Genomic DNA, 287,748 nt, shown 5'->3' on the forward strand with positions numbered 1-287,748 from the left:
GCCAGAGGGTGCAACACGAGGAAGCTCTATGTTCAGGCAGAAGCAAGGAAAATCACAGTTTCCACTTACCAAGTGTTTACCACCTGCCTGGGGCACCCTACCAACAAGAATGCTTTGTAACTCCCCCCTTCCCTCCCCCCCAAATACACAAGCTTGAAAGTGCTATTTTAGTCTCATTTTCCAGATTAGGAAAATGTGGCTGAGAGAGATTAAATCCTTTGCCTAGAGGCACAGATGGCAAGGAGACTTTGGGGATTTTAAAACACGGTCTCTTGCTGAGGCTGCATCCTAACCATTGTCCTTGCACTCCCTAAAATGTCTGACTGAGGTGATCCTCTTGGGAGAAGACAGAGGAAAGAATGAAGGAAGTACAGTCAGAGTGTGGGGTGGGGGGTTAGACTTTTGCCCTTAGAATAACCTTGAGCAGTGGTCACCCAGCACAGCGTTGGAGTATCCCTGTGTAGTCAGAGGGGAATATCCAATACTCAAATTGTTCCTCCTTTGTGTGATGGTCAGTGCTCTACCTGGTCAGTGTACACCATTGTCCCCTTCAGCCATGCCACATGGCACCTCCACCTTCAGGCTGATGCACTGAGGAGGCCACCCTGTAAACCTATCATGCATGTTCTCCAGGGAGGAACAAGGTTGGGATACCCAGTCAAGTTTGTCAGTGGCTTTTCCATAACACCTCTTCAACTTGAAGCCAGGAAAGTAAGTGGATCAGAGAATCAGAGGCAGAAAACAGAGGAAGGAACTGAACTTAAAATGTATACACCGGCAGGGAGTTAGGGACAGTGGCTAGCAGATAACCACAAATGACAGCCAGAGTACTGGATAACATCCATCCTGTGGTGGACTGCTGTGGCTCTTAGTCCTCCAAAACATAAAAGTTATCCTAATTTAACTACATCATAAATGTGAGAAGAGCAGATCTTGTGCTCACCCTGGAGACTGTGAAGCCTTCCAGGGTACTGACAGAGAGGGACACATCAGAGTGTAGCAAGGGCCCAACGCCAAGAAGTATCTTGTGTAGACAAACAAAACGAATACAAGAAAATATAACTTATCCGAAGAATATTTTGTTGGACATAGTAGCATACACCCTTTATCCCAGAACTCGGGAGGCAGACAGGTGGGTCTCACTGAGCACCAGGCCATCCTGGTCTACATAACAAGTTCCAGGCCACCCAGAGCTACACAGTGAGTTCCTCTCTTGAAAAACCTAATTTCAGGAAATGGATTTGCAATTATAAGTCTTCTAGGGAAAGTCGAGTGCTCATCTGAGACATGAGAAGTTCGTAGAGCGTGTGGAGCTTCCCACAGTGTGCTGGAGACACAGAGTTAGGCCAGCCAGAGACACAGATACAAAGTATTAAATGCCTGCTCTTTCTGCCAGTCCCACCAGAATACAGTGGACAGAAGAAAGTTACTTAGTGACACTCACACCATCTCTGGGATCTGTGTGATAAACCCACATGCCAAATGGGGATTTGGGCATGCATTTAAATTAATGATGAGCTAATGGAGAGAATAAGCTAGAATATCTGGGTAGCAGCATCCAGGTGAGGATACAAAGTGTGAAGGGCAGAAGGAGATGGTGATGTAACACCAGAAGCTGAGAGAGTTCAGGCTGCAGTCCTGCTCTTGGAGATGCAGGAAAGATCACAGACCAATGTGGGCAGCTGGTCTCTAGACGCAGGAAAGGGCAGGAAAGTGTATTCTGTGGACTCAGAAGTGCGTTCTGCCAACACTTTGATGTCGAGACCCACTTCAGACTCTGGCTGCCAGAACTGGAAAATATGTGAGTGCTGTAGGGTGGGGTCTCACATCTGTAAGCTCAACACTCGGGAAGTAGAGACAGGAGGACCCTTGGGTCAATAAATAACTGGAGGTGTTGGCTTTTGCCCACAGTCTGTGGCAATAAGAAATTAACAGGGTAGGAAAGGATATTACCCCACTGTTTGTACGGAGTACATTTGATTCACAAGAAAATAGCTTAATCCCCACCAGGAAAGGTGGTAACGAACCCATAACCAAACACCAAAAGGAAAAAGAAAACTCTAATTATGGTAAAAAGCATATGTTTTAATGTACAAAAATTACACAAAGTATACATTTCACTCACATAGAAAAATACTTCTGGGTAACAAGAAAACATCCTAATTGACACAAGACAGAACCGTCATTGGAAAGCCTGGTGGGGTACTGAGCCTGAGGTACACAGGTCTGAGTAGTGTCGGGAGTGGCTGACAAACAGCAAACACTCTGTTCACTGTACTACGGACAGCAACTGAGCCACTTCCAGTCACTCAGTGGGGTCCTGCTGTAGAGCATCCATCAGGAGAGGAGTCTACATGTCACTGGACCACTCCCCTGTGGTGCCGAGAGGCTAACCGGGACAGGAGGGGGGGGGGGCTGCCAACATTTGACCCTGGGTTTGGTAACACAGCTATGGGAGAGTCCTTTTAGATTCCTGGGACCTGGTTAGAAAATGTGCATATTCCCAAACAGTATTGTGCTTTACAGCTTCAAGTTCCTCATTCTGTCCTCCAAGGGATGGAGAAGGCCAGGCACCCCAGCCAGTGGTTCCTATACCCTTCCCTCACTGGCCATGAAAAACCGGTTGGGAAAAACCTGAGCTTCAGACCCAGGTTCAAGGGGGTAGCCTGTGCTCCAACTCCCTCAGAGGTGTCTGTGTGCAGCTTGTTTTCATAGAAGTGACAGAAGTCCCTGGTATCTGTCAACGTTCTTTGGCTGTTGTACTAACCTCACACCCTCCCTCTGCTCCCCTGGAGAGAGCCAGTTGGAGTTTGCACAGCTGGTTGGTGACCCAGGCAAAGTTCAGGGCACCCTCCTCCCTTGCCCTCCCACCTCTGCTGGCCTTGTACTCACCTCAGTGAGGAGTCTAAATGAGAGCTGTACTGGTTCCCCTCCCATCACTTCCAAGATCATGTTTATGAACACTGTATAGTATTATTCCAGTTGGGAATGGAAATGACACAGACTAAAATTAAGTTTTCAGCCATGTTTGACAATCTCATTCATTTTTATCTTCCCTTTCACTCAAATAGGAAGATACCATCAGGCCACCTTTGTCATAGAAACAACCGTCAATAATCATGCTTTTGAAGAAAGCCATATTCTTGTGGACTTGGTTCAACTGTCCCATGATGCAAGAGTTAGACTGGGGAGCGGCAAAAATCAGACCATGAACGAAGGTCAGTTGAAACAAACAAAACCCTGCCCTTCAGCCCCACAGTGCACTGACTTATTCCAAACAGTTTTAGGTTCAAGGTATGAAGTACCTTTTGTCTAGAGCTTTCAGTGACATGGGGAAGTTACATGCCAGCATCCCTCTAGGGTGGTCCCTTCTCTGCTTCTGTAAGGCACCAGAAAACCTCAGAGAACTTACTTCAAAGCCAAGCAGGTGCACACTGGCACCAATGCAGGAGAGAAACCTGCTGCTGTTCGTTGAATAATTGGAAGATTTTTTTCCCAGAAGAGTTAAAGATGCAAGGAGGATGCCAGAGGGACATTTTGTCCCCTGGATTCTCAGATAGTTCTGCAGTGATGGGTCCCCAAGGTCCCGGTGTCAGTACTTGTCACAAGGAACTGGAGGCCATCTCTCACTGTGTGCTCTGGCTCTGCAAGGCTCACTGAGGTTTAGGAGGGTCCCAATGGTCATGTTACAAAACTGTCTTGTGTCTATATATATTCAAAAGATGTGAACCTCCTACCTGCACAGTTCTTTCCCAGTGAAGAGTAAAAATAAATTCAATGGAGCACAGGAGAAACTCACAGTAGCATCTGGTAACTTAATTAGTTCAGAGAAGGGCAGGGCTGGAAGGGACTTTGGATCCACTGTCTGAAAGTGAATTGTTACCTACCCAGCCGCTTCATTTGGTTTCTCAGAAGCATATGTACCTATCCTGCCTAGACTCCACACAGTACAATGTCTGCAGGTGACCCCAGCACCCACTGTCTCGGCAAGGGGATCATGAAGAGCATCTGAAAGATGACAGGTCTAGTTCCCTGTTCTCACTTGAGATCTTAAAAAGTGGCACATGTCAGAAATCCCAGTCCTTGGGAGGCAGAAGCAGGGGAGCCTGGAGTTCAAAATCAGCCTGGACTACATAAGGCCAAGAGACCATCCCCCCCACAAATGATCCAGAAAGGTGGGTCTGGGCAGGGATGCTTTGGAGAAGTCGAGTGGAGCAGCTGGGGAGACATAACTATCCACTTTCAGATAGTAGGCCAAAGCCTCTTCCAACCCTGTCCTTCCCTGAACTAATTAAATTTCAGATGCCACTGTATACTCTATTGGATTGTCCCCCCCCATGATTCCCCCAAAAAAGACAGAATGGAAAAGCAGGGGAAGGAGGGAGGGAGGGAGGGAGGGAGGGAGGGAGGGAGGGAGATGAGAGGAGGAAAAGAAGGAGAAAAGGTTCATCTTCCAGACCTAGGATCTCAGCTTGGAAACAAACAAAAGCCACTAATCTCTTTTAAGCAGCTCTTAGGAGAAGAAACCCCTGAAATTATAAACCTGGTTCAATTGCCTGCTGAACCGAGGGAGCACAAAGCAGTCTTGTATGAGACCTGGGTTCCCATCCTCTGCATGGAGGATGGACCAGACTCCCAGATGAACCTCACTCCAAAATGCCCCATGTTCATTTTGATAAGACAGCTTCGCACAGCCCAGACTAGCCTTCATCGCTGGATCCTCCTGCCTCTGCCTCCCAAACGCTAGATGAGAGGATTATAGGCACGTATCAACATGCTTTGCTTAATTCACTTTTTGTTTTGTTTGGGGGACAAGATCTGTGCACCCCAGACTGGCCTCAAACGTGTGTAGCTAAAGGTAAGTTGGACATCTGATCCCCCTGCCTCCCTGATCCAAAGTGCTAGGATCAGTCCTTCACCACATCCAGTGTATATGGTGCTGGGAATGGAATCCAGCATCTCACACACACAAGTACTCAGGCAGCTGAGCTACATCTTCAACCCCATGAGCTTCTGATCAGCTCTGCTGGTTGAGCATTGTGGAAGCAGGGAAGGGGAGATTCAAACCTCAGTCCTCTAAATCCAACCATAAATAAGAGTTCCGAAATATGTCAGGACCCAGGACTACCCAAGGAGGATCCTGCACATGAATTCCACAGAAAGGGGGGGGGGCCTTGGACTCAGAATCCAAGTGATGCCATGTACATTGAAACCCTCTAGACAGTGAACTGCATCCCCAATCAGAAGAGGATGCACTGTGGCACTGCTGGGAGTCCCCGAGAAACACCAGAACAGGTGCAGTCCCACCTGGCGCCCATTGGCCAGAGGTGTCCCACTTGAGTTCTCTGGGCTTCAGGAAGGAGGGGTATTTATAGTGAGTCCTACTCTCTCCAGCCCCCACAGTGGATGCTTCTAGGGTTTCCCTCTCAGTCCCTGCGCTGCTGACCTGCTGAAGCCAGACGAGGCCGTGAGTACTCTGAGTTTACTACCCATTTCAGGCTGCAGAGCTATCCGTCTCGGCTGCTGCCACACCTCCAGCGTACCTATTTTAAGCTTCCTGCCTTGCAGTTCAGGGAGAAACGTTGCCATGCCAACTCTCTGGCTGTTGTTAGTTAAAAAAAAAAAAATCTATGAATGTGTAGTGCAGCCATCTGACAGGCAGTCCTTCTCTGTCCAGGAATGTTTTCCAAGTCATCTCGAGGCAAGCAGATCACATTGCTCACAATGCACACAGTAGGTGCACCATAAATGCATACCAAAGGAATGACCCAAATAGTGTCTTCACTGTGCTCAAGTCTGCAAAGTGCTTCCCCACACCACTGCAAAGTGTTCACCGGCACACCCAGCAGATGCTGTTGCAGGTATGTTAGGAGCCAGATTCTGAGGAAACAGGGTACGGAGTGCCTTCAGGGTCAGAGAGTTTCAGGCCACTCACAGTCATCTTGCTGCTGCTCTGCCTTTAAATCCTTCTTGTCCCTCCTATGCCAGGTGGTCTCTGTCTTCTAGCTTGCACATGAAAGTCAAGTAGCACCAAACTGGTCTATTTCCACAGAATGTGAGTTGACAAGAGGCTCCTCCATCTGTCTTCCATCTCATCCAAAGCCGAAGGGGGAAGAGGCCAGACTCTGCTGAGTCCGCATCTGACCTTAAAGGGTTTTCCCCCCTCACCGTATGTGATCGCAGGCTCGAGTTGGCACGCAGTGCTCAGGGTGCTCCGTAAGTCTCCATCCAGGCTTTGGAAAGGAGGAAGTAGCTGCAGCAGCGTTGAGTGGGAAGGGAGACCTGTGAGACCCAGGACAACAAGACCACGGGTGAGCCTCAAAGGCAAAGTCAGGGAGAGGGGCTGCTCAGAAGGGACATGCAGCAGAGCCACTGATAGGCTGACCATAGTGGACTCCTGCTGTGAGAACTCAGGGGTTAGCCTGAGTCACTGCTATTGGCTGAATGAATAAACAAAATCTGTAGACCATTAAGCCATGTCATCTAGTGCCCGTGAGTCATGGAGTGGGCCAACCAGAGGTCACCTGTGTCTTCCTCCTTGTGGGAAAAGTATTTGGAGAATGTTTTGTTTTGTTTTTTGTTTTGTTTTGTTTTGTTTTGTTCAGACAGGGTCTCGATGTGTAGCCCTGGCTAGCTTGGAATTCACCTCAAATTCATAGAAATCCACCTGCCTCTGCTCCCCAGATGTCAGGACAAAGGTGTGTGCTACCATGTCTAGTACAGACTTTGCTGATCTTGCACTAAGAGCCGAGTACCTTCTAATGGTCTCCTCCTGGTACTGGGAAGACTTGGCAGGAGTGGGAAGCAAAGCCAGAGTGCTTCCCTTGACTTTGTGACTCTTTCTTGGGCCCATTGACTGGAAAGCAACATTTACAGAGTACTGGTGTATGTCGAGTTCATTTTCCACAGGCTCAGGGGTCCTAGGAATAACCCTGAAACCCCCTTTCCCACTTTACAGCATAGTAAAGGAGTCCCCATCCATGCACACCCAGCCTCCTGGCTTGGCCTGGCTGAGCACATTCCAAATGTACTTCATTCCCGCACACTTCCTCCTCTGTCTTCACCTTTTCAGACTGCCAGAGAAAGGACTCTTTCTCCAATGTTCCTCCACAAGACAAGACTGAGGCTCAGAGGATTCAGGCCTTTGCCTTGGGGATGGGCAGCATGGCGTCTAGCCTGTCCCAGAGAGCATGGTGGCCTCACTCCTTGCCTGGGACATAGGATGAGGCTCTAGCCTTCTCTGATATCTGCACTGTCACTACCATGCAGTGTTGAAAGATTGTCACTGAATCACAGCTGGCTTTTGGGCTGAATTGAGGAGAGTCTATCTGCAAGGCCCACCAGGACAGGCGCTTGCCACTGGAACAGCAGAGCAACCTCGCATGGCTCCCATAGTGGCTAGCTTGGAATTCACTAGGGGAGGGAGCAAAGTGGCCAAACCCCACAGTTTCCTGAAGAACCCACACATCCTTACTTCCTAGGGAATGTTTTGGGTTTTAAATATTACTAATTTTTTTAATATTAAAAAAAATCCCACACTTCTGTGTGCTCCCCTTCACAGCAACATTGCCCACCATAGTCAAATGGTAGCGGAGACCCAAGTGTCACTGAGGGGTGAGAGGACAAACAATGTGGCCAATACACGCAGTGCTGGCTTTATAAAAGGGTGTTCTAATGCGTGATTCAGCACAGACAGTCCCTCTATTTGTCAAAGGGAACCCGAGAAACCAGACACAGGACACATTATATGAGATCTCCAGGGCAATCAGACAAGAGTCAGGGTAGAAATTGGGGTTGTCAGGGTATGGACAAAGAGAAAGAGGAACCAGTGTCCAATGGACATAGGGTTTCAGTTGAGAAGACATTTGAGCTCTGGAGATGGTAGAGGCAATGGCCTCGGCACTGAGTGTGTGGCTGGGCTAGGTGCAGCAAACTGAATGCTTGGGATGGTTGAAGACACTAAATTTATGCTATTCCTTCTGCCTAATCAAAAGCATAAGTCACGAAGATGTGTTTTGGGTTAGATCCTCCAAGGGTAGCCTGTTCGTGTGCTAGATTCTGCGTTTGAGCCCACAGGTTATGGAACCTGTCTATCACCGCCCCTCACTGACCAAAGTCCCAGGTCCTTCCCAAACCTAAGATACACCTGCTGAATCCACCCATCTCCTATTCGTCACTTGGACACACATTACCAAAGCTAGGGAGATGGCTTCTGTAAGATTATCCAAGCAGATGCGTTTTTCTTAAATCTTCTAGGGGTGCCTAAATCTCAAATGGTCCTGTTGGATACCCAGAGTCTGCAGCCTGGGAGGTGTCACAGCTGCCAGTGAACTGGAAAACATGTGGGTGCATCCATTGTACAAGTGAAGAGCTGAGGCTCTTAGAGGTCAATGCATAGCACAAGGGTCACCAGCAAGACAGGAGCAGAGTCCAGGATCTGCATCCCTGGTAGAGTCTTCTCCCTACTAGACTACGGTGCTTGACAGAGTTTGTTTCCATTAACTATCAGTCATGGGGTAGGAGGCTCTCCCTAGACAATTTCCAGTCAGCTGAGCCCTCCATCCAACCTGGGCTTCTGTAGAGCCTCCATGGTGTTCAGTTCATTCTCAGGATCACCTCATAACCTTCCCTGCAGGCTCATCCCCTCTGCAGGCAGAAGAGTCAGCAGTGATACTGTGTGTGCATAAAGGCAGCAAGTCCTAAATGACATCAGGGAGTTGGGCGCAGGGTAGCTCACAGTCCCAAAATCACGTGCCACCATTCTGAAGGTTCAGGGTGACTTGCCAGCTATGGAACCATCATACATGACCGTCAGCTAGGAAGAAAGGCTCCCAAAGAGACTTAGAAGGAGACATTCAAAAAGTTAAGTCATTTGTACAAGTGACACAGCCAACCTGGGAACCCCAGATCCCAGGGTCCCGCTATTGCTCCATGCCAGTGCTGGGGGCTTCTGAGGCGCTCACTGGTCTTGTGCAGGGAGAAACATTCTCTCGTGATGACGTGGGGAGGGGGTGATGATGAAGCTTGTAACTCAGCCCTGGAAAGGACCATACATCACAGGGCCACCTCTGCTCCATTGGTCACCTGGGACGGACATTCATCTTTGCCAGCATGATGTGCCTGGTGGTGCTGTCTTCTTTCCTGCAACAGGAGAAAGCAGAAAAGTGAGTCTCTGAAGGGAGCAGGCCTCCCATGTGGCTACCACAGAGAGCTGTCCAGACGGGCCAGCCTTCGGGTTACCAGGGGGTCATCCTGTACCTCCGTATGCCTTCAGGACAACTCCCCCAGCTGCTCCCACTAGGAAAGGAAGCAGCTTGGTGCCCCCCCAGAGAACAGCCTCTCTATTGGAGGTGTCTACGAGCCGTGAGTGCCATATGGAAGTGTCATGTGATTGAGTCTGATGCACACAGTCAGCGGGGTTACCAGGTTCTGGCCCCTGCCAGGCTCAGGGATTATAGACCGTCCAGTGGCAGTTCCGGTGAGCTGGAGGAGACAGTGAGGGGTGAGCATATCTCAGCTGTAACTGTGAGCGGGACAGTTGCTGCAGCTTCCAGGAAGGAAGCGCAAAGGCAGCAGAGCAGAAACATGAATGAGCGGGGATTACCACACCACCCGTGCAAGGGTCCTGTGGTGTGTGGTGTGGTGAGAACAGAGGGGCTGTGTGGTGGAAGGAGGAAGAGTTGTTGGGGGAGCTCCGGCACAAGCATGAACATGACGAGGATTCAGAAAGAAGGGACAATAAGAAGGAAGTCACGGGCTGGGAGAGCATCTGAAGGTGCTGATATCTAGGATATTGGAGACCCGTAGAAGTGTTCTATGCAGAGAACACACAGGAGGCGGGAGACAGCGCAGACTGGGCGGGTTTGTGAAACTCAGGCCAGAGCGTTCAGCTTGCCAAGAGGAGTCTGCAGGAAAAGCTGCGAGATTCACTCAAGTGTCTGGGCAGTGTGACAGAAAGACCCTTGAAAAGTGAAACCCTACCAGAGCAGAGCATCCTTGCGTGCTTTCACAGCCAGCCCCACAGCCGATGTCATCAAGGCCAGCTTTGCCGAGATGCCGAGGCTCTGCAGAGCTGTGCAGCACCGGCACACAGTTCCTCACGAGACTGCCAACTCTAGCTAGCATCATCCTCGGTGCCCTGACCTGAGGTAAAGATCTCATTGTTCAGCGTGTGTGCATGTGGGGTGTGTGTGTGTGTGTGTGTGTGTGTGTGTGTGTGTGTGTGTAGGTGGTTTTAGACTGCTTTGCTTTTCAAAATGTATTTATAGCTTTCTTCCTGCGCGCTGTATCACATGTTGGGAGGAGGGGGGAGCAAGTGAGACAAAAATAAACTCAGCGCAAAACCTTGACCTTGTAGGATCTCTGGGGCCAGAATTCCCTTCCCCATCAAGACTCTGGGGAGCTTCAGCAGTGCTCGGGTACTAGGGGCACTCATAGCTCTGTGGACTCTGTCCATGGGATACATCCCAGAAGTCCGTACGTCCAGGGGTCCCCACACTCCTTTCTCATACATTCTGTACCTCAAACCCCAAAAGCTGGTATCTGGGTACCACTGCATCCAGGCAGCCTCCAGTATGAGCACAGAACGCTGTCCCTAGAAGCTCAGGACGGCATCATCCTTAGCTTACATTACACACAAGGCTAATGTCTGTATTATGCATTGATCTTGTATTTACCAAGAAACACCCTCAACTGCCCCAGGATTAATGAAGGCCATAGGATCACCTCCAAGGATGTTCAGGGGGTCAGTTTTAGCACACATTTTGGAGTCCAACTCGCAACTGTTATTTGGGGTGGTGTGTGTGTGTGTGTGTGTATGTATGTATGTATGTATGTATGTATGTATGTATGTATGTAAGAGAGAGAATGTGTGTGCACACACATGCATGCATACACACCCCTATAAAGAAAAAATGGAATAATTTATATAAAACCTCTCAGCAGGTTAAACAGAAGGTAAACGAAGGTAAAGAAAGAGGTAGTGACCTGAAAGACAGATATGAAGAAATCATGCAGAACTCATCAGAGACATAAGAACTATAGGGGAAGAAGTCCTTTAGACGTCATGGTCAGTAGAGACCTGGGGTAATGACATCTGAGATCCCAGTGACAAGAGAGACCCAGCCATGGAGGAAAAAAGGGCAAAAGGTCCCAGAAATGAGTGCAAAGGCCCTCAGGTACGGTAGGATCAGGTGCCTGAAGGACAGAGAGCAGGATCTATGGCCCTACTGTGTGTCAAAGGTCTGTGGGAAGAAATGTCAGCATGACAGCAAGATCAGACATGGACAAGAGGGCCCAGGAGGACTTTAGAACAGTGAGAACTGACCACATGCCTATCGATGACCTGCTCTTCACTGACACTCAACCGTGCTCCCGCTCGCTCTCTTACCTATTCATTCATTCATTCATTCATTCACTCATTCATTCTATTGCTCATCTGTTCCCTCCCCCACCTCCCCGACAGGAGGAAGTAAGGAGAAAGCTTCCTATGTGGTGGCTGTGAATGTCAAGAGGACTCCTGCATTGGGAGGAAGTACTGATCCAGGGACCTCTGGGGTCCCTCCAACCTTGAGTTATGGTGATTCTGTACACCAAGGCATCATGAATGCTTGAATGTGAGACCAGGCTTCAGCTTCATGGCATTGTCAAAAAAAAGGGAAAAAAGAAAAGAAGCAACTGTGTGAGCGGACCATGGTTGAGGCTCAGGCAGGAAGGCAAACACGTGATGGGGAGGAAGAAGCCCTGGGGTACCAGGAAATGAGGCCAAAAATGGGGACAGTAGTTTGTGTCCTACTTAGTGCCAGACCCTTGTGAAGACAGCTCCTCCACAAGAGAACGCAGTCTGACAAGAGACTCGCTTAGATGTGTCTGCCCTTGACATTGCTCCACAAGGCCATGTGTTTCAGTGGGGACGCACAAGGAAGCCATACTTAGGGAAGGCTTTGTCCCCTCCCTCACCCTCCAGCCTCTCTCAAATCAGAAGCCCAGGGGACTGTAACTGCTGATAGGCTAAAAGCAGCCAGGATCTCACATCTAGAGTCCCAGCACTGGTGTGGCACCCCAGGCAGTGGGAGTACCATGAGTTCAAGGATAGTGTGGTCTAATAAATGGTGAGTTACAGCCATTCTGCGCTACACTATGAGATCTTGTCTCTAAATGAAAGGAAAGGAAAAAAGAAAAAGGGCAAGAAAAAAGGAAGAGGGGGTGAAGAAAGGAAGAGAAAAGGAGGGAAGAAGAGAGAGAGAAGGATGAAGGAGGGAAAGAGGCAGGGAAGAAGGGAGAAGGAAGGAAAGTAATGAAGAAGGGAATGATTTGGGAACTCTGTCCTGCCTTTCTCATCTACACTGCCATCTCCAGCCCAGCGACTACCACTTCCTGCCAGGGCACAGCTTCCTGGCAGGCTCTTGCTCCAAGGCTGGCCCCTCCCTACTCCAAACAGCAGCCAGAATTCCTAGAAAGAGGATAATGTCATTCCTTTGCCTCAAACCACCTTGTCTCTTACCTCTCTGAGCTGCAGCCAAGGTCCTAATATACAGCGCATCCCATGACATCGTGCCCTGCCTGCCTCTCCCAGCTGTCCCTTAAAACTTGAGCCCTTCCATGCCATGCCTGAACTCCCTGCCAACCACTGTGAGGCCACCGAGGATGGGAATGAACAGGTTGGGTGGACTGGGGTTTCAGTGGCACTCTGCACTCTCCTCTGTGTTTGCCGAGACTCTTCATTCCCACCAGTCCTTCCAATGCTCCCCTGAACGCCAGCTCTGGATTGGTTACTGAATCCTTGGCTCAGCTCAGGCTCTGGGCACAGCTGGGAGGTGGGGATTGGTTCTTGCAGCCCCTAGGACATTGTCACTAGTGACAGTGATGGAGACATGGAAATGGGGAGTCTGGAGTCCAAGGAGGATCACGCAGGATCACTGAAAATATCCCTGCTTTAGGAACCCACCATGTACTAGTCAGCCCAGTGTCCCAGGGCAGAGGATTAGCAGGTCAGAGCATGCCGTCCCAGAAGCTTAAACCACAGGCACCTTGGACTGGTCTTACCTTGGACAGCTGCCACACCCGCATCTTATTGGTCTCTAAAATGCATGTGTATCTTTATCCCTACTTTTGTCCATATAGCCAGGTCCTTCATACAGGAAGTTGGTCCCCCTAGGACCTTGAAGGACTGGTGGCCTTAAGCAAGACATGGAGACTCACACAACACTGTCAAAATCCCAGAGAAACCACTCCTAAGGAAGTGTGAACAGGGCAGGCCTTAAACAAGGCCAAAGCTAAACCCAGATTAACTTAATGAGATTCCCATATGAAGCAGCAGGTTTCGAGGTATGTCCTTGGGCAAGAGTCAACATTTTTCTAGATGTCCTTGGGCAACTCAGCATTTCTCTGATGATGGAAATCAAATATAAGATTCATGATTCCCACCCAGCCCTAAACACAAAGCCTGAAAACGTAAGTCTCTACCTAGTCTACTCCACCTGGTCACGAGTTCCTCTGTTCAAATATCTGTGTGTTTCTAGAATGCACTAAGCTGAAAACAGGGTTGGTGTGAATGTTGAGTGCTTGAATAGGGCCAGTTCTTGCTATGGGACCACTCAGACTCAGGCATAGGTAGTTATGGAAACCAGCTCCAAAGAGCAAGAGTGATGGCCAAACTCAAAATCACTTTGGGATTTTCCAGCCAACACTCTTTCCGTCTCACTTCTGGTCCACATTTACACAGAACTCCTCTGACGTGTACTTATCCAGACAAATGGGAATGCTTTGTCCACCTCTGTACCTGATCTAACATCCATGTGACTGTGAGGGAAAACCTTTTGGGATACCTTTACTTAGTGGACCGCTAAGTAAAACCAACGCCAGAGCTAAGATTGTCTTCAGATAGCATCGGAGACCTATAGCAGAGACCACCCTGCCTGGCTGTACCCAGTTTTCCCTTTGTTCCCTCCAATATACTTGATGTTTTGATTTATGGATTCCTTTTTTTTCTGTGACAACGAAAGCTCACGACACTGCTTCCATAGATAAATGTGTTTATCTGGGGCAACCTGAACTTTGCTCAGAATAAATGGCCTATTATTTTCCCTTCAGAGTTAGAGTTGGGTGGAATCCACAGTTCCATGTAACCAATCACGGGCAGGAAGCTCTTCTGGGGTTCAAGAGGAAACAGAATGAAGTCCGTCCCCACAAACTACTCTTGACTAATCAGCTGATGTCTGGCCCCACCCACCACATGTGCACGAAGCAGAGCTCTCCACCCTCTTCTCCAGCAGGCAGCCCTGCAGTGCCATAGGCTTCTTCCCCTTCTAACTGCTGAACTTGGAGGTTTGCTGGTCTTTCTCAAAGCCATGTTGGAAATAAGATGATAACGAATGTAAGAGCCCAGTGAAAACCAAACAGATTTTAATCTACAATTCTGTAGAAAGGGACACCAGTACAGAAAAAAGGACAAAAATTACCTTCCCTCTTCTCCCATAGGCAGAGCTTACCCAATTTCCAGATTCTCCATCCTATTGACTTAGAACACAGCTCTGATTCTGGGCTCCATCGGTTGAAAGACCTGAGAGAAGCAACTGCCAGCCAGGGGGAGTGACTGAGCACCTCTTTCTTATCTGAAGTCTAAGTGCACCGCATGCAGAACATGGACTATAACCAACAATTTCCTACAGCCAGAACCTTCTCGCTGGAACATCTGTGAAGCATGGGTGCTTGAGCCCTCCTTGGGACTACCTTTAGATGGGCAGCTTACCATTGATGTCAAAAAAAGCTGCCCCACTGGACACCTCTCATTTTTAGGAGACCAATTCATGAGGAAAATTAAAATGAGGTGTGTTGGACTAGAGAGGTGGCTCAGTGGTTAAGAGCACTGACTGCTCTTCCAGAGGTCAGGAGTTCCATTCCCAGCAACCACATGGTGGCTCACAACCATCTGTAATGGGATCTGATGCCCTTTTCTGGTGTGTCTGAAGACACAGTGTACTTACCTAAAACAAACAAATAAATCTTTTTAAAAACTGAGTGGTGTTAAGGTGGGTGTGAAGGCTTGGAAAGACTATTCCGTATGCCACTTGGGGAACATCTACAGAGAAAAGCCTCCCTGTAGACACCACGAGGAGCGCAGTTAATGGTGCTCTGCCTGCCTGCCCTGTGTTTCTTCTAGAGACAGAGCATCAGAAAGGCAGCCTTTGCCTGCCCACCTACCTAGGTGATCAGTTTCACCTGTCACAGGATCATGGGTCACTTGCTGTTCTTGAACCCTGGCAGGGCACAAAAGAGAACCACAGTTGGAGCCAGCACAGGCCTAGTCGTTGACTCTCAGGTAAGGTCTGACCTAATATTGCAATCACTATTGATGTTGGGTCATCCATGTGATTGGAGGCTCAGTAACACACGTTACACACACCATGCATGAGCCCGCACATACACACACACACATACACACACACACACACACACACACACACACACACACACAAGAGGACAGCTGAGTACCCCTCTGTATATGCATATGTGTGTGCATGCATTTGGGGAGACTCTATGAGTAAGGGAATGAACGAACACGTGAAGGAACAAAAGAAAATGATATTTCAAAAGCTGATAGGGAGAAACCACCTTGAGGAAAAAATATCTTTATAACCACATCAGGCGTAACTCTATAGAGAACAATGCAAAAGGTATTTTGTTATAACTCTTCCAAAGGTCCAAGAAAATACGTGGGCTGTTATATCAGAGGCATGACGGTAAAGTGCCCGGGAGTTTTAATCAGCTAAGGGGAATATCACAGACACAGAGGCAGCAGGCGGAGAAGGCAGGATATTACCCATGGCTCCCCAGAGGAGGAGGAGGGGCACATGGGGAGCACCGGGTCAGGCAGGAGGCCGGAGCAGCAGCAGAGAGCCTTTGTTAGGGCTTCTAATCCTCCAGTTTAGACGAATGGGGAGTGCAGGGTGAGCAGCTTGAGATAGCCCAAAACTAGACAACCTGCATGATGAGGGCCGCCAGGCTATGGAGGCGTCGGTTCTTTAGGGAGGACGACGGGATTCGCTTTGATTCGAACATGAGGTGTGCTCACAAGGACTCTTCTGCCATCCCCTCAAGTCCACCTCTTCCACAAGACCAAGGCATTATAAAGCATTGAAGGTAAAGATGACTCCCAAGTTTATTACCCATAGGGCCTGGGGCAGGTCCTTCCTCAGTTTCCCCATCTGTAAATTAAGGGTGATATTCTATAGTCCACCGGGCTGTAGGAAGAAGCTGACTCTCACAGGCTTCCATGAGTGGCTGAGCTAGGATCTGAGTCAGGATTCCCCATTACAGGGACTGCAGCTCAATCCTGTGAGCACTGCAAACCTGTGGTGACTCTTCTAGGGTCCTGGGGTCCACACACCGGTGTGCAGTGGGAAATCGCTCATGCTGTGAACCAAGTGAACTGCTCTTGAGCTTCTGGGAGATATTTGAAGGGTGAGGTACAGAAAAGATAAAAATAGGGTGCTCTACTTCTCGGCGTGCTCTAATCTGTGTATCAATAGCATGATTCATGGGGCTGTTTCCACTCTCCTGTTCTCCCAGCTCAGCTTTAATTGATGGGTCTGTCCTGGAGGCGGGGCTCTGAATCTCATTACATTACACTGGGGCTGAGGCAGATCAATTCCCTCTAGAAACGAGGCAATAAATTGTCCGTGGACATTATGAGCAAACCTGCAGCCATTAAGGAAATCTACACACCAAACAGGCTTCCTCCAGCCCTGGGTTTATAACTTCACTCCTACCCCAGCCTGACATTTTTTGAACCAGCCGTAGGCATGGGGTATAGATGTCTCTCAGGACAACCTCCTAGAAACAGGCTTCTTTCTACAAAGGCAGATACATAAATAATAACAACCAGCATGGTGTTATTATAGATTAGGCAGCCCAATGCTAGGTCACAGGGGTCAAGAAAGCTTTTTGTTACAGAACCATGAAAGGGGAAGTTTATGAAGACTGTACTGGCCGCAGGGAGAATGGCTTTGAGATCAAGACAAACACAATCATAAAGCTGGGTATTGATTATGGCCATAAATATCACAAGGAAAGATACACATGAGGCTAACCATGATATAGGCCAAAAAGCTAATGGTGATTTTGTTTTTATAAATATCAGTTCTCTTCTCACCAGCTTTTCTCTATTTTTTTCCCTATAATAAACACACATGGCTTAAATTTGATTTTTTTTGACACTGGTAGCTTTCCATAGCTACAGACGTCAGCTATGACTTTTGTGACAGTGCCAGAGGACCTACTTAAGGGACCTTGAGCAATGAGACTTACTCCTTTCCCTTGTTCAACAGTCTTGCGTCCTATTCTATGGCATTGAAAGAATCCATTCCTAATCTGTTTTAGGGGCTTGTTTCATGCATCTGAGTGACACAGCCTGAAATCTTCCCATTTGCGAATAAAAGTCACATGATAAATATTGACAGTCAGAAACTGGTGCCACTTCACCATCCCCAGTCCTATGAGGACACATTCCAGAGTCCCGAGATCGTCTGTCACCCACCCCATCACTTTATGTCCTATACTTGGCAGCAGCCTCAAGCCTGGACTTGTGCGCACCTCTCAACTGCTTCTAGCCGCTACCCCAACTCCCTCCAGGCAACAGCCAGTCTGGTGTTTCAGAAGGTGTGGTCAGAGGCAGTTCCTCCCACCACTCAGCTGGGGCTAACACTGCATCAAGTTCTTGACCCCACCCCGCCCCGGCCACACACCCTGAAGTCTCGACCCATCCAGTTTCTGTCACTCCGAGCCCTTGCTCTTTACAGTGCCTGAGTGACCACCAGGAAAAGGCACATTCTGTGTGCTGACCCACGGGTATTTGTAGATTCCTTTCCCAGTCGCCTCCTATCTGAGATGTTGAAAAGGGAAATACTCCTGTCAGGAAGGAATGGCCTTAGATGTGAAGCCTGAAGCTGCAGCAGTGACTGTGTAAGCATCAGACAATAGTCCAGGAGATTTGAGCACGCTGGAGGCAACGAGCCTACAACAAGAGTGCAACCAGGTGGTGGGCAGCATTAGGGGGTTGCCAGAAAAGCCCGGAGACGGTGTCTGAATCCCCAGTCATCCTCTCTCCTCTTCCTCCCCAGTGCTCTTACTGGGCCACACTAACTCATCCTCCAGGCTCACTCTAGCCCTGGAACCGTATTTTTCTCTCGAGATAATTCCAGAAATGTTTATGTACATCCAATATGGCTGTCTGTGAAAGAATTTAAACTAAAATTGCCTAGGAAAAACTGGCCTTTACAAAAGAAATCGAGGTAATCTCAGGGGAGGAGTGACTACCACCTTGGGTAGAGTTAGACTTTCAGTCTATGACTAGGTCGGGTCCCAGGGGTCCCTACCACTCCACCCTCTTTCTCTGGGTTGTGACTCTTTTTCCTCTCTGAACACCCAACGGTTAGTTTGGAGTCCTGGGTAGTTGAGAAGAACATATCCTGCAAGAGTTCTGATTGGCTTGGTGTTCGACAGAGTCCTGACTGTCAGCCAATCATGTTTGAGAAGGGTGGAGCCATGCCACGTGACACAGCTAAGCATCCAAGCCCCACCCACTGTGGAGAACAAAGCAGAGCCAAGACCAATGCACTGGTTTCTGTGAGAACCAGGCACCTTCCAAGCAATGGCACTGTAAGGCAAAAGCAACTCCTCCTCCTACAATGGTCACAGCTTGGGTTCCTACAGACGTAGGGGCTGAAGTCAGTATGTGCACGCAGGCGAATGCAAGAGGAGAAAAGCAAATGTGAGGCAGAAAAGTTAGTGTCCAGGTGGGGACGGAAGTCGCTTCTGTAACAGGATCGTGACCCCGGAGAACCTCTGAGAAGGACACAGAAAACCACTGGGGTGTTCTGCTTCCTGCACAGCCAGGTGCCTGAGGCCACAGGAGAGCTGTGCTGGCCAGCGGAAGGCTGCAATAAAGGCTGGCTAGTGTTGGAGGGATGGCCCCAAAGCCTCTGTTCCACACACCAGAGAATGCAAGGCCAGAGCTGGAAATAGCCAGGCTAGGAAACGGTCAGCCAAACACAGGCATTTCCAGGACACACACACACACACACACACACACACACACACACACACACACACGCTTGCTGCTAGTAGCCACACATTATTCCACAAAATTTTCTAATTCCATGACCCAAATTAAGCACAGACCCCAGTTCTAAATGGAGAAGCAAGACTCAGAGTCACTAAGTAAGGTCCTCAGAGTCATCCAACTGGGAGCGGGCAGATCGGCACTGGAATCCATATCTGCCTTTTCTCTACAGCCCAGGTGTCCCCAGGAGCACCGGCTGTATCCCCACCACAGGGACTTTAAGGGAAGGAGAAATTGGAATGAGATGTCCTGAGAGTTGCTGGCAGGCAGCTTCCTCACACAGCCCTGCTCTGCCAGGCTGGGGTTACAAACCCTAGACAATCATCCATTTAAACCCAAATATATCTGTGAGCCTGAATTGTACCACATTAGGAAAACCTAACTGAAAAATTGAAACAAAGCAAACAGAAAACAAACAAACAAAAAGAAGGAAAGGAAAGGAAAACCATCAACAACAACGTTAGTGACCCATCCACAAAGAACAGCCTTAAGTCGCTGAAACCGGAGTGCCCTCGGCCTCCGCCCAGGCTCCCCCGAGACCCACAGCACTTCATCCTTGAGGCTGGAAAACGCACACCCAGCCCCAGCAAGGTATTTAATTATCAAGCATCCCAGCATCTCAGCTGTGCTCACCACAAGCCCTGCTTTGCACAGGTCACTGGGAGTCACGGGGCCTCTACCAACTCCCATAAATCATTGCAGCCTGGCAGAAACCCAGGCACAGGGAAGGCAGCAGTGGCAAAATCATACAGAGTGCAAAGAGCGGCCGCCGGCCATTCATCACAGAGCTGGGGCTGGAGGGACACAAATGATGACTAAGAACAAATGGTTTGTGTCCCTGAGGGAGAGGCTTGGAAGGAAAGGGCAGCATCTGAGAAAGAAACCACATGGTTAGTCTTGTTGTCAGGGAAAGCCCCCACAGGAGACCCCAGAGTTCAACCACAAGTAAGAGATGCCCTCTTACAGGTCACCACAACACCCTATTATTATACAGCCCAGGAAGGGTTCATTAAGGGACCAGCAGACTCCAGACTTCAGTAAGGTTGGTTGGGTGGGGTCCTGGGGGCACTGAACAATTGGTTCATTGTCACAGGAGGAGAGAGTCAGGCTTCTGGAATGTAGCTGGGGTAATTCTGCTCCTGAGCCGTGTTCCTAACCAATTTGCATGACCCAGGACCACACACTGTATGGGGACAGTGACCAATGAGACATGGCACTCAGGCTGTGCTAGATTCAGAGTTGACTTGTGATGTTTGACTTGGGGTTGTTTGACAGCAGGAGGGGGGAGAAAGAGGAAGAGGAGAGAGCAGAGCACAGCCCAGCTGGCTCAGGAAAATGAATACTTACTGTCTGCTCATCCCAAGGGTACCCTAAAGAAACTACTAGGCAGCTTCTGTGGCTTCCATTTAATTTATCCTCCTTTACAATGGTCTTTTGTGGTTAGCTTATTGGAGCCCCGGTTCCTAGCAGCAGGCCAACAGCCCCTGCTTTGAGGGATTTCTGAAAGCATCAACCATATCTTTGCAGGCCAGATGGGCAGAGGGTCCAGAGGACTCGGACATTTTATCTGACGAAGCTCCCACCTTCCTCCCATGCAGCCAAGGCTGAGGATCACCGGGCCAGACGCGGCCCCTGCCTGGGGTTAGAAAGAGACCCCCAGGTGCCACATGCTTACTGGAGGACTGAGCAAGGCTTGGGGCTTCTCGAGCAGCACTTCCTCTGTTCCCCAAAGGGGCAAGTGTGCCCTCCGTTTCCCAGGAAAAGCCATTGGTAAGATCTGGGATCTGGGAGGAGAGAGAGCACAGCAGAGCTGAGGGACCTCTCAGAGATCAGATCCCCGTCTGATCCGAAAGACAGTCTCTCTCTTGGCCCCACTCAGAAAGTCTCCCGATAGGAACCAAGCAGTCAGGGGCAGTGCTAGCTGAGTCTCCTCCGCAGCTGGCTGGCTTATGGCCATAGTGAGGGTCGGGAGCATAGAGGAAATGCAAAGGTGAAAGGTGACAGGACAGCTCGCTCACCTCAGATCCCAGAGTGGCTGCAAGAGAGACGGGCCAGTGGGGACAAGGCTCCTGGAGCCCAGAGTATTAGCAGGAAGAAGCCAAAGAGGATGCCCAGACCAGTAGGGGCCAACACCGATATGGATAACACCCTCACATTATCTCTGTCCCGTGAGTTAACGCTCAGAGAATTTGCCAGGAGAGAAACAAAGACTAACTCGTGCTCCCTTCACAAGGATCCCTAGAGATACTCCTAAGTTAGCAACACTACCATCCTCCCTGCTGGGAGGTCATGGTTAGCTCAGTACCTCACCGTTGGCAGGCAGTGGCGTTGAGGACAAACAGGGAAATAAGAGAGTGCCCAGAGTGACCACTCATTACCCATCGCAGAGCTGGGTGAGGACACAGGATGAGGACGTGGGTGTAATTCACGGGCTCTCTTTACACACACAGCTTCCTCATGCAGGTCTCTAAAAGACCCTCAGAAGGAGGCAGGCAGACCTGCAGCTCACTTCTGCCTCTCTCCAGGCTGTCCTAAATTTTAATTAGCAATAATCATCATAAACATTTCAGAGTACTTGAGCATTTACAAACCACTTTGCACGCATTATCTCCCTGGGAACCCATGGAGTTGGGTGTGTGGGGATCGGTGAGCGAACTGCTTTCTGGATGGTAGCCAGGGCCTTGCCTGTTGCAGTGGGGACTGGGCCTGGCATTCTCTGTAGCCTCTAAGTATTAGAACTCTTACACAGGCTGCTATTTCCAATGGGTCAGAGGCAAACAGCAATACACAGAAATTTAACAATTCCTGGCTCTCGAGAATTCTCTGCATCTCGCTTGAGGGTCACAGCAAAGGAGGGTGGAAGGACTCAAACATAGGTCTGCCCCACTTCAAGAGGTCATAGGACAGTGACAATAACGATAATACAGGACACCAAGTGATCCCACCTGAGCCGAGGACAGAGCCTGGCGCTTGGCGTGTTCTACTCATTCTATTCTCTGCTAACAAGGAAAGGAGGGTACGGTGCCAGCAGAAGTGGATGGAGAGGTTTGAGGAGCCAACCTGGGGCAGAAGGCTAGAAGGAAGAGAAGTGTAACTGGGTCAGGCCCAACCTGGAGATGGGGACTCAGTCTGAACAGACGTGTGAAGAAACACGCTCTGGGCTGTGTGATCCTGAGCTGGGGGCCTTGGATGCTAGGATCAGAAAGGGGGAGGGTCTGTCTCATCATGGCTCCTGCCTGAGTCAGGTCTCATTCACTGGAGCTATGGTTACTTGTAAGGCAAAGTTGTGAGCTCCTAACAAACTGTAGAAGCCTCCTGTCCAGGGCTGGGCCCCCAAGAGGGGAGCTGCTGGACCAACTAGGTCATGTAGCCCTGGAGTTCTGTCTTGGGGATGACATAACACCACCACCCTACACAGCCACCTGGCTTGGCCTTTATGGTCAGAGGAGCAAGTGAGGAAGAAAAAAAAAAGCCAAGGATATCTTTGCCAGCGCTGTGGAACTCAGAGGCTAATGGTAATGGGGATCTGGGTCTCTGCTCCAGGCAACTTAAATATTCATAACTGCCAAACATGAGTTCAAATGTCCGTCAACTGGAGAATGACTACTGAGCAATAAATACTCTACTCATATTACTCAGCCATACACCGGTGGTCCCTCGAATCTATAATCCCAGCCCTGGGTAGGCTGGGGCAGGAGTGTTGCCCTAACTTCAAGGCTATCCTAGAATGGAAAGTGAAACTCTGTGGTGAAAGAACAAAATAAACATGAAAGTTGAAATGAAATTGTGACCTCCACTGGTTTAAAAGCAGCCAGCCAGCAAAGTGCCCATGCCCTCAGGCAGGGACACCATAGTTATGATCCAAGGAAAAGGCTACATGAATTGACTGAACCCAGTTTCTAAGCACAAGACACATCCGCCCTCCCCCATCACCCTCAAGCTCCAGCACCAGGAGCAAACCCCTGGCTTTGTGAGCTGAATGCCCTCCCTCCATTCCTTCACATTCATTCCTCTACTCCCACCCGCCTCGTGCATTCCCTCCTCCTTCAGTTCATGTTTTATAGTTCCTCATTCAGGAATTGTTCTGAGGTTTCTCCTCAGACAACCAGGTCGGTGCAGAGGGACAGTGGCCAGAGACAGATGTCTGTCTGTCTGTCTGTCTGCCTGTCAGATATGTGGAGTGTTTTAAGCAACAAGCAGGACCAGGGCTGGCAGGAAAGATGAGGCAGCCTTGTTTCCACTGCTGTCTGGGTGTGAGAACCAGAGCTCTGGAATCAGGGAGTTGGAAGCCAGCTGCACAATAGTAGAGCTGATGGCCATTGTTCGAGGCCAGCCTTGGGAACCCCACTCCACAAAGCCAGAGTCTTCCAGGCTTGCAGTCCCCCACCCCATAGCTGCCTATTCCCTGCTCTACGCAGTCAGCTCTACACAGCCTTACAGTCTTCCTGCCTCAGCCCCTGAACCACTAATTCCAATCTCCCAAGCCCTCAGTTCATCTTGGGTGGGGCCTCCTCCTGGATCCTGGTTCAGCTGCACTGTCCAACTCCTCTCCAGCCCAGGAGTCCCTTCCAGCAATCTCTGTGCAGTGTTGCCGCTAACTCCAGCTCTATGCCCCTTGGTGTACCGTGACACCAACCCCACTCCTCTCCCAGACCCAGCTGGAAGTCCTTCGAGGGGTCCACAAACACGAAGCTAAAATTAACACATGGAACTCACGATATTAAGAGACATAATGTTTATAGTCATCTATAAATGGCAAGTGTTCACGAGACACATGATGATTGAATTCTGTGGAGCTCATTAAGTCAAGAATAAAACTCGGTCACAAAAGGCCCTGGGATCGTGTTTGTGTTTCTTCCATGAAACGTGGATCGCGGGAGGGTCCTAAACCAGTGAAGCAAGGGCATTCGATGCAGAAGAGCAAAGGTGACACCAGTGAACGAGGTTGTCTGTGGGCACACAGTGCATCTCTATGCGTACAAACACTCACTCATGCACATGACAGCTCTCGGCTCCACAACTGTGACAGCCAGTTGCAGCCGGGCTCTGGGTCTCCAGAGAGCACAGAGAGCACGTGGGGTAGATGACAAATCACCTGTGTTGCTCACACAGTGTTTTATGGAGGCGGGAGCAGGTCTCTGTGGGGACACAGATGGGAACCAAAAGATGGAGGCTTCCCCGAGATCGGCAGGAAGAGCCGCAGGAACGAATGCTCCTACACACTACATCCTCGGGCCGTTAGCCTTACGGGGGTGGCTACGCTCAGTGATTCCGAATGCAGACACAACGCCCCCGGAAGCTCATCTAAGTCAATGTGGCAGATGCTTTTAAAGCTGCTTTGCCTTTCCCCGCCACGCAAGTGTTAGGTGCCCCTTTGAGACACTTGCGGAAACAGATTGAAACAAACCCTAAGTCTGCCTTTTCCCGGGGCTGCGTGTCAACAGAGCTGCGATTGGAAAGCTGTGGGAGCCCTCTGCACTTGACATTTTACCTTTCCCCCAGTGTTATCTTCCCCAAAGCTAATATCCACAGCCCCTTCCTCACTGGGTCCTCACATCCAGAGGACCTCAGTCACATCCGGTCCTCGGTCCACTTAGTTCTCAGCACTCATGGCGCAGGAAACGGTGCTTTATAATTGCACTATGTAGCTGTTTGTTCTCACAGCTGGCTGTCTTTCCTATTTCTGACAATTTTTTGTTACAAGTAAAACCATGATAAATTGTACAATTAGTTATATCTGTGTCTCAATGACCAAGAAGTCACGGGGGGGTGGGGCTATTACTGTCAGGCAAAGCAAAGACCTTGCAAGGGGGGCAGTGCGTTGGTTGCTCGAGGCTGTGGTGAAGGCATTGTCACAGTCTGACCCAAGCTATAAAGCAACTGGTGTGAGGGAAGTGACTGGTGGGGAGAAGTTAACAAGGCAGACATCCAGCAGGACTTCTGACAGGGGTGTGTGGAGAGCAGAAATGAAGAAGAGACAAACTCTCATGGAGCCTTAGACACATGAATATTTTCTGAACTATGAAGGAACACAGCCCACCCCACACCAGAGACCACACTGCTTGATGCACTTTCCCGTTAACTCAATTTATCAATCTCAGCGAAATGAGATTTTTCAATATGCCCAAACTTTTATAAATATAAAAATTGAGGCGTTTCAAATCAGTTTTACTTTGGAACAGTGCTGTGTCAGAGAACGAACGTTGAGCTACTCTCTTAGTTGGGATTGCTGTGAAGAGACACCATGACCATAGCAATTTTTTAAAATTTTCACAGCAACTCTTACAAAGGAAAACATTGAACTGGCACTGGCTTACAGTCCAGAGGTTTGGTCCATTATCATCGTGGCAGGAAACCCTCAGGTAGACACTGTGCTGGAGAAGGGGGCTGAGAATTCTACATCTAGATCAGCAGGCTGTAGGAGGAGAGTGACACTGGGCCTGGCTTGTGCTTCTGAAACTTCAAAGCTCACCCCAGTGACACACTTCCTCCAAAAAGGCCACGCCTACTTGAACAAGATCATAAGTAGGCGTGGCCTTTTCAAGTAATGCTACCTCCTATGAGTCTATGGAGGCCATTTTCAGTCAAACCACCACTACCACAGCTACTTAGATCACAGTTTATCCAAGGCCATTTATTAAGACTTCCAACATCCAAAATGCTGGGAACTCCAGAATCATCATTTTGTTCAATAAAGAGGAAGACCTTCACCTATACAAAGGCTATAGATGTTGCCTAAACCTCTGACTTATTGACCAGCAGTCTTTTTTTTTTTTTTCAAGCCAGGATGTATGCCAACCCAAAGTTAGAAGCCAGGCAAACACTTCTTTATCCCAAACCCAACAATCCACTTAGGCATAAGCACACTGTTTTGTGAGGCAAGTACACTAACACTTCATTGCTTGACTCTGAAGCCTAATGTGGCATGTGTGCTTTTGAGAAACAAGAACTCAGACTCCTCAGCTGTCTCCGAGCCTGGTGATGACAGAAGCTTGAACTGGAAGCAAAATAGATGGAAAGTGAGATTCACTTTGGGCTCCTTGTTAGCAAGAAAAGCAAGCAGTTCAGCTCACAAAATGAACACCAGAGCTCTGTGCAGCAGGGACTCACGTGGACCCAGCCCAGAGGATGCCTGTAGAGTTCTCCAACTGCCTGTGCTCCTGAAGAGACAGGAATCAATGGGACTCATGGGCCTCCCACACGATGGCCCCCCTGTACCATCCTATCACGAAGAATGAGATGAGGAAGCCCTGAAGATGTCCTATCTCAAAGGGCAGTTGTGACAATGGCCAGTTCTATAGGAGCCACCCCACAGTGAGCAAGCTGCCCTGGGCTCGCCCCGGCAGGAAGACTGGAAGGTTATAATGGCTTTTACATGATTGTTTTTAGAGTCTCCTAAGTGTTTATAGCCTTTAAATGTCTACAGGACTCGGGAGACACTTCAGATGCAGTGGAACCCAGAGGCGGGTCCAGGAAAGAATGGATTCTGGAGGGATGATGCTCTGTGTGCTCTGGTGCAGAACTGAGAATAGGGGACCACCCACCTCTCTTGGACACAGATCCCCCTCCCTAGAATATATGAGTGTATAGGGCTGGTCTCTGCACACCCAAGGCTTTGGCAATCACAGGCTGTGCCGATTATCTCCATGCCCAGGTGATGCTTCAACCTCCCTGCAGAGAGCAGCCTCCTCTTCTTTCCAGGTTCATCTGTGGATCATTTCAGTCACAAGTGCCAACTCAGTTCACCTCCTAAGACATCATAGCCCATTTTTTCCAGTTGCCTCCTCCAATAAAGCTTTTAGAAAAGCCAACACAAGCTTTGTAAATCCCAAAACATCACCAGGCATTTTTAAGATCTTTAAATAACACACATCTAAGCAGTCCCTCCCCAGGGTCCTCCTGTGTGGGCAGTAGCTTTGATCTGTACACAGCAGACACTCCTGAACTGTAGCCCATCTGGAAGAGTAGATACAGAACTACCCCTGGGCTTGCTCCATATCCTGGCCTTCCCCATTAGCGTATGCAAACATGTTCACAGTTTGCTGCATGGCTGTGAGCTCTAGTGTTAATCTCCATGGATCCCCTGCCTAAATTCACTTCTGCAACCATGCTGCCTGGATGGGATGAGAGGAAAGGCTTGTAGCAAAGCCTCTTACATTAGAGACTGAGCTGCTCTGGCCACCTAGCAGAACTCATGGTGAGAGCAGGAGTCTGGCCCTGATCCAGTGAGACAGATGAGAGGCGGCTTAATGTGTGAGTGGTCAGGGCCGGTTCAAGGCTCACTGAAAAGAAACCCCAGGGAACAGAGTCAGAGCTAGGGTGGTCCCTGAGTAGGTCTCACTCTGGGTGGGTCACACCCAACTGGCAGTCCAGGACACATGTCTGGCATTTGCCTGAGTTCTGCACAATTTGTGTCCTGGGCAAAGAGAAGAACCGCATAACAGCCCCTAGCACTGGTGATCAGAGTAGAACATACAATTCAAGCTTTCTCTTAGAAAGTGAAGATGAGGTGGGAGATAGGGTGTTTGATCCTGTGTGAAGATTATATACATACACACGCACACATGCACACACACACACATGTGCACACACACACATACTTGTTCAGAGCTCTGCTTGGTGGGGAAGTCTCATTTCACTCTCTCAGACAAGAAGACCCATCTAGCTGTCACAAATGGTAAGATCCCATGGTGGCTGGACTTTTGGATTTTTAAACCAATATTCAGTCAAAGTGAATATTGAATTGATTGCTGATCTTCTTCATGCTAGTGACAGGTGCTACGGTCCTCCTTCCCTGCCCAGCAGCAGAAACAAACTCAGCTTGCGGTTGTCTCCAGGGCACAAGGGCATCTAGGTACCCTGCACTAAGGCACACGCTGCCACGCTGGTTAGTTCAGTAGTTAGGTAGAGTCCCAGTGCTTCTCACAGTATTTTCAAGTCACGTTAAGTTCACTGCATGGAAGCCTGCTATGGGATGTGCCTTACTTTCAACCCACAGACCAGGAAAGGATGCTGAAAGACTAAGACCCCACTCCCACCCAGGAATGCAGCCATGCATAGAAGGACCTGCAAGTCTGACTTGTGGACTTCAGACCTGACTCCATCGCCCACACTCGGGACTGGGTGTCACCCCCTCACCCTTCGTCACGGCTGCCTCGACAGCGCTTGTGATATCTGTCTGTGAGCAAAGGTCCAAGTGGCTCTTTCATGGGGTAGGTTGACCACTGCCTGAGTCACAGTGTGGGCATTACCTTCAGGGAAGATCTCAGGCTGAGCCTGTGGTCACATCAAGAGTTTAGTACCGGGATCTTCCCAGTCCATCCCCTGCCAACCCCATCCATACCCCACCACCCACCACCCACCACCCACCACCCACCACCCACCACCCACCACCCACCACCCACCACCCACCACCCGCCCCTGTGTCCTGACCCCATGAAACCAACATCTCAAGGCTGCTGTTGGCACAGCCCTGTATGCTGAGGCAGTCAGCTAGGATAGATGAAACCCCTTCTTTGGAACAGAAAAAAAAAACTCAAATACTAATATCCTCAGGATACACCTGCAGTGGGGAGATGCTGGGGGGGGGGGGCAGGGATCAGAAGAGAAGAGAGAAAGGCAAGAATGGAGAGAGAGGCAGAAGAGCATGGGAGTGGCAGCCTGAGCTAAGAAGCCTGAACAAGGGAAGGTTTGCTACAGCTCATGACTTCAAAGCTTTCACTCCAAGGTCAGTTGGCTCCATGCTCTGCCAAAGTGAGGTAGGATCTAATGGTAGTGGGGGCTTGTGGAAGAGGAAGGTACTCTGTGACAGCCAGGAAGGAGATAGGGGAAGGGCCAGCACCAGGTAAAATAAGGCTGGTAAGATGGCTGGATCAGTAAAGTGCTTGCCATGCAAACACAAGAAGCTGAGTTTAGCCCTGCAGAACCCATCTCAAAAAGCAGGGCGCAGTCGTAGGCACCTGTAGGTCTAGTGCCTGGGGAGGTGAAAGCAGGATGAGCCCTGAGCTTCCTGGCCAAGGACTCAAGCTAAATCAGTGGTCTCCAGGCTCACTGAGAGATTCTGCGTCAAAAACTGTGGTGGGAAGTGTCTAAGGAAGACACCCGGCTTCGACCTCTGATCTTCACACAAGTGTGCAGACATGTGCACCTGCAAAGACTTTTGTAGACACAAAAGAAGACAGAACGGCTTTAAGATCAAGATACTAGACCCCTGATCAGGCTAATGTTTTGTTCTCCCAGGGCCTAGGTTTCTGCAATAAGACAGTCAGGCTGACTCACCCCCAGGTCTCAGATAACTGTTTTAGCTTTTACAGCTTAATTTGAATCCATCCCCTTTCAATTCTGCTTAATATCACACAAGACCAATTCTTATTCGCTGCAAAAACCTGTCAAGGCTCTTTCATAACATGCTGTCAGCTTTCTTCTCTCTCATCACTGAAGACAAATGATGCTTCCCTTCCGCCTTTGCTTCACCCCATCTTCCAAGTTTGCTAGGGAGACAGATGGCCCCTCTATCAAGGAACATACCTCCTTCCCAGTGCCTCCGCTCATCTGCCTCTCTGATTTATGGGAGAAGCCACGCAAATCGGTTGCCACCCAGACCGCCAACCCAACTAGGTAGCAAGGTCTCCCGTGCCCCCTGTGCACCAAACCGCTTCTCCACACTGGATCTAGAATGGATCCCCTATGCCACATGAGACTGGCTTGCCACTCAAAGCTTCCCCTCAGCTGCCTGACAACCCTGGGCTTAAAACTGCTGCTGTCCACTGAGCCTCTGTGTCTGACTGGCCCTGAAGGTCCATTCATTTCCTCTCAGAGCCGAGACTGTGAAACCTCTGCTCTGATGTTAGTGGGATTTACCATTCATCTTCTTCCTGCCTCCCTGCACAGCAGTGTCTTCTACTGACTGACTATACCCAGAGGAGCAGCAGACAGGTGTAGGAATTCCCTCCAGCCTGCCACAGATTGTCTCTGGAGCCGATCCTGGCCTGGACTAGTGCACCTGTTGGTAGTTACCTCCAACTGGTAAAAGAAAATACCTTAGATATTCAGCTTAAAAGAGGAAAGTCTTTAGAGGTTACATGCCATGGTCACTTGGTCCCATTGCTTTGTGACATTTGACAGTAGGCTCCCTGAGGCAGGCTAAGGCTAGATTATTCCCCTGAGAGTGAAGACTCCCCCCAACTCCCCACTTTTCCCTGGAAACCCACACAATGCTCTTCAGGTTATCATGAGACCCTAATGCCCTGACTTGTGCACACATAAATGAAAGTCAACACAATCTCTCAACCCTGCCATTTGGTGTGAATCTGCTCGCCCACACAATAATGGTCACAGGTACATCCTCACTAGAGCTCAGTTTACTGTGGCGGGTGTCCCCGCGATCCTGTACTTACTAAAAGCACCTAGGTGCCTTTCTCTTGGTCCCAGATGCCACAGAACTCTGTCATCAACGTTTTCATGGTTCTTACGATTTAGCTGACTATTCCTAGTGACAAAGCAAAGCTGTCACCTCCCTAGGTTGCTGGCATAGCTGGATAGATAATGTTTTTAGAAGTTCATGTCACTTCCCATTAACAGGGTCCTCAAAATGTAAGTCCTGCGAGTCGGGGGCTACCAGTGAAGATGCACACGAAGATCCCTCCCACCTCTGTGTGAACAGTGATTTGGAATGGGTCTTGCCCTGATCCTCCTGACAAGAAGTAGCCTGGTTCCTCAGGTTTGGAGCAGCTTGTCATCTGCTTGTTGCACCAGGGACAAAAGCAGTGTCACTGTGGAAGTTCCAAGTTTGACCTCAGGAGACCTTAAGTCCATGCTCTCTCAAAACCCTCTACACCTCCACATACAGTAACCTGAAGGAACCTCCATAAGGCTGAGGGCCACTAGTAAGAGAGGGACGAGCATCCTTATTGGACAGACAGCAACCAACAGCTAACACCAGCCACCATCAGCCACCAGCCACAAGGCCATGTCTGTCTTCACAGTCCAAGTGAAGCCTCTGATGAGTGTGAGTGAGACCAGAAGAAAACTGCCCCACAGAGCAAAACTTTGTGAATGTATAAATGAGTAGCGGGGGCTTTGAGAAATCAAGCCTTGGGTAGGAATAGCCAAACAGTATTTAAATAACACACCCTCCTTTTTTCCAAATCAGTCTTCCAGTAGTGTTGATGGTGCTGGTGGTGGTGGTGGTGGTAGAGATTCACATAATCAGGTGTGTTCTCTCTGCCATGCTCTATGATGAGTCTGTATAAAGATTAAATGTGGGCTGGGAAGATACTCAGTCAATGAAGTGCTTGGTGCACAAACATGAGGACTAGAGTTTGAACCCCCAGAAGCCATATAAATGGTTATAATGTATCCTGGGAAAAAGAGATGTGTAGGATGATGTCATTATACAGCAAGGCAGGTCCAGGATGAGGCGAAGCCTATCATTGGATAAGAAGGAAAGGTAGCAGGGAAAGGTCTAGGAAGGAGAGAGGAGGAGAATCAGGGGAATCAAGATGGATGACGGAGCAGGATGATCCAGGTCAAGGTGAACTAGGTCAATTTTGTCTTGTCTAGATGGGCAGTTTATATCTTTATTACGTAGCAGTGAATTTATTGTGTGGATGTATTGTGGATTGAGCATTTAATGTATATCTGATTCTTAGGTTACAGTTTGTTGAGTCTTGATTTTACCACGTAGCTGGGACCAGAGTTACCGACTGGTCAGGGCTGGCCAGAGCAACTAGCAATGGGAGTAGAGAGACCGCTGGGACTAGAAGATAGCTAGGCTAACATGGTGTGGTGCCACACTGGGACCAGCCACCACTGAGTAAATTAGCACTAGTTCAGATGGCCTGCCAGAGCCAGAACTAGCGAAAGAGTGCAACTGCCAGGGTACACGGGAACCAGTTCCACTGCCTTTTTATTTTTACTGCAAAAGAGATGAGACATACAGGATCAGTGGCCAGCCAGCCTAGATAAGTCAATGCTCCCCATGCCAGGGGAGACCTTGTCTCAAAAAACAAGATGGATGGCTCCATAGGAATGACGTGGCCTCCAAAAATATGTTCATCACTATCACTGTAACACACACACACACACACACACACACTCACGGGAGTGGAGAGGGAGAGAGAGAGGGAGAGAGAGAGGGAGAGAGAGAGGGAGAGGGAGAGGGAGAGGGAGAGGGAGAGGGAGAGGGAGAGGGAGAGGGAGAGGGAGAGGGAGAGGGAGAGGGAGAGGGAAAGAGTGCCTACTTGGGTATAAAACTCTTGCCAAACCCTGTGAGTTAAGTAGAGTTATTATCCTTGTTCACTAATGAGGAAGTGGAGACCCTAAGAGAGAGCTTGCTGAAGCTTGCAGGACTCCCAGGTAGATAAGTTTCCACTGTGTACATTCAGCAGGACCTGAGCACAGCTATCTTAAATCATAACCTGTGACTGCCCCAAATGACTCCAGCAGGGTTTGCCCACATAGCTTCCCTATCCCAATGACTGCCCAGTTGACCCCAATGGTATTTGTCCACATCGCTTCCCAATACATTCTAAACAAAGGCACTAGAATTCTGTGTGGAGATCTGAAATGGGCCCCCAGCACCAAGAATGTACTTGCTCATGTTAGGTCAAGGTAAACCAGAAACCCTCCAGTTAAGTTGAACTCACTTTTGTCCTGACCAATATATATACACCCTTTTCTGACCCCAATCCTGGGCAATGGTCCTATCATAAATTGCACTCCACAATCCTACAACTGTTGGCCTCTTTCTTTGGTCTCATGGAACCCCAATGCTAGCCACCATGCACAGCTGTGTGCAGACTATTCTAGAACACTAATGAACTGGCTCCTGTTTCTTGTAATTATTTACATGGCTTCTCTTTCCCTCACATCCCTTGCCTTGTTCCCATCCCCCTGCATCAGAGCCATGGCACAGACATGTCTGTTGAGTGTTTTCTATTGGGTGACATTTCCTTACACCTGTACCACCTAGAATTTAGTAAAGCCAATACCTATAGCACAGGAGGTAAGATCTCTGCTCCAAAAGGTCATAACCCATGCTGATACACACTGGACACCCTAAATATGCATCCAAGACTCTCCCAGCAGCTCACCAGGGAGGTGGCACCTCCCTGTTATGTTGCATCAGAGGTGGAAAAGGAGTCATTCAGTGTCACAATGGATTGAACAAGAATAACCTGGTGCCAGACAGACTTCTCTGGATTCACTGTGATACCTTTCTATTTCCTGTTTCTCAGATATAATGGCTCCCAGAGACCTCAAACTTATTCCATGTCTCTGTAGGTCCCAGCTACAGTCCCGAGAAGTACCCCAAACCTGACAGCTGTCCCCACAGAAAAGAGCAGCTTTCAGACTGATCCTGCCTCCTGGTAAAAGGAATGGCTCTCAGAAATCCCTGATTGAGAGAGACTGGGTCACACGGACCACAAAGGTCTCCTTCTGTGCACCTAAGCTGCTACAGCAGGCAGCAATAATCAGTACCAGAAACATTGACAGTGGCCCCTTGGGTGTCAATCTGACTTTATCAGAGCCAAGACTAGGACTGGGGTGACTCAGGAGCAGGCCAGGATGTGGGAGTTCAATTGGATTGAAAGACTGGAATTCTGGATCTGATACCTGCTACATAACTTGGAAAGTATCTCTTCTGCTCCAAGCACTCCATTGCTTTAAGTATTAGGGAAACTGATTCCGTGGGTGTCATTTAGAAATTGAATATGACAACATGTGTGAAATCTTGCAAGATGATAAGCACACAGTAGGGATATATACATATACACATACATATATACATATATATCATATGCATATATATCATATACATCATATACATATCCACATGCACATACTAACACACACACATATATATGCACATATGTGTGTGTGTTACTCCAGTGAAGATAATATTCACATTAGACATAATTTAGTGAAAAGAATGTGCATACCTATACCGATGTGGCTTCTTGTGGCTATGACCAATTCCTGAGAGAAACAGATGGAGGGAATAAAGATTGCCCCTGCTCACAATTTCTGAGGTCTAATCCCATGGTCATCTTGAGACAGACTAGGCTGATACCGTGACAGGCTTCAAATTGGCAGTTCAGGAGACTAGGCCTAAAACTCTGTTTCTGAAAACTGGGTAAGTCCAGGCAACTCCAGGCCCTGCCACCCGGTCTGAGGCAAGGACAATAGGTCAGCGCCAGTTTCCAGACTCCCTTGGCAACAGTTTCCAGCCCCCATGCCTCAGCAATGGTTCTAGAATGTCCCTACCCTTTCCCGGAATTGCCCCAAAGTGCTTTAAACTGGCCCTGTGAGCTCACTGGGGCACCTCTATCTTGGAAGATGTTAGACTCCAGCATGCTGGACTTCAGAATAAGACGCCCTTTGCTTCTGCAAACTATCTGAGTCTGAGGTATCATTCTTCAGCGAATCATGGACCCTTACAATCTGGCTCCACTGCTGTCGTCCTAAGGAGAAGCTCAATATGACAGCAGGAAGCACCCCCAGTGGTGCACAGGAAACACAGAGAAAGAAACAGGAAGAGAGCAGGAAAAGATACCTTTAGGAAGCACATCACCCGGTGATCTATTTCCTTCAACCAGGCCCTGCCTCCTACAGTTTCTCCCGAGATAGTGTCACCAGCTTGGCAGGGACCAGTGTTCCACACTTGAGCCTGTGAGGGATGGTTCATCAGAGTGCCACACCCTGTTCTAAGCCTCTATACGGGAACTGATGTTCATGACAGGTGCAGATGGGGAAATGGAGGCACGGAAGGGAAAAGAGCATCTATCACATTTATGAAGTAGCTTGACTGGCTCCAGAAGACCCCATCTTCATCAGTGTGCCCTCCAAAACGCTACACCGGTAAAGCGCACGATGTTGAAGATACTGATCACTAGTTCATTATCACTGTGGGAGTTCACTGGCCGGGAAGGACCGCTGCCTGGAAGTGAATTCCCAATCTCTCAGTGCTGGAATTCCTGGTGGTTTTGTTTGTTACGTTTTCATTTCCCAAATAAACACATTCGATGTGATAAGCAGAAGGCATGCTGTTTAAAGTGTGCTTATTTCTGTCTGTGGTGCCAGGAGTGGCTAGGCACTGCGTAGGAGGACATGGTCTCCAGGCAATGTTCAGAAATCTAGTTCGCTTAAAGCACTATCAATATCATGCCCGTTCCTCCCAAGACCAGTGCCATTACGGCACAGCCCATAATCAAATCCCCTGGCCCCAGGACAGGGTCTCATATACTCCATTGTGATCTCAGTCCCATTATGTTGCCAAGGATGACCCTGATTTTCTGATCCTCCTGCCTCTACTTCCTCAGTGTTAGGATGACAGACATGAGTCACCATACCCAGTTTATTCCATGGTGGAGGGGAAAGTTAAACCCAGGGCCCCTGCTGTAACAGGCTGCCTCTGTGTAAGCACTGGGGGCCATGCACCATCTCCTGCAGGAGGACCTAATTGAGGATTGCCTGTGAGAGCAAGGGTTGGTAGTGCAAATAATGCCAGCCAATCAGGAACTGCTGTTTAAAAGAGATGCTTTCTTGGGACCAATGGGGGCATGGATGGAGGGTATTAAAGGAGCTTGCAACAGTGCTCAGATGAACCTCCTGCAGCATTTCTCACCTGCCGGGGAGTCTGTGTCTTTGACTCTGCACCAAGTCCCTCCCAACCCCCAAGGGCAGGTAGAGTCGGGCAGAGAGCTGTCCAGGGCACAAACAACACCCTGAAGGCTCGGTAATCACTCTAACCATTGAGCTACATGCCCGGGCTTGCCCCTAGGTTTCTAAAGTGAATTTTGATAGAGACCTCTGGCTCCATTCCTTGACCCTACAAGGGGAGGGAGTGGCTCTCTGTACAGCCCTCCCATCAACCTGGAGACCCTGGGCTTCCAAGAACTCCCAGCCCCCACGCCAAGGAAAAGTCAGAGTCCATGTGTTAGCCGGTGTTCCTTGATACCATCCGTCTAATTACACAGTCCTACAAGGTCATGACCTCCTCATCCATCATCCTTCAGGGCTATTCATGACTCGGTTTGACACAAGTTCCCCAAGGGGCTAAGTAGCTGCTGGTACCCAGGTTGCAGCTGAGGCTAAATCTCACTGGACTCACTTCATCTCCCTGGTCTTCTGCTGCATTTGGATGAGCTGGGTCCAAGTCCTAGTTTCCAGGAGGGGAGAGAGAATTCCACATTGCATCACAAATGTGCTCTGTGAATGTGAATAACTAAAGATTCTGTTACTCACACGGGGAGCATGCTCAGTGGACAAAGATGTCAGGCAACACATTGACACAGGAGGGGCCTGGAGGCTCACCTTCACCTCAGCCAGGAAGAGAGTGGCTCAGAGAGGGCTGCCCTCCATCGGGTGGAGGGGGACAAACTGTGGCAAGTCTATGCAGCTGAAGCATAGTCAGTCTTTTAAAAAAGGAAATTGTGACATGCTACTGTATACACTCACCTTCACGATACTGTACTAAATACAACAAAGCAGGGCACAAAGGGACGAATGCCATAGGCTCTCCCATATGAGGGACCTAATCGCCGTTTTCTTTAGACAGAACATAGTCTGGTGGTCACCAGGGCAGGTGGATGGTTCATGTTTCTAGGGATGGAGTTTCAGTTTGGGAAGCTGGAAATGTTTCGGGGAGAGGCATAGGTGATAGTCGTATTTAATGAGGTAAGTTTTGTCTTACATAGATCCACCTCAAAAAAGGCATGTCAACCAGTCACAATAAGACCTTAGTTTCAAATAAACCAGGAAAAAAATTACCAGTGTAATTTGTAAAATAGAAAACTGAACCGATTGGGTGTTTGATGAAATGAAAGAGTTATCACTTACTGGAGGTGTGATGGTGGAACTGTTTGAAATGTTTGTGAACTGAATGATGAACTAGCCCCACCTCCCAGGAACGTGTGTGGAAAGAGAGAAGGGGCGGGGCACGGACAAAGCTGATCTTTGTGGACCCTGAATGATGAACACACTGGATCCTTTCATTTTTCTGTCTGCTTTTGTAAATATTTGACATTTCTTGTCCTAGTATGTTTTCCAAAATGAGGTTAAACTTTCTTCCCTCCTCCCATCCTTCCTTCTTGTGATAGAGGATCTTACTACCATGGCCTCAAACTTAAAGGGATCTCCCTACCTGCACTCACAAAGCACTGAGGTGCACAGCCATGCCTGGCTAGGAAGCCAGCTTTCAGCCATGTTCACATCAGCCATCCTCATTTTCCTCCCTGCAGCCTCTAGCACTCTCGGATCTCTTGGAATCCCAGACCATGCCCTATCTTCAGCTCATAGGGCAGGAAGAAGGATATTCTGGAGCCCGGATGTTCCCTGCCTTCATATAGTCCTCTCTTCTAACAAGAATCACGTTTCCTTGCATCCTCTCCAACTGCCAAAAAAAGCACCCATAGTAGTGTTGACCATTATGATTCTGGAGGATTCCATAGAGGCCTCTCTCTGCTGAGCCGAGTGTGTGTGTGTGTGTGTGTGTGCATGTGTGCGTGTGTGTGCATGTGTGTCTGTCTGTCTGTCTCTGTGTGTGTCTGAGTGTGTGTGTGTCTGTGTCTATGTCTGTGTGTATCTATGTGTCTGTATGTGTCTGTGTGTATCTGTGTGTGTCTGTGCCTGTGTCTATGTGTCTGTATGTGTCTGTGTGTATCTGTGTGTCTGTGTGTGTCTATGTGTGTATGCCTATGTGTATCTATGTGTCTATATGTATCTGTGTGTGTCTGTGTGTGTCTGTGTGTGTCTATGTGTCTGTATGTGTCTGTGTGTATCTGTGTGTCTGTGTGTGTGTGTCTATGTGTCTGTGTGTCTGTGTATCTGTGTATATGTTCATGTGTGTCTGTGTGTATGTCGGTGTATGTCTGTGTGTATCTGTGTGTGTATGTGTCTGTGTGTGTCTGTGTGTGTGTCTGTGTGTGTGTTTCTATGTGTATATGTATCTGTGTGTGTCTGTGTGTGTGTCTATGTGTCTGTATGTGTCTGTGTGTATCTGTGTGTCTGTGTGTGTGTGTGTCTGTGTGTGTGTTTCTATGTGTATATGTATCTGTGTGTGTCTGTGTGTGACACTGCTCATGTTCCACAGCACACTGACCATACATTGCAACCATGGCATGTACATGGCACTTAGGGCCCATGAGGTTTTAAAAGTATGACCAACTCTGCCCCAGGGGACACTTGTAAACTGCCACACAGAGCCCAGAGCAGCGCATGTACTTTATCCTAACCTCTTCTGCCAGGGTCTCCTGTGTGGTCAAGTCCTGCTCACCTCTCTGTCACCACACTCTGTAGAGCTTCATGTGTCTGGATTATAAAAACCCACACTGTGTGAGTCACATCGTGGCAATGACACTGTAGCTCTTCCATGCTTGGGGGCCCCTTGGGGCGGAGGATGACTCACTCCTCCTAGTCATGCTGAAGCAAGACACCCCATCCCACAGGCCAGAGCTCTGAGGCCCTGGAAGGATGCAGAGCCAGACCAGTGCATGGGGTGGGAGGTAGGTGTGCTGCACTCCTGAGCCACCTGCCTCCTGGCTTAGGCAGGGAAAGCGTGTGAGGATGACACTGAGTTACGAATGCTGCAGGGCAGGGCAGCACTCTGGAGGTGACATCTCGAAGCATGCCACCAGGCCGTGTCAGCAATGATGGAAGACGATATCACCATGGAGGTGTTTTGCCAGCCAGAGTCCAGGCTTCCAAGGGCAGTGGTTGAACCTCCATCTTGCCAGCTCAGATTAGCGTGAGCACAAGGCTCTGTCCTCAGGGCACACACTCCACCTGGGTTTTGTAGGTTCGTTTGCTAGCTCCATGCTTCCTGTGATTTTATACCAGGCTTCTTGCCTCCTTAGAAAAACAGGAACTGAACACAGTGCTACATGGACCTGACATTCCAAGTCCTCACCTCTGCTACTGTCAGACCACCAACCTTCAGGGCCCAACAAAGGCCACCCATGCTCTCCAACGCTTTATCAAACGTCCCCGGTGGCCATCTTACCACTTCCCAGCACCCTCCACGGTCCTTTTCTCCTAACTGTGATCCCAGAAGGTGGAAGCAGGTCAGCTATTACTGGAACTGAGAAGCAAACACTTGCTTCTTAAGTGAAAGCTGCCAGAAGAAATGGAGTCGCTTCTGCCATGCTCGTGAAAGAACCAGTAATTGTAACAAAGCCAGAGGTAATGAGGGAGGGCGTTTTGCCAAATACACACACTTAGCACGAAGAACCTACTGGAGGTGCAGCCATGAGCAGATGCCATTACAGCTCCATAGGTTCACATCTGCCCATTTTGTACTTCACCGGGCTAGGTATGGGTCCTAGGATGGCATCCCCTGTATCTGTTTACTGTGTTCCCTTCACTTCGCCTTCACAGACTTCAGACCTCAGCCTCCTTGGATGTACATGAACCCACACGGTGCTCAGCTAACACCAGAGAAATCATCACCTTTGGAGAGAGTCTGATTGCCCCTTAAGGTTGACAGCTAGCCTCCCTCTTCTGATGTACCCCTGAGCAGGGCTTCTCTGTGATAGCAGACTGTGTGACCCACACCTGGGTGACAGGACTATAGCATCTCATTCTTTTCCTGGGTGTGGGAACAGCTCACCCTGGGGAAGGTAGGGAAGGAAGTCTGCTCCTATGGCTGACCCACTTTGGCATCTCCCCTTTCTGGCAGCCCCCACCCCCCCAGGGAGATGTAGCACAGTGCACACTTTGGTCAGGAGTCTACTTGCAGTATCCTCACAGGCAGCTTTCTACTCCACAGTCCCACCCTGCATCCCATCTGCTGATGCCACTGGGTCGTAGGCTACACATTGTCTGCCTGGAACCCCCAGGGCAGGAGCTGGCAGGAGACCAAGGACACCCAGTTCTAGTCCTTCCCAGCCTTCCAGATCCACGGGAAGATGAATGAGGCCACAGGGAAAGAAACCGCATTCAACACAGGCAAAGCCAGGCATCCCCAAGGGCCTGCCTCATGGCTAGGGGGAGGGGCACGCTTACTTTACTGGCTTTGGCTAGGCTCCAGGGGAAGTACTCCACGTGGCTTGCTGACAACTGACTGATAAATTATTTTCTGCTGCAGTTGCAGGGCTAGTCTGTTTGCTGGTCTCTCTGGAGGACTAGGCAGAGGAATGACTGCCCCCAGTTCCTGCAAGCCAAGCTCCTGACTGGCCTTCAATGCCCTTGGTGCAAGCCCTGGCCTGATCCATTCTTGCATTTGACAATATATAGCTGACAGAGGGTGTGTTGGGCGCCCTTGTACCTTCCAAGGGGCTAAGCTCTGCAGGCCTGGGAGAAGGACAGAGTCTGCCAGCATCTGCCAACATTCACTGCAACACAAAGCAGCCCTTCTTGAAAACCCTTAATGTGCCCTAAGAGGGAATGCTTATTGCAGCTTCTGGTTTACAAGTACTTTGTATTTAGTATGAAATCACCATGGTGAGCAGCAGGGAGCACTCTGGAGAGACCCATCTGGGTTGCCTCTCACCAAGGCTCAGAATATGAGCTGAGGCTGGAGGGAGCTGGGGTGACAGGATGATGCCTCCTGTCTTAGCCTTGAAGGATGACTTTGGAGACCAAAGGTGGCACTGCTCCCGCAGGTTGAGCACATCCTCTCTCCACCACATCCTTGATGTCCCAACTCAGGATACTAATGATGCAGTTCCAAGACAAAGAGCAGAAGAGGGGTCACCAAGCCAACATCCTCACCCAGCTCCACAGGGGACCTCAAAATCAGAAACAATGGCTGGCGTGCCAAATGGGATCTCACATTAACTGCCAACTTTATTTATTTATTTATTTATTTTGGGGACGAGGTCTTGCGACCCTGAGCTGACCTGGAAGTCACTATGGAGACCAGGCTGACCTTGAACTCAAAAATATCTCATCTCCCTGCCTCTGCCTTCCTAGTGCTGCGATCAAGGGTGTATGCCACCACACCCAGTTTAACAGCTACGTGTAAACAGAACAATTGTAAAATACTCCCACAACAGTGCTCTCCTATCTGGAGGGAAGCTCTAGGGGAAGCTCCTATCAGGGGTCCCCCAGCCAAGAGGAAGAATACCTACTACCTTCCATATGTCTTCCCCAGCACTACAGCAGCAGACAGTGGTCACCTAGCAACCACGACAGCCAGATGACTGAGTGAGATGTGGGCTCACGTGGCAGCCTCTCTAAGCTATAACCTGTACTTGGTTCCTTGTCCCTTGACAAGTGTCTACAGCTCCCATTTCTCCTGGAAACCAAACCCTCTGGCTCCTAGGTCCATAGTTGTGGTTGGTCTCATGAAAGACGGATAACGGGGAGAGAATGAAAGGCCAAATAAAAATTCTCTGTGCTTTCTCAAACTGAAACCCAAACCACATTAAGACCAAGCCCATGGGGTCTCTGGCTATGTACTGATGTGCCTCCGTTTCTTGTCATTGTCCCTGTCCTCCCGTCCAGGAGAGAGCAGAGTAGGTCAAAGGGCCTTCCCTTCAAGAGGGGAAAAGACCCCTATGGAAGAGCCTGGAACATGAGGTCCAAGGACCTCAGGGTGGCCTGCCGTGTTTCACCCTGTGCAGGGTGATTGTGCAGCTGTCACAGAGACCTAGTCCGTCCTAGATTTGCACACAGAAAAGCCCTTCTATCGCCGTCTTTGCACCTACCAAAACTGGTCTGCAAGGCCCACCAGCACCTTCCCTGCTTAAACTACAACCTCAACCTTAAGACAAAGACAAAAGCGCTCGCCACTCAGCGAGGGCTGAGAGCAAGTCCGATTTCTTAAAGTGCTCTCCGGAGGCTGTGCTTCAAATATTTATGGAGGCTGTGAAGTGGCCCCAGAGAGTGAGTGGCCCTGTCGACTTCACGCCCGCTGAAGTGATTTATTGGCTTGGGAATTGCTGCAGACACTCTGTCTGAGTGCTTGGTGGAAAGCCTGAAGACAGGACAGCTGGAGAAGAGAAAGGAGAGGCAGTTCTCTATGTCCCCTGATTATGGTTCTGCAATCACACCTCTAATCCAAGGAAGACATAACAATGACAACTAATGCTTACCCAGCACTTCCTCCTATGACAGTTCTAAGAGGCCATCATCACCGAGTCCCAGCCAAGGAAATGGAGATGGGGATCAGTTGGGTTGTCATACCCTGCCACCCAGCAAGTGCTGACCAACAGGCATGGGCTGGCGGCAGAGTGCAAGCAAAGGCTTTTGTTCTCAATGACAGGAGAACACGTTCTTCACACCGAAAGGCTGTGTCTCCTGCGTGGTAATCTCATGTCACTGCTCCCATGATCCCCTCCATCCCCCAAATGTGCATCACATCCACTGTCCTGGATCCTCTCTATAGTTTTGAAGACCCCAGACGTCTTATGTTAATGTATGTGGCTATGAAGCTGCTCGTTCCACATTACTTGGGTCATGTGACTTCGTCCCTTACCCTGTCTACAAGCCCGTCATCAGCCACTCCTGGGTATAAGATGCTCTACATCAGCCTCTCACCTCTGAGAACATGCTCCCTTCCAGAACTCACAGGAAGGACAGCAGCAGGAAGCTCACCCGACTCTCCAGCCTCCCTCAGATGTGACCATGTGTCTGCCTTCCAGCCTGACCAGAAGACTAGAGCCATCCCTCCATTCACCAGGGACAGGGTTAGGGAGCAGCCACAGGGCTGCACTGTCAGTGCCCTCAGCCTCAGTGCTGCTGGGTGAGCCTGAGCCATCTGCCTCCTTGACCTCCTTTCTTCATAGGCAAAGCAGGCGCGATGCTATGAGGTCCCTGTGGGCATGGCTACTCAGTGTGGGGCTCCTCCTCCTTTCACAGTCTCTGTCTGCTTTCCTCTCTGTGCTCCAGCCGTGCTTACCCCTGTGAACACCCACACGGCTTGCAATTGCTCACCCTGCTCCACTGTTGTCGTGATGCCTCCAGGTTGCAGAGGGTGATGTGACAGGACAGAACAAGGTGAGTCGAGGTAGTTTTCCCAGGAGAGGGTGAAAATGGGAAAATGTTCTTATTTCTAGACACAGAACTTGCACAGGTAACGGTGTCATCAGCGGTCAGAAAGCTGAGGAAGCCCCCGCTGAGCACAGCCAGCACTTATGAGCACCTCTCCTGCACTGGAAGCAAATGTTTCATAGGTGTGGTGGGTCATCAAATCAATCCACAACCCTGACATGCAAATATATCATCTCCATGCTTAAGATGAAAACATAAATAAATATGGAGGCCGATGAAAAGTCACAAGAGTCAAGATGGGAAAGATCAAGTCTTGTGCTAAGAGGCAGGGAAGGAGAGCCATTTTCCGTTCTTTCATTGCTGGGAGAGACCAGGGTGCCATGGCCACATTGGCTTTCATTCTCATGACAGCATCGGACAGGGCCACTCCCATTTTATACAGAAAGAGTCTAATACACAAACAGATGAAGGGCTTTGCCCAGCATCACACTGACTTAACAAGGACATTGCTGGGGGTTGAACTCAGAGCAGCCAGGCCCCAGACTGAATAAGTTCAATAGTTTGTCTGGAGCCAGTGTCCATGTGTCTGGTGATAACTTATTCAGGTACTTCATAGCAGAAACTACTAGGCAAGTCTAGATAAAATATACGGACAATATATTTGTCAGCTATGATCTGTGAAGGACCACGGCTGAGAGGCTTTGTGGGACTGACCCTGACAGCAGGGTGTGGGGGTTCCTGTGAAGTCTGATGGGAGGTCAGAGTCCTTCCCCTCACTTGCAGTCTGTGGGAGGTCCAGGTGACTGTGAGGGTGGGGAAACTGGACAGGAATCCCGTAGCCTGTGGGACACCAGGAACCATGGGAAAGGACTTGGAGGACCCTGTAGGTTTGGGCCCAGAGGTGTGAACCAGATGTCAAGCAGAGTTGCTTTGGCTGTGTCATCTTTGAGTCAGCCCTCAGTGAGAAGGTACTGGTCAGCCATGTCAGCCCGACAGAGCAAGGGAAGTCCTTGGGGTAGGGATCACCAGCAGAGCCTCAGCCCAGGATTCGGGTCTCCATGCATGAGGGCCAGCCCTCAAGAAACAATACACACACCATGAGGCTACACCAGAAACAAAGACTGAAATGCAGATATTAGACACTGGGTTACATTTTAGTTCTTAACCTGGTGGGCTTTATTGGTGCTCTCATGTGTGCATCTGTGTGTGTGTGCACCTCTCTCTCTCTCTCTCTCTCTCTCTCTCTCTGTGTGTGTGTGTGTGTGTGTGTGTGTGCATGTGTGTGTGTACGTAAGTGTGCACATCTGAGAGTATACTCCTCTTTCAGTCAAAACCATATTTCAGAAGTGAGGTAAAGGCATGCGCTTACCTTTGGAGAACCTGGTGAAGTCTGCAATGCCCACTCAGCCCCTGGAAGGCACCAGGACTCCACACCCCACAGGTTTTGAAGGACACTGTCTGCTTCAGAATCAAACAGATACTCCTGAACTGGAAAAGAGAATCCTCAGTCAGGCCTCAGGCCAGGCATCCATCTTTAAAATTGACAGGTCCTAAACTTTATCATATCGGTTCTTCTGTCTTGCTATCCACAAACACTCCCAGATTGCCATCCCTGTGACAGAGGTTCTCTTGGTGCCTTTGCATTCTCTGAGTACCACACTTAATAATGGTGCCACCATGGTCTTGCTGCACCCCAGACCACTGCCTGTCTCCCTAATCCCCTGCTAACTACCAGGCCCTCCAGGGTGGGGCTACTCCCTATGTTACCTCTGCTGGTCCCCACATCTTGTATGCATTCGCTGCAGAGAATACCAGGCAGCCTCCAGAAACAGCACAAACAATCCCATTAATCATAAGCGTTTCCTTCACAAGTGAGAAGGCTGAAGCCAGGGAGATCAGACTACTAGAAAACCCGCAGAGTGGGACCAGCTAGAGTCCACAGTTCTCCAGTTGTAGAATCAGGTACTAGTTCAGGCTGGAGAGGCAACCGTGAAGGTACAGAGGGCACCCCCATCCACACAAGAACCTGTCATTGAGAATGTATGGATACCCTGCTATGTGTCAGGCCCTCTACAGGACGATCATAGTATCATCATTTGGAAAACAGTCAGATAGGCTGATTAGATCCTCCGCCATCACGGGGCTGGCAAGAACAGAATCTACTGTAGGAGCCATGGAGAAACATGTCTGGAGAGTGCTCAGTCCTTCTGTGAGCAAGCCCAGAGTCAGCCCCACGCCTGTAGCCCCGCCCCTTACTGCTAGTAAGTAGCACTTTTTAAGGCCCTCAGAGAGGAGACTGTCTGGTCCCCCGGCACCTAAATTGCCCTATTACAATAAAGATAACAGAACAACGACAAAAATCACGCGTGTGCTTCTGCCTGAGTAACCACAGTAAATATTCAGTTCATCTCTGAACCTGCTTCGCTGACCACACATGGATACGCGTGCATGATGCAGCTCAGAGAATCGAGCACTCCATGCCCTACCGTCTTCGAATTTAGTAGCATCACACTGCCCTACAGCACGGCATTCTCAGCCACAGTCTTAGCGACCATTTTACATTCCACAGAGGACATGGGTTAAGTCACAATGCTGGAGGCACGGGGTGAACACATCTGTCCCCTGAGCTTATTCCTAAGATCATATGGGAATTACTTATATGAGAGGAATGTCCGGGGTCGGGGAATGGATATAATAGTTCATAATGGAGAGAAGAGCTGAGGAATTTGAGACTCTTCTTGTATTTTTTTTATTATTTTTTCCAGTATGTTCTGATGTTCTGAGGTGGTAAGACAGGACTGAGCAGCAGAAGGAGAGGGAGAAACAGGAAGTCCCCTTCATGGTACAAGCTCGGCATTGGGCAGTTTGCACCCATCCCACCCGGCCCTGGATTTTGCTGATCATGCAGAAATGTTTCTGGCAGGCATACTGACCTCCTCCTCTGGCTGAAGTCTCCTTGGAGCTCACATCCAGGTGGCAGGATGTCTGGAAGAAAGGACAGCTCAGTGGATTTACTACAGAGAGCAGGGCGGGAAGGTCCCCGGAAGACCACCCTGTGCAGCCGAGCTTGGCCTGCTGGGGAAGGTGAGTGTGATACATTCCCTCCTCAGTCACTGTCCAGGGGACCCAGGCCAGGTCTGCTCAAAGGTACCACACACCAGGGATAACGAAATTTCCTTCCCACAGATTCAACCTCCATACAGAGGCAGCAACACGTGACTTCTCAGAAATGCATTAAGAGAAAATTTTAAGGAAGTTGGGGCATCTAGTGCAGCCGGGGGCCACTGATTCATCACCTAGGTAATGAGGAGACCTTGATCTGCGTCTACCCCATGCCCTACTGCAATGACCAGTCACATCTGTAGGCAACACGACAGCCTCAGGAATTCACACTCCACCCAGCAGCCCCTGTTGGTGGAGAAGAAGTCATCTACTAGACCTTCAAGGCATGTTGGAGTCTTGATCCTGAATCCTTTGGGGTATTCTGTGGGTCTGGGTCCTTTCTCCCCCATCCTCATGCTGATGCAGCACCAGCACAGCCCATCACCATGCCTGGAAGCTCTGCTCTCTTTCCATCACTGGCAAACCTCTGTGTGAACCCCAAGACCTAATTCAAGTGAGCCAGTGGCCCTGTATCATCTTTCCAGACTCCTAACACAGTTCAGCCATCTGCCTGCTACTTGCCCTGACCAAGATCTATGTGACAACTGGATGCTGTGATGGAGACTCTGGAATGGACTGACAGAGGCGGTGACCAGTAACCAAAGGCTAGCTGTCCTCTGGTCACAACCCACTCCACCCCATCTTTCAGGAGCCTTGTGCTCCGGGCGTGATGATGCCTGCTCTCCTGCTGTGCTTAGGTGTGGGTAGACTCCCCTGTCCTAATTTCATTGTGGTTGCTGTGACAGAAACCTTGAGAAAAAGCCATGGGATGGGGCAAGGGGGGGGTATTTCAGTTGACAATCCCTAATTATAGTCCATCAGTTTGGGAAATCAAAGCAGGAATTCAAGAAGCTGGTAACACGACCCCCACAGTTGTGAACAAAGAGAATAAAGGCATCCCTGCTTGCTTCCCTTCAGCAAGCCTTCTCCTCTCTTCTAGGATGCCTGTGTGTTCCCACCATCACCACCCCAAGACACCTGAGCTGGAGAAAGGGGTCCCATTGGGAGACAACACATGTATAGCAGTCTGGGGAAGCTGCACCCAAGGGATGAGGTGATGGCAGTGTGCCAGCAGTGCAGGTGCTGGAACTCACACAGGGCTGGAACTTGAAGGTAGGAGCTTATGCAGAGGCCATGGAGGAGTGCTGCTTACTGGATTGCTTCCCCTGGCTTGCTCAGCTTGCTTTTTTATAGAACCCAGGACTAGCAGCACAGGACTAGCCACCACCCACAATGGGCCCTCCTACCCTTAATCTCTAGTTGGGAAAATGCCTTACAGCTGGATCTCATGGGGGCATTTCCTCAAGGGATGCTCCTCTCTCTGTGATAACTCCAGCTTGTGTCAAGTTGACTGTAAACCACCCAGTATAACCCCCTTTCCCCCCAGGAAGGGGATGTGGGAAGACGGAACTGATTCATCTGAGGAGTGATACCAGATACCAAACACAGATGACCTGTCTAGATGGGAGCACCATGTCCCATCTGGGTGGGAGCACCATGTATGCCCCGTTGTCATAGTCTCTGCTTCCACGGAAGGGCTGTTGGGCACCTCAGTTTTTGGATTCTCCAGGGATGTTTCCAGAGGCTTCTGTCAAAAGCACACCATCTCCCTACTTGCCAGCCTGATGCCAGGCACAGCCTACCCCAAGCCCATCAGCAACTCCTCAGACACCAGGCAGCCCCTCGGCTGTCAGCCAAAGCCCAAAGCCCTCCATCAGGATTCCCATCTGTGCTCCTGGAGCAAAGCTACTGTCCATAAAACCAAGTGCTCTGGACCAGCCTCCAGTCCAACTGCTAGCAGGAAGAGCTGCCACAGTCAGCACTGAGGAGCTCGGCGTCCCTCTCCAGCAATGACTTGGCCACCAGGGTCCTCATGGCTCAGAACACACTTTTGGGAGAACAGAGGGCTGCACAGTACATAGCCAACTTCTCAGATCCTAGTCACACACTTAGGAGACTTGTCTCTCTGATCCTGAACCAATATTCCACCCCCCACCCCAGTCCTAGAAGGTACTGAAGCCAGTGCAAACACCATGAACTCCAGTCCAGCCACACCTCCCCTGTGCCTGCTCTCAGGCAGGCCCTACCTATCCACCCCTGCAGTGGTCATTGCTAGCGGCTGTGTGCAGACTCCCACCATTAGTTCCCCTCCCACCACTCAGGCAAAGTCACTCAGCATAAAAGGAACGGAATTAGAAGGCTCCACAGAGATGTTGGTCTTTGGACAGGTGAAGGCCCTCTCGGAGCCTCATGTTTTGTCATCTGAATGGAGGAGAATTGTGCCATTCATGTGGGATAACGGACACTGCTAGTTTGCAGCAAGCACTTGGAACATTGCCTGCATGCAGTCGGCAGAACATGTAAGTATCCCCTCATAGATGAAAGGATGAGAGGGTGGCAGAGTGGCTGTGTGACCCTGGACCCCTTGGTCTCAGCCTCTTGCCTATAGGATACAGGTTATCCTGCCCTGGCTTCACAGCATTTCCACTGAGCAGACTGTGCTGTTCACATTGTACAGGTACACAAAAGTCAGCCAGCTCAGGGCCGTACTGTACCTCAGCCTGCTCTGAGCCCTGCAAGGAACAATTGCCCTTCTACCCCTTTGGTTGGTTCACTGTGTGTTTTGGCCCACTTGGGTCCCCAGATCCATGGCTCAGGGTGGCAGGAACACTGCCAATACTCCTAGCCAGGAAATGGCACCGTAGGCTACTGCAGTCTCCAGGCCACACAGCACAGGGTTGGACTCTGAATATCCAGTCAGACTAGACTCAGAGTCACCTTCTGTGCTCATTGGTTTTGTCAACTTGACACAAACCTACACACACCTGCAAATAAGGAATCTCAGCTGAGGAGTTCCCTCCATCAGACTAGCCTGTGGCCATGTCTGTGGGGAACTGTCTGGATTGTGGGTGTGGGAGGGTTCAGCCCACTGTGGGCAGTGCCATCGCTGGGCAGACCCTGAGCTGTCTGAGAAAGCAAGCTGCGTAAGAGCCAGAGAGCAACGCAGAAATCAGCATGGTCTCAACTTCAGTTCTCACTTCCAGGCTGCAACCCCAAGTTCCTGCCTTGATTTCCCCGATGCTCTGTGATTAGTGAACTAAAGAATCCCCTTTCTTCCCCAAGTTGCTTTTGCCCATAGCATTTATCACAGCAACGGAAACCAAACTAGGACACCTTCAAAGCTGGTGGTAGTTCTGAGCCGAGCCAGGAGCAGACTCAGAGCTGTGACACTGAATAGACAGTACAGAGAGGCTGACAATTGGGGACAGCTGTGTCTGCTGTATAACCTCCCCAAGATCTATGCCCCAGGCTAAGGGGAAGCATCTCAGGCTCAGAGAATCTCCTTACAGATAGAAGCATCCAAACTGGAACACTAACATCCACCTCCCCCGCCCCCATCCCTCACCCCTCATCCCTCATCCCCATCCCTCATCCCCATCCCTCATCCCCATCCCTCATCCCCATCCCTCACCCCTCATCCCTCATCCCCATCCCTCATCCCCATCCCTCATCCCCATCCCTCATCCCTCATCCCTCACCCCTCATCCCTCATCCCCATCCCTCATCCCCATCCCTCATCCCTCACCCCTCATCCCCATTTTTCTTCCAGCTCCTACATGGCCTTCTGACAGCAGATGGTAATTGACCAACATATGAGCACAATTTGTTCGTGATCTTCTGCTTCCCTGGGCAGATTCTGTGTCAGGCAATGAGGAGACAGACATCGAGGGAGAGGCTCTGGCCTCACAGAGAGGTATCAACAAACGCCCTCCACAACATGATAAGAATCTCCTGGGAATGCTCTACTATGCATGCCAGGTACTGCTGGGACAGAAGGGGATGAGGGGAATTGTGGTCATTGGGATTTAGATCAGTTGCTGTGGATAGGCACTTGGAACCTTGAAGGTTGGACAGGAGGCCATCAGTGGACCAAACATGCTAGCAGAAGGGGCTATGGGTACAGAGCTCATGAAGTATGGGTGACAAGAATGTCTGGGGACACGGCATGATGGTGTCTGTTCCCCTGCACGAGGTCCTAAGTGCTTCAGAGACAAAGGATCCCCAGCACTCATCACAGCCCCCAGAATATAGGTGCCACCTAGAGAAGGAACCAGTATGAGGGAATCCATTGGTAACCAAGACAACACAAGGAAACAGGTGACCTGGACTGGGTTCACCCAAGGGTCCCTAGAAGCAGGGATGGGGTTGTCTGTGGCAACTTACTTCTGATGCTTCTGGGGTCAGGAAGGTGGCACTGTACTCAGCCAGTGCCACATCCTCAAGCATGTTCTGCGCCAGCTCGGAGAGCAGGTGGTTCTTGGGCTCGTGTCTTGGCAGCTCCTGTAGTAGGTGCTCAATCAGGCGGTTCCTCTCTTGGCACTTGCGGACCAGGGAAGCCATCTTGGCCTGGAAAGTGGAGCTCATGGTGTAGGCTGAGCTGGGGGCAATGCAGTGCCCCATTTCCAGCATGATTCACTCACCCCATAACCAGAACCTCAGGGCTACATGCTACCCTCCTAATGGGTTCCAGGCTCACGTAGTAGGTAGGCGAGAATACAGACCCAGACTCTGTGGTGGCTCAGAGCTGCAACTAAGCTCCTCTCCACACCTCAGCCTAGCAATCCTTGTGACACACTGTGAGGGGAACCAGGAACCACCCTGCAGAGCCCTTCCTGCCTTTTCACTTGGCTTCACCTTGCTAACGCAAAAAGCTCTGGATTCCTCCTTTAGATGAGAAGGATTTGTCAAACATGAACTTAGTGGGAGGGCATTCTCATGGTCCTGACTTTATGGGGTTCCTTGTAATGTTCTGTCTATGGTGTCCCAGATGGCATCCTAGAGTCTCGGTGGGAATTCCTAAAGTTTCCATTTTACCATTACCTATGTTTCTCAACCTGTGGGTCACAACCCTTTCACAGGGATCACTTAAGATCATCAGAAAACACAGATGCTTGCATTGCAATTTACATCAATAGCAAAATTACAGTTAGGAAGTAGCAACAGAAGTAAGCTTATGGTTAGGGGTCACCACAACATGAGGAGCTGTATTAAAGGGTGGTAGCATTAGGAAGGCTGAGAACCACTAACTAACACAAGGTGAGGCTCAGACAGATGAGGAACTATGGGAGATGAAATGGTTCATATTTCTGGTAGAAAAGCTGAGGAAACTGAGCCCCCAGGAGAAGGCAGAAAACAAGGGTTCTGGATGTCACGGTGTTCAGCTGATGCTTAATCCTGGTTCCTTGGCCATCCACACAAGAACCAGGACAATGGGTGGCCTGCATCTTCCCAAGTGCAGGCCCAGATTAAGTGTGTCCCCTGCTAGCAAAGAGGGTGTGCAACAAGGGTCACTTCTCAGTGTGCCCCAAATATACATATAAAAGGATGGGGGTGCTTCCTAAGGAAGCATGCACTGGAGTGAACGCAGTATGGGAAAGTGGGAGAAGCAGAAAGAGATGGAGAGAGAAGAGAAAGAGGAAAAGGAGAAAGAGAGAGGAAAAAGACAGAGGAAAGGATGAGGAGAGGAGAGGACCGTTAGCACCAAAGGGCCACCTCCCAGCCCAGCTCCAAGGACAAAGTGGGACACAGCATGTAGCGTCAGGACACACACCATACAGGATGATCTCACACACGTGAGAAAGCCAGGTGAAAAAGATACGTGAGACATTGTTCATGCGGGGACCTGGGTGACATCTGTGCCTGGCAGATTTCGTATTCTCGTGAAATACGAAATGGTGACTTGGCAGCATGTTACCTTCAGAGGACTCGAAGCCAGACGCACTTCGTGCTGCTGTTCCCAAAGCTCCTCAAGCTGAAAGGAGAAACACACTTGTGACTGACCAGTGTGGGAGAGGTCAGGGGAGGGTGCCAGTGCAGGCCTGCAGTCACCTTTCCCTGTGTGACTATGGAGTACTGAAGATCGGGAGCCATAGAGACACAAGCTACCATGAGACTTGGGACATGATCCTGGCTCAGCTGCCTCCTGTGACCTGTAAGTCCCTGCTTAGTGTCTTCTGTGCAGTGGGGTGCAGTGACAGCTCACCCCAAACTGAGGGTTACAATGAGGTCTCACTGATATAGAGCTCCTGGACGTAGGCATGGTAGTCAGCAGTACTCAGTAAACGCTAGCTACTGTTAGCACTTGGGGGAGATTAGCAGTGTGGATTCTGTTCATGGTGGGAGGCTGGTCACACTTCAGCCCTCAGCTCTGGGCTGGCCTCTGGTGCCCAACACTCAATATGCAGCATCCTCCTGACCTGGCCTCAGTCCCTGCTGAGAAGCACCAAGTGTGGGACCCAGCACAACAAAGAGAGGAGCTAGGGAACCAGCACCTGACATTCGTGAGGTCAGACTTTCCACTTTAGCCCAGCATCCACCTCGCTACCGTTCAGCCAGATTCTGTCTGAATTCTTGACCCATAAAATGTATAAAATGGGGATTTTATGGCTATTCCCTCACACTCTCTTATCTGTTACAATATAAATCAACCCTTCGTCCTTGGCCCTGGCCAGTTCTTACCTATCATTCTTTTTCCTCACTATTACACACTCAAACAAATAGGACATGTGTGCACAAAAGCTGCTACATGGAAAGTGTCGTATCCTGTTTTGTAATTGAATAGAAAATCCTGGTGATGTTTCCAAGCAAACCAACTGGCCTCATTCCTTTAAAATCTCACACACGCTCTCCTCATGCAGCTGTGGTGTGATTTACTTAAGCAGGTCTCTGTTGATGGGCATATGTAATACTGGTCTGTTTCTTTGCTTTACAAACATTTCTGTGTGTCCACTTGGTGTGACTTTCTGGGACAGTCAAAAGGGAGATTGCAGCGTCAAGTAGATGAACTTGTATTCAAATGGCACTCAATGTATGCAGGCTGGGATGCAACCTCTCCCTGACCCCAGTTGGGAAAGACCTTAACCCTATGAATTGAGTACAGGACACTTGCAGTTAGAAAGTGATTCCATTCAATACGTGGTTTTAACCAATCACTGTAGGGGACATCTGTATCACAGCCCCTCTTCTCAGACTTGGGATCACTGTGGGTGATAGGAGAAAGAGTGTGAGAGCCAGAGGTGGTGGATTTCAAGGAGCCAGTGCTTTAGGGACACAACTGGCCAGCTGCGAATATGATTTCAGTGCTTGTGACAGCATGCCGGAGATCTGTGCGAGCTCAGTTCAAACTGAATCTGAGCATGGAGAGGGGAAGAGGACATGGAGTCCCACAGCTAGCCAAGCAGCTGTTGACAACTGATAGCTGCTGGCAGAGGGAGAGTCAGTTTCCTTTAAGAGTGTAGGCCCCAGTAAGTGGGCTGTAGTGGGAGGCCACACATCTGAGAGTATATGGGCAGCACAAATTGTACTTGATGGATTTAAGTTAGGGTGGGGGAAGGGGGAGGGGGAAAGGGAAGGGGGAAGGGGAAGGGGGAAGGGGAGGGGGAAGGAAGAGAGAGTTGGATATGTAGGGAAGGGGATCTGTGAGAGTTGGCAGAAGGGAGAATATGATCAAAACATGCTGTATAAGATTATCACAGACAAATGATTGCTTAAGTTTTTTTTTTTTAAACTGGGGATCAGGACAAAGTATTTTTAAGCTGCACATCTAACCATTCCTTAGTTATAACATGTTGAAGGCGCTTTGGGGTACTTGTATAAAAGATTATGAACACATATCATGTTTGATTAAAATCAGTTTTCATGTGTGTCATTGCCAAGGGCTGACATAGAATGAGAAACAAGGTGGGGTTCCCCTGTGCATTTCCTCAGGTCTTCACCATTGGGAACATCTTACAAAGATGCAGGGTCAGGAGGGATGGAAGTCAGCACAATTGCGGCTGGAATTTCTGCCATTTTGTGTGAGTGCCTATGAAGGTCTGTATGAGTTTAGACCTGTGTTGGTCCCAATGTCCTCTACAGACAGGTCCTGAGCCAGTCCACCTTGAGTCTCTCCCTGAAGTTTTATATCCTGTCCATACATGTCCCCTGCAGCAGAAGGGCTAAGGGTTCCTCTTGAAAGTATTTGAAGGTACCTGTGCTGGCCAGTCTTATGTCAACTCAACACAAGCTAGAATCATCGGAAAGGAGGGAACCTCAACTGAGAAAAGGCCTCCATAAGATCCAACTGTAAAACATTTTCTTGATTAGTGATTGGTGGGGGAGGACTCAAATCTGTTGTGGGTGGGGCCATCCATGGGCTGGTGGTCCTGGGTTCTATAAGAAAGCGGACTGAGCAAGCCATGGGAAGCAAGCCATGTAAGCAGCATCCTCCATGACTTCTTTATAAGCTCCTGCCTCCAGGTTCCTGCCTTGTTTGTGTTCCTGTCTTGACTTCCTCCAATAATGAACAGCGATGTGGAAGTGTAAGCTGAATAAACCCTTTCCTCTCCAACTTGCTTTTTGGTCATGGTGTTTCATCACAGCAATAGAAACCCTGAGACGGTGCCTGATGCTTTAAAAACCCAGTATACATATTGTTTTGATGGAGGGCAGCTGACTGCAAAGGCTCCAGACCCCTTGCCTTTCTCCCTCACATGGCTCTAGTCTCTAAATCTCTGACCAACACTATCAAGCTGTTGGCTCTCGCTCCTTGAGGTCTAGAAACATTTGGAGGGTGAGGAAAGGTTGGCCCAGCCTACCTTGCTTTTGAGCTTATCCTGGAGTCCCGTTGCCTCATCCCGAGCTGCCTGCAACTCCCGCAGTGCCCAGCCCTGGTCCCTGAGCTGGCACTGTAGGGTCCGCACCTGGTGATGGAGCCGCTGAATGCATAGTTTGGTATCCTCCTCAGAGGCAACAACCTTGGAGTTTGGGGGCTGAGAAAAAAAAAGTGTAGGTGAAGTCCTCAGATGGTAAAGTACCATAGCCAACAACCAATACCTGTTCTATTATCTGTCTGTCTGTCTGTCCATCCATCTATCCTGTTTGTTTGTTTTTTCTCACAGTAGAAAGAAGAAAGGAAGGAGACTGAGAGATGGAGGGAGGGATGGAGAGAAGGGAGAGACAGACAGACAGACAGACAGACAGATAATTCTATGCTCCCCTGTTATTGCTTCCATCCATTTCCCACACGGGATGTCCTTGGTGCCTTTGTGTGCACATATGGATGTGTGAGTCACAGTCAACATCTTGAGAGGACAGGGAAAGGTAGATGGAACCACAGAACAACATCCCGGAATTTTATTATCAAAAATATGCAAAATAGGATCTATCAACCAGGGTCCTGTTTGATCACTGCCAGGAACTATTGCATTGAAACAGAAAAATGAATGAACTTTCATACACAACTCAAATTGTCAGATGCTCACAACATCAAGGCTTCAAGACTTTACACAAGGCAGACAATTCCAAATCTCCCATGAGCAATGGCTTAAACCAGTACCAAATCACCACTATTCTCTGACAGAACACCATGGTACATGGTGCCAGGGGAGTCAGGGAAGAAGGAGTTTGCCCAGCCTTGAGGGAAGTGGGGTCAATAATAGTAATAGTACTACCCCCAAATGGTCCTGTTTGCTGAGTCCTCATTGTTTCACTAACCCACATATATGCACATATGCACACAAGCATGTGTCTTTTCTTTATACATTTTTAAAGATTAAAAGTGTCAATTTATACGTATGTCAGTATTGTGTGTGCTCCATGAGTGCAGTGCTCACAGAGGCCTGAAGATGGCGATAGATCTCTGGAGCTGGAGTTCCAAGTGGCTGTGGACCGCCTAACATAGATGTTAGGAAAATGGAACCTGAGTCCTCTGGAAGAGCAGCAAAGGCTCTTAACCCCTGAGCCATCTCTCCAGCCCCTCTATGAAATCTGATAAAAGTCATATATCTTTTTCTTTCTCCTGCCATGTGCGTTTTCTCACTCTCGGTAATGGAGTGATATCTGTAGTTATGCTGAACTTGACCATGCTAATTCTGTCAGGGGATAGACCTTGTCCATGATGGGCACACACCTGTGGGCTCTCAAGATCACAGTGGGAGGATTTCTAAACCCACTCAGCAAGATGTGATCAACCCTGATCCTAATGCTGGGGAACTATGGGAAGGAGTGGCATGGCTAACAGGCATCGTCTCCTCCATGAATGGGGAGCTCCCGGGAACACCCTTATTCCTTGCTTTATTTAAAGCAACCCATTCCTCCCATGCCTCCTACCATCCCACACTCTAGTGGGAGAAGGTAGAGAGGATCCCAAGGTATTTCGAATGCAGGAGAGAAGAGTGGAACAGGAGAGGGCAGGATCCATGGGACTGTGACTGATCGGACATCTCCCTGGGAATGAGAACCACAATAACAGAATGTGGTATTTTTTTCTTAATTAATAGAAATTCACACTGCGTGGGCCTGAGACTCACAGGCTGAGGCCTGTCAGAAACAGATGGGTGCTCCGGATGGTTTCATAAAATTCAGCTCCAGACTCCAAAACAACGTGGCCTTTGGAGAAGTTTGGTGGCTTGCTGCTGTGTCCTGCCTCTGATGGCTTGGACAAGGGCTCTGCCCCATGGACCCTAAGAGAGCACCCACAGCATGATCTGGTAGTAGGTGGGTCTGTCTGCCTGTGCCTGAGTCTATCCTAAACAGCTGACTATATGTTGTACTGAGGCTTAGGGACAGGAGGGACACCCCATAGGGGCTCTGGTGGACTAGGAGAGTGACAGACATAGGTCGTTCAACCCAATTGGCAAAAAAGGGGTGTCTAAAAGCTATGGAAGCCCTTAGGAGGCTCTGAGAAGAGGCTCTGGTGCCATCCATGCTGTGGTAGCAGACATCATGGTCCATGCTATGACAGAACCAATCTGTAGCCTTTATCTACTCTGGTGATATAAATCCCCATCACAGGTACAGCAATGACTGCAGAGCTATGGAGAGTTGTGCCCATCAGCTCCTACACCCCTCTGCCCTGAGCCCACTCTGCAGGGCTGCCCTGAACATGAGACTCTAAGGGCAGTAGTGGTTCCCGGGTAAATGCTGAAATGCACAGAAAGGCCAATGAAGGATGAAGAGAACTGGGCCTCGGGCCGCTATAGTTCAGGGTGCAGCCAGTGGGGGTGTAGACAGCAGCTCCTGCAGCCTTGGAGACTCTCAGCTGTGTCCTTCTTTTTTTTTTTTTTTTTTTGGTTCTTTTTTTTCGGAGCTGGGGACTGAACCCAGGGCCTTGTGCTTCCTAGGTAAGTGCTCTACCACTGAGCTAAATCCCCAGCCCCAGCTGTGTCCTTCTTGTTAAGGACTGGGGATTCAGATCCAGCATGATGACAGGGAGCTATGAGAGGGCCGTAGGTCTGAGAGTGACTCTGACAGAAAGAGGATCTTTACCCTCTGCCCCTGATCATCCCTATGGACTTCATCTCTTTGTTAATCCCACATTTCCCAACTGTATGTCACCTCCTGGCTGTGATCCCCAAATGCCCTCTGTGGTCTTCAATCTCTCTCTCTCTCTCTCTCTCTCTCTCTCTCTCTCTCTCTCTCTCTCTCTCTCTCTCCTTCCCTCCCTCCCTTCCTTCCTTCTTCCTTCCCTCTCTCCCCTCTCCCTCCCACTCTCCCCCTCTCCCCCTCTTTCCCTCCTCCTCTCCCCCCCTCTGCCTTCCCCCACCTCACACACACACCCCCTCAGAGGAGGGCCGCCTAGCTCTGACCTTTTCTCACCAGGATGACAGTGTTTCCACCTTCCATCTTTACCACAGCCCAGCTGCTGTGGCAGCCACACCAGCTTAGTTTTTATTTTTAAAACAAGTCTGGCTCTTCACTGACTCAGAGCCCAAACGGCTGTCTAGAGCCGCCTTACAATGTCCTGAAACTCTCTACTCTCTACTCACTTCCTAGGATTCCCAGTTCTTGCCAGGTTAGGTCAGAATAGCTGTTAGTGAGAAACTGTGAAATCCAGGGAGGGGTGGGAGAGTTGGGTGGTACAGACAATGAAGACACAAGGCCAGTGTGGGGATCCCTCGGCTTCTCTCTGAAGCACTTTGTAGACCATGGCTCAGGAAATTAGTTTCACTGCTGAGAGCAGGGCTGGATGAGAAGGATGAGAGGTGGAGTTCAGCTGGATGTGGAGAACAGAGGAGAGAGATGCAGAGAAGAAACCCAACTGCTGCCCTAGAAATGCCCTCCTGGGTCCTCCACTGGGAGGTGAACCACGAGGATCTCAGGGTCACACAGCATTGAGCATGTGGCAGTTGTTTGGGCTGAACACTCTGGGAACTCAGCCTACAGGACAGAAGGATGGATGTCCTAGGAGCAAGTGCCACCCTGTGAGAGGCACAGCACACCCTAGGACCAAAGGAGAGTTGCATGGGAACCAGGACGACCAGCAATCACCACATGAGGGGCCAGCACCACCTGGAAGAAGAGACAACCAAGGACCTGTACCATACATCGTACACAGGTCCAACCCCTAGAAGCTCTCCGAATGACTGATATATGAAGAAACAGAAATGTGACAACCTTCCAAGAAATCAGATGAACAGAAGCAGGCGAAGGGACAATCCAGACACTGGAGTGCAGATGAGACCCTACAAAGTGCCAGTGCCTTACATATTTCCACATTTGAAAGATAAACTGAATGGATGAAAAGGTGGACTATTTCAGCATATGGTCAGCATCACTTCTTCGCGTCTTTGTAAATAATAAAATGGATATTCTAGATCCACAGAGTACAATGGTTGGAATCAGGAGCTCACTGGGGGAGTTTAGCAAGAGGTGGGTCACAACAGAACACAGAGTTAGCAAATTAAAAGAAAAATCAATAGAAAACCTCCAAACAGAAGCACAGACCTGCAAGCCTAAGATATTTTTTCCCAAAAGATAAAAGATTCAGCCAAAAAAAAAAAAAAAAGTCTGAAATTCCAGAAGGTGGAAGAAAACTAAGAATAAGTTCTTCACAAAAGAACGACCACTGGACTGGAGAGATGGTGGCGAGGTTAAGATGCTTGCTGCAGGGATGAGGACCAGAGCTCCATGCCAGCACCCATGGTAAGAGCTAAGTGAGGTAGCACACATTTGTAATCCCAACACCGAAGGGGCTGAGACAGGAAGTCCCATGTGACTCAATGGCTAATCACGCTAGCCTAATTGGCAAACCCCAGATCCCATGGAAACGCTGTCTGGAAAAAATACAGGTGTAGCTCCAAGAAAGACACCGGAGGCTGACCTCTGATCTCCAAACACATGTACACACACACACACACACACACACACACACACACACACACACACACGCAACTGTACGCATGCACGAGCACACACTCATTGTAGACATACATATGTCTCTGAACATGCAAAAGAATTTTAAAGGAAATTATAAGCAAGTATTTTTCAAATCAAAGAGCTTGGGGAATGTATATAAAAAATCCAAACCATGGCTAGATCCATCAAGCCACCAAAAATCAAAGATAAAAAGGAAATCTTCAAAGCAGTCAGGCATAGTAACGAGACGTTGATTCTGGGAGTGGGGGATGACGATGACAACCATTGTCTGAGCAGAGACCATGGGAAGCAGAAGAAAGCAGAGGGCAGCCTTCTGAGTACCGAGTGAGGGGGGACGCTGTGGACCCACAGCGCTGAATCTAAGAGAAGGAATCCTTGAGGCTCGTGAGAACGGTGTTTCGTTTTGTAAAGACAAACACAAGAAAGTCGGTCGCCACCTAATCCTTACTATGAGAAATATCAGCAGCAAAACGTTCCTCCAGACTCTTGTGGAAGAACAGACACAACAAAAAACATGCAGATGTGTGCAAGAACGGCTAATGGCTGCTCAGATCAGTAATAACAATGACTCATCAGGTTTATTATACACCAGAGCATATAACAGGAGAGTAGGGAATAGGCAGAGTTAAATATGGAAAGGTTTTTGGTTTTGGTTTTGGGGTTTGTTTTTGTTTTTGTTTTTGCATGATTTGGGGACATGATTCAAAGGCATTAGCCTAAGGCAAATTTAAATGACAGACACATCCTAGAATTTCTCGAGTGGTCACTAAAACAATAATAGTAAATTATACAGGAATATAAGCTACTGTTGGAGAGAGAATTATGTATGTATGTATACATACAAAATACACACATTCACACAAACAAGATGAAGTGCGGATGATAAAGGAAACTGGTAAAAAGCCAAAGGCGGTTCTTTCAAACAGTGGCTAGAATGGCTGAGGAGAGAGAGGGAAGCAGGAGGCAGCAATGGAGAGTGAGGGGGAGGGAGCAGATGGGAGGAGGGAGAGGGGCAGGATGCCTGAGTGATACAGAGTCTTAGCACCAATGGTCCCCAGACATTAACAGTGTGAGCATCTCATTCTGGAAATTATAAACATTGAGATTTAATTTAGGGGGGGAGAGCAGAGAGTGACTCCGAGGGAGGTTCCATGTCTGCACCAGAGTCCCACATCTCTATAGAACAAACTCAGTCTCCACTCTGCTGCTACCTTCCATGGCCCACTGCTCTGTCTGCAACAACGTTTTAAGACCCAACCTGAAGAGTGCTGGCTTGGGCTGTTTGAACTAGTCACGTAGGAAAAATCCAAGGTATGATCTCAAACTGCCAACACAGACCCAGGCCTGGCCAGCCCCAGCCCCACCTATTCTCTGGATCCTCTGGGAGATTCAGGCCTATCTTGCAGGTCAAAGGGGAGCCCTTGGGCTCACCTCAGCTGCAGTCCACCCTAACTGGGTGACGTCAGGTTAACCCCTTCACTGTCTGGTTTTCTCATCTAGCAAATGGGACTAGTGATCTAATTCCCTCTTATGGCTGCCGCAGGGAAACCAGTCTTCGGAGGCACCTTACTACAGAGCTAGCTAAACAGGAAGGAAGGCAAGTCAAAATACCTGGGGGCTGTGGCTCCGGGACTTTTGAGGGTGTCCTTCTTGTACAGAACACCATGGAATCTTCTGTTCTTTTTGCAGCCAAGCTCCGTCTCCTCCTGCCCCGTTGGTGTGTGCTTCCTGAGGCCCTGTGGTGACTGCACAGACTGATGAGGTCTTACTAGCGTCAGCCCTGCATCTGGAACCTTCCAAATCTAAGGAAGGTCCTCCTGTCACATTTGACTTCTCAGACCAGGATGGCCCACCAGCTCTTGTGCTCAGTTGTCTTGAAAACATTGTCACCTGGACCTCTTTGTCTTCAGTGTTGTCCTCCGCCATGTTGGAGTTTCCCTGGGAGTACCACTTTTCTTTCCCCGGATCCCTGCTCATCTGCAGAACCTCCCTCTCCAGGCTTTGGACCCTGCCTACAAGGTGCTCGTTTTCCCCCTGCAGAGCCCAGACCATGTCTTCTATCCCCAGCACTGTGTCTTTTATCAGTCCTTTATAACTGCCCCCGAGCTCTGAGATCAGAGCCCTGAGCTCTGTGTTTTCCTGGGTGACATGCTTCACCCTGCTCCCGGCTTTCCTGACACTCTCAGACACGGCCTTATGCAGCTGGCCCAGGTCCCCCTTCAGCTTCTCGTTCTCCTCTTCCAGCTGGGAAATCTTACAGTAACTCTTCCTATTGCATTCCTCCAGGTCGGACATAGCCTGCATGCACTGGTCCAGCTCGTGCCTGAGGCGGACCAGCTCTCCCTGCAGCACGTGGTTTGCCTGCTCCAGCCTCAGTGCCTTGGCCACTTCTCCTGTGTGCTCCTTTTCACAAGGGCATCCTTCATGGCGACATCCTTCTTGGTCGCCCTCAAGCCTGGCATTATCAAGTAAAACCTGACTTCTCTCTTTCTTCATGTTAGCCAAGAGCTGATGGAACCTGCTTCCCGCCCTATTTAGGGTACACCATGTTGGAGAGAGCTGGCTCCCACCCAGCTCTGCAGGGCCCCAGTTGGCTTTATCCCCATCGAGTGCTGCTCCTGGAAGATCTTCTCCATTGCAGAGGACCACATCCTCTTTGGGCCCCACTCCCTCACTGTTCCTGTTGGATTTCGCATTCAGATCCTGGCTGGCCAATGACTGCTGAAGGCACACCCCCTCCTCAATGACCCGCCACCTTTGAGTGGCTCTCTGGCTCTGTCTCACCAACGCTGATGTCCGCTGGGCATCTCCACACACAAGCTTCGGGTTGTTCAGCTGCTGGAAGCATGCCTCTGCCTCCTTCTCCAGCGTGTCTGTCTGGAGGGCACACCTGTCCTGTCCTGTGATCAGAGCCTGTGAGGAGCAAGGACCTTCACTGCTGGTGCCAGCTGAGGCCAATCTGGGGAACTGTAACAAATCCTGATCATCTATTAGTACACGCTGTTCCTCACCCACACGGGTCTTGAACTCAGGCTGCTCAGGGCCCACAGAAGCAGGGTCTGATGTCACTCCGATCTGTATCTCCTCTTGTTCTTCATCCCCTGACCTCTCCTTAGGGAGCAGCTCAGTGTCTCCAAAGCACAGCTGGTGGCCCAGCTTGCCCTGTGCACTCCTCCAGGCTTCTTTGCCCTTTCCCACTGGGAGCTGACTACCATTTGTCCATGGCTCTTGGGTCTCATGATCCCCGAAGTTGATGGCCTCTTCCTCCTTCTCTGGAGACAGATTCACCAAGCATTCCCAGCCACATCCCTCCACACTCCTGCTCTTGCTCAGGGAATCAGGACCCTCCTGTGATCTAGAGCTCTTCCCACTGCCAGGATTCTTCGTCCCACGCAGAGGCAGTGTTAGACATTCTGAATGAAGCCAAGGAAAGGAGGCCACGGCCTGTGTATCTGCAGCCCAGCCCCCTTCCTGCATGCCCTCTAGGCTGTGGACCTCAGTGTCCAAGGACAGCTTCTCACTGCCTTGCAGAAGCAGCAGGCATCTGTCATCAAGCTCTGACTTTATCCCACCCAAGGTTCCCATCACCCCCCACTTCTCTGCACTTGTGACTGGAGGCCCATGTCCCCCCTGCAGCGTGTCTCTTGGCTCCTCGGGCCCTTTTGTGAGAAATGAGTCATTGGAAATGTGTGAGGACTCCTGGCTGAGGGAGGTGTCATGGCTCCTTGCCAGATTACAATGGCAGCCAGGGTGTGCGAAAGCTCCATGGGCAGGCGAGGACATGCGGTCCAGCTCTTCTAGGGTCTGAAGTTCTTGTAGGGGACACTCCTGGAGCAGAGGTGGCAGTAAGAGCTCTGGATCTCCAGCAGGTCCCCAGAGCTGGAACATGGAGGTGGGTAACAGCAGTAGGGCTTCTTGGGCTCCAACAGTTTGAAGATTCTCTGAAAGTCCTGCCAAGCTCAAGGAGCAGAGTGGCTCATCCATGCCTGACCCTGGGGGACAGCCACACAGCAGCCGAGGAGCCTGTAGATCTGGGTGGGGCTGGACAAGGGCAGCCTGCAGATGGAGAGAGGAGAGGAAACAGGCCTGGCCTGCTGAGTCCCACCCACATGATCAGGTGTCCCATTACTCTCTGAAGCTGTTCACACAGCTGCACGTGTGTCCTCACATGTACTCTTCCACCTCAGGGCCTAGCCCTGAGCTCTTCCCACTGCCAGGATTCTCTGTTTCCCAGATATCCTCAAGGAACACCCCTTTGTCTCAAACCAAATAGCATTGCCTCCTCACAAAGCCCCCAAGCCCTTGTGGCACTCCCTGGCCACCCTCACTTGTCTTCGGCATACTACACCATAACAGGTCATACACAGATGTCTGTAGGGTGGCCCACACTCCCTATGACCCTTTCCTACCCAACATGATCTCCACAAGTGCCACAGGACATAAAAAGTTATAAACAAGGTTTGGTTCTGCAGTGGTATGGCCACCCTGTGGCTTGTAGCTGTCATCCAAGTTGGTATAGATCAAAAATACCAATCATACGTGGAAGGTTCTAGTACTCAGTGTTATGTGAACTCTATTTCCTCTGAGGGTTACAGACTGGCCTTTGTGTTTTGTTTCAGGCTTGGAGTAGTGCCAAGTTCACCTATGGGGTTTCCTACGCCAGTCTGAGTGTCTTTATAGTCATTTATACCTCATGTCTATCAAATAAGAGAGAAGCCTAGTCACAGAAGCCCAGAGTGGAACAGGAGCCTGGGTGCCTGATCTGGGCTCTAGTTTTCTACCAGCTTCTGAGCTTCTCAGTCTCCCTGTGCTATAGGGAGCTGTGGGATGGTGGGCAGGCTCTTGGTAGGGACTCTGACCAGCAGGAAGAAGCTTAAACCCTGCCTCTAATCTGGGGGGGGGGATCATGTGGCTTCAGGAGCCACATACCTGCATTTGCAAACTGGGCATCTCTAAAGTAAAAGGTCTGGGCTGAGCCTCGAGGGCAGCAGTGACAGGCAGTTCTAACCTGGGATGAGATTAGAAGCAAGAGAATTAGCAGAGAGGCAGGCATGGTGCTGAAGCTGAGCCCATGCTTTTGGAGGGTGACAAAGGACATGCATGAAGGGAGGAAGAGAGAGCGTGGTCGGCGAGTCTAGGGATGCGGGTTACACCTCTGCTTCTTAGTCACAGGCCTTGGAGTTTGTTTTTCATCAGCAATGTGGGACCTGGGGTCAGGAAGCATCTGAGGGGGTCTCTGGAAACCAGGAAATGTGTTGGCTCAAGAATGGAGGTCCAGGGGCCCCCTGAGGTTGTGAGGGATTCATTAATGAGGAGAGCACAGAGTTCCCAGTCTTTTGAAGCCCTGAGACTAAATGACATCCCGGAAGTGTTTCTGAGCTGCCTACAAACAGGATGAGTGGTTGGCACACAGGAGCCCGCCCTCCTGCCATCTCACGCCTCTTTAGGGCCAGGCAGAAGAATGGCTACTGGAGGCAGGTCAGCTCTCTCTCCTGCTCTGGAATTCCTTCCTCTACACGAAGCCAAGCTGGGTCGGGGGATGTTTCAGGGAGTGAATAAGTGAATACATGAGTGCATAAATATATGTATGCATGCATGTATACGTGAATGAATGAGTGGATGGGTGAGTGAAGGAGTTAGTGTGTGAGTGAGTGTGTGAGTGAGTATGTGAGTGAGAGAGTGAGTGTGTGAGTGAGTATGTGAGTGTGTGAGTGAGAGAGTATGTGAGTGTGTGAGTGAGTGAGTGAGTATGTGAGTGAGAGAGTGAGTGAGTGTGTGAGTGAGTGTGTGAGAGAGTGAGTGAGTGAGTGTGTGAGTGAGTGTATGAGTGAATGAGTGTGTGAGTGGGTGAGAGAGTGAGTCAGTGAGTGAGTGAGTGAGAGAGTGAGTGTGTGAGTGAGTGGGTGAGTGAGAGAGTGAGTCAGTGAGTGAGTGTGAGTGAATGAGTGAGTGAGTGAGAGAGTGAGTCAGTGAGTGTGTGAGTATAAGTGTGTGAGTGTGAGTGAGTCAGTGAGTGTGTGAGTCAGTGAGTGTGTGAGTTGTGTGAGTATGAGTGTGTGAGTGAGTGTGTGTGAGAGTGAGTGAGTGTGTGAGTGAGTGTGTGTGAGAGTGAGTGAGTGAATGAGTGAATGAGTGAGTGAGTGAGTGAGTGAATGAGTGAGTGAGTGTGAGTGAGTGTGTGAGTGAGTGAGTGTGTGAGTTGTGTGAGTATGAGTGTGTGAGTGAGTGTGTGTGAGTGTGAGTGAGTGTGTGAGTGAGTGTGAGTGAGTGTGTGAGTGAGTGTGTGAGTCAGTGAGTGTGTGAGTTGTGTGAGTATGAGTGTGTGAGTGAGTGTGTGTGAGAGTGAGTGAGTGTGTGAGTGAGTGTGAGTGAGTGTGTGAGTGAGTGAGTGTGTGAGTGAGTGAGCATGTGAGTGAGGTTCTGAACCACAGAGTCATTTCAGGACACCACTTCCAATTCAGCTTTGTTCTTTAGAACAAGGGTCAGAAGCCGGGATCAGTGGTTTGCCAGAGAGTCAGGAAGAATTCAGATCCAGCTCCCAAGACCAGACAGTTGGAGTGACACAGAATACAGATGAAGGAGACTGGAACTATGCACCTCTGGGGCTGGGGATCTCTGGGGAGTTCCAGAATCCCTCTGAGTAGGAAGGCAGTACCTGCTCTGGGGGTTGTCACAGGAGGTTCATTAAGGCAACACGGGTGTCTTGGGGTATCCCAGCCAGGCACACTTATTTAGGCTTCTTTGCACCCCATCCTACTTCTCAGCTAGGTCTCAACACATTGCATCCAATTCCCTCAAACTTTCAATCATTTCCAGAACATTCCTCTAAATCTGGAGCCTCCCCAGGGGGCCACACCACAGTACACATAGTAGGGCTACCCAGACCCTACTGATCCTCATATCCGAAAACCCCTCTGGCTCACCTGTCTATGCTCAGACCCTGACAGGTCTCTCTGAAGCTTGCCCATGGTCCTTGTGGACACTGTCATGTGGTGGTCTGGTCCATCTCCAACACAGCTAGGGGGCTCTTCTGAGAGCTGGCCTAGAACAGCAAGACCCTGAGATTAGTATCACTCATGGAAGTCCTATTACAATGGCCACCAAGAACCACGTCAGCTGGCGGATGTCTCTCTTGACTCTCTTGAGTCCACAGTGACTCCTGGTGAGCTCCACTCCAGGATCTGAGGTGAGGATCTGAGGCTGGAGGTGTGAATGAGTGTGAGCAGAGGACCTGGTTCTCAGGATACTTCCTCAGACCACAGCTAGACCATGCCCATGAAACCCTTAGGACCCTCAGTGTCCTCATCTGTCAGCAAGGTGATACCCATACCCCTACCCCAACCCTGCACAGCTCTCAGGAACAGCTTCACCAAGTCACATCATGCTTTAGTCCATCCATCGGCTCTGCTCCCCAGACATGCTGCCTCCTCCTGCCCCCAGGAGCCCTGGGTATCAAGAGACTGCGGACTGCTCTCACATTTTAAGGACTGAGGATGAGCAACCAGGATCTCCTATGGCAGGGAGTTGGAAACCATGTCTGACAGTTAAAGTCCAGGGACCTCAAGGCCCCAGCAATTCTCAGACTGAGTCATAAATCTTGTCCTCAACCGAAGGAGTCATCTAGGGTATATGGGGGCTAGGATGGCCCCTGCTTACCATAGATGTCTCTGCGAGGACAAGGTCCCACTACCCACAGGTAGGTGGCCCACACCCTTTGAGAGTCAAGTGCATACGTTTAATTGTCCGATGCTTCTAAGCTAATGACCCCTGGATTCTGATGTATGACCTTGAACCTCTCTGAGCCTTGGCTTGTCTGTGAGAGGAGTAAACCATCCTGCCCAACATTGTAATGACATGAAGACTAAGGGAAATGGCCTGTCAGAGGCACGTGAGGAGGCCCCTCTCTGCATCACAGCATCTACAAACCTGCCAGGCCCTGAAGTCCACATGCATCACCGTGGCAGCTGTGGCTGCTGCAGGGATCCAGCACCACTGCCTGGAGTGGAGGCAGAGAATCACTCTGTGCACAGCCCAAGGCACCCTTGAGAGAGACAAAAAAATTGAACAGCCATAAGTGCCCATCGGAAGTGTCCACTCTAAGCCCATGCCTATGTCCCCCTTCATTTCAACGGTCAGATGTCTCCAAAGTAAGCAAGCTCAGGTCAGAAAGCAGTGGGCTCAAAGTTGGCCATGGGGCCTAACCTGGGCCATTGGTTTACCAGGCCACACTGTTCCTGTTGACTCTTGAGATTCAGTAAGTCACATAGGATGGCAGTCTGTCCTTGGAGTAGTCTGTCCATACAGACAAGAAACTGTATGGTAGGGTAAAGTGCCAGCCTTGCTCCTATGTGGTCTCTCTGTCCCACTGGAAAGCTGGTATCTCCTCAGGGGTTTTGAATGCTCCCACCTTTCCCTTGACAGCAAGTCCTGAAGGTGACACTAGTTAGTGACCCAGGCAGTGCCCCCCCCCCTCTGCCCCAACCTGCATGAGGTCAGCTGTGTGGACAGAGAGGAAAATACCCACCATGGTCCTAGAGGCCACCTATGAGCAGTTCCAGCTCTCATGATCCCTGTGGGCTCTTGGCCTGACATGGTACCCTGCCACCATGCTGGCCATATTCTCTGCCTCTAGATCTCTCTCTGCACAGGCTGTTCTAACAGCCAGCTGACTATCTCACAGGCCTCTTTGTAGGTGACTCCTGGCCCTGTCCCCATTCCACTGAACATCTGGCCAGCAACTTAAATTAGAAAGCAGTCCAGCGTGCCTCTCCTTCTCACCCATCTCCTGTCCAGCAAGATAAGAAGCCCATCTTCATCTCAGGCGTATGCCTTGCTCTGTTCCAGCCAGTGAATGTAGGCCCCAGATCATGGGCAGGACTGTGACTGAACCAGGAGATACCTGAGTGACCCTGAGCAAGGCCACACTCAGTAAGCTTCTGCCCCTCACCTGGAATCCTTTTCGCCACAGCTCAGTCTTGGGGCAAGCAATCCAGGCTGGACGGTAGTGAATATGGGCCTGGTGTCCTGCCAAAGCAGTGGCTAAGTCCCCTGTGAGGATTTCTTTAGCCTTCCTTCATCTTTCCACCTATCAGGCCCCCATCACCCCCCCATGTCCCCTCCTTCTGCCACTCTGTGCTCATGACCTCATTTCTATCTGTGCAACAGTTTATGCTGCATCCTTTTACTCATAAATCAAAACCCCCAGCCCCGGCTGCATCATAGACTCTTAGAGATCATAGAACCAGGCTTGTGTGTTTGAACCGTTGGACCTGGCTAACGGCCCTGGTTTGGAAGGTTGTAGAACCCTCAGAAAGTGCAACCTCACTGGAGAAAGCAGGTCACAGGAAGCAGGCCTTGAGGTAGCACACACTTGGTGAGCTGGCTCCATTTCCTGCCCACTCTCTGCTTCCTGAGTGCAAACCCAATGTGGCCAGCTGCTCCATGGCCCTGCGACCATGCCTGTCCCACTGTGCTAGGACCGTACCCCCACGTCATGAGATAAAGTAAGTCCTCCTCCCCTTAAGTTGCTTCTTATCAAGTATTTGGTCACAACAATGAGAACAGGAAACATCTGTTCATGGGGTCCATAGTCACATAGACCCCATGACTGTAATAATAATATTAATTCCTAGAAGGATAACAGAAAAGGTGGATCAAGAAAATAATCATATAGTGATTCGTAGTTCACCAATACAGTTGATGGGTCATGGGAGAGCTAAGTTAATGAGACTTGCTATAACTTATCTGGTTACTATAAGCGGGAAAATGATTTTTTTTTCTTATGGCATTTAATACTCAGTGGCTGACAGTCCTCCCCAGAGGCTTAGGTTTCCAAAGGACCAAGCAAACCCTGTAGAACAGTGGCCTCTTCAAGGGTTGTATGTACAGACTATTTCCTTCTGTTTTCTTTGTATGTTCGTGTGTGTGTGTGTGTCTGTGTGTGTGTGTCTGTGTGTGTGTGTCTGTGTGTGTGTGTCGGTGTGTGTGTGTCTGTGTGTGTGTCTGTGTGTGTGTCTGTGTATGTGTGTCTGTGTGTGTGTCTGTGTGTGTGTGTCGGTGTGTGTCTGTGTCTGTGTGTGTCTGTGTCTGTGTGTGTGTGTGTCGGTGTGTGTGTGTCTGTGTGTGTCTGTATGTGTGTGTCTGTGTATGTGTGTCTGTGTGTGTCTGTGTGTGTGTCTGTGTGTATGTGTCTGTGTGTGTCTGTGTGTGTGTCTGTGTGTATGTGTCTGTGTGTGTCTGTGTGTGTGTCTGTGTGTGTGTCTGTGTGTGTGTGTGTTGCTGGGAACCTCACACATGTTCACAAGTGCTTTATCACTTGTCTTTGGGATTTTTAAGAATTATTTATTTTGTCTTATGTATATATTATTGTGCCTGAGTAAATGCTGGGTCATGTGTGTCCAGGAGACCTCAGAAGAGGACAATGAATTTCCAGAAGCTGGAGTTACAAGCAGTTGTGACCTACTCCATATGGGTGCTGAGAACCAAATCTTGATCCTCTATAAGAGCAGCAAGGGCTCTTGACTACTGAATGGTCTCTTAAGCCCTCTCTATTTCTCAACGTCCCTATTTTCTGTATAGTGAACTGCAAACCTGAGCTGACGTCGTCCTGCAGAGGCACAAGCTAAGGTCATTTCCCAACAATGAAAACGTTCCCATAGCTGTTGCCCAGGCTCACTCTGTACACACTGAGGACAGGGATATGCAGCCAGCAGCCAGCAATGCCCATCACTTAAGCACCGCAGCTAACAGATGACAGAGGATATGGCCACTTTGACAGCCTGACTTTTCATCTCTGTACCTAAGCCTCTGTGAGTGGCCCTGCAGACCAAGTCACGGCCATATATCTGTCTTCTGAGGTAACTGTTTAGAAACCGAAAGCACTGTTGATTACACCTGTGTCTGTATCTCCCCCAAGCTCTTGACGAGCTGGTGCATACTCAGGTCACCCCTGAGTCCCAGGGCCCAGCACTGTGCCTGGGACACTTCAGAAGCACAGTGAACACTCCCAAAGAAGCATGTGAATGCACACCACCAAGCAAATGTCAATTTGCTACCCACCATCTTCCTCCGCTCCTTCCACCAGCTTCTGCCTTCTCCCAGACCTTCTCCCTGTGGCCTCAGAGCAGTCTTAAAGGTCTCAGCTATCTGGGTTTGGGCAAACTGAGTTCCTTCCTCTAGACTCAGCCTAGGGACAGAGGCACCAGCATTTCTCTGGCTGCTTTACGATGTCTAAAAAAGCAAGCACTTTGTGACTAAGAAGCAACCAACATGTCCCAACCTGTCTTTTGACAGTGCCTGCCCTCCCTATAACTCACAGCACAGACTCCATCAGTTATAATAAGCAGAGGGCTATTTGGGGACATGGCCCCTTCAGACCTGGCTTCCCTCATTTGCTGGAGCATGTGACTTTCCCTCCCTGTCTCAGTTCCCTCTTCTGTAGTAAGAAATAACTAATAAGGACTAATAACTCTGTCACCTTGTCAGCTGGCTGCAGTGAAGACAGCAGGGCCGGGTGACGGGCAGCTTCGTGAAGACTGCCTGTTGCACATAGGCCCAATCATACTCTCTCCAAACCTCTTGTTCGCCCATCTCTGTTCCTCGAAGAAGTATAGCCACATGAAGACACTCCCTACCACTGAAGCAAGTGGCTTCTGGTGGTCATTTCCTTACTGGGTGGCTCACTCACTGAGTTCCACAGTCCATAGGTGTCAACCCCATCTCACGATAAGAATGCTGAGACACAGAAGTTTAGCAACCAGCCTAAGGCCATCCTGGCCAGGCTGGATCACTGCTGTCCCCTAAGAGGGAGCTCCCTACAGTTCCTCATAGGAGTACCCCCTCCCTTCAGCATGGGACCCTCCCCCTACCAAGCACTGTCGCATGTCCCACAGGTTCCTAATAGCAGCCCGTTTTCTTTTTCCTCTGCTCCACATAGTATGGGGACCACTGTTTTTAGGGAACCTACCAGAGACATCTGTCAGCTTTGACAGTTGAAGCCCTGGTGAGATGCAGCAACTTGGGGCACAGGGCCTTCTGAAGAGAGAACATGCAACACTGAGATCATGGATGCTTGTGACCAATGATGGCTCTCTGGCTAAGAGAACAGATCCTACAGGATCCAGCCACTGAAAAGCCCAAAGCCCCCCAAAGCTACTAACTCTGGCCCCTGATCCAGAGGCATGACTCCCTTCCGGTCGAGATGCTACTTGGCGGCTGTGGCCAAATCACTTTTCCTCCCTAGGCGGTTTCTCCATCAGCTTGGTGGGAGCAACCCTTGATGCAGGACGGGTTGAAGGGGGGAACAGGAAATGGACAAAAAAACAGCAAGACCCTGCCAGGCATCTAGGAACCTGTTCCTCTTCTCAGAGGATCAGTGAACCCCAGCACTCAGGGTAATGTAATGGCAAGATGCGAGAATAAAGCCTCAGGCCAACTGCCTAAAGGAAAGTGTATTTACGGCATCACAGAAAAGATTCTAAGTGACAAGTTCCGTGTACGCATCATTTATTTTCAGAATCACAAGCGGTGGTGAGTGTACACTCTGTTTTCCTCTTAAGATGAACAAGAAGCACACAGGGACCGGTGGGAGACAAAGCAATGCAAACACTGACGCCATTGGTAAGCTCGCCCAGGCAAGGGACAAGCCATTATCTGGAGAACTTGAGCATTCCACGGTCCAATTAAAAGACGTATTTGAATGGTTAGATAAGCAACCCCCGTTGGCTTGTGTTGTCTGTCTGGTTTTGTTGTGTTTTTTGTTGGTGGGAGAACCCACTCAGGTTGGCCTCGAACTTGCTATGTAGCTTAAAGTCTTGATCCTCTTCCCTCCCGAAAGTTCCCTCTTCTCTAAAGGAACTGAGTTCACTCTGGCTTTATGGGTACAGGGCTAATGCAGCTGGGGCCACCCACCATGATGCCATGTCTAATAGGAACCAACTTCCAGGTCTGTCTCTCAACAGCTCTATGGCAACAGGTAAGATACAGGTAAGGCCCTGAGCCTTTGCTTCCTCTCTGTGGAACAAGGGTGCTAAGAACAGCTGTCCCTGTCTCCACAGCTTTGAAAGGAAGCTTTGAATACATCTGGCACGTGGCAGGAAGACGTTAAATGAAGATGTTTACTCTTCTGTCAAGTAAAGAGGAAATAACTGCCCGGCCTTCTCTCCCCAGCTTAAGAAACATATCCGAGTTTAAAGGAGAATGAGGAGAACAGAGAAGGCCCAAACCCTAGCGCTCTTTCCTCTGCAGTCCCTGGACCTCATGTGCTGCCACTGGGAGTGGAAGCTATAAAGCTCCTTGGATGCTGGACCTGCCCTGGGATGTTCACAGCCCAGGAGGAGAGGAAGTTACTCATTGCATGAAATGACCAATAGGGGGTGGCAGTGAGTGCCCTGGGGGGAGAAGCCATAGGGAACCTATGCTCATGGTTGAGACTCACATGGCTTGCACACTATCAGGATCCAATCAGTGTCAAATAGATGGATGAACAGGGAGGGGGTTGGGACCGTGAAGGGCACGAGAGGCAACTGGCTGCCTGGCAACTGGCTGGATGAGTGGACAGATGGGGAAGATACAGGTGAATGGGGGGGGGGGGGGGGACAAAGAAACACAGGTGACAGTAGACAGATGGCTGCCTCTGCCCAAATGTATGTTCTGCCCCCAAATTCCTGTGTTGAAATCTAATCACCAAGGCAATACTGTTAGCAGGTGATTAAGTAGGAACAGAACCCCTCATGGGTGGCATCATCTCTCCCACTAAAGAGGCACATGCCCCTTCCACCCTGTGAGGACTCAAAGGCCACCAGGCACTACCTATAAACCAGGTCTCGGACACTGAGTGCCCTGACCTTGAACTGGGTGTGAAAGGCTAGACTAGTGTTGGGGTCCGGGGTGCACTGATTCTTCCCCAGTGTGATCAAATACCTGGGCGAAACAACCTTAAGGATGAAGGGTTTATTCTGCCTCTTCATGCAGAGACCACAGTGATGGCAAGGAAGGCATGGGGCTGGGAGCAGCTTGGGAAGGAACTTGGATTCTGCTTCCTCACAACTGGAAGGGCTTAGGAAGCTCCAGCAGGCAGAAGCCTTGGACTAGAACCTCAAGTCACCTCAGCAATCCACCTTCTCCATCCAGGCCCCTCCTAGCAGGCATGCCATTATGACTCTGAGGTCCTCACTACCAAGTTCACAACTGTTATTTTTTGAAAAGCTCACTGTGTTTTAAGTCTTGGGTTTTGTGTTGGGCCATGTGCATACCTATTCCAGGGAGAATGAATGCATCCCAAAGGCTTCAGATTGAACACCTAAGGGTTCCACAGCCTCCCCAAATAGATCCAATAGCTCTGACCAAGGACTCAAACACATGAGCCTGGGGGAGGGGGATGCATTGCACATTCAAACCCTTAACAGGGGGTGAGGGGAAGAACGCCAAGGTTGCCGGTGGGGTACAGTTCAATTGGACATGGGGGTCTTCAAGTGCAAGGACAAGTGGATAGACACCAAATGGCTGGCCATATGGGTAATGAGGCAAATGTATTGATGGGCAATGGCGACCTCGGGTGTATGGATGGTGGGGCCAGAGACTGAGTATGCGAAGAATGAACGGGCCTCTGATTCAGCTAAGTAATGACCCGATGCTGGGTAAACGACCTTAATCAAGTGGCTGAACAGAAGTCAGAGGAGGACAAACGATCATTCCTGTCCTGAGTTCCGGCCACTTACCGGGCTACTGTGCCCCAGCTGGGCCCGCAGGCGCCGGTTTTGGTGGGCGAGCTCCTCTACCTGACTGTGCAGGCCTATCTCTGACAACGTCAGCCCATACACGCAGCAGCGCAGTTCCTCCAGCTGCTCTCGCAGCTGCCGCTCGGTGGCGCTGTGCTCTCGCAGCCTGCGCACCGCTTTCGCTCGCTCTCGCTCTGCGAGCTCCGCCCTGGCTCGCAGCGCGCTCAGCTCTATGACCTCCGTGTCACCCAGGGAACCGGCCAGAAACTGCGATCCAGAGCTCCTGGTACCGGGCGACGAGTCTGCCGCATGCAGCTGAGCCAGCAGGAGGCCCGCAGCTCGACCCAGGCGCCGCACATCGCGCTCCAGTCGCTGCACCTGCACACGCAGAACGCGTTCCTGCTCCCGCACCAGGCCCAGCTGCTGCCGCTGCACCCGCCCGCAACGCTTCAGGGCCGCCGCCTGCCGTGCCAGCGCCTCGTCCTTGCGCTGCAGCCGCTCCTGCAGCCACCGTTGCCGTCTGATCGAACTCTCTGCCTCCCGCACCTAGGAGTTGCGGCGATGGGGACGTCAGGGAGCCCCAGGCACACGCCTTGATTTCTCTTCCTAACACATTTTGATATTCATTAAAATATTACGTTGGGACCAAAGATGGCTCAGAGGTTAATGTCACTTGCCACCAAACCTGAAGACCCAAGTTGGGTCCCCAGGACCTCCATGTGGTAGGAAAAAACCTATACAAGTTGGGCTCTAACCGCCACTGTGGCACATGTATGTGCACGCACAGAATCAATAAACCAAATTTTAAAGTTATGCTGATTACTGAGTTTACTGACACTGCAGCCAAGAGTCACCTTTACCTCACCCTAGTCATAGCCCCAAATCTCCATGAGTTCTGTAAGTTTGTGGAAGAGTGTGTGTGGGTTGGAGGGGAAGTACCCTGCAGAGGGTCTCTGGAATTGCTCAGTCTCAATGGTGATTTCCAAACACCACAGAACTTTCCAGAGCTCTCAGTGATGTGAGCTGAGCAGGGGCCAGTAGGCCTCAACAGCTGCTCACAAGTATGAATAACCCAGTCCCATCCCCCACTGGAATAGCACTGTCATTAGCCCCACCACACATTCAGAAGCTACCTATATAATGGGACAGCTAAAATTCTTGCAGCCAGCTCTGGAGCACAACATGGGAGCCTTGTGTCCAACTCAAGAGCTTTTTCCCCCCTCTGTCTCTTCAGCCATCTTGCTGAGCAGGGAACACCTCCCTATTCTGACACCTAGCCCTCTCCCTACCACACACAGTGAGCTGGACCACGGTGCAACACCAACCCAAAACACAGGAGTCCTTGATTTCACAATCTACCCAAGCAAACACTGCCTCTGTGGTAAGCTTTCTCTTACCAGCTAGCTGCTTCCCTGGGCTGCCAGAGAGCCTGCAGGTGAAAGAATTTGGCGAGACCAGTCCAGGCTGGCTTCGTGGGGTAGTTTATTGATTGGGTGTGGGGAGGGAACAATAACTGGAGTTGAGTTTCTGGGTCTTCCTGGCTTTTACGATGGTATGAATTCTGTAATGGGTGCCTGTATGGGTCTGGGTGCCTTGGGATCCATGGCATGGTTGGGTGGACCTTTAACACCTCTCAGGATGATCAGAGTTCTCTGCAGAAGTGAGGCCAATTTGCCTCCTGGGAATATGACCAGAGCAAAGCTGCCATGGGTGACAGATCAGAAGCATTTTATAAAACGTCAAAAGTCTGCTCACACACCCCTGGAATACTGACTCCCACATTCCAAAATCTCCACCAAAACCATAAAAACTAGAAGTTAAGTTTGGGGGCTATGCTGCTGCAGCTGGACCACATGTGATCCTGACCAAACCACTGGATCTGTAAAGGGGCTTCTTGGCAGGTCTGTCTGAGTGCAGTTGTGTTTGTCAAGACAGTAATGACAACGGAGAAACATGTGAAAGGGGCCTATAGCTCCCTGGGCTCGCCAACACCCCTTATCCTACTAATGCAATTAGTGGCTTGAGTGTCACCCTTACCCTTCGTCTTCTGCCATACTCTAAGCATCTCCTTATACTGTCCCTGACTCCCGTGGGACAAGCTGAATTCAAGCTGTACAGAGAACAAGGTTCAAAACACCCTTACAGGGTCTCCTCAGAGGAACCACATGGCCCAGCCTGTACCTTGCTTCTATGAAGACTCCCCTGGGGTTGAGAGGCTAAGGACATATGAGCCAAGGGTCCAATTTAACCCTATTCGCCTCCAGGGGTCAGGGAAAGGTGAAAGTGACTCGTGGCTGGCCCCCTGGTACCCAAAATCTGAGTTGAGCTGAGCTGAACTTTTCCACCCTACATTTTTGTGTTGGTGAATACCATGTCATGTATCCTGGTTGTCCCATGGCTTCCCGCTGTCAGAAACACACAGGACCATCACATATGTCACACACACACACACACACACACGCACACACACACACACACACACACACACACACACACACACGCACACACACGCAGCTGAACAAGACTCAAGAAACAGCATGCCCTTTAGTGTGCGCCTTGCCTGTTCATGTTGAGTTCACGTCCCCTCGATGTGCTGCACCCTGCAATCTTAAAACCCTGTAGTGGTTTGGGTATGTTTGGCCCAGGGAGTGGCACTATTAGGAGGTGTGGCCTTGTTGGAGTAGGTGTGTCACTGTGGACATGGGTTTAAGACCTTCACCCTGGCTGCCTGGAAGTCAGTATTCTGCTAGCAGCCTTCAAATGAAGATGTAGAACTCTCAGCTCCTCCTGCACCATGCCTGCCTGGATGCTGCCATGTTCCTGCCTTGATGATAATGGACTGAACCCCTGAACCTGTAAGCCAACCCCAATTAAATGTTGTCCTTATAAGAGTTGCCTTGGTCATGGTTTCTCCTCACAGCAGTAAAACCCTTAGACAAACCCCTAAGCTATGCTTTAAAGAGTAATCCCTGAAACCTGGAAGCTGGGTGCCCAGGCATCATTGGGTACCTATTGCAGAGGTGTGGGCCCATCTGCTGTATATTCCTTCCTCAATATGGCCTGCATCACCTGCCCCTGGAAGGTTTCTTACAATGGATAAGAATGGCCAGTGCAGGTAACATTATTAAGATGCCCACTTCTCTGAGCGTTCTACGTGTATCTGTTCATTAAGCTCATACAGCCACCTAAGAGGTGGGTTTAACGTAGTCCCATTTTACATATGAGGGAACAGACCCAGGGGGTGTGTCACTTGTCCAGTGTCACACAGCCAATTCAGCAACAGAACTAGGGTTTGCCTCCATAGCATGGCCTCTAAGCACTCCCTTCTTGGTGGGGTCTTCTACTGTGCTCTGCTTCCCTAATCCCCAAAGCGTTCCTGTCTTCCTTGGGCTTCCGTCGCTGGACCCCATTTCTGCAGAGACCCCTCTGGAGTTCTGCTGTAGTTTCCCTCCCTGCACACACGACTTTTCCTGGCCTTTCACAGCAGTGTGTTGGTCTGCCTCGTTCCCACCCTCCAAATACCATTCCTAGCAAGGTCTGGGAAGTTCTGTCGCCTGAAGAGTCTTTTTCACAACACACCCAAGTCCCTCCTCCACCCAAGACCAGGTTCTCATCTTCCTCTGTCCCTACCTGCAAACAGCAATTTGAAGACAGAGACCTACACTGACCAACTCTTCTCCTCAGGGATCCAGGCATGAGAAAGGTACCAACGCCCACGCTTCCTCAGGAGGCCTGGGAGGCAGGCAGGGAGAGGTCAGATAGAGAAACTGAGGCCCAGGGTGATCACATGACCAGGCACTGGGCAGTGGATGGGCTACGAACCTGGCTAACCAGTGTCCCCTGCAGGGCCTGCAGCTGCTCCTGGGTGTGGAGTGTGGCACTTCTTTCCTGGGCCACACAGGCCCTCAGCTGTTCCACCTTCAAGAGAAGCCTCCTCTCTGACAGCTCCAGCTCCTGGACCCTGCAGGACCAGAAGCAGGAGATACTCAGGGTACGAAGTGAAGACTGAGTGTCCACGCCGCTGTGTGAACCCCACCACACCAGTCTTGTTCAGCTGCTGGTGTAAAGATTTCATTGTAAACCACCCACAATGGGCTCGAGCTCTGTAGCCCAGACCGGTCTCAAAGTCATAGCCATTCTCTTCCCACTTCCCCAGTGCTTGGATGGCCAGTGAGCCACCAAACCCAGCTATACTAGAGAGTCTCTGTTCTACCTCAAAGGGCTGGGGAAATAGCTTAGTGCATAAGAGCACTCGTTCGGTGAGCATGAGGACCTCCGTTCAAATCCCCAGCACCCACAGAAAAGCCATGCCTGTAACTCCAGCACTGGGGACAGAGCCGGACAGACCTTAGGGGTTTATTGGTCAGCATGCCTAGCCAAATGTGAGCTTCCAGGCGACTGGGTGGAGAGTTATGGAGGAAGACAAGCGCATGTCCTATCTGGGCCTCTGCATGGATGCAGATGGGTGTTGCATGGATAACCATGCTACATACATGTGTGTATACACATATCAATATTACTTGTCACAAAATTCAACCTTATGTGTTTCTCAGCCCTATATGAAGACCAAGAGACATTGAGTGGAGGCCGATCAGTCGGGAGCTTTTATTTTTTATTTTTTATTTTTTTTGACATCAGCCTCCAGGTCATATATTTCACACAGGAGAAAACCAAGGACCTGAGAGGCGACTATTTCCTGGGGTCACTCAGCATCGTGGGTTCCAGGCTGACTTTTAACCCTACTCACTGTTGCCTCCCATTCTGGCTCCAAACTTACAAATATCTTCTAAGGAAGTGGCTGAGGATCAAAATGTTTCTGTGATTAAAAACAGAAACCGTGGTCACGTCTTTGTGTGGCTTGCACTTCCACATGAGATGCTGGGAGCAGCCTGGAGGTCTGACAGCAGATCCTGTCAGCAGGATCGGGGAGCAGCTGAGCCATGCAGGGCTCTGTGCTGCACAGTGAGACTCTAGAGGCTGTGCCCAGCCAGGAGGGGACAAACTCTGACTGCAAATAGAGGAGGTGCCACAAGTAGGATGCTGGGGACACTCGAAGGGAAGTCAAAGCAATGCCCTCACCAGAAGAACCTCCAGATGAGAAGTTTCTTTCTCCTGTTCAGAGATAGCCTTGCCTCCATGCTAGGTAATGTTGGCCAGAGATATCCCTTTATCTACCACCGTTACCCATGCTTTCTCCTTTACCCAAGACCAACCAGTGACCTTCTCCATCTCAGACCCTGATCCACTGGGAGCAGCAGGCTCTGTCTTTACTGCCACAGAGGCCTAACTGGATTAGTTTACCTCTATGACCCTCAGATTTTCATCTGTAAGACACAGGTAGCTGTACTTTGCACACAGGATTTTGTTAAGACGAAGGAGAATGGTCTTACTATTTAAGACCTGCCCAATGGTTTCCTCTCTTCAGGGAGGTCTGTCTATCCCTCCTGGACAGGTTCTCTCAAGTTAATCAGTGAGGAGGGGAACTGGTACCTTCTCACTGCTTTTGAGATTTGCTGAAAGTCAAAAAGGAAAAAATAAGCCATTCTCTTTATTTTGGGGAGCAACCTCAGGAGACAGTCCGCTTCTGACTTAATCAGCTCAGTGCAGTGGCTGAGCTATGCCCCAGATACACCCAGATCCTGGTCCCCATAGGAAGGACGTCACCCTTCGTGTGTACTCCAATCCCACACTTCAGCTGCAGGGCAGGCCAAGTCAAGTCTGTGGGAGGCGATGCCTCCTGACCACCACCTGGTCTCCAGCCAGTCGGAAGGGGGCCTGGGTAGAGCTGACTGTGGAGAAGAAAGCCACGGCGCCACAAAAGGACCTTGATTACTGCAGCTCAGAGGTGAGCTAGGAGTCGAGGAGGAGTGCTTAGCTGAGGAACAAGGACCAACCAGCTAAGAGTCAGAGTTATAAAGGTATCTGGGTGTGACCCTACTAACAACTTGAGCTAAGCCTGAACCCTAATTTCCAGCCTCCAGAGCTATTAATCAACCACACCTGGGTTCCTGTTGTTTGGTTGTCTGTCTGTCTGTCTATCTGTCTGTCTGTCTGTCTGTCTGCTTTAGAAACACTATGTGAGTGCAGATGCATGCATGTGTGAGGCCATAGGTGGACATGAGGTGTCTTCCTCAACCACCCTCTACTTTTTATTTATTTATTTTGAAACAGAGCCTCCTCCAGAGTGAGAAACTCACTGGTTGTGTCCGCTGGCCAGTGAGCTCCACTGATCCTCCTCTGACACAGCACTATGGCTATAGTGTGTGCCACCCTTGCCCCTGGCTTTTATTTGCATGTGCAGGCTCTAAACTCAGGTCCTAGTGTTGCTACAACAGGCACTTCCCAGACTGAGCCATCTCTTTAGGCTGTTTTTAAGCCACCAAAAATCATGGATGCATGCCTACAATCTCAGCATCCTGGAGCAAAAGGATCAAGAGTTCAAGGCCGTCCACAGCTATAGTGAGAGACTAAGGCCAGCATAGGTTATGTGAAGTCCTGTCTCCAATCCCACTATGCTACCCCCAAGAAAAGGTGCCAAGTTTGTGCTGTTTGTCACAGCAGCACAGGAACACTGTACACTTGGGACCATGAAAAGGGTAAGAGATTTATTTTTTTTTCTGACTAAAATAATCACATGCGGTTTGTCAGCATGGTGCCACAGAAAGTACTGTGAATCTAAGAGGCTCTGCCGTGAATATATGGGCCCACAGTGGCCACAGGCTAGACTCCTGGGTACCTGGAATCAAGTCTTGCTGCCCTAAGGGAAGCATAGGCATAGTGACACACCATCCCCGGCCTTGGTGTCTCCTTCATAACAAAGGCAGAACATCTGTGAACATCTGGTGAGCACTTAGGTCTGACTCAGGGCAAGAGGGCCACAAGTGCCGAGGGTGACGTTGCTACATTAGGTCAGAAATGACTGCGAAGCATAGTTTGTCAAGATGGGAGTGGGCTGTTTCTTTCCAATCCATTTTCTAACAATTCAGCTGTGTTATTTTTATGTTTGATTCATTTCTTTTAATCAGTTAATTAGCTTCTTTTTTTGTTTCAGACAAGAGTTGACTCTGTAGACCAGGCTGGCCCATGAGTCACAGCAATCCTCTTGGCTCAGGCTCCTAAGCAGTGGGACTTCAGGTATGAGCCTCCTCACCCAGCTCTATTTCAATAATAATAATAATAATAATAATAATAATAATAAATACCTTTGTCATGTTAACACCTAATTATTTTAATTTTGTGTGTAGTCAGGTGACAATTTTATGGGGTTGATTTTGCCCTTCCACCATGAGGGTCCCAAGAATTGAACTCGTATCATCACGCTTGGTGGCAAGCACCATAGCCCAGTAGGGTATCTCACCAGCCCTGCACATTAACTCTGTGGCTGCAGCAAGTCCAGTGTGTACTCCCAGCTACTCACTGTTTCCTAGTGGACCAGACCCACCAGGAAGTCAGCCGGGCGTCTGCATTCCTAGTGGGCACTGCATTCCTAGTTTAGACACTACAGCTCTTCTTGTCCCTGCCTCTATAGTTCTCTCATCTGGGAAAGGAGGCAATAGAAGCAATAACATTCTATACGTCACAGGCCTCGAGAGAGTCAGCTGCAGAGGGGCCTCTGCCAAGGCATCCCACCTGACAATGCGTCCAAATCAATGAATGCACGACACAGACTGAAATCCGCTATGAGCCACAATGAACCTGTGCTCCTCTCATTAATTACCTGAGTGTCTGCTCACAGTGACAGAAAACATAACTAGCACACACAGACTCAAGAAACACCCACTGTCACTCCTTCTGGGCACCACGAGGAGAACAGAGTTCCTCTACCCAACCCATCACTCAGGATGTTCCCACCTTGTCACAGGCCTATAACAATACAGCCAGCTGACCATGGAAACTGCCTCTTGAGAGGAAGGAAGCAGGGAGGGAAGGACGGAGGGAGGGACGGAGGGAGGGGGTCTTGGATGTGACCAGGCAGCACAATGCTGTTCTAGGATATGCAAGGCCTTGAGTTCCAACCCCAGCACACTAAAGGAAGGGAAGACAGGAGGAGAGGGGAGTGGACGAGAGGAAAATGAGGTGGGGATGGGAGAAAAGGGAGAGCAGGTGGCATTAGGAAAAAGTTGAAGAGGATAGGGTTTGGGGAAAGCCCTAGATTCAAATGGCCATTCTGGGTCTGTGTTGAACCCACCAGGCAGCAGAGCCCATAGGAGAAGCTCGGCAGAGAGAAACAGCTGGGGGAGAGGAATCCTGTACCAAGATAATGGAGGAGCTGCTGGGAGGCCAGACAGAGATGACAGACAGCTAGTTCAACAACTCTGGAGTCACTTCTGTTCCTGGAGCTCAGGGACTACCCAGGGGAAACATGTGACCAAGGTTTGGGCCAAGCCACACAGCAGAAGATGGGCCCACAAAGAAGAGAGGCATGTATCATCTGGGCACAGACATAACAGAACGGAGGTGAGGGGAAGACCTGGGAAGACTGGGCTTCTCGCCTTCCCCCTCACCACAGGTGCTTGCCATTGACTGGACCAGCAGATGGTGATCAAGCACAGACAGAAGTGCGGGCAGATGACCCTTTGGGGCTGGGTCCACACCTCTGGTGAGCCTGGGACCTCAGCTGGAGACAGGGTTCAGAGGACCGTGTGCCGAGGGGAATTCATCTACGCCGCCCTCTCCCAACACAAGAGTGCTCACAGGGTTACACCCACCTGTTCCTCAGCCCCGACTCTGATATCACATGCTTGTCCACAGCTGCCAACAGCTTCCGCTCTGAGGATTCTAGCTGCTCCCTGAGCAACCCCGTGTCCAGGTCCAGGCTGCTGGCAGTTTCCAGAAGGCACCCCTGCTCCTTGTCCCTCTCCTCCACATCTCGGAAGACCCAGCAGGTGTCAATCTTCACATCCACATTTATCCCGTCAGAGCCATCGATGCTGGGAGCTCTGATGACGTAGCTGAAGCTTTTCTCAGTCCGTCTCTGGGCTGTTGGCTCCATCCCAGAAACATTTCACTGGCCCAGACTTAATAAAAATGGAACGAGTCTACAACATGAACTTTCTGGAAATTCTGAGGTGGCTATCGTGCCTTTGGATTGTCCCGGGGGGAAAAAAGTCCTTTGAGGAGAACAAGGACAGGTGGATTATTCATGAGTGGGTAGCTTGGGTTTCATCCATACAAACGTCATGCAATACGAACGAGGATCTCAGTTTACAAGCTGACCTGCTAGAACACAGCAAAGCTAGAACGAGGCTCAGACCAGCCACCGGGAATTAAATGCTTAGCAATGCACATAAAGAGGAAAAGGATGGCTTCCAGGGAGTACCATCAGGTTCTCCAAAGCAAACAAAGCTCGTTCCCAACCATAACAAATGAGGTTCCATGCTGCTGTCTGAGTATAGCACATACATACCAAGGACCTAGAGTCTGCCAGGCAAAGAAGGTGGGAAATAAATGCCAAACCGAGAGGTCTCTCCAACCTACCTCATCCAGTTGTCCTGGTGACCCTATGAGGGAGGCATCCTTGTGCCCATTTTAGAGATGGCAAAATCAAAAGACCTCAGAAGGCGGAAGCGCCTGTCCAAACCCTACAGATGGGAAGGAACAGCCTGGTCTGACTCTACACTGAGAATGCATGGTGTAGCCCAGGAGCTGCGAGATCCAGTGTGGAATGAAACTGGCCTTTGGGTAGCAGAAAACAAGTGTCCTGGAGCTCAGGGTGGGGGAAGGGATCCGGAGGATGAGAAAAGCAGGAATGGCAGGGAGGGAGCAGCAGGCAGATGTAAGCAGAGATCTTTGGAGTGGGGACAAGCACCAGGCCACAGCCAATAGGATAGGAGTGGCTGGCCACATGACACACAGAAGGGCTCACACTCGCACAGGTACTCAGGGTCTCGGACATCTCACTGTTAGCATGGGGCAGTCACAGCCATTCAGAACCAAGGAGATGGCTGGTCTAAGGCAACATCAAAGGATCTACAGGGAAAAAAAAACCTGAGGTCATCAACCACACAGGACCAGGCAGAGAGGTAACAGAACAGTACTATAAAATAAGAGGGTCTGCGTCCCAAGAAAATAAAGGGAGAGGTTTCTTAGCACGTTGTCTTCAGAGCACGCAAATGTGTCCATTTCTGAAGTAATGACCCCGGGACCCAAAGGAAACTGTATCTCCCACTCCCCCACCTCTGCACACGGCCGTGCATTCACTCTCTCCCCATTTCCCAGCCTTCCCAGTACAATTGCCTCTTGCCATAAAGACAGACATTTACTGTAGCTCTTTGTATAAACTCACCTAATGAAGTCAGAGAGTTACCCAGCTTACCAGTGGAGGAACTTGGGGTGACCCATCCTGGGAAAGAAGCAGCTATGGTCTTAGGGCCCAGTGGGATTTGTCTAGAAATCATGTATAGCCCACCCCGAGCGTCCTGTAGGTACCCCTCTGGGTTGCTTGGGATGTACCTCACTCTGGCTCTGCGCTCTTCAACAATGAAGTCATGTCAGTGGCTCCCCTTTCTACCTTTGTAGAGAGGCCTTCAGAGTTCCCAACAGTAGATCTCTGGGGATACAGGGGTTGTGAAGAGCTGCAGCCGAGTTGGGGCAGGTAGAATTGGCCAAGTGAAACACTGGCCTTAAAGGGACAGAAGATCAACTCAGATCATAGGTGCTGGGCCTTACTCCTCGGGTTTGAGTCCTGTCCCGGGTATGAATCTGGACAAATTACTGAGTGTCTCATAAAAGGAACTCCAGACACTGTGTCTGTGAGAGAACACATGAATGAATTCACACAGCTTGCTCAGAGAGCCCAGCACATCCTCAGGCTAAATACTGGCATGGTGACTCTTCCTGTCCACTGTCAGCTGTCTGGATTGTGACCAGACTTCCTGCTTAACTGCTGCAGTGTACTGGACACCTTGCAAACTGACACCACACACAATAAATAGTTCTTTCCCCTACCATGGGTAGGATTCCCCAAGTACCTAGCATGTGAGCCCCAGGAATACTGGTCACAAGAGGCTACCGGCCATGGGAAGATGACTGTCAGCTGAAGGCAGCGGGCTCTTCCTGGTGACTCACCAAGACAGAGGGGAAAGAAGGTAGAGCTGGGAAGATTGAAGAGAAATGGATGCTGGGTAGAGGCCTGAGCCTGGGGCCACCAGTTTTCCTTGAGAGACAGCCCTCAAGAGTGGCTATAAGGACAGAGACCGATGATGCCTTAGGAGACATGATTGAGAGATAGTCACAGAAAGGACACGGGCCATGATCATAGCACCCAGCTTAAAACCTTGGCCTTGAAGTGAATGAATAAGGAGGGGAAGGGGCAGGTTCAGCCTTGGAAACCCTACTCCTTCTACCAGAATAGGGCTCCAGACACATTTTGGGGTCTGCAGAAATCCCTAGGAGGTTTTTGGTTTTTGGGGGGGTGTTTGATTGGTTGGTTTGTTTTGGTGTGTTTGGGGGTTTTTGTTTGTTTGTTTGTTGTTGTTGTTGACAATTTGGTAGAGGAAAAAGACACCAAAGTGCCAATTTGGGGCTTCCTTAACAAGCTGAGGCCAAGCATGAGAAATAGAAAAGCAACCCATTTGTATGGTACTGGGAATGCCAGGACCCTGGTGGCCACCCGGCTAGCAAATCCAAAGGAAACAGCAGCCATATAAACCTGACCTTCGGGAAGAAAGACAAGGAGGAAGCAGGCTACACCTCTTCAGGGAACATGACCTTGGTTAGGGACCTCAAGCATGCCAGAGCATGTAGTCCCTGCCTAGCCAGGGTAGGAAGCAACTGGGAGGGTCTCAGGCTGGATGGACTCCGTGTGGAACTGAGCTAGGACACAGGCCCAGCTTTCTGCACAGCACATGGATGGGGGTGGGACTCTACACTGTGCTAAGCAGGAGACATTGACTGAGAACTACCCCATGACCAGCTATAGATCAAGCAAAGTGAAGAGGACCTGGTAGGACATAGGTCTTTCGGCCTTAGGGGTACCCTCGTTTTTAAAGCTCAAGCCCCCCAAGTCCTCAGCTCATCCAGTCACCTACCCCAGCCCTGGCCTCCCCACTCAGCCCCTACAGGCTGCAGCAATGACAGCCTAGCCTTGATTCCTCAGCTTCTCTTCCTGCTCAAGATCACATGCCACTGGCTTACTGGGCTACAGAAGTGAAACCTCATGTTTGAAGACTTCATAGGCTGAGTTATGGACCTCATCCTCCTAGCGAGTCTGGAAGAAGAGTCAAGAAAAATTCTACCTGCCTTCCTGTCTACAGAAGAGTGTAGCCTTGGCTTTGGAGGTTGACTTAGTAGCTCTGCTCCCCTGAAAACTACACAGGCATTCGGTGGCAAGAGCTCTGAGACTCTGCCTCCCAGTAGGGGCTCTCACAGCAATGCCTAAGATAAGGACAAGGGATTCTGGGTCTTGAAAGGGACTCTGGAAGCTTGCACACCTGTCTGTGTGAGCTGCATTCTCAGGCCAGAGTGGCTTCCTGGGGGTAGAAGGGAGTGGACGCTGGCCCCAACTGAGCAACGTGGATATTCCTGGGAAGACCACTCCATGAGAGTCTCAGATCCTTGTTCCTGCCGGCCGCTGTTGGGATGTCAGAGGGCCTGTGGAATGATGCAGGTCCACCCATCCCGCTGTGGTCACAGAAGTTCTTCCACCAGGCATGGCCTGGGATCTGTCCATTGTGTCCCTCGGAGTCACAAGGACACTGTCTGCAGCAGGGAAATGACTGAGCTGGGAGTGCCCAGACAAGTCTGACTGCAGAGTTAAGGCCACTGTCACATAAGGTGTTGAGTGAAAAAGCCAGGCAGACAGGGAGGCTGCCCTCTCTCTCACAGTAGGTAGGGACAGAAGGTACAAGGACCACTCTCCAGCATAGCCTGCAGAGATTCTAGACAGATGGTTGTGGGGACAGAGTGGTGGGCTTCTCCTTGACCCTCTGGGATGCCCCAGGATGACTGTCTACAGAAGCCAGTTGAATAGTGCCCCCCTGCATCTCCTATCAGAGAAAGCAGACATATTTTCCAATTTCCTGACTGGTGCCCATACTCCTGCTACTCAAGGACTCAGATGTCTGTTGTCAAGGATAGGTTCCTTGGGATTTAATTAAGCCACTAGGTATTGGTAAGTCGCAGAGGCTGGGCTTGTGGGTCATGGGTGTTGGGGAACTCAGAATTCAGCAGAGAGTCAACACTTCTGAGCCATCCTGCCGTGTTTGCTTCAAGCTGGAGACGTCATATCTGCTGGCACGACCTCCTGTCTGGACAGCCCCTCTTCTGTTCAGAGCTCTGTCTTTGCATCTCTGTCTTTGGACCTGGCTTCCCTCCAATGTCAGGTCCCTGCTCCATAGTTCCCTTAATGGGCCTGATCTGAACTCTAATCATTCTGCTTGCTTCCAGGAAGTCATGGCGCTACCCACTTGGTCCTGTAACTACACAGCAAGAGGCTTCAAGTGGCTGCTGCTGCCACGTCCCCTCTCGACTCACCACAGACTCCTCCACATCCTTTTCCACACTGTCAACCTGAGGGCTAACATTCTCTCCACCCCGAGTTTGAAAGAGTATAGCCACATAGGCAGATACCTTTTGGAGGTGCCCTACCTGCTCCAGATTGACAGGAGCATCCCAAAATTACTTCTTGGGAAATTTCCTCTGGAAGTCAACTTCCAGCATCTAGTTCTCAGTGAACTTAGGGTACACCACCCCTGCGCTACCCCCTGTGCTCTGGGAGGCTCCAACACCCGAGGAGAAGACTCTGCTCTCCACCAAGTATCCTGGGAAGTGAAGGCTTTCTATGGTAAAGGGTGCCCATGGCTTCAGACCTCGGAACTCAGAGCCTCTGGGTACTGCACTACCAGCCCGAGCCCCTTTTCAGGATGCCCCTACACATTACAACAGATAGCTTAGGTCTGTTTTCTCAGTCCTCGCTCTTCCCTGGTCTGGGGCACAGCCATGTTCTGGGACTTATGCAGTGTCACACCTATGTGAGTGTCAGAACCTTCAGCTTTTCTCAGAAGTCTACAATGCACAGGGTTCCCCACGTTGGCGACTCTAACTCTCCCTTGCTGGTCACCAGCTGCAAGTCCAGCTGTGCATGGCCTCAGAGGTTTCGTTGGTTACTCTGACAGACAGAATCCAGAAGAACACACTCAGTCCATGGAGATTTATGTACACAGGGCAGAGGGGCTGTCTGAGTCCATCTAGGCACATGTAATGCCTTCAGGGAGACACACAGCATGGACACAGGGCCTGTGCCTATTCCCCAAGGCAGCAGCTCCCATGTCCTGGGTTTCCACTAATTGCACTTAAATTTCTGCCATCCAGATCCACCTTTGCCCTTGGCTCTTGGAGACGTCACAGTGGGGATACTGGGGAGGCTTGCCATTGTCCTGCAGAATTCCACAGCAGAGGCTGGCCAGGTCCCCAGGCCTCCCCTTCAAGTGACTGTCAATTGTGCATAAGTTCTGTGTTCAGGCTCCGGATTTTGAATAGCTTTGTTGCACTGTTGGATTTTGGTTTGAGTGAGGATGGGGCACCACGGGGACTCGGGTGATTCCAGAAATTCGTTGTCTAGCCTGTAAGATTAATAGATTATTTGAAGTGAAACAAAAATCAAAGGTTAATAAGAGTGAAGGGGGCCCTGGTAGATCTTCAAGCCCACACCATCCTGATCTCTCTTGATAGTTGTTCAAAGAACCTCCTCAAAAACCCAGAAAAAGGGAGCAGGATTTGGATAGCCCCAGAACTTCATCAATGGAACATGGTGTGAGCTGTCTCCCAGACGCCAGGATAACCCTTTATTCTCTATGTATGCAATGACCAAACATCACATGCCTGGATATGTCCCAGGCAATGGGGAATAGAAGGTACCTAACTTAAGCCCTTGTAAGCTAGTGTCATAGTCAGGGACATCGCTAAGGACATTGGGGGTCCATCTAGGGATCTAGTAGGTCTCAGGGGTATCCTGGAGTTCAAGGATGCTCAGACTAGGCTAGATTGACAGTCAAGACTCCAAAATTCAGAGGCCCTGGCAGATACCAGCCTGAGTATGGGCACTTAGCACCAGGAAAGTATAGAAAGACTGAAAGCTAAGTGCTTGGACACAAGGGACCAACAGCTAGGGTAGGACCCGATCCTGGGATGCCTTCATTCTTTGGGTCTCTGATTAGAGTAGGGCATCATATCTGGGTGTGCAGATTGAGATCCAGAGGTGAGAAGTCAGGGACGTCTGTTCCCTGGACACTGTGCAGTCTCATTCAGGAGCTGGCCTCATGAGCCACTGGTTTGTCAGTCTCCTGATTCTCTACCCTGAAGGTCATTTGCTTTGGACCTGACAGGAGATATGCACAGAGCAGGAACTACGCCAGACTGGAGATGGCTTTGAGAATGGGACAGAAACTCAGTGGATGAAATGACATGGACCTCTGTTTCTCAGTAATCCTCACCATGTGCCTCTAGAGCAGGACCCCAAGGACCCAGGAACCACACAGCCCCTGAGGAGACGAAGTGGAAGAATCCAGAACAAGGTTGCTTTCAAGGATCCTCATCTCCCAAGGAGCAGCACAGCCAGAGGGGAGTCAATCTCCCCTCTCAACCAGCTTTGCCTCAGCCAATAGGAAGGAAAGGATACACACCCGAGTTCTCGGCGCATGGGAGTCTTCAAGGCCACAGAATGAATGCTAGTGAGAAAAACAAAAAAAGGAACAAAAACTATAACATAAGACCAAAAGAAAACAGGAAGAGAAAAGAAAAGGGGGGAAAAAAGGAAAGAAAAAAGAAAAAAAGATGTGAGATGTGACATGGAATCCAGCGACAGTATCTTACTATGACACTAGGGGCAGCAGAGAGAGGCGCGGAGGGCTGCCAATAGGAAGTGCTGATTGCCCCCTCCAGTGCTCAGTGGGGTATCCCTACACGTTTACCAGGTATCCCACCAATCCAGGCTGCTGGATGAGATCTATGCCCTGTCAGAGACTTTGAGGGATACAGGTAAGGCCGCACAGGGGAAGGACCTGCAGACAAGCAATCCTTCCTGACGCTGACCCTTGCGAGAGATCTGTTAATATTTAAAACACCGTGTGCCTTTTACCGGTCGACTTTAGAAAAATGTTGCTGGGGAAAAAAATAACCTCACAAAACCAGAAAAGACAGATGATTTAGTTCAAAAGAACATTTTTTTTTCTTAATCTGCTTGTGACTTGCCCTGTTTAAACAGAATCAGTAGTCTTTAGAGGAAGCATATATGACCATCACTTGGGAATTAAAAAAAAAAAAAAATCCTCACCGAACAAGGTCATAGCTTCCTATGTTGTTTGTAGAGAAAAGTGAAAATCCAAATAACATCAACACTTTCTTCTATCCAATCTTAGGATCAAGAGCTGTGAGGGGTCCCTCTAAACCCAGTATACTTCACGTTCTACATGGGGAAACTGAGGCTCAGGAGGAGGAGGGTTTAGTGAGACCATTCAGTGGATTGTGAATAAGACTGGCTATGGTAGGAGAGAAAGATCATGAGTCACCGTTGATGGCACCAGAGTTTCTCATGATCACATGCAGGGAGGGACTGGGAGGACCTACAGGTAACAGTTAGGCCTGTGAACACCCTCAGCCATTCCTGCTGTGTGTTTGGCCTGGGCATATCCCCCTGGGAAAATGGAGACAGAGCGGTCCACAAATCCGCTCTGAGAAAGTCTAAGAGACCAGAAAAACAGTCCAAGAGACAACCAGGTGCTTCCCCACGAGGCATAGCCAGTGCACCCGGTCAGCCAGATTTCTGACGTTACTATCTGTGTATATGTACATGTGTTGTGTGAGGGTTGGCACACATGTTACAGGTGTGCATGCATGAGCGTAGGGCAGAGGACACGCTCAAAGTTCATTCCTTAGCCACTGTCCTCTTCGGGTTTTTGAGACAGGATCTCACTGACCTGGAAGTCACCAGTTACACCAAACCCTCTGACTGAGAGTCCCCAAACTGCCTTGTCTCTACCTCACCAGCACTGGGTTTCTAACCGTGCCCCACCTCACCAGCACTGCTCTTGCTGTGAGTGGTGGGAACTCATCAAGCACAGTTAAGGGATCAAGCACTGGGAATGTTCGCAAAGCAAGCACTTCACTGACTGAGGCATTTCCCGACTCCCCATTTTCAACATTTTAATGGGTGACATCCCCTGTGGCCATGTTTGTACAGTTGTTACATCTATCTATGACCCTCAAGGTGCCTATGGATGGAAAGTCAGACAGAGTTCATCTTCCCCAACCTCCCCCTACCCCTCCACTGTCTGCTAATGGAGTCCTTGCTGCCACCCAGAGAGGCAAAGAGTCTTGTCTCAAAGCAGTAAGAAGCCGTCTACTTACAGCCCCAGGATCTCAGGCTACCCTGAGCCCAGCCACGGAGCCAAGGGATTCTCAGTTGGATCGACCTGCCATTCCCCTTAGGACTTCTCAACAGTCCTGGAGGATTGAGGGGGGCTGGGCACCTGCCAGATGGAACTCTGGGACCTAGCACAGCTACTCAAAGGGTTTCCCAGTTGGAACTGATGGGAAAACCCAGGTAGCTATGGCCTGGACACGGACCTCTGGTGCCCCCTGCAGACACAGCGAAGGATGAACCCAGAACTCCATACAGGACGAGACTGGTGATTGCCCTGTTTGAATTTAGCTTCTCAAGAATATATCCATTCCACAAGGAGTCTCAAGAAGTGTTTTCTCTTTCTCTCCCCCATCCACTACTTAGTATTTGACAACCACCAGGAAGGCTGCCCCGCTGATGAGGAGCCTCAAACTGCTGTCTGGTAACTTCCAGTGGCTTGTCCCTGCTGTCCCTGGACAGTCAAGTTCCTTTCCTACAAGGTGGCCTGGCATGTTTCAGCCCAGAAGTGGCCTTTGTCTTTCTTTCTGGGCTTTCGCATATCCTCCTTTAGGATCCAGACAGGGTCTTCTCAGGCACTCTAGCCTTACCTCAAAAAGTAGGCTGACCCAGAAGGCCCGTGCCTCTCCCCATGGGTGTCCTCACCACCCCACAGATATAAGGGCAACTACTGCCTTTCTTTGACATAAGCTATGCATACAACTTCTCCCCAGACTTGTCTAAGGCCACCCCACTTTCTGCCTCGGAGAAAGGGATGAGTGAAGTTCTACCTGTCCTCAAGGGATAGACAGTCAGGAGATGTTGTCACAGGAAGTAGCAAAGATCATAGTAAAGCCACCTTGCCTGTGTGGTCTTCAACTAGCCTTTCAGTCTGCCTAGGTCAGCAGCACAGGGTGGCTACCAGCATCCACAGAACCCTGGCTGTCTCTTCTGGGATGAGTGCAAGTGTTTGTCTCCCGGTTCCCCCCTTTCTGGATATTGGTCCACCATTTTTCACTCCTGTGGATGCTTTCCAAAATCTTAAGCAAAGACTCTTAAAAGTCCTAATTTGCAGCTCAGGCTGGCCTTGAATTTGTAGTCCTCTTGACTGCCTCTTAACTACTGGGATTACAGGTGTGAACCACAACCATGCCCAGCCTCGAGAGGATTCATTTTTACATTTTTTTCAGCAAAAGGGCTTGTCTCAAACAACTCACTCTACCACTTCCCAGAGTTAAACTGGGTCTGGGAGTAGTTTTTGTTGTTGTTGTTGTTGGACACTATTGTTTATGTGTGTGTGTACACATGAGTGCAGTGACCACATAAGCTAGAAGAGGGCATCAGATCCCCATGGAGCTATGGTTACCGTATTTGTGAACTGCCCAAGCCACTGAGCCATCTCTTCAGGCTGATAGGCACGGCTTTTGATATATCTACTGTTGTGCTGTGTGACGCCTGCAGTCGTGACTGAACAGCTGAGGGCATCTGTGTGTTCCTCTGCTATCGCGTGTATGTTTTCTCCCAGGAATTCTGCTTAGTCTGTGATGCTGTGTTTGTCCTCTAGCTTCACCAAGCACACATTTGACATGTCCACTGTCCTCACATCTGGCCAGTTGGTAAGTGCCAGACCTGGACTGGCACCATAGCGTGGTTTGGCTTACTTCAGTCATGGCATGTGGTTGCCTGCCCTGTTCTAAGTCAGTTGCCTCTGTGTCTCTCATCCCACCCATGCCTGTAATCCCGGCACTGATGGAGTGGCAGTCGGAAAGATTGCTGGGGCCTGTTAGATGCAGCCTAGTAGAAAAATCTCAAGCTCCAGGTTCAGCCAGAGACCCGAGAAGAATACCAGACACGCTCTACTGGCTTCTGTGTGTGCACACAGGCACTCTCATCCAACACATACACCTCACACACATGCCCACACACATGCATACTTATACATCTCACATGCATACATACAAACACACACCTCGCTAACACACAAGCATGCATACATTCACAAATAGAGGTGAAAAGGAGCAGCAAAAAAGAACTTTAATGCAAATATAAATGCAGATACTAATGCATTATCACGATGCCCCTCTGTCCCAGTGAAAAGGCCTAAGACTCAGGGACTGCTATTCATTCATTCATTCATTCATTCATTCATTCATTCATTCTCACAGTGCCCATGCCAGGTACTGTACTGGGTGTATTCTCGGAGGTGGGACTACAATATGGACAAATAAAAAATGGGAATATAACCTGCATTATTGAAAGGGTTTGTTTAATAGGACTGACGTTTTACATATATACTCACATTCTTCGAGTGTATATAAATACCCATAATATTAATTTCAAGGAAGGATGGTTTCCTGAGATGGGGACCTTGAACTCATGATCCCCTACGTCAGCCTCCTAAACTCTGTGATCGAAGGCACGCCCCATCACACCCAGCTTGTATGCTAATATTTTGAGCTCAAGACTTGCTAAGCAAATGTTATACCGTTTGACTATTCCCCCAGACTCTTGCTGTTTATATTTTTGCCTGAGTGTAAGGCATAATCGATTCATTCATTCGTTCTCTTATTTACTTTGCGTTGACATGTATGTGTGTGTGCATGTTTGTGTATGTGGGTCCACATGTGTAGGTGTGTTCATGCGTATGAGTATGCATGGGGGGCTAGAGAACAACCCTGGGTTCCATTCCTCAGCAGGTGTCTACCCTGTTTTTAAGTCTGGGTCTCTCACTGACCTGGGTCTTGATGACTGGGCTACATTGTTTTAGAATGGCTCACCTCTTCAGTCTTTTCTGAAGACCCTCGCCCAGACACTGAAATGGATTCCCGACCCTGTGGCCCCAGCATCTGCCTGTGGGGGCCTTGGGCTCTTTGGAAGCCTGGGCTGTAACGCTGAATGGGCAGCGATCTGCCTGCATCTCGGGCCTGGAGTCTCAGCACTCTGGTCCACCTACCTTTTCCTCTAGCTCCTTCAGCTGACGCCTCTGCAGCTCCAGCTTGCCTTCCATCTCCCGGATTTTCTGAAACACATCGAGTCATGCGTCACAAAACCCTGACCTATGTCTTTTATGGTGGTCCAGCATGGAATCCCTGAAGGATGGACACACAGAACAGGCACTTCCCCTGAGAGACTCTCACCCTCAGGGGATGGGCTTCACCTGCCGTGACGTCTATGGCCTGTTCATGTCCAGTGTAGACACTGTACTCATAAGACGAGGCCTGAGCTGGGGCGCCTAGGCTCCCAGCAGGACAAGAAGATGAATTGGAGTGGCCTCAATCACTCCCGAGTCCAACATCCAGGCAGTAGAGGCCTGGAGGCTACAGGGAAGGAGAAGGACAGATACAGGTAACACTGGGGCAGCCATGCTGTGTGCCAAATCACACACTTCGTGGGGATGCTGTGAGGTGGGTGGGAGCTCTGAAGAGTGTAAAACTATGCCTCCTAATAAATCTCTGTGTATCCCATCTCTTCTGCTTCTCTTTCCTCAGCTATCATCAAGGTTCTAGAACCTTCTTTTCTCTGTTCAGCATCATGTGACCCTCACAGATGCTTAGGTCCTCCAAGAAGTAACACGGTAAGCTCTTAGGCTGATTCTCAAATTCTTGGCCATCCCAAACCCAACAGCCAAGAGTTTCTGAGGCAATGTGGTCCCTGTGCAACAGGCTGCTGTACAGGGAGTATTGGAGGAAGGTGGGAGAAACACCTTTGTTTTGTGTATATGTTTCAGTCAATGGAAAGAACAAGTTTGCCATCTACAACGCCCAAGTGCCTTGTGTCTCCCCAGCCACCAAGGAGGGAATGCTTTCTACTCTGTGACAGGCAGCCTTAAGAAAAGTTGCTATGGGGGGCTGGAGAGATGGCTCAGCGGTTAAGAGCATCCGACTGCTCTTCCAGAGGTCCTGAGTTCAATTCCCAGCAACCACATGGTGGCTCACAACCATCTATAAAGAGATCCAATGCCCTCTTCTGGTGTATCTGAAGACAGCTACAGTGTACTTATATATATAATAAAATGAATAAATCTTTAAAATAAAAAATAAAAAAAAAAAGAAAAGTTGCTATGACAGCAGAACTTCTCCTACCAGACACTCTCCATCCAACATCCAGGGTACTTGATGCCCATCAAGTGCCAGCAGGTCATCAGGGACCCAGGATATACTGAAGGTACAAGATGGGGGAATGAGACTGTAAGGACTTCTGCTAGTACCTGCTGGGCCTGCTGTAGCAGCTCCATCCGCTCCCGCAGGATCTGACTGTCGAACTCCCGGCTTTGACGCAGGAGCTGTCTGCGCACCTTCTCTACAGCGGCCTGGAGGTCCTCACGCTGGCTGGCACTCAGGGACTCGATGGCCCTCCGCCCCGGCTCCTGCTGCAGTGCATTGTACAAGGTGGCCTCCAGGTCCTGGATTTTCTGCACGGCCCAAACCACAGAGAGCTGAGGTTACAAAAAAGTAGACAGTCATCGCTGTCAGGATGCTGCTAGAGGACATGCTAGGGAGGGAGTGTCAGCATGCAGGGTCCAGCAGAGCATGTGGAGGTCCCTCTGGCCAAGGCACATGTCACTGAGTGTTCTGTTCTGGACAGAGACAAACATCCTTGGTCTGTATAGGAGATAGGGGCAAGAAGAAAGAATCACATCTCCCTGAGACAAGTCTGTTCAACTTGAATTCATCTTACCTTTGGCCTACTTTACTCTCGCCCACTATTCTAATGAAGCCAGTGGGCGAACCATCTCTCAGTTATATGATTTATTTACCAGCTGTCTGGAAAATGCAGCTTTAACTAGAAGCATCCATCCCATTCTGGATCCCACAGATAGTAAGGGGGCCTTTGTGAGCAATGCTTAGGAGACAGTAGAGCTGGCTGTCGGAGTCCTATCACAGAATTCTCAGATTATTATTGAAGTTGCATTGGATTCCCTGCTGGATACTCAACAGTTACCTTGCCATGGTGCCCAGAGGCAAAGGAGAAAACTGTCCCTCTCCTGCTTCCACAAAGCCCCTCATGCCAGGCTAAGAAACATTGCAACCATGTGATGGAAGCCACCCTAGTGAATGTGAGACGGAGTCACCCAGAGGCTTTGCAAGTCCCACACCTGAAGTGTTGTTCTGACTTCCTAGATAGACCCTAGCCCTCTTGGGCTACCGTGGACTTAGCCACAGACGTTACCACCTTCTCCCCAGGGTCACCTTGACCATAGGAAAAACAGAAGGCAGAGCAGTGGGATTCCATGTGGCCTCTGCCTGGGCTCCAAGTGGCACAGGAGTTTACATGTAGAATGGTCAACATCATCAAACATTCCAGCTCGCCTCTCTCCGTTAAGCAACCAAGCTTCCGGGAGACCCTCTGGTTGTCAGCTTTCACCCATCACCGTGACAAAGGAAGACGGACATGCACCCTGCACCTTCCTTTAACTAGTCTGGATGCCGGAGGTGAGAGGTCCACAGACCAAGCTTTATGTGACTCTGGTACCGCCTGAGAACTGTCTAGAATCTCATGATATCTCTGGATACATGCTGTGCACGAGGTTGAATGCGCTTTTCGGGGATAACTGTAACTTCTACAGCAACCAGGATCACTAAGGTAGGGATATTTATTAAAAGCCAACATGCCCAGGATCCTGAACCTGCCTGCACACAGTCCTATGATTGGGGGTCGCCTTTTCCAAACAGCAGTTTCTTGAGAGGCCCCAGTGAACCACAGCACATCGCAATGCCTGGCCTCCGTGTCTCTCAGCACTGCAACTGTCCTTTAGCACACTGTGTCCTGGGGAGGCCTTTAGGATCAGGGCCCTCAGCTTTTCACCTAATGTACCTCCCCTTGGGGGGCAACTAGGTTCCTGCAGCTTCCCTGAGGGGTGTCCTTCAGAGCTGCTAAACATGCTTGAGAGGCAGTTCTGGATGCTGGGGGTATGTTCTTCAAGGGCATTGATAACGACCAAGACTGGATGTGGTAGAGGGGCAGAGGTGAGCGCATTCTCACTCATTCATCCCTAAATGCTGTTGTCAGTCACATCACGTTAAAGAACCAAAGTGGCAGGGGAGGTGTTACTCGATGGCGAGTGATGACCATCCTCCACAAAGTGGCACTGACTCTCCCTCCACCATGGGGACATCTTGGAGATGTCCCACCCACAATTTAGACCCTCACCCACAAGGGAGAATGGCTCTTGGTGCCAGGGATTTGTGGCTCTGAGGGAAGCCCAGACTCTTTTGTGAACCCCACAGGGTTTCAGGAGGCTTTAACACTCTCCCCATTTGCTCAAACGCATATGGCCACAGCTCACTGCCTCATCTCTCTGTTCCTTAGGACCACCTCCGTCCCTACCTATAAGAAAACCTGTAGCAGCTGAAAGAGTCAGATGCAGATACTTACACCCAACCAATGGACAGAAGCTGCTGACCCCTGTGGTTGAATTGGAGGAAAGCTGGAAGAAGCTGAGGAGAAGGGGAGACCCCATAGAAAGACCCGCAGTCTCAACTAACCTGGACCCCCGAGATCTCTCAGACACTGAGCCACCAACCAGGCAGCATATGGCAGCTGATATGAGGCCCCAGACGCATATACAGTAGAGGACTCCTGGTCTGGCCTCAGTGAAAGACAATGCACCTAACCCTCAAGAGACTTGAGGGCCAAGGGAGTGGGGAGGCCTGGTAAGGTGGGAATGGAGACAACCTCTTGGAGACAGAAGAGGAGGAATGGGATGAGGAACAATCAGAGGGTGGACCAGGAGGGGGATGGTAAAAACAGATTAAATAACAATAACAAGAAGGGGAAGGGGAAGGGGAAGGGGAAGGGGGAAGAGGAGGAGGAGGGAGGAGGAGGAAGAAGAAGAAAGAAGAAGGAGGAGGGAGGAGGAGAAGAAGAAGGAAGAAGGAGGAGGAGAAGAAGAAAGAAAGAAAGGAAGGAAGGAAGGAAGGAAGGAAGGAAGGAAGGAAGGAAGGAAGGAAGGAAGGAAGAAAGAAACCCTGCTTTGGGATTTTCTTTGGAGACAGGTCTGGAATTCACTGCATGGGGGAGGATGGTACTGAACTTCTAATCCTGTGTCCTAGGGTTGTAGGCAGGTGCCACCATGCCCAGGAGTTAAACCGGCTTCAATGCATGCTAGGCAAGCACTCTACTGGCAAAGCTATATCACCAGCCTCTTTGCCATGTTAAGAATAAACATTTATGAAGCAATGAGAATAGACAAAAGCCTTTTCTCATTCAGCTCAAACATCTGCTAGTTTGGTATGGGTCAAAAAAAAAACCTATCAAGATCAACAACTTTTTAAAAACCACGATTCATCTTCTAGAACCAGGCAAGGCCTCAAGCGGAGGGACTGGAACACCAAACCAGCCACAAAAACTTTGACCTACAGTCTGTCCTGCCTGCCTGTGGTGGGACAGGAACCTAGCAGAATTGTCCTTAAAGAGACCAGAGAAACTTCATCAAGCAACTGATGGGAGCAGCTGCAGAGACCCACGGCCAAACACCAGACAAGCCTGGAATCCTGCAGAGGAGGGGAGGAAAGACTGGAGGAACCAGAGGGGTCATGGGCACCCAGGAGAACATGGCCCCCAGAATCAACTGACTAGGACTCTTGGGGCTGGCAGAGATCAGGGAGCCTGAATAGGTCAGCACTGTGTCCTCTGCATATGGCTGAGTAGCCTAATGCTCTAGTGGGAATCCTAACAGTGGGAGCAGGGATGTCCTCTTGCCCATTTGTAGGACATTTTTCCTCCTACTGGGTTGCCTTGTCTGGCCTTGATGGGTGGTATTATTGTAGCTTGGTATTCTATATTAGTTCGAAGTCCCTGGGAGCTCTTTTCTTTTCTGAGGGGAGGCAGAAGGTGTGTGGATCTTGGGGAGAAGGGAGATGGGGGAAGTGTCAGGAGGAAGGGAGGGAAATTGTGGTCAGAATGTATATATGAAAAAAGAGTATAAATAAAAAGTTTAAAAAAGAAACCAAAGCCCATTTGGAACACCCAACCACTTGCTGGCCACTCTAGTCATGTGTGCGCAGGGAACCTGGTGTGCTCCCTGCAGGAAGCAGCAGCCTCGAAGGCTGGGAGAAGAAAGCCAAAGTGTCAAACCCACTTCCGGTCCTACCAGGTAGGCCTGGTCGAGGGCTTCTTTCCTGTAGTCCAGTTCCTGCTCCAGGTATCCTTTCTGCCTGCTGAACTGGTCCTAGAACAGATAGGCCACCATTAAGATTGACTAACAAATCAACATAGGGAGGAATCTACCCACTAGAGACTCAGTGCTGGAGGAAAAGGGGTACCTTGACTGTTGACTGACCTGTGTGAAGCCTCTAAAGAGCCCTCACTGCCCTGGACTGCCCAGGCTGTCCATGAGAACCCAGATCAGGACTACCATCTCTCTGGCTCCTCTCCTCTTTGTATCTAGTATCAAGGAAGGGACCTCCTATGCAGCCTTGCTCCCCAGTCTATATGCCTGGAGTCCCCAGTACCTGTGCCATGGCCTGGACCTCTCAAGGATGTTTCAATAGTTCTCAGGTACAGCCCATTCCCTGCCCAGGCTATGCCTCCCACCTCCTATGGATCCCACTGCTAAACACTCCCCGAAGCTATCTGGTTCCCTTTACACAGGCCTCGTCTGTGCAAACTGCATACCCCATTCTATACCCAGGAGGCCTTAGAGCCCAAACTCATGTTGCAGCCCCTGTATCTTATAGACGAGGAAAAAGAAGACCAAAGAGGACCAGTGCCTTGTCCGTGGTGCCATTGATGACAGGGGTAACTAGAAACCCAAGTTCCTAAGGCCTCTCCAGGGCTCTCCTGCCTCTACAACGCTGCTTTGACTCCATGTGACAGCCCCCTTCTTCAATGAGTTCTTGGAATACAAACTGGTTTTGGATGGCTTCAGACTCAGGTCTGAAAGAGCTTCTCTGGTCTCTCTGAGCTGAGGACATCTGTCCCCTCCACCCTCAAACAGGGCAGCTCAAGAGCATAACTCATGATCACAATCCACCAAGTCTGCATCAAATCACCCAGTGCACAACCATGGAAGACCAACTCCGGGTTCCCAAGCTATTGTGCAAAAACCTCTAGACATGTGTGCATCTGCAGAGCCCCTCAGACAAGGGCCCATGTCGTGTCATGCTGCATCTCTAATGTTCTCAAGATTCACTCAAGTAACCATGTGAGTCCAAGATGGGGCACAGGGTCAGAAACAAGTGTTCAAATAAAAACTGCGTGATTGGAAAAGGAAAAGAAAGGGGATGGCTCAAAGGAACCTTGAGAGGTGAAGGACTATGATGATGCCAAACCTCCCACAAAGCCAAATCCCAGCCCTGCCCCAGCTGCTGGAATCTTTACCTTCTCCTTCTCCAGGTCCATCATCTTCTGCGTGAGGGCTGCCTCCGTTCCCTCTATCTGCTTCAGCCACTAGAAAACAGCAGGGCAGGAGGACATAGGCAAGTGAGTGGGGCCACCAGGGGTTGGAGGGACTGAGCCTCTCCACATGTACAGGTATTTGCTCAGGATGAGGGACAATGCACACTCTCAGAGCTTCGTGTGTACGTGGCTATGGCTGTGTCTGCACCATCAGGCCTGTGTTTAAAGGGGTCCCTGGAAGCACGGATCTAGTTCATGAGTGGACAGGAGCTGGGAAGCCTGTGTGTCATCCGTGTGACCTCAGAGGAAAGCAGCAGGCCTACCAGTTTACAGGTGAAGATGTAATGGCTGCATTAAGTCGTGTGTCCAAAGTCACACAGCTGGGGACTGGGAACCTAACACCCAGTCTAACAAGCCATTCCCACAATACTTCCAAGGTGTGCTATGAGAGCAAGATGCAGAAAGGAGGTGGTTGCATGCATGTGGGCTGGGGATACATGGGCATGAGAGTGGGCAAGAGCCATGAGGACCCTCAGACCCTCAGACGTGCCAGTGACCACATGAGGCTGCAGTACATCCCTCTTATGTCTAGCCAGGTGTTGGGAGTGTGTCCCTATCACTAGGTGAACTTTGGGGATGGGTGTGGGTGTCAAAGGCACCCAGGAGTATTCAGGTTTGACACTGATTTGACACTGAGTGTGAATTCTGACTGACCTTCTAGCCGTGAAGCCCTATAGTCTGGCCTGGTGACCCCTAGGCTCTTTCTAGACTATGAGGATTCCCATAGTTTCTCTGAAGTCACTGGTCTATTCCTCCTCTGGCTCCATCTCTGAGGTCCCACCTAACACCATGAACTCTTGCTGCCCTAGAGCCTGGCCTCTGCCCTTCACTCTGTCTCAGCCCAGTCCAGACATTCCTTGCTGTGACTTATGCTCTCTTCCTGCTTTTCAAGCCTGCCACCCTCTGTCTCCATGGTAACCATCCATACCAGAGCCCCACCCAGCACCTAGTTCATGCCTAACCCTACCAGGGCCCCCAAACCCTCCCTGGATCCCTTAGGGAGATTTTATGACCCCGTTCAGATCTCCACTCCTAACTCCTAACAACAGGGACAAGGCCAACACAGCACTATCCCCCTGAGGATTTCTGTGGTCACTCAAAGGGCTGTTCTGCCACCACGAAATCCAAGCCTGGTCAGACGTGGTGGCACACAGCTTTAATCCCAGCCCTCAGAAGGCAGAGGCAGACAGATCTCTGTGAGTTCTAGGCCAGCCAGGACTGCACAGTGAACCCCAGTCACCACCATCTCCCCTAAAACAAAAAAAGCCACCTGCATCGTGGTTGTCTGAAAATTCACTTGACTCCTCAGACAGAATGATCTATCTTTCACCTCAGGGCCTTTGTACATGCTCCTCAGCCTTTACCAAGCTAACATTTACCCAGATCTTCAATCTCAAGCTAGCTCTCTCTACCTTCTCCCCTAAGAAACCCACACTGCTTCTGAGGCCATAAGGTCATCTTTTCCTGGTGCTCATGTCAGGACACCATTACTCACTTAGACTTCCTCCAGCCACCCATGGTGGGAACATATCTGCCTGTGTTGCTATTCTTTCAGGGCAGAGTCAACCACACAGTGGGTGACAAAGAAATTGCTGTGGAGTGGAGGAGGTCTGACATGGATATAGGTGGACTCCACAGGGGTTGGAGAGGTATGAAAGACATGATCAGATCCCTCCCACAACATAAAGGTCAGCTTGGCCCTGAGCAGCCCCAGGGGCAAGCAGTAGACACGTGCCGAGCTAGCCCCACCTCACACAGCTTGTGTAATAGCTTCTTGTGAAAAGGACAAATATTTCTGATGAGGAGTTTGGAACACTGTGCTTTTTTATAGTCCTTTTTAAACTTTGTTTATCTTTATGTGCATTGGTGTTTTGCCTGCATGTATGTGTGACAGTATCAGTTAGATCTTGGCGTTATAGACAGTTGTAAGATGTCATTCGGGTGCTGGGATTTGAACCTGAGTCCTCTGAAAGAACCATCAGTGCTTTTAACTGATGAACCATCTCTCCAGCTCTGAACACTGTACTTTTTTTCATAGTTTGATGTTAGCTTGAAATAAATTTTCAAAGGGGAGAGGTTTTCCAGTCTTAAAATCCCTCAACACCTTTTTCAGGACCACGGACAGAAACGGAGCAGGCTGGGTCCTGGGCAGCTGACTGGGGTTCCTGTCCCCTGACCTCATATTCACCTGGGGAGACTGCTCCTATTCACAGCACGCACCCCCAGGAGGGAAGAGAATGGGCTGGACAGGAAGCAGGGGACCTGGCCACTGTGGATGCTCCAGAAACTGGGTATCTTTGTTTTTGGGGGTTTTTTTGTTTGTTTTGCTTTGTTTTGTTTTTGTTTTGAAGTATTTTTCATCTTCCTGAGCTCTGTGCCTACTTCTCAAAGGGTTCTGAACTTGAGGGAGAAGAGGCATATCTGGCTGGGAACCGCAGATGGGCCACAGCCCCTTCCCATCTCAAATTTGAGCCTCTCTCTGTAGGCTCAAACTTGGGCTAAGGTGAAGTTTGGTGTAGCTGCTGGCCTTGTGTTCAGTTAACAGAGGAGGCCTGATGGGTCTTGTCTGCAGCCCAGAGCCTGAGAAAACATCTGAGAGGACAGGAGAAAGGCACACACAGGGGACAAGAGGCAGGGTGCTGGTTGACTGATGTGAGACCATTATATATGGACCACCTGAGCAGACTGGGATGCAGTCTGTCTAAATACCAAGAAATGCCTTAGTGCTGCTAAGAGAGGGCTTGGCTGGGGCTCCTTAGTGTATCAAGTGGTAGTTTTGTTTTTAAGTGAGGCGTGTTGGGGGGGGAGAGATTCCTAGTGCTCAACCAGGTTCTCTGACATCTGTACTGCTGGCACTGGTGTCCAACTATCCTCTATAGCCACTCGTCTCTGTACTATCCCTGCTTGAGCACTAAGATGCCCATCTCTCAGGGAACCTCCAACTACAAGCTAGAAAAGACTATATTGGTTACCAGGCTAATCCAGCCAGCATCCTCAGGGGTCCCATGACCCAGCTCCCAGCATGCTCAGGCCCCTATCCGTGAACATTTTCTCCAAGCAAGGAGAGGATTAAAAACAGCATCCATACCGGCTTCACTTTAGTTCACAGACAAATGGCTGAAGCAGTGTCGGGCAGAGCCAAGTTGAGGGGAACCTAGCTGAAAGCTGGTCTCCAGACTGCTGCTTCCACACTGCACCCAGAGTTCTGCCCATAGATATTAGCCATAGACCCCCTGCTTTCTCCTGCTCTCATGGGGCATCGGGATCCGGCAGTCAAACAGCCAGGATCTCCCTCTAGTATTTATAACACAAAGTGAAATGCCAGGCAGGCCGGTGTGGTGGGGTGATGGTGCCCAGAAAAAAATATGGGTGCCAGCTAGCAGGAAGTTGGCAAAGGTGAGCAGAGTATAAGCCAGAGGTGGGCAAGGGGTGGTAAAGCAGAGACTAGCGGATGCCAGACAGGCCTCATTTCTTCCTCTGTGAGAGGACACAAGAGGTTAAAGGGGCCTGGGGGTTCTATGATACTGGACTTGGCATAGCTGATGGGACACGTGTGGCCCTGTGCTGCCTGAAACCTGTTCCCAGTGAGGCCCCCACCTTCCACCATGGCAGCCTTGCCCCAAGGGACACTCCAGGGTCTGGAGAGCCAGCGCTTACCAAAGTCCAAACACTAGCCCACTATGAGCCAGACAGCCCAAGGCAGAGACTGCTCCTCCTCTATTCATCCGACTCTGAGACCCCTGAACAGCAAGTAGTGGACCCAAGAATCAAACTAGGAGAGGTCTCCTTGGAAACAAGGGAGGTTGCAAATGTGGCTTCTTCCTCATTCTCCAGAGACTCACTGGGAACAGAACACTGACAGGCTACATGAGTTATGTATGTTTAGTCAGCATTAGGTGATTCTATAGGGCCCGTGTTATGAAGGGCTGGAACACCACATTCAATTTTGCTGATGACAGCAGCCATATACTGTATCTGCCTACCACTGTGGTGGACACCTGTTTCTCATGGACCTCCAATGAGCCGAGTGTGACTCACTGACCCAACCGTCCGCTGGAGAAAACAAGCACGGCCAGGTAAGAGGCAGAAGCAGAAAGCACTGAGTCCCACGCAAACATCACCCTCCCAACCGTGTGACCTGGGACAAGGCACTATCACAGTGTCTCATCTCAGTGTTTTGTGCCCTTGACTTGGCTGAGGATTGGGGGATGGATATGTGCCTAGGGGAGAAAACTGTATTTTAAATGTCCTGCTGACAACTGTGGAAAGAATTCAGTCTAGATCATCCAAAAGTTTCATTTCAGAGTTTGACTTGTGTGGAAGGAAAAGATCTACAGGAAAGACTCTACAAAAAGCTTTGTGCATCTCAACTTCTAGTTTACTGCAGGAGGCATGTAAGCCAGCATGTATCCATTTTAGAAAAAAAAAGTCAAAATTTAGCATCTTTAATACACAAAGCACACACAGAAAGAACAGTTACAGCAAATACTTATGGATGGATGGATGGATGGATGGATGGATGGATGGATGGATGGATGGATGGACGGACGGCAAATGAATGAATAGAAAACCTTCCAAAGAAATGCAATCACACTTCATGAGGCAAGAGAAATAGCTGAGGCAACACTGGAAATCTCACCATGCTGAGTACCCACTCAAACACAGTATCACTGTGCCCTCACACGGTACGGTGTCTACCAACTGCCCATGTTTTTTATTAAAGCCACATCGTAAGAGGAAATAGACCATGTGCCAAAAACTTTAGGTTTATGGCTCCAGGCTCTGCCAAAACCCTGGTAAGTGGCTTACTATCTGGCCCGGATTCCTGTCCTAAAATATATGGGTGGGCTCTCCGGTGCATGTAGACATGTAGTGTGAAGCTGTCCCCAGGGAATACCGGTAAAGAGGAAGGGTGGGCATTCCCTGGGCGCTGAGTCACTGGAAGGTGATGAGGTTCTCTGTGGGTATCTGTGACGGAATGACATCGAGGCCATTTGAATATGTCCCCGTGAGCCACTTCAAATAGCTTAGCAAGCAGGAGAGAAACACGGCATGTTAACTACTCCAAAAGCGAACGGACGTGGAGGGGCACTGGATGAAAATAAAGCAAACACCACAGGCTGTTTCCTTCCAGAGGGCCGTGTGCACTTCCCCCTGAGTTTCAAGGCTTTCTGTGGTGAGCGTGTGGGGCGCTCCATCTCGAACACGCAAAGACATGCATGTGTACATGCAGACGCAGACTGACCCACACACATGCTCCCAAATAAAGCGACACACCAGTGTACAGTCTCTGCTATGGTGCTGGGTGCGGGGACAAGATGTGAGCACAAGGACACTGCTGGGTCTACCTTTTCACACAGGGCAAGCACAGTTCCCGCTTGGATTACTGCAACCTGCTCTTCATTCCTCAAATTCTACAACACAAAAAGGGGTAAGGGGTTGACACTGGGTTCCAAGTCCACGGCGGACAGTCAGTGCCAAGCCCTTCTGGGGTGCATGCTGGTGATCAGCCCTCAGTCAAGAACCAACTGGGGTCAGCCATCTGAGGTGCATAGCTCCAGTCCCCCTAGGTGGACACAGTTCACAGAGTGGCCCCAACGCTTGGGGAAATAGTGCCTCGTTAAAGACCATCTTTTCAGAAGGCAAAGAAATCATCACCTTTTGACCTCAGCAATCTTGAGTATGGGACCTTCTGTCTATACGTCCCTTAGTCTTTAGGCTGGTTGGTCCCCTGTTCACCGAAGATTGTAAGGCTGTTCTCAGTACAGAACCCCACTCTGACAAATACAGACCCGACCACCCACACGGGGACACGGCCATACAAGAGCCTTCCATTGTACTTCTCAGTTCTCTTAAATCAGAGAAAATTTAAAAACAAAAAAGTCACACAGAACACCCCAATCAAAACAAGGACACAAAACTGGGAACCGATCGCTGATAGTTACCCCGTTATCGCCAAGGATATCTAAGTTCTTCATAAGTTCAGAGATATTCACACCCTGGAAAAGATTTCCAATGTTCATTCTCATGTGAGCTGCACGTAACCATCCACACCGACTCTAGAGCCATGGCTCACACGCCTCCTCCTGCTCTGAAGCCACAGTGGGGCCCAGCCTCTGGCTCTGCCGCAGGCAGGTGGGGAAGGCGAAGCTATGGTTCCTATGCTGAGATTCACTCCAGCGCAATCCTGCTTTCTACGCTCATGGGCATCTGAAGACTCTGCATGTGGGGTCTTGTGGGGCACCAGGCCTGTGGCCAACCATAGTCACCATCAACAAAGCCCTTGTTATTGGGCACTGTGCAAAAAAAGAGACCGCCCATTGTGAGATTGAGTTCAGAGTCTTCCTGTCAGTAAGCAGAAGGGTAACACTTGATGATCCTTTCACCCAGCTCTCTGTCTTTCAAAACAGCAGTACAGGCTCTGTCCCTGACCTAATGGCACAATCCCCCTTTACCACCGCGCCAGGCCTCAGTCCGCCCCTGAATGGCAGGTCCATGGGACATACCCCACCCCCCAAGCATGCTACCTTTACTCCTTCCTGGTGACAGAACAGCTGGAGGGCGCTGCTGTTGTTCTCGGGGAAGGTGGTGATTTGGAGGTTAAAGGCTGGCGACCTCCGCTCTCTCTCCTGGGGAAAAGACGTGGTTTAAAGACAGAACTTGACTGTGCTATTCACCACTTGCCATCTTCCCACGTTATCAGCAAAGGAGGAACTACACGGCACACATCTGGACCACACGCTCCTGGTATGGGACGTGTGGTGTCTTGCTGCCCTTTCGGACATTTCACATCTCCTCTACTGCCAGGGAAAAACAGACGATTGAGTCTCACAGGTCTGCCTGTTGCAATCCAAACCCCAGAAGTCACAGAACTCACAGAAGAGGAGGCTTAATCAAAACAATGTCTCAGATTCGACAGAGAACAGAAGCCAGCCACCATGGGGTATATTCTAGGTCAGGTACATTAGTTATCCCAAGTGATGTCCAGGCTACCTCACAAGGCACATACCCATGGAGGCTTGGGATGGCTGAGTCTGAGGTCCCCTGCTAGTGAGTGGCAGAACTGGGCTCACTTCTGACTCTCTTTGCTTTCCATCACAATGGGTGACTCAGCTTGGAGTTTTTAATTTGGTTTTGTTTCTTTGGTCCACACTAACAAGACCCATGATCACCACTGTCCCCCCACCTCAGATATATGATCAGGTGTCCCAAAAGAGACAATCACCAGCCATACACCACACGAGCACTTTATAGAAGGCCTGAGGGAGCCTGGTAGCTTAGAGGAATTATAGCATGTCGGCAGAACAGCACCCTGGTCTCCTGTGCATTTTCTTCATGGAGCTGGCTTTAAGCCCATGACACTAGCAGATGAGTTATGACGGCTTGGCACCCTCTCAAATTCTACATCGGATCAAGCTGCTGGGGGGGGGGTGCACTGAAATTACAGTAACAATAACTTACAGACCTAGGACACCTTTATAACCATACCATGTGACGGGAATTAGTGTGAACCCGGAAAGCACACCTTAACACACTGAGTGAGGCTTGAGGGGAGGGCTGGGGGCTGTTCACAGTGAGTTTCCAGGAAGCCCTCAGCTGGCTCACCTCACTTCGCACTGCTCTAAGAGCCAAGACAGTTACAATCATTCACTTCCCCACACACCTGCCACCAGATGTACTCAATCGGTGGGCTTTCCCCAGAAAATGGGGGGTCGGAGCAGCCTGTGTTTTGTATGAACAAAGTCATAAACCTGCTTTCCAGTGGCTCCGAAGGCCCTTGGAAAGTTCTGGCAAAGAGTGTGGTATCTGGAATTCTCAGTGCAAAGGGGTCATAGCGAAGGACTTGTGGAAGGCATTCTCACAGCAGTGGGGAACGAAGCATGACCTCATGATGGAAAAAGGCTAGAGCTGAGGCACAGTGACAATGGAAGTTGAAAGCCACCCAGCCCATCCTTGCCAAGAGGACAAGGCTCGGGCCACAGAAGGAGGGAAAACGAAACCAGAGAAGCCACAGATGAGAAAGGACGCCCACTTGGATGGAGAGAAGTCACACATGCAAAGGTGTCGGCTGGGGAAGCAGCAGTGTCACAAGAGCCCCGTGGAGGCGCGCCACAAATGCAGACATGTTTAGAATGCTGATGACTTTTAAACGGAAGCAGAATGGGAGGATGAAGGGCCGTGAGAGCAGAGCAATACCGTAACACACCTGACGCAGGGTTGTGACTGGAAGCAACAAATTCCTCAGTGTCCCCTCAGAGTCCTACTCACTGCCCTGTGGCATTCCCAGAGGGACAAGGTTTCTACGGGTGCAGTGTCTGAGAGTTTCCGGTTGCAGTTTGAATCACATATAATTTAAATTCAAATGCCTGCAGTGCCCAGGTCTGTATTTACTGGGCGGAAGGGTTTGAACGGAAGTAGCTGGTAACACCTGTGTAAATACATCCTCCTGCCTGCCTGCCTCCACTTACCTTGCGTTTGCTTTGGCAGGCAGAAAATGGGCCCACACTACTGTTAAACACAGCAGGGATCGAGAGCCGGCTGGGGGAGGCAGACCCCCCCGCCCCACTATCTCAGAAGAGGCCTGCTGCATGCAAGATCAAAGGTGTGTTATCCATTGCAACGGTGTTGCTGTCTGGGGCTGCGGAAGGCACACCCAGTGGCTGCATGCAGGATAGTAGTTATGGAAATGAAACACAAATAAAAAAGGCAAAATATTGCAAAAACAACTTATTTTATTAAGTGCAAAACAAGCGGTAGGCAATAAGTCGATTGCTCTGGTACAGGTCCACAGGCGTCGCGAGCATCCTCCCCAGGACATGTTAAGGCAGTGAAGTTACCCCGAACATACAGATCTTTTTAAAAAGACGAAGAGGAAAAGAACGGAGGAAGGAAGGAGAGAAACGGTAACGCGCGTCCCTTCACGCATGCTTGGAAATAGCAGAGAGCTTTACACGAATTTCAGTTTGGGCTCAAAGAGAATGTCTGCTCCATTTGAGAGCTTACAACAGATAGAGTCTCTTACTTCGAGTTCTAGCACTCTGAATTCTAACAGCTCGTTCTGGTCCTTGGCGTCTTGCATTTCACTCTTTAGCTGGTTCTCCTCCATCTCCAGCCTGTAAATCTGGGGCAAAGACACCTTTACGTTAATAGCCTCCGTGGTTGCTCCCCATACCCCGGGGGATCCCACAACTAGAATCCAACATCAGTGGGTAGTCTGAGAGAAACAGGGCAGAGCTGGCCACGGGCCCATCTGCCGGTGAGCCTGGAGTGAGGGGGAGTTGCTGGGCTGGATTTGCCTCCATAGCACCAATCCCAGACCAAGAGACTAAAAACGCCTTATATTTTTGCTGAACAAATGAGTGGTGGGGCCTAAGGCCTAGGGCTACCAAGTCCTTTCCTGATGTCGGTGTAAGGGAAGCAAATGGTTCAGCTCCCAGAGCCCTCCAAGCCCTTTCAAGCCAGGCCCCAGATAAGCTGTGGAAGCCACTACAGGCAGGTACTGTGGGGGCTCAGGTCTCTAACACCCCAAAAAGCTCTTAAGAGAACATTAATTGCCCTGAGAGCACACAGCAGCTTGGAAAGAGCTTAAGGATGCAGGTCAAAACTGCTCTGACCCTCAGTTTCCACCCAAAGAGGGTAGCAGTCGTACCTACAACCTACAGCAGCGAGAAGCCACCAAGACAGTGTATGTAGGAAGAGCTTTGGGGGATAGCTATTCTCTCTCCTCCTATCAGAAAGCCAAAGAAGGGTTATCGTGCAGGTAATCCCAACCTCAGGAGACACCAGGAAACACTGAGTTCCTTGTGTGGCTTGTAGGACTAAAGCAAGAGCCACTAAAGCCCTCCTGACACATAGGGCCCACAAGGTGGCCAAGACCAGCCACCCCTCAATGCCTGAAGGAAGATAGGGTCAGGGCAGGCCACACAGCAGAGCTGGGCCAGATCCAGGCCACCTATCTGGAAGATGGGCCTTGCCAGTTCAGACCCAGTATTTCGGGATGCTGAAGACCCAGGGCCCACCCTAGATTCTCTTCTGCTGGCACGGAATATGCATACTGATCACATAGCTCAAATATACTGGGACTCAGGAAACAGGGAGTAGGAAGGACTGCAGCTAGGCATGGTGGATGGAGGCTCAAACTGCTCTAAAAGGGCTCTGGGATTATGGTGGCACAACTTGGCATCTACTTTAGCAATAACTGAATGGACCCACTGGAGCAAGGGAAAGCTAATCCCAATGCCAAAGCACATTCAGACCAACTCCCTTCAAGCTTCAGGGAGGCCCATGGTGAGAGGGCAAGGCATACAGGCTCCGAAACAGGAACTGACCCAGCTGAGGGGGGTCCAAGGTCCTACCTTGGACTCTGGACTCTGTCTGCCTTGGGTGTCCCCGTAAGGAACAGAACAGCTTCCAAAGCAAAGGGACCTAAAGATGCTGTCCAGGGGACAGACCCTGAGTCTAGTGGGAAAGACTCCTCTCCTGTGAGAACTACTGAGTCATGGGGCCCTGGTCGTTATGATGTACTGAGAGCTTGGGGCAGGTTAGTGGCCTCTGTGGTTCAGTTCATGACCAGGCTGGAGGCTCTGGCCTGAGCATACCTTCTCCAGCAGGTCCTGGTTTGTCCTCATGAGTACCTGCTTCTCCTCTACCCACGCAGCATCCTGCAGGAAACACAGGGTATTTATTCACTGGTTCCACTGTTGACTGAGCCATCAACTCCCAGACATGGACAGCAGCTGAGTGACTTCATCACCCCTCTAAACCTTCACAGTCAGGTAAGAACAACAGGGTCCTTCTAATTGCCCTGAGAGCACATAGCAGCAGAAGGGGCCTCCTAGCCCCACTTGACCTGCCTCACTACTGAAGCTTCAGGGCAACCCCAGGCAAGACCAACAGAACAACCATTTGCAGAGCCCAGCCTGGCACCAATCCACAGATCTCAGAGCAAATCAAACCCTACTATTTAAGCAGCTAAGTTTGGAGGCAGTTTGTTACCACACACACACACATGCACACACACACACACACACACACACACACACACAGACACACACACACACACACACACACACCTACCTCTTAGACCTCTCCATATTCCCTCAGTCCCTGACTGAGAGCAGGAGCAAGGACCTATAGACACCCATGCCTGTGCCTCAGCCCTTCATAGGCCAATGGGGCCACATGACTGGTTTGGGCCAGTAAGCTATGCTGAGGCAGTGACAGTCACCTCAACCTGTTGACAGGAAGAGTTCTAGGATGGCACCTCCAGTATCGAGTCCCCATGTAGAGTAGATGACCCTCTGCTTACAACAGGCAACAACAAGAAAGGCCTAAGGGCTGCCTACCTTTGCCTGCTCTCCACTTGGCCTGGACTAATTAAATCAGAGAGGGAAGTCCATGAAGATAACCAACTCCTATGGCATAGTCACAGCCTCAGCCTGTTACTATGGACCAAGTGGTCCACAGCACTTCAATTGTACACAGGCAATTAAAATCTTGACAAAAAACAGCAGTTTTCTTCAGGCTCTGGCTCTAGTCAAAAGAGCTTCTAGTCATGTCTCTGCTCTAAGAGTTGCCTTCTGTTCCCCTGAATTTGGCAACCAAGGAAAACCAGGCAAGCTTTCAGGGCACGCTCTGACTGTGGCAACACATTCTTGCCTGGGGTCACAGTGATTCCTCCATGGAACCTCACCCTTGCCCTCGGCACACCAAAGACACCATCGGACCCCAGGGACACCATGGGGACAGAACCATGAGGATCACAGAGTGCATGACCTTCCTGCTTACCTGTCCCTTCTCAACCAGCAGCTTCTCTAAGTCCTCAATTTTGGCCTGGCATCTCAGCAGGTCAGCCTGAAGTTGCTCCCGAGTCTGGAAGGAAGGAAAAAAGACCAGGAAGTGAGCAAGTCACTGGCAGAGGTGACACAGAGGTAAGGAATCAGGCTGCCAACCCGAGGGTATGTGCGCACCCCAAGAATTTGGGGGTAGGAGGGTCCTGTTACTTGAATGCCCACATCACAACTACTCGAAGCCTTTGAAGTCCATCTGCAGCCCCATCATAAGCAAGAACTAAGAGGTCAGGGGAGGTGATGGCTCTAACTCTCCCAGCAAAAGACAATCAAAGGGCAGCCTGGAAGAGGAGTCACCCTCTTCTGGGATGAACTAGCCCAAACTGGATGCCTCAGGGCCTCAAAGCCAGCTCTGACAAGTGCTTTCTCATTCAGCATCATCCGGCTGCTGACAGCCGTGCTTGGTGGTCTAATGGAGCTCTCTGTCACCCACAGCAAAGGCCCAAACCTAATGCCTCATAAACCAGGCAAGTCATGTACATCAGGGAAGCCATTGACCAGCTGACCATACAGCAAGAAGCTAGGCCTGGAGGCATAGCTACTTGGCTACAGCCACACACTGACAGGGAATGGGAAGACACAGATGTGACCTGCTTCCCAGAAGTCAAGAATCCAAGCTAGGTGTGTTGTCAGAGGCCTGAAATCTTGGCTCCCAGGAGGTGCATCGGGAATTCAAGGTCATCTGGAAAGTGGGGAAATCTATCTCTTTCCCTTCTCTTTTTAAGTTATGAAACAAGGCCTCACGCTATAGCCCAGGCTAGCCTAGAACTCACTATGTGGCCCCAGCTGGCCTCCAAGTCATGGCAATCCTCCTGCTATAGCCTCCAAGTGCTGGGATTACATGTATATGCCCATGCCCTACCATGCATTTCACGGTGAAATCTCCACTAACTAGCCAAGTGGGTGATGTTAAATTAAAAACACATAACCTACACATTTGCCTGCTGTGGCTCAGAAAAGAAAGACTGATCTTTTATGGTAGCAGAAATGGCTATACCCCCCCCCGGGGGATCTTGTTCCCTGTGTGTCTGCTCCTGTCCAACCCCTGAAATGTTACCACCCTGATCCTTGAGTGCCAAGTTCATTTTGGAGATGGTTGCTCCTGCCTATGCCTTTCATCTTCCCGAGACCTACAAACCAAGGTGTTATGTAGGCTTTAGGACCCCCAAGCCCTAATGCATGGGGTTCCCGGGTCTGCTTCCAGAGCATTCTGAGCCACAGTGGCATGGTCCCAGCTTCCAGATATGTTGGGGACCATCAGGCAAGCTGCTACTTTCTGGAGCTATTCCTTCTTCAGGACATAGGATTGATTCGTCCTAGCTCATAGGACTATGGGAGTGAGACAGAGGACATGGGACAGCACTAAACCAGTATGGACTCTCTGGTGTCTCCAGCACTCCCAGAGGGACATGACATGCTAATACCATAGACTTCAAGGTGGGAGAGGGTCATTGGGAGGAAGTTTCCAGAAAAGTTCATCCCAATACCAGGATGTATTCCCTGAACCTGTAGTGCCTGTGCTTTGGGTGCTCTAAGAACCCCTGGAAGTGTTTCTTGAAGACACTGGGGGGAGGGGGAGCGGGAGGGATTCAGGTCTACAGGGAGGATAGGTCTGAAGCCTGAAAAGCTGCCTGAGTCTGTAATTTTTTCACTTCCTTACATCCCATTCTATTTCAATTTATTGTATGTGCGTGTGTTTGCCTATGTGGAGGTCATAGGACGACTTGCAAGAATCAGTTCTTTTGCTACCACCACGTGGGCTCGGCAGACGGAACTAAGGTCATCAGGCTTCGCAGCAAGTCCCTCGGCTGTTTGGTCATCTGCCTGCCCCCACCCCTTCAACCCTGTATGTCTTCTCGCCTGCAAACAGATGGTAGGCGGAAAGTGGAGGGTATAGTGTCCACCTCCATCAGTTATAAGATTCCAGGTCCCCTCCTGGTTCCCAGTCTCTGTCCCTCCCCACCAATGATGGGACACACTTACCCGAGCCTCCCTCTCAGCATCCAGCGTCCCCCCAACCTGCTCCTGAAGCAGGGCATAAGCCCTCTGCAGAGCCTGGTACTCCCTGGTCAGCTGGCAGAACCTCAGGTCAGCCTCTTCTCTGGTTGTGGTCTGAACCAAACAATAACAAGGCAGACAAACAAGTCAATCCATGACTTGATGAGGCTTCAAGGGACAGAGTCAAAACATGAGCAAACGCCCACATCTCTCCAGCGTGTCTACAAATGCCTAGTGAGCTTGTCGTGCCAGGAAGTAACAGGAAGGACTGGTAGTGAAGGCCTGGTAGTGAAGGCTGCTGGGAGGAAATGCCTTTCCCACTTCAGCACCCCACCCTGAGCACTCACAGACCTCCTGGGGACCAGCCTGACTCCACAGGTAAAGGTTCACTCTGAGAAGGTGTCCCTCTGACCACAGGTCTGGGAGTTTCTGCTCTCCAGGCAGACGCTGGCTGGTATGTGACTGGTGAGCACCTGTGTGTGAAAGCCCTCGTGTGGTCATGAGAGGATAGTGCAGGGTGACTAATGCAGCAAGTCACTGTTGCAGGCATCATGGCAAGTTTGTAAAAATCTCAGATAATGTTGGACCAAATTTTAGCCGGATACTTAGACAGGACGTGGCACTTGTGGCATTTCCCACATGGTGGGTCCCTCCGGAAGCACCCGAATTTAAGGTCAGTGGGCTGACTTGGAGGAAGGGTCCATCTTCCTGAGGGTCCTGATGCCATTCAAGAAGGCGCTCCATAGTAAAGTCTGAATGGACCCCAACCATGGGACCGTGAGAGGTGGCTGCTCAAAGAGCAAGGACAAGAAGACTCAGGATGGGCAATTCCTAGGCTCCTCCAGGAAGCTGCACGGAGCTTCCCAACAGGGCACATGGGACACCAGAAAGCTCCACCAGTCCCTGCCACAACCAGAGCCAGTGCACCCTTTCTCATTCAGGCTCAAGAGACAGCCGCTGAGGGGTGCATGGAGGACAGACAGAGGAAGCCTGGTGTGGGCTGCAGCAAAGGGGAAAGTCTATATAAAGAATGCCTTGAATGTAGGAAAGTCACCAATTGTGACCACTTCTGTCACCGATGTGTGGGGGATAAGAAACAAGACATGTGGGGTTGGGGATTTAGCTCAGTGGTAGAGCGCTTGCCTAGGAAGCGCAAGGCCCTGGGTTCGGTCCCCAGCTCCGAAAAAAAGAACCAAAAAAAAAAAGAAAAAGAAACAAGACATGTAATTACCTGTAATAGTAAGTACCAGGGTCAGCATCTGGGTGCTTCCCTAGCAGCCTTAAGTCTCATAGGAGCTCAGCTCTGAGGAAGATGCTCACTGGGTGCCCTCTAGGCAGCAAGGACCAGCTTTCCTTGCTCTGAGGCCCTGTGGCATGGCAGGATTGACCACCAGAGAGGGAGCGGCCCTGGCCAAGAGGAAGGTGTGAAGTCCCTAGCATATGCAGTTTGCTTACCTCATCTAAGTCCTCTTCAGGCGTGGCTGGGGTCCGGTCTGTCCTGTCTGTGTTGTAGGACGTCTCTGACAATGTTTCAGAGTCCACAGACTCCTCATCAAATCCAAAAAATGTCTCCACAACATGCTTCTGTGAGAGGCAACGAGCATGACGTCAGGAAGACAGCAGCTGCCTATCCATGGCCAGCCCAGCGCACTGGGGGCTGAGGCAGGGCGGACAGAGCTGTGGCCCCCATCTACGGCTGGCTCAGGACGGGGGGCGAGCCACTAAGGCAGCTGAAGATGTAGCTAGCTTAACAACGCTGACCAGGTGGGAGGAGGGGTCATAGGCAGAGAGGGCTATGCAACTCCTGAGTTGGCCCTAAATGCAAGGTCCTCTGAGCCCTAGGTCCCTCCTGGCCATGGATGAGCTGCCACCCTTGCAGCAGAAGAGGGGACCTCACTCACTGTGTGCTTAGTCAAGTCCCAGCACCCAGAGCATTGTACAAGCTGAGTGAGATGTCTGATCCCACAGAAGGAGCTGAAACATGGGATGCCAGGAAGAGGACATGGGAGACCCAGAATTCTGACCCCAGGGCTAGGCTAGAGAAGCAGCTTCGACTCTGCCTAAGAGGCGATTTTCTTGGCTTTGGATGACAATGCATTCAGATCACTGACATAATTAGAAAGAATCACATTAAGGGCCCTGTATTCAGAGCCTTGGACAGTTACTATGCCATTTGCTGACTACCTGAGACTCTGGCCACACCTCTCTCACTCCAAACTGTACAGGATGTGGGGCTCTGCTCATTCATTTGTTCAATCATTCATTCACTCTTTCAGTAACCACGGGCTGAGCAGCTTCAGTGATCCAGACAAGGGTCAGCCTGGAGACATGAGTAGGGGTAGCTGCTAGGGAGCACAAGCCCCAGAGGCTGCCTCCATCAACCCCCATCTCCACATGCACCCCTCTTTCAGGCTCCAGGCACACTGCCCTTTGTTCTCTTCCTAAACACCCCCCTTTGAGAGAATTCCTTGCCTTCACACTCAAGGTGCTTTCCATGACTGAGAGAATAGTAGCCTCATTGCAGTGATCAGCCCTGGCCTCCCAGGAATTCCCAGAGTCGCACACCTCTCCTCAACCCGCAGATGAGGCGGGGTGTACCCCACATCCTAGCCACTGTGGCAGCAATCATGCATGTGCAGACAGGAGAACATGGAGGTCACCAGCAAACAACATCATGGGGAAGTTCCTTTGACACTACAGGGAAGGGGCATGGAGGAGCTTCTTGGTCACTTTGTACAGTTAGGGTTTCTACAGAGCCTCTACAAGGCTCCTGCAAGCACTCCCCCACCAGAATGTTCCTCACATGCTTTGGTGTTTGCTCGTGACCTCTTTGAAGGTTCACATGGCCAGCATCTGCTGGGTATCCACCTGCCTCCATGCCCAGGTGAGCTGGCAGGTTAAGACGGTGAATCCAGGTTAGGCTTTCATGCAGTCCAAGTGGCCTTCAGCATCTCCCTCTCCCCTCAGAAAGAAAACCCCACCCCTGCAGGCATTGGAGACTCCAGGAAGCAGTGGAGTCTACACCAGCAGCTCTCCTCTGCCTCAAGCTCCACACCCCTGTTGCCTTGGGCTGCTGCCTGGCCAACCTTATTTTTCATAAACACTGCTAATTGCCTGGGCTCTGGGGACAGATCTGCATGTTGGCTGTGCTAACTGGTGGCTTGTTGTAGTGACATCTCTGCTCCTCCTCCTCCTACCGAGTGGGCCCCAGGAAGATTCTAAAATGACAAGCTTCCCAAGATCAGGACGTTGTGTTGGGCTATGACCATCCGGTGTTAGCATTCTGGAAGTTTCTGGGGCCGGTCAATGGCCTAGGCTAATCTGCTCTTGAAGAGCAGGGTGACTTCCAATGAAGTGTTCAATGACAGAGCCTAATCACAAGGTTTCAACTGCTCAAGTTCCCAACTGAACAGGCCAGGGTCAGGCCCAGGTAGAGCCTCACAGTAGACCTGGCCCTAGACTGGTGCTTCAGGAAGCCATGGTATACCAGGGAAAGCCAGAAAAATACTTAAAGGGAGGAAGTCAGCACAAACCTATGGTCTCAGTGAAATCCCGCCATAGTGGAAGGGGATCCATCCCTGGAGAGGCTTCTTTCTGGTTCATTTTCTTTTTTAAATAATGCCTCATGCCGTCCAGGCTTGCTTTAAAGTCTGTCCCTCGTGCCCCCACCTCGAAAATGGCAGGATTAGAGGTGTGTGTGCCTGCATGCCAGCTCCTTTGTCTAGGAGATGAGGTGACAGAGAGGCTGACAGAGCCAGCCCACCCAACACAGCCTCACTAACAACACAAAACAGAAAAGCCACCTTGGAGTTTAAAGTGAACACAATGCATGACCTTGTCTCCTTGAAGAGCTAGAAACTTATTTTGGCTGCTTCCTCGATACCCTGAGGTAGCCCACACTTACTTCCCAAGAGTGGGGGAAGGCTACCAGGAGATGTCCCCTGCCTGCTGCCAAGTGCCCTGTGTCCCTTAATTCTAAACTTCCTGAATGTTTACCTCATGAAAGTCTTGAACAGCAAAGTTCCCACTATCTGTAGGTACCAAGTGCGCTGACTGGGAAAAGGGCTTGCCCCTCTAGACACTCACCCTCCTTATAACAGGTCCACCTAGCCAGTGTCATTGAAATCCAAAGTTCAAAATGTAGTTTGAGGGCTGAGGATGTACTTCAGCTGGTAGATCTCCAGCGCAGTGTGCACCAAGTGTGGCATGCATGGCTGTGGGGTGCTGTGCTGACAGCTGTGAGTCACTGGACACACAGGGCATGACGGAGGTAGAGACAGGATGGGCAGAAATCCAAGGTCAAAGGTCATCCTCAGATACATGGTTAAGTCTGAAGCTGCCTCGAGCTACAGGAGACTTTGTGCATGAGCACGTATGTATATAATTGTAATTTTCACCAACATGCTTTTAGAGCAAATGTTTCTTCTCCATATACACACAAGCTCATGCTTGACACACAGGAGAGGATACACACACACACACACACACACACACACACACACACACACACCTCTCCAATGGACTCAGCATACCACACACACATAGACTAACCTCTCCACTGGATTCTCTCATTTTCTCATTCATATTCTCTCTCTCCCTCTCTCCCTCTTTCCCTCTCCCCCACCTCTCTTTCTCACACACACACACACACACACACACACACACACACACACCCCTCTCCACTGGACTCAGCACTCATACACACACACACATACACACACACACATACACACACACACACACATACACCTCTCCACTGGACTCAGCACTCATACACACACACACACATACACACACATACACACACACACACACACACACACACACACACCTCTCTACTGGACCCAGCATCTCATCCGCTCTTCTCTTCACCTTCCCAGCATCCAGCCAGAATTGCCCAGAAGATCTAGGACCTTCCGATGGCAGCCAGGAACCTCCAAGACAGATCCTCCCATTCCAGGCAGCTGCGTACCTTCATGCTTATAGGTCATCTCCTGGCAGCCAGAGAAGTACAGGCACACGAGGGCGCAGAGGCAGAGGAAGAAGGAGAAGTAGAGCACAAACAGGATGTACTCCATGTTGGGGATGCTGCAGGGACTGCTAGGCTGTGCTGGCTGGACAGGCCATCCCTGGCTTCTCTCTAGCCCCAGAAAAATGCACACCTGCCCCTCACAGCTTCTTGAATAGTGTTGGCGGCAGGAGCTGGAGGACAGGGACGCCCCAAAGGGTGCCCCCTTGGCAACGGCGACAGCACCTTGGACCAGCTCCCAGATGCTGGTGACAGGGCTATCAATGGAGAATAGCCAGTTTCCAGGCCAGCCCCAGGTATTAGTCATAGAGCACAGCTTCTCAACCAGCGTGTCCTCTGGGGACTTCCCTCTAGGACCCAATCTCCCTATACCCAGGACTGTTGTCAACAGTCCCAGGTCCCTGGATAGTTGCAAAGAAAGCCCTTGGGCACAGCGGTAGCAACGGTATCGTGACGAGAGCCTTCTGCTTCAGGGCCAGAGTCACAAAGGATGGGACATCTCTTTGCTCACCTGCCTGGGACAGCTCCACACTAATCCACCACCACCCGTGGGTGGGTGTCCGGGCACTCAGCCCCGTTGTCCCTGAAGTGTGTCTCTCGAAGTTTATTGACCTTGGCTCTCACACAACCTGCAACACTCCACAACGGAGAGTTGGGGAATGCCTGAGCTATAGGGAAGTCAACAGTTCCTCGCCCAGTCAGAAGTCAGGGGCTGGATTTAGGGGTGCAGCCCTTAGAGAAGTACCACTACGACAGCAGAAACATCTGGCCCCTTATCTCTCCCACACAAGGGACAAAGACCAGCCTTGTGTTCAACTTGGGCATAAAAATCTATGACCGCTTCGTCACCGCAGTCACCGTTCTGAACCTCTGGGCTTGCTATGCTGGAAGGTGTGCCTTCCTGACACACAGGACATGATGAAGCCACACAAGCTCCCAGGGCCACAGCTGGCGAAGGACTGACTAGGAATGGGTTCAGTTGCAAACAGTGATAAAAATCACTCTTAGCAAAAGTCACACTGAAAACCAGTAGGATGCCCAAGGCAGGAGGTCACTCCACAGCAGTGTCTGCTCCAGAAGTGCCCAACGTTTCTCTGGCCCCACCCTCCATGAGCAGCAGGGCTAGCTGTGAAGCCTGGTTTAGTTTTGTAGGACTCCTAGGTGTGGTGTCAGAATGGACTCGGGAACAACAAGTCGAAAGGATCTGCCACACATCAGCCATGAACTGCTTACTGCCAGCAGTAAACCAGAGTCCCTAGGGAAGAGGGGACTCAGATGCATGGCCCAGCAGGCTCTACAGCCTTTCTGGGTAGACACCACCACAGGATACTTACTGGCTCAAAGGCTATGCTGTGGATTAGGCGGACCTGAGAATCTGCACTTAGTCCAGTCACAATAACCCAGCTAGCCTCAGCTATTGACCTGACACAGCCTTGGACCTCAACTAAAGAGCAGCCTTGACAGGACTGGCCTGCAGCCATGTCTGAAGAACTGTCTTGATGACTGATGTCTTGGTGACCAGCCCACCATCGACATTGCCATCCTTGAGCAGGTCCTGTACTGTAGAAGGCTGGCCGAGCATGAGCCAGTCACTAACAGTCCCCCATGGTCTCTGCTTCAGTTTCTGCTCAGATTCCTGCCTGGAGTTTCTGTCCTGACCCCCCTCGATGACGAACTATAACCAATGAACTGAAACAAGGCCCTTCCTCCCATAGTCATGGTGTTTACTATACCAATAGAAAGCAAACTAGAACATGCAACAAGGCTACTGTTCAAAGACAAAGAGAGAAGGGAGGAGGCACTATTGATTCAGACACAGAACCAGGGCTCCATTGTGATCTGATCCGCATGTGATTTCCTTCTGAGAACCAGGAAGCAGGTCCTAGGAGTGTACAGCCCTTGCTTGTCTCGGGCCTTAGAGCCTGTGTTGGGGCTGACTCCTCAACGCTCCAGGTCTCAGCTTCTCAGCAACATCTAAGATCCCCATCAACCAAGTGCTCAGAGCTCTGCTAGGGTTCAATTCACATGCCTATGGGACATAGCTATTGACAGCCTGCAGCCCGGTTCTTGCCCCATACTGAGGCCTCCTTGCTGCCATACCCCTACAGAGAAAGGTGCCTAGACTCCAGGACAGGGCCCAGTGAACCACCAACCCCCCTCCCAACCCTTGCATCTCTCACTGGGAACTAATGTTAGCCAGCACTAAGCTAGCAGGAGGCACAGAGAGTCTGCACAGTCTTGCTCCAGAGGGAATCCCACGGCAGAAGAGGGTGCTCCTGGGAAGCCCAGGGTGACATGAAGATAGTCCTTAGGACTCTAGAGACCATTCAAATATGAGAGCCACCAGTGGGGATACTGCCCTGTCTCCACCACCTGCACATCAGGGTGTGCTGTGATGTAGAGGGGGCCCTCCTTCCTAGGGAGTGATGAGCAATCTCACTGTTCACCTGAATGGACTGATATAAACATCCAGGAAAAGTAGTCAAGAGAACCTCCAGAGACTATCAGACTACAGCCATCAGAGGACTTCAGGTTTTGAGCAGCTGGTCAAGAGGTGGTAGAAACTTGGAGGTGGGGCCTGGCTAGAGGAAGTGATCACTGAGGGAGTGTCTCTGGAACTATATCTGCCCTGGTCCCTTCCTATGCCTTCTCTCAGCTTCCTGCACAGCATGTGGGCAGCTTGCACCACATGCTCCTGCTACCAGGATGCTGCGGCTCGCTAGGGGCCCAGAATCAACGGAGTCGGCATGACGGACAGTACCATCAGAGGCTGCAAGCCCACCCAAGCCCTTCCTCCCTTATGCTGTTTCTGGCAGATGTCTGGTCTCCATGGTAACAAGAGTAATTAATACAGGGGTCCTCAGAGTATAGGGGCTTCTCTAGGATCTAGGTGTCAGGAGTCAAGAGCAAGAATGGATCTGTGAGGCTTCTGGAAAATGTCACTGTCAGTGAAGTCGTTCGAATGATCTTTGAAGCTGGAGGACCTGGCACAGGGACATGGTCCCCGGATATAAACTGTACAGAGTAAAAGGGGGCCACTTACGGGGAGAGACAACGAAACCTCAGTACTTCAGCCTGTAGGACGAGGCAGGGATGCACCAGGCCTGAAGGGCACCAATGGGCCGTGGATGAGTAAAATCATGCTGAGGCCCAAAGGCCCCATCTCCTGTGCACCTGGTCTGCACAGGGCTGGGAGGAAAAGCAGGATCCTGGGATCAAAGCCAGCCTACGTGAATCTAGAGAAAAAGAGGTGTTGGTGGCCCAGGAAACGGTAAGTGGGAAATCACTTCCCATGGGCTGGGGATGCAGATCAACTGTGGAAGGGCTTACCTAGCAGGTACAAAGGCCTGGGTTCAGTCTCCAGCACTCCGTAAGACTGGGCTTGGTGGAGCACACCAGTAACCCCGCCACTCAGGAAGTGGGGCCAGAGGATCCTCAACTACACAGAGGTCAAAGCCAACTTGGGCTATAAGCAATCCCACCTTTACGAAAACAAAATCCATAAAAGTTTCCCAAGCCCATCTTGTAGGGCTCTCACTAACATACCCCCACACACCCCTGCTTCTCTGAGGTAGGCAATGTCCTGCAAATGCATTTCTCAGGAGACGCTGTGCACCTAGTCAGTCAGCCATTCTTTGGGGACACCTGCTCTGTGCCACCACTCTTTGGAGACAGATGTGACCCACTCTGACTCACTGCCAGTGTGGTGTTTATGTCTCTCCCAATCAGTAGATTTGGAAATCAGGACCAGTGGAAGAAAGACACAGGTTGTTTGATTCCCAACACCCAAGCACAGGTCAAGTGTTCCTATCTGAAATGATTGGGAGCACAAGTACTTATTAATTGCTGAGCCTTTTCTGATTGGCAGGATTTTTTTTAAATAGACTTTATCAGTGAAATATCTCTAATCCAGAATCCAAAACCTGAATTTTTCATTTGATACAGAAGACATTTTAAGTTTCAAAATTAGAGTTTTGGATTAAGGCTTCACAGCCCATGTAGGCTTGAAGTAGTTCTGCCTCACAACGGGTTCCTTGGCAACCTCTAACCATGGACTATTTTCACGCCAAGCCCGTGGAATGAACCAACTAGCCGCCCGCCCTCAGTATTTTAATTCCTGTCTCACAAGCACTGTTTGCAGATGTCACCATCTTCTTCCGGCAGCAGGGGGCGCTTTCTCCCCATTAGGTCCATGTTGTAACCACTGAGAGGGCATTAGCCAGAATCATCCAGACTTTCTGAGCAAAATGACTTTACTGCAGACATTTACCGGAGCAAAATGTCCCCCAGAAGGGGGAAGGGCAGGCAATAATTGTACAGCCACCAAACGCAATGTGCAGCAGTTAGCGGAATCAGCTGGAGGCTGTTGTGTGGATTCGTCAGGAGCAGAAACAGGCACCGCAGCGTTCCTCCTAACTACAGGAGAGAGAAAGCGTGCCTACAGCTGCACGGCACTGAACAAGTAGATGGCCCACACATTCAGCAGATTACGAGGCCGTGAACATTCGTATTTCTGATAACGGCTCATGGTTATGACAAACATTTCCAGTATAATGTTGAGTGAGAGGCAGTTAAGTCCTAGATGAGTGTAGGACTGACACTAGCCCTGGGGATGTGTCATGGGGACATCACTTTCTATTCCCAGCTTTTCTAGAATGTGGTCAGCAAGTCTGTGACTATAAACGAGTCGTGCTGGACCACCGCCCGGTCCATTTTGGTTGGTCGGTTATGAAGTGTTTTGTTTTGTTTTGTTTTGTTTTGTTTTGTTTTGTTTTGTCTTAGAGAGGGTCTCACTGCATAGCCCTGGCTGAGGTGGCTTGAAACTTGCTGTATGTGTGAACCAACCTGGTGTCAAACTGCTTCCCTCTGCCCCCAGAGTGCTGGGATTGAAGACGCGCAGCATCCTGCACAGCCTTCCGAGCATCTAAGATCAGCACACAAAGACCTGCCCGACCAAGCTCAGCCCGATAGACCGTGAGTCTGGGACTCAACCCCATCTGCCCTGGCTCCTCTTCGAGCTGTCCCTACAGCTCTGTGTCCTGTAACTGAGCCAGGGTGGCTCTGAGGATGAAAAGAGAGGGTGGATGGACGCTAATTAATCCAAGCACACACGGGCTCAGACATTGACCCCAGTGCCACCGCAGGCTATCCGGGAGCCAGATACGGCTCAGAGACATATTTTACACGCTCTACATTCTGACATATACATCCACATTAAAAACTCTTGGATTTTTATATATAAAGGTGTCATGACTAAATTGTGTCCCCCTCAAAAGATAGGCTGAGGTCCTGGCTGTGCTGTGGCCAAATGTGAATTTTTTCGCCGGGTGCAAAGGTAACGATGGAAGAGTTACTGACCTTGCACTGAGGTACTATAGCTGAGCCCAGTATGTCCCTAAAGATGACAGGGGGACCCAGCAGTGGACCCGTGTCATGCACAGAATACCCACCATTATTGGAACACTCCAGGAGAATACTGGAGGAGACGGAAAAGGAGGGCCCTCCAGACGCCAGAGGGAAGGAGCCTGACCTCACCAGCACCCTGAGACCAGGCTTCTTCTGGCCTCTTGAGTTATAAGACACTAACTTTCTGTCATTCCAAGGGACCTATTTTTGTTCAGACAATCCTAGGAAAATAATATGTAAGGGCTTTATACCTCCCTCTCCTCTTGGCTTACTGACGACGGACCTCATATAGCCCAGGCTAGCCTCAAATTCAACAACTAGCTGAGGCTAGTTTTGAACTCCAAACCTTCCCATTTCTATTTGTCCAGTGCTGGGGTCATAGGTATTCCCCCACCACTCCAAGGTGAAGACTTATGCTTCCCTTTAAACAGTGGAATGCCTAACACTATCAGCCCACCTTGTGCCAACCATGTTCTGGGCCAGATAAGGGTTGTCCCCGCCACTCCCTGCTGTCACCCTGACTCCACCACAGAGTGCATGCTTAGTCATTTGCTATCATGCCTTTGCAACTTTTCTTACAGAAATACTTCTCTACAGCCATCTCTGTCAGTAGATGAAGCTGCCAGGTGCCAGTTCAGGAAGGGGCAGAGATCCATCCCAGACAGGTGGCCATGGGTGCTGACAAGTAAACCGCAGCTTCTTCTAGGCCTCCCTGTGGGCCTCTAAGTCTCCCCACCCAGCTCTGCACTCTCCTGCCAGAACACCTAGACAGACTCTGGGAGACCGCACAGTTCCATTTTACAAAAATAACTCCATTCTGCATCTTTCAACAAAGTGCCTGGGATCCCAGAACACACAGTTAAGAGGCATAAAACAAGGCTGCGTGTCCTTCGAATCCCTCAGAAGGCTGGAGTATTTATGTTTTTAATTTTGGATGCACATAACCCGAGGTCCAAACACTGAATTCCATTAGTAAGTATTCTATGAATAAATTACCATATCTGGGTCACATTACTGTGCTATACTGCATGTGGCCTTAAGACAGCCAGAAGAGCCTTTCTGTCAACAGACAACACACAGCTGTGTCACACAGTCATGACACCTCTGGGACTGGGACTGGCCCTGTTACCCTCCCCTCCTGTAAGCCTGGCTCATCCTGAACATTCATGACAGACACTAAGGCAGGCTCACCTTGGGGGGTTTCAGGCTCTTCCCTCGATGCCTCTTGGAGCGCAGCAGGCGTTCTCTTTCCTGCAAGGAAGTATAGCCACTTGTGAGCACTCGCAGCCAGGCCCCCACCACAGCACCACACAGTGAAGACTGAGAGGTTCTGTGCACCAACCTGCCAGCTTACCTCCCTGTCTGTGTGGCCTAGTTCACATTGTGGGCACCCAACTGAGAGCCTGGTGACAAGGCCCTTGTCATCCACCCTAATAGGCCATCTCATCACAGGCAAACCTGGATTATTCTTTGGCTCAAGAGGCTGCAAAGCCCAAGCAGTATGGCCTCACGCTGGTTCTGCTGGCCTTGGCAGGGTTTGCCTGCAACAGGAGCAGTGGGATGCTTATGGCTTTGAGCTTGGGCAGAGCCAGGGTGGAATCCCTCACAACCCTTATACTGGCCGGGTGACCACTTTATTTTCTCCAGTTGTTTCCTCCCTGCTGTGTGGGGCTAGGAACTTCCTGCAGCAGTGCTTGTTTGGGGTCCTCTGCAGAAAGGAGTGACGGTGCTGAGGTGGCACTGTACCCAGAGGGAGCCAGGGTCTCTCGCTCTCAGCATCCCCTCCTTTCCCCCCCAGCAGGACAAAGCTGGGACTAGGCCTGACCATCCTCCCACCAGATCCTGGCAGACTGGTCATTATGCTCCCCAGCTTGTCATTCTTCTTGTCACTCATTGTCTCTTTATTGAGTGTGTCTTGTCATCCTTGGCTACATTATGTCATCTAGGTAATAAAGCCAAGATGGACGGCTATGTGGATAGTGGAAGTAAGAGAGGGAGGGGAAGGAGGGGAGGACAGAGGATGGGCACTGCTTCTCATCAAACCCATTGAGGATGTGATCATAGCTTCCTGGCCTTCAGAGTCCTGTGGATGGAGCCATCGTGCACACACAGGTCTTATGAGCAAGCAGAGCCCACTCTGCTTCTGAGATCCAACTGGAGCTCACTGCAGATGTGCCTGCCTGCACTGCTTGCTGGGAACTATCTTTGGGATAAGACACCCCCTCTCTACTGCAGGCTCGCTCCCCTCACCTTTCAGCATAACCACCCCTGAGCAGTCATGAAGCCCACAAGACAGCCTTAGCTGGCCCTCCAAACTCTGATCTGATGACAAAGTTCAGATTTGCAGGCTCAAACTCCCGGTATGCAATAGCTAAATTAAAAAAAAAAAATGAATCCAGGTTAATAATAACTCAGAGGCCCCTCAGAACAGATCCAGGCTGCCTCTTCACCAGGGCAAGCCAGGAGCCCATTGAAAAGTGGGTTGCCATGGAGACTGTTCCCAGGTAGCACTGATCTCATTTCAACCAAGCTGAGGCTGCTTCCTGGAGATCACAGGGGACCTAGTGCCTGAAGCTGGGCTGTCAGGTCCCACTCCCATCATGATGCCTGCTCTTGACTCCGCCTCCTGGGGTGCCACCCTGCCCGAGAGTGACAACATACCAGAGAGAGGTCATCAATGACATGCTGCTGTTCCAGCACCTGCAGCCTCAGGAACTCTATCTCCTGCTCGTCCCTGGTCAGACTGAGGTCATTCAGGGATGTGTGTCGCTTTAGTGAGGCCTGGGCAGACAGCTTTTCTTTCTGCAGCCAGAAGGAGAGAGGGTACTGAGGTGTGCTACAGTATGAAGGACAGCACTGCTGTGGGGCTCAGGGGTGGGGATGACGGACGCCTGGTCCCAAGATCGGGAAGACACAGCTGCAGGCCAAGGCCAAGCCATGTGTGGTCATCAATGCTCACTGGAACAGGATGGGGTGGCGGGGCATGGGGCAGAGGATGTTCTGAATGATCCCCGAAAGCAAGCCAGAAGGCAAGACAGGCAAGGGGAACTCCCCCACCACGGGCTGTTCATACTCAGACCTGGGCCCCAGTCTTCTAAGCTGTGAAATGGGCACTCTCGTCAATGGACCTGAAAGCATCTTACAAACCACCCAGAGCACAGACACCAAGCATCCTTGCTGGAGGAAAACCCTGGCCCTGTGCACAGCCCTTTTCAGCAGTAACTGTTTCCAGAGGAACCCGTGAAGCATGAGCCAATGGTCATGGGCTATGATCCATCCAGTGGATAAGCCTGCCTTATTGATTCTGCCCTTCCCTCCTCTGAGAAACTGAGGGGATGAGGCAGGCACTCGGCAGTACACACTGGCGATGTGGGGAGGAGAAAGACCAGCCGGGGACTGAGCCCACTGCCAGGTGTCTTGGGGTGGGTAGAGATCATGGACCACAGCATCTAGCTGTGTGGGTCCAGGGCTGGGCCTCACCATCTCCACGTTTTCCCTCGTGAGGCTCTTGAGTTTCTCCTCCATCCTTTGGATGCTGTGCAGCAGATCCTCGTTCTTTTTATTCATGCGTTTGTTCTTCTCCACCAGCGGCTTCAGCTGCACCTCCGTCTCCCGAGAGCGCTTCAGCTGTAGCAGGTACAGACACAGGTCAGGAGGCTGCACAGCCCCGCGGGTGGCCAAACTCCACCGCTGAGGCCAGCAGAGATTCAACATGGTCCCTCTTCAGGAGCAAGACCCCCAGACGTTAACCCAGCCAGCCCACCTAGTCTTTTCCAGCCCCTCTTTGGCAGGCCACAGGGCAACACCCTGCAGACAAGAGCCCTGGCCTCAGTCCGGGGCATGGAGCTGAGTATAGGCCTACAGCCCAGAGGGATTCACCCCAACCTCCAAGCAGACAGTCCCTGCAACGGTGAGCTGGTGAGCTGTATTTCCAGGCTGTCATATGTCCAGCCTCTGTTAACCCTTTTGGGCCCCTCTTGTCCATCTTGTCTTCGCCCCAGTTGCCAGCATCTTTGAGTTGGGAAAGTTTTGTGGTCAGATCTACCTTCTAAAACAATCCATGGTTCTAATGTGTGGTGTGAGGGCCAGACCAGTGGGGCAGTGACCAGTGAGAGGTCACAGTGGCCGCCAGGGAGGAGGGGCAGAGTCCTCCGTGGTTAAAAGCAACCACTCTTTATCCTTTTAAGCACAGTTAGTACAACTGCAGGGTTGGCTACACTGATGTGTGTAGCTACACAGCCATGGTCAAGTTTTCAGCCTGTTCCCTCATCTATAAAACTGAGGGAATGGCCTCATCTGCTTCAGACTCACGATGACCACCTGCCTTCACAAAGCTCTTTCAATGGACCAAAAGCAAAAGCAACCAAAACATCCCCATGTCAGTACCACAAAAGGGGCAGGCAGCCATGTCACCAAGCCCTCACCATGAACCTGAATGAGCTCTGACCCTCTCACTCACTTACTAAGACCCCCAGCTACCCAGGAGGGACATGGCCACTAGGCTGTGCCCCGGAATGTGAGCAAAGAGGTGGGCCTGTGGTCCCTGAGGGCACAATCACAGTACTGGAACCAGGAACCAGAGGCTGACCCCAGCACCCACCCCAATCCCTGTGAAAACTGAACACTCAGAAGCTGTCTGTCAGATTCCAAAGGCACCGTGTGACCCATGAGCTACTTCCAGAGTTCTACTCCTGCTCTCACCCCTGATAGGATAGCTACAGCCCCTCTGAAGTAAACACAGGCATGGGGCTTCTCGGCATTACTTATAATAATAAAGAAGCCAGGAGCGGCCTCAATGGCCACCAGGCAGGGATGGTCAGCAGGCTATAATGCTACCATACCAGGAGGTCCAAGACAACCATGAAAAGAACACCACTAATCAATGGGAATGGCTGTACTGATAAATCTAAGTGAAAAGGACGCCTTGCAGAGCATTAAAAAAAACAATCCCACTTTGTAAGTGCAAAGTCAAACCAAACACCCTTTGGGTGTGGATTTGTTTACTAACGTGAAGTCTGCAGCCATCCTGGTCAGGAGCCACTGCACCATGGGGAATCCAGGTGCCAGCTACCTCACTCTTTCTACCTGAAACTTGTTCAGGCAGTCCCTGTGTTTTGCTACACACTCAGTAAATTGTCCTGTGGCTCACGAGTATTTATTCAGCTCATGAATATTTAAGCTAGAAGTAGAAACCTAATGGGTATACAGTGTGTCTGAGGTGTGCCTTCAAGTACACTAGGAAGAAAGCAATTTTGTTTCTGCTAAACCCGTGAAGATACATTTCCCTTCACAGTCAAGATTAGGACAAGCAACAAGACCGTAAGGCTTTTCCCAAGTTTCCTGTGCTAACAATGGAAGACCAGCTTAGCTGTGGCCAGCAAGAGGGCTCGACGGGTGAAGGTGCTTGCCGCCAAGCGAAGTTCCCGAAGTTGATTATGGGGTGCTGGGTATGGAATCCAGGGCTTCCCGCATGCCAGGCAAAGACTCTAGCCACTAAACGGCCAGCATGCATGCTCATCTGTTTTAAAAATAGAAATGTATCAGCTCTTATGCCAAGTAAATAAAGGGAAAAAAATAGAGCTATCCGTAAGCAAGCCACCTAAACAGACGGCTTTCCATATCTGAAACCATGCCAAGGCTTGCTCTATACGTCGCTTCTATCCCGCGATTTAAGGGCAAGGAGTTTCCCTGTCAGCTCCTCGTCACTGTGCAGCATCAGATCCTGTGCGAGAGGCTTTGGTATTGGAGGCCTGTGTTTGTTGTTACTTTCTGATGCTGTTAATACTGTGAAACCCTACAGAGATCACCCTCTCCGGCACCCTCTGTCATTGACTTCCCAACTGAATCCCTATACAGACAATAAGCAGAGAGACTTCGTCCATATATGTGATACACACACGTGTGCACACACATACACACACACACACACACACACACACACACGAAGAATGGGAAAGAGTCCTGGCCCTAGTCCCTTCCTCACGTCCACAGATGCCACGTGTGTCTTGGGTGGTTACCAGTTCGTTCCTCTCATCAGCCAGCAGGGTGTTCCTGTCCTCCAGCTTCCGAATCACTGAATTCAGTTCGGCAATCTTCAGCTGAAATCGCCTCACATCTCGCTCGTCCATATGCTGATCCTAAAAATAAAAACTTTGAAGAAGCTCAAATGATTCCTTGGAGCCTACAGCCCTGTCTAGAGGACCATGTGCTTGACAAGGAGGTGGGCAGACGGACATACCTGTTCCGTCCTCCTGGGGACACTTCACCTCAACCTGCCTGAGACTGAAAACCTCGGTGCGATTCGAACACCAGCCCAGGAGGCTGGAGCCGAAGCTCCCACCCACACTGCGTCTCTTCTAAAGACCCACTGGGTGTTGTGAGATCTAGAATATGCTAGCACTTTCCTCCACAGCAGGCTGTCCTGCTCAATTCTGAAACATCAGCATCTAATGTACATTCAGCACAGAGCATCCATGACATCTGATGAGGCAGAAAGGGAGGGAAGGAGGGAGGCAGGGAGGGAGGGAGGATAAGACTGCTTCACCTGCCTATCTTAGCTAAGGACAAAGATTTAAAGCCTTCTTAGTCTCCTGGGGTTCCCCAAAATACACACACACACACACACACACACACACACACATACACACACACACACGCCTCCTGGGCTGGTGTTTGCCCTGGCTCTTTGAGGAAACCCTGCTAGTCTCTGGGCCTCTGACTTTGTCACTCTCTGACTTGCCCAGGGGCCTCCTTCTTGCAGAGCCCAGCCATGCACCCTGCTCTCTGAGACCTCCGTATAGTTTTTGCAACTCCAGGCACAGCAGGCTCAGCCAGCCAGTCCTTCACGAGAACCTTCTCCGTGCTGAGCCTGGCACACCCTGAATATCAGTCAAGGTGGGAAGGGTCCAGGGAGGAGCGGAGTGTGAGAGGGTAGGAAAGGCCAGAGAACAGCCAGCAAGCTCTGGCTGACCCAGCAAGCTGAGTAGGACAGTAGCCAGCAGGGGAAGGATGTAGGTAAGTGGTCTTCTTCACGGTTAGCAGGAGACACCGTCCCTCACCTGGCCACCCATAAGCTCAGCCATGTCACCAATGCCTGGAGGAAGCTCCCTCTTTGGGCTGCTGTGGTGGCGTTCGGCCTCCTTGACCTGGACCAGCTGCTCATCCAGAGCCTCCTTCTGTAATAGCAGCCGCTGGGTCTGCCCGGCCTGCACACCAAGCTCCTTCTCCAGGGCCAGGATCACGCGTTCCTTTCCTTTGATCTCGTCCATCTGGTAGAGCGGAAAACAATGGGCCATCAGAAGTGGGCTCAGGACCAGGGTGGGAGGTCCCTGCCAGACTCCGGACTGATGCTGGGGCTGGGTCCACTGAACTGGGAGCGATCTGAAAGTGGGGCAGCCAGAGTCTACAGCACAGAACCTCTAATTTCACAAACACTGAAGACAGAGCCCTAGGTCTGAGGATCTACAGAGTTATGGGTACTTCCCCTGCAACTCAGTGTCCTAAGACTCCCCTAACTCATTAGCTCCCTACTGACTCAAGCAGGCCGGCCCATCCTGCTTCCTCTCAGATGCTCAGATGTGTTTCTTCCAGAGGTAACTGCTCCTGCCTCCCACTTACTCACAGAGACTTTCCTGGCTGCCTGTATTCTACATGCAACTGATGCAGAAATGTATGTCCCCAATCCTAACTTCTTCTGAATCCCAAAGTCACAGAACTACTAGCCACCCAAACCCTGCTTGGCCTCCAGTGGACCCCTTCTCCAGGTGTGGGGAGCCCCTCTTTGGATACAGAGGGACACTTAACCCTTGCTTGTCCAGTCAAATCCTGCCTTCCCTGGGGCAGCACACCAAACAGGGGCAGAGCTTAGCACGGTAGGCCAGACAGAGCAGGGAACCACACTGAAGGAGGTTTGCAGAGGAAACTTCAACACCAAACCATCTTCAACTTACTCTTGTGAAACCAACCATTAGGGAGGTATTTCTGCGAGGACAAGGTCCGGGCTAGAGTGTCACCCAGAATCTACATCTTCTCTACGATCTCTAGATGTGTTGTTTCTTTACAAAGACAGCTGTCACACCGCCATGCGACAAAGGATCATGGGCAACCCAGGAGCTAGGATAGGTGGAAAGGTCCCTCCTCCAGACCCTTCAAGACCACATGGTCCTGGTGACACCTTGGGTTTGGCATCCTAGGGCTTGCTCTGGAGCTAAGAGTCCTTGGTGAGCTCATAGCCCCACTCCAGGAGACCAAGAAGGTTTTAAAGCTTTCAGGTCAGATCACTGATGAGTTTCCTGTCACCCACAGATAGAACCTGGGTTCTTACCAGCAAGTCATCAGCCTGTGACCACCATCACTCTCTCAGCTCTACAAGGCATAGATAGGCCTTTCTCCCTTCAAAGTCCTGAGAAATAGACCTGGTTCACCCAAGACTCACAAACCTGATCTCAGAGTGAGGCAAGTGTGGCCTGATTGGCAGGAGAACCCTGGTGGCTCCTCCCAGCCCTCTCCTCCTCTCCACACTGCAAGACTGGTTCTAGAAGGCAGAGCCCCGGGATGTGCAAGGCAGTGGAAATCACAGTTGGGACAGCAACTTACCTTGACCTTTAGAAACTCTGTGAGCCCCACAGCTCTGCAAAGTTTGTAAGGTTCAAAAGGTCAGAGGCAGAGGCCACTACTGATACAGCCATTCTCACTGTCATCCTGGGCACCTGTTATGGGGTAAGCAGGGTCCCCAAATGCTATGCTAGCCGCAGGACTCACAGCATGACTTTCCTTGGATATTGGATCTGTGCAGATACAATGACGGACACAAAGATGATACCTATGGGTTAGAATGGACCCCAAATCCAAGGACTGGTGTCTTTGGAACAGGGCAGGGAACAGACATGGGGAGATGTGGGGGTGAAGGCAGAGACTGGATGGAGTCAGCCACACTCCAATGAGTTTCAAGGATAGATAGCTGCCACAGAACCTGAAAAAGATGAGGACCTTCCCCAAAGCCTATAGAGGGCTCATGACACTGATATTGCCTTGGTTTTGGGCTCCTATCCCCAAGAACACTGAGAGAGTCGAGTTCTGTTATTGTCAACTAAAATGTGACATTTGTGGGCAGGACGTCTCTGGAGTAGCAGAGCACTGTTCTCGGGGGGCTAAGCACCCTGTATCTAGGAAACCAGGAATAGCCAAGGAGGATCAAGCCAAAGGAGGAAGCAGACACATGTGCTTAAATGAAGATGCCACATTCTTCTCCATCTTGCCTCCTAGCTATAGGGACAAAGACAAGATGGCTGGCGTGCCATGGAGACAGCCGTAGAACTGGCACTGAATTACAGGGCCTTCTGAGGAGACTGCTAGGAGACACTGTGTGGCTCAGACAACCCACCTAGGACTGCCAGATTCTATGAAGGGGATAAATAATACCCCAGGCCCCCGAGGATGCAAAGGACGCTCCACCGCAGGTGGATATACAAAATACCAACTCAGCCAGGAAGCTAGGAACCAGATGGCACTGTTCCATGCTTCTCCTCACCGTTGCTCCTGAGCCACTTCTTCTAAAGGAAGAAGTGAGGAAGTGGAGGAACTGCTCGCATGCCTGATGTGGTCCAGTGAAAGAGAAAATACAACTTGGGCCACCTTCACATCAAGTTGACATGCGTAACAAATGTGCTTAGGATGACGGCTGACGGACTTGCTCCCTCCTGCCAAGTGGAATGCTGTATGTGAGGGTGCGTAGGCAGAATGATCAGGAAAGGGGAGATGGCCTTTTTAGTCCTACAGTGAACAACCTCTCAGTCAGCGATCCCTGAGTGTGTTACGTGGAGCTGTGGCCGTCTGCTTGACCACATGGTGTCCGTGGAATACAGACACGGACTTGGCAGGTCTCCTACCAACTACAGGAGCCGCTGGACGTTTTGGTTCACCTAAAGTCCCATAGCTTTACGTGGTTATCCCTAATCACTAGTAAGGCCAGAGGCTCGGTGTTCCCAGAGGGACAGTGAATGAGATGGAGTCTAAACTCTTCCCCAGGGCAGACTTTCCCCTGGAGCTTCAGGTCCCACCAGCCCAGGGACGCTCTGCCTTCTTTTTCCTGGCCTTCATGCCCCACAACAGGTGGATTCCTGGGACTGGGTGATATGTGTCACCCTCTGTGACCCACGCGAAGTCAGGTTTTGAGGCCTAACACCACTCCAGGGTGGACCATCAGTGAACAAATGAAATGTTACATTTTTGAGTTTCTGAAACAACCACTGTGGTCTCATAAAAGCACATAATTGGATCCAAAGCAGCTTCATATGCCCAAGGTTTGCATGGCCCCAGTAAGCCATGAAATAATAGCATCTTTGACAGAGACTGAGACCAATGGGGGTGGGAGCAGGGAACTCTCAAAGCCCAGACGGTGGGACATCAGCACCCTAGGAAGTCCCAGGGCCCTGAGAACACCAATGGCCTCCTCAAAGTCCAGCACCTAGAATCACTATGCCTGGAGCTTGCTAGTCCTCTTTAGTGATGTCAGTAAGGCTTTTTTGAGGGAGGAAGAGAAGGTGTTGGGACACATTTCCCACAGCCATCCCATCCCCCTAGTCTAACAGTGATGCCAACTAAAGGTGGAGAGGGGGATCACATGGACAAGGGAAGCCCCAGCCCTAGGCCTTACTGGTCTCCACATCCAAGTATACAAAAAGCCACTCTGGTTTTCTAATAAGCAGAGCAGTTAGTATCTGCATCTGCTTAACTTACTATGGGTCCCCAGCCCCGCAAACAAACAAGCCAAAGTCTACATGCCTGAGCTTTTGGGGGCAGGGGGCACTCCCAACAAAGTGCCTGGGCTTCCTGGGGTGAGGAAATAACTACCCTTGATGTGACTCAACCCTGTGGAGCCAAGACATGGAGGTCAGAGCATAGACGGCTTTCCCTTGATCTTCTCCTCTTCCTGGGCCATGGGAGACAGCCCTTGCACAACTACCTATTCTGCAGGTTCAGGTTTCCCATCCCATAGGCTGCTGCAGAGTCCAGACAGGAACAAGAAGTTACAAGATGTCCTGGCCTTTACCAAACCTGCTACCCCCTGGCCCAGCTTTGCTGGTAATGACGGTGACTTGTTCCTTCCTCCTCTGCTGGATGCTTTAGACTCTCAATTGGTTCAGAATCAGAAGAGAAGACAGCACAATGCTGTACCCACGTCTCAAAAATCCCACTGTGTGTGCATTTCCTTCTCTGTATCACTTAACCTCCTGCCAGAGGTGTCTGCTCAGAGCAGGAGTCCACGAAGCTTCAGGCCCTCGGCTAAGTCTGCATGGGGTAGGCAGTGCAGTTGTACAGAGAGTGACAGACCTCAGGAGAGCGTCCCTGCATGTTTCAGTTCTGCACAGTCAGCTACAATGTGATCTCAGTTACCCAAAACTTGCCAAGTTTTGCTCAGATATCTACAAGCACTGTACAGGCCAATCACTGCCTTAGATAACTGTGAGTTGATACACCCACCTGGGGCAAGCAAGAAAACATTACCCAGCACCCAGGGGAGCTCCTGTGGGCCCTTCCTCACAGACCCACCCTGCAAGCGGCTTCTGCTCTGTCCTCCAGTACCACCCTCCTCTTTCCCCTTCCCCTGCATGGTAGAAATACACAGGATGGCTTCGCCCTCATCTTTGGGTTTTCTCTTTTCTCCTGGCACATGTCTGCAGTTCACCCAAGTTCTTGTACACACCAGAAATGCACTCTTTCACACCATTCCTTTAACTGACTATGCTATTGTTCACATTATTATTTACTTCCTATTTGCATAGCAATTCTTCTCTGTCCTTCAGGGAAAGTGGGCCTTCTTGCTGAAGGTCTGACCCTCCTGTAGGTACTTTTTAATGGAGTTGGTTTCTCTGTGCTCTGGGACCTACAGATGTGATCTGTTTGCTTCTGCTGTCTCTCTCCTACTTGTCACACTGGAACTTAAATGACCCTTTCTTCTTACCATCCTCAAACATAAAAATTTCTGGTACCTCAACTTATTTCTTCAATTAACTTTCAGCTGAGTCTTTCGTTTGTTTGTTTGTTCTGGATCGAAGTCTCACGCCTCAAAGTCTCACGCCTCCGGTAAGATGGGAGGACTTACAGGAGTGTGAATCCATTCATGGCCCAGGTCTCACCCATCCCCTGGGTCAGACATCTTTCCCTGTGTTGAGCACACTCTAAAGCATTATTTAAGCAATCACTCAGTGTTTAAACTAAGGACTACAGATAAACCGAAGTGCACCTTCCCCTGCCTGCCTGAACAGCTTTCATGCCATTTGAGCTCCTACTCTTTGGGAAGTACGCTGCCCTCACACTCCCCTTTTCAGAGAGCGTCTCAGCTGGGTCTGGACTCCCACACCAGCAGGCTTGCTCTGAATGCTTTGCTTCACAAGGCTCCCGTGTATGAGACAGGGGTTTCCAGTGACTTCTTGGGACTACTGGTCTTTTTACCTGAGCCACTCCAGTGACTGTAGGAGGTGTCTTGGCTGTAAATACATCATGGTAGAAACAATTCCCTACAGATACCACATTGTCCCACTGCTGTTTACTGAAACACCATCCTTTCCCTACAGCACCAGAGAAATGGCCTGCTCCTAAGTCAAGTGATCCCATGTCTACAGGTCTCTTTCTAGACCTTACTTGGGGATAGGATGATTGTTAGCAAGCAGGAAGACACACACACACACACACACACACACACACACACACAGAGAGAGAGAGAGAGATACACGCTTGCACAAACAAGCACACACACCTACCATTCCAACCCCTTTAAATGTTTAGTACTAACCTAGAATCTGTTTGCCGACGCCTGTGCTGCACAGAGATACTCTCAAAATGCAAACACCGTCTTCAAATGTCTGCCATGTCTACTCCTCACTCCTCGGCTGGACGACTGACATCCCACAAGGAAGGGCAGGGACAGTCACTGAACCCTCCCTGAATATTTAGCCACGCCTCCCTGTTGCATGCAACTCTGCCCTACTAGAACTTGGTTTTAGGGCTTTGGGGAGGAGCTAGATCATACAGGCATGGAGGTATTATTGAAAGTCTCCATCTGCACAGACATGGAGAACCATCATCCATGCTGGGTACAGACTCTTCAGTGCAGCTGTATCACGGTTACCCACACTCTTGCCATGACCCAAACTCATTGGTTTCCCCTGGATGAACTCTGGGGATGAATGACAAACATCTGTCTGTCATTGGGAATGTGAGGACAGAGTAAGACAATGCTTAGTCATCCCACACACACCTCTACACCCCCCATGCGCTCGCTCTCTCTCTCTCTCTCTCTCTCTCTCTCTCTCTCTCTCTCTCTCTCACACACACACACACACACACACACACACACACACACCCCAGAGGAAATTCTCAACAACCCATGAAAACAAGTCAGCTTGGCTTCTGGGAAGCTGCATTTACCTCCCTGGACATTCTCATCAATGCAAACTGTTTACCTGGCTCTCCCTTAACCCTTTCCAGCAAGGCTTCCAGCCTGGCAGAACTCCTGGCACAACTTGCCTTGCCATTGTTCCTGGACCCTGTCCCTGCTTCTGAAAGGTTTTCCCCTCTCCAGAGGTCCACTGCTAGTATACAGAAACGAAAGGAATTTTGTATCTACTTTGTATCAGAGCTTGGACAAATGTGTCTGTTCGTTCTGAGAAGTCATGAGATTGATGACCTTGGAGGAGAAGCTGAGGCCACTGTGTGCCTCCCTTTTGCCATTCTGTGCCAACCACTGTTTGAGGACATGGCTGTGAAGATGCCGTCTTGGGAGCAAGGAATGGGATTTGTCAGACACAGATCCCAGCGGTACCTTGGCTTTCTCATTTCAAGAACCACCACTACCCAGTCTGTGCTAAAAAAAACAAAAAACAAAAAACAAAACCCAGACTCTGCAGCGTCTCTGCATCGTTCACATGTAATTAGCTTCCCCTTCCTCCTACCTTTAGAACTCACTTCTTCCGGGTCATCTGTCTACTCTCCCCCTGGTTAGTGCAATTCGGAAGAGAAGGGTCACTCTGGTTTGGTCCTGAACTTGGGTGGGAAACCTTAACTGGCTCATCATTATGACAAACATCGTCAGCAGATTTTCCAAAGAGCAATTTATCAGATTAGAGCAACTCCATTTTAATCCAGACATGCTGGAGTCCTCCAGTAAGCTGAATTTTAAAATGTTTTGAATGCACCTACAAAAATGGTCACATGGGGTTTAATCCTTTATTGAATTGCCAGATTGAAGTCTGCACAGGCTGTGCTGTGTGTGGTGGCCTCTGTGAATGGATCTCTGTGAGTTTGAGGCCAGCTTAGTCTACATAGCAAGCTCTAGGTCAGTCAAGGCTACACAGTGAGACCACCTCAAAACACCGTAGGTAGGTAGGTAGGTAGGTAGGTAGGTAGGTAGGTAGGTAGGTAGGTAGGTGGGTGGGTGGGTGGGTGGGTGGGTGGATGGATGGATGGATGGATGGATGGGTGGACGAACGGACGGACGGATGGATGGGCGGGCAGGCAGGTGATGGGTGAGTGGGTGGATGAACGGATAGATAGATAGACAGACAGACAGACAGACAGATAGAATAAAAACCTCTGGTTTTAAATGTGGGTGGGTGGGTGGGTGGGTGGATGGATGGATGGATGGATGGATGGATGGGTGGACGAACGGACGGACGGATGGATGGGCGGGCAGGCAGGTGATGGGTGAGTGGGTGGATGAACGGATAGATAGATAGATAGACAGACAGACAGACAGACAGATAGAATAAAAACCTCTGGTTTTAAATCAGTAAATACTAAGCAAATCTTTACATTTCCATAGTTAACTTAGCCTGGCCCATGATTTATTAGGCCTTCTCATAGAGCCCTGGCCTTTCTTGGTTAATACTTAATTAGCATTCTTATAACTAAGTTCTTAAGAGAGAATGCTCCTTCCCTAGTTTTTCACATGTCGCTGCTTTGGAATCTGCCTGGTGCTGGTGTCATAAGGACTTTGAATACCTTTCTACTTCCTGGATGCATTTGCATCCATGTGGGTTAATCATGTAGTTGACAGGATTAAAATCACCTAGGAGACACACCTCTGGACATCTCCATGGGGATATACCCAGGGGTTTAATTAAGGTAGGAGTCTCTGACCACGTAGTAGTGACCAGCGGCGACCCCATGGTGGAGATCCTGAGTTGAATAACACTAGTGTTTATTTCTCCTTGTTTCTGGGAACTGCTTCCTGCTCCTGCCGCCAGGCCTTCCTCACCAGGATGGACTGCACCCTTAAACTGAGAGACAAAATGAATCCTTCCTTCCTTAAGAGGCTTCTTGTCAGGTGTTGGACAATGATTCATTAGTTCCTCAGTGTTTGGATGTGAGGACGCCAGGCCCAGGCTCTTATGTGTGGAAGTGCCGAGAGCTTAACTCCCTGCACAGCTCAGCTATGGGACACTCTACCCTCCAGTGTTGATCTTGATGGGTGAGCTGCCACTTCCTCTAAGTTCACCTTGACTGTTGATCTGCATTACCCATGATGTCAGCATCCCTTTCTCCAGTGACTTACCCCCACCGCCGTGACTTAAAGCCTCTGTTCCCTTAACACACATTGTTAACACTGTATCAACTTAACAATTTTAATTCATTTCTGGACTTGATTTCTTTACTGATATTTATCTTCAGTGAGCCTTGCTCTTTATGGTTTTTCCTTGCTCTACTTTCTGGGAGGTGAAATTTTAATATTTATTACTACCACTATCATTGTGTGTTCACACGACAATTACATTTGAGTGTGGGTACCCATGTGCCGTGGCATGAGGTGATCAGTTCTCTCCTCCCACCAAGGGTTCCCTGGGATTTCAGTTCATCGGGCTTACACAGCAAATGATTTACCCACTGAGCCACCCTGCCAGACTCCTTCCTGGGAATTCTACTGTCTGTCTGCCTGCCTCACAAGACAGTTCAAAAAGATGGTTGACTCCAGGTTTTCACCTACAGCATGCTTTGCTCTGTGGACTAATGCAGCACGCTGTGCCACCCCGCTGCAGGCTGCCCAGGGTCTGCAGGGGCACACAGCTGTTCTTCACAGTCCCATATGTGTACACAGCACTGCTCCTGTGTCTACTAGGGCTGTGGAAGGTGAGTGACACTATGCCCGTCAGGCCCCCACTGACCTGCCACATCCCTTCAGTGACTAGGATTACCAGTCTATGGCCATACCACGCTGTAGGTCTGATCTCAGGGGTTGGGCCTGGTTAGTACTTGGATGGAGAGAAGAGTATTATCAGATTGAGCTGGTCCAGTCTGAGAGCTGCTCCTTCTTGTCACTGCTGAGATGGCTCAAAGTCCCACTCCCCTCCTAATCAAAACCTCCATCTTCTCAGACTTAGAACTAGGGCTAAGGCGGTGACTGGTAATGGCTCAGGGAGGTCTCCTTCCCTCAGGAATGGGGATGAAATAAACTTAACAGCTCTCACCCCACTCCCACTTTTTAAATTTTTGGAGTGGGGGGGGGGAGGGGCAGCACTTTACATTTCCCTGAATGTTGCAGCCCTGGGTCTCACCCAAATGTAAAGCCCATTCCAGTCCAAGTGAATGAAGGTCTGTACTCCCTGCCTTTCCTCTGCAGCCAAAGTCCTCTCAGCCCCCATCCACAAGTCCCACATAGAGATGAGAAAACTGCTCCTGAGGACACAGATATTCCCAGAACCACACAATAGAAGAAACCTGCCATCCTAAACCAACTACCACCCAGGCAACAGCCAGGACTTTATGGACGCCCCTGTACCTCCAACCGTGCCTGCCTGAAGCACATAGCCCCCGTGTCCCTGAGGGAAGGGGTACTGTGGGGAGAGACTTCACGTACCAGTCTGCGGATGTCACGTTCACACTCCCGCTTGATGCGGTGCACCTCATCCTGGTGCGCCTGGTACGCAGCGCGCAGGTCGGCGGCTTTGGCCTTGTCTGCCTGCATGCAGTTGCTGAGTGCCTCTTCTGCCTGTTTGCGCGCAGCCTTCAGTTCCAGAATCTCCTGCTGCAGCCTCTGGCGCTCGCCATCAAAGGTCCTGCGCGCCTCCTCGCGCGCGTCGGCCAGCAATGCAGTCTTGACTTTGTCCGCGGCGCCATCGCGCAGCACATTCAGCGTGGCCTGCAGTCGCTGCAGCTCGCCTTCCTTGATCTTGGCGGTCCGCGCTGCCTCCTGCTCGTGCTGCCGGATGAGCGCCTCGCGCAGCGCCTGCAGTTCCTTCGTCTTCTCTTCGTGCAGCTTGGCCTTGAGTTCTGAGATGTAGGCCGTGTGGCGACGCTGCTCCTGCTCCCGTTCCAGCTTGGCCTCCTGCAGACGCTCCCGCAGCTTCCCCACCTACAGCCAAGACAGCAGCCAAGGTTAGGGTCAGATCCCCTCAGCTTGATACTTTTCCTGTCTCCACCCTCTAGTTCCTCTGCAGGCCACGCCCACAGCTCTGTCCTCCACCTGAACCCCAACCTGGATCTCCCTTTCCACAGTATTTTATGGTTTTCTCTAGAGAGCCAAAGCGTGAGGATATTTCAATTCCGAACTGTATAAAGAAGGACAAGAAACTAAAGGAAGATTCTAAACAACTAAGTGGTTTTTAGGGCCCAAGGGGGAATTTGAGTCAGTGATGGCTGGCACCACTATTACCTTGTGCCAGAGGGCCTGGCAGACCTATATGGGATTGAATGCAAAGTAGCTGCCCTGAGGCAGATGCATCATATGCAATCACAGAAACAACAGGTAGGGCCATCCATCACTGGTCACCTCCCCCAGAGCTGGAACTGGAGCTCTCTCCAGCTGAGTCTGGTCCTGCACCAGCCTACCTCCCTCAGACGACTGTGATGCTATGTCCTCACTGTCAATCTGACGAGGTTTAGAAATATCTCAGAGACTGTGAGAAACACATCTAGATATGACTGTGAAGAGTGTTTCCAGAGAGAAATGAGGGGAGAAGACTTTCTTTCCTTGGAGAGGACCCAGGATCTGGGGAAATGCTCACACAAAGCCAAGAAAGGAAGTGCTTTCCTAGGTTCAAAATGTCCAGGCACTAAGGAAACAGTAGCCATGGCTCCAGGTCTACTCAACTGGAAGCAGACCTTGCCATAACCCATGTGGTCTTATGGGGATGCAGAATACAAGCGTGGCAGGGTTTATAAGGGAAGAATTTTAAGGGAAGTCTGGGAAGCCAGGCAATGCATAGAAAGGCAAGAGTCCCTTCAAGGAGCTGCTATGCCCATAACATGTGAAGTCTAAGGCACAATGCAGATATCAGGATGTCTGAGGTGCCGGGACTGTGAAACACACAAGGAAAGGCTGCAGGCAACGAGGGAAGCCAACCCGGGACGCAGCTCATGGGAGTGGGGAATGCTCAAGGTCCTCAGAACACACGCTGAGACACCCTGTGCTAGACATGGAGGTACCTTCAGAGGTTCAGTCTGTTTTGCTTGGTTCCCATGGCTCCTTTCATGGTTCTGGCCCATGATCTTTGGGAAACATGGATCTGTTGTAGTTTTACAAGGGTTCATAGCTAAGAGATTGCCTTGAGTGTCACACAGAGGCTTGGAACAGGGATGTTTAAGCTGTGTTGGAAGTGTTAAGGTTTTGGAGACTTATAGATAGACACAGACTGAACACATTTTGCATCGTGACATGGACATGGATGAGCTCTTGGGGGTCCAGGATGGAATGCTATGGTTTAAAGGGAAGTGTCTACATGTCAGACTGACAAAGGGTAGACTTCGCCATCAACTTGACTAAGATTTAGATTCACCCTGGAAATGAGGATTCTCGAAGTTTTCTGTAAGGCTGTCTCTGGAGAGGATTACCTAAGGGGGAAGGATCCACCCTGCAGCTGGAGGGTGCCATTCTATGGGCTGGGGATCTGGATGCAATAAGATGGAGACGGGAAGTCCAGCTAAGCTCCACCAAGCCTCCTTTTCCTGCTCCCCTGCCATGAACTGATGGTTCTGCTATGCCACACCTCCCAGTCATGATGGAGGAGTCCTTTGAAAAGGTGGGTCAGAATAAATATGCCCTCCATAAAGCTCTCCACCCCTAGGCTGTTTATGTCAGAATCTTTGTTGTGCCAGCAGCGAGAAGAGTAGCTAACACACAGGGTTTCATGTGGGGCCGCCTTCTAGGAATTTGGCAGGGATTTGACACTTGGCTAGGACTAGGAAGCAGGCTCGAGATGAACACAACTGAGGACTGTGTTCTTTGTGTCTTTGTATCTCGATGGGTCTTGTTATGGGACCCTTGTCTAGGTTTTGTTTGTTCCTTAACTACTGTTTATGCTGTAGGACTGACCATACTCTTTGCATGTACTTATAATGGTATAAAAGCAGACTGGAAAAAAAATAATAAACCTCACTTCAGTCTCATGTCTAGTTGTCTTTTTCTTTTTAATCCTCGCTCCCTCCCTTGAGACCTGGCTGACTGAGCTGGCTTGGTCAGTTTCAGCCTTGGGACTTGGTGAATTCTAGAAGACCTGGCTCACCCTGCAGCTGTCTCACCAGAGGTAAGCACTTCCCTCACACAAGAAAGTTTGTTACTGAGGCAGTGCAGAGCCTGTGACTGGACCTTGGTAGAACTGGGAAGTTGTGTTGTGATTGGTAGAAATTAGTATTGCCACATTTGCATGTCACTTCCTGCCATGCCCCCTCCAGGACACAACTGGCTGTACCCCCTCACTTTTTGACCCAGGGCTAAACACCCTCCTGTGCTGCCCCCTGGTGTTCTAAGAGGTTCTTCTGAGAAGTCTTGTTGACTCAGAGCTTCACCATGAGTAAGACAGGCTGAGCAGGTGATAGCACAGGTGGTGACAGCTGCTGCCATGGTGGTAGGGGCAGCAGCAGCATCACAAAGCCAGTACAGTCACAGAGAGAGACCGGGCAAAGACCGCCGGAAGCCGAGGCAGAAGACAGCTCGGGATGGTGGAAGCACAAAGAAAGCAGAGAGTCAAGGCAGCAGCAGAAGGCTATGGCAGACTTCCAAAGCCAAAGGCCAGAGGCTGCAGTTCCTAGGGGCTGGCAGTTTGAGGTTAAGGTGGGGTCAAGGTCTGACTCACTTCTGCAGACCAAGGCTAGTTGCCGTGTTGGGATGGATTATATAGTATGGACTAGTTGCTGTGTGACCGAGTAAATCACTGTCGGGCTACAGCCAGAACCTGCATGGCCTTCCCTCTACCATCACTGTGTCCCATATTACTTCAGACTTTGGGCCTTTTCAGGCTTCAAGTTCTACCCTGCCAGCCAGACATCCATCCCACCCTGTCCCCAACTGACACTTGAGTTATTCATAGAGGCTGTTGAAAACTTGATGCTGTGCAAATCTGCTTCCTCTCCAGCCAGTAAAATTCTTAGAGCCAGTTCTAAGGTCTCTGAGAAGCCTTGGCAGACCCGGCTTACCCTGCATGTGCTGAGGGGAGGGGCCTCTCCTGAGTTACCTCATGCAAATCAGGTGTCCCAGCTCACACCAGGGTGCATGCAATACTCAAGACAGGGCCCTCAGTGAATGAATGGTGGGAGGAACACTTGCCTCACATTCCTTGTTTGCCCTGAACCCTTTGATAACTTTCCTCTACTATCATAAGGACACCATCAACATGGCCTTGCTGGCTGGTATGATATCATGTTCAATGACACCTAAATGAAATTGTGAAGTTCACATGTATGCTTTCCTGCTGGTCTGGGGGATGCTCTACTGAAGTCTCTGAGAGCAGACTTGTCTTGGTGACTAAACAGGCAAAGACCTGTGGAGACCACAGTGGGTCATGGAGAGGAGACAGCAGCCAGGCTATGGCCAGGCAGATATCCCAAGTCCCAGAGCTGAGAGGCAGCCTGGTGGTAGGAGACTCCCACAGCTGGTCCTTGCTACTTTGTGGGTTCTTTTTCCTTCCCTTTACCCCATGGCTTCACCCCACATCACTAGATAGAAGAGAAAGAAGGGTAGAGAAGTGAGGGAGGGAGACAGACAGGCAGACAGACAGACAGATCTGACTCTAATTTTTTTTCTTCTTGTTTCTTCTTTGTAGCTAGTCTTTGCTCCTTTTGGGTTCTTCTTTTTCCCACCCTTATTCCACCCTATCTTTATCCCCATGGTTGCACCCCCTATCACTAGATAGGAAAGAAAGAAGAGTAGAGGGAGAGAGAGATCCAAATAATTTCTTTCTTCCTGTTTTTCATTTGAGTACCACTACTAACAAACAACAACGAACCCCCACCCCAAACAACCAACAACCACACATCCCAACTACCCAACTATCAGGGCTCTAGCATTTGCATACCCTCTAAAAAGTTCCCAGAATTCCAAACATCACACAATTGAAGAAACCATCTGCAGCTGGGCAAAGCCATGCCTCTGCTAGAGCACTGGACAAATCATAATCAGCTGCTGAAAACCAGCCCCATATCCCCACTCCTGGGATAAAGACAAAAACATAGTCTTATAATATTTCTGAGTTTTTTTATTAAGAAACCAAAATTCTAGGGCTGGAGAGATGGTTTAGTGGTTAAGAGCACTAACTGCTCTTCCGGAGGCCCTGAGTTCAATTCCCAGCACCTACATGGTGGCTCACAACCATCTGTAATGGGATCTGATTCCCTCTTCTGGTGTGTGTGTGTGTGTGTGTGTGTGTGTGTGTGTGTGTGTGTGTGTATGTGTGTGTATATATATATATGTGTGTATAGATGTATGTGTATATATGTATATATATGTACACACACACATATATATATACATACATACACACATATGAATGTGAGAAACATATATATGAGTAAGAGAAACCAAAATTCCAGAATTCTCACTACAGAATCCCAGGGGTCTGTCTTCCACAGTATAGCACCTGCTAGACCAGGTCTAACCTCGTATGGGGGCTCAGTTATATCTCACAAAACAGATAAGCTAAAGTTCTAAATACTGAAGTGTTAGGATGGCATTAGATTGGTAAGAGGACCTATAATGAGCAGATTAGTATAAATGAGGACATTCTATTGGGTCTGAATCCCATCTGTGATGGTTAGGATTAATTATCAACAAGGTAGATGTTAGAATCACCTAGAAGATGGACCTCTGGGCATGTCTTGAGGGGGGGGTTATCATAATTACATTAAATGATATGGGAAGACCCTTCTGTAGTGGGGAGCACCCTGGTCAGGGTATCCAGGGTTGCATAGCAACAGAGAAAGCAAACTCAACACTGGCACATACTAACTGCTCTCAGCTTCCGATTGTGAAAGCGATATGACCAGCTCCCCCAGAATCCATCCTGCAGCTGCGACTTCCCTGCTGTGAGGGACCTCAGACCCTCCCATATCACAACAGCTGCCACAGCAAAGACTATGGCAGTGGGGTTTTCTCCTGTAGCTGTTATCTCAGACATTCAGGACAGCCTTGAACTGCTTCATTTCCTGCAAGCTCAGAACAAGAGTTGGGAGACTTTAAGTCATTCATCCTTGATCAGGAAGCCAGGCTGGCTGAACCCAGGATGGAGGTCACCAGGCCTATGAACGAGAAAGCCAGAGTCCCCTGACAGCACTGTGTTGGCATCAGAGCTGTGCCTTGACTTTTCCTGAGGGATGTGGGTACCCAGCCAAGCACTGTTCCAACAGGTTCCGAATCTTATACATGCCCAACAAGGGCAAGAAAACTCCTGTCACAGAGGCAGGCTCTTCATAGATGATTTGCCCATAGCCCCTACTGTGACCCCTATCATGCAAGGAAGGGAAGCTGAAACATAAAGAGTCTGGCAGCCCCACCAAGGTCACAGGCAGTGTGTGGGGAGAAAACTACTGCCACGTGGTCTTCTCAGCGCCCTCCTGTACTCAAAGCTCAGGCCTGGGATTACACCCTTCTCAGCCCAATGCTCACAGCCCAGCCTGAGGTGGCACCAGAGGCCCCGCCGCACCTTGCTCTTCTCCTGCTGGAACTCGATCTGGATGTTCGTCAGCTTGGCCCGTAGCTCTTCATTGGCCATCTGTACAGAGTCTGTCTCTGTCTCGGGCTTCTCACCCTTGCTGCGGCCCTTTTTAGACATGTTTCCTCTTGGAGTGAGACGCTGAGGTCCTGAGGTTCACGCCTGCCCACCGGCAAGCACAGCTACCAGCTCAGCTGTGCTAAGCAGTCGTGCAGGCCTCCGCTCGTCCTCTGTGCACACCATCACTGGAGAGTCTGTTCGGGGAGAAGAGAAACTGAGTAAGCTCATGGCAAGTGTCTCCCTCTAGCCTGAGCATCCCAGGGCTCTAAACACTTGCCTCACTCTCAGAACTTGGCCTCACAAGCTCACTCACAAGCTTGGCCTCTCATAGCTCACTGGAGCTACCACAGAATCACCTAGAAGATGTTACAGGTGGAGTCTCACCATCCGTGGCACCTGACCACCAACTCCTAAACTATGCCCCAGAGGACCACATTGAACCACTCTGCTCTAGTCCTGGCCTCTTGAGGATGCCGGACCTCATCAGTGTATCTGTGAACCACACCCTGTGCAGCTCGTGGGTGGTGGGTGCTATTTCTAAAGGCATCCCAGGGTCTTTCCAAAAGACCTGAAGCTCCTGAGGACAAGAGGCAGGAGGCACTGGGTGTGCACTGCACCCCACAGGACAGGAGGCAGGAGGCACTGTGTGTGCACTGCACCCCACAGGACAAAAGGCAGGAGGCACTGTGTGTGCATTGCACCCCACAGGACAGGATGCAGGAGGCACTGTATGTGCACTGCACCCCCCAAGCCAGTAACTCTGGAGCAATGTCAGTGCTGCGCTCTGAAACAGATGGTTCATTCCCAGAGTTAACTATTCCCCCATACCAGGTAAAATTCTATCATCCAGGTTACAGATGAAATGAAGAAACTGAGGCACGCAGGGGTCAAGTGCCAGGTTACACAGCTCATAACAGGAATTGGAGCTGACCTGATCATCCTGCTATGTCCAAAAGCAACGCAGGACGAGCAACTGAGGTCTCTGAACGTGGGACAGCAGATGGTGCCATCAAGGGCCCAGTTCAAACCCCTCCTACTGCTCACCAAATAAGAGAAGCTCCAGTCAGGGCAATACCCGCCACATGGCCACAAAGCTTCTCAGTGGGTGTGGAGAAGACACATGAAGGGAAAGGAGGAAGGAAGGAAGGAAGGATAGAAGGAAGGAAGGAAGGAAGGAAGGAAGGAAGGGAGGGAGGGAGGGAGGGAGGGAGGAAGGAAGGTTGGTTTTTAGTCCAACACATAAAATATTTGGAGTCCAAAGATAGGTAAACAAAACAGAAATAGGGAAATTTCTTAGATCCATCAGAGAACTGAGACCATAGGGCTAAGCAGTGGCCCACAGAGAGCCCAGAGCAGAGAAACATTTCCCGAGTATCAGTTCCAGCTCCTTTTGCATCAGGCCCAGCTCCCAACAAGATATGAACACTAGGCCCAGACTTAGACGTTAAAGTGATTCTGAATAACATGCAAAGGGCCTGAGAGAAAAAAGCAGACAGTATGGCAGAACAGATGGTCTGTAAGCAGAGACGAAAAATCCAGAAAGGGATATAGAGATGTCCAAGTTAAAAAAAAAAAAAAACCCACCACAGAAGAACTCAAACAAGCTTTCCACAAGCTCTTTGCAGGACTGCACAGAGCTGAAGAGTCCACGAGCTCATGGGCGCACCAATAGTACATTCCCCAACTGAACAGAGTCTGTCCGTGAGCTCACAGATGTTAATGCAGTGTCTTCAAGCTAAGAAACAACAGAAAGCTGATGGAGAAAGAGACCAGACTGTCCAAGGGCAAAGCACTGAGCTAGTCTAATAGCTGTGATAGAACACCCCAAAAGCAACTTGGGGCGGAAAGGGTTTATCTCAGCTTACAGTTCCACATCACAGTCCATCGCTGACCAAAATCAGAGCAGGAACTCTAATAAGACAAGAGCCTGGTGACAGGAGCTGATGCAGAGGTCATGAGGGAGCGTTTATTTACTGGCTTGCTCATAGACCGATCTGGTGGGGACATCGTCTTAACCTTGGTTCCCTCCTCTAAAAGAACTCTAGCTTGTGTGATGTTGATCTAAAACTAGCCAACACCGGTGTGAAAGGAAGAATAAGAGAAAGAACCACAGGACTATGTGAAGCTGTGTGTGGTCCTCCCCAACTAACAGCAGACACCCAAGCATAGGTGCACAAACTGAGTATGTCACAGCCAAGCTGCAGCTGACCAAAGATGAAGGAAAGGAAAATCCTAAAACAAGGCCAAGAAGAAATATCTTGGCTACAGAGAAACAATGAGTTCAGCAGACATCTCTGCAGAAATGATATTGGGGTGGGGGAGAACAGAGCAAAATACTGTTTAGAGGGGAAAGTCAGCCTGCAATTCAGTCACCTGGGACACTTTCAGACTAAAACCTCAAGAGAAACAAAAGCCAAAGAATCGGCCGATCCACACAGTCCTCCCCTTTTAAGAAGGCTAAGAGAAACGATCCAGAGAGAGGTTCAATGAATCAAAAAACCCAGTCTAGCTGGACATGTACTGCGGTGTACACCTTTAACCCCAGCACACGGGAGGCAGAGGCTGGTGGATCACTCTGAGTTTGGGGCCAGTGTGGCCTACAAAGGGTTTCAAACCAGCCAGGGCTACATAGTGGGAATGTCTAAAACAAAAAACAAACAAACAAAAAGTCCTCAGACTAAACAGGAGGACAAACAAATGAAAACCATATGATATTGCAAAACTATGATTTTAAAAGGTGCTCTGGAGAGGGGTAAGCAAACGCAGTTAAAAACCTTGAGGTTTCTATTCTTAACTGATCTGAGAGACACCAGTTTGCTGAAGCAGAAAGAACTGTGCGCTGGCTGCTCCAGCTGGGAGGGGGAGGGGCGGCAAGCCAGACCCCACAACATACTAGAGGAAGTAGGACCCATGCAGATGCTATAGTATACACCCGTTCATCCAAACTGGACTTAAGAGGGCTTTTAAATACATGTTGCAAACTCTGGACTGCTCCTCAAACAGTTTTGAGAGAGAGGAACAAATTAAGTTTCTCTTAAAATGGAAACATTAAGCTACAAAAGGCAGAAAGAGAGTGGAAGAGAAAATCAGTTACTAAGAAGACTCAAGGAATCTGGGGATAACTAACCGGGCAAGGAGCCGCTAAGGACCCCAGCTCTAACTCAACCACGCAGAGCACAGTGGCTTCACAGTTAGCCGCTGCCCCACACTCAGGTCCTGAAACTGCGTGTGAGAAACAGGAGAAAACTGGCAAAAAATAATATCTGAATTCACACAGCCCCAAACGTAATCAAAACCAAACCATAATCACATGGTGTCTCTGCTGCCTTGACTCTGAGCACACAGCACCCACACTTTGCACCATGCAATGCCTACAGAGGCTGCAGGGGACCCCGGGGCTCCATCTCACGGCTGTTGTACTGTCTGCTCTTCTTGAAACAGAACAATACTAGTAAGGAAATAGAAGCTTTTAAAATGTTCCTACCTTTGTTGTTTGGCATGTGACTATCAAATTAGTGTCTAAGTCTCTATGTGGTATTAGAAGGTTAGATTTTTAAAAATCATATCTGGGGCTAGTGAGATGGCTGAGCGGGTAAGGACGTTGGCTGAGCTTAGTCTCTGAGACCCACTTGTGGAGGGCAGGAAGTGACTCCTGCAAGTTGTCCTCTGACTTCCAGGTATGTGCACACATATGATAGATAAATAAACATAATAAAAAATTTCCTGGGGTTGGGGATTTGGCTCAGTGGTAGAGCGCTTGCCTAGCAAGCGCAAGGCCCTGGGTTCGATCCCCAGCTCCGAAAAAAAAGAATAGAAAAAAAATTTCTTAATTGGTGTCTGTGTTGTTAACACCTTTCATAAAGAAGCATTCAGGGGTTGGGGATTTAGCTCAGTGGTAGAGCGCTTGCCTAGCAAGTGCAGGGCCCTGGGTTCTGTCCCCAGCTCCGAAAAAAAAAAAAAGAAAAAAAAATAAAGAAGCATTCAATGACTTTTGACTCACAGTTAAGGAAGAATTCACAACAATTTCTGAAGTGACCCTATGTTTGCTTTTGCTATTCAGTATGATAAGTTTATTTATTCAAAGTGGCACTGAAGCTTTGAGGATTACAAAATCAAAGTATTAGTCAGCTCCAAAATATATTAGCGATGTCCCTCTCCATCTCTTGGTATTAAATATTCAGCCAATATTTAATTCCTTATGTCAAAATTAAAAGTCCACCCTTCTCATTAGCATGCAAATCTGTTTTCATTTTAAGAAATACCAAGATTATATGAACATAAGAGAATTGTTTTAAAGCCAGGCAGTGGTGGCACATGCCACCAGCACGCAGGAGGCAGAGGCAGGCAGATCTCTGTGAGTTTGAAGCCAGCCTAGTCTACAAAGTAAGTTCCAGGACAGCCAGGGCTACACGAAGAGGAGAGATGGCTCAGTGGTTAAGAGCACTGCTGCAATTCCAGAGGTCCTGAGTTCAATTCCCAGCAACCACATGGTGGCTCACAACCATCTGTAATGGGATCTCATGCCCTCTTCTGGTGTGTCTGAAGACATCTTTAAAAAAAAAAAAAAGAAAAAATGTTTAAAAGTAATATCATATGATTTATTAAGAAACATTTGATTTGTGTATTTATACCTTTAAACTTGAGGTCACATGAAAATTACTCCAGCGAAAAGGGATCACAAGTGGAAAAAGCTTTAGCTGCACCCATGAAGACAGAAACTGTCGAGTGGAGTTGAAATGTTGCCTATGGGAAAGCGCTGAATTTGAGACTCTCCGGTGTGCAGATAGCCAACACGTTCACTGTTAATTGGGGGACTGACTTGAATTCATACCCAGTCACAGAGGAACTCAGTGGAAACCACGAAGTAAAGGCCCTCCTGGCAGGGCCTCCAGGATTAGGACACCAGACTCCACTCACCTGAGCTGCTAAATATTTTTGGGCTGGTCCCCCTTTCATCTACTGCCTTCACCAGCATCTCCCTTGATGATCATGGGGACAGTTACAGCCAGCAAGCTCTCTGTAAGGCTCAAACAACTGATGCTAAACACAACGCTTCCATTCCCATAAGAAGAAGCACTCTGCATCACACTCTAAGGAGAAGAGAGGGAGGGAAGGAGAGCAAGGGGAGGGCATTAAGGGATGTGACCAATCCTGAACCCAGTTGTTGGGAAGCAAATTACAGGACCTGTCCTGAATCAACCCTTCCGGAACGCAGAGTTCATAAGCTCCCTGAAGCTTTCCTTCTCTCATGGGTCCACTTTCCAGACACAAGGTTGGCACCCAAAAGTGGGAGGTGATGTGGGAGTCTTTGTTGATTTTCTAGTGGAGCAGACACTTCCAGAGCCAGAGATGAAAACCATCTTGTGTTCTCCTGCCTGCAAAGGTGCTTCCTAGAGTGGACCTTGTAATCTCCTACATGGTTCCCTACACTTCCTAGACGCCGCTGCAGCCGTGGGTCATGTGACCAGACTTGGCCAATGATGTGCATGAGCGGCTGTGCCTGGGGCCCTTATGGGCGGAGTTTAAAGTCTGACTATTCTTCCTGCCTACAGAACCCTTGAAAACCATCTGTTGAGGTGGTGACAGGGCCACAGGGACATCTGGGCTCTTGACTCTGCCATTAGACAGGCCCAGCTAGCCTTCATGAAAGGATCTGTGAGCCTGAACTGTCCTCTTAAGCTTCCTCTGTTGGCATTAGCACCTAGAAAACGTTCCTCTTGGCCTACTTTCTTCTCTGTGCCACCTACCCAACTTCAAAATTCAACTCAGATGTCACCTGCTTTAGTACACATTTACCAATGCCACCCTCACCCCTGGCAGGGTGGGAATTGTCTCCTGTCCACCCACAGTCCCATTTCCCTCCTCACAGCCCTGACCTGTTGATGCCACTTGTCCCTACCACCGGACAAGATGCTCTGGGGCAGCCAGACCCGTGCTGACCTCGACCTCCCAGAGTTTAGCTCAGGGCCTTCCCAGACTCCAGGTGACTAGGTGGATAAACTGGACTTTGGATGGCCAGGCCAAACCAGTCAGCCTTCTTTACTACTAAGCCATTGTGTAGGAGCTGGACTGACTCCTTGTCAGGATCATCTGCTGCACAAAGAAACTCCAGGACCTCAAGGTGAGATGACATCAGGACATGCCTTACAGTGGATACATGGGTCAGGAGGGATGCCTACTGGATTCTTTAAAATAAATAAATAAATAAATAAATAAATAAATAAATAAATAAATAAATAAATGTACATGAGTAAACTGTAGCTGTCTTCAGACACACCAGAAGAGGGCATCAGATCCCATTACAGATGGTTGTGAGGCATGTGGTTCCTGGGAATTGAACTCAGGACCACTGGAAGAGTAGTCACTGCTCTTAACCACTGAGCCATCTCTTCAGCCCTCCTGCCTACTATCCTCTTAAGAAGTATCAGAACGTTGATGCTCAGAGAAATGACTATAGGAAAATACAGGGCAGACACTGTCTGCAAGCCAAAAGTCATACCCAAATCATACCACAAGAGCACAACCCACAAATACCTGATCTCTAACCTCCCATCTCCAGAGCTGTGGGAGACCTCCTCCTACTGCTGAGGCCTGGAAACTTCATCCTGACAGACAACTAATGACATGTTAGCAGGGTAACCCCAGCTCAGGGTAGACCCTGCCCATGTACAGCTTTAACAATAACCTTCCACAAATGCCCCACAGAGCAAGATAACCTGATCAGGCATCCCCAAGCAGTAGTTCTCAGACCACAGCCAGCCTGGACTCGAAATCATTACCTCTACCACCTCCCCGAACCAATTCCAGCCTCGTCTGGGAGTCCCTCCATCTGCCCTGCAGGATGGCTGGTTACCATGGACGCACAGAAGTCCCTGCTAACCATTTCAAATTTATCACCTACCACCTTGATATACTGGCCGTGGAGGGAGTTGAGAGACACTGGGAGGGGCAAAGAAGCAAGGAGGCGACCGTTGGTCCCTTCAACACCAGCAGAGATGTTCTGATGGACAGCCTGAGGTGGACAGCCCTAGCCTGTGGTCTAGCCTGTTCTCATGGTCAGTTTTGAAACACCCCCTTTCAGAACTGCAGTAATGGTATCTTCCTCTGGAAGCAGGGGACAAGGAAGGAAGTTGCATGTGGTGTCTGTTAGAATATGCTATGTGTCATTCAGCTCTCTGTGTGTCTAGCTGATGCTCCTTCCAAGGGGTGTGGACCGAGGTTGCTACTGGGGCAGGAGTCCACCTGCTAGGGTGACAGTGGAATATGACCTGAGATCCTCTTGTGGACCACCCCTCTGCTGTAGGAGGGGTGCAGAGGTGGTTTTTATCTGCTCTTCCTCTATTATTTTCCAAGGCATTTTCCATACCCAAAAGAATGTTTTCCATTAAAGATGGATTAAATCGGAGGACTAGCATCCTCATCATATCCTGTTCATGTGGGGAAAAAAAAGACACCAACAAGCAATTGCCATCAAGACAACTACCAGCCAAGAGCTGCAAGCACCTGCTGAAGGCCTTGGTCCTCAAAACAGTGAGGGGCATTGAGCAGACATTCAACACTGGTGGCCACACAAGGCTTGGTGGATCAGGCCTATAACCTCAAGCTAGCTGGGAGGCTAAGGCAGGCAGATCCCAAGTTCAAGGCCAGGCTAAGACCAAAGAACTAAAAGAAGGTAAAGCCAGGGCCGTGAGACCCAAACCTAGCACACCACAGCCTCGTGCCTGGCCTTGTAGCAAAGTGGTGCTTGCAAGGGTGAGGTCACATTCACATTGTCTTGTTAGAACCATGTAGGAGAGGCAACTACTAACACCATGAGGTATACTCCTGTGGCTTTCCCCATCACACTGTGTTACAAAGGCAGCATTGACCACATTCCCCACAGTCCCTGCAGAACTTATGGGTAGCAGTCTGCCTCTCTAGCGTCTGGCCTCTGCATAGAATTTCTCCCCCCATCACAACCCCAGGATAGCTCTTTCTTATCACCCGAGAGATATCTTGCATAGCCTCATCACAGAAAAGCATGAGTTATGTCTGCATCAAATAGAAAGCTGTCCTGAATTGATCCTGAGGACAGAAAACTGGTGGTCAGTACTGACAAGACCTCACTGGTCGTCCAGCAGCTGGTGGAGCAGGGGTTGACAGGACCCTGGAGAGGGGCTGTGTGGAACTCAGTGTCATAGAGAGGAGTCGGGTTGTATAAAGTATTATCCTCCTTTTCCACATTTTACAAATTGAGTACTTCCTGTAAGAAACTCCAGGAAACAGGAAAAGGAAGTGGAAAAGAAGTGTCTGTGTGTCCCCTAATGTATCTGTGTGTGTCTGATGGGGTGGGGAGGGTGGAGACCAACATTATGTGTCTCCCCCTATGCTGGTAAGACACTGTCTCTCACTGAACCTAGAGCTTAGCTCTCTGTTTTGGCTAGAACTGTGGATCGGTGAGTCGCCAGGATCCTCCTGCCTCCAGCCCCCAGTGCTGGGATACGAGTGCACGCTACTATACCCAACTTTACATAGGTGCTGCTGGAAGTGTGGACTCAGGTCGTCTGCTTATATACCTAGCGAGCCCTTACATGATGAGCCAACTCCCTGAACCAGAACTCACTTTTAAACCATCATCTACCTGTCATTTTGTATATTGCTGTGACATACTGGCTCATTCAAACTTGACAAGGTCTAGGTGTTCCTCTGGGAAGAGGAGGCAAGGGTTTGGGAGGCCGTGGCCCACCCTCTTGGCTGTACTATCCAGCTGACTGCTCTGGAGGAGACCTGTTCAGCCAGGACGTGAGTGAGGGAAGAGGCAAGCCAAGCCCAGCCCAGAGCTTGGGATCTGTGGAGCCTGGAGATGTCTGTTGGGATAAACCTGTGCATGGTGTAGAGGTTGTCTTTGTATTCTTCAAATGTTGATTACTGTGCCAGCAGAGAACTGAGTACCACCCTGACTTTGGTACTGTTGTTCTAATTGCTCTGCACCTGCATCATATTTAGTAAACATTCTTCTCCAGGACCTTCTGATTGGTTTACGGCTGACAGCCTACGACGGACAGGAGAGGGAAGGTGAGACATCTGGGCAGAGATAGGATAAGATTCTTCTGGGAAAGAATCGGGTGTGTGGATTTGCCAGCCAGACATGGAAGAGGTCCGGTGTATGGGGACTGAATGAGAGGTAATGGATCAGGAGGCAAATGTGAGCCAGAATGAACCGGTTAATTAAGTTATATGAGCTAGCTGGGAAGTAAGGCCTAAGCACTCATAAATAATAAGAGGTCTCTGTCATTGGGTGCTGGCGGGTAGATGTCAATCATAAAGCCAGCCAAGGCAAACAAGGCACAGCAGACCCGCCTGTCCTGGATGTGGGAAGGGCTAAGATGTAAACTGGCCCTCAGAGCCCAGGCTTGCCCGCTGCTCCTTCCCAGCTGGGATGAAATCATCACACCACAGAGGCAAGCGTTGTTACATATTTAACACACCTAACACCTATACACCAAGAAAAGCCAGGCCTCGGTGGGTGGGAGGGTGGATTCCATCTGGGCTTAAAAGAGAGTCAATAGCAAACTCCTCCCTAAGGCAAAGGAAGGACCATTTCCCAAGTCATCCTATGACAGCAAGACTGCAGTGACCCCCAGTGACATCACAAAAGAAGAAACAGCAAACTGGTACCCTCAACGAATGCGGGCGCCCAGATCCTCAGCCAAACACCAGAAAACAGAGCCATGAGGTAAAGAAAAGCAAACACGGCAGCTCCTGGGTCCTAGCAAGGGCTGCCTAGCACATCCCACTCTGGAAGGACTGCTCTCAGAGGGAGAACCCTCTCTCCTCACCCCCCACAGAGATCGAGGATCTCCTCCCCAAAACATCATCAGTGAGCCCCATGCCTCCCTCTGAGAAACCACGCTGGGCAAACGGAGCTGGAGTCCCCAGTAACTCTGTTCCACCCACTCCATTCAATCCTTCACTCAAGATCAACCAGCCTTGCCCATGTGCAGGATGCTGGTCCTAGAGTGAGAAGCCCCTGCCTGCCTCTGACCTCTTCTTCCTTACCTTAGTTCTGGAACCTGCTGTGTCTGGCACTAAGCAGATGCAGTGACAGTGCAGCAGAGGGAGACACAAGACAGCTGTGGGCTGGGCCAAGTGCACTGTGGGAATTCTGAAATGGATGGATTCCATAACAAAGGGTAAGGGTATTGAGAGGGATGGGGAGACTCACCAGTTCAGAGTCACCATCCCCCAAGGAAAAACATTTCTTTCTCTCAATATACCCCTGAGGAAAACAGGCCCTTCTCACACTCAGCATATGCCTAAGCCTTGCTCCTAGCTGCCCCCTGGCACTGGCACATCCTGTTCACACCCCACCAATCCAGTAGGAAATCTTCCTCGGTGACTGTCCTGTCACCGGCCCTCCCACCTAGCACTCACTCAAGCTTCTACCTATAGTCAAGGTAGGATCCATGTGCACAACTGTGTATGCCTTTCCCCAATTCTTGTTATGAACTGTCCTTAGCTGTAGGTCTAGGGGCATCTTTGATGACTGCAAGCCAGCCTTGCAGATGAGTGGGTCCCAGTAGCGGGCCATTTTCTTCTGGTGTCTGCAGCAGCTCAGTAATCACCCATCAGCCTCAACGGTTTACCACGTGATCTGCTGCTGGAATCCGGCAAGCTCTGAGCTGAGCGCCGATGGCTTCCGTGCATCTTTCTGAGACCAAGCATCTTTCTGAGACCAAGCGCAGGGTGACTGCATTGCCTGGCAACGTGGCCTAGAGGCCAAGCTGACTTCCAGCCCCTGATGCTGGCTCTGGCCCAGCAGACCTTCCTGTTGCAGGGAGTGGCATTTTGCATTTGTTTCTCCTAAACAAATGAGGATTTCAGGCTCTTGCTAGGGCTGCAGGAAACACACATTAACATCACATCTCTACACATGGGATGTGTAGCTACACACACACACACACACAAACACACACACACACACACACACACACAGGAGTGAATCCACCAAGGAACAGTCCACTGCTTGAGGATCAGGAGCCAATGTCATCATTTTTTACCAATTCAACTCAGCAGCATGTCCTGGGTACCAGCCAGGCACGGGGAGGTGCTATGGGGCTGCAGACAGGGGGACTTGCTTCTTGCTGTCCCTCGCACTGTCTTGTGTGTCACTGTAGCTCATCTGCAGACGGTACCATGGCCATTCCCAGGCCCAGTACTGTGTAGAATTTCAAACAATCCATCCTGGATGGAATCTCCTATGGCCCAGGAAGGAAACAACTCAGAAGTGTCAGGAAGTCCCTGAATGTGCCAGCTACGCCAGAGCCCTCCCTCTCGAAGGTTACATAAGCAGTAAGAACTGCTAGAGAGATAGAAAACTAAGGCAGGTCAGTTTGCTGGAATAGATGCTCTTCAACCAATCGCACGCCTGTTGATGTCCATAAGCCATTACCCATGCTGGGGTGGTCTTTGGGGATGCAGCTGTCTTTCAGTCATTTTTGCTCCTGCAAATAACCCCTCACCCACATTCCCATAAGTAACCCCAGTAACTCATGGGTCACCGAGTTTGACTGTTATCCGCGCTTTGATCTCCTGTCAGTTGCCATGTTCCCCACAATGATTCTTCCTCCCTGTGTCACCTGGCACCTGCCTTTGAGTCCTCCACAGCTGGTTCCACCCACATTCCTTAGAGGAATACACCACTGAGTCTATGCAAGCATCTGCCCTATGCCAAGTCCTGGGTGAGCAAGATAGGCAGAGAGCCCAACAGCTGCTGCCCAAAGGCCCTTGCAGGTTCATAAAAAACATAAAAGACAAGCCAGTATCGCCTGCCCATGAGCTCAGATGTCTCTCGATGCTTTCAGATGGACTCCCAGCACCATCCCCCACAGCTCACCTATATAAAGAAAGAAAAGCTGCCTGTAAAACTGAAGAGGCACTCCTGCCAAGGAAGCTAAGTGCAGTATTCACTCCTCCCTCCTCTCCCCCAAAGCCAGTTCTCAAGGCTACCCCAGCCTTTCTTCCCACTCATCCCATTAGCCCAGCCCCCAACTGCAGCAGGTATTCCCTGGGAAGCCAGCAGCCAAGCCTGCCAGAGAAGAAAGTAGGCCAGTGAAGCAGGTAGGTGAGCTTCAGATCTTCACTCTTCCTCCCTTCCTCCAAATCTTATACCCCAGTCTCATGCCCAGCTCTGCGGCAGACTATTCATGATGGGTCCTCCTGGCTCTCTGCCTGTTCCCAGGGGCTAAGCTGATCCTGGTGAAAGACTTTACTTTTCTCCCTCTGTAAACTTCCTTTATCCCCCAAGCCCACCTCTACTCCTAGGTGTCAGTTCCCAATACCTAGAAACATATTTTATCTGGAACCCACAGTGGCCACACCTAGTGTAATCCCAGAGTAATTCCCTACCAATCAACACACAATCGCCCCCCACAGCCTCCCGAGAACAGAGAGGGCAGAAACCAATTAACAAAACCAAGGGACTCAGCCAGCCAGCTGAGTGTGGCAAACGTGGCTGGGGAAACCTAGCCCTTCCCCCACTCCCTCTGTCTTGTAAGTAACCATTAGATTACATTCTTAAAGCTAACCCCCAAGTCTATTCCCTCATTTGGCCAACTCCGCCTCCTGAGGCTGACCACCAAGGTCCAGATATAGAATTATTGAGGTCCAGTAATCAAAAGCCCCACTTGATGCCTAATTAAAATTAAGCACCTCATCGTAACATGGAGTTTACCCTTGTACCTTTTTTTTTTTTTTTTTTGGTTCTTTTTTTCGGAGCTGGGGACCGAACCCAGGGCCTTGCGCTTCCTAGGTAAGCGCTCTACCACTGAGCTAAATCCCCAGCCCCCCCTTGTACCTTTATAAACCACCACTTTCGGGTTGGGGATTTAGCTCAGCGGTAGAGCCCTTGCCAAGGCCCTGGGTTCAGTCCCCAGCTCTGAAAAAAAGAAAAAAAAAAAAAAAACCACCACTTTCCTATGGGCCACGTCTGACACCTCTCTATCCTGAGGCACTTCTTTGTCCCCCTGGCACAAATATCTCTTCCCCTTCTCCCCCGCCCCTGTCCTGCTCTCTCCTTTGTTCCCTTCCTCTATCTCCTGTCTTTGTCCCTTATCCCTGCTCTCTGTCCCTCGGGGACAAATAAATCTCTTTTGTGCTGAGAACTTGGTCTTCAGGTGTTGGGAGACGACTTTGAGGGTCCTTACACAAAATATCCACCCAACAAAGACAAGACCAAATATCAGCACCTAGAATCACAACCATTGCAAACCCAGATGTCCCCAGAGTAAAAACACAAACAATAACAGCCATGACGCTATGTCCCTACTAGCGACCAGCAACCCTACCTACCACAGTAGGCCGGACATAACTTAAGCACAAAGCAAAGACCTTCAAAGAGCCACGCTGAATGTGATAAAGGCCCTTAAAGAGGAAGCGAATGAATCCCTTAAAGAAATCTGTCAAATAGCAGACAGTGGAAAGAAATGAATAAAACAGGTCAGGATCTGAAAGTAGAAATAAAATCCGCAAACTGGAGGAAATCTGTAAACAAGAAGCTTAGGAAGTCAAACAGGAACCTCGGAGGCAAGCCTCACCGACAGGATATAAGAGATGAGGGGCTGGGGATTTAGCTCAGTGGTAGAGCGCTTGCCTAGGAAGCGCAAGGCCCTGGGTTCGGTCCCCAGCTCCGAAAAAAAGAACCAAAAAAAAAAAAAAAAAAAAAGAGATGAAAGAGAGAATTTCAGGCACTGAAGTAATGGATACCTCAGTCAAAGAAAATGTTAACTTTTAAAACAAACGTTGTCACAAAACAGCCAGGAAGTCTGAGACACTATGAAAAGTCCAAATCTAAGAGTAACGAATATACAACAAGCCCAAACCTACGAGACACAATGAAGGTAGTTCTAAGAGGCAAATTCACAACACTAAGTGCCTTAATAAGAAAAAAAAAAAATGGAGAGATCTCATATTGGTAACTTAACAGCACATTTGAAAGCTCTAGAACGAAATGAAATCACCCCCAAAAGGAGTGAACAGAAAGAAATAATCAAGCTCAAGGCTGACATCAATAAAACAGAAACAAACAAGCAAACAATTCAAAGACAAAGAGTTGGTTCTTTGGTAAGATTGACAAACTCTTATCCAAATTGATTACAGGGCAGACAGAGAAGATCCAAATTAACAAAATCAGAAATGAGGAGGACATGACAGACACTAGGGAAGGCCAAAGAATCATAAGGACATACATTCAAAACCATTACTCCACCAAATTAGAACACCTAGAAGAAATGACTGATTTTCTCAATAGATACAACTTACCAAATTTAAACCAAGAGCAGATAAGTCCTTTAAACAGGCCTATCACCCCTTTCAGTGACTGAAACAGAAGCAGTCACTAAAAGTCTAACAACAGCAACAACAAAAAGCCCAGGGCCAGATGGGTTTAGTGCAGAATCCCGCCAGACCTTCAAAGAAGAGTTAATGCCAATACAGCTCAGAAACAGAAGGATTTTGCCTAATTTGTTTTACAAGGCCACAGTTACCCTGACACCAAAACCACAAAAAGACCCAACAAAGAGAGTTACAGACCAACTTCCCTCATGTATATAGATGCAAAAATTCTCAATGAAATATTATCAAATTGTATCTAAGAACACATCAGAAAGATTATCTACCATGATCAAGTAGGCTTCATCCCAGAAATGCAAGGATGGTTCGACATACATAAATCAATAAATGAATCCACCATCTAAGCAAACTGAAAGAGAAAAACCACATGATCATCCTATTAGATGCAGAAAAAGCTTTCAACAAAATTCAACACCCCTTCATGATAAAAGCCCTGAAGATATTAGGGATATCTACATGGGACATATTTCAACATAATAAAGCCACTTTACAACAAGCGCATAGCCACCCAAGACAAGGCTGTCCACTCTCCCATACCTGCTCAATATAGTACTTGAAGTCTTAGCTAGAGCAATAAGGCAACTAATGGAGATTAACTAATGGGGATACAAACTGAAAAGGAAGAAGCCGAAGTATTATTATTTGCAGATGATACGATAGTATACATAAGAAAATCCCACTATGAAATCCCTACAGATGATAAGCACTTTCAACAAAGTAGCTAGAGGCAAAATTAACTCAAAAATCAACAGCCATCCAACATTCAAATGACAGACTGAGAAAGAAATCAGGGAAATACCATTCCAAACAGTCTCAAATAATATATAATGCCCAACAGTAACTCTAACCAAGCAATTAAAAGACTTGTGTAATAAAACTTGTGTAATAAAAAGAAGTTAGGGATCATAACGGAAGATGGAAAGATCTCCCATGCTCATGGATCAGTAGGGTTAACATAGTAAACGTGGCCATCCTACTAAAAGCAATCTACAGATCCAATTCAATCCCCATCAAAATTCCAATATGATTCTTCAGGATCTCAAAAGGTCAATTTTCAAGTTCATATAGAAACACACACACACACACACACACACACACACACACACACACACACCAATCCCAAATAATAAAACTGGTGAAAATATCACCATCTCTGACCTCAAATTGTACTGTGAAGCTCTAGTAATAAAAAAACAAAAAAAAAAAAAAAAACTAATGGCTTTGGCACAGAAATAGGCACACTGATCAATTAAACAGAACTGAAGACCCAGACATAATTCACACTCCTATGGACACTGGGTTGTTTTTTGGTTTGGTTTGGTTTGGTGTGGTTTGGTTTGGTTTGATTTTTAAGCCAGAAATACACTGGGGAAGCATCTTTGACAAATGTCTCACAGGGCACACATGCTTGTTAAAAAGTGTTCTAAAAATATGGATCAAAATGCCCCAGATAACTTGGCTCCTCTTAAACTGTTTGCTTGCTTCCCCCTGCAACTGCCAAGTCAGATGTGTTTTTTTTTCTGTTTTCTGTGTCTTTAAACACTCCCTGTAACATGCATTTGGGCTGCTCTGTGAGAAGTGTTTCTTTCTAGGTAGGCGCCAGCCATCTTAATATAGACACTTGATTCAGACTTCGGTCATGCTGACTGGTCTTTGGGTCTCTATCTCCCAACCAAGGTGCTGGCCGAACTATATGGCTGATATAAATTAATGCAAATGGAGCCATACTTATCACTACATAAAACTCAACTCTAAGTGGATCAAAGACCTCGACATAAAAACAGACACACTGAACGTGACAGAAGAGAGAGAGCAGGGAACGGCCTTGAACTCAATGGCACAGAAGACTTTCTAACAGAGCTCTGTTAGCACAGGCACTGATGTCAATAATTAATAAATGAGACCTCACAAAAATGAAAGCCTTCTGTGGGGCAAAGGACACTGTCATTTGGACAAAGCATCGGCTTATAAAATAGAAAAAGATTTTTGTCTTTTTACCAACTGTACATCCAATAGATGGTTAATATCCAAAATATATAAAGAACAACAAACTAGATATTGAAAATAAACAAATAATATAAAAATATCCAGAGAATTCTCAAAAGAGGAAACTGAAATGGCTGAGAAAACTTAAGGAAATGTACAGTCTCCTTAGTCGTCAGAAAAATGCAAATCAAGAAACTTAGAGGTCTCATCTTACGTCCACCAGAATGGCTAAAGTCAATGAAACAAGTGACAGCTCATGCTGCTGAGGATGTGGAGTAAGGGGACACTCCTCCGTTGTACTTGAACGTGTACAAACGTGTACAGCCACTGTGGAAGTCAGTGTGGCAATTCCTTAGGAAGACAGGAGTCAATCTTCCATAAGGTCCAGCTATACCACTCTTGGGCGTACAGCCAACGGATGCTTCGTTGTACCACAGAGACACTTGCTCAACCATACCATCATTGCTCTACTTATAACAGCCAGAAACTGGAAACAACCTAGTTGTCCCTCAGCAGATGAATGGATAAAGAAAATGTAGTACATTTACGCAATGGAATATTGCTCAGCTGTTAAAAAAAAATGGTATCAGGAAATCTTCAGGCAAATAGATGTAACTAGGAGACCATCCTCCTGTGTGAGGTAACCCAGAATCAGAAAGACAAATGTGGCGTGTATATATTTATATGTGGATGTCAGCCATTAAGTCAATGATAACCAAGCTACAAACCATAGACCCGAGTGGTCAGATATAGAGTAAGGGACTGGGGGTGTAAGTGGAGGGCAATTGATCTTCCTAGAAAGAGAAATAGCATAGATAGTTATGGATGGATAGAGACATATCAGAATAAGAAAAGCACGTGGGAAGAGGCAGTGAATAGGGGACAAGAGGGGAAAACAGGGAGAAACAGCTGAAATTAAGGTCCATTTGAGGGGCTGTATGAAAATCTAATTCAGTAGAAGCTTCCTAAAATATATATAAATATATGAAGATGATCTAAATGTAATCACCAAATAATGGAGGAGACAGAGCCCCAGTTGGACATCTCTTACCACCAAATAAAGCTTCCATACCAAAACTGGGTTAGATCTAATTGAGTTGAAGGCCCATGTTAGTCCAATGGGAACCTCCATACAATGCGGGCTGTTGCCAAGACTACAGGTTACTCTACCCAGACGGAGAGGAAGGCCCTATGGCTAAAGACAACACCTACGCCACTCACTGAACATGGAGAAGTCAAGTTGGTGCCTACAGAGAGCCTTCTCACTCCTACAGGCTAACATCTTTGGTACAGGAAGAGAATCTGCATGCTACTAAAGGAGAAACATAAACAACGACTTAGCTACCAACCCCTTGATCTACAATGGTGTCCTGTCTGCAAGATACACAATGCAATGGTGGCTCGAAGCTTGTGGGAGGAACCAACCAATATCCGATTTGACATAAGGCACACTCCATGTTGGGACCTCATACCTGACACTGCTGGAGTGACGAAGAGCCTGAGCCTAGATAGATAGCCCAGGGCTCTAGGATAAAACCAAATAGTACTGTTCTACTAAAGAATATAGCAATAGAATGACTCCTGATGAAATTGTGCTACACTCACAGACTGGTGCCTTGCTCAGCCATCATCAGAGAAGCTTCCTCCTGCAGCAGACAGGAACAAGTAAAGAGACCAGACAAGGTGCAGAGTGAGAGACCTTGGGACACGCAGCCCGAAGTGCAATGCCTCCATCAAATCCCTCCCCTCAGGGCTCAGGGAAGGCAACAGAAGAGGAGGCAGAAAGAGTGTAAGAGCCCGCAGGAATGGAGGACACCAGGAAAACAAGGACCTGTAAACCAACAGGATCTGTGAGGCACAGGGCCTGCAGGAGTCTGCACCAGAGTGGGTCCTAGAACTGAAAACAGAGGTGCACACGTGCCCAAATCCCTACCCCAGAAGCTATCTCCAATTGATAACCACTTGCAAATAAAAATTTACTTTCCTCCAAGAGCGTCTCACCAGAGAAACGAACTGCCCAGCTTCTGTTGATGGCCAACAGAAAACACACTCAACATCTTTGGAGGCTGTCTCATAACGTGCTATCGGGACTGTCTTTTTTGTTTATTTCTTTTTTTTTTTTTTTTTGGTTCTTTTTTTTGGAGCTGGGGACCGAACCCAGGGCCTTGCGCTTCCTAGGTAAGCGCTCTACCACTGAGCTAAATCCCCAGCCCCTTTTTTGTTTATTTCTAATCTAATTTCTAGTTTTCTTTTTTATTTATATATCTTTGTCTTTTTTTTACTCTACAAGTCCTTTGCGTATATTATTATGACTTCCACTTAAGAGTTTTATGTGATACCTGAGTGTGCAAACAAGTGTGCCTCTGTGTCTGTTTCTATTTCTTGGGCCTTTTCTTGGGCTCTTTTTCTTCTGTTTGTTAGGTTTTGTTTATTATTATATTATATTCCCTTAGAATCCTGTTTTTTTTTCTAATGAGAGACAGAAAGGCGGCAGATCTAAACAGGAGGGGATGTGGGGATGAACTAGGAGGAAGAAAGGGAAGGGAAACCATAATTAGGATGTATTATGTGAATAAAATTTCTTTTCAGTAAGAGGCGGGGAAAAGAAAATGAAATGAAGTAGGCTGCCCATGTCCAGGGGCTGGGAAATGGTACTTACCCTCAGAGTGGTCCGTGTAAGACCCTCCACTGTACCTGAGGACACTCCTCTCAGGCAGCATCAGAAAAGGGCCCGCCTCTGCATACCCAGGGCCTGACTGACACAGCAGATCCACGGCCTGTCTGCTGAACAGAGCGGTTTCTGCCTCTGGAAATAGACGCCTACCTCCAAAGCCATGGCTGCTGCACTTGGCCAGCCAATCTTGGCTTCCTCCTGAAACCCACTGGCTTCCCTGACAGCTAGAAAAACCAGTCTGATGCCATCAGTATGATGCAAAATCATTAAAAGGCACCTCTGAGAAGGCTGTTCTGTAAATCCATCTCCCTAGACACCACTGAGAAAAGACAGTGTGTGCTGTACATCCATGTCCTGGCTGTCTCCACAGCAGCCACGCTATACTGCTGTCTCCACCATGAGGTCCCCAGCTACACACCAGAGCAGTCCTCCTCAGGGGGCTCGGATCTCTCTCTCTCTCTCTCTCTCTCTCTCTCTCTCTCTCTCTCTCACACACACACACACACACAGAGAGAGAGAGAGAGAGAGAGAGAGAGAGAGAGAGAGAGAGAGAGAGAGATGGGGGACACCTTAGTGGCTCTCCAACCAACAAGGAAAGGCTAAGACTAAACAAAGTGGATCTTTACCCAGAAGCCTCTATTCCTCATCATTCTCACGCCATGTTTCGGCCTGGCAGTCAACAGCTTCCATCATTTAACTCCCAAGCTCAAATACCTTCTTCCCAGCCATGGCATGTTCACACCAGACCACACACAAACAGCGACACCAGCGACCACACAGCACCTCCCCTTGTTCCATACATTGTGCCAATATCCTATTTCCTATGGTAAACTGAGGCTCAGTGAGTTCACGTAACCTTAAGATCAATAGACATGCATGACAGAACTAAGATCACACATGGCTGTCCTTACTGACTCAAGGCCTCTGCCTGCATCCTCCAGGTACATGGTGCCCTGCTGTTCCTCCAACCCTGCCCAAGTAGCCACCCTTAAATACCCACCACTCATAGTCCAGCATATTCGGCATACTCGACCTAGCCAGTGAGCGTCCCTGGATGCCTGCCCTGGGGTTTCCCACCCCCACCTGGTTGTTTTCAGAGCTCATCCCAGCCTGAGCCCGTCAGCTTTTCCAGCTGGGGCCATTGGTTTGCAGGACTATGTGTCACTTGCACTCAAAGTGCTCTGAGGGCTACACACAAAAGGGACAAGCTGGAGAGCAATGTGAAGTGTACAGGGCAAGAGCTTTGCACTTCAGTTTCCTGCCTAGACCTCAGTTCTTCAGTTTCTGCAAAACGCAGTGCTGTTTCGAGACTAAGCAAGAGAGTATATAGGCAAGCACAGTTAAGACCATGCAGGAGTTGATCATTGGAACCTCTTTCCCCCCACCCCTACCCCCCCACCCCCGTCTCTCTGCTTCTTCACCGCAGGCTCCTGCTGCCACGGTGCTCTGTTTCCTTCAGGCTAACCTTTGAACCAAATCTTGAAACTTCTAGAATGGTGAATTAAAGTGCATCTCTCTTCAAGTTGCCAGGTATTTTGTCCCAGCGATGAAAAGGCTTGCCCAGCACTGGGAAGGCACTGACTTTTGTGCGTGGGGTGCTGGGGACAGAAGTGTGGGTGTTGTGCATGCTCAGCAAGTGTCTTACTACCAGGCTATGCCCCCAGCCAGCATTCACTCTGTGTGGGGGTGTGTGTGTATGTGTGTGTGTGTGTGTGTGTGTATGTGTGTGTGTGTGTGTGTGTGTTTACATGTTTGTGCAGGTACATGTATGCATACAGGCGTATGTAGGAGCCAGAGGTCACTGGTGTCTCCTATCACTCTCCACTCTATTTTTTGAGACAAGACCTCTCCCTGAAGATGGAGTTCACGTTGATTGGCTACACTGGCTGGCTGGGAGACCCAGGGATCCTCCTGTCTCTACCTCCTCAGCCTTGGGATAACAGATAAACCACCATGCCTGCTCTTTATGTGAGTTCAGAGAATCCAAATTTAGGGCCTCAGGCTTGCGTGCAAGCACTCTACTGACTGAGTTGTCTCACCAGCCCCTGCATTGACTTTTCAAAATCAACTTTCCTAAAGTGCCTTTCCCAATGTTGGTGTACAGCTCAGAGTCTGACAGGAGACAGAGTAAGTGTCTGGTCAACTGGAAAACACTTCCATGTCCCTTTGTACAACTTAGCTTTCTTTGCCTAAGTACACACACACACACACACACACCATCAAGATGGTTTGGTGGTAAAGGTGTTTGCTGCCAAGTCTGATGATCTCACCTCCATCCCTAGAACCCACATAGACGACAGAGAATGTGCTACCGAAAGTTATCCTCTGACCCCACATGTGCATAAAAAAATAAGACAAAATGAAGTAACTATAAAAACTAAGTGTGTGTGTGTGTGTGTGTGTGTGTGTGTGTGTGTGTACGCTAATCTAGCCTCATTCTTATTCCAAACAATATTTCATGAGCTCACAGGCTAGTCTTCCTAGTATACACTAAATAATAAGATGGTCACTTGAGCCCTAAAATTCTAAACTTCTCAGACCAAGAGAAGCAGTCTCGCTAAATAGCATTCCTGAATGCAATGGCCCCAGCGCCAGCTCCCCGAGTCTGGAATCCATACTTGCTTGCACAGGGTCTAGCCCGAGGCTTGTACACAGCAGATGCTATGAAGCCACAGAGTGCCAGCGCCATCTTGGTAGCCCACCCAAACTGTGTCTGGACCCACAGCCCTGCTGCCTGGGTGAGAGACAGCAGACATGGGCTGAAGGATCTGCATTCGGGCTCCAGCCCTGGGTGCAGAAGAGACACTGACTGAAGCAGGATGTGGCTGGGGCAGAGATGACCTGCAACTCCACAGACGTTCAGTGGCTAATCTGCCTGCATTTTAGCTTGCTGCATATTGTTAATAATTCAGGCGCAGGCGCACACATCAGAACTACTTCGTGGAAACCCACTAGGGTGTCAGTCTGCATTCAGAGGGGTGAGGGGCTCCCTACAGAGGCAACAGACGGATCCCCTTCCAAGTCCTCACTTCACAAGCCAAATAGCTGAAAGGAAGCCTTCTGTGCCCTGAGCAATTAGGCAAGGAGTCTGTCAGATGTCTGTAGACTAAAAATGAGCTGGGGGAGGGGTACATGTCAGCCTAAAAAAAGGGAATGGGGTTGGTTTTCAGACACTTGATCAGCCACCCAAGGTCCCTAGGACACTCGCTCCTCTGCACCCTGGAGTCACACCCAACCCTGCAGCCTGCCAGTCTGGCATCAATTTCCTGGTTCTCCACCCTACTGCCAAGGCCTTGCCCCAGCCAGAATGAACCTTGGACACTGCCCGGTACATGTGCAGCCATGCCTTTGCACATGCTGGCTCCTCCTTCCTGCTCCATGCAAGAAACTCCTATTCATCTTCCAAACCCACCCAACCCCCATGTCTCACAGCTCCACAAAACCAACCAGCACAGGCCACACAGGCAGGAGAGAAGAGAGTCGCAGCCGGATCAGAACCAGGTTCTACACAGCCTTCCTTTCTTGTCTAGTGTGTAAAGGAATCCATAGCCCACCTCAGGCGGGCAGTAGAGCAGTCAGGGGTGAGTGCACACCCGGCCAGTGTGTGATGGGAATGTACCTGGTGGCAGTGTTAGCGACATCGGCCACTCGATCAGGAGCAACGAAGTCAGATTCTCTAACGTCAAAAGGCACACAGATGTCCAGAGTGTCCCTCCACAGTGACCCCAGCCACAAAGGGGAAACACAGCCATTCCTGGAGAGAAAGCAACCCAACTAAGTACCCACCTTCCAGGTACAGCAACCGGCACCACCACAACTGCTTTCAGGGGATGTTTGCCAGCTATCAGCTCTTGGGGTTGTTGTCAGGTTTTTTTTGGGTTTTTTTGTTTTTTCACACATTCCATCCTCACATCAACCTTAAAAGCAGTGACGACAGGACCAGGGGATGGCTCAGTGGATAAAGTGCTTACCTCCCAAGCACATGAGTTTGATCCCCAGGACAAGTTAAAAAGGCCAGATGGGCACGGTAGTGCATACCTCTAATCCTGGTGCTGGAGAGATGGAGGATGGATCTCTGGGGCTCGATGGCCTAACTGGTAAGCTCTGGGCCAAGGAGAGACTCTGTACAAAGGTGGTGGGCAGTGTTCCTAAGGAAGGCTTCTGTGGCTGCTCTCTGCATGCACACATGCACGTGTGCACACACACACGCACACACACACACATACACTAACACACACTAACACACACAAACACACACTCACACACATATCACACACACTCATACTCACACACTAACACACACTCACACATTCACGTTCACACACTAACACACACATCATACACACTCACATACACTCACACACACACTCTCACACACATTCACACTCACACACATATCACACACACTCATACACACTAACACACACACTCACACATTCACGTTCACACACTAACACACACATCATACACACTCACATACACTCACACACACTCTCACACACACTCACACTCACACACATATCACACACACTCATACTCACACACTAACACACACTCACACATTCACGTTCACACACTAACACACACATCATACACACTCACATACACTCACACACACTCTCACACACACACACATGCTCACTCACTCACTCATGCATGCACCTTAGCAAACAAAAAACTACTATTAGCCCCCCTGAGAAATTTAGAATTTGTAGCGGGTAAAGGAACCTGTCCAAAGTCACACAACTAAGAAATGTGACTGAAGCATAGACTCTGCTTCCAGGAGGGAATAAAACACCAGTTAGATTTGCTAGCCACTGCCTACACACACTAGGGAACATCTGTAGAATGTGAGGCCGTTTAACAGGACCTGTTTCTCCGACTCTGATCTGTCACCCAGCCTTTCTGATCCCTGGTGTATAGATTACAATGCAGCTACTAACGGTTACGAATCATAATGTAAATGTCTGTGTTTCCTGAAGGTCTTAGGCAACCCCTGTGATGGGGTCATTGGACACCAAAGGGGTCTCAGCCCAGAGGTTGAGAACCACTGTGCCAGGGGTTAAACCAGGGCTTTGTGCGCAGTAGGCTTGTAGTGCTCTGCCTCTGAGCCACACCCTCGTCTCACAATCTGGATTTCTGCACATTGGTTTTTCTGCTCCTTAAGATCATAGACTGTTACCAGGAAGTGAACTTCACCGCTTGGAGAGTCAGCTCTGTGAGCAGCACTGACCATGACAAGGTTTCCAGTGCTTGGTACAGAGAGGCTTAAGAACTTCATGTCTGGGTGGACCCATCAACTGACAAACTATTTGATGGGATTCACTGACGTTCTATGTGCCCAGCATACGGCCAGGCAGGAACAAAGCCTGCTGTTCCAGTTTGCTGCTATTGCTGTGACAGACACCATGACCAAGAGTAGCTCGGGGAAGTCTATTTAGCCTACATGTCATCATGAAGGGAAGCCTATTGGAACTGAAGCAGAGGCTATGAAAGAACACGGCTTACTTGCTTGCTCTCCAAAGCTTGCTCAGCTGCCTTTCTTATACAGCCCCGGACCCATGGATGGCATCACCTACAGTGAGCTGGGCCCTTCCACATCCATTATTAATCAAGAAAAGGCTCCCATAGGCCAATCTGATAGAGGCAGTTCCTCAGTGAGGTTCTCTCTTTCCAAATGTGACTAAGTTTATGCCCAATTGATGAACACTATACCTGACCTCGGAAGTGATCTGCAACAAGCACCACGTACATGTCCCATGTGACCCCACCATGCCATCATTCCCTGTGTAACCCTTATGCGATCCGATAGGCTGTCACCACATCGCCGGCAGCACCGTCTCCTCTTACTATTGGCACAAGGATCCCGGTACCTGCCCATTGATGGCATCTTTGATGTGGTGACCTAATGGAGTTCAGAATTCACATGAAACTGTGATCCGGATACCTGCATGGCTATCAGGCTGCTGCACAATCCCTTCTAACATTTGCAATTACAAACCTGACACCACCCGTGAAACTTCTGTCCAGCTCATCCTGGTGATCGGAAGAGCATCTGCTGAGGTAAGACTTAATCATGTTTCTGAAGCAAACATTGAGTCTCTCTCCTCATGTTTCCAAAGGAGCTTCCAATGGTGGCAACACCTAGGAGCCCTGCACTCCATCCTTCCTTGGAGGCCAAAGTCCACCTGAGCTCCACCCTGGGCCTATCCACCAATGTCTGGCTGTGGGAAGCCATGACTCCCGAATCAGCTTTGACCTGCAATACCTGTTGGACCTGCTGTGACTGTCTGGTGGCCCACACTCTTGGCCAATGACCACAACTCCGTATTCTGACATTAGTTCCACAGCTATAGAGCCAAGTGTGCTCTGAAGTGAAGTGGGCTGAAGGCTAGGCAAGAGATCTTGCCTACGCCCAAGATCCTTCACTATCCTCACCTCCTCTGGAGGCAAGGTCAGGCACAGGTCACTAAAGCAAGCAAGAGCCAGGCATTGGGGGCTGGAGTTCCAACTCAGTCATCTTCCCAGGAGCCTTAGACACACCAGCCTCAGCTGACTCTGTGGTCCCTGCTACTGGGCAGTGAGACTCACCTCTCCCTAAAGCACCATTCCCAAAACATCACCCCAGGTATCTGCAGCAGCAAGGTGAGTGTATCCACTCTCTTCCTGTGGATAGCTTAGTTTCAAAGAACAAGGCTAAGGATACCAGATCCAGAGAGGTTACTAGCCATACTCCAGGCTTCTGGGGTGGAGACACAGCAGGGGACAAGGCTCCCAGATGTAGCCCTAACTACTTTACTGCTCTGCCTCTCTCTTCTGCATAAGGCAGACAAGGCAGACAGAGCAAACCCAGCAAACCCCACACCCACGTTTGCCCAACATGACGCCTCGGGCTCCGTACCAGTGGTCAAAGCTTAAATACAAAGAACCAGAAAAGCAAGAACGGAGCAGAGACAGCATGGATGTCTACCTGCATATGCCCTCCAAGCAAGACTTCCGAGTGAGCTCCTAGAAACAGACTGTCACACACAGCGTTCGCAGACTGGCTTCTGGGAGTTGACTGTCAACTTGGCAAAACCTAAGATCACCTTGAAGACAAATCTCTGGGCGTGTCAGTGAGGGTTTCTAGATCAAGTTAGGGAAGACCCATGTGGGCAGCACCATTTTATGGGTTTGGGGTCCTGAGGTGAAGGGAAGGGAAAAGGAAGCTGAACATAAATACTCTTTCTGCTTCCTGACTGCAGGAGCATTACAACCAGCTGCTTCATGCTCCTGCCTCTGTCATTTCCTTGCCAGGGTCGACTGTACCCTCAAATTGTGAGTCAGAATGAACCCCTCTTTCCACAGTAATGAAGGGGCTGTGGAAAGGGAAATGCCCAGAAGGTACAAGGCTCCCAGCGAAGGCAAAGAAACACAAGAGAGACTGGGTTAATCCTGAGGGAGAGGTAAACACAAGTATGAGGGTCAAGAGGTCAGGACTCAGCATTTTCTCAGTGTCTTTGAGGTCAAAGTCAAAGAGGCCGACCACACCAAGCCTGGAAGAATACTCAAAAAAGCCACTGTCTCACTGTATAGACGCATATATGAACTGGATTCAACAGGATTTTCCCCAAAATTCATGTCCTTCCAGTTGGAATGTGACCTTGTCTGGAACCTAGGTCACTGGGGTGTCACCGGTAAGACATACCTGTTTAGGGCTCACATCTAGAGTGATTGCTGTCCTTCCAAGGAGAAACCCAGAGTTGGGCACAAAAGCAGAAAGCGAAGTGAGGCCCCCACAAGCCGAGGAACCAGAAGAGCTGCTACCACTACTGGACACTGGAGGAAGAAAGAGGGTCTTCCCCAAATCCTCTAAGTGAGCAGCACTCCCAGACTCTGACCTTAACTTCTGGTCTCTAGAAACATGAGGGACTGTAGTTCTGTTTTAAGATGCCTAGTTTGTGGGAATCGTTACAGCATCATAGAACCGTGTGTGTGTGTGTGTGTGTGTGTGTGTGTGTGTGTGTGTGTGTGTGTGCATGTGCACACAATTTATTTTCAAGTGACTTTTAACAAGGTGGAGCTTCTGTCCTGGACAACTTTACCATCATGGAGCGGGCCAAGCACATGGTCCCCTAACCATCTGCAGACTCGGGTTCAGAGTCACACATCCTGGGGAGGGGGCAGAGGAGACAGATGTGTAAAGAGAGGCAGTGGGGTTCGGGGTACAGTGGGAGACAGTGCTCAGAGGCTGCTGAGAACCACAACTGGAGAAGCAGGCAGCAAAGCAACTCATCCGGGCAGACCAGCTGCCAGGCCTCGATGGAAAGGCCGGACAGACTACCCAGACTGAGTACTTCTAACGCAAGCGAAAGGCCAGCTCTTACTCCTCCAAAGCTCCAACCACAGGAAGCCCACCCAGGATTGTGCTGAGCTTTAGACCCACAGGCCCACCACCAACTGGCATTTCCTGCCAACGAACAGCTGCCCAGTAGCAAACATGACTGTGTAGTCAATAATGAAAATCTAACCAATGACAGGTGACATGCCGTGGTCCCCTGAGATCCCACCTCCAGATGATGCTGTAGCTGCCTGGTCTATGGAAGCCCTCTATGATGTTCTCCCCTAACTGTATATCATGTCTGAGTACGTCATGTGGTGCACGACTGTCCTTTACTTTTTCCACTTCCTAGATAAAAAAAAAACAAACTCATGGGAGGTTTACTACGCCAGCAGGACTAACACTGCTCCACAGGACAGTGTAGAAGGGGTTGCCTTTCAGGTCCCTCTGACTGCAAAGCACCCACCACTGGCAAGAGGGGAGATCATGACTGGGCATCTCACCAAGACCTGTGCCACCATGGGTGGGTGTCACACTAGGCTCAGAAGGTAAAGCTGTTTGCCATGCAAGCCTGGAGAGGTAAGTTTCATCCCTGGAACCCATGTAAAGGTGAAAGGAGAAAACTGACTCCACAAAGTTGTTCTCTGACCTCTACTCGTGTGTCTTCATAGATGTACCGCCCCCTCCACATACATACACAAAAGAGTACATTCTTAGAAATCCACCACCATTTAGGTCATCCCAGCATGTAGGTGGTGGAAGCAGGAGGATGGTAAGCTTCTTTCTGCAGAGCCTGCTAGGACACAGCCATTCCTACCCTGTCAGGAGTCCTGGAGCACAAGGGCAAAGTCCTCACATGCAGATTGTGCTCATTCACCCAACCAGCAGGCCTGAGGGCAGATTCAGACTTCTCTCACCCCACAACTGCATCCCCAGGACGAGAGAGAGCTCAGCTTGTGGCTGTGTCACAAGCTCTGAGTTTACAAAGTCACTGCATGATTCTGTCTGCGCCTCCATTAAGTCAGGATGCTTATCCAGAATGTTCTTACAAAGCTGTGCAGACCATCAATAGCTGGATAGCACTGGGATTTGTCATTTATAAGCAACAACAGAAAAACGGATGTTGCACTGCTGTCTGCAGGCTTCCAGGACCACAACCACTGCTCCCTGGAACAAGACTCATACACAAACACATGCACACATATATCACCACAAGTCCCAGACCCTGTGTCTCAAAGGCAAGCCCTCAGAAACACTGCTGTGTCTCTGCTGTCTGCAGCCCCAAGGCTAGAGGGCTCCATGCCACCTACTCTCACCACGGGTGGTGGGGTGGGAGACATTTTGGAAAGTTGTTCAGAGGCAAGACCATTGTTGAATCTACTGGCTGGAAAGCCAGCCCCGAGCTGCCCATGCTGACCACCTTTCCTTCTCCTCTAGGGACAGTGACCTTTCTCTTGGCACTGAACTAATGATCTGCACATAACTAATATACCCCAGCTGAAGAAAACAACATCCCCCATGAGGAAGGATGGATCAAGAAAGAACACGGACCAGGTGCTGGGTGAGATGGCCACTGAGGCAGTCTCCCAGGAGGACGGCTTTCTCCTCACATACCTCTTCTAACCATCTAGAACACATCAGAGAGCCTTTAGGGAGCTTGGCCATCCTGGAGCTCCTATGCACATAGCTAAACCCAAGCTGCTCCAGCCGTGGCACGGGCACTTTTCCATCATGTCAGAGGTCACTGTTCTGAACTCTAGGGAGGAGAGAAATCCAGCCATGGCCTCAGTGCATCAATAGCATCCTGCCTGCCCAGCCCACACAAATCATTAATGTCAGGGCATCCCCAAAGTGACTTCCCGCTCCCTCTGTCCCTGGGGCTGAGGGCTAGAAGAGGTACGTGAGGAGAAAGACACCCTCCTGGGAGGCTCTGCTCCAGTGGCCATCTCACCCAGGTCACCTCCCAAACCCTTCACTTGCCCTCTCCCCCACCCCAGCCCATCCCACCCAGCCCAGCTCCACCCCACTGCCTATCCTCAGCTCCTCCTAGATACACAGTATAGAGGGAGGCACTGAGGACAGCTGCCGCTCCTGGCACTTGAGAGCCAGCAGGTAAGGGGACTCCCGATGACTGCATGGGGTTCAGGTTCTGGACTCCCTAGAAGAGGCAAATTTTCACCTAGTCTCCTGGAAGGTTTGCCAGGGTCACGAAGACAAATGACAGAAAGGAGAAACCTAGCCCCCACATCCTTTGAGATGAACCTGCCCATGTCCCTCAAGTCCCACCCAGCACTGGCTCCTCCCAGAGATGGGTCTAGAGACAAAGGGAAGGCGGCCTGTTCATTTAATGTATTCTTTCCTCTATTTGAACAGTCACAAGCAACAAATACTACTTTGGTAAATTCCTCTGTTTAAATTTAAGTACGTGTGCGTATATGTATATACACACACAATATCATATATACATACCATATATGTATATGTTTATATATATATATATATCTCATATACATTCAGCCCTTAAACACACAGTAATAATAAAATACATGTTTTAATAATTGTAAAAACAGCAGAGCAGAATATGGCTGGCTAACTCATGAGCAATGGTCGCTGCTCACAACCCTGGGGCTTAGAGAGGTTTGAGTTTCTTGGCCAGTAGCTCAGGTTACTTCACAGAGCCAGGATAAAGACATGAGGATGGGGTATCTTTCCTGAGACCATGGGCTGGAAGATGTGGGGTCAGAGTTCATGCAGCTGTCAGGGCAGGGTTTGAGCAATTCCCAGAGAACCACCTGAGCAAGGTACAGGCCACAGGCTCCAAGGCAAAGAATGACCTCCAAGGCCCTTTACTCTCTCCAACATGCTATCTGCACATCCTTTCAGTCCTGTGGACCAGAGAAGAGAATTCTGACCCTTCAGACAGTAGACAGCAATTGCTTTTCTGGGCAGAATCTTTGGCTGTCATGGGGCTGGCTCCCTTAGCAAATTGTGCTGGGTGGCGGGTGTTGGGAATAAGACCTCAGGACACAGGATGATGTCATTTTCCCCTGTGGGTTGAAGCCACTTGTTACGCTGTCACTAGAGCTGCCATCACTACTGTGAGGTAAGTCCTGCCCAGACCTGTGTGAAATATTCCATATGCATGAGTTACCAAACGCACTGAAGGAAAATGTCAAGGAAAATGAAAATCTGAAAGGAGAGGTCTAACACATTCTAAAAATGATGCCATCCCTACAGAGGGAGACAAAGTCAGAAGCTCCTGTCTTCATGCCAGTGCTGGTCCCCAGGGAACCATCCAGAAAGGATTGTGGATGACAGCTCTTCAAACGTGTTAGAGACATGAAGGGGAGGCCACGGGATGGATCAGGGAATGCAGTAGCTGTAGGTCTAGGGTATTTCTGACCCCAAGGACACTGATAAACTTCAAAAGCCACAAAGAATTTTCTAGAACAGTAAATGAACTTCCCATCCTACATCTGGAGGCCCCAGCTGCCCTGCCCCCATTCGTCCACAGCTGTTTTCCCCGCCTATGAAGAGGCATTTCTGTGCAGAATGCCTATTTTTATGAATCTCTTTTAAGTCACAGACATGTGACTTCCCATCCTGAACACTGTGACTTTGATCTTAAGACCAAAGATGATATAAAATCACAAAGCAGTCATCCCCCCCGTGTCAGTGCACTCCACATCTGTGAGTTCCAACCATGGATGAGAAATACTTTTAATTGCATCTGCACTGACACACATAAACTTTTCTTTTTTACTTACTGAACAAAACACAGTCGGAGCAAGACTTTTGCAGAAGTTTCCACGTCGCCAAATGTCACGCAAAATGAGAGACAACTAAAAGTCTCACAGGGGATGATATACGTGGGTTTCATCAAACACAGCCCCATTTGGAAAATCGTGAGGTTTCAGTACCTGGTCAGATTGGTCCCCCAGAAGACACCGAAGGGCAGCTGCACAATTACCAAAGCTAGAAACTCCCCCATTGACAAGAAATACACTTGTCACCACCAGATGCCACAACAATGTCCTACCCAGGCCTCAGAGCAGTTGTACAGAGGGTACAGTCCGTCTGTCAGTGCTACCCCCAGCCACAAACTCCCCCAGAATAGCTAAATGGCCACACAGAATATAATGACACACAGAGAATGGCCAGCACTATCAGGTGAAGTGTGGTCTTCGATAACTGAGGAACAGGATGATAGCAAGCTCCTGGCTAAGGTCAGCTTCCATGGTCAAGGAATCAGAAGCCATGAGCCTTTAGGCAGGAAGGTCCTCCATCCCTGGGATGTGGTAGTGCGACTCAGAGCAGGCCCCAGCATAAGAGCCAGGAACTGGACTGTGCATCTCTGGACAATCCAGGTTAGCCTGGTGCTACAGGTCTCGGTTTCCACATCTACAAAGCATCAGAACTTGCTCACACCCTCTTGGAGAACAGCTAAGCACACTCTCAGGACTAGTAAGATGGTGTGCCAGGTAAAAGCGCTTGCCTCATAGCCTGATAAACTGAGCTCGATTCCTGGGATCCACTGTAGATAGAGATGTCCTAAATGTCCTCTGACTTCCACATATGTGCTGTGGCACTGGTGCTCACTCACTTTCATAGACTCATTGCCCCCCAACAACCTGCACACACACACACACACACACACACACACATATGCACACATACATTCTCATGCACACACACACATACATGCACACATACACTCTCATGCACACACACAGATGCACACACATACATGCACACATACACTCTCATGCACACACACACATGCACACACACACACACATGCACACACACATTCTCATGCACACATGCACAAACACCCAATAAAATAAATGTGCTTCCAGTTCACCTCAAGACACTACTAAAAGAGACCTTCCTACTCACCCTTCTGTCTCTCTTTCTGGGCCCAAAGGGCCTTCAATAGACCTTGACACCCAGTCAGATGGCTGCAGTGTTTTTTGTCACCCTGTTCCACTATTCCCCTCCTATTTCTTCCCACAATTGCATCCAGGCAGCTACCTGTCCCCTGGACCACTGGGAACCACACTGAGTTCTGACCCAGTGCCCCCTGACCTAGGCAGATACACTGTCTCTGGATGAGAAGACAGATACAGTCACATTCTGGGCCTGGCTCGCCTACCTAACAATAGGACCAAATTCCACAGCCTGGAGAAGGACCCCCTCACATGGCCCCTATTACACGGCCTCTTAAACTGTCCTCATATGCTAAAGTGAGCAAGACCTGGGCAGCAACACTGACAGGCAGGGCACCTGTTCTGCAAAGGACTCCTGAGGCCAGGAAGGCTCAGAGAGACAGAGGTACTTATCCAAAGTCACATAGCTCATAACTGATCAAACCACTGACACAAGCCCCAGAGCAAGCACCCTTACTGGAAGGTTTACTGGAAGGCACCATCTTGAGCAGGTGCAAGGATGCTAGGGGTCAGTACACCTGAGTTCAGGTCATCAGCAGAGCCATAGTGACAGAACATCATAGGATTGCACAGAAGACCCACAAAGTGCTGAGAATAACTGTCAGGTGCTCAGTCTTAAACTGACATCTGTGTCACCCCCTCAAAGGCTTGGAGAATACCGCAGAAAGCAGGGCATAAATTATGTAAGATACTGCAGAGGACAGGAAGGAGTACCGGGAAACACTGTCTTTTGGATACATGACTGTTAAACCCATAGCTCAGGGCCTTAGTGGCTACCTGAGGCCTAAGACTTGGCTACGGACATTCCAGCATGGATTGGGAGATGCTCACACAGCCCCACCCCTCCCTAAGGAGCCAGAGGCAGGTAATGGTTGCTGGGAGAAAGGCGGCCATAGTCCCCTTGGTATAGCCACTGGCAAGTTGTTATTGCTTAAGTAAATAACCCACCACCCACACTCCTACAGGCAACCCTTATTAAATGGAGAGAGAGAGAGAGAGAGAGAGAGAGAGAGAGAGGAATAGGAGGAGTAGAAGGGTGTTGGAGGAGGAGAGAGAGGGGAAGGGGGAGGAGGGGGGAGGAGGGGGAGGAGGAGGGTCAGTGAGAGGAAGAAGGGGATGAGAGTATAAAGGAGGAACAGACTCCAAGTACATTTTATAGATGTATATGTGAAATTATAGAAGAATAGCAGGCCCATACGCAAACCCACACAGCTAGAGCCATCTGACTTTTAGAAAAGCTGCCAAAAAAAATACAAACTGAAGGAGAGACAGCATCTTCAACTAATGGTGCTGGGAAAACTGGATATCCACTTGCAGAAAAATTACACTAGACCTCTATCTCTAATCTTGTATAAAAATCAGCCCCAAATGGATCAGAGACTTTACTATGAAACTTGAAACGCTGAAAGTGATAGAGGGAAAAAAATCAGAGAATATACTTTAAGATTCAGCATAGGGGGCTGGAGAGAAGGCTCAGTGGTTAAGAGCACTGACCGCTCTCCCTAAGGAAATGGGCTCAGGGTCAAGCAACCCCACGGTGGCTAACAACCATCTTTAACTCCAGGGGATCCAATACCCTGTTCTAGTCTCCTGGAACACGGGAGTGGGGCACAGACACTTGCAGGCAAGTAGATTTTTTTATTAAGAAAAGATTAGACATAGGTAAGGACTTTCTGGATGGGATTCCAGATGTCTGGAAATGAGGCCAACAACTAACCAATGGGATCTCATGAAATTCAGAAGCTTCAACTCAGTTCAGAAGAAACGGTCAAGTAGGGGACAGATGACAAAACGGGAGAAAAATCTTTGCTAGCTAAACATCTAACAAAGGACTGAGATCTAGAATATACGAAGAACTCCAAACTACACAGAAACTAAACAGCCGAATCAATCAATAATAGGCTGACCAAATGAGCAGATGCTTCTCGGAAGGTGTACAAAGGGCTGGAAAAGAAATACAAAACCAACACAAAGCTGTTCACCCTCACCAGACACCAAAGAAACGCACATCCAAACTCCAGTGAAACTCCTTCCTACCCCAGTGAGAATGGCAGTCGTTAAGAAAACAACCACAGGGGTTGGGGATTTAGCTCAGTGGTAGAGCGCTTGCCTAGCAAGTGCAAGGCCCTGGGTTCGGTCCCCAGCTCTGAAAAAAAAGAAAAAAGAAAAAAAGAAAGAAAGAAAACAACCACATACACATGCACACACACACGCACACATGCACATGCACACACCACACACACATACACACACACATATGCACACACACACACACACACACGCACACACACACGCACACATGCACACAATAGAGAAGGGGACCTGAGAGTCTGGATCCTAGCATCCATATAAAAAGCTGGGAATGGCCACATATGCCCCTTAACCTTAGTGCTATGGGAGTAGAGGCAGGAGGATAGCTAGGGTTAGCTGGCTCCCAGCTCTAGGTTCAGTGAGTGATACAGTAGGACACTAGATATTCTCCTCTGTCCTACACACACATACACACACACACACACACACACACACACACACACACACACACACACCATACACACGCATGCACGCACACACTCAGAAAACAACATTGTCAAGGGTATGAACAAAAGGAAATCCTTGCACACAGCTGGTGGGAACGTAAACTAGTCCAAGCCATGGTGGAAATCAGTTCCTCAAAAAACTCAAACTATGTTTGCCATATAATCCACACACCACTCCCGGTATTTATTCAAAGAAACCCCTCAGCAGGCCGCAGAGATTCTCGCACACTCCTGTCCACTGTAGCACTTTACAACAGCCCGAGTGTCCACCAACACAAATGTGGTCTATCTACACAAACGTGGAATTTCTTTTAGCCACAAAGAGCAAAGTTACGCCATTTGCAGAGAAATGGGTGCACATGGGCATGGTCACATTAAGAGAATTAAACCAGTCTCAGAAGGACAAGCTACCTTTCTCATTTGTAGCCCATAGACTTTGCATGTACCTGAAGTCACAGAAGTATACAGGACATCACAGTAGAACTGGAACTGCCTAGAGTCAAAGAAGACTGGAAAGAGGGGGAAGAGAAGGCTGGGGAGAGTGGAGGGCATGCTGAGCGCATAGTACCTACTCCTATGAAAGTGTCTATATGGGAGACAGTACCATGTACCTGAATACACGATCTAATAATTTTCAAGTATGTATTCAACAACAACAACAAAAGAGCGCCACCTCTCTAAGTGCGAGCCTTCTTCACAGAGCCCCCGAAAGCATCAACAAGAAACAGCAGAGGGAGCTGAGGTTGACGTGGGTTGCTTCCCTTCTTTGCAATATTATGGTTAATTCTACCACTCTGAACCTTCGCACACGCACACGTTTGCCAGCTGGTGGTGCTGTTTTGGGAGGTTGTGAAATCTCAGGAAGTGGGACCTAGCCAGAGGAAGTGGGTCATTAGAGCACGGGCCAGAGAGTTACAACTCTGCCCTCCCTCCCAGAGCTCTCAGCTTCCTGAGGGCCCTCGAGTGTAAGCAGTTACTTCACACTCTTAGCACGGGGCAGCACCTCCATGACTTCCCCGACATGACAGACTGCGGCCTTTTAAACCAGGGGCCAAAATGAATCCATCCTCCCTTCAGATATTCCCCCGAGGTCTGCAATCCCAGCATTGAGAATTAGCTGACATGTGTGCAACAATGCCTGGAAGCCTAGGTGATTAGGAGCCCCAGGCACAAAGTTCACCAAGATGAACCATGCACCAGAGTGGGGAGGTCAGAGTGGGTGGATTGGGGGGGGTGGGGGGTGATCCCAGCTGAGAACTCACCCAGACAAGCTGTCTCCTCTGTGCCCTGGCAGATGAACACTGCCCCAGCACACCTCCCTGAGCACACATGCGGCCAGCTACCAGGGTGTGGCTCTCTGGCACACCTGCAGAAGGCTGCCCTCAGCACGGACCTTCCTCCATTTAAAGGAACAGGTGCTTCAGGAATGCCTTGAGGTGAAAAGGCTAACAAGTCACACAACCCTCAACTCTGGATCTCTCAAGGCCACTGCCCTCTGGGAAGCAGATGTGCCCCCCCCCCCACCCAGTAATGTGTCACAAAGTCTGCAGGCTAACCACAAAGTCGGTTTTAGAAAGCCTTAACAAAATGGCAGCAGGCATCCTTGAAGGGAGGAGCCTCCCAAACATGTACCTCCCCCAAAAAATAAGACCACACCCCAAAATAAGAAGTATCACAAGAGACTCTTCCCAGCTAAGGACACTTCAATGGGGCATCTTTCCAGTAATAGCCAATCCTAATACAGCTGATCTGCAGCCAAGATCCTCTCCCAGCAACACCCAGGGCACAACTCACTGCCTACGGCACACTGTGAGAACCGACGAGTTTATTTTTAAAATAAGCTGCATGTACTTCTTCTCTCCAGCTTTGAATAGTTTCCCCAGCTGTGCCTACGTCAGAGCACCCATATCTCAGCTTACAGCCCTCTGGAGAGTCCAAGTTACACTCAGGGTCTTAGGAGCACTCCTCTTCCTGCTGCCGCTTCAGGCCGGCACTAAAGTCACGGAGATATACAAGGTACACTGTGCCCAAGAGTGTCAACAGACACCGAGCGACAACAGATCACTACAAGGTTTGAACTTGACCACAAGCACAAGAGCCACCCCAGGTGTATGCCTGGAAAGAGCTATACCTCCAGGGCCATCATGGAGGTCAGCTTGGAGGTAAGCCACTGGCGGGATGGAGGACAGAGAAAAGGCTGTCTTTGGTGTGGTAAGAAGCTATCTGAGGGGGTTGGGGATTTAGCTTAGCGGTAGAGCAAGGCCCTGGGTTTGATCCCCAGCTCCGAAAAAAAGAAAAAAAGAAAAAAAAAAAAGAAGCTATCTGAGATAAGGCACAGATATGAATTAGAAAGACAAGACAAACAGCTGAAGCGGAGAATTCATGAAGCGAGTAAATGAAAGAGAATTGCTAAAACGTTATTATTGTGTTAACATCTTCATCTAGTTCTCAGCCTCTGTGTCCTCCCATGGGCCACTTCTCTTCAGAGTGGGGAAGCAGTGTTGTGTCCCATCACCTGGAATCACTCAGCATGGGGCAGCAAAGCTAGACTGTACCAGCTCCAACAAAGGAGAAACTGAGGCTCTTGGTAATGAGGTGACCCCTGAAGGATCCATGAACCCAGCATGTAAGCACATGTCACCCAAAAAGCAGGGATCTTTTCCTGGTGTCCCCAGTGGGCGAGCCTGGGCACAGTAAAAATGGCTACTGAGGCCAGAAAGAAATGGTCCCTATTGTAAAATAACCAGTGAAACACAGGCCTGTTGTCATGAAGATCGGCCTTGCCTGAGGAGCACTCACTGTCAGCACTGGGAAACCACACAGGAACTTTGGGTGGGAAAGAAACTACAGACAGATATCAATCAAGGCTACCAAGCAGAAAAGTATTTAGGAAGCACTGAAACAAATTAGCAGGTCCCAGGGTTGGGACTTTAAGAAAGGTCATCTGGGACCTGGAGAGATGGCTCAGTGTTAAGAGCACTAGCTGTTCTTCCAAAGGTCCTGAATTCAAATCCCACCAACCACATGGTGGCTCACAACCATCTGTAATGGGATCTGATGCCATCTTCTGGTGTGTCTGAAGACAGCTACAATGTATTCATATTAATAAAATAAATATTTTTTAAAAAGAAAGAAAAGGAAGGAAGGAAGGAAGGAAGGAAGGAAGGAAGGAAGAAAGAAAGAAAGAAAGAAAGAAAGAAAGAAAGAAAGAAAGAAAGAAAGAAAGAAAGACAGACAGACCGGCCATCTGGTCCACTCCTCACCACATAGATGGACATCAAGGCAATAGGAGTGTATCTAACTCCTAAATACACACGGTAGCAGGATGTGAACACCCTCCCACCCTCACCCCTGTGCTGTTTTACCAACATCTCACTCATACCTGGGTAGTCAATGGCTGCCCCAGAAAGCTCTCCGTGACTGTCAACACGGACCCGGAGGCCCTGAAACCCTAGGGCTTCTATGGATGCAAACTGAAGGAAAAGGAGTCGAGAATTCCAGACCTTGGGTCAAGTCCCAGCTCCAGCTCTTATTGTCCTATGGCCTTTATTGACGATGTCACCTCAGAGTCCTGCCACTGTTGAATGGGTGAAGGTCTCAGCCCCTAAGCAAAGCCACCCTCGCAGGACAGGGTGAAGCAAAGAACACTCATCCCCATACCAGCAATGCCTGTGGCGTCGGAAGCCACTACCTACATTAGGGCCAGGTCCTCTGGGCCACCAGGGTGCCCGGCTCCACCTGCCTTGGGGCCCTGCTCGCTGTACCTCGCAGTCCATCTTCCTCCTACACCCTGCCAAGCCAACTCAACCTCAGAAGCAATTTTAAATAGAAAAAAAGTCAATGAATTCTAACAGCCCTAACATAGTAATTCTACTTCCGGTATAAACAGCCTAACTTCCGGTCTGACTTTTACTCTCAAGTCTCCCTCCCTGAGCCACGCCCCTTTCCCTGTTCTCTATCCCCGCCCCCCCAGAAGAAAAAAAATCCCTGGGGGCTAATCATTTGGCACATACCCACACTGAATGAATGAATGAATGAATGAATGAATGAATGAACGTTAAAAAGCCCATCCTTAATGTTTTGTAGTGTCTCTGTCTCTGTAGTATTAGCTCTGTCTATCCCTGTCAGCCTCTGTCTCTGTCTGTCTCTGTCTGTCTCTGTCTGTCTCTGTCTGCACCCCCCCCCCCTCATTAGAACATCTGGCAACCTTACCTTCAGAAAAGTGGCATTTCCTATCATAGTTACAAGGGCAGTTTCATCAGGACTAGGCTGGGGCAACTGAAACCAGTTATCAATTCAATTCTCTCTCCAGGACAGAGACTCTGCCCCAAAGCACACAATAACCAACAGCCAGGAAGCCCTGGTAAGAAAGGCAAGTTCACCCCAGCACAGCATGTTCTCAGGAAACAATAGAACCAGCCAGGCTGTTCTAAAAGGTGCTCCTCAAACCTTTTTACCCTTTGTCAAGAAATGGAATCTTCTCTTCTCTTCCCTGGGCATGCCCTGGTCTCCCAGCCACCTTCCTCAGATCAGCCTGAAAGCTTTGGACTGTAGAGAGAGAAGCAAGGCAGCCCAGACTCATTAGCTCTCACCTTTCAGTGACTGGCACATTCCAGGATCTTGCTTCCTCTGGGCACATGGTTGAGAGACTGAGGAAGGAAGCTACAGTACTTGCCCCAGGGAGCACTCAGTAAATACCACAGCACAGCAGCAGGTGGGTGCAAGGAAACAGGAAGACTGAACCCCAGCAGGAGACCAGGCCCATCCACCATGGTCTGCTTCTTCCACCTTCCCGAGACCCCAATAGGTACTAAAGACTGGAGGGAGCAGCAGAAGCGCGCATGTGCACATCAAAAAAACTGAACTCTCACTCCCCATACCCAACCACTTCTCAGCATCACTGCTGCGTCCAGGCTCAGGAGCAGCACTAAAACAGGCCGGTGCCAGGTGAGTGGGCAAACATGCCTCAGCCCAGCCCACTGGTGGAACAAGCAACAGTATCCTCAGCACTGGACAGCTAAGGAAACTTGAGGCACTTGCTGCAGACAGAAAGCTTTAAGGCAGGAAGGAAACCACAGGCACTTTCCAGCTGCAGAAAGAGCTGCCCGTTTCGTTCCCTACTCTTCAGAGCAGCACAACGCAGGCATGCTCAGGGAAGACGCCAAGAACACACTGAGAGGAGCAACCGGGCTCCTTCCTGCACACCCAAAGGAGAGACAGAGGTAGAAATGGGTGATATATATTCTCTGAGAATAAATAAGTGCCAGAATCTGTATCCTCCTCTCTTTAGACAAAATCCAGTACGAATGAAGAAATATGTGCCAGCTGATAACAGCCACTGCTCCTGCAGCTCCTGCCGAGTGCCAGAAACTGTTGTAAAGCTTCTAGACAATTGCTGCTTGGAAGCTGGCGGCATAGCTCTACCCACACCAAGATGCTCTCCCGACGGCTCAGTTGACACAGAGCTTACTGATAAGGCCTGACGTTCAGTTCAGTTCTCGAGAACCCACATAAAAGGAGTAGGCATGAAGACCCTCCTGCAACCCCAGCATGAGAGACAGAGACAAGGTGGGGTGGGGGCCAGAGCAAGCTGGCTACTCAGAAAAGCTGGCATGAACTCCAGGTTCAGTAAGAGACCTTTTGTCAATATGTAAGGTGGAGAATGATCAAGGATGCCATCCTGAGGAGCTCCCCGGGTACATAGACATATATACACATGCACATGTATGTGAACACGCAACATGTGAACACACCTGTGAACACACATCCACGATTAGAAAAAAAAATAAAAAGATCAAAGAAATAACCACCTGCTAGTAACCTTGCAGGACCGGTAAATTCCTCAGACAATGTATTTAGCAAGTGGTACAGCCACAGGGTATGGCTCGACTGTCTTTTGTCCAACCCTGTTCAGGGGTGTGGCTTCTAGGGGCCATTTATTATGCTAGGCCCTGAGGCTAGAACCAGAAGGTTGCAGTCAGGTCCAACAGAGAAAAGGTCAAACTAACTCCATGTATAAAACAAAGAGCCTAAAGTCCCAGAAGAGCCCCAGCCATCCTGCATGTCACGCAGTGGGTGGCCACCCCTTCTGAGATGGTATAAAACCTCGGGAGTAACTGACACATTATTTTAGTGCTCTGAACTTCTTGGAGAAAGACGCATTATTTCCCTTATTTTACAAAAGAATTCAGCCTCCGAGGGACTGTAAGAATTTGCTAATATCCCCACCAGAATGCAAAGCCTTCCTCTGGGCAGACTGCCTACAGCACCCAAGAATCCCCTATTAATGAGACAGGACCCTTAAAAGGTCTCCCCCAGAGTGCTGAGGCCTCCTGTTGTTTTTGTAGTCTCCCCCAGAGTGCTGAGGCCTCCTGTTGTTTTTGTACCAACTCCGCTGAAGTGAGGACTCGTGGGTGAGGGCCACCCTTGAGAATGGGTAGGAACTGCTGTTGAGGCCCAAGAAAAGACTAACTTCTTTCTGTGGTTTCCATATCCTGTGGCTTGACATGCATAGAGCACTCTCCTCAAAGTGCACCTGTTATGTGCACAGATTGTCTAAGAGGCATGCTGGGGACCCAGAGGGAGGGGAATCAGAGTTCACAGGTGCCATGGTTTCTCTCCAGAAGCTCCAGGAAGTGTGGTTGAGGGTGAGATGGGAAGGGAGGGACTTGAAACTCAGAGAGTGGGGTGCTCAGCCCTCTGTGTAGGGGGTGGGGTGTTTATTCACCAGCTTTGTAGCAGCTCACAAGAAGTGAAAGAGATAGCCTGAGGTCACCTGCAGACCCCTCACAGTCCCAACCCTAGAGTGGGTAGGTACCCTGATGCAAACCCCCCCCCCCCCCCGCCCTCAATACACATACAGTCAAGGAGTTCCCAACTGAGTTGAGAAAACACCAACTCAAGGCCAGGTAATGCTTAGCCACAGGAGCCATAGGGACCCCTGTGATGGAGGGGCAATTGCAGTGGGCCTTGGCTGTGGTAAATAAGAATTTACAGAGACAGGTACAGGAGCCTAAGGGAAGTTAAGAGGCACCTAGGCAGGCAGGGCAGCGGGGACCCCAAGTCTCATTCACTTATTCAACTGACCCAGAAGCATCCCTGTGTCTGCTCCACCCCGAGCCAGGTGCTGACCACTGGAATCTCGGACATGAAAGCACAGCTCCTCCATGTATATAGAACATGGAAGAAACGTGGAAGAAAAGAGCTACAAGGGGCAAGAGAGACACAGAAGATGAGAGAAATATCTGAGGAGAGGGGCCTGGGCCAGGTCGGAGGTACCAGGAAGGGTGTGGCAGGGGAAGGGCACAGCAGCAGACAGGACAAAGGTGGGGCCTGGTGAGGTTAGAGGTGGCAGGAAACTCCCTAGTGGAGAACGGCTGGGTTCCCCAAGGTTCATATACTATGCCCCTAGCAGGGTCAGTCATATGGTATGACGAGGCAGGGCCTTCCCATTAGAAAAGTTGTGTCAGGACAAAAGAGAGAGCTTGCTTCTTCCTGTCACCACCATAGCAGAGCACAGGAGAACAATGAGACCTGCAACCCAGCAAGAGGACCTCACCACACCAGAGGAGACCAGACCCTGACCTCTGACTACACCGCCTGTGACACAGTGAGAAGCAATCTCTGCTGGGGTTCTCAGCCTCTGGAATTTGTTAAGACTGGCCCGACTGATAATGACTGATGCCCACCAACTCAAGCAGGGGGCATGTGGCCCTTCAAGAGGCCACACGGGTAGTGACAGGAGTCTGCGTTTCACATCTATTGTAGGAGCTCTTTCAGCTAGTGTGAGTTCCAAGAATGTGTTACGCCGTCTCCATTCATTCATTCAACCTCCCAAATGTTTCCTAGAAATCCAGAGCTGCTCCAACGGAGAAGTGGAGATCCTCAAATATTCCAGGAAACATGGGACCCTGATGTGATTCCAATACCTTGAGGAACATAGCTCCTGGCCTCCTCAGCCAACAGTGGTCCTGGAGGCTCCCGACCTTGATGCTTAGAGGTTTGGGACAGAAGAGCTAAGAATGATGCTGACACATCAATGACAGCCCACAGACACAAATGCCAGACCAAGGGGCCATGTCCAAAGTGGAGCAAGATATTCAGCCCTCGAGATACTGAGACACAGAGCCTGTTTTTTCAAACCCAGATGCATGAAGTCTCGGGGATGTCTTGAAGATGCTGGAGGCTGGGAGAGTGAGTCTGACAGGCCCAGTCTGGTTTTGTCTCATCTAGGCTGCCCAGTGAGTGCTTGCTTATCGTCATCCTGTCTTGGGTACAGCCATCCCATCCTCTCCTGGGAAGAGCTCTGAGCCTGCAGAGCTTGTGGACGCTGCCAGTTGCAGGAACACTGGGCACGTTGTCACTACACAGGATGTTTCCATGGCAACAGCCAAGCCTGCTGTCAATCAGCGTGCCACAGGCTGCTCCGACAAGCACAGTCTCCCAGACTTCTTTTCCAAATGTTAAATTCATCAAAGTAAAATAGTCTTCAAAAGAAAACCGGTATTGGCAGAGATAAAGAACTGAACTTGACACCACTCCCCTGTTTTGTTTAGAAGAACAAGATGGTTCAGCTGCGTTGGTTTTTTGTTGTTGTTTTTTTTTTTTTTCTTTTTTTCGGAGCTGGGGACTGAACCCAGGGCCTTGCGCTTGCTAGGCAAGTGCTCTACCACTGAGCTAAATCCCCAACCCCTTGTTTTGTTTTTTTTTAATGTGGGGTTTGGGGGCTGGAGAGATGGCTCAATGCGTAACAGCCCTTGCCGCACAAGCGTGAAGACCTAAGTTCAAGTCTCCAAAGCTTTATCTCATAAAGATAAAGGTGTGGCCTTGTGTACCTGTAACCCCAGTACTGTGATGGAGACTGAGACGGGAGGATCGCTGAAGCTTGCTGGAGCAGCTCCAGGTTCAGTGACAGACCTTGTCTCAAAGGGACAAGGTAGAGAGTCATAGAGCAAGACAGCCAATGTCCTCTGATGGCTCCACTCGGGCACAGACATGCAAATGGCACCACACGTACACACACCATACATAAACACATTTCTTAAAATAGTTGGCTTAAAAATCATTTTTAAACACTTTATTCTGAGGATGAGGGCACAGGCCAGAGAGGGATACAGGTATCACACTGCTCCGGGACCACTGTCTCTACTTAATGGGTGGAAATCAGCCATTCAGCAAACAGACCGCAAAACATCACCAAAAGGCTGTGGCGAAGCCAAATCCAGGTCCTCTGGCACCTCCATCCAAGACTCTGGCCCACAGTTTTTCATCCCTCCTTCAGTCATTCCTCCTTTCCTAGATGTGCATCCACACCCATCGTCCCATGCAGGGAGAGCACAGTTAAAGAGCCAGGACTTCTTCCTTCTGCAAGAAGATACCGGAAGCCAAGTACACTGACCCTAGAGCAGCAGTTTGAAGCCAGTGCCTATGTGCACCCTGCACTCTGCACCGGGCACACAGCCGAGGTCCTCAGGCCACCCTCAGAATGGCAGGGGAAGACAGAAATTCCTACATGCAGAGGAACCTGTCAAGCCCTTCAGGAAAAAAACAGAACCATAAAACACCCCTGCTCTCTACTTCTCCTGTTGGACGGCCTATCGGAAGCCCCAAAAGGACTAAAGAGGCAGGCTGCTCAAAGGCAGGGGACCAGAGGATATGAAGTCATGAAACGCTTCCTGGAGCTACGGTTGCCACCGCTAACCTTTCTCTTCTCACTGTACAAGCTCTTTAGAGGGGTTCCTTCCAGCCTATGATCCATACCCTTACCCCAGCTGGGGTCAATGCTCCCACTAATGCTTCACTGACCGTATGTCTAGACTACAAACAAACACTGCATTACCTCATACAGGAGGCCACTTTCCGATCCTTTTGTGCAGTAAGAGGGCGCAGCAGCAGCAGCAGCAGCAGCAGCAGCAGGTGCAGGCCCCGCCCCCAGGGCAGTCGCAACTGTGATGGAGAGGCATACAGAGCCAAGCATCCACTAGGGTGAATGGAGCCTGAGAAGGGGCCACGGAAGGGAAGGTGAAGTGGGCTGGGGAGGATCCTGAGTCCCAAGGAAGGCTGGACAGTGGCAGGTGTCGGGGTATAAGCGTTGGGGGCAAAAATGAATGTCCTCGGATTGGTCATGGACAAGATCAGCAGGCAGGGCAGGAAGGTAAAGAGTGACAGTCGAGAAGGGACAGGGAACAAGCTGGGAAACTTGCCACAGAAGGCTGGGGAGGGGGTAAGAAGGACTGTGAGCAGATGAAAGAAAGGAAAAGCGGGGACCTTGGACGTCGCCCAGGAAGAACTGTGCGCCCTCTACTGACCTCTGCTAGTGCCTGTTACAGCGAGTGGTTTTACAGTGTTGCTCCTTGAAAGCTTCTGTCCATTCTTTCTGTCCATTAACAGTACTTCTCTTGGCCTTCATCAGAGAACCTTGTTTTCACAATTGGAGTTAATGAAGGACTCAAGGCCAGTTAGAGTGCTGAGAATATGTGACATCTATAGTACGTCTACCTCAGGGAACATGGTAAAAAACGGTACTGGAGAATAAGAGACCTATGCCATCTTCTGGGCATGATGGGACCAATGCGGTCAGGAACTCACGGCAGCTGAGATTGCCTGCACAGATTGAGCCAGTCAACAATCAGCACAGATGGGGCGGGGCTCCTGAGGCCCCGCCCCCAGCTGAAGAGCTATTGGTAGCCAATGGCTGCTGGGGAAGGGAAGAGTCTTTTTTTTTCCCTTCAGGGACGTGGCCCCTGGTAGGTTGCCATGCTCCAGTGGATGGCCCCACTCCCATGTCCATGCATACAGGCAGCACTAACTGTGAGTTACCAGAGAAGAAAGCACAAAGCGGGTAGGGACGATGTTGGGTAGTAGGGGGTCAGGGCAGGGGGAAGAAGGTCCAGGAGGAGCTGGAACGGGAACGGGGAATGCATAGGACAAAAATACATGGTATTCATATGTGAAATTCTCAAAGAATAAAACAAAATGCCCAAAAATCAGATAATTTAAAAAGGAGTAGGATATGGAGTGGAGGGTGGACTTCCGCAGCAGAGCACCGCCTCGTGTGTTTGAGGGCCTGGGTCTCAATCGCAGCACCACAAAGTGTGCAGGGAAATGAAGTATGTGACTGTCATTGTTGGACACCTCCTCCACTTTAGGGGTTCTGCACACGGATTTTGGTGCTACGCTGTTAACTGAGAGCACGCTTACAGTTGTTAACTAGTCCTGTGGAATCGATCCTTTTTTATACTTATAAAATGTTGTTCCTCGTCTCTAATGATTATTTTTTTTTTTTTGTGGTTCTTTTTTTCGGAGCTGGGGACCGAACCCAGGGCCTTGCGCTTCCTAGGCAAGCGCTCTACCACTGAGCTAAATCCCCAGCCCCGATTATTTTATTTTTAAAGTCTATTCTGAGGGCTGGGGATTTAGCTCAGTGGTAGAGCGCTTGCCTAGGAAGCGCAAGGCCCTGGGTTCGGTCCCCAGCTCCGAAAAAAAAGAACCAAAAAAAAAAAAAAAAAAAAAGTCTATTCTGTTTGTTATCCGCACAGTTACTCGTTTGCTCTGGGTTTCTATCCCCACCTTTCAGCATCCGTTTATACGTCCGGATCTAAAACGTGTCTCACAGGGCAGTGCTGTGGTCCAAGGACTTAACGTTCCCGGATGTAAGTCAGATACGCACCTGCTAAAACCTAACAAATGTGACGGCCTGCGGTGGGGCAGGGAGGTGATGGGTGAAGCTCTGCAGCCATTGAATGGGGTTAGACCCAAGGCCTAGGCAGCCCTTCCTGACATGGGAGGACTCAACAGAAGCAGAACTTCATTGAATATGTAGGTGTCCTGAGTTAGACTAACACCTCCAGTATGTGTGAAAGGCATTTCTTCTGTTTACAAACTCCCAACCTAAGGTATTTTGTTACAGTAGGCCAGGTGGGTTAAGATAGCATACAGCTGGATCCATATTCTTTAGCCGTTCTGAAAACATCCATCTTTTGATAGGGTTGTTTAACATATTCCTGTTTAATGGTGTCATTGGAATGACTAGATTTGCCTTTTTTCCCCTCCTTATTGTTTAATAACACACATATATTTTTATCAAGCTCATTCTCATTCTCTCCTCTACAGCTCCTCCCCTACCCCACCACGCATGTTTCCCTCTCACATCGATGAGCTCTGTCATTATCAAACCCGGAGTCCTCTCAGGGTTGCCCGTACGTGCTTGGGTTTAAGCATGAGCAGACCCGTGTCCCTCATCCCAAAAGGAAACTGACTTGACTCTCCCTTGCCTGTTTCTATCTTTCTGTCCCTCTGTTCCCTTTATTGCTTTCGTCTGCGTTAAATGAAGCAGGTACTGCACTCAGCATATAATTCAGGAGCGAGGAGTTTCAAAGAGTTATTTCTGTCCAATGTAGATAGACGATTTTAAGCTTCTTAAATGGCTCATTTTTCAAATCTATCATGTTTTTCCCCATCTGATGCCAGTAAATGGGAAGGAGCAAATCGACCCTTTATTGAACAGTCACAGGACACCGGCTGCATTTCAGAGTGCCCACTGCCAGCCTCCCGGCTGGGGCATCTGAGGTCTTCAAGTGAATCTCCTCACCAGAAGGAAGGACAAAGTCATTAAGCTTTGGGTATCTCATGATATATTGTGGCAGCCCAGAGTTTCAGACCAAGATATGGTGATGGTGCCTTGCCCTCAAGGACACTGGCATGGGTGTGAAGCAAGCTCTAGGGCCCAGAAGTGTTTTATGAAGTGAACAAGTCAGACAGCACCAAAAGTTCTCCGCTGGTCTCCAATGCCGGAACGGCAACACCATTCAACTTCCTTGCTTCGCTGCAAAGCCCTCCACACCATGCACCAGCAAAAAATGAAAGATAGCTGTAACCCAGCAGCCTGGGGCTTGTGAAGTCTCACAACTACAACTTATACTCTGAGATGGGTGATTGTGCATGCTTCCCTGTCCTCTGCTGAAGGACCCCCATTTCCCGATACCCTACAGCAACAGGGCCCGTTTGTGTCTTGGAGCATCTAGTATTCGTCTGTAGCAAAACCTACAGAAACAGGCAGAGGGAGGTCTGTAATTCAGGCCTTTGGAAAGCGGGCCCACGCTGAGTCACTGTGATATTTCCAGGCATGGGTACATTAGTGAAATAAATACCCATGGTAACCAATGTAATAAAGAAGTCAGACACAAAGAAGGGCTCATGGCCCTTTTGCCTGTGTTAGTTGGTAAGAAGCTGTCACCGCAAATACAGAGCTGGAAGAACATTTTTTTTCCAAAATTTCCTATCCCTATCCCATTAAAAGATGAGGGGTTTTACCCATATGCCCTAGCTGTCATTCTCAGGCTTTTCAAGCATGGGGTGCATTATTGTGGTGTCTGGGTCTCAGATGTCTATCACAGGAAATGGCTACTTGGGGCACAGACTGACCTTACCAAGAGCAGGTGGATCCAAGGATATCAAGGCCCAATGTTTTCAGTTTATGCATATGCTGTTGGCATTTAGTCTAGGCTCCGCCCCACAATTACCTGGCAACAGCCAGGTGTGCCTGACTCATTATAAAATGGGCTGCTTGCCCCCTCTGTCCTCTTGTTCCACTCCCTCTCACTCCCCATTCCCCTCCCGATCTCTCTCCATGTGCTCATGGCAGGCCTCTACTCTCTACTCCTCTGCATGTTCTCTCTCTCTCTCTCTCTCTCTCTCTCTCTCTCTCTCTCTCTCTCTCTCTCTCCCTCCCTTTGTCTGTTTTACCCTCTCAGCTGCCCTCCCCATGCCCTGAATAAACTCTATTCTATACTATACTATCCTGTGGCTGGTCCCTCATGGAGAAGGGATGCCTCAGCATGGGCGCCCAGGGGCATCCCCTTCCCCCATACCTCACTACACATCCACAAACATATTCCTTCTCTTCTTATCTTTTTATAAAACACAGCATATGCTCAACCCAGAACTGACATCATGGCAACCTGAGGACAAAAAGCCAAAATGAAGTCTGTAGACCTGAGTGTTGTGTTCAAATTGAAACCTGGGATCCTGCTGTGAGTGGACAGCACTTTCCTCCTCGTGGTAGCCTCACAGGGAGGTACACAAGTCCCTAGCAGCTACCACACAATTGTCTAGGGCAGTCATAAAGGACGGTGGAGGCAGGGATCCTGGAGAGGTGCCTGACCCTTCCTGGGAAAGGGGGCACATGATGCCGTGAGGGAAGATTCTCAGGAGATAAGCCTAGTAATGAAAATGAACTCCAAATGAAAGCATGGCATTGGCTGGGCAGGAATGGGCAAACAGAGAAAGCCTGCCTGGTCAGGAATAGGTGGTAGACAGTGCAACTGACCAAAGCAAGTCTGTTCCCTGTCCTGAGTATGCTCCAGGGACAGCCCCTAGTTTTCATTCATGTAATTTGTAGCAACTAGGAAACATTCTCTCATTGTCATAGTTTGAATATGCTTGGCCCAGGGAGGGGCACTATCTGGAGGTGTGGCCCTATTGGAGTAGGTGTGTCACTGTGGGCATGAATTTAAGACCCTCATCCTAACTACCGGGAAGTGAATATTCTGCTAGCAGTCTTCAAATGAAGATGTAGAACCCTCAGCTCCTCCTGCACCATTCCTGCCTGGATGCTGCCATGTTCCCGCCTTGATGATAATGGACTGAACCTCTGAACCTGTAAGCCAGCCCCAATTAAATGTTGTCCTGGTCATGGTGTCTGTTAACAGCAGTAAAACCCTAACTAAGATACTCATGGAAAGAGAGGGCTTATAAAGCTCAGGAAATTGGAGGCTGTAGAGAAGGCTCAGTAACTTAGAGCACTTGTTGCCCTTGCAGAGAATCTAAGTTCATTTCCCCAAATTTACACATCTTGTGGCTTATAGTCAATCATAACTCCAGTTCCAGGGGATATAATGCACTCTTCTGACCTCCCTGAGCACCAGACATGCATAACATATGTATACATGTAGGGAAAACACTCATACATACAAAATAAAAATATTTTTAATTTTCTAGGAAGTAAATAAAACTTACAAGACTTAGGAAGCACCTGAAACTCACAGGACTCATACCCCCTGCCCCCTGAAAAATACCCTCAGTCACACAGCCAAACTCATTTCCATCTATGTGTGAGCCCAACCCACTTCCACCTTGATCCCTGCCAGACACTTTCAGGCAGATGTGCAAAGGTGGTCTGACCCTGCTAAGCTTATTCCAAGTGCTCCCTGGGCCCCTTTCTGTACAAAGTATATACTCTGTGATACCCCAAGACACAAGAGCTCCTAGAGAAAAGACAACAAGGGATCATTCAGTACACAATGCCCTAACTGGCCTGGCAGAAGTGGTAGATTGGGAGTCACAGGTAGATTAGGGGCCACAGCCTTGTAGGGAGTACTAGGAGAGATCTTAAGTTTCTAGGGTAAAATACTGTAGACTATTTGAGAAACTAGTGCCATTAGCAGAAGTGACACCAGGAGTGTACCTACATTCTCCAGACATATCAGGTTAGTGATAAACAACTGTGATCCCTCCTACCCCCACCCCAGGGCACAAAACCAAGAGGCCATGAGCAGAAAGCCTTGCAGATGGGACCATCAGTACTCCCTGCCTCCAGCCTTCTAAAAGCCCATTTGGGCTGGTGTCAGTACTGGCTTTGTATTTTTAATCAAACTGTGTGGCCAGTGAGTCTCTCCCCTCCCCAACAAAGGCAGCTCCAGGTCCTCTAGACCTAGGAGCCCAAGCCATAGCAAGACACGAGAAAGCCTGCTGTGAGCAATGGTTCTCTGTCACTGTTTGTCATCAAGCTGAGCTTCTTGTTCACAGAACAGGACACCAAAAAGTCACAAACCTCCCTGGCCCAAGGTCACACAGGCAACGAGAAGAGAAGACAGAGTTGGGATGGGAAAGTGATGGGTGTAAATACCTTGTACTAACAAAACTCTTAGCCTCAGGGAGCTTCAAACTACCTATAGCAGCAGGGCCCAACAGGGATACTGTCACTTCAGTTGTGCAGTGCTTGAGCAAGCCCAGACCTTGGGCAGGCAGGGGGGACAGACAGTCTTTGGCCCCTGAGCCTCAATCTGTCACCTTAAATATTCCAGTGATTACATCATAAAAATTGAAAAAGCAACAAGTGATATTAACACCTCAGAGCATGACCCCCTCCCCACAGGCTCACAGCTCCACTCACCCCTGGGTTTATTCACATTAGTAAGTCTGACCCTATGCCTGCTAGAGTCCTGTCTCAGTGCTCAGGAGCCACACTGTTGGGGTAGCTGTTACAGCACAGCAGTTCAGCTCAGGGGGTCTCCTGGTCATCCACTTGAGCCTCCAAGCCAGAGGAAACTCACTCAGTCTGAGCGCCTCCAGCAAGGACATCGAAGGTCTTATGCTGAGCTATCTTTTCATGGATTTGCGATGGCAGTCCCCAGGATAAACAAGGACACCCTCCAGATCTCACAGAGGAAGCAGAACCCAGAAAGATTAAGCCTTGTGCTCAGAGCTAGCAAGGCAGCCTGGGGAAAACCAAGTCACCCCACCTCCACGCAGCAGCGCTCAGTACACATGGACGCCATCCGGATGGCTGAGAGTCACAAAAGCTTAGGAAATGAGTCTCGGCGTGCATGATGCTTTTTGGGGGTGGGGGGTGGATGTGAAAGAGGGAGACAAGGTCCTATCAGTTCAGGAAGACTCTCAGGAGGAAATTGAAGCAAGGGTAAGGAGAGAGTGGAGCTCTGATCTGTGACAGCAATCTAAGCTGGAAGGAAGCCAAGCAGTCAGCCAGGGCCAGGGCGCAGGACAGCCTTCCAGAGAGCAAACAGCAAACAGAAATGCTTCTCACAGCCAGAGCCCGGCGTGTTCCAGAAACTGGCAGCGAGGTAGCTAGGGTTCCCTGCACTGTGCCAGCTGCCTCCCCTGGCCATTCCGCCACTCCGCACATCCTCTCTCCAGCTTCGGGAGTATTCCCTTGTTCTTGCTGGTGAGATTAAGGAGCCATTAAGCCGAACTGGTTGGATGCTCCCAGAACGGCGCTGGGCATGGAGAACCCATAACCATCACAATGGTTAGCTTCATGTTCTGTCAATTTACCTCAGGTTTGTTCTCCCCCCCCCCCCCCCCCCGGAGCTGAGGACCGAACCCAGGACCTTGCGCTTGCTAGGCAAGCGTTCTACCACTGAGCTAAATCCCCAACCCCCCCCCCCCCTTTTTTTTAAAGAGGAGTCATGTAGAACAGGTGGGGGAGGGGGACGGTCTCAATGGACGATGCAGATTGTGACTCCATGACACAGTGTCTCATGCTGGAGTGCACAGGTGCAGTGTCAACCTCCAGAACAGTATTAAAAGGGACACAGGAGACCAGTCGTCTGTCACTACTCGCCTGACTTTTATGCCTCGGCTCTCCTGGGAAGCAGGACACCGCTCCTATAGCACATCCCGCTCCTTCCATCCCCGAGGAAAGTACCAAAGGCTCTAGACTCAAAACATTGCGAGGGAGAGGCTACAGGCCAGAAAGCGGAGCCAGCGTATCCCTGTGACCTGGAATACACAAGCACATTACCACCACAAAGCCCAGTCCCCACTGATGCACACAGAACTTCTTTCATTCCTCAAAATGGTCCTTCAGCCAAGCCAGGGTCATGGGGAGAGAGAGCAGGCAGCCAGGGCCCAGCCCCAGGCTGCTGTGCTTAGGCTGAAGTCATCAGGGCACTGAAGTGTGCTGAGGGTATATCCAGGCCCTAGAAAGGGGAAAGAGGCCACACTCAGGTCACGCTGAACAACACAGAATGTGCTGTCCCAAGGCACCACCTTACTGATCCTGTCTGCTGCACAGTGCCAAACAAGGTCTCCCCATCCTTCTGTCCAGAGGATTTGCAAGCACAAAAAATCCAGTGTTCTACTTTACTTTCCGTCGCTGTGATAAAACACTGACTAAAAGCTGGGGAGTGTTGGTATCAAGAACTGCTTTCCATCCTCCAGCAGTGACTTCACTTAGTCACCTGCTCATCTGTTGCCATGGCCACGGCCATACATTGCCAGCATACCTTTGGCTTAGTTCTCACTTTTACCTGGGAGCAGTTACGGCAAATTTCAAATAAACGGCAGACATTTCCTGCCCCCTTCTCTCTCTCTCTCCTCATCTTCTCTCTCGTCCCTCTCCCTTGTCTCGTCGTTTCATTAAACCTCTCCACATGGAACCGTGTTGGCCTGGTGTGGTGTGTCCGACACGAGCCGAGATTTCTATCCCAACAGGGAGGACCCCCTCCACACTCTCAATGGGCAGGCCTTCTCCCTCACACCTCACATGAAGGCAATACGCCTTAGACAGGCCCACAGGCCAATCTGATGAAGGCAGTTCCTCAACTGAGACTCTCTCCTGCAGGTCTGTATCAAGCTGATAAAGCAAACTATGGGAAATGACTCAACAGATAAGGTACTTTATCACCAAGTCTTGATGTCCTGAGTCCCATCCCCAGGAGTCACACAGTAGAAGGAGAGAACCAACTCTCACAAGTTGTCCTCTCACCTCCACATGCAGCTGTGGCAGGCACTCTCCCCTCAATAAATAAATAATGTCATTTAAAAAAGTTAACTATGGCACCCCTCCCCCAACCCCACCCAGTGAACTCTGAGACACAACCGTATCACTTCAAGACACATTCTTTCATTCCTTGGTCCCAAGAGCTCATGTTACTATCGCCATATAAAAGACAATATTCCAATTTTAAAAGTTCCATTCTAAAAAAAAAATCGTCAATGATTTTAAAGTCCGTGATTTTCTTTCAAAACCCAACATCAGGGCACCCAAGATGGCTCAGCAGTTAAGACCATTGGAGCTCTTGCAGAAGACCAAGATTTGGTTTCCAGCACTCACATGATGACTCACAACCATACACAGTACACATACATATATATATGTGCATACGGGCAAAACATTCAAACACATAAAATAAACCCAAAAATTTTATAAACAAAAATCCAGGGTCTAGAGAGATGGCTCCGTGGTTAAGAGCACTGGCTGGTCTTGTTGAGGATCTGGGTTTATAACCCAGCACCCACATGGTGGCTCACAACCATTTATAACTCTAGTACCTTGGAACTAACTCTTTGCTGATCTCTGAAAGGCACCGCTCGCCCATGCACACAGTGCGCTTACGTGCATGCAAGCCAAACGCTCACACACGTAAAATATAAAAAATAAAAAATGAATCCAAAGTCTATTAACTGGATGCCTGTGAAATCTAAAACAAGTCCTGTGTTTTCTTATTCCAAAAGGAAAGGGGCAGACCACATTTACAAGCAAAACAAAACAAAACCAACACTCAACAGTAGGAAAAGTTCAGTGTCCATCTGGGACTCACTCATGATTTTCTGGGCTCCAAGTGACTTGGTTGTAGTCACCTCTTCAGTTCTGGTATCCACAGCACATAGCTTGCCTTGTCAGCTCTAACCAGCTGTACTTCACACCCACTACTGTCCTTGCAGGATGTCCCAAGGTCCAGCATCTCCAATATTTTCTGGGGTGTCCACAGCCATCTCTTCACCAATGGCCTCTCTTGGCCTCCAAACTTCAGCTTCTCTCCATGATACCTTCAATCAATGCTACTGAGGCTATACACTGGTGGCCTGGCCTGGCCTCTCATGGCCCCTTCATGTCTTCAAAACCATAACCACCTAAGGGACTCTTACACATTCTCAACTTCTGTCTCCAGCTTGAGCTTCAGCCTTAAACCCTCTGGACCACAGCTTCTGTGTGCTGACCCAGAGGAAATACCTCTCAGAAGATTTCATTTCAGTGATGCTGGTTTCTTATTAATCACTGTTGACTCTTCAGCCCTAGTTGACCAGAAACTACAGAGCCTCCATTCAAAATATCATAAAAAGGCACCAACAGAGTCTTTGAGGGTCTCTCAAACTCCCCTCTGAAGCTTCAGAAGCCAGGCCTCCACACCAGTCCTCCACTGTCTGCACAGCTCTCAGCACCCACACATTCCAAGCTCCTACAGAACAGCCCATAGAGTTCTGAGCACAAATGGCTTTTCTAGCCCAAAGCTTCAAATGTTTCCACCCTTGCCCCAAATAACATTGGTCAGTTATAACAACTCCCCTTGGTACCAATTTCTGGTCTAGTTTGCTTTCTGTCATTGTGACACAATATTGACCCATAAAAACTTCAAGGTGGGTGGGGTGGGAATTGTTACAGGTTACAGCCAGTTATTGAGGGAACTCAGGGCAGGAACTTGAGACAGTGACTTGAAGTCAGGAACTGAAGCAGAGGCCATAGAGGAGTGCTGCTTCCTGGCTTGTTCCCCGTGGCTTACTCAGCCTGCTTTCTTATACAACTTAGTATCGACTTCCCAGGAGTGGCACACTTCGCAGTGGGCTGGGCCCTCCTACCAATTAGCAATCAATGTTCTACAGACATACCCAGAGACCAATCTGATGGAGGCAATCCTTCAATTCAGACTTCCCTTCTAAAATGTGTCTCGGTCTGTGTCAGGCTGATGAAAGTCCATGACAGCAGGACCATTGACTTCACCAAATAAGGAAAGTAAAAAGCATGGGATCCTGAAGGGCGCAGACATTTGTACAGTTAACTGGTAAAAGGCGATGCTGGCATTGAACCTGAGGCTGGGATTTGCACTGGGCAGTGAGGGCCAGTAAAGAACTCATCCTGCAGTTTAGGTTGATAGAAAGTTCTGGAAATGGATGACAGCCATGGCTGCAGAGTAGTGCAACTGTGCTTAATGCAACAAACTATGCACTTAACAAGGATTACTGTAATAGCCATTGTTAAATAAATATACAGTTAATGTAAATAAAGTATTTTAAGAATTGATCAGCAAATTTTGACATTATATATAAGATACTATACCCTGCACCCCACAAACGTGGTAAAATTAAATGAGTGGCAATAAAAGTATAAAGTTCCAAGAAGGAGAAGAAGAAGAAGAAATAACACTGACTTTTTGGCTATGTCCACCTTCTCTGTGCTCATTTGTTAAGCGATCTCCCTCTGCATCTCAACAAGTTCAGAGTCAGAGGCAGCATGGTCCACAGGGCAGCAACCCCCTCCACCCACCATGTCAGCTCTACCAGGTCCCAGCACACACAAAAAAAGCAGGGGTTGGGGATTTAGCTCAGTGGTAGAGCGCTTGCTTAGGAAGCGCAAGGCCCTGGGTTCAGTCCCCAGCTCCGAAAAAAAGAAAAAAAAAAGAACCAAAAAAAAAAAAAGCAGGGCAGGGTTCTGTTTACACAAGTACTAGCTGCCAACCCTGGTGTGGACCCTAATGCTTGCTAAGAGCTTTGCTATACTGTTCTAAAAACCATGACATTTGCCGATCCACTCTGAAAGTTCCTGAGAAGCACAACACGTCCTGGGCAATTTAGAAAAGGTTATGTCCAAGCCAGAGGCAAGAGCAGAGTGCCGTCCCATCACCTCCCCTCCTCTGGGTTGCCCTCAGAATGCTGACCTCTTTTCTGCTTCTAGTCAGGGTCTGTCCCTAAAAGATTTACTTTTAGTTTATGTGTATGAACATCTTGCCTGTGCCTATACCTCTGCACCATTTATGTGCTCAGTGACTGCAGAAGTCAGGAAGGGGCATGGAACTGGAGTTACAGATGGTTGTGAGTTGCCATATGGGTGCTAGGAACCAACTCAGGTCCTCTTCAAGAGTAGCAAGTGCTCTTAACAGCTGAAACATCTCTCCAGACCCCCAAGCAAGGTTCTGACCCAGCACCCAATTACATCTTCCAAGTCCCCGTGTCCACTTCCTATGTATGAAACTCCGGCCTTCTCCACTCTCAGTTCAGGCTCTCGGAGCTACCCCGACCCCTGTACCACTGCTGCCTATGGCCTCTGCCTGCAGAACCGCATGAGCAAAGACAGCACGTCTACAACACTTTGGAGTTGGAGGATTGCTGGCCATCCCAGGACCCTCTTCTGAGCCTCTAACTATAGCAATCCCAGTGGCTAGGAGGCTATTCCAGTGGCATGTTTCCACAGAGATAGTACCCTGTTTTATGCTAGCCCTTCAGGAAGATGGTGATCCATTGCTGGGGTATCACACGTAGGGCAGCATTTGAGGTAGAGGAAAGCTCACTGCTCTTCTGCTCCTCCACAGGAGCAGACTGCTGATCACATGATCTGTACCTGCACGGCATGTGGCTAAAATAAGGATCCCTCATGGCAGAAGTGGGAGGTAGAGTGGTGCGAGCTGCTCTCCTTATATAACCTGCCCTCCTACAGAGCACAGAGACTGAGCGCCTTGCCTAGAGACACAGAGCCACTGGGAACTGAGCCCCCCTCACCCAGGACTGCTTCTTAGGATCATCAGCATAGCTGGAGGGCAAATGAGAGTTTCCAGCATGAGAGCTGAAAGACACAGATCATCATGACCATTTGGTAAGAGGACCACACCTCTGATCCACAAACAACCCCACAAACGAGAGACACTGCCCTCCCCCATTTATACAGGAAATGAAGACTAAGCAGGGCTTAGCACTCTTGCCCAAGACCTCTCACAGCAATAAGAATCAGGGCATAGATGAGTCTAGTGGGGCCATTCTATCACCTTGGAAGAGGAGACCCACTCAAGAGAATGGGGACCACAGTAATAAACTCCCCACAGGAGGAGGACCCTTTGTCAGAAAGCCCAGGTGGAAAACGCCTGCACATCCAAAGAGGCAGGTAGGGTTTAAGACATCTCAGTTCCCAGAATCCCTAGTGGGCTAGAGCTACCTGAGGGAAAGCCCACACAAATCCTGTTGTTGCACACATGTGTGACGCTCTGGGAGGTACACAGAGGGAGTCACACAGTCTTCCAAATCAAGAGAAAAACCACAAGAATGTAACTCCAGTGCAGGGCGTTAAGGCATGAACAGGAACTTCTCAGAAGACAAGAAGGAAACATTGTTTGAGAGGAAGGGCAGGGAAAACCAAATTTGTGTGCACACATGACCCATGAATCCCAAAAGTTGCTGGGACAGGACAGCAGGAAAAGGGATCAAGTGGGCCAGGAACACCAACAGTGAGGAACTTGCTGCCACAACGGAGCCAGTGGGACTCTGAAGATGGTTTATGGCACAGGGAATAGCAGTCTTGTCATCAACTGGAACCACAGACCTTTTGAGAATTTCTGGTTGTGAAATGGCCCAGATGGTGAGAATTACCTCCAACTGCAGTGCAGACCTGGAGTAAGGTCACGATGAGCACGTCGTGACAATCCTCAGCTTCGCAAATGAACCCACAAAATGAGCTTTCGCACTACCCCTCACTTCGAACCCGACCCTTCCACTTGCCCCGCCCACCTGATAGAACAGTCGAGGACCAGCCCTCTGATCTGGAGAAACAGTCAGCTCCTCCCCTAGCCTTGCCCACACATCAGAGACTCCCAAATTATACGAGGTGGCATCAGGTGTGGCTACTCTTCTCCCGTTCACCTCCTATGCTTTGGGAGGCACTGCCATTAAACGTGAAGGTCCAGGGGAGGGGGGTGGGAAGGGTGATAGGCCATGCTACACCAGGAAGCACGGACTGGCAAGGCGCTCTGCTTAACTTTGTGGTCTACAAGGAGCTGGCCAGACGAAGTAAGGGCGTGCCCAAAATGGGAACAGCACAGCAAAGACCAAGGTCAGTGTGCCTGAGTGTGCGCGAAAGGCAGCGCTGAACAAGTATCTTTGAGCTTAAAACGCTGAGGAGAGACTAGGGGAGAGAGAACCTAGTGTGCGGGAAGAGAAGCGAAAGGCTCCAGCCTGACCAGAGGCCTAAAACGGCCTATCCTTAAAATCCCGCAGCTGAGAGGATGAAATGATGGACAGAAGGTCTAGGAATGTGCAGCACAGCGCAGCTTCTTAACAGGAGGCCAAAAGGTCGCCAACCTGATCGCCCAGGAGCACGGCATGCTACCGGGCAGTATCACGGAGTTGATCCTGGCGCCTGCCCCGAAAGACCGTGCGCCCAGGGCGCGCCGCCGGGCACAGGGTGGATACCAGCCTTTCTTCGCAGCGCCCCAGCCTTCTACCCGGCGCACACGTGGGCGGAGCGGCGCGAGGGTGTGCGTAGCCCGGCAGCCGCAGCGTGTGCAGTGCGTGGGGTGGGATATCGCCAGGGCGGCCTCCCCCTCCCGGTCACCCCTACACACTCTGGGCTCCACCTAGGCAGAGACCCTCAGGACAGGAACCGGCCGGCCAACCACGCCCCCCACGCCACTAGCACGGGTGGGTCCCCTCCCACTCCTCACTCCTGGACGTAATGACAAGACGACTGGAAAGCGAGGTGGCGTGAGCGACACAGGGGAGCCACCGGCCAGTGTTCCGGAGCGCCGCCACCACAGAAAAGATTGCGGGGGGGGGGGGATGTCTGAGGAAAGTGGGGGAGGGGAGATGGGCGGGGCCGGGAGGTGGAATGAACTGTTATGAGAGGCGCAGAGGCTGGGGGTGGGGATCGGACTAGCAGCAAGGGTAGCGGTGTCCTCGTCGCAGGGTCCGCCCACTGGGTGCGGTGTCCCGGACCCCCTTCCTCTGCGGCACACCTGTACCCACCTGCTTGACGCTCCGACCCAAACCGGGCAGCAGCCGGGAGCCGCATTCTCCAGCCGCCTCCTCCCCGCGCGCGCCTACGCTGCTGTCCCAGTCACCGCTGCCTTAAAAGGGACAAGATAGAACAGAAAATGAATGCATGCAAAAAATGAAAATAAAGAAAACCTGGACCGTAGCCGAGGAGGCTCGGCCCGCGGAGAACCCGTGCACGATGCGGGAACGGCGGGGACAGGCGCCGCACGCTAGCGGCTGCAGGTCGGTGGGCGCCGGGCGCCGGCTCGCGGTGCGGCCCCGCCCCCTCCCGCGTCGTCCCTCCGATTGGTGTTTTCTCTCGCCAGTCATGGGGAGGGCGTGGCGTCCTCGCGGCCCGGGGCGAAAAGCCCATAGCGGTGGTCAGCTCCCGGCACTGGCGAGCTTGCGCACTGAGCTGGGAAGGCCTGGGTGTAGCTAGTCTGGACCACCGGCTACCACAGGCAAGAGAAACAGAGGAGGGGCTGGGTGGGGGTCCGGGGGGCACACTGTCTCAGGCCTAGGAAGCTCTCCCTGCCCACAGAGACCGCCCACCGCGGGATGGTGACCATCCTGGGAAAGATGCAGCGAGTGTCTCCCCCACTTTGTGCAGATAAGAAATCTGAAGATCAGAGGTTAAAGCGAAATGTTCAAGGTCACGGTGGTAAGCGAAAGGCCCAGGATTCCGAAGGTTCTGAAATCTCCATCATTGAGCAAAACCGAACCTACTTCAAGACAATGCCATGACAACCACGATCTTGCAGGGTTTAGCTAGACAGAGATCCATTAGTTCAGTGTAAGTCTAGAGATATGTATTGAGGACCTTCTGTGTTGTCTGTCTCTAAGATCTAAGGACAATGGGGTGGACAAACCAGCAAAGATGGGGAAGAGCATCCATGCCCAAGGAACAGTTTAAGGACAATGGGACATATTTGAAAATCTAAAAAGGACTGTCTCAAGGCAGAGAAGACTGGAAAGGTAAGAAAGAAGGAATGGGGGACTGAAGAAATGACTCAGAGGTTGAGAGCACTGACTGCTCTTCCGGAGGTCCTGAGTTCAATTCCCAGTAACCATATGGTGGCTCACAACCATTTGTAATGGGATCCAATGCCCTCTTCTGATGTGTCTAAAGACAGCTACAGTGTGCTTAGTTTACCTAGAATAAACAGCAAGAAAGAAGAAATGGGCAGAAGCCAGCATAATGTCTTATGGGCTATGAGAAAGCATTTGGAGTTTACCCTGAGACTCGTCTCACCTTGGGGGAAATGGCTATCAGATTCACACATTTTAAATAAACCCTGTTGAGCTGTGGAAACAAACAAGCTGGAATCCCACTGATTTGTTTCCTGTCTGCGCTATTCATCCTGCTTGAGTCAGTGGGGCTCTGTTGATGGACAGCTGTCACAGGCCACACTTACAAGATTGGGTCAGAAGGAGCACGATTTGCAGAGCATGTAAAGGAAAGGTGGCCTAATACAGGTGTTTGTAAAATCAACCCTCCTACCTCAAAAGCACCACACTCTCTTGCATTTCATTGGCCAACATTGGTCATGCCTGACTTTAGAGAGAGCAGACCTTTCCAGAACTGTGGGGGAAGACCCAGAATGTTTGTGAGGGACTCCAAGGACATCATTAACAGCAACAGACCAGTTGTAAAGAGAGCATGGTCTGAAATGGGAGCCTGGTAGCTACAGGAACAACAGGAAGGGTGATATGATAGGAACACGGGTAACCGGGAAAGGAATAATCAAAGCCCATCTCTCTCTCTCTCTCTCTCTCTCTCTCTCTCTCTCTCTCTCTCTCTCTCTCTCTCTCTCTCTCTCTCTACCTCACAATAGGACCTGCTTTAGAAATAAGACCTTGGCAAGTGTCGTTAATTAGGATGAGGTTATCCTGGAGTATGCTGGCCCCTCATCCAGTCTGACTCCTGTTCCTATGAAAATGGGTACAGAGAGGTACACAGAAAGGGCATAGTTGGTGAACCTGGCATCGCCAGAACCCCAAACATCAACAGCCCCCCTTGAGAAAGGAGCAGAAGGGAGGCGTCTGAGAACCACATCCCTGCAGAGGGGCTTGAATGGCTGGAGGAAGCCATTCTAGCTTAGAGCGAAGACAATAAGTTTCTGTTACTAGAGCCACTGAGTTTGCCCTGATTTGATACATGTGTATCAGTTACAGTTTGCGTTTGGCCACAAGTTATCTGAAGCACCCTTCTACAGTACGTTAAATTGTATTTTCTCATTTAAGAAACCCAAGGCAAGGCAGCCCTGACTTTCTCCTGTCCTCTCCTCCTCAACATGGGATTTCCTTCCTTGTAGTGTCTTCAAGATGGCAAGGTCACGCCCATCTTCCTGCATCCTGTCATCATTCCAGTCAAGAGAGGGAGATTCAAAATGCACACACATCCCACAGCTCCTTACAACAGCTTTTCTGGAAACTCTCCCAGAGGCTCCCGCTTGATATGTTTGGCCAAAACATCATTGCACAGCCTCTCTGACTCCAGAGCAGGAGTTCTCTTTTATTTAAGGAAGCATTTTTTTTTCAGATTCATAAAGAAAAACAATATCCCAGGGTTCTGATAATGGGTTAGAGAAGAAGAATGGATCATGAACAGATGTCTGTATGCTGCATGAGTTTCATGGTGCCCAGAGCTTCCGAAATCAGGAGCCCTCCTTAAGAAGAATAAGAATTACAAGGTTATATGCAAAAAGACAATATTTATTTAGAAAAACTGGAGCCATATAGATGGTTCAGCAGGTAAAGCACCTGCTACTGGGTCTGATGACCTGAGACCTGCATGGTGAAAGGAGAAAGGAGAAAGGAGAAAGCCAACTCCCACAGTGGTTCTCTCTCTCTCTCTCTCTCTCTCTCTCTCTCTCTCTGTGTCTGTGTGTGTGTGAGAGAGAGAGAGAGAGAGAGAGAGAGAGAGAGAGAGAGAGAGAGAGGCAGGCACACGCATGCACGGAGAGAGAAAAACACTACACATATAAACACAGATGCACATACAAGATACATACATAGACACATGTAGAGACGTGTCACACATAAATGTAAAATTATTTTTATCTAGAATAACAAAGTACAACAAATTTTGTTTTCTGCAGCTAGAAGCCACAAACATAACAAGACACAAGACTCATAAAAACAGTATAATAATTGAATTAACTACTCACCTGACAGCCACTATTATAGTAGTATCTTTCGGTCGTTTCTTCTTCTTCTTCTCCTCCTCCTCCTCCTTCCTCTCCTCCTCCTCCTTCTTCCTCTTCCCTCCTCCCTCCTCCCTCCTCCCTCCTGCTCCTGCACCCTCTTCTGCTTCCTCTTCCTCTTCTTCATCTGTTTTGAGTAACTTCAAGGTATAATGATTTGATAACACTTTTCTATGCAGAAAGCATTAGAAATAGATCATTCAGAGTTCTGTAATAAGAGTAGGAAAAACTTTTTGGTTGATTTTTGTTGTTGTTATTGTTGTTGTTGTTGTTGTTGTTGTTGTTTGCTTGAGACAAGATTTGTCTGTGTATGTAGCTTTGGTCGTTCTGGAACTCACCCTGTAGACTAGGATGTCCTTGAACTCAGAAAAACCTGTCTGCCTCTCCTTGAATTAAGGCAAGCACCGCCGGTGCCGGCAGGCTCCAGTAGAGGAAATTTTGATGCAGATAGAAAGGTTCTCCTGACTCAGACTCATTATGAGTGATATGCACATTTTCAAGATTGTTTGAAAGCTAGGGAGTACTTTCCTTGAGAAATGAATGCTTAGTGTAAAGTTTTTTATTTATTAGAAATATATTTTACAAAGAGTCTCACTGTCTTTGTTGTATTTTGTTATTCTAAATCAAAAGTTAACTCTCTCTCTCTCTCTCTCTGTGTGCGTGTGTGTGTGTGTGTGTGTGTGTGTGTGTGTGTGTGTGTGTGTACCACTGTGGGAGTTGCTTCTCTCCTTTTACAATATGAGTCCCAGGGATTTAACTCAGATCATCAAACAAAGTGTCAGGTGCTTTTACACATTGAATCATCTCTCCAACCCCCAATTATTCTAAATAAATAAATATTCATCTTACATGTAGATTAGAGTTCATGTCAGTCCCCCTGCCTCAGCTTCCAGAGTCACAGGACATGTGACAGTATGTGTGGCTAGGAGAAGCATCTATCTAATAATTGCAAGTGCAAAGTGATATGCCCAGCACTTCCCATCCTGGGGATCCCTGCCACCTAGGAAGAAAGAACCCAAGTGCCCAAGCTCCTGTAGGTCCCCTGGATGATAAGTCACAGTGGCAGAGCATGGCTCTTGACTTTGCAGTGTTCTTACTGCTCTGAAACCTGCTGGTCCTGACAGTGTGATTCACTGACTCCCAGGTCACCTGGTGACTCTGTCATCCTATCTGCTAATCCTGGCCAGGGTATTTTAAATCACACAAACAGGAAATGAAACTCACACAACACTGAAAGCACAAAGCCATGTGGCCACCCCAGATGTTGAAAGGGACAATGCTTAACCTCTCAAGCGTGAAGGTGATTCTGCCCCTGTGCCACCATATAGCTGCTGCATAATCCCCAGTTCAGCCTGGTGAGAAAGGTGCCACCATGTTATCCTAATAAAGGACAAGAAGCTGGGCCCTGGAAGCAAGCACCTGGAGACACATCTAGTATCCAAAACTGCACCCCTGAAATTGTGTTTTATGGCATTCAACCCTGAAGTCTAAGGCTCAGCCATGACCAATGAAACTAAGTATTTCCAACAGAGAGATACCATCTGAAAGTTCAGAGAGCTACCCTGTGGCTGGAGATCCACTTCCACAGAAGTTCAGAGGATCCAGAGAACCAGAAAGTGCCTGGTAACTGTGGGCAACTCTGCAATTACCTCAAAATAGAACAGGCTTTTAAAAAGATCGATCATCCTTTGATAACCTTGAAAGTTGAGGTTCTTGTTCTGCACAGAGGTTTTTATTTCTGGGACAGGGAGGTGTGGTTAGGGGGTGCAGACCCTCCTCCAAAACTTAGGAGTGTCCACCTCAAGAGTGTGTGAGCCTGGCTTGTCCCTCAGAGCCAGGCTATGTGGCTTCCTGCTGGGAACTTCAGATCCCTCTGCCAGGACACTGCTTCCTGGGTCCTTGCCTTTGAATAGGTATAGTTTGCTTTCTATGAGTCTCATGGAACGATTTAAATAGTGCAGGCGATTATAGAAAGGAAAATGAAGGCTGCCTTCAATCTTACCTCCCAGGACAAGTTCACAAACCTGACCTTGCCTCAATGTCTCTCCTTGTGTGCAAACACAGAACTTTCTGTGAAGCACAGATTCTCCCACTCTGCAGGCGGCCCATCTTCATAGCCTGGCCAGTTTTGATTTTGTATTCATTACTGGGGTTACTAGAATGTCAGATACACCAGGCAAGTGCTCTAATGCTGAGACATTAGCCATATTTTTCTGGTTCTCTTCTGCACACACACAACTACGCTCAGGAAATCCACTCCCACCCCACCCCTACTGCCAGTGCGTTAGGGTCTCTAATTCATCTTCTGATGGGCTGTGCTTCGCACTGCTGTGCACTTCCTCTTGGTGGCCAGCATCTTCATTACTGCCAGCCAGGGTCAATGGCAGGAAACATCCTTCCACCCAGGCCAGAATTTCTATTTCCTAAAGACTGTTGTTGGTTTTTGGGTAGAGTGTCATTTTTACTAGCTATCCCTGGGACCCTGTAACATTTCTCTTTTACTTTCTTAGTTCCCATTATTAATCCATGTCACTGTGTGCTACAGTGTTACCAGGAAAGAGTGTTCGGTCCTCCTAAGTTATTTTGAAATAGTGTTGCATATTCTGGGCTGGCTTTAAACTCACTGTGTAGTCTGTAGTGATACAATTTCTAAAACTATCTTTTAAAAGAGACTTGACTTTCACCTGACATTGCATCCAAGTTAATGGTGTGCCTTGAGATGGTTTAAGACTATGCACTTAGCCTGCTCTCCTACTGTGTGCTTAGATGTAAGATCAACCTCCCTTTAAGGGAACAATGTAACCCAAACTGACTATACCTTTTACAAGCTAAGCTAATCATAGCTTTAATCTTAACTTATGCACTCTTCCATGCCCAGAACAATATATATTGTATGTGTGTGTGTTGTGGTCATCATTTTTGGAAAGCAGCCAATAGGTTGGAAGCAACCTTAACAAATATCCCATAAATGTTTAAAGCAATGACTAGATACAGGTTGATAACATCTGTTTCCAGTTTTGAGTGCTTCTTGGGGTTAACTGGGGTTAACCAAGTAATTTCTTTCTTTGTAAGATCCTGTTAAAGATTTCTGTAAAGAAATCTTTTCTCATTTTCATACAAAACAAAGCCCTTTGTTCAGGGCAGTCACAAGAAGGCAACTTGAACAGAACAGACAGACCAGATAGATATATGTGATAGAAAGACTGCAAGTGGGGTTGGGGATTTAGGTCAGTGGTAGAGCGCTTGCCTAGCAAGCACAAGGCCCTGGGTTTGGTCCCCAGCTCCGAAGAAAAAGAAAAAAAAAAGAAAAAAAGAAAAACTGCAAGTAAACAGGAACTATAAGCAGAGGAAAAACACTGGGAAAGAAATGGGGAATGCAGGTCTGGGCTGGTTCCTGGTAGAATTTCTCCCAAAGGGAGGGTCTGTCTTCATTCTGTACTGCTCTTGCAGAAGACCCAGGTTCAATTCCCGGCACCCACATGGTAACTCACAACCATCTGTAACTCTAGTTCCAGGGGATCTGATGCCCTCTCTGACCTCAGAGAGCAATAGACCCTCACATATTTAGAGGGGGCAGGGATGGCAGTGGTTAAGAGCACTTGCTGCTCTTGCAGAAGACCTGGGTTCAGTTACTCACATCCACATTGGCAGCTCACAACCATTCATAACTGCAGCTCCAAGAAATAGAACCAGCCACCCTCTTCTGATCTCCACATGCACCAGGCACGCATGTGGTGCACAGAGACACTTTCGGGCAAAGCATTCATACACATAAAATAAATTTTCTAATAATTAAAAGGCTAAAAAAAAAACACAGGTAGGTGACAAAGGTGATCCCATAAAAAATCTTCATGTGGGATATTTTCCTACCATGTGGCACATTGTAAGAACACCAGGAAAGACAAACACCTTCTCCAAAGACCGGTAGGAGGCTTCCAATAAAGTCAGTTCTGCCTGAAAAATAAAAAGAATGAAACCAAAGATGGTGAGGTCTGTAGGTTGATGTCACTATGCAGGTGAAGGCAGACACAAGATAAAACGAGGTCCATCATTGGATGAGAAGGAAGAGAGGCAGGAACAGAGGTTTTAGAAGGAGAGGGAGAAGCAGAAGAGAGGGGAGAGGCAACATGGAGGAAGACGTAAACGATCCAACAATCCTCGCCATGCAGCTCTACATAGATACAGGTTGTTATGAATATTTCTTAAGGGATGGACTTCTATAGGTGGGTTTATCTTATTTAATGGGAGGTTTATATCTTTATCATTTGGTTGTGAGTTTATTGTGTGGGCGTATTGTGGATTGAGAATTAAACATATAAATCTGATCATTAGGTTATATTTTATTGAGTCTTGATTTTCCCCGGTAGCTGGGAGTTTATACTTTAACTACCAGGGGGCGGTTGTTGGCAATGTGAGCAGAGTCTGTAGCAGGGAGCCACCATAGGCCAACCCATGCTGGAGTTCTAGAGCCCTGATTTCACTCGGTAGCTGGAACCAGAGAATTCACAGCTAGTAGAGAGCCGCTGGGAGAGATATTGACCAGAGGTAAAGTATGGTTAGTTCCATATGGCCCCACAGGTGCCTAACTCTAGGGGCTAGCACGGCAAGGTGCCACACTGGAACGGCTTGCAGATCACCTGTGAGTACTTGGGGGCAGTGTGGAGCGGCTGAGATAAAGATACCCCACAGTGCCATGTGGCCCTATGGGTACTGCACTAGCTACGGGTGGGATAAAAGGTTCCATCATGTTTTTAAAGATTTAATACAACAGGATCATACTACACAAGTCACAGGTATGGACCCAAGGCAGCTGTGAAGAAGTTGTCATTTGTGTGGGTCTGTTCCTCACAGCAGTGAGTTCCCATGGCCCTTCATGAGAGCAGGGGCAAGGCAGTAGCATGTCTGCAAACTTACCTGCTCTTGTAGATCTTAGTACCTCCAAGCCTACAGACTAGGCATTAAGGGACCAGCATCCACAGACACGTCCCTGTGCCTTTCTCCTCGGTGTGTTATCTTTCTCACTCCATGAGCAGAGAATTTAAACATAAGCCTTTTTCTTTACTTTTAACTTGATAATGACCTTTTAAAATCCATAGTTTTGTTGGCCCCTGTGGCTTGGAAAGATATCATTTTAAACATACTGCAACAAGGTAACTTGAACATTTGAGTTTCTGACCATGGTCCTCCAGAAAAGGACACTTGATCTTTGAGGCAGGTTCTTGAGCAGGGCACTGGGTCATACACCAACAAGGCATGACAGCATCTTCAGTCTCCACCATAAAAGTGCCAAAGTGTCTTCCCCACATGATGTAGCAAAACTGTGACTCTAAAGGGAGAGCAGCATTGCCCCTGAGGAGAACCATAATTAAGTGTGTCTGTCATAGGAGTGGAAGAGCTGTCAAGTCCATAGGGGTATGAACATCACCAACTTTACTGTACAAAAACCCCTCCAAGATGTGCATGACAGTTTATCCTGTAGCAGCTTTGGAAGAAATGTTTGCCATTCGCCCAATCATATCCCCCACACCTTCTGGATGCCAGTGCTGGGCTGGGATCTGCTCCACACATGTCTTCTCCCATATCCTTACGGGTTCCTCTGCATGAATGAAAACAGAGCCTTCGATGCAGTCAGTGCTTGCAACACTTTTCTCTGATCTTAGATCCTGTGTTTTAATAAGTTCTCAATCTTGAAGCAATAACAGAACATGCGCCCAGATTCCCTCAGGTTCTGTTTTGTTTTGTTTTTCCATCTCAAAGATTAATGGCCATGAAACTGAGGTTTGGTTACATTTTTATTTATTACTTCAATGTGTGTGTGTGTGTGTGTGTGTGTGTGTGTGTGTGTGCGCGCGCGCGCACGCACGCGCGCGCAATGGCACTTGTGCATAGGTCAGAGGACAACGTGAAGTCAGATCTCTCTTTCTGCCTTTACATGGGTTCCAGGGATTAAACTTGAGTTTTCTTTTGCAGACAGCATATATACCTGCTGAGCTGACTCCCTGACCCAGAACTGAGGTTTATGAGGAACTAGGGAGGGAGGGAGGGAGGGAGGGAGGGAGAGAGAGAGAGAGAGAGAGAGAGAGAGAGAGAGAGAGAGAGAGAGAGAACTGGAATTATAGACACACACCACCACGCCTGGCTTTTTATGTGAGTGCTAGGAGTGTGGACTCAGGACAGCAAGCACTTCGCTGACTGTGCCATCTCCCCAGCTCTGATTAATTTTTGACTTTTTCCAACAGGTGCCTGTGCCATGTCATTGAGTTTTTTATTTCTTCTTTCCCTGGAAGAAATTAACAGCAGTACCAGCGTGTACACCTCTGTCGCGTACAACTCCATCGTGTGTCCAGACTGTGACACACACTGAGTTCCACTCAGGAAATTCCGCTTATCTCCTGTCATTTGTCTACTCAGTCTCTTGCCACATGGCCACACCCGCCCATTACAGCATGTCCCCAGCTTGTTCATTTTCCCAGAGCCTGGCAGCTCTCCTTAAACCTTTGCTGTTCCATATACAGCGTGGAATTTGCTTGGCAGACTTGCAAAGAGCTTTGTTAGCGTTTGAACAGCCCTGCATTGAATCCATCACAAATGAGAGAGAGAGAGTCAGAGAGAGAGAAGGAGGGAGGGAGGGAGGGAGGGAGGGAGGGAGGGAGGGAGGGAGGGAGGGAGGGAAGGAGAGATCTTACAGACTGCATCTCCAGGTTGTAGATCCTGCCAGCATCTGCTTTTTCCTTCTTCTTTCTCTTTTGTGTGCATGCATGGACATGTGTGCATGTTAGTGTGTATGTAGAGCCCAACTACCTTGAATTTTTAGATAGGGTGAGTCTCTTATTGAGACCCAGGGCACACCAACTAGACTAGACTAGCTAGCTTGTGAGCCTAGAGATCCAGGTTTCTGTCAGTGATGGATTACAGGTATGCTGAACCCTGGTTTTTATGTGGGTGCTGGGAAACAAACTGAGGTCCTCTTGATTATATGTATGTGTGGTATACGTGTGTGTGTGTGTGTGTGTGATGTGTATGTTCGTGTCTGTGTGTTTATACATGCACAGGTGTTTGCACTTGTGTGTGCATGCGCATGTGTGTATGTGTGTGTGCAGTGTGTGTGTGAGTGTGTGTGAGTGTGTGTGTGTGTGTTTACAATGTGCTGTAAGTTCAATGTTAGATGTCTTCCTCTATGGTTCTCCATCCTCTTTTTGGGCAGAGTCTCTCACTGAACCTGGAGCTCGCCAATTCATCTAGACATCCAGAAAGCCCAAATGATCATCCTGAGTCTGTCTCCCGAGAACTGGAATTATAGACACACACCACCATGCCTGGCTTTTTATGTGAGTGCTAGGAGTGTGGACTCAGGACAGCAAGCACTTCGCTGGCTGTGCCATCTCCCCAGCTCTGTTTAAATTTTGACTTTCCAACAGGTGCCTGTGCCATGTCATTGAGTTTTTTTTAAAATATCTATTTATTTATTATGTATACATCATGCAGCTTTCTGCCTGCATGTGCGCCTACAGGCCAGAAGAGGGCATCAGACCTCATTACAGATGGTTGTGAGCCACCATGTGGTTGCTGGGATTTGAACTCAGGACCTCAGTCAGTGCTCTTAACCGCTGAGCCATCTCTCCAGCCCCATGTCATTGAGTTTTTAATTTGCATGATTGATAACTAGTCTGTTTTCCTGCGCTTCTTTGGAACTCGCTTACCTTCTTGTGAATTCAACTCATGAGCCAGTTTTTAATTGCTTGGTTTCCTCATTGAACAGCAAATACTTTCATTTTTAATGGATTTATGTTACATGCTCACACACCAATATAATTTTTTATCCCAGTCTCTTGTCTTTTCATTTTTTAGCAATATCTTATGCTTTTGCTATTGTACCTCAGAAATCTTTGCCTAACCCAAGGCCACACCACTTTTCCCCATTTCCTCCTGTAAGCATCCCAGCTTTAAGCTTATGCATATAGGCCTGTCATTCATTATGGAGAAGTTTGGTTGTTTTTTTTTTTTATAAATGGTTCGAGGGTTGACTCAAAATTGATTTTTTCATGTGGCTATCCAATTGTCCCAACACCATTTGTTGAACAACACTCTGTGTCCTCCATGAATTTCCTTAGCATCATTGTCAAAATATCGATCCGCCACACATGTGAGGGTCTATCTGTGCATCCTCTGCTCCATTGATCCGTCTGCACAATATCAACACCATGGTTATTTGTAAGACTCTAATGCCTTAAGCAATATTTCTCTGGCTGCTTTGGTTTTATTTCCAGCAGTAAGGAGAATATGCTTCCATGTGTACGCATGTTCAGGGGTTGCAGAACACTTTGATCTTTGTCTTCATTGGGTTTAGAATTTCTGGAACAATTTATTTCAGTATTCCTATCTGCCTCCTCTCTTCCGAAGCCACATATGTATCTCCTGAAATCGCCCTTCCAGTCACCGAGGCTTCCCCTTCTCCTTCTGCTTCAGCTTAGGGCTTCTGGCTGCTCTCTCACACTGTTCATGACCCCTGTCCATTATCCTGTGTAAGGCGAATCCGGAGACAGTTCCATTCCAAGATGACGTCCAGAAGACCTGTTTGTTCTTCCTTCCTTATTTATTTCCTCGCTGGTTCTGTCTTTCTCCCCAGTGCCACACACACAGAGACAGCTTCTCCACAGAGAGCAACTTCTCTTCCTTCCCCTCCTCTCCCCCTCCTCTTCTTCTTCCTCCTCTCTCCTATTTGGGAGTTTCCTTAAGCTCATTTCCACCTAGTTAATGTTCCATGTTCTCCTTTTAAAGGACTTCATGAAGCCTAGGCTGACCTTGAACCTATCACCCTCCTCCAACACTCCCCCAGTGCTGAGATTATAAGCCTGCTCACTCCAGCGTGCCCAGTTTATTCAGTACTGAGGTTGGACCCAGGGCTTTGTGCAAGTTGGGCAAGCCCTCTTCTAGCAGAGCCACATGTCCAGCCCTCTGCTTTCATTCTCCTGTTTCCGTATATGTCTAGTAGTTACTGATGGGTGCCAACCTTATTATGATTTACTTTCCAAGTGCAGTAGTTCTTCCTTTAAGTGATGTCTGGGGCTTTATTTTCCCTTCACATCAATTATTTATCTGAAGATAAGCTTGAACTTGTTTGTTTTGAGACAGAGTCTCTTGTAGCCCAGGCTGACCTCGAACTTGCTGAATAGCTGAGGCATGTCCCCCCACACCTGACTCAACTTAACTGAAGTGTTTATTATAGCACACGGCTCCCAAGGTTGCAGCCATGGCTGACTGGATTCCTGCTTTCACTGTGGTGGCAGTGGGACACCACGGCAGGAAGATCATGGTAGGAAGTTGCTTGCCTCATGGCAACCAGGAAGCAGAAGGACATAGGAAGGGGCTAAAGACAGCCTGCTCTTCCAGGAATTCTACCCAAGGACCCATTTCCTCCAACTCAGCCCCACTTCCTCATTTCCACCCCTCCCAATAAGGCCAAAAGATTATAGCACGATGAAGGAATGAGTCCATTGACAGTCAGAGCCCTCAGTCTATCCTAAACATCCACCTTTGAACAATGCTTCACTGGGGACCCAGGGGCAACAAAAGAATCACTGGGAGGGGGTTGGGGATTTGGCTCAGTGGTAGAGCGCTTACCTAGGAAGCGCAAGGTCCTGGGTTCGGTCCTCAGCCCCGGGGGGGGGGGGGGGAAGAATCACTGGGAGACACTTCCTCACCAAGATACAACACAAGTCCATTAACCCTGACACCTGCAGAAGTCCTCAGTCACAACAGCTAAGGTGCTTGGTGTGCTTTTCCCACACTCACACTTTAAAAGTGTGAACACAAATCCTCAAACTCCCCTACCTAATAGGCATGCTTATTATCCCCACATAATAGGTGACAAGACTGAACCTCCAAAGACGGGAAGAGGACAGCCTGAGAGATGATCCCAGACTACCAGGGCACAGGGAGGTTATCTTGATGTAGGCAGCCTCAGAAATTCACACGAAGAGCCTAAGAACCCCTAGGTTCTTACCTTAGTACCTATGGTCGCCTACCACAAGTTGAACATTAATAGATAAACAGGAGAGAAATGCTTTGGGAAGAGGTGTGTGCGGGAGAGGGGGCAGATGTGTGTGTGTGAAGAACTCGCTGTTTCCAATAGTTTAAACTGTCATTTAAATTGTGTATGTGAGTGTGTGTGCACCTGTGCGTGCGTGTGTGCGTGCATGCGTGTGTGCGTGCATGCGTGTGTGTGTGTGTGTGTGTGTGTGTGTGTGTGTGTGTGTTACACCAAAGCATTAACAAGAGGACACACATAGGGACACTGCTCTGAGCTTTCAATTCCACCACCAGCGATCGTGTATCATGTATTCTTATGAGATCAGAAAATATAAAAGGACGTACAAATAATTTAGAAAAGAGGCTTCTACAGACAGCTCCCTCATGGCAGCAGAAGAAATTTGCGAGCAACCGGCTCCCCCCACCCCCACCCCCGCCCCGGATGGGGCGGAGCTTCCAGCCCTTCAGACCTCCCACTGCAGCTTTCTCCAAAGCCTGGGGAGCTTGAAGCAAGAAGCGACCACACCCCAAGACGATAGAGCTGGAGACTGCAGACCTCCTATTCAGGCCGCTGCCCACAGGAACTGTGCAACACAAACAGCGCCTGGAACTTGTCCTGGGCAGCCTCTGTCTCGAGAGCAAGGCTTCCCTTGAGCAGAAGTGAGGTGTCCTCGGAAAAGAACAATGTCCCCAAGTGGTCCCCAGGCCCTGGCACGTGATTAGCCATAGGAAGGGGCGCGGGGGGGAGGGGGAGTCCTTGGCTCCATTACTACCAATTGCACCGGAATTACCTTGCTGGGTAGCCTCCAGGGTGTGGGAGCTGTCCGCAGACTGGTGCTGAAGGGGACAAGCCGGGTTCGAGATGGCCTGCTGCCAGACCACATGGTTGGTCACGCCACTGCTTGGGGAGGGCAGCAATGAGCAATGTTAGATTGTTTTGTGGCACGCCTACGGCGCCCTGGCAGAGAGATTGACCCAAACCAGAGTTTTAAAAGGCATCTGGGACTTTGAGGCTGGATTGTAACCCACATCCTCACAATTCTGCCACTGATGTTAAAATTGACATTGGAAAGATTTGGTTTCTTCCTGGGATTTTCCCTTAGGCAGCTGCCCCACCTGTATCCAACGGTTCCAATTTGGGGTGTACCTTAGAGAAGACAGCCATCCCTGGTGCTGCCTACCTCCTGGGTGTCAGGCAGAAGAAACTGGAAAGGTGTGGCTGGTAGGCGGCAGCACTGGCTCAAGCTAGACTGTCCTGTTCTAAGATGTGGCCACTGCACTGTCAAGCTTCTCAGTAGGCCTGGGCTCTAGGGCAGGCTGCACCACTGGAGAGCTTGGGCACCTAAGGGTTTACCAATTAAAACAAGAGTATTACACAGGCAACCGTCTGTTGTAGTCTGTTTTCTTCAGGCCACTTTGCTATGCCCACTGCTGTTTTTCTCATCTGTGTACAGCCTGGCATAGCCTCAGACTAGTCTGTCCACTGAATGAAGGGACAGGACAGGGGCAGCCAGCCAGCTGTGCTGTGCTCTGGTGCTCATTAAGCTTAGGCCCTTGGGAAAGGGTCAAACTGGGAGAGACACGGCCAGGTCCTGTTGGAGTAAAAGTTCATGGCAGGGTGAGTAAGGAGAGGATTTCTATTTGTCAATGAGGTGCCTGGGGAGATGTGGGGAGCCAGCCAGGGGCAGTATTTGTCTTCCCCTGCCCACATCTATGAACTGTTGCTTTGGTCCAAGGAATACGCTTGAGTGTTGATATAGTGAAGGAATGGAGGTGTAGATTGCATAGGACAGGCAACTTGAGGGGTCTGATGATCATCCTGGTTTGGTTTGGGTTGGGTTGACTTCTGTCTAAGTGTCTCCATTGCTGTGAAGGAGCACCATGACCAAGGCAACTCTCATAAGGGACAATATTTAATTGGGGCTGGTGTACACTTGCAGAGGTTCAGTCCATTATCGTTATAGCAGGAAGCATGGCATTGTGCAGACAGGCATGGTGCTTGACTTGCCGAGAGTTCTCCATCTTGGTCTGACTGAAACCAGGAGACTGTCTCCTGGGTGGTTAGGAGGAGGGTCTCTTTCACAAAGGGTGGAGCCTGAGCTTAGGACCTCAAAGCCCACCTACAGAGTGACACACTTCCTCCAACAAGGGCACACCTATTCCAACAAGGCCACATGTCCTAATAGTGTCGTTTTCCGTGGGCCAAGTTTATTCAAAACACCACAGTCACCACCACTGCCTCCTCCACTGCTACTGCTGCCACCACTGTCTTTCAGAGCTGAATTTCACAGGGCAGATGAACTTCAGGCTGGAGATGTAGGGCTAGCCATCTTCGAGCCGTTGATGCCAGGCTGGGATGCCTGGGATTCATATCAAAAGTGGTGGGAACTGCAGAGGGCACATGCCTACTGGCACAGAGGCAAGCAATGCTTGTGGAAGAGGGTCCTACATTGCTGGGGGCACCCCTGGAGAGGGGGACATTCCATCAACCTGTTCCTGTAAGTTTCTTTTCTCAATGCCATGACAAAATACAGGACAAAAGCAACTTACAAGAGAAAGTTTATTTTGGCTCAGAGTTCCAAGGCATGGTTCATTATGGTGGGAAAAATCCTTCTAGCATAGGTCTAGAGTGAATGGTTACATTGTATCCATAGTCAGTTAGCAGGGAATGATGAATATTGCTGCTCAGCTCAATTGTATTTAGTCTGGGACCCCAGCTCATGAGACCATACTTTCTACATTTAGGGTAGTTCTTATTCCCTCAATTTACCCAATCTGGAAATTGTCTCACCGAAACACCTTTAGACACATACATGTTTCTATGGTGATTCTAAATCAAGTCAAACCGAGCGTGGCATTTGACCTTTACACCACCCATATCCCAAATACACACGTTGACTCAGCAACCCAATTCCTAGGAAGCTCACCACACACAGGAGATATGGTGGAGACCGTGACTGGTCTTTGTACCTGTCACTGGGCCATAAATGCTGAATCCCATGAGCACAGCCATCATGGAACACACTTCCTGCAGACGTGCTTTGGGTATGCTGACACAGAAGCCCCTGAGACACGCTGACAGCCAAAAAGGCAGCTCCTGGCAGAATGTCTGTGGTACCAGTGTCCAGAGCGCTTGTAAGGCCACACTCACTCTGGGTCTTTGGAAGGGGCCAAGGAGAAACCCAGCCTCCAATGAAAATCATTATATGTTGCAGGATCAGGGTTGGGGAGGGGGAGAGGAAAGGGAGGGAGGGGGAAATAATAGGGAGGGGGAGGGAGAGAAGGAGAGGGAGGAGATCGAGAGTGAGAGGCTCTGCCTTTCCCACCATTCCCTCTACCTTAACTTCTGAGCCATACTCATGAGTTACACCCTAAAGCCAAGATTCTAGAGAAACCCAAAGCGTGGTTTCAATCATGGACTCCTGGGATTTGCATATGCTCAGCCGTGTGTGAACAGAAAGGGGAGAGAAGGCCAGGCCAGGCCCAGAGCTCTGGTTTACACTTGACTGTTTGTGCCTTTGCTCTTTCCAGAAGTTTGACTCTGTTCTTTCTTTCTTTTTGGTACTCTCAGAATGATTGGCAGAGAACCGTCTTCTGCATCATGGCTTCTTAATGGCATAGTCATGATGAGGTCACCTTTGAGAATCACTCAGTATGAAGGGCCTTGCTATGGTATAGGGAGTGGAGGGCAGGTCCTGGGCTGGTTGCCAGGAGACTTGTGCTCATTCCACCTGTGTGGTTCTAGGCCATCTGTGACTCCATGCATTTAGTCTTCCCACTGATATATCAACTCATGCATGTGGCCAGGAAGACAAGTCATGGTCATGTGTGCACCAATAGACCCCACCTATGCAAGTGCCACCTTCTACCTCCTTCTGCTCCATGAGCAAAAATGAGGCCATAGTTCAAGCCTACCTGCTTTGGGGGGTGCCATTGTCAGTGTCAGCTGTGAGCTTGACCAATCTAGAGTTACTTAGGAAGAGGGACTCTCAGCTGAGGCACTGCCTTCACAGGATTGACCTATGGGCATGTCCATGAGGTGTTTTCTTCATTGCTAATTGATGTAGGAGGACCCAGACCACTTAGCCATCCTTGGGCAGGTGGCGGTTGTAGAAAAAGGTAGCTGAGTGTGAGCTTGAGAGCAAACCAATGGTTTTCTGCTTCAGGCTTCTGCCTTGACTTTGGCCTTGGCTTCTCTCCATGAGGTGATAGCCGGTAGATGAAACAAACCCTTTCCTCTTCAAGTTGTTTTTGGTAGTGTTTTATTACAGCCCCACAAACGGTTGAGGACATGTGGAAACACACACAATCAGTATGCCTCATTATTCTGAGAGCCTTAACAGGCTGCCTCATGACCCAAGGTAGCTGCTGAGCCCTGCCATCCATACCTTATTTCAATCCCAGGAGAGAGATAAGTGTTATAAAGGATCTCATGCCCTAAGAAATATGTTCTAGAAGTTGAACACCATACTTCAGTTTAGTCCAATTGGCCAGAACTTAGTCACGTGACCCTACTTGCCTACAATGGATTCTGAGAAGCATATTTATTTATCCTAGATGACTGACTGCATGACCAACTGAAAGTTCAGGGCTCATTTGTTCCTGGAACAGGGAAGACAAAAGCCAGATTGGGCTTCTCATCCCCCAGACACCTAGGCCCAAGATCAGCCCTGTCTCTGTGGACTAGCACGTGACAGGGAAAGAGTGTCCTCACAAGGACACAGTCCTACATATGAAATTAGGACCCCCATCTCTAAGTTTAACTATCTTCTGAACACCCCATCTCTAGGTGATGGGGGTCAAGGCTTCAACATGAATGGGGGAAACAGAATTCAGTGAAAGCACAGTGTCCGTTCATTTCAGAACAAATGAACTTGGAGACTCCCTGAAGCCAGAGCTGTGATATCTGAAGATGTGACCCAGGTTTAGCAGTGTCCTGTGATGTGGCTCTGGTTCTACAGAAAGCATCCTCGAAGCTCAAAGAAGCAGAGCACTTCACATCCTTGAAAAAAACATCATCCACATGGCAGGGACCAGGGCCTGACCTTCCAAGGAATTTGTAAAAACTCAGGGGCCACAGCGCTCACCAGCTCTCCTGTGAGTGGTGTGAAATACTGCATAGATTAAAGCATCTCTCTGGTTTAGATTGGTACAGGCTCCTCACAGAAGCCTGTCTGTCGGCTTCAACCTGCGTTTGTTCAGCTCTGAGGATGGCATGGAAGGAAGGCATCCCTGGCACTTCTGCTCTGTGGCAAGCCCTTCACACACCTAAGCTCATGTGGCCCCGTCTCCTTCAGGCCTCTTGTAGTGGCAGCTGCAGATGTAACATTCTGCCATGTCATGTGTAGCAGCAGCTGGGGCTGGGCCAACCACCATTGGAGCCCAGCTTACTTTGCATTTGTGAAACAAAAGCCAATTTGTTGAGCTAAATGTCCGAAATGCTGTCTGCTGCAGTCTGAGCCTAATGTATGTGCTGGGAGGAATCCAATCAGGTGTCCTCTGGCTCCTTGAATCTGCTCACCTGCTTTCTCTGCCGTGGTGCTGGCTGATTCTTTAAGCATCTTTGTCGTTTGAGCTGCACTGTTTCCTTTTCCTTTCTCGATGGTGCACTCTAGCGGGTGGCTGTGCTGTCCACATGGAAACACCCTTTGCCTCACAAAGAGATGATAGACTCACTGCCTGCCTGCCTCCGTGTGGCAGAGGCAATTTGATAAAAACCCTACATGAGAAATTCAACAAGAACAAAATGCCTAGAAAAGCCATCCCACAGCCCACTCCAGTCCCTGTCCTGGTAACTATGGTGTCTGGGCAAGCTAAGGGAACACTCAGGAAGTGTTTTGATCTTAATGGAGAGCTGGCACAAATAGCTGAGACTGGCTCAAGGGAAAGGTGTTTTCAATTTGATTGAGTGATTGATTGATTGATTTTTTTATTTAGACTATTGGAATATGGAGAGTGACACTAAAATGTATAGAATAGTCTCTCCAATAACAAAAGCACTTCCTTGGAGAGTAGCTGAGGCAGAGAGGTGGCTGTATGACCCAGGGTAGTAATCTGATCCAGGTTCCATATGGAGACTCCATCAGAAACAATGGCTATGAGTGCAGGCTATGAGTGTGATCTGGGCACTGGGCTTAACGGTGCCACTCAGGAACCAAGTCGTTGCGTTTTCCATGGCATGGAGTGATATTAATATTTACTACTGGTGGGAAATAACACTTAGACTCAGGAACGTGGGAGGGCATGTGCCGGGTGGAGGCAATCCCGATACTCCGGAGCGATAGTTCAGGAACTCTCCGAGGTGCTGAACGTTCCTTGCTCCCACAACTACACAGATCAGAAGTAATGAGACCATGCTTGCTGAACGTCTATCATGTCTATCAATCAGATTGCGTTTACTGAGCACTTACTATGTGCCTGGTGCCTGGCTATCCATGCAAAATTAGCTCATTAGCACACATCGTCCCTACACACTGGTTCTTTGCCTTTGATTGACCTGACGTCTGCCTGCTTCTAAATCCTCTGTTGCCATCCCAACCCATGTGTGGCCTGATCAATTCAGTCCTTTGTTCTGTAGCACATATGTCCTGTCCATTACAGCACTTTGTGACTGGCCTGCCGGGACCCTCACTTGCTTCCTGCTCTAAGATGGGACCACCTGGCCCCTGGTATAACCCAAAGCCATTATCTATATACCACAGTCTCTACTGGATTCTGGGCACCATGAAAGTGGGGCCTGTGTCTTTCTGAGTCAGGAGTAAAATTTTTGGACAGACCCTCACTCTATAGCTCAGGCTTGTTCTGAACTCAGATGAGCAGGCCATGGTGGCTTCGAATTCATGATAGTCTTCTCAACTCTGCCCCCTAAACGCTCGAACCACACTCATGTGCAACCCTTCACAGCCAGGGTTGTGCCTTGCCCAGCCTCCATTGGGTTGGGTCCTCCACATATGGCACAGATTTCCAACAACAGAGAGGGCTCCATCACATGGCTAATGGACCTAGAAATAGGATTGATGGCTGAGAGGCTTGAAACTATGGCATCTATTCCTGGCTGGCTTCTGTGGGGAGAGCCTTGTCTCACTGCAGCATCTGCTGTCGGGAGCTCTTAAGTATTAACATCCTGGATCTTGCCTGTAATTTTCAAGGTGGATACCTGTGGTCTTCATTCTGCAAGCAGGGAAACTGAGCCATGGGCCCAATAAGAGTTACCTGGAAAACAGACTATCCACTTTCACCATGTTGAGGTGGGGGTCTGTCCACTGTAAACATAGTGAGTTAAGCCTAGGCATCACTTCCTGGCTCTACCCAGTGGCTCCCACACCCACTAAATGATGCTGAGTGGCCACTACATCTCTGTCCTGTGGTCCCTTCAGGACACAATCATCTTTACAGTGCTGGTGGCTGGAAGGGCTATGCAGCACATGGAAAGGACCCTGTTGATACACTGCCACTGGTATATGTTGCTGCTCATGCATGCGCAGGCATGAGTGATAGTCTGTGGTCTTTCTCTGTGGATTCCTGGTTTAGAAAAGGCAAAGGAGGCTGAACCAAAGACAGAAGAAGCCTCAAAAGGATCCATCTGTGCCCTGTGTGCCTACAACAGGTAGCATCGGAGATGTTAGGCCAACCTAGTGGGAACTCACCACCAGAGCTCATGGAGTCTGTGCAGGTTAAGGGGTTCTGAAAACTACAGTTGAGTCTGAGGCTTTGATAACTGGCTTAGGTCACAGGTGGGAAATGGGGTGTGGGGGAGAGGGAGGGTTGGACATCCAGGTTTGCCATCAGGTCATGTGGGTTGACCTTCATCAAAGCTCAGCTTCCTTCCCTGTTAGGCTGGATATCTTTGTGTCAATTTGACACAAACTTAAGTCCTATGAGAGAGGGGAGCCTCAACTGAGAAAATGCCTTCAAAGGTCTAGCTGTAGGCAAGCCTGTAGAGTATTTTCTTAATTAGTGATTGATGTGGGTATCAGCCCATTGTGAGTGAGGCCATCCTTGGACTGGTGATCCTGGGTTCTATAAGAAAGCAGGCTGAGCAAGCCATGGGGGGCAAGCCAATAAGCAGCAGCCTCTGTGGCATCTGCCTCTGTTCCTACCTCCAGATTCCTGCCCTGTTTGAGTTCCTGACTCCCTTCAATAATGAACAGCGATGTGGAAGTGTAAGCTGAATAAACCCTTTCCTCTCCAACTTGCTTTTTGGTCATGGTGTTTCATCCCAGCAATAGAAACCCTGAGACGGTGCCTGATGCTTTAAAAACCCAGTATACATATTGTTTTGACGGAGGGCAGCTGACTGCAAAGGCTCCAGACCCCTTGCCTTTCTCCCTCACATGGCTCTAGTCTCTAAATCTCTGACCAACACTATCAAGCTGTTGGCTCTCGCTCTTTGAGGTCTGGAAACATTTGGAGGCATCCACACACTTCACCCAGGAAGCTGGCCCATCCAGGACCCCCAAGCTTGTCCTCTGTTTTGGGTTGAATTACGGCCGATCCAAGTCAGATCAGACTGGGGAGATCAGGGACACAGTAGGGGTGACAGGGATGTGGGCCGCAGTTGCGTCTCTGCACTGGCATACAATCCTGACCAGATTCCTCAGGATCAGGCTTCCCTGGGACATGCTTGCTTCTCCGAATATATTTAAAGTTCTGCAGGAAACCAGTGGGCAGGATGGCAGGTACAGTATAGAACCAGAATAGCCTTGGGCACAGGGATGCACCATGTGGGTGGGAAACTCCCAGGCAACACGAACCCTTCTTCAATGGTGATTAGTATGTTCCCTAGTGAGCTGAGCTGTGATGTGGTACAGCTCAGACTTCTTGTACATACCTCATATGATGCTTGACACATACCAATCATGATTTAACCCTAGTGAGACAGTGTTAAGTCTCCTTTAGGGGTGACTCAAATACTTAGTCTTCTTTCTCAGCTCATGTTTTAAAATAGCTAAGCCCCACTTACTATTGATTACAGAACTTCCTCACTGGCCATGAACTATAGCCTCACAACTTCAGGCAGGGACTCGGACAGGCAGCTTAGCTGGTAGTGTGCTCACATAGCATGCAGAACACTGGATTTCATATTGACCATTGCATAAACCAGATGTGGTGGTACACACCTGGAATCCCAGCATCCAAGCAGTGGGGGTAGGAGGATCAGAAGTTCAAGGTCAGCCTCTACTATATAAAAAGTTTAAGACCAGCCTGGGCCGAAATAATGTAAAATAATATTTAAAAATTAAAAATTGAGTCATCTCCCCTTTTGTCTGTGGAACCAGGCTATTAGGAATCTCCATGTTGAGTGCTGTCCTCTCTCTATTCCAGTAGACCAGCAGCAACTGGACATGGTCATGGAGTTCTACCTGCTGTAGGTCTGTGTGAGACCTAATGCCACTAAGCAAGGGGCTAAAGATGGCATACCACAGCCTGTAAAAGTAACTTTTATTCACCTGATGTAATTGTCATCTCAGAGGTTTACTGCTGAATAAGCTCACCCTTTCTGGCTCTTTCTAAATTCTGGCTGGTTCACCTCAGCTATTATGGCTCAAACTCCTCTCCAAGCTGACTGATTCAATCTGGCTTCCCTTGGCTTCTCACTGGATTGTTCTGCATGACCTCAAACAAATTCTATCAATTTGTTCTACTCTTATGCTCTTTCTTATTCTCTGGCTTCAACTGTCTCTGCTGACCTGCACTGAACTGCATGAATTCAAGAATGAACTCCATTGCACTGCTCTGCACTGCACTGCACTGCACTGCACTGCACTCACTATGCTGCACCACACTGCACCCACTGCACTGCACTCACTGTGCTGTGCTGCACTGTGCTGTGCTGCACTGCATTGCACACCATGCTCACTGCATTATACTCACTGCATCACACTGCACCCACTGCACTGTACTCACTGTGCTGTGCTGCACTGTGCTGCACTGCATTGCACACCATGCTCACTGTACTGTACTCACTGCACTGCAATGCACTCACTGCACTGCACCATGCCTCAATGCACTCGCTGCACTTCACTGGACTGCACTCACTGCACTGGCTCCCAACTCAGTGATGAGCTCAATGAACTCTCCAAACTAACTATTCTCAAATGTCTTTTCTCCTGAGAGTTGGGTATACCCTATCTCTGACTCATTCTGTCAAATCTCTCTCTGATTTGTCACTCTGTCTGCCCCTCGATTAGACATCACTTTCAAATAGCTATTCCCTTCTACAAGCCAGTTTTACCTTCATTGTTTGGGATTAAGGTATGTACTAAGAGTATGTCTGCATTCAGGCTGGATCATATCTTTGGATGTTATCCAAGCAGCCATGTTGCTGGATTAAAATTCTTCTACAACAGCCAAGATGAGCAGGGAAGTCTCAGGACACAGAAGCCATTCTTACAAGGACCTGTGTCAGATGCTCACCGTCGTCATCTTGAACATTTTTTCTTTGTCTTTGAATTTGTGTTGTATGACAGTGGGACATCGGAGAGCAAATACAACTAGGAAAACATGGAAGTTGGGGCAGCTGGCTAGGGCTGAGAACCAGGTCAGGCTTGGTGCTGCTGCTGCTGCTGCTGCTGCTGCTGGTGGTGGTGGTGGTGGTGGTGGTGATGATGATGATGATGATGATGATGATGATGATGATGATGATGGCGGCAATGTAGAGATCCTGGGAAATGCAAAGGTTCCTGTGGAGCAAATGCTCAGACAGACCTGAAACACGAGAAGCCACTGACTCTCCACCTGGGACGCCTGACCCAGAAGCGACTGTGTGTGACCTCTAGCCAAAGTCAGACCAAACCTGAGGGTGAAGACAGTGAACCTGACAGAGGTTTGGAAGCATGCAGCATCAGAGCAAAGCAACCAAGGAAATCAGCATAAAGATTATCCAAAGACTGAGCACAGACCTACCCCATGACCCAGCTAGACCCTCCCAAGAATCCACAGTCAGGACGCTGGGTCCCACCAGAGAGATACTCAAACACCATGGCTATTGTTGGACTTCTCATGATAGCCAGGAAATGGAAGACAGCCCCCGGAAGGAGAGATGGATTAAGTACATAAGAGTCATATGCCTGGTGGAAATTTTATGAAACCACAGCATGTGCACGAAAGTGGAGGGGACTGGAAATTATTATGTTAAGTGGAACCATCCAGTTTCAGAAAGATAAATAGCACAAGATTTCTCTCCTGTGGAACCCAGATCTAAAGTTTTATGAGGGGTGTGTGTATGTGTGTGTGTGTGTGTGTGTGTGTGTGTGTGTGTGTGTGTGTATTTGTGTTGAATGTATACATGCTTCCCATGTCTAAATGTTTTGCCTTTTAAATGTAAACATGTTTTACATTTAGATGTATGTATACATGGATGCACATGTATGTGGAGGCCTGAGGTTGATGTCAGGAAATATTTTCCACAGTGCTTCTACCTTATTCGTTGAGACAAGGTCTCTCAATCAAACTCAGAGCTTACCTACATGGCTGGTCTCACTAGCCACCTTCCCTGGGGACACCCTGTCTTCACTCTTAAAGCTGGAATTACAGGTCACCCACCACATGCATTATTTACATGGGGTCTGGGGGTGTGAACTGGGGTCTTCATGCTTTTATAGCAAGTGCTAAGGCACCTTCCAGTCCCTCGAAAGTGATTCTGAGGTTGCATGTATCAGGAACAATGACACCACTTGCAATTAAAAAATAAAGATGGGAGGAGAGAAAGCTTTGATGACCTCTGTATTCGTTGTCTCATTGGTGTCACAAAACACCTGGAGAAAGTGACTTAAAGAAGGAAAGGTTGCTTTTGGCTCACAGTTAAGGGTGCAGCCCATCACAGTGGGGAGGTCAAGGCAGCAAGGGTGTGAGGCAGCTGCTCGTGCTGTACCTGCCATCAGGAAGCCGGGAGAAGGATGCTGGCTCTGAGCTCACTTTGTTCTTCCAACTCATGATCACAGCACGTGGGAGGATGACACCCATATTTGGGGTGGGCCACAGCTCCTCAAGTAGCCCAATCTAGGGACTTCTTCAGAGAATGCCCTTATGTTTGTCTCTGAGGTGACTGACTATCCTGTCAGGTTGACAATATTATTAACCCTGCGTATTAGTCAGGGCTCTCTAGAAGACCAGGATGGGTGGAATGTGTGGACACAGAAGGAGATTCATTGCATTGTCTTACATAATGGAGTCTGAGCCATCCACCCAATGCTGTCTGCAGGCTGGAAATCTAGGAATTGCTCAGTCCATGAGGCTGCATCCATCAGTGGTCCACGAAGGGCTGGAAAATCCCCAGAGAGTTTCTGGTGTTCAGGGCATGTTTGAAGGCAGCGGGTCTGACATCAGCAGAGGTTGGCAGCTGTGGTGACAGTGGCAGCATAGACACACACACACTCGACACCAAGAAGGGAAGCCAGGCAGGTGACCTTATATTCATTGCTTTACTTTTTCCTTCTTTATACCTGGGAAGCCGGGTCCCTGATTTAGTTGATCTTCTCTTGAGCAGCCTCACATGCCCAGATTTGTGTCACTCCATTGGTTCCAGATCCCACCAGGTTGACAAGATGAAAGGCCTCGTAAGTGAACTTGCTGGAAGGTCATCTGGAAAATTCTGACACTCAGATGTCACATGGATAAAATGTTCAGAAGTTGCATGCTTGTCACAAAGGAGTGAGAACCTAAGTTGGGATCATCAGAACCCACAAAAATGTTGGTGAGCATAGCAGCCTGTCTGCAGAGAGGACATGAGAAAGCCCCAGAGCAAGCTGATTAGCAAGATTAGCCATACCAGAGTTCTGAGTTTGATTGAGAGTCCCTGCCTTGATGAATAAGGCTTGGAAAAGCAATAAAGGAAGATCCCCGGTGTCCAGCTCGGTCCTCAGCATGTATGCACGCACAGGCACACCCAAACACAGATGGAGAGGGAAAAGGCCATTTGTAATCCCTCAGAGTGCTGTGCCTTCAGTTTGTGCTGACTAGCTTTTCATCAACGTGACACAAGCTAGGGTCGTCTGGGAAAAGGGAACCTGTCTCCCTCGGGGTTTCTATTCCTGCGCAAACATCAAGGCCAAGAAGCAAGTTGGAGAGGAAAGGGTTTATTCAGCTTACGCTTCCACATTGCTGTTCCTCCCAAAGGAAGTCAGGGCTGGAACTCAAGCAGGTTGGGAAGCAGGAGCTGATGCAGAGGCCATGGAGGGACATCACTTAATGGCTCACTTCCCCTGGCTTGCTCAGCTTGCTTTCTTAAGAACCCAGGACCACCAGCCCAGGGACGGCACCACCCACAATGTATCCTCCCACCCTTGATCACTAGTTGAGAAAATGCCTTACAGCCGGATCTCATGGAGGCATTTCCTCAAGGGAGGCTCCTTTCTCGGTGACAACTCCAGCTTGTATCAAGTTGACTCAAACCCAGCCAGTACTGAACCTCAGTTGAGAAGACACCTCCATAAATTGCATATAGGCAAGAATCTAGGATGTTTTGATGATTGGTGATTGATGAAGAGAGCCCAGCCCACTGTGGGTGATGTCACCCATGGGCTAGGGGTCCTAGACTGTGTTAAACAGCAAGTGGAGCAAGCCAAGGGGAGCAAGCCATTAAGCACCATTTCTCCACATTCTCTGCTTCAGTTCCTACCTCCAGGTTCCTGCTTGAGATCCTGCCCTGACTTCCCTCAGTGATAGGTTGTGACCTGAAAGTGTTAAGATAAATTAAACCCTTTCCTTCTAGGGTTGCTTTGGTTGTGTTTGTTATCACAGCAACAGGAAGGAAACTAGGACACAGTTTACATGCCTATGCTGTGAATAAAAATGGCCCCTGTAGGAAGTGGCGCTATTAGGAGGCATGGTTTTGATGGAGTGGGTGTGGCCTTGTTGGAGGAAGTGTGTCACTGGGGGTGGGCTTTGAGGTGTCAGGTGCTCAATCCAGGCCTAGTGTCACTCTCGCTTCCTGCTGCCTGCCCATTCAGATGTAGAACTCTCAGCTCCTCTCCAGCACCATGTCTGCCTGCATGTTACCATGCTTCCCACCATGATGATACTGGACCAAACCTCTAAACTATAAGCCAGCCCCAGTTAAGTGTTTTTCTTTATAAGAGTTGCTGTGGTCATGGTATCTCTTCAGAGCAATAGAAACCCCAACTAAAACAGGCTGTCACTTGTCCTTAATATTGTCCCCATCACAGTCTACAAGTGATCACATTTAAAGGGAAGAGTGTCCTATTCTGTGCCCTTGCCGGCAGCCTCTTGCCCCCTGAACAAGTGGCATGTGCTCCTTTAACGAGGGCCCCTCAGGCTCCTTAAGCTCTCTGTGCACTGTAACTCAATCCAGACTTTTCCCCAAAGAGTCGGCTATGTGTTGATGTGGATGAGGGGGCTCCTGCTTGGAGTTAGTCCTCCCCAGCATATGTCCTAGAGGAGTCCCAGCTGTGCCGTTCCTCTGACGGGAGGTGGAAAGGTGGAGGTGCCTTTCGCCTGCATCTGAGGGCAGGGTGGAAATCTCAGCAGCCTTCTTCCCAGCTCTGATCGGCTCTCTGCCCAGCACCTACATAACACTGACTGGATGCTTGTTACAAATGCAGAATCTCAAGCTTGCCCAGGTCTGCTGAGATGCACCTGTGTCCTAATAACACTCCCAGAGAACACAAAGCCATAGGCAAGAGAACTTAGCTCAGAAAATTCAGCTTCACCTAGTGCTGTTTGCAATATGGCCACTGGGGGGCACCAGAGCTAGATGTTGGAGAAAAGATTTCCCAGACTATCTGGGGAAAAAAGACATTTAAAACAGATGCTTTTCCACCTAGACCTCAGTACAAGAGCCTCTATCCAACCCCCCCAACCCCTAAGCCCCCCAAATTGTTTCATTAGAAAAGTCCTTGTAATGAGCATGTAAGTATGTCAATCAAAAGTAAGAGGCTGGTTCCCATTATGGAAACCCTAGGTCACAGGCCAACATGCTAGGCCCAAGGCCTCAGACCCTGAATCCGATATTCACACTGTTTCCACTGCAGCCAAGTCCTGTCTATGCCTGGGCTGGGTACCTCCATGCATGATATACAGACATTTGGACTGCAAGATTCCCAGGATCCCTCTGGTTTCAAGGCTGAGGCTCAGACTGCGGGGATCATTTTTCTGCAGCCTTTCATGCTAGTCCCCAGAACTTTCCAAGAAGAGAAAAGCAGGCTCTATGCCCTAGGTCCACAAACAGAACATACTCCTGCCTGTGGTATGCTCTCGGAGACCTGAAGCTTGCTGAAATGGAAGTTCTGTCCCACCTAGGTATGAAGGTTTCCAAATACACGAAGGCAAACGGCACTTGGGTCTCTTTGCTACAAACTCTGGGCCTCAGTAGGGAGGCAGAAAGTAGAAAAGAGGAATCAAGCAGGAAACCTTTCTAGCTAGTCAAAGATGGAGAAACTGAGGCCCAGGAAAGGAAGTGGCTATATCCTAAGTCCTCATGGGCCCATCACTGGTAGAGCAAGGAATGGAACCCAATTGTCTAAAAGCTAGGAGCAGCACCCCCGTGCTGGTGCTTCCCTCAGGCCCCTGGACTCAGGGAGTGGGCACCCATGAGCTCTCTCAGGAGAAGCTGCCAGGGCCAGCAGAGGAAAACCAGAATGCAGGGGCTTCCCAGACTCCTGTTCTTGTGAAAGCCCAGCAGACGGCAGCCTATGAGTGAGCCTGTGGCACCCAGAAGGGCAGGTAAGAGGACAGCAGGGCCCTGTGTAGTGATCAGGGACAACCTCAGGAGATGACTCATATGTCAGAAACATGAAATGTGGGGACAGCTGTATGGACGAGAATGAATGATGGAGATTCAGAGTGGTGAAAGTGAAGCCATTTATTTGATGGTTTTGCAAAGCCAAGTGTCTCAAAAATTAACGTGGGGGAAGGGGGTACCTGAGATGGCTCCACACCAAAGGCACTGGCCACCAATCCTGAGTGTGGGGGACCCTGAAAGCGCTGCTAGTGGCCAAGAATCGAACCACAGGAAGCAAGAGAGAACTTGTTCAGGACGACTTAGCCGGTTCAAGCTTCTTAAGTCTGATCCCTTAAATATTTTTGACATAATTAAGCACAGACATAAAGGGATAATCTCTTATGCAGTGTAAGAGCATCACCTGTCAATAAAACGCTGAATAACCTATAGCAAAGCAGGAGAGAATAGAAGGTGGGACATCTGGCGGAGAGAATGCAATGCTGGGAAAGTCAAGTGCATGGGATTCACCACCAAGACATGGAGGAAATCAGACATATGAAACTGAGGAGAGGTAGCCAGCCATGTGGCAGATATAGAATACTATCAATGGCTTAATTACGTTCCAAGCTAGTTGCAGAACAAGCCTAGCTTAAGGCCTAGGCATTAGTTCATCAATGAGTTAGCCTTGTGTCATTATTTGGGAACTGGGTTGGACATAGAAAAGAACAAATGGCTACAATTCAACCTTAAAAAGATTTCCTTGTGTCAATTGCAAGAAAGCCTAACGCACAACTACATCAGAACTCCTTTGCCAAGCATATATCTTTTACAAAGTACCTGTGACCTCTTTCACAAGCGTGGATTCTATGGCCTGAGGAACAGTCTAAGGAGGAAGGGTTTGTAAAATAGTGAAGCTCTTCTGCAAAGCTCTTGGGACCTCTTTCATAAGAATGGGTTATTGGGGCGAGACCTGGATCTACAGATAGCAAAACCAGATAGGATCACAGGCTAGTAAATAACTTCCCTCCCAGCCCTCTGCATGGGAAACAGGTTTTCACATTCTTTCCTCTGAAGAAAAAAGTTTGAATGTTTAACCATTCTGGATTCTCAATTGCTATCTGTAAACATGGGGGCCCCGTGTCCTTCTACACACAGACACACACACACACACACACACACACACACACACACACACTTTTTCTTTTTTTTTCTTCAATTAGCAATAATCACGCCTCGGATAAACCTCATTGGCTATGATACTGCCACTGCACAAAGCTACACACACACACACACATTAAAAAATTAAAATAAAATCTAACAGCCCAAAGAATACATCAGAAAACTCTTAGACCTGATAAAGACACTTAGTAAAGTAGATGCAAAAGTCAACCTAAAAAATCCAACAATCTTTAGGAACAGCGTTAATGGACACGTTGACAGAAATAACAGGGAAACGCTCCCATTCACAATAGTCTCAAAAAATTACACACCCAGTAGTCTCAAAAAATCACACACCTTGGTAAGGAAGTGAGCTTTATAATTAAAACTTTAGACCCTGAAGGAAGGAACGGCAGAAGCCCCTGAATGATAGGAAGACATCTCATGTTCACATATGGACCAGCAGAATTAACACTGTGACGTGGCCTTATCAGAAAGCAACACTCAGGTTTAGTGTTATCCACCAAAATCCCAATGTCATTCTGTACCCAAATAAAACCAAAAAATAATCATAAAATTCACCTGGAAAAACCCAAGATTCTGAATAGCCAAAGCAGTTCTGAGAGAAAACAGCAGTTCTGGGGTATCGAGATATCTACATTACACTACAGAGTCACGGCAACAGAGACACCACGGCGTTGTCGCCAACATGAGCAGGCAAGCCAACAGACGCAGGACCTAAACGAACCCACAAAACTCCAGCCACCTGCATTTAGAGGAAGGGGGGCAAAAACACACGTTGAAGAGAAGACAGGCTCTTCAACACAAGGAGGAGGAAACTGGAGATCCACGTGGACAGGATGAAACCAGAACCCCATCTTTTGCCCTGTGCAAAAGTCAACTTCAAATGGATCAGCGACCTTAATGTAAGAGCTCAAACTTGGAAGCTGTTACCAAAAGAAGAAAAAAAAAAGAGGGGGGAAAATATTTTAAGATTTTGGCACTGCCTAAGACTTTCTGAAAAGGCCTCCAAATGCCTAGGGAAGAATAGCAGGAACTGACAACAGGATCACAGGAACTTTAAAAGTCTGAAAGCAGTGAAGAAACAATTAACGGAGTGGAGACAGAACGCCCGGTGGGAGAAAAATCTCTGCCAGATATACATCTGACAGTGTATATGAAGAACTCAACAGATTGCCCAAGGTAACATCTCAGCTGTCCACAAGGCTCCTGCCAGCATTAGAATCCCTCACCCTCTCCCAGTGCCTCCACGGGTTCAAACGGTAGGGAAGTCTGCTGAGCCTCGAGGGCGTCAGAAGTTTGGAAAGCTTCTGAATTGGGCAATTTTCAGTTCCTCCTCAAATCTTGAGTTCTGCATTGCTAAAGATTTTTTTCCCCTATTGTTTCCTGCTACACAGAACAAGGCGTTCCCCTCCCACCAGCCCTGGGCTTTGTAAGGATGACAGTGGGGACTTGGGGCTGAAAGCGCTTCACAGCAGAAGTAGGGGTGGGCGCCGTGCACCGCCCCCAGCCTGCAGCCTGGGTGTAAGATGTTCTAAGTGTCTCTTCTTTGCTTCCACTGGGAACGTTCCAGGTGCCTGTTGGGTTTTGAACTTTGAGGGTGGGGCAACCGGGTTTGGGGACAGATGGAGCCAGACAGCGTCCCATAGGGGCTCTGGGCATGCCTTTCCACCTCTGGTAGCCTTGACTTCCTGGACTGTGATGGGAACAGCATCTGCTTCCTGGGGTTGTTGTGCAGATTAAACGAGCCATCAGGTATATGCCAAGCACAGGAGGGAGGGATCTATTGACCCCTGGTGTGAATGACTACCGAACACCAGCTTTGTCAGACCACCGTGTGCCATGCTGCACTGGGGTCAGCTCCACAGCCGGAGTCTACTGAGGAGCTGCTCAGGGAGGATCATGGGATGGCTGCAGGTCTAAGGGTACCTCATGGACCAGCCTCGTTGAAGCCTCTGTCTAGGCTCAGTCATCTGACAAAGAGGCAAATGCTCTTAAAAAACACTAAAGTGCTTTAAGTTATGACGCGGTGAAGAAGATGCAGGGTTTTCTGACAAGGAAATGTCACTCCGCACTGGGTGGAAAAGAACCATGGGGCCAGAAGGAGGAAATCTAGTTGCAGATACTAAGAGTAAGGGCCACTGGGCTGCTGCCTTCTGCTAGCTCCATGACATCCAGGTAAGGAGAACGGAGAAGACAAAGGAACCGTGGACAAACTAGACATATAGGTCAGTGATGTGCTCTTCCTGACCCTTCATGGTGCCTTTGTCTGAACCCAGAGAGTGCCCAGGACCAAGAGCTCACTAAGGCCCAGCTCCAGGGAAATACTGCTGAGAGTTGCCTGGCCATAGTGGAGGAGACTGGGCAGGGAGAAGGAGGGATGGTGGGATATTCAACTCTCTGCTCTCTTGCTGTGAAGTTTAAACTGTTAAAAACAATGAAGTTTATTAAAAAGCAGAGGAAGAGGACAAAGTGGGATGGGAGTGGAGTCAGCACCTCCTCGAGGGAGTCTTCCCTGACTGCAGCTCACGCCAGAAGGCAAACTTTCTCCCTTAAGGAATCTGTGCCAGCATTGTGTCTCACTGCCTGTGCCCTCCCAGACTAACAAGTTTGGCTGTTTCTGCAGCAGCTGGCCTATTGGCCAGGAGTGGGGGAGCAGCAACAGGGCTGAGACCCTCTCACTCCTGCCTCAGTACCCGAGAGGTCTGTGGAGAAGAGCAGTAGCTGTCTAAGTAGCTGTAATTGTCCTGCCCCTTCTGAGGACAAGATAAATGCAGGGATACATTGTGCTGGGTACTTGACAAGCCACTGCTGCTTTGTCCATCTCTGTGACACCCTGGGATGTGAACCCATGAAGCACAAGGCCCATGTGGACTTTCACTCTTCCTACCGCACGTGATGTCGGTAAGGGCCTAGGCACAGGAAGTCACCTGTTCCTACCTGGTGACTCAGTGGGCTGCCGAGGAGGAGCAGACAATGGTCCTCCTCCAAGGGGCCTCGCCCTTCCCACAGTCCCCCACACTCTCCCCACATGAGACGTCCCAAGGCACTGGGTGACTCACCAGCAAGCTGCACATGGCTGGGGATCACTCTGCCTTCAGAGGCGGGTAAATCACGACTCAGACTCACACAGAGGCTTGGGCCCCGAGAGACAATGGAGCGTGTGTGCACACAGGGGAGTGTGGAGGTGTCGGTAGTCCATGGGCCTGATGTAGCACATACCCCCTGTGTCATGAGCCGGGTGACCATCAGCGACTCAAACTCCCACTGCTTGTCCTGTGAGCCCTGGAAGACTGTGGAGTGGGCGCCACTTGGGTGAATGAGGGAAAGATAGAAAGGTAGGGATGGGGGGTGGTTGTGCTGGGGGGTGGGGGGTGGGTGGAGGAGGTGTTACTCAGCAGCCTCGCAGTGCGCCCCTTAGGAAGCTTCATCTTTGACAGGAGGAACAGGTGGGTTACAGGATGTTGGAAAGATCCATGGAGTCCAAATAGCAAAAATAACCGAAAACAGCCAAAACCTGGGGAGACTGCACGATGGGACTGGTGCGGGGGTCGAGCTTAGCATGGCTGGGCAAGCCCCAGAACTTGCTAAATGGTCAAGGTGCTCTCACGCGTATCTTCCCAGGACTCCCGTGGAATTCCGGCCTGGCTGCTAGGGTTGGAAGGAAATGCTCCCCACGTGTGGTATGGGATGGGGGCGTCCTGCCTACAATGGTGTCTCCGACTCCCACAGGTCTCTTCTTACAGTGAAGCTCTGAGCTGGGTGGTCTGGGGTTGGGCTCTGCATTCCTACTCTGGTGGTGGTGATGCCGATGGCCAGTGCAGTGACCCAATCACATCATGGTGCATTGTGCTGGCTTGGCAGTCAAAGGGAAAATGTCTGTATTAAGTGTTAGGCTTCTAATGCTGTGATAAAACACTACAACCAAAGCAATGTGTGGAGGAGAGGGTGTATTTAGCTTATGCTTCTCCATCACAGTCCATCTCTGAGAGAAGTCAGGACAGGAACTCAAATAGGGCAGGCACCTGGAGGCAGGGCCTGGTGCAGAGGCCACGGAGGGGTGCTGTTTACTGGCTTGCTCCCCAAGATTTGCTCAGCCTGATTTCTTACATACCCCAGAACCACCCTGCCTAGGGGTGGTATTACCCACAGTGAGTTGGGCCCTCGCAAATCAATCACTAAGAGAATGCACTACAGACTTGTCCACAGGCCAATCAGGTTTCTCACTTGAGGTTCCCTCTTTTGGCATAAAACTAACCAGGACAGTGGCCATATATTTCAGTATGTTCGGGGAGCCTAACAAAATGCAGATTCCTGGGTCTAGCTCATTGGATGCTGACGCAAGTTTACCAAATCCGCCCCATTCCACGTATTACCTCTATCAACCCCCAGAGCTAAAAGCCCCACATTCAGGCTACGTGAATGGATATGGTAAGTGTCTTAGTCAGGGTTTCTGTTCATGCACAAAACATCATGACCAAGAAGCAAGTTGGGGAGGAAAGGGTTTATTCAGCTTACACTTCCACATTGCTGTTCCTCACCAAAGGAAGTCAGGACTGAAACTCACACAGAGCAGGAACCTGGAGGTAGGAGCTGATGCAGAGGCCATGGAGGGGATGTTTCTTACTGGCTTGCTTCCCCCGGCTTGCTCAGCTTGCTCTCTTATAGAACCCAGGACTATCAGCCTAGGGATGGCACCACTCACAATGGGCTGGACCCTCCCACCCTTGATCACTAATTGAGAAAACGCCTTACAGCCAGATCTCATGGAGGCATTTCCTCAAAAGAGGCTCCTTTCTCTGTGATAACTCCAGTTTGTGCCAAGTTGACACACAAACCCAGCCAGTGCGGTAAGTCTCTAAAACATTCAACCTGGTCACTCAGGAGCCAAAGCGTTGAGTACTGCCTGTTTATCCTGTGGGCACCGAGTCTTTCATTCTATGAATGTCGATTTAAATGCCAAGGGCTTGACCACTCTCTCCCCAAAGCCATCCCTGTGAAAGATCAGGATTTCCATACCCCACCTAAGCTTATCTACGGGAACTTGGTTGGGTATCAGGTCATTGCAGGGCCACAATCTTGGCATGTCATCACTGTGTTCATTTCCTGAAGCTGCCTTCTGATAACTCCGTGGCTTCCAACCACTGAGATGTATCTGCCACCATTCTGGAGCCAGATCTCTGAAAGTCACTGTCACTGGGTTGTCATCAAGGAGAAGCCATTTTGCCTCTTCTTGCTTCCAGTGGTGGCAAGCCAGTTGCTACCACATCCTTCTAAGTCCAGCATCTTCGGTCTCTCTCTGTCCTTCTCCTCAGTGTAGCCACCTACCACTCTCTCCAAAGGATATCCAGGCCACCCCTGACCCTTAACTTAATCAAATCCTCCCAGTCCCATTCCCAGGTTTCAGTAGTCAGGACCTGATATTGTTGATTCATTTCCTGGCATACCAGTGGCCTCAAGGCCCCCAGTTCAGCTCTCCGGAAGACAATTCACCAGCCCCTGCCCTCAGTGCCTGTGTGCTCGTGTGTAGCCCAGGGAAAGAAGTCAGTAAGTACCAGCAGCAAAAAGGGGGCAGAGAGCTTGAGTGGAGAATCTGAATATCATGACGTCGTGGGAAGAAATCAGGATTAGGATGTGGGAGGAAAGCCGGGCAGGTGGTCCTGGGTGCTTTAGGAAAGCAGGCTAAGCAAGCCATAAGGAGCAAGCCAGTAAGCAGCACTCCTCCACGGCTTCTGCTTCTGTTTCTGCCTCCAGATCTCTGCTTCAAGTTACTGCCTGACTTTCTTCATGATAGACCGTGTTCTAGACACATGAGCTGAAATAAGCCTTTTCTTCCCCAAGGTGTTGGGTTTGCTGTTTATCACAGAGACAGAAACCCTCACTAAGACACGTTCTCCTTATTTGTCCTCTGGTCCTTCCTTCCTTCCTTCCTTCCTTCCTTCCTTCCTTCCTTTCTTCCCTCCCTCCCTCCTTCCTTCCTCCCCCCTCCCTCCCTTCTTTCCTTCCTTCCTCCCTCCCTCCTTCCTTCCTTCTTTCCTTCCTTCCTTCCTTCCTTCCCTCCCTCCTTCCTTCTTCCCTTCCTTCCTTCTCCCTTCCTTCCTTCTTTCCTTTTTTCCTTCCTTCCCTCCCTCCCTCCCTCCTTCCTTCTTTCCTTCCTTCCTTCCCTCCCTCCCTCCTTCCTTCTTTCCTTTTTTCCTTCCTTCCCTCCCTCCCTCCCTCCTTCTTTCCTTCCTCCCTCCTTCTTTCCTTCCTTCCTTCCTTCCTTCTTTCCTTCCTTCCTCCTCTCCTTCCTTTCTTCCTTCCCTTCCTCCCTCCCCCCTCCCTCCCTCCCTCCCTCCTTCCTCCCTTCCTCCCTCCCTCCTTCCTTCCTTCCTTCCTTCCTTCCTTCCTTCCTTTTTTCCCCATCCTAGAATGTCCTGACTCCTGTGAGAGGAGATTGTAGTTTTTAGTTGTGGGTTAACATGGCCTTTCTTGGAGCTTGTGGTAAATGTTTTTCCCACTTGGCAGCCCCAGCAGGAAGTGACTGGCTCAGATCAAATCAGAGCTAAGAGCCACTGCTGGACACCACTTCCTGTTCCTGGCCGTGCTCTGTCTAACGGTCTTCCCCATGTTTGCGATGTCACCGTCAGAGTGGATCTTCGAGATTATTTCCCTCTAAAACTTGGCTCAACATAGCTGCTTGCCAGGTTGCATGTTTTCTTTCTTGTCCCTGACGGGTGAGGCCTGTCACCACAGGAGAGGGCACCTTGTCTTGATCAGAGTGCCCGGATTTTGCACCAAAGTCCTCGAGGAACTTTGTGCCACTGAGATTTTATTTTTTCCTCCTTTCAAGATCTGACCCTTCCTTGCTGGAATCCCACAAGGCTTTGTCTGTTTCCTCGGGTTACAGATTATGGCTGCAGCCCAGGGTCACTGGCCATCTCTTCTCTCACCTTCGCTTTCCCTCCAGTTCCCAGTGGGGCTTCTGTATACAGCAAGGTACTCCTCTTGGGACGACTTTTAGATCATTTCCTCCTCTTCCTTCTCCCCTTCCTCCTCCTCCTGCTCATCTTCTTTTGGGTGTGTGGATGTATGAGCTGTGTCTGATGTATGTGTGTGTGTGATGTGTGTAGTATGTGGGGGGGGGAGGGTACAGAAGCCAAAGGAGAAGGTGGGATGTCCTATTCTATCACTTTCTGCCTTATTCTCTTGAGACAGGGTCTCCCACAGAACCTGGAGCTAGAATGGTGGCTAGCAACCTCTAGGGATCCTCTCCTCTCCAATCATTAGCAGAGCTATGGTTTCTGGCAAACGTGTGGCTGCGCCCAACCTTTTATCTGGGTGCTGGGAATTCAATCCCAGGTTTATGCAGTAAGTGTTCCTACCCACTGAACCACCCTTCCAGCCCCAGCTCCTTTCTGTGTGTCTGGTAGTTTGTGTTTTCCTATGGGCTGTATGGTGTCCACTCTTTAAGTCATTGTCTAGTTTGCTAATTTGCCCTCACTCTCACTCTCACTCTCTCACTGTCCGTTTTAGGATTTGCCTGTGACTCTGTTCTTTTTTTTCCAGCTCCATGGAGAAGCCAGTGTGGTGCTGCATTCTGCGACCCCCTGAGCAGTCAGAGGCAGCTTTATCAAACCCTCTCTTCCCTTAGTCACAGGAGGATTTGTTCTATCCTTCCCATGAGCTTGCCCCATCCTGGCCTCTGTGTTGTGGCAGCTTGTGCAGCCTCCTGAGAGCCAGGCTGCTGTGTTGTCCTGGACGGTGGCCAGCAAGGAGTGGATGACCATGCTACGTGTGCTCTTAGAGGCCATAAAGAGTGAGTAGGCAAAGCCCAGCTAGCGCAGGCCTCTCTGTGCTAAGTCTTGCAAATGTGAACAGGATGTTAATTCCGCAGGGTGGGCCAAGCCCCAGCCATCCCAGACGGAGGGTAGGTGGGCCGAGTATAAAAACCAAGAACCAAAACCCAAAAAACTCACTAAATTGGTTTTTAAAGAACTTTTAAATGCTCAAGAGATAATTGGGAGGGAAGGGCTTCCCAGAAGGAGGAGGAGACAGGTGTGTGGCTTAGTTGTAGTTTGCAGGAGGTGGGATGGGGAGAGGTGGGAGGTGGGCACTGAGTCAGAGGAGGGAGAAGTTCTGGTTGTCACACAGTAAAGTGGCCCTGTGCTTATGGTGGTGTGCTGGGGATCTCAAAAATAGAAGAAAAACTTCACAGAGATGACGAATGCTTGAGCTGTGTCTACCCTGATTTAAATCTCTCCTCTCTCTCTCTCTCTCTCTCTCTCTCTCTCTCTCTCTCTCTCTGCCTGTGTTTGTGTGTGTGCTCCTCATACACCTGTATAACTTTCATGTGTCAGTTAAGCTACATTTATATTAGCTGTAGCAGACACTGACATTTGTTTCTAGCTGTGAAGTGTTCGGAGGAGGTGAAGACTTTAATGGGTGGTTAGGCCGTGAAAGGAGTTGAAGTCTTTTGGAGGGGGTGCACTAATTAGTTACAAAGAGTGGTGCCTTAGGTTTTTTACTCTTCTGGTGCCACCCACCCTTCTTTCTGTTCCCCTGCACATGTTGATGCAGGACAAGGCCCTTGCCACGTGCTATCTGATCCTGGCTTCTCCCACCCCCAGAACAATGAGCCAAATAAACTTCTTTCCTTTGCAAATTACCTAGTTCCAGATATTCTGTCATAGCAACAGAAAATGCATTAAGACAATTGGTTACCATGGAAATGTGAATTGCTATGGCAGGGGCCACTTTTCCTTTTCCATATTGGGAGGTTTTTCCTCCAGCAACTCACAGCAACTTGTTTTGGTAAGCCAAGGCTATAGTTCTGAAAAAGCCACTGCCATCTGGTGCTCCTGCTTCTTGAACTTGCCACTACACCCGCCCCCCAAAACAGACACCCCAAACTTAGGGGTGAACCTGAAAATCTTTGCTTCTAAAGAATCACTCTGCTGGGGCACTCTTCCTTCTCTGTGAGCCTAGCTGGGGTACTTGAGAAGATTAGACCCTGAGCAGCTGCAAGAGTCGAAGGATTTGGTGAATCCGTGCTTTACACGGGTTGTACTGGTTCAGTGGGCGGAGTGCAGCTCCCAAAGATGAACAGCCAGTGCGGTCTCAGTCTGAACTCTTGCTGCAGGTCACGAGAACAGGTTCTGTGCAATGAGGTGTGCGGTTCAGGAAAGGAACGAGCATGGAAACTGGACTGTAGCTTTCATCTCCAAACCACACCTCTCAGACACTCCGGAGGGGGAAAAAGAGGGAGGAGGCTTTCAACTGCCTGACTTTCCTTGCATTATCGCCTGGCTAATCTTTAAAGCGTGCTATAGTTTGCTTTTGGGGTTTGGTAGCACGTGCACATACTTGTGCCACACTTTTTTGTACTCGTTGCTACACTGGGGAGTCCTCCTCTGTGTTTCTCGATGCCCCGGAATTAGGACGCCTGGCACGAAGTGCGCGACGTTAGTCAGCATTGTAATAGCCGGTCTGAAGTCTGAAGATGGGGCCTCATGGTGCAGAGGCGGGCTAAAGGTGGCGCGAGTTTTGCTCCTGGGTCCAACCACCTGTTATTAGGCAGGCTCACGGGCTTTGGTCAGGAAAGGGACGTCCTGGAGGCGGGGCAGCAAGGGGGCAGGGCCGGGCCGAGTCCGCTTGGAAACTTTAAACTGTGGGCCGGCTGGACCCGCCCTCTCGGCGCCATCTGTCCTCCTGGCGCCCCGAGAGAGCCAGTCACAGCAAGGCGAGGCGCACCTTGATTCGCGAGAGCACATAGTGATTGGCAGGCATGTCGACCACTCAGAGGGACTCCTCCCTCTGAGTCGCTTCAGGAATGGAGGGTGGCAGAGGCCCCGCCCAGACCCCGCCCCCTTCCCAGGGCCGCGCTGAATGTAGGGCCGCGCGCTCCGCCTGTTCAGCTGGCCGCTGCAATCTCCGCGGTTTTGGAGGAACTTCGCGGCGGGCTGGGAGGCCCAGCACTGCGGCTGGTGAGTTTTTCAGGGTCGTTGTGCCATGGCCTTGGCATTGGCCTTGGGCATGCAGCATTGGGAAGGGTTACGGAGCGCTGGGACGCGTCGCTCTCCCGGCCTCAGTTTCTCCTGATGGGTGGCGGGGCCCCAAGTCTACTCCAAGTTGCTAGAAGTTGGAAGCCAGGACTCTCGCTGCTCCACGGAGCCCGAGGTGTCTACTGTCCCAACTGAGCCAGTTGTGTCCAAGCCGAGCGCCTCTCACTCAGCTCCGGAGTCCCGGCACTCCCGCAAATCTCCCCGCGACACCGCGCTGCGGATGGTACAGCGGGTCTGAGGCTGCCCACGCCCCAGAGCTGCCCCATCAAGACCTAAGTCCCCCGACCCTGCACAGGGCCATGCAGGACCTGATCCCTGGGGCGCGTGGGGGCTCAGCCCACCCGGGAGCCGCGTGACTGTTTCTCTCCCTCTTCGGGTTCTCAGTAAAGGAGGCAGGACAGCAGGAATCCTGGGGACCCTCCTGTAGTTATCCACCCTATTAGGAACCCGCTGGCCTTGATGTGGCCACCGGTTCTGGTATGCACCGCACCTTGAGGAACTTACGTTCTGGTCAGATGACTAGAAGCCTTCTGGAAAATCTTACCCTACACTTCTGGGTGTGATGGAACCGTGTCCTTTCACCGCATTTTGTTAGTTGATCTTATATGAGAGTCCAATAAAGCAGTGTTTTGGTTTCTTGGAACTAGCTCCCTGCCACCGCCACCCTCCACCGCGCCCTTGGACCCCTACTCCCAGGGGTAGGACTTACAGTTTCCATTTGACACCAGAGGCTCAGTAGATTTGGGACACCTAATGGACAGAGCTAATGAATCTCTGCTCCCCCCACCCCCCACCCCCGCCAGCAAGCAGGTAAGCAGGTGCAGCCCCTCCTCTGTCACCTTGAACAAAGCCCCCAGGAGGTTGGCTGGGACTTTACTCTCTCCAGGATCCATCATTCACTCAGAGCTGTGTTCTAGGTTCTTGAAGCCCATGGGGATCACAGTGGCTACCTTCCCTCTTCCCTCACCTGTTCAACCTCTGTCTGTCTGGTACTGATGACACTTTCATGTACTTTTCATCTGACTAGGAATCAAGAGAGAGTTTATGCTCCAGTTTCTTCCTGAATGTTCCTTGAACGTCCTCAGATACAGGCAGGATTGGGTAGAGACACCCCTCACCTTCCTTCCCAGGTGGAAATGTATGGAACGCCCCAGTACCAGCGGCCTCCCTTACACCTTCAGAAGGCTTGGGACTGGTCGCATTGGAGACGTAGCTTAATCGTGGCCCCAGAAACACATAAATATATGACAGATGCCACACACATTCTCGTCCCTGCTGGTAATGCGGTGGAGATGGGTAGGAGCCCTGTTCTCTATAAGATACCCCTTCTCTCATGTTTCCTACATTAGGAGGGGGCTAAAGCCCCCAGCCACATGCCAAGCCACTTGTAAGTTCCCACTTCTTAGTTCCCCTTACTGAATCCAGTTACAATCTCCCCTCCTTCTCGATGTGCTGTCTACCCCAGTGCTGCCCCTGTTGTAGGCTCCTCACTCTGCCTGGATGGCTCCCACCCTCCTCTCTGGTTTTCCATGGCTCCAATCACCCTCAATGGTTCTTACATTCCTCCGGCCTATGGGATCTCCTAGCCGGGCATTCCTCTGGCTCCAGGGGGCTGATGTCTGCCTATCTCTCAACCCCCCACCCCCAGGGAATGGGGTTATCTGATGTTGAAAATCTTCCTTTCTCTTCTGATTGTCCTGAAGGCTCAGCCAGGCCTCGGCAAAGTCCATAACCTGGCTTTTCCCATGGTTAAATGAGAACCATGCGTCTGCCCAGTCCATTTCCACGGCTTTTCCATCTCAGACAGTCTAACTAGATATCACCTTCCCACCAAGTTAGATGCTTACACGTTACCCGTGGGGCATCTTCTGCTGGACAGGGAGGCCCAGTGCCCCACGCAGCCAGCCCAGCGCAGGTGCCTGACATGATATCTTCACTGTCCACCATGGCAGCCCATGCCCCTCCCTGTTCACTCCCCCTCTGTTCCCATGAACTTGTCACCTTGGGAGAGCTGGACTGTTCCTTGGTTTGGACTTAATACTCTGGGCAAAAATAGGCACCTGGGAGCCATCAAGGGCTTCGTGACCTTGTCTTGAGGGTCAGTTCTATGCCAGAGGGCTGGGTTAGGCCAGGCCAGAGCAGACCTCACAGGCCAGGGACTTGGTCACTGGTGGAGTTTAAAAGAAAGCTTCATTTCAGCTCCCCGAATGCTCCACGTTCATTACAGAGAGTTAAGGAAATGAAATTTTAAAGCTAAAATAAAACCATCTCTGTTCCTTGCCCAGAGATAGCAAGTATTGTCATGGGGGAGGGACATTTCTTTCTTTTCCTACAGATAATTTTTTAAAATCCTAAATAGACCCAGGATGATTACCAAATCTATTTTAAAATCCTGCTTGATGATATTATGTTTTGTCTCCTGTCTTGGAATCTTTCTATACAAGACTGTGGTTAGAGGCTGTGCTGTGTCTTCGCCGGTCTCTTTGGACACTAAAGGATTGCTGTGGGGGATGCGTCTCTGTGCCAGCTCTGCAGGAGTACAGTGGGGGATTGGAAATGCTGGCTGTCTTGACTTCCCAGGATGTGTAACCAAGGGACCGAGAGACTGACACCTTTCCCTGCAGAACAGAATGGAGTTGGTCCAGAGGGATAGAGGGCTCCATGTAGTCCTATAGCCCTAGCCTTTGTAGATCGCAGTCAGGCAGCCTTCTCCAGGGTGGCCTCTCTGAGGATAGCCACTCCTCAGCCCAGCTTCTTGACGCTGGCATTTGTGTTTAGTTGGGATAAAAATATGCCTTGGCGTTCACAGGGAAAGAATGCCGGCCACTTTGTGTTTTGGGATCTTACTCAAAGATGGGTTCTAAGCCTCTGCTCTGGCCACTGTGGAGCTGGGGCCAGAGCTGGGTGATGAAGCTCTTCTTCCACAGCCAGGGATTTCCAGCCCTAGGGAGGGACTTGCCTAAGGTCATTCAGCCGTGAAGTCCCCAGTGTCCTGTGTGCCTCAGGTCTCAGCCTTCATTCATTAAGCCCTAGTGTATGCCCTGAGGTGCAGCTCCGTCTTCCCGGTTCACTCCAGCTCTAGGCAAGGCCTTCCCTTTGTGTCATGGCTGTGTCTTGTGTCTCTGTGACCAATAATTCCAGGAAATTGCTTTAAATTAACAAGCTCTGTGACCTAAACTAGGCTTGGCCTTCAACCCCAGAACCTAAAAATGAATTCCCCCGCATCCACCCTGCCTTGCCAGATTTCTTTTTTTTTTTTCTTTTTTCTTTCTTTTTTTTTTTTTTTTTTCGGAGCTGGGGACCGAACCCAGGGCCTTCTTGCCAGATTTCTTATCTTGTATAGTTTTGCTTTGGCTGCAGTGTGCTCACAGTAAGTTACCTAGGAGCGCGGCAGCCAGCCATAGCCTGCTTCCCTGACATTTCCTTTTTTTTTTTTTTTTTTTTTTTTGGTTCTTTTTTTCAGAGCTGGGGACCGAACTCAGGGCCTTGCGCTTCCTAGGCAAGCGCGACATTTCCTTTTATAAGGTGTTTTTCCCCTAAAGAAGAGGTGTTCATACTCAGGGGTGTGAGTCTGTGTGCACATGCCTCTGTGTGTGTGTGTGTGTGTGTGTGTGTGTGTGTGTGTGTGTGTGTGTGTGAGAGAGAGAGAGAGAGAGAGTTAATGTGTGCACACATGTGCATGCATTTATATGTATGTGTGTGCTCATGGATGTACATGTGAATGTTCTTCAGTCACTGTCCCCCTTGGTTTTTGGAGACAAGAGTCTATCACTGGCCTGGAGCTTGTCAACTAGGTTAGGCTGACTGACCTGCATCTCTGAGGATCAGCCTGTCTCTACGTCCACATCACTGGGATTGTCGAATAAGGCTTTTGTTTGTTTTCATTTGTTTGATTGTTTGATTGTTTAGTTTTCTTCCAGACAGCGTTTCTTTGTCTAGCCTTGGCTGTCCTGGAAATAGCTCTGTACACCAGGCTGCCCTTAAACTCAGAGATCCACCTGTCTCTGGCTTCCAGGTGCTGGGATTAAAGGCACAAGCCATCACTGCCCAGCAAGTTTTTTTTTTTTTTTTAACATTGGGACCAGGGACCTTATGCCTGGCAAGCATTTTACCAACTGAACGATTTCCCCAGTCCCCCATTTAGGGGGTTCATTTTGTTCTGTTTTGGTTTGTTTTAAAATGCCTCACCATTTACAGGTGACCCTTTCTTTTACCAAATCCCGTTGCACACTGATGTGCAACTGAGGCAGGGACTAAGCTAACCAGCCATCCTGTGGTACCTGTGGTTATGAAGTGATGTCCTGTTGTCAGGAAGGTGGTCTCTTCTCCATCACAGAAAGAAGGCTGGACAGAAGCCCTGAGGGCCTGTTTAGGACCTCAATAGCAGCATCTGAGAAACTCTGTCGAACATGTGAACATGTCGCTAGAGCTGTGACTGAGGGGCTTCGTGCTGGGGAGGCCTGGGAGGGCTCCCAGAAGGAGGGCATGACAAGGCACAAACAAGGCACAAATGGTGGCACCATTTGCTTGGTACTATGGAATGACAGCCAGTGTCAGTGAAGAGACCTGGAGGAGGGTAGGGAGGGGGCAAGGCCTCTTTCAGCCAAGTGTTTGCTGAGGTTGGAGGAATCACAGATGTGGGTTAACACCCAGCCTAGGCACCTCAGTTGTTTGAACAGCGCCTCCTCCTTTCGGACCTCAGTGTCTGGGGTCTGGGCGATGGATGAGATTGAAGGCTGAAGGGTTTCTTCACCAGTGACCTGGGGTGGTACATTCCTACCTGCTCGGCTTGGAGGAGTCAACAGAAGACACACGGAAGGACTGAGCAATGCTTTTGCCTAATGACAAGTGCCATTTCTATTTCTGGGGTAGGGGTCATCCCTGGAGGTTACCTTCCTAGAGTCTGAGGTGGTCTGGGGGCTCTCCGTGTGAGAGCCCCACCCTTAGTCACTGCTGCCTGTGGGCCTCCCTTGGGTCTGTGGGCTCCTGTGGGTGTGAATCCTGCTGTCTTGCATATCTTCATGGCTCTGGATATTCCTACGGATGTGTAGTCCCCCACTGGTCTGAGTTCCCGTGGATCTACATGCCCCCTTGAGGCCACGCTTGTGGCTAGCTGACAAGGTTTTCCAGCATTGTCATTCCCAGAAGCCTTCATTTGGAAGACGGGTCAGAGTCCTGCGTTGATTTCCAAGCAGATTCATGAGGCTTGGCCATGCTTTTGGTTCTAAATACCCCTAGGGATTGTTTTAAAATAAGGGCTCAAAAGAAACATAAATAAGAAAGTAAATTGAATTAGGGGTTCTGCCCTGTGCAGGAGAATGCTAGATTGAAATCTACTTTGCTCTTTGGACACAGCTCCCATCGATGGGATCCGTTCATAGTTGGGGGTGGAACAGAAATGGACAAGCCTGTGTCTAGTGTGTAGGCCTGGATCCATCTCTGGCTTTCCCAGGGATGTATGGAAACTGTCCATCAGGGAGCTCTCTGGCCAGGCTCAGGGATAGAGGCTGAGACCTGGTCCCTTGCAACTTAGTCTTGGATGCCCCGACCTCACTCGCAGTCACCCTAGGCATGGAACTATGTCCTTGGTTCTGGGTCCTAGATAAAGACATTGATGCATGGAAGGAAAGGCACAGAAAGGCACATGCCTTCCATGCTGGAAGCTCCGGCCAAGAGAACAGGGCCCCTTTGAATCAGATTTCTACTTCCTCATTGCCAGACTCTCTAGCCTGTTCCCTTAAAAGTAATGAAGAGGCTTTCCACCATCTTGGCGCCTTTAGAGGCCTGCTGGGAACAGGACTTCTAAAAAAAAAAAAAAAAAAAAAAGTATGTCTGGAAGGCTGTGGTGCAAGGCCATTTTTGCTGGCTACAAGCGAGGCCTCCGGAACCAAAGAGAACACACAGCTCTTCTTAAAATTGAAGGTGTTTATGCCCGAGATGAAACTGAGTTCTACTTAGGCAAGAGGTGTGCTTATGTGTACAAAGCAAAAAACAATGCAGTGACTCCTGGAGGCAAACCAAACAAAACCAGAGCGATCTGGGGAAAGTAACTCGGGCCATGGAAACAGTAGCATGATTTGTGCCAAATTCCGAAGCAACCTTCCTGCAAAGGCCACTGGACACAGAATCCGTGTGATGCTGTACCCATCCCGGATTTAAACTAATGGAGAGTAAATAAATAAAAGTAGATTTGTGCTCTTGAAAAAAAGAAAAAGTAATGAAGAGGACGAACTTGGCCTTGGCTTTGAGGGGGGTCATTTGGGATCTGAGGAGTGGTCTCCTCATACTCCCGTGTGCAAGGTCCAGCATTTTTAGGGATCTGCGCCCTCAAAGTCCTTCTAAGTTTTGGATCCAGTGCTTGCTGTTCCATAGTCTCTGATCACTGCTCGTGACTGCCTTAATTATGGTGACTTGCTATTTTCCAAGTTGCTAAGCAATGTGCAAGGCCCCTTTGCTGACCTCTGTTTCATACCAACTGCCCGCTGTGATCTTCTAGATGTTACCTCTCACACCACTACCGGCTTTCTGTAATGTGTGCTAAGAGCTGGGACCTGGTCTCCAGGATTCTGCCAGAATTGCTTTCAAATCCCGATTCACCAGTTGTGCCCCCCCCACCTCAGATTTATCACAAATGTTTCCTGTACCAGGGTGCTTGCTTATGTTTATTTTAAAGATTTGTCGTTATTTTATGCATGAGGGTTTTTGTTTACATGTTTGCGTGCGTGCGTGTGTGCATGCGTGCCATGTGCATGCATGCAGTGCCCACAGAGGCCAGTAGAGGGCATCAGACACCCTTGGACTAGAGTTACAGATAGATATGAGCTGCCATGTGGGTCTGGGATTTGAACCCAGGTCCTCTGGAGGAGAAGATAACTGAGTTGTCTCTCCAGCCCCTGTGTTCATTTGTTTAAGCTTCCGTTAGAAATCAGTGCATTTACTGAAGTTCGTTGTCTGCAGTTATGGAATCAGAAGGCTGAAGTAAGCTGTGTTCAGGCCGTGCTCGCCTCTCCACCTGCTGGGGTGGCTGTCAGACCTTGGTGTGTGTTCTCCTGCAGTTGTCTTACTTCAGCCTCTGGTCCATCTCCATGTGGCCCCTGGGCCATGTCTCTTTCTAAGGAAACAGCCCACTGAGCTTAGGACCAGCCTAAGCCTCTGTGATCTCATTCCAACAACTTCAGCTGTTACGTCTACAGAGACCTACTTTGACAGATGCTGGTGACACATGTAGGTCCCATGCATCCCCCATGGCTAGGCCCTATGTTCAGTGTACCACAGTGTCATCAGTGTCATCCTCATTTCCCAAATGAAGGCACAAAAGCCCAGGGTCACCCGTCTTGACCCGAGGGGTGGGAACTCTAGGCTGCCCTGTGGGGTAGCCTAGGCAAGCTGAGCTTGGCAGTCACACCCAGTTCTTGCTTTAACACCAGGCTGGTTCATGGCCTTTTGTGTGTGTCTAATCCTCCTCTTTGTTTGCAGGCAAGATGAGCTCAGGCACCCCACCTCCGAGCCCCTCTGGCCCACCTCCTCCACCCGCACCACAGCCCCAGGCCCGGGCCCGGCTCAATGCCACCACCTCACTGGAGCAGGACAAGATTGAACCGCCTCGTGCTCCTAGACCTCAGCCTGACTCCAGTGCTGGACGAAGTGCTGGGGAAGCAACCACGCCGGAGCCTTGGGCCCCTCACGCCAGCAGCCGAGAAGGGACAGATAAAGCTGGTAAGGAGACAGCCAGTTCTTCAGTCCTTAGCCCACAACAGGGGGAGCAGGGGGAGCACACAGGCCAGGCTCCTACAGAAGCTCAATCAGGGCATTCTGCGGTACTGAGGCTGCAGCATCCAGAGCGTGTAGCTGTCAACTGTATGGCCATCCCTGCAGTCAGCATCTCTCTCCTTCCCCCTGTGCAGCAGTTACAGGCGGACCACATGGCTCACAGTCAAGCCTGCCTTCTCTGTGGCCCTCCTTGGATCCCCCAGCCCTCAGAGTGGCTGGGGAGCTTATTGCCAGTCCTGTGTCTTACCTCTGGGTTGTCACTTGTCATTCTGCATCCCTCAGAGTAGCCTTCATAGTCTAGCACCTCCTCTTTGCCCACTGAGAACCTCCCCAAAGTGCTCTGTTCACCTCACCTTTTGGAATACCACTTGCTCTGAGGTCTCCTACCGCTAGCCCATCCCAGCCTCCACCTGTGGAAAGAACTACATATTCTGTTGCAGCCTGGCACCTGTCAGAGGGCATGCATGGGTATGTGCGGACACACACACACACACACACACACACACACACACACACTATGAGGATATGAGGATAGCAGTTTCCAGAGAAATATCCTCCTTCTGTGTTGCAGTCTGATGTTCTCTTCCCAATCTCTTAATTAAAATAAAAAAAAAATGCTCCCATTGAGGTGCATTTAAATTGCTGGGTGAAAACTTAGCCCTGGGATTAGCTGCTACCCAGGCCCCTGGTTTGGAAGTATCCTGAGACATAGTGGGTGGTTTAATGGTTGAGGACTGAGCGTGGGGCTCTGTGCCTTACAGGGGCTGTCTGTGTGATCACAATGGGACTTCTCGTCAGCCTCTGGCCTCCCCAGGTTCTTGCACCTTCAGGTAGCATGTGCCCCTCTCCAATGTGAGACACCAGACCTGAGGGGTGGGGGCGGGGCGGGGCCGGGCTAGCATCCTGTGAAGTGAGTGAGAGCACTGGTATCAGCATCGGCAGCGGTCAGAGTCCAGCAGTGCAAGACAGGGTCCGTCCTACAGGGACTTGTGGGGCAGAGGACAGGAGCCTGTCAGAAAAGAGCACTGAGGACCACGTGGAGAGTGGGGCACGGCCTGTCACAATGCAGGAGGGGAATGCTGCCCCTTGATGGCAACTGATTAGCATTGACTCAGGCAGGCCCTAGATCCTGTGTACCAGGCCCATCCCCTCCAGCTAGTTCTGCCTCCCTGGCATTTGTGTGCACTTTGCAGTTTTGATTGACACCGAGTGCCGGTGTGTGGTGTCCCTGGGCCTTTGCCCCTCAGTGAGACTGGTCTCAGAGTGGAGCTGCATCATTGAGGGACAGTTTGTGCCAAATTACTTCTCCCCACAGACTGTACGGAGGGGATGCCTACCTATGTGGCCTCTGCTACTGCCAGGCAGATGCTGAGACCATCCCTTGCTTCATATGGCTGGGTTAGTGTGAGGCTCCCTTTGGTCCCTGCTGTGGTGGGGGTGAGTGATGGAGTAGGGCTTGGTGTGGTAGGGGTGAGTGATGAGGTAGGGCCTGGTGTGGTAGGGGTGAGTGATGGGGTAGGGCCTGATGTGGTAGGGGTGAGTGAAGGGGTAGGGCCTGGTGTGGTAGGGATGAGTGAAGGGGTAGGGCCTGGTGTGGTAGGGGTGAGAGATGAGATGGGGTAGGGCCTGGTGTGGCAGGGGTGAGTGATGGGGTAACCCATCCCTTCCTGGTCAGTTTCTGCTGTCACTTTGCTTCAGATGTTGGCATTTTCGATTTCCCCCTGAGAGAGGCCATCAATGACCACTCTGACCCAGCAGGGTCCCCACCTGGCACCTTCTGGGTAACACTGTCTGTCAGCCTGTCCGCAGAAGAAGGAAGGCCCGGAGTTTCAACGTCTGGCCCACGGGACCACTCTGGCTGCCTCCCTGGCAGAGCAGAAAGGATTTCAGCCTGGTTGGCCGGGGTTGAGACTCCTGGGAAGCATCACCCTCAACCCTGTCCTGTACGTGGGCCCTTCGCTTTATGAATCTATTTAAAAGATCACTGTGGGGGACGGAGAGATGGCTCAGCGGTTAAGAGCTCCTCTTCCAGAGATCCTGAGTTCAGTTCCCAGCAACCACATGGCAGCTCACAACCATCTGTAATGGGATCTGCTTCTGTCTTCTGGTGTCTGAAGACAGAACAATTATGTACATAAAATAAATAAATCAATCTTCAGCAAGAGAGGGAGGGGGAGTGGGGAAGAGAGGGAGGGTCACTGTGTCCCTCAGCTTTGCCTCTAAGGTAGGCAAGGCCTGGCCCAGATCCAAGCCCAGTGACAAATGCCACCCACCCCTTCTCTCTGATATCGTGTGACCGTGGGGGCAGAGGCCATGGCCGGAAAGCTGGGTTTCAATCTGGGTAACTTAGTAAAAGGCCCAGACTGTGGGTTTCAGACACCACCAGGAAGCAGGTGTCAGCTGTGCTCTGCCCACTGTGGTGCTGGGCAGAGCCAGCCAGGCGGATTAGCAATCTGGAGGTCCCAGTCCTTAAGGTCTAAGCTTCAACTCTGTGACCCTGGTCACTGGTGTGTGATGGTAGGCCCCGCCCTGTTGGCAGGGGCAGTGGGGCCGAGAGTTCCTGCCAGGGAGAGTTAATGAACATGGAACTACTGTGTGCCTCTTTACATGCTACCTCTTCAGGCCTCCTGAAGCACCAGCCCCAGCCCCATTTCAGGCCCAGGGACAGGCACTGTCACCTGTTGCCATTTCCTCAGAGATGAGAAAGCAAATGGGAAAAAGGACCAGTGGACCCAGGGTCCCCTGCTAGGGTGGGAGAAGCAGGAGTTAGGAATAGTTTGACCTTGTGCTTACCCAGTGGGTCACCAGGGACTTGGTGACCAAGGACAGAGGACATGGTGTATGCCTTTTGAATTGAATCCCTGTCCCCAGGGACCCCTCACTGTACTGCACAGTCTGCATCAAGTGCATCAAGTCAGTTATCTCTCCCCAGGGCAGAGCCTGCCAGGCTTTGGTGACAGAGGCTCCAAGGCCCATGCCTGCCCTGTAGGACTGTTCCCAGGCCTGTGCAGTATGGCGATAAGTGAGTGATTGTGTCCTCCGGGTTGATCTCAGTGCTGGAGACTTTGGTCGTAGCTCCTGAGGGAACCTGGGGTTTTCTATATACTGTTCAGGGCATCTGAAGTTTGCCTGGAGAAGGGATCACCTGGATTGCCTTTCAAAGCTTAGGACACAGAACAGAGCTGCTTAGTTAGGGGTCCCCATTTTCTAACTGTCCCTGAGACTTGCTTCTGGTGCATAGAACCTTGCTGGTACACTCATTCTTCCTGGCCCTGCTGTTAGCCTTGGCAACTCAGCACATAAGAAATTGCTGCTGCTAGTGGTGGTGGTGGTCATGGCTGGACTTGGATGCTCCTGAAACCAGACAGCAAAGGAGACCAGTGACAAGGGCTAGTGGAAGGCCACAGGAAGTTAGGAGGTTCTGAGGGAGCAGGGGAGATGGCTGAACTGTGAGATGGATCCATTCTGAATTTTGTCCCAGCAATGCTGCGATATAAGTCGTCTCCAGTGTGCCCAGCAGTCAGCAGAGGAGCCCAGCCCCTTCTCCTAGGTGTCCTGATCTTCAGGCCCAAGGAGTCCATCACTCTGCTCAAGCAGAAGCCCTGCGCCTGGTCCTACTGACCTAGGTGGCCTTAGGTGACCTTGGTGACAGTGGACACAGCGGGTGGGGAGACTCAGCCTGGTCCACTGATGCTGCTCTTGTGCACCTCTGGTGGAAGGGCTGACTAGGCCTCAGCTGCCTAGTGCTCACAGATGGGTTAGGTAACGGTGCTACCCTGGCCCAATCAGTGCTGCATGGGGTGGGCCCTGGCGTGACGGGAGGAAGGAATGTAGGCTGTGCCGTGTGGATCTGCAGTCCTGGCCTAGATGTACCTTGGATCAAGCATGGATCTCTGGGACAGGCTATCTCCTTTTCTCCTCATCCCTTTGGGCCTCTCTGCAATCTCTGGGCCTCACAGAGCGTCCGGTAGGACCGTGACTGTTTAGGTGTGAGGGCCAATGTAGATGTGGGTGTGAGAACACATTATCCCTGCTGACCTTAGGCCACACAACTGAGTGACCCTCTGAGTCACGTTGTTGGCCATTTAGGACCTAGCTGATGTCCCCAAGGACACTTCGTGACCCAGTCAGTGCTGGTGCTCTCGGAGTCTTCTGAGAATCTGGCAGCGTGCTCCTGTTTGTTCCTTTTAGCCTCTGGTTGCATTCCAAGCCTCTAATGTCAGCCTCTCCAGGAAGTCTCTTCAGGCAGGGCTGGTGTCGCCAGTCATCATGTCACCTGAGCTGACAGCATGGCTGTCCTTACTGATGCTCGGAGTGGGCCGTGACAAGGACAGGAGTCTCATCAGTTCTGGGCCCAGTAACTGTCTGCTGGGTTGGTGGTAGGAGCCAAGTGCCTTAGCCTGGTTCTGGCCACTTGAGCAGTTGTCTACCTTTGTGCCTTCCCTAAGGCTCTGCTAGCCTGAGGAGCAGGCCTCAAATGTTTTTGAAGAACCCCTCAGCCCAGAGTGACCCTGGTCGCCCCATGTGGGGGACTCTCTCAGTTCTGACTGCCCTGTATGGAGGAATGAGTATCCCCAGCCACCTGCGGGAGACTCCTTCAACGTGGCTATCCTCCGTGGGAAACCACATTGGCCCAGGATAGCCCCAATTACTCTGTTTATTGTGGAGCCCCTCAGCCAAGTGCCCTTGACTGCCCCATGCGGGAAAACCCTGATTGGTACATTTTGATCCTCTGCTCTGGCCACCAGGGTGAGGTGGCCCTTGTGCCTTTGTCATTCTTGCTCATCAACGTAATCCCTCGTGATGGCTGTCATGAGAGGGACAGAAACACTGGAGGCCAAGGACGTAGAACCAAGGATGAAGAAGTGGGGAGAGCACAGCATGTGAGAGACATGATGCTGTGCTAGATCTACTGGTCGCATGTTTATAAATGTTTTTTTCTGGGAGCATTTAGCATGCATTGGGAAGTTTAAGGAACTTAAGTTGTAAGTTGGCTCGCTGCATGAAGGCTGCCTCTGAGACTGCCTGGTGCAGTCAGGCCTGGTAGGGAAAGATGCCAGAGGTTGCCTGGTGTGGCTGAGCATGGCTCTGCTCCTGGTGAGAGCTTCTCCCACCCTTTGCTGCTTCAATGAATCAAAGCCAGCCAGGCAGCACTGTTGCCAGACAGAGTGAGGGCAGGGCTGGTGTGTAGGGGGCAGAGAATTGCTATGCACCTGCTCCCTTGTCTGCCCAACACACTCTTCCTTTCTGTTCTGAGTCTGCTGACCTGTACTGCTGGAAACTGGGGCGTGGAGACCAGTTAGATCCAGTGTAATGAACCACACCGGTCCGGTGCACAGCTGGGGGCGGGGTGGATGAAGGAGCTGGTGTTAGCAGAAAGGATGGTGCGGCAGAGGGGCCTCTGAGATGGCCAGCAGAGATGCCAAGTTAGCAAGCCGTGAAGGATTCTTCCAAGTGCATGGGGCCTGTGGGTGAGCACCAACTGAAGAGATGGGCAGGGCCCTGTCTGGGGGCTCACAGAGGTCAGGGCTTGCCACAGAGCCAGTCTGGCATGAGAGGATGGCCCAGTGTAGAATCTATAGGCCTGACTGTGTCCATCCCTGAACCATGTACTTGTTCATGCAAGGAGGTACCAGGTGGGCTTGTGTGCGCTTCCCTGCAGCCCTGGATGAAGTTATTTCTTATTAGAACGTGATGAGTTCGTAAGGGTAGAGCCTCATAAATGGGATTAGTGCCCTTGTAGCTATCTCACCCCTTCCATGAGAAGACAGGGCAAGGTGCCACCACGAGCTATAAACCAGGCTCCTCTGAAACCAGTCTGCAGGCACTGTGAACCCGGACTTCTCAAACTTCAACTCCAGTTTGTAAGTTCCCGGTCTATAGCGTTTGTCACAGCAGCCCCGTCAGTGAAGATACCCACTCTTAGGGAAAAAAGAATGCCCGTCAGCTGTGCCTTCCAAAGCTACAGCCTGCTGAGTGTTTCCTCGCTCTTTCAGGCCTCTCAGACTACAGTCTCCACACCCCCAGTCTAAAATCGGCTACCACTGTCCTGGCTTGCTGGTAGCATTGGAAGACAACCTGTCTGTCATAGCCTCAGCCTCCTGCCTCTTGCCTCCGTGTTAAAGTGAGAGTTGGTAGCAGGGCGAGCCAACCTCCATTCCACTGACGGATGGTAAGGTCTGGCTGTGTGACGTTCTGATTTCTCCTCGTGTTCAAGGTCCCATGAAGGCAGATGTGGAGATCCCCTTTGAAGAAATCCTGGAGAAGGCCAAGGCTGGAGACCCCAAAGCACAGACAGAGGTGAGGACCAGTGTCTGGGGGAATCTTAGGACATGACCCCAGCACGATGGGTCTAGCCTGGTGTCCTGTGGCTCTGGTCTCTTCTGCAGGGACAGGGAGCTAGCATGTCTATACCAGCCTCCATATTGGTTAGGCTTTGGTGGGTTTCTCTCTCCCTCAATTCCTTCCTGGTATAACTCTGTTCACCACTCTGGTCCTGCATACATCCTGTCTTGGGCATGTGCTCCTGCAAGACACCCTTCCTGTCCACCAAGAGGCTTGTTCCCTTAGGAGGGTCTGTCTCAGCTGACCCTCTACCCAGGGCATTGTGGGATAGGACAGTCAAGAGCAGAGAAACTCAGGCAGGACCCAAGTACACAGGGAGGAAGACAGAGACCTGATCAGCCATCTTTTCTCTCCTCATCATGCCCTGGTATGTGTGAATCAGTAGGCCCATTTTTTTTTTTTTACTGCAATGGAAGCCAAGAAGGTTTTTGTCTCCTCCAGCCTTCCATCAGTACTCTGAAGGCTGCCATACCAATCCAAGTTCCCTGATATTTTCCATCCCAAGGTCTAGAATGCTAGAGGACTCCACCCTGCCTCCAGCCTCACCTCAGCCTACCCTATGGGGGGCGAGGGGTGTCACTGTGTGACACAGGGGCTTAGAGTGACTCAAGCAAGTGACTCCTGGAGTTTCCCACCCTACAACCCTCAAAGAAGGGGGAGGGCATCTACACAGAGCACCAGGAAAGTTTTCTCTTTGTGTCTGAGGGACTATGAAGTTATACCCAGCCCATGCCTGTGCCTCTGGCTAGAGAGCATCCACAGTGCTGTGTTCTTGGCTTCACTTTGCCCATCTGTAGAGTGGGAAGATTGGACTGGATTGGTGCATTTTTGCATAGGGCCAGATAGTAAATATTTGGGACTCTACAATCTGTCTAAACTAACCAAACTTCCCATGGAAAAGAGCAAACCTGTCATGCCAACATGGAAGCCAGCAGCCAAGCTTGTGCTCTAGTAGATCTGTCAGAGCTGGTGAAACCACTCAGCCCGGTGACCTGAGTTCAATTCCCAGCATCCATATGATAGGAAGACAGAACTGAATCCCACGATCCTCTAAATAAATAAATGTAATGGTTATTTTAATAAAAATAATTCTATTATAACAATAAAGGAGTAATCTGGACTAAGGCCAGAGCCTCTCCTGGCGGCCATTCTTCAGCATGAGCTGTTGGGGAGGTAGCAAATGGACTCAGCCGTTCTAGTTCTCTGACCACAATGGAGTCCTAGCACTCAGGAGGCAGGAACAAGAGAAGGAGCTAAATACGGCATAGAGCCCATGATTACATCATTATAGAAGGTCCCACACCTGCCCCATAGTGAAGAGGGCAGAGCCCCAGAAGCCATAATGATGGATGTCTCTGCCTTTAGGTGGGCAAACACTACCTGCGACTTGCCAATGATGCAGATGAAGAGCTCAACAGCTGCTCGGCTGTGGCCTGGCTAATCCTGGCAGCCAAGCAGGGCAGGCGGGAGGCCGTGAAGCTGCTGAGGCGGTGCCTAGCTGACCGGAAAGGTGAGGCTGTGTGAGGCCTCTAGCACTGCCTTCGCTGTGCGCTCTGCAGTGCTGGCCAGGCCACTGGGAAGGGAGACGCACTTTTGGTCGTCTCCTCGGGCTTAGAGGTTTTTGAAATCTGCCAGCTACTTCACAAGCTAGACCAATTGCATGTCCTTTGTCCTGTGCTTGGGGTCCACAAGAAATAGTTAATGAGGTCTCACTTCTGTAAATCTTAGAGTCAGAGAGAGGCATCTTTCCCAAGTGTCTTGGACTGTGAGTGTCTTGCAGACTCCAAGACTGAGAAAGAGGTGACACAGGTGCTTCACATAGTTTTTGCTGTTGTATGTTTTGATATTTATGTATTTTTTTAAGATTTTATTTATTATATATAAGTACACTGTGGCTGTCTTCAGACACACCAGAAGAGGGCATCAGATCTCATTACAGATGGCTGTGAGCCACCATGTGGTTGCTGGGAATTGAACTCAGGACCTGTGGAAAAACTTTCAGTGCTTTTAACCACTGAGCCATCTCGCCAGCCCCTTGACATTTATTTTTAACTGTAAATTTTTATGCTGCTGTGCAAAATTTGCAATATCAAGAAGCCACAAGGATACAGATTCCTCTTAACCCAAAGTCCAGAGAGGTACTTTGTATCTTTTCTTCTCTACAAATCATAGTGTTTTCAATGTTACATTTGTTACATTTAGTATCAGACTCTTTTCCCTTTGACAACTTGCCTGGTGGTTTGGGGAAGGAAAAACAAAACAAAAACAGGAATGTTTTCCCCATTAAATCCCGTCAGCCAGGATGTCTCAACCACGCTGCACAGGCCACGGCAGCTGGAATAACCTAGAGCTGGCCAGCAAAGGGGAGAGCAAACCACATAACCAGATCTGGAGCCGGTGGTTCCCAGGGCTGCTTGGGAGCAGAGGCAGGGGCATAACCCTGAAGGGTGGGAAGGGAAGGCAGCACAAGCTCAGCTGGCCTGCATGCCCTGGCCTGCATTCCTACCCCAAGATTCCTGGGCAGATAAAAAGCGCAATCCTCCTGAGATTTGCCATTCTACAGCTCCTGCCCCTGTCTCCGCTCACCTCAATCCCCTGAACCTCTGGCATTCTGTGTTCTGTGTAGAAGATGTCATGTTCCCAGCAACCCCAGGAAGGGCCTCAGCCCAGGAATCACTGTGAGCACAGGGGTGTCCCCTCCCTGCCACACTCACACTGGTAATTGCAGACCCCCATTTTGGGCAGCCTGGTCCTTTTCAGACCTGTGGTTTGGTCCCGCAGCACCTTGCTTTGCATCTCATCTCTATAGTACCTGCTGATGAGTGTCCCCACGGACGAGGTGTGAGCAGAAACGAGCACAAGCAGCCCTGTGCTTCAGTGGACACTCACACATTGCCAGACCAGCCTGGCCTCCGTCCTGGAGCATGGATGCTGTCAGGGATAGGCTCAGACGGGCTCTAGTGGCAGGTATCCACTCTACCCTGAGTCAAAGAAGCCAGTCAGACCTCCCTCACATCCCTGTGGCCAGCCTCCTGAGAGTGTTCCTGGGGGCTGCTGTGAGGTATGGGTTTGCCTAATGTCTTTCTCTGTCAGGCATCACTTCTGAGAATGAGGCCGAGGTGAAGCAGCTATCCTCTGAGACCGACCTGGAAAGGGCAGTGCGCAAGGCTGCCCTGGTCATGTACTGGAAACTCAACCCCAAGAAGAAGAAGCAGGTGGCTGTGTCCGAGCTGCTGGAGAATGTCGGGCAGGTCAACGAGCAGGGTAGGCCAGCATCTCACTAACAACCGCTCTCCCTTTGCCTTTCCTGTGGGGTTTGGGCCCCCATGGTTGAGAGGTGACCAGCGTGTTAGCAAGACTATAAAATTCATTTATTGCTCATCAGTTTATCAGAGTGTACTGGGCTGCTTTGAGCTCTAGGACCAGAGATATAGGGAGTGACAGGAACCTGGTCCTCACCCCCAGGGAGCTGCCCAGTATATGATATTGGCTGAAGATAGTCAGGAGAGGCATTGCCAGGCAAGGAGGGAAAGGGTTTGTGGGTGTGCTCATCACTGAATATGCTGGCACTACTCGTGATGGCTCAGAAGTGGCTACCCAGGGATATGACCCTTGCATATGATGAGACCCCAAGCCCTGTGATCCCTGCGAACAGTGATAACCCAGGATCCCGAGCTCCTATACCCAGTGGGCTACAGGGCAGGACGACTCAGCAGCCCTGGCTTCCAATCCTCTCTGATCTTACAGATGGAGGGGCGCAGCCAGGCCCCGTCCCCAAGTCCCTGCAGAAGCAGAGGCGCATGCTGGAGCGTCTAGTGAGCAGTGAATGTGAGTATGTCCACCCTGTGAGTATGTCCACCCTGCGCTGCAGTCCTGCTACCTGCTTCCCGCACACCACCCAGCACCATACCCACTCTTAATCATGTGTCCTAGCCTGAGTCCTCTCCCAGTGTCTCATGCTTAAACGGACTCTCGTTCAGTCTCTTTGGGTAACAGTGTTTTGGCCCCTGGGACCTAAGCCTTGTACTCTGGGAGTCTCAGGTGGGAAACAGACCTTCAGTGTGACGGCCCTCACCAGGTGAAGGCCAGAGACGGGGCTGGTGCCTGAGTGACCTGAAAGGGAGACAGTTCTATAAACAGGCAGGAGAGGGACCAGAGCGTTGTGTAGGATGTGTCCCAGTGAGGCAGATGTAATTAACAGCACCCATGTGGGATGGGAGAGAGACTGGGGATGCAAGGAGCTGGAAGTGGCCTTGGAATGGAATGTCTGGGGTCAGAGAATTAGAAGACACTACACCATAGCGTCATATGTGTGGAAGGGTGGGATTTGTGGTTCACTAGCTCAGGCTCCATTCCTTGAGAAGATGGACAGATCTTAGGGGCTTCTCAGCACTGATAGGAGACCTAAGTTCAGGGCATCCTTGTGAGGCCCAGTGGGTGGGACAGGGCTTCACAGTTGTGACTCATCATGTTAACTCCTGAGTGCAGCCTCCCCGAGCTAACTCAGTGAGAGCTTCCAACATGGCCATGGCTCTTGGTGATTCTGCGAGTATCTAGTGTCTTCCCTGAAGGCTGGGAGCCCAACCTTTAGCACATGCTACATTTCTTTTACATGTCCTTGGCATTTCCCAGGGCTTAAAAAAACATCCAGTGCATAGTGGGCTCTTGGCGGATACAGGTGACATAGAAGGTTTGCAGACACACACACAGTAGGCCCTCAAGGGGATCCTGGTGGGGTGGGAACAAAAGGCAGACTTATGTTGGCCTTCTATAAACGCTGTGAGATGAGAGCGTGGCGGACACATGGTAGATCTTGTTGGATGGAGGAGCTAATGGGTGTGTAGTAGGTCTTTTCTTGGGTCATGATGGATGGGAGTCGGAGAGTATGGCAGGCCCATAGATCCTATTGTATGGAGGGTCGGGTGGTGGGTGGCCTCAGGAAAGTTAGTCCCCAGCATCCTGAGGCCCAGCATGGTAGAGAGAAGGGCATCAAAGAGTGCTGGGGAGCAGCTGATTGACGGTCTAGCAATAGGGCTTGGCTTAAAGTGGGCTTTAGGCATTAAGGACTAGACGGGCATGTCATTTCACACATGTAGCACATTGCCTAGGTCAGAGGTGGGGGGGTGGGGCAGGTAACAGACAGCAGACAAACTCCTTCCTCCACACCCAAACAGGTTCTTTTTTATGTCTTTGTCCAAGGAATGGTCCTGTGCCTGAACCTAGCTGGGCCCCAGGGTGCCGTCCTGTGTCATGTGTGTATTGGGGTCACAGTGGGTATATGGTTTGGAGAACCTGGTATCTTTCTGTGCTTCAGCCAAGAACTACATTGCTCTGGACGATTTTGTGGAGCTCACCAAGAAGTATGCCAAGGGCATCATCCCCAACAACCTGTTCCTGCAGGATGAGGATGAAGATGAAGACGAGCTGTCAGGGAAGAGCCCCGAGGACCTGCCACTACGCCAGAAGGTACGTGCAGCTCCTGCCCGGCACCCTGGCTTACTCCTGGGAGCTGCAGGCCGGGGGTCCTTAGCTTTACAGACATACCCGGATCTGGGTCCCCTGGGTCATCTGAGGTTCCTGTGTGAGGCGGTGCCTCGGCTCAGAAAGCAGAGGCAGGGTCATACAGTATACTCGGGTGATAGAATCAGAGCCTTTATGCCAGGGCAGCAGGATGAGGTGTTGGGGTTACACTTACATTAAGATTCACTATGTAGTGACGCTGTCTGTGGCCCAGGACAGAGGCTACTTTCTGAATATGCCACCCTCCAAACCAAGTGCTAGTGTCTGGGCCAGCTCAGCCACGGGCCTGGTTACTGAATCTACCATACAGGGACAGCAAGGGTGAGCTGGGAGAACAGACACTGGTGGGAGACAAGAAGAATAGGAGGGATATAGAAATGTACCCGGCTTTGACCAGGCTCCACACTGTCATTGGGACTCAGTGTAGACACAAGGTGTGGCCGTAGTACCATTGCAGAGCTGCCCCGGGTCAGTTATGAACCTGGTCAGATGTATCTATGTCTCAGGCTGCAGGAATGCAAGCATCCCTGGGTACTGGGCAGTTTGACCCAGGTAAGTGCTTCAGGCAGTGTGGCCCCAAAGCCAAGGCCCACACACGGGCCTATGAGCAGAGGAACTGTTATGAAGCACATGGCTTGTGCGTGCCTCAGTTCCAGTGTTGACGGCTAAGAAGACACCATCCACACATACCAGCAAGATTAGATTGGGGTAACTAAGTTAAAATGGGGGCAGCTGGGTCCGCTGGCTAGGAAGTGACAAGACAGTCTTCACAGGGGGCTAGAGTGTAAAGCAGGTCACCCCAGGGGCTGGGGAGACAGGACAGAAGTAAGAGAGAAAGTGGGGAGCAGTTCACCACAGCACTCCAGAGAGAGAAGGCCCATGTGCAAGCCATGCCCCCAGGCTGTTGACAGGTAAAGCCTCACCTTGTCCCTGAGGATGAGTAGCAGGTCCGGAGCAGAAAGGACGGTTACTGGGAAAGTCCTGAGCATCAGGCTGACTTAGAGGCTCGTGGCTGTGAGGAACACAGTCTACACTAGACTGAGCGTGTTCACAGACAGGATTCCCGGATGGTGCTCCTGCTAGGAGAGGAGGAAGCTGGGGTGCGCGGTCTGTGTGGTTCTTGGCAAAGAAGAGCCCCACTCTTGCTAATGGGGGTCAAGAGCGTTCCAGTGTGCACTGTGAGGCCTCCTTCCGCCACCCCACAGGGATGTGCCTGAGTTTTGTGAGATCTAGAAGTCCTTTTGAGGAGAGAGATTTAAAGTCTGTGTAGAGATAAGCAAGGCCCTGTGTGGCCATGTTTAGAGCCATCCCAGTTGTGGGCTGTCACTGCCAGTCTCGTGCAGAGAGACAAAGCAGCAAGCCCTCCCAGGTGTCTTCACATTCGGGCTGCCTCAGCCCTCCATGCCTTCTCTTGCAAGGGACATACAGGGGGACTGTGAACTGATGTGACTCCCACAAAGAATGTTCTAGATGCCCAGCAGTTTTCCTCAAGCCCAGGGACTCAGGGTGACCTCTTATAAGCAAATTTAATATTTTTAAATCCTATATGTTTTACGTTAACTTACAGAAAATCTGATGTGGACATTTCCTCTCAGGTTTCAGCAGAAGCTGGCTTCCCGCCACTTGCCTCTGGTGTGCTGAATAAAGGTGGTCATGCTCCCTGTCAGCTTGGGTTGCAGTGTCCTGCTCTCGGCTTCCAGTGTCAGTGGGAGGGCGGGGCACTGAGCTCTCTGAGCCTCCCCGACCATCCTTCCTTGGGGCTCATAATGCTACCTGTATGTTACATATAGTGTGGCCTGTGAAGTAACGGTCCCTCTGTAGTGTGGCCTATGAAGTAACGGTCCCTGTCCCTTTGGCAGTTGAGGAAACTGAGTCAGAGTGTTGATATCCATATGCTGGAGAGGGACACGATGGCTGATGGGAAACCCACTGCTGTTGTATGTATATTTATATATAAGATACATATATATGTGTATATATGTTTTATATATGAATATACATACAATGTATATACATATTTGTATGTGTATACATATATATATATATATTTGTATGTGTGTGTGTTTTTGTTTTTGTTTTTGCTGGTGGCCGGGAGGATTTTTCTGTAGAGCCCTCCCCGTCCTGGAACTTGCTCTATAAACCAGGCTGGCCTCAAACTCAGAGATCCGCCTGACTCTGCCTCCCAAGTGCTGGGATTAAAGGTGTGTGCCACCACCACCTGGCACACTATTGTATCATGAAGCAGAAGTCCTGAGGGTGGATGGGGATCCGGGTGCCTAGGTGGCTTCCCCTAGATACAGTAGGGATGTGCAAGTCCCTAGTCACCTTAGCAGAAGGTGGGTGTCTTAGTTACTGTCTTTTTGCTGTGAAGGACACCATAACTGAGGCAACTTACATCTGAAAACATTTAATTGGGCTCTCACTTACAGTTTCAGAAGGTTGGTCTATTTCTCCGACAGAGGCAGGCAGGCAGGCATGGCGCTGGAGCAGAGCAGTAGCTGAGAGCCTCCATCTTGATCTGCAAGTTGCAGGCCTAGAGAAAGAATAAGACTGGGCCCAGTGTGTGCTTCTAAAACTTAAATCCCACCTCCAGTGCTCCAGCTCCTAACCCTCCCTAAATTGTCCACCAGCTGGGAACCAAACTTTCAAATACGTGAGCCTCTGGGGGACATTCTCATTCAAGCCAGCAAGGGAGGATCTCAGGATGGAGGTAGGGCTTAGGGGAAGACAGGTCTCTAGGGACTGTGGAGTATGGGGAGCATCGAGTGGGGGAGGTGCTCCTGGAGGGTGGATCTGTCAGGACAGGGAGTGGGAAAACCTGGGGTGAGGCATTTACCTTGTACGGAACCAGGAACAAGACGCTGTTCGTGTCGGATGGCAAGAGGCTCCTGCCCCAGTCAGTTTCAGCTCTCTGTCTCCCACTAGGTGGTGAAGTACCCCTTACACGCCATCATGGAGATCAAAGAGTACCTGATTGACGTGGCCTCCAAGGCAGGCATGCACTGGCTCTCCACCATCGTGCCCACCCATCACATCAACGCCCTCATCTTCTTCTTCATCATCAGCAACCTAACCATCGACTTCTTCGCCTTCTTCATCCCCCTGGTGGTCTTCTACCTGTCCTTCGTGTCCATGGTCATCTGCACCCTCAAAGTGTTCCAGGACAGCAAGGCCTGGGAGAACTTCCGCACTCTCACCGACCTGCTGCTGCGCTTCGAGCCCAACCTAGATGTGGAGCAGGCGGAAGTGAACTTCGGCTGGAACCACCTGGAGCCTTACATCCACTTCCTGCTGTCAGTCGTCTTCGTGATCTTCTCCTTCCCGCTGGCCAGCAAGGACTGCATCCCGTGCTCCGAGCTCGCTGTCGTCTCCGCCTTCTTCACGGTGACGAGCTACATGAGTCTGAGCAGCTCCGCCGAGCCCTACACCAGGCGGGCCCTGGTCACCGAGGTGGCTGCTGGGCTGCTGTCCCTTCTGCCCACCATGCCCGTGGACTGGCCCTTCCTGAAAGCACTCGGCCAGACGTTCTTCACCGTGCCCATCGGCCACTTCATCATCCTCAACGTCAGCCTCCCCTGCCTGCTCTATGTCTATCTCTTTTACCTCTTCTTCCGCATGGCCCAGCTGAGGAACTTCAAGGGCACCTACTGCTACCTGGTGCCCTACCTGGTGTGCTTCATGTGGTGTGAACTGTCCGTGGTCATCCTGCTCCAGTCCACCGGCCTGGGCTTGGTCCGTGCCTCCATCGGCTACTTCCTCTTCCTCTTTGCCCTCCCCATCCTGGTGGCTGGCCTTGCCCTCATGGGCACCGTGCAGTTTGCCCGATGGTTCCTGTCACTGGACCTCACCAAGATCATGGTCACCACGGTGATCTGCAGCGTGCCCCTGCTTTTCCGCTGGTGGACCAAGGCCAACTTTTCGGTGGTGGGAATGGTCAAGTCCCTGACTCGGAGCTCCATAGTGAAGCTCATTCTGGTGTGGCTCACGGCCATCCTGCTCTTTTGCTGGTTCTACGTGTACCGGTCGGAAGGCATGAAGGTCTACAATTCCACACTCACCTGGCAGCAATATGGCTTCCTGTGTGGGCCACGGGCCTGGAAGGAGACTAACATGGCCCGGACCCAGATCCTGTGCAGCCACCTGGAGGGCCACAGGGTCACGTGGACAGGCCGCTTCAAGTATGTCCGAGTGACCGAGATCGACAACAGCGCCGAGTCGGCCATCAACATGCTCCCGTTCTTCCTGGGTGACTGGATGCGCTGCCTGTACGGCGAGGCCTACCCATCCTGTAGCTCTGGTAACACGTCCACGGCTGAGGAGGAGCTCTGCCGTCTCAAGCAGCTGGCCAAGCACCCCTGCCACATCAAGAAGTTTGACCGCTACAAGTTTGAGATCACAGTGGGCATGCCCTTCGGCACCAACGGCAACCGCGGCCACGAAGAAGACGACATCACCAAGGACATCGTCCTGCGAGCCAGCAGCGAGTTCAAGGACGTGCTGCTGAACCTGCGTCAGGGCAGCCTCATAGAGTTCAGCACCATCCTCGAGGGCCGCCTGGGTAGCAAGTGGCCCGTCTTCGAGCTCAAGGCCATCAGCTGCCTCAATTGCATGACACAGCTGTCCCCTGCCCGGAGGCACGTAAAGATCGAACAGGACTGGCGTAGCACGGTGCACGGTGCCCTCAAGTTCGCCTTCGACTTCTTCTTCTTCCCATTCCTGTCTGCCGCCTGAGGAGTGTCTGCCACTGGAGGACGCCTCGGTGCATGTTGCTGTGAGGTCCTTCCGTTTGGCCACCCAGCCAGCTGGAGCAGTGCCGTGCCTAGTGTGGGCGTGCACGAGTGTGTGTGTGCGTGCGTGTATGTGACTATCTACTCCGCTCTCGTGTGGTTAGATCCCATGAGGCCCCAGGCTCTGTGCTCACCTGTAGACTGCAGAGCCTGCTGGAGGGTCGTTCTCTTTAGCACTGTCCACTCTGAATGCCGAGTGTCGTAAGAAATTGCATGCTCTCTCCCTTCACAATCCTGCCCTTCCCCCACAGAGCTGGACCTCCGAGCCTGGCCCCAAAGACCCTGTCACGAAGAGCACTTTACAGATACGAATCTTCCTCTCCAGTCCTTCATGCTGCCCTCCTACCCTTTCCTTACTTTGTGTTGGATTTATTTTTCAAAGAACCAAATATGTGTCTATGTAGACCTCGTGGTAGTGTTTCTTATTTATTTGGTTGCTGCTAAGCCTTGACAGTGGTTCACCTTCCTGGGCTATCCCCAGTGGTCACATCCTGCCTGGCTTCCTACTTGGGTATAGCATGTCCAAAGTGGGCTCTGAACACTACAGTCTGCCTTGGAGCTGTCCTATCTCTGAGGGTGGTAGGGAGTCTGTAGGGATCTCTTCTAAGTACCCCAGGACTTGGGAAACAGTGCGAGAGTGTCCCTCTCAGTACATAGGTAAGCTTGGCTATGTTCAGTGTGGCAGAGCCAAAAGCAAAAAGTTCTAAGGCAGCCGAAATAAAAGGTTTGATACCTCCAGCCTTGCTTTCTGGTCTGTTTACAGGGAGCATTGTCTGTCTGTCTGTCTGTCTATATGTCTGTCTGTGTGTGTGCGCACGCACACATGTATCACAAACCGTCTGAACCCAGATTCAATGAAAACCTGCCAGTTGGGTCACTGAGGGCAGACAGAACTGATGTCCCACATAGTTGATCCCTTCTGCCATGTAGCAGATTGGCACCATCCAGGTGTGAGGGTCTCTGAGGTCTCAGCCACAACCTCAGGCACCAGGTAACGGCACATGGGTGCCAGCCCAGCTGTTGACCCTGGCCTTTGGGCGAAAAGTGCTTTCTTTGTGGCAAGGATCATTGAAAACCAGGTCACCGATTGGACCATCTGCATGTGTCACAGTGTGGGGTTTGCGCTGTTCTATGCAGTCATGTGTGGTAATTCCACAGGGGCATAATCAGTTTGTCATGGGGACTGAGGAGTTGTGGTGCTGGGCTAGTTTCATTCCTGTTACTGTGGCAAGCACCAAACCAAAACCAACGTGGGGTCCGGGGTGGGGGTGGGGGGAAGGGGTTACTTGGCTTGCATTTGGAGGTCATAGTTCAACACTAAGGCAGGCCTGCCAGGTATTCCTCACTCACTGCCAAGGAAGTACAGCAGGAACCACTGAGGAATGGTGCTTGGTGCCTTGCTCTATGGCTCACTCACAGACCCATGCTTAGCTAACTTTCTTATACAGCCCAGCACCCTGCCTAGGGAATGGTGCTGCCCAACATGGGCTGGGCCCTCCTATGTCTGTTAACAGGATAGACCCTATGCGCACACCCACAGACCACTCTGATCTGGGCACTCACTCAATTGAGACTCCCTTCTCAGGTGACTCAGGCCTGTGTTAAGCTGATAGTCAAAGCTCACTGGGACAGGCTCTGGATAGGCAAGTGCCCCTTGGTGGTGTTTTGTTTTATTTAACTTAATAGGAACTCACTGTGTATGGAGCTCAGGATGGCCTGAAATCCACTGGGTAGCCTAGCCTGGCCTCAAACTCCTCCGTGATCCTGCTACCTCAAACCTCCCAAGTCCTGAGATTTCAAGGATGAGCCTCCAAGCTGCCATTTATGTTTCTCTCCTTAAGGTGAGGACTACCTGCTTCTGTGAAGGGGGGAGAGGGAGGGAGGGAGGGAGGGAGAGAGGGAGAGGGAGAGAGAGAGAGAGAGAGAGAGAGAGAGAGATCTGGTACGTGTTCTTGCTGGTGTTGGAGAATGTCACCTAACCTAGGCTGACATTAAAGCATATGGCTGCCTCCATTTTGGGTCACCTGGGGCACTGGGGTGGTAGCAGCTTCATCCTCTTGCCCCATGGGCCTTCCTCAAACGCTACATGTTAAAGGGCTATTCAGGAGCCACAGGTACACATGTTTGCTCTTGGGGGTCTTCCCCAGCAGTGGGTGTGGCTAGCTGTCCAGCACCACCTCTCTCCCCATCCTCCAGCCACAAGGCTGCAACATGTAGTCATCATGCCACTGACTGTGTGGGACTCATGGAGCAAAGCACAGACGACCTCAACCCATCCTTGTCTCGATGGGCAGGGGTGGGGGAGTGGGTATCCATGACAACTCCATCTAAGGAAGACACTAGGTTCAAAGAGCCAGGATAGGACTGATAAGGGCCTGTGTCCAGGCCACCACACTGCTACCATCACCTCATGACCGATCTCTCCTAGAGTGAAGCAGACTCATGGGGAGAACCCCAAGCAGTCATGAATTCTGGGTGTCACTTTTCACGCTACTTTGAGCCCCTATGTGCCCAAGTGCCCCTCAATGGCAACTATCCCCAGCCTCTGTATCCTTCTCTGGGACAGTGCTTCTCAGAGCTTCCTCACAATGAGCCCTGTGCAGGAACGAAGTGCCACACAGTACCCTGGTGTGTAGTAGGAGCATTGCTCTCCAGTCTGGAAGCAGCATTTCCAACCGATGGGCAGCTGCTGAGCCCCGTGCCTGCTCCCTCCCCGTGCTGTAGTCTTGAGCAAGCCCCTTGGCATCAGCCTCAGCAGCTGTTTTGAGGGGGAGGAGAGTTGATTGTCTGGGAAGGTGGTCACAAGACATCGATAAGCCTTTTATAAACTTGGGTCTTCTTTTAAACATTCCTGAACAGTGGAACCTCGGGCCAGAGGCACTGTGACGTCCTTGCCGGTTTCGTAAGTATTTCAGATGGAAACCAGCAATGTTTAGATTGGAGCTGAGCTGAATGACTGCATCCAAACAGGGCCTGGCGTCTCTTGGCTGTATGTGCAGCACTCTACACGCAAGCCGCCCTCCTTCCTACTGGCCATGTGACCAAGACCATTTGGCTAATATCTGTGACTTAGTGTTTGACATATTCCTTATCAATATTAGCTAGGTGCCTGGGTAGGGACACCTAAGAAAAGTGGCAGGGTCCCTGGTCCATAGATCTTGCCCTTCCCGCTCTAAAACTTCTCAGGAGGCTTTCTGCCATCCTAGGAAGTGGGTTTACATCAGGGAGAGGCCTTCCCTGTAAGAGTCCTGACCCTCGTGGGTAGCCTGAGGCCCTCCAGCAGAGTTTCTGTCATAGGCAGATCCTCCCGGGAAGATCTTGGTTGGGAAAGTAACATCCTTACACAGACCTGACATCTTCACAACCCTGCCTCTACTGCCCTGAATGCAGTCCAGCTACCTCACCCACAAGCCGGATCCATTGCTGAGCTGTCTCTGGAGGGCTGCCATCAGAATGCCCACTCTTGATCCAGAAGCTCTGTCCCAAGGGGCAGCTGTTATCAGAGTTGTTGGGGCAGAACCTGGATCCTGCAAACCCACACTACACAGGCCCGGGCACCCCCACCCCCGCAATAGACCAACTAAACACATGAGGAATAGTGAAAAAGCAGAAAAAGGAGGTTATTTTATGTGGCCCTATCGGAAAGAGAAACAAGATTTCAAGTCACGTCCTTTCCCAAGTCCAACTAGGACAGAAGTTCTCAACCTGTGCGTCACAACCCCTTTGGGGACTGAATGACCCTTTCACAGGGTTTGCCTAAGACCATCAGGAAACACAGGTATTTACAATTCGTGACAGTAGTAAAATTACAGTTATGAAGTAGCAACAAAAATAATGTTATGGCTAGGGTCACCACATCATGAGGAACTATATATTAAAGTGTCCCAGCGTCAGGAAGGTTGAGAACCACTGCTCTACGGGTCTTGAGATTTAAACAGAGCCAGCTCTGTGTAAGTCCTGTCAAGGTGTGGTCCCACTCACTGTCTCAGCTCCGATCTCTCTTACGAGGGGATCTGCCAAGTTGTCAGAATTTGTAAAATCTTTCTAGAAAGAAACTCTCTCCCTCTGGCCGGCATCATGGCCACATCCTTTTTCTTCTTTTAGCAAAACTAGGGAGAAATCCCAGTCTCTTTGGGGTCCTTTGTCTTCGTTTGCCAAAGGGAAGGGCACACGTCTCCCTAGAATAGCTTCATCCCTGCCAGGGCAGTTGCAAACAAGCATCACCGCTCTCTCTGTCTATAGCACTTGGGGGCAAACCATGGCAATGGAATGTGGCTTCCCCCAAAGTCCTGCTGGAGGTTCTGGGACCCAGCTTAAAACCTAAGGCTTTTGGGGGTCCTGGGGTGCAGCAGGCTAGTGAAAAGAACCATTGTCCTGTCAGTGGAAGCAGTGGCTTGGTGTTCCTGGGGGCCCCTCTTCCACAGTGATGAGGGCCTGGTTTGAAGCTGGCCTTTTGGCTGCCCAAGAATAATCACACAGCCCAGCTGCCCCTGTGTTGATGTGAAAGCCCAGCTCGTGCCTCAAAAGGAATGGGACTTTATTATGAGCCCGACATGAGCGACATCCTGGAGCCATGACCATTTCAGGGTGTTCTAAAAGACCTGTCCCACCGTGGAACTGGTCACCTGAGATTGTGTTATTTGTGGAACAAAGTCAGAAGTTGAGACACTGGAGGAAGGGACTATAGGTGGACATAGGCGGGGTTCAGAAATGGCAAAATCTCTGATAATAGGCTTCAGACGCAATCTGATGGCATTCTTAGCTTTTCGGTTGATGGAAGTGAGGAGTCTGCTAAGAATGTCTCCCAAAGGATTAATCTAATGGTCACAAAGATGTTAGGTAGGGCACAGGGTTGGACAATGATTAGCCGGCACGGTTCTTAAGACATCCCATGATAATTTGTCTTAGATCTGCAACTCTAACTCTCCACGGTCATGGAGTTCTAAGCGGTCAACCAACCTAGCAGAATCTTCAACTCCGTTGTGTCCCCACCACCCACGCCTTAGGAAACGTTTTACCTGCAGTTCCCCGTGGCCAGGGAATGAATAAAAATGGATTCAGTCAGTCTCCAGGTCCTACATACCATGAAGGACAGAGGATCTGTTACCCTTGTGGTCGTTTGTCATCATGGTCCAGCTATTGGGTCAAAGACAAACCTTGGTGGCAAAGAGCGGAGAAAGAGTCCAACAGTTGCCAGGCAAAGGTCTGTCGCAGCTCAGACGCCCATGCCAGAGATGCAATCATTATTCAGTCTCTCTGCCTCAGGGCTGATGTGTCTGATCAGCAAGCATCACTCATCCTCCATCCCTGGGGAGGTGCCTCATACCAGTCCAGAGCCTAGCAGGGTGGTAGTGACCCCTAGTGACAAATACCCTTGGCCCTGCTGGGCTGCCCTGGAGATCCAGACCTGGCCAGAACCCTCACTGCAGTGCCAGGGATCCCCAGAGATTCAGTTGACATTGGTTCCATCCAGGTGGTCTCCAATCCCCTCCCTGCCCCCATACCCTCTTCCTGAGTTCCCACCGCTCCCTGCTGCTGCTGCTGCTGCTGCTGCTGCTGCTGCTGCTGCTGCTGCTGCTGCTGCAGCTCTTGGTATGGTCTCCAAATCCCAGCATGCACTACAGTGTCTCACATTTGTCTGAGCCAGGACCCAGTCACACTATACATTGGGGCTGCAGGGGTTAGAGACAAGGAGTAGGGTGGGGAGGAATCAGCAGCTCCTCAAGGTGAGGCCTGTGTCCTCTGGGTCTGCAGACAGGAACAACAAATGCTGGAACTCAGCAGGTTAAGGTGACATCCCTCAGGTCCTCGGCCAGGGTTAAAGCTGAGGACAGAACCCAAGTGCCCTCACCTTGCTGCACCTATGCATTTACTGCATCAGCCCTGAGGACACGTGTTGGATGAACAGCTGGGTGATGCAGACGGACGGCAACCGCCCTTTGTCCCATCACAGTGTTCCAGGGACAACCGTGAATATTCACTGCTCTTAAGACCCCAACTATTCCCCATGTTTGGACATTGGGTATAATGATTTGATAGTCGAGCCTCCCACTGCCCACTTTTACTCCGCTCCCTGCAAGACTCCCAGCATTCTCTTTGCGACTCACTGAGTCAGATGGCTGTGTGGCTGACTAATCCTAACAGTGACAGGTAAAGATAGCTGGGCTTTATCTGTCCAAGGACCGCATCGGAAACAGCCGCTCCCCACTCCAGCGATTATTTCCAGCTCTAAAAGCTTTGGTTGCTAGGAAACAGTGCTAGAGGCCTAAAAGCTTTGTTTCATCTGGGCATCAAGTGGTTAGACTTGAGCAGCGTGACTCTGAAAGGTAAACTGGGCGAAAAGAAATCAAACTAGGAAAAGACCTGAGTGAACAAGTGCATATATAATATATAATATACAATATATAATATATAGTGATAATATATAATGTATAAATTATATATTATGTGTTTTGACTTGGCGTCTTTATATGTAGTGCATGTGAGCTTGGTATCCACAGAGGCCAGAAGAGGGCCTGAGGGATGTCCCTAGACCCACAGTTACAGATGTTTGTGAGCCATCGTGAGGGTGTTGGGAACTGAACCCAGATCTTCTGCAAGATCAAGCAGTACTCTTAACTGCTAAGCCATCTTTCCTGCCCCTTTCTTCCTATTTAATCATCAGGATGACCAGCTGAGTGAGACACCGTAGCCCAAGGGTTTTTCTCCCAGGTCCCCCTGGGCTGAGCCTCCTCTTGGTACGCTAAATATCCAGGTGCTGAGTCTTAATGGATTCCAACAGTCAAATGTGTCCTGTGGCTGGTGTCAAATGTCACTATCTTTGCAGACTCTTGAGAGACACTAAGCACCCCTCCCTCTGGCTATTGGTGTGTTGCAACAATGTTTTCCAAGTGGTGGGAATTGCCTGGGAGTCTCATACTGCAAGAAAGAAAAGGCTGAGGCCTGGGCGGGGCAGAGGGGGAGCTTGTCTGCCAGGAGGAAATCTCAATTCTGACGCTTGTCAGACCAACACGCAAGACACTGAGGCTGAGATGGTGATGGTGAAGGGGTGTACAGGACCACACCTTGACCAGGACTGTTTAATAATGCACAGCTCTGTGCCTCCATTTATAATGAACCCTTGTGTCAGAACCCTGAAAATGGACCTGAGGGATGTGTCCAGACTTCTTTGTTCCTCTTTCCGGCGTGGTCACAGTGAGTGAGCCAACCCTCTTTCTCTGCTTTTCACTATGCTATGTGTATAACTGCTCCACTAGGAGTGGGTGGCTGCCTTACTGTCTATTCTTGCGGAGGTCCTGGGGTGGCCTCCATGATGGCCCGTGGTCTCTACACACCTGCAAGAACTGTTCCAGTGCATCAGGCTGGGCTCTGAGCAGCAGAGTGTGGCCAAGAGAACAGACCCTTTATAAGGGACGGTGGCTCTAAGCAAGGTCGCTCCCAGGGTAGTGGCTCTGAATGAGACAATGAACAGCCTACGCACAGGTGACCCCCTGTAAATGCGGCACAACTGTGAGTCCCTCTGAGACCTCTGACCAGGGTCTGTCTACTCAGACACTGGGAGGGGATGGCTGGCATAGCTTGATGCTGCTTATTGGTGACAGTTTTAGACTCCTCAGCCCTTCCCCTGACAGCACCCACAGTCCGAGGGGTTCTTTTTCTTACTCCTTAAAGGCACCCACAAAGGTTGGAGAGATGGCTCAGCCATAGGAACACAGCTTGCAGTGGGCTGTTAACTCCTGTTCTTGGGAACTCCGACTGCCCTCTTCTGGCCTCCACGGGTACTGCACCCAACAGGACACACAGGCCAACAAAACACCCACGCTCTTAAAAAATACCTAAAGAAGAAAACAAACCCCAGGTGCCTGTGTGCTGTGACCCCACCGCTGTCAATACAGCGAAGACATCATCTTTTTTCTGAGTAAAGTTTGTTTGAGTGATGTTTCCATCACTCATGGCTGTTTGTTTAATGACCTTTAAAGAAGCAATGTTCCTGTCTGCCAGGACTTGGCAATTTCCAGACATCCTGAGGCTAAGCTATGGTATGGAGATGTGGAAGCCATCTTGTGTGGTTCTTGCCCATCCTCCTGGTCTGACACCCTCTTGGTGGGGACAGAGGAGAGGTCTGGGCTTTTTATCTGTCAGATGTTGCTGACCTCCCCTGTCTAGGTGCTCTGTTAAGCTCAGGCCTGGGAAGCCATTTGGGTTTTAGCAATAGTGGTTTCCATCCGAGTGGTCGCAGCGAGGGTGCTCCAATCTTTTGCAGTGCACTGATGAGGGAAAACGGTGGATGCCCAGAGAAATGGGAAGACTGCTTTGATTCACCCTGCTGTCTGAGCACCATCCTGTGGCTGGCACGTGTCAGAGCACGGAGAACAAGGTTCTAGGGGACAGGAAGAGTGCCTCCCCTATCCTCATCTCGGCTCTTAAACGCATGCCTGCAAAGGTATCAGACAGCCAGGTTCCAGTCTGGCCTCCCTCTTTACTGTGCAGTCATGGGCAGTCCCTAGGCCTCCCTCATCTCTGCGATGTGAGGACGACTAACAGTACCAAGTGTGGGTTTACAATAAGAGAAACAAGGGTCTCCTTCAGTGGGAACTACTATATAGCCCTAGGCAGGGCAAAAGTTTGGATGGTAGCTAAAAATGCTTGCCAGCATGACACCTGCAGGCCCCGCCCAGTTGGGGCAGCTGCACAGTGATGGGGGCTCTGGAGGCTGCCCCTGACACCACCAGTGAGTAGCCTCTGGTGTCAGTAGGATGACACAGTGGTTGAGATATGCACACAGCCCCTAGCACTGCATGTAGCTCAGACTCACGTGTGGCTATGGCAAGCACGTGAAGGAACATTTCATTGACTCAGACACAGGCGAAAGGCTAAGGCGGACTCGGCGAAGACTATGCAAGCAAGCCAAGCTCAACCTTCTTCACTGTCACTTGTGTCATATTTATACTCCCTCCAAACACCACGTGTTTCCACAGGTCTTGCCTCAGCACGTGTGTCTGTCTCAGCTGACATCACTCTGTCAATCAGCTTGGATCTGTGGAAGCAGGAAGAAACTGCAGCACACCCCCAGAAGTTTTTTTTCATGTGTTTCTCTCTATGGAATCACCACAAATGGAGCTCAACTTCACAATGTAAAGCAGACCCATACATGTGTCTTGTTAGCAAGGAATCCTTCATCACACGTTCTTCCACATGCTTGCTTTAGCAGAAATGCTCCTTCACATGCTCGCCCCAGCAAACACCTTCCAACACAACTGACTTCCCAAAGGACCCTGAAGTTTCCACTTCGCATACTCACTGTGTGTCTGTGTGTACACAGGGGTGCCTGTGCATGTGGAGGTCGGAGGTCAATCTTGGATACCTGCCAAGCCACCACCTTGTTTTTTGAGACAGGCCCTCTCATTGGCCTGGGACCTGACCAGTGAGGCCCAGGGATCGTGTCTCCTCCCTGATGCCAGGTTTACAAGCATGTGCCCCACCATGATCGGCTTTTTCCCATGGGTTCTAGGTCTTCATGCTTGCACAGCTAGCATTACTGACAGATCCGCCTACCCAGACCCAGAGGAGTCTCTGTTCTTACAAATGACACAGAGTGACATGGGTGACAGGTGCAGGGATCACCCAGAGCCGGCAGGACTATGGAGAGATTAACACCCCAGTCTGTTTTCAAAGGGCAGATGGCAGGTGAGGGGCTTCGGAAGCCTGAACCTGACCTGAGCACTGTTATCTGAAGCTCCTCCCTGGGGCAGCAAGGGGTTCTGGGTACTGTCCAAGTTCTGGCTCTGGCAACCATTCCTCCCCACCTCTGGACGCTGAGCTCCTCAGGGAAGTGTCACCTCTTTCCCTTCAGGAAGGCCTAGGTGTGGTCAGAGTGGATCCAGTCCCCACTCTTGCTGCCTACTCTGTGCAAGTCCTGGGGCCTCCCTGAGCATCCTGTCTATGAAGGAAAGCGAGAATGTTCTTAGACAACCTGAGGGAAGGTGCCCGTGTGCTGGCCTGGAGCCCGGTGTTTGTGAAGAGCACACATTCATTTCTGTAGAGTCAGGAGACCTTAAGTCCATCCTGGCTCTCAGTGGGAAACGTCAAGCTTGGCAGAGCTGGGTCCTATGGAGACCCCCACAGTGACATAGCTTAGTAATGCTTGCTGGGCAAACATGAGGACCTAAGTTAGAGTCCTGGAACCCACAGAGAAAAGCCAACCACAGTGGCACATGCTTGTAATCTTGGCACCAGCGAGGAGACAGGATCTTGGGGCTCGCTGGGTAGCAACCAGAATTGGCAAGCCCCAGGCCAATGAGACTAGAGGCCTTCCAGTGTGGCTGTGGCCCACCTTCCATCTCTACAGCCAACCATGGCTGTCCCATCTTCCTGCCATGCCTCTCTGAAAGTTTTCCTGATGTCATATTCCTAGTACAGTTAGGATAGCCCCCTATTATGGAGGGAGGATTCAGGAGACCTGATGGGGTCCCCTGGGCCATCCATGACAGTCCCTGTGCCTCAGAGACCATGGGAACAGTCACTGACTCCCAGCACTAGAGCTCCATTTCTGTAGCTAAAGTGAGGCATGGTGGGCTGTCACAGTCTCAGATGCCAACCTGGGTATCCATGCCGATTGAGGGACTTCGGCTGTGACGATTCGAATCCTGACCCAACATCTGCTAGTTGTCCCAATTCATACATGATACTTAGTCACCTCTGAGCCTCAATGTTTCCACGTATAAAATGGGTGTGGTGACAGTACTTCATCTACGAGCTATGAAAAGCATCCTACGGAGTCTAGGCTAGCCAGTCCGGCTCAGCAGCACGAAGGTTCCACAAACGAACTTTTATCTTATTAGTCACCCAGAGGTCTTGAGGAGCCAAGCACTGTTTATACATGTGGGTAAAAAGTTAGTCAAATGACACACAGCCAGGAAGTGGCCTTCTCATCCTGATGCTGACCTAGAGGCTGTCACTCCACCTCCACCCCCTTCCTTACCATAAAAGGCTTTGGGGAGGTCTGGGCTTCAGGGAATACAGAGGAGAGGGAAGCCCTGACTTCTTCACAATCTAGTGGCCCGTGTACTGGCCACCTTCCACCCAGATGCCCATCCCCCGAACCTGAGGCCTTTGCAGAGTGAGGCCACCAAGGGGTATTAGAGTCGAGGCTAGCCCCAGATAGCACATGCAGCTGGTATGCTAGGCTAATGCTTGTGTTTGAGCCTCAGTTTCCTTACCTGGCTTTGTGGTGACTTTTTCACACCTGGAGACAGGCCTATCATGAAACACATGCCAGGCAGTGGGCTCCGCAGGTCCCATCTGGGGACCCCTCCTCCAGGCACATGCCAAACTTGGTGGCCCCACTATTTCCTCCTCCATCTGGGTTAGGGTTGGAGCCAAAAAGACATAGCTCAATGCAGCCCAGTCTCAATCGGAGCTGCCTTCTACCCCACCCACCCCACTGCCTCCCAGCGGCTGCTCCCCATGCAGGCCAGGTCCCTAATCAGCAGCCGTCCGAGCCTCATCTTAGATGTAACATTTGTTATTTTATTGGAAAAAGCTGGTATTAACATATTTATAATTTTATTCAACAGTTGGATAATTGGTGAGACACTGAAGAAAAAAGAATGCACCTATGAGCCACAGAACCCCAAGTGATTGGGCCCGACTATGTTACCAGCACGTATATATCCAATTACCCTCCAAGGGCCTCACCCTCGGAGAAGAACCAAAGCAGAAGAAAACAACTCAAAACCCCAACAATGTCGCAGTGGTTATGGGAAATGCCATGGATTCAAGACCAGAGAACTTAGGCAGAGCAAAGTGGCAAAGTCTGTGGCTTGCAAGGCTCTGGTCCTTCTGCGATTTCTCACATCGCCCCTCCCCCCTCCGCGCTTTTTTTTTCCTCGATCAAAACACGCATTAGTATTAGCAGTCCGCTCTGAACCTGGGTGATTTCTTCGGGTCCCAAAGACATACTTTTTCTTTTGGGATCTTTTTCTGTCTCTCTTTTTCCTTTCTACCTTTGGTACCCGACATTAAAACAGAAGTCTGGAAACTAGGGCCATGTGCAAGACCCCTCTCCTTTTGAAGACCATGTAAGATTTGACTTTGAAGACATTATGTGTGAAACCTATGACCTCATAGCAGCCTCCAGCTCCCAAGGTGAGTATCTTCTCTAACACCAAACTGCAAAGGTTGTGCCAGAGATCCAAGGCCAGTGTGTAAGGCCCTCTCACCAGGATTTGGGCTTCAACGGGATTTATATACAACTGGCCACATTCTTCAACTTCTTTACAAGAGGGGAAAGTCGCCGATCTTTCAGTTGCTAACTTGAATCAGGGTCAATATGTACATATAATACTGTCCAGAGCGCCTGAATTTTACAGTGATAAACATTCTTCATTCACGTTGACTCTTAAAAAAAAAAAAAGGCAAAAAAATGTAACGGACCCAGTTTCTGTGGGCCGGAAGTGAGTGTGCATGCGGTTTGTGCTTTGACACACACAAGGATACCTTGATCCACTGAGAAAGAAGAAAAGCTCTGTCACATCTGTTTCCCGGGTGGCAGTCCGTGTTGTAAAAACCAAAGCCCCTCTGCTCTCTGCTTCCAGAGTCAAAATGCCAAGCCCTGCAGTTCTGGGATTGCAGTAGTGAGGATGGGGTGGGCGTCACTATACACGGCCACTCACCTGTGGCCCTCAGGAGGTCTGAGAAAACATCCTCTGGGGCTGCCTGGCTGCATGCAACCTCCTTGGGGAGCAGCCGGAAGGGTGGGGAGAAAGCTGCAGATACAATGTAGGTGAAGTGCATCTTGGGAGGCAAGCCCGGACGCCACTCTTCTCCTCTCTCGTGTCATCTTGTCACCAGCGCACCTGCACTGAGTGCACGACATGAAGATGCTTCCCTTCTTAGGCCTTCCCTTGGAATGATGCTTGAAAACTAGTCACCAATGTGGTGGGTTGGAAAGAGCCTATGGAAAGACCTGCGTGGGACACCAACTCAGTCCTCAGGGTGGGACTCCTGGGCACCCTACCTCTCTGCTCGGAGCCTCGGTTCCCTCCTGGGTACAGAGGGGATGGTGACTACACCCCAGCTCCAGCAGAGCCTGGATCTCAGCTGAGAGTTACAGAAATGAGTGGACACATGTCTGATGGGCGTGAGGATTCTACAGTCAGGGACAGGACCCACTGTCGGCCATGGGAAGACGACTGACTGGCTAGCATGGAAAGGTGACAGCGAAGCCACCACAAAGTGGGCTGCGGGGATCCAGCCACAGCCACCATGGGCTGAGCACCATGCCCAGCGTGCAGTGGGCACTCACAAACGGACGGCAGTGAGGTGAGGGCTGCAGCCACACAGGGTCCCCAGTCCTGCTTCTTAGGACTTGCCTCAGCCTGGAAAACCCACACAAGGAACCCAGCCCTGCCTCACGATTAGCCCTACCACCTTGGCTCTGCTTCTCAGAACCTGCCCTGGCCTGGCACCTAGAATATAGAAAGGCATCCCAAACACCCAAGGGGCAAGCTGCCATCACCAACCCTCAGTGAGAATGCTCTGTCCGACATCCAACATGAAGCAGCATCTGAGCCAGGGCCCATGGCTGGCTCCTGTGAGGATCTGCAGATCCCGACCGGCTTGTGAACTTCACTCTCTGGAGCCCCATCATGGACCAGCTTGACTTTCTCTGATAGGAACCCACCCCGGACATGAATAAAGTCCTGATAATAATAAAAGGCCCAGCCCGAGACAGGAGGGCCGTAAACAAAGGAGCCCCGGGCAGAGACCCACCAGGCACACCCATTTTATCCACCTGTAACTGAGGCTCCTTCCTTTCCTTTGTTTAAACTGGCAATCGCCATCCAAGCCGACTCCAGCCTAGGGACTCATGTCCCCACAATGGCCACCACGCTCACCCTGTCCTCTTACAGAGGTGGCCGGGAGGGCCACTGAGGCCAGCTAGTGCATGTCAGAATTGACCTTATCCTGGAAGATGTACAGGTTGTTGGTGGCTGCAATGGCAATGATGTTCTCCGCTGGGTGCCAGGCCGTGTGCAGGATCTTCTTGGTGAAGTCCAAGCTGTCCACACTGATGTCATCACGCCGCCGCTTGCCACCCACACACACGCGCCTTGGCTTGAGCACCGCTCTGGGTTTGCTGCTCTCCCTCGAGGCCTCCAGCGTCACATCCCGCTTGGTGTTGCGGTCAAACATTCGGAAGAAGTTGTTGTAGGCCCCTGTCATGATGACACTGGAGAGAGAAGGAGAGGGGTCAGTGTGGGAGGAGAGAGGGGACAAGGACACTCCGGAGCTATGGGGTGAGGCAAATACCACAGCAGGCAAAGGGACCCTCAGAGACACTTCTGCCCCATACTTTCTGCTTCTCTCTAACAAGGGACTTTGAATAGTGAGGCATGAAGTCGGTTTGTTTAGGAAGCAGGCCTGGGCCTAAAGGAGGAATTTGGGGTTGGTTGTAAGGAAGGCTGGAAGAGAGGAGGAGGAAGAAGCTGGTTGCCACAGAGGAGGGGATTTTCACACCGTTTTAGAAGAAAAGCCGGGGTTGGGGATTTAGCTCAGTGGTAGAGCGCTTGCCTAGCAAGCGCAAGGCCCTGGGTTCGGTCCCCAGCTCCGGAAAAAAAAAAAAAAAAAAAAAAAAAAAAAAGAAGAAGAAGAAAAGCCTACATCAGTCTTGTAGGTGTAGAGCAAAGAACACCACGACCAAGAGGGACCCAACACTTTGTATGTGAGTGTATGTGTATGTATATTTGTGTGTGTGTGTGTGTGTGTGTGTGGGTATGGGTATGTATGTATTATGTGTGTATGTGTATGTATGTATGTATTATGTGTAATATATATTTGTGTGTATGTGTGTATATGTATTGTGTGCGTAAGGGTTGTGTATATGTGTGTGTATATTTATGTGTGTATGTGTGTTTGTGAATGTGTGTATGTTTGTGTATGTATGGGTGTGTGTGTATGTGTATGGGTGTGTGTGTATGTTTGTGTATATGTGTGTGTATATAGGTGTGTGTATATGTGTGTTTGTGTATGTGTGTGTGTATGTTCATATATGGGTGTGTGTGTTTGTGTATGTGTGTGTGTATATATGCATGTGTATATTTGTGTGTATGTGTGTATATGTGTGTGTGTGTGTGTGTGTGTGTGTGTGTCCCCAAGACATTGGCACAAGGCCACATGAAGCCCATTTCCAGAGGGCTAACTCAGGCAAATCCGTAAGAGTGAATGTTCAGGTCTAGAAACAAAGCCAGACCCTGCTCCTCCATCCAAGGCTGCTGGAGTGGAGATGCAGGTTCCACTGAGGGCCGTTATATCACAGACTGACCCGCCCTCTGCTGGCCCATTTACTAAGGGCCGTAAAGGGATGGGGAATTTCTCCTCTTAGCCTTGGGCTCCTGGGATGCAGGCATTGAGGTCCCTTCCATAGACAGGCCAAGCTTGGGGGGATCCAGAGGCAGAAGGAAGGGTAAAGACCACTCTTCACTGGCCAGAGACATGGACAACCATTGACTGGACACTTTCTAAGGTCCCTGCTACCAGACATCTTTTCTAATGATGATGGGGAAAAGTACAGAGTCAGTGAGATCGCATCGTATCATAAATGGCAAGTTACAGGAGGAAAAGCCCAGGAGCCTGTGGGGCAAGGCAGAGAGGACCAAGGCAGCTTCCTAGAGAAGACAGCG

At 49.9% G+C, this 287,748-nt stretch overlaps 4 protein-coding genes and 2 pseudogenes across 43 annotated transcripts in view; 2 read left to right on the forward strand and 4 right to left on the reverse strand.

Annotated features, from left to right (window-relative positions):
• Positions 1–2,064: 2,064 nt before the first annotated feature.
• On the reverse strand, positions 2,065–88,562 carry C14h4orf50 (similar to human chromosome 4 open reading frame 50). 3 transcript variants are annotated; one of them, XM_087582115.1, is made up of 14 exons: positions 86,562–88,562; positions 82,839–83,240; positions 77,953–78,091; positions 74,131–74,676; positions 67,340–67,454; positions 66,337–66,455; positions 61,025–63,469; positions 54,853–55,026; positions 51,972–52,028; positions 50,441–50,623; positions 45,988–46,039; positions 44,424–44,542; positions 8,193–9,141; positions 2,065–6,282 (listed from the first exon to the last, which is right to left on the reverse strand). In XM_087582115.1, exons 2-13 carry the CDS (start codon positions 83,120–83,122, stop codon positions 9,055–9,057), a joined length of 4,320 nt encoding a protein of 1,439 aa, XP_087438241.1. In that variant the 5' UTR covers positions 83,123–83,240; positions 86,562–88,562; the 3' UTR covers positions 2,065–6,282; positions 8,193–9,054.
• On the reverse strand, positions 87,195–207,788 carry Jakmip1 (janus kinase and microtubule interacting protein 1). 36 transcript variants are annotated; one of them, XM_087583109.1, is made up of 22 exons: positions 192,815–193,252; positions 148,054–148,316; positions 141,999–142,493; positions 132,205–132,414; positions 131,164–131,283; positions 128,627–128,773; positions 127,808–127,948; positions 126,338–126,397; positions 116,167–116,295; positions 114,697–114,825; positions 112,652–112,735; positions 111,463–111,525; positions 109,887–109,985; positions 107,392–107,493; positions 106,810–106,863; positions 106,213–106,278; positions 100,787–100,855; positions 99,558–99,635; positions 95,673–95,876; positions 94,419–94,484; positions 89,751–89,795; positions 87,195–88,691 (listed from the first exon to the last, which is right to left on the reverse strand). In XM_087583109.1, the coding sequence occupies exons 2-22, from the start codon at positions 148,180–148,182 to the stop codon at positions 88,587–88,589; spliced, it is 2,595 nt and encodes an 864-aa protein (XP_087439235.1). In that variant the 5' UTR covers positions 148,183–148,316; positions 192,815–193,252; the 3' UTR covers positions 87,195–88,586.
• A 29,828-nt stretch (positions 207,789–237,616) lies between these two features.
• On the reverse strand, positions 237,617–237,698 carry LOC120096861 (U4 spliceosomal RNA; annotated as a pseudogene).
• A 9,855-nt stretch (positions 237,699–247,553) lies between these two features.
• Positions 247,554–272,061, forward strand: Wfs1 (wolframin ER transmembrane glycoprotein). The gene is given in 8 exon segments (NM_031823.1): positions 247,554–247,565; positions 255,120–255,359; positions 261,631–261,713; positions 263,124–263,268; positions 264,852–265,022; positions 265,506–265,586; positions 267,073–267,224; positions 270,204–272,061. Coding segments are annotated over 7 exon segments (2,673 nt in total). The 5' UTR covers positions 247,554–247,565; positions 255,120–255,124; the 3' UTR covers positions 272,010–272,061.
• Positions 253,447–253,873, forward strand: LOC148001399 (large ribosomal subunit protein eL33 pseudogene; annotated as a pseudogene). Its single transcript, XR_015637107.1, has one exon. The product of XR_015637107.1 is annotated as a large ribosomal subunit protein eL33 pseudogene, transcript variant X2 (transcript).
• An 11,512-nt stretch (positions 272,062–283,573) lies between the features above and the next one.
• Ppp2r2c (protein phosphatase 2, regulatory subunit B, gamma) overlaps positions 283,574–287,748 on the reverse strand; it is an 84,677-nt gene continuing 80,502 nt past the window's right edge. For both annotated transcript variants that reach the window (NM_057116.2, NM_001412427.1), the window contains 1 exon segment: positions 283,574–286,298. In NM_057116.2, coding sequence (NP_476457.1) covers positions 286,007–286,298 — 292 coding nt within the window. In that variant the 3' untranslated portion in view covers positions 283,574–286,006.

The sequence above is a fragment of the Rattus norvegicus genome, chromosome 14 (genome assembly GCF_021556685.1).
Source record: "Rattus norvegicus strain SHRSP/BbbUtx chromosome 14, alternate assembly SHRSP_T2T, whole genome shotgun sequence".
NCBI classification, from domain to species: domain Eukaryota; kingdom Metazoa; phylum Chordata; class Mammalia; order Rodentia; family Muridae; genus Rattus; species Rattus norvegicus.

Coding starts and splice junctions, on each gene's coding strand:
- C14h4orf50 (XM_087582115.1), bottom strand. CDS start 83,122: ATGGAGCCAACAGCCCAGAGACGGACTGAGAAAAGCTTCAGCTACGTC. Junction 67,455..74,130: donor AGCTGGGGCACAGTAGCCCG/GTAAGTGGCCGG, acceptor GTCTCTCTCAAG/GGTGCCTTGGGCTGTGCACA. Junction 9,142..44,423: donor CTTCACCAGGTTCTCCAAAG/GTAAGCGCATGC, acceptor CTCCTGTTGCAG/GAAAGAAGACAGCACCACCA.
- Jakmip1 (XM_087583104.1), bottom strand. CDS start 148,182: ATGTCTAAAAAGGGCCGCAGCAAGGGTGAGAAGCCCGAGACAGAGACA. Junction 116,296..126,337: donor AGAGCCTGAAACCCCCCAAG/GTGAGCCTGCCT, acceptor TGCCTCTCACAG/AAGCATGTTGTGGAGACATT. Junction 106,864..107,391: donor GTCACCAGGAAGGAGTAAAG/GTAGCATGCTTG, acceptor AATCTTTTCCAG/GGTGTGAATATCTCTGAACT.